Raw genomic sequence first — 288,358 nt, 5'->3', positions numbered from 1 at the left:
ACCCGTCCAACCCTCATGGGATCGATGTGTATCCTGCTCCAGCCGGGGCCATGCCACCTGGCCCCCAGGTCTGGTTCCTGCCCCCCACATCCCCCACCCCTTCCCCTGCTTCTCATGGGGCCGTCCCTCTCCCCTTTGGTGTTCAGCTCCCATGGCAACCCCTGGAGTCCCCATCCTAGTGGCCTCCTCATCCCTGAGGCCCAGAGGGGTGGGCACGGTGGTCACCCCAATCACCCTACCATGGAGTGGTGTGTTGTTGGCTGCTGTTGCTCCCCCTGGTGTCAGAGGCCCTGTTTTCCCTACACAGAAGCCCCCGGGGCCCCAAAGCCCCCTGGCCCAGCAGCCTCACCGACCCCTAGCAGTCCTAATATATGATGTGGCTGCCGAACATCCTGTTGACGTCCAGGTCTACCTGCGTGATGTCCCTGGAGGAGACCAGGGCCTCCTCCTTCATTTCCTGTGGGAAAACCGGGGAGGAGGAGCAGGCATCAGGGACAGACCCCGACCTGTCACGAGCTGCCGTGCTGGGCAGGGAGCCCTGTGATCACCATGGGAGTGTGTCCTGCCAAAACCTCCTTCCTTCCTCTGGGATGCCAGGGATGGGGGGAGTCCCCACCATGCCCGTGGGACCTTTGTGAGGGCCTGTGCCCAGTTGTTGTGGGCGGGGAGGTGACATAGTGTCAGCCTGGTTGGGAGGGGATAGGGGATCAGCCAAGGTGGGAGGGGACATGGGGGTATTGTGCCCAAGATTGCGTATCCGAGAAACCACTAAGGAGCTGACACCGATGCAAACACACAAGGGTTGAATTCCAAACTCGAGTTTGCGTCCCAGTACACCCAACACAGCGGAGCAGGGACTAGGACCCGGAGTTGGGTTTTAGCTTAGTTTTAAGGACTGGTCTCAGGGACCTCCAGAAGGGCTGGAGCAATTCCTCAAGTTCTGGTTACATTTTGATATGGGGCCTTCAAGGGCATTGAGCTCTGCTGTCATTCTAATAGGGGCTTCCTGCCCTTGGCCTGGGCTCTGTTTTAACTCTATTGTGGGGCTTTCTAGGACATTAAGCTGTAAACTTTTGTTTTTTTCCTGTAACTGAAGTAATGTAAATTTCATCTCTTCTTCACAGGGGCCTGGGATGGCTGGGCCTGTGCGAATGCTGAATTTAAATTGGAATGACCTTAATTTTCTCGGCCTCCATGTGTCCTGTCCCATCCTATCTTGTTCCTTCCCCCTTCCCAAGAGCTCCTAAGAGAGCAATTTCAAATGACCTCAGCGTGGCATCCAGTGTTGGGGGGACAGGCCCAGTGATTGTGATCAGGAAGACCTGGTGTGTGGGTGTCCCAGCTGTGCATCAGGATTCGATGCTGCTGAGTCTTATTCCCTAAGGCTATCTTGACAACTGACTTCGTACATAGAAAAACTCTCCTTTGTCTTTAAAAATGATGAGCGGGTCAAAGTGTTTTTTCTCTGCCCATCTGATTGCTCAGATTCCAATGTGAGATGTATTTCCTGTTAATAAGGATAATTTACTATCCGTAGTACTATGGTTAAAATATTTTGACACAAGTAGTTCAGAGGGATGAGGGTTTCTCATCTCTTTCTTCACAGCTCAGTCACTCCTCAGGAAATGCATCTGTATGGATTTGGAAAGTACTGAGAGACATTATTACCAATGGTCCTATTATTATGTGAAGGATTCTTCCCTGAGATTCTTCCCCTGTTTCAACTGACACTGAAACACTGTGAACTCTTTTCAAGACAAATGTCAAGGAAATAAATGTTATGCATTGCTAATTTTAAATGCACTTGCAATATGGTGTCTATTGTACTAGAAGTATTTTTATCTGACTTTTGCTATTTATTATCCTTTACTGCTTTTCAGGTTGAGGAGGCATTATACGTATTCATAAGTGTTTTTCTTTCCTTCTGGTCTAAAATTCTTACTATGTTTCCATCAAAGGAAGTCTTTAAGAATAAGGCAAAAGTTAATTCAACTATTCTTAAAATGTCTTCACACTTGGAGCCTGATTCATTTAAGTCAATTTTCAAAATAAATCTTATTTATTAGGAAAAAAACAAAGATTTGTAGGGAAATTGAGAAGTTACTGCAGTGCATTCACATGCACTTGCACTCAATTTATCCAATTATTGATATCTTATATTAGTACGGTACAAATATTAGCTAATGAATCAATATTAAAATAGTCACAATAACTAAAGACCATACTTTATTCAGATTTCCTTAGTTTTTGCTAAGTTACCATCCCTCATGTCACATTCCATTTGTCCTCCTGTTTTCTTAGGCTCCTCTGGATTGTGACAGTCTTTCAGCCTTTCCTTGTTGTTGTTGAACTGGAACACTTTGAGAAGTAGAGTATTTTGTAAAATTTCCCTCAGTTGGGACATGTCTCATTTATCTCATGATTGAACAGTTTTGGTGGATTATATACAGAGATATACTGCCATTTTCATTATATCATATAAAGGATAGATACTATCAACATGATTTGTCAGTCTTGGTATCAATCTGATGATCTTGCTGAGGTAGTGTTTGTCACCTTTCTCCGCAGTAAACTGATCCTTTATTATTATTAATAATAATTATTATTATTATATTATCAATATTATTTTAAGTTTTTCACATTATATTTTGTAGAAGGAAGTTACTATGTGTATCCCACACATAAGAGTGGGAAGCTATGCACATGAACTTGACGGTGGAATGTCTGCAAAAATTGTTTGAAATATTTCTACATGGGAGATTTCTCTTCCTTGTGGGTTTGTTTCTTTTTCAAATATATTTTTTTATTTATTTGAGAGAGAGTGGAGAGAAAAAGCATGAGCGAGAGGGGCAGAGGGAGAGGGAGAAACAGGTTTCCTGCTGAACAGATAGCCTGCCTTGGGACCTGGATCATAATCTGAGCCTAAGGCAGAGGCTTAACTAACTGAGCCACACAGGTGCCACTCTTCTTTCCTTCCTTCCTTCCTTCCTTCCTTCCTTCCTTCCTTCCTTCCTTCCTTCTTTCCTTCCTTCCTTCTTTTCCCTTTCTTTCTTTCTTTCTTTCTTTCTTTCTTTCTTTCTTTCTTTCTTTCATTCTTCTTCTTTTAATAATAGTTTTATTTTTTATTGGTGTTCATGTCGCCAACATACAGAATAACACCCAGTGCTCATCCCGTCAAGTGCCCCCCTCAGTGCCCGTCACCCATTCACCTGCACTCCCTGTCCTCCTCCCCTCCCAGCATCCCTAGTTACTTTCTCAGAGTTAGGAGTCTTTATGTTCTGTCTCCATTTCTGATATTTCCCACACATTTCTTCTCCATTCCCTTATATTCCTTTTCACTATTATTTATATTAACGCATTGAATGACAACATACGTTTGTCCTTCTCTGATTGAGTTACTTCATTCAGCATGATACCCTCCAGTTCCATCCACATTGAAGCAAATGGTGGGTATTTGTCGTTTCTAATGGCTGTGTAATATTCCATTGTATACATAAACCACATCTACTTTATCCATTCATCTTTCGATGGACACCATGGCTCCGTCCACAGTTTCGCTATTGTGGACATTGCTGCTATACACATCAGGGTGCAGGTGTCCCAGCGTTCTATTGCATCTGAATCTTTGAGGTAAATCCCCAACAGTGCAATTGCTGTGTCGTAGGCCAGGTCTATTTTTAACTCTTTGAGGAACCTCCACACAGTTTTCCACAGTGGCTGCACCAGTTCACATTCCCACCAACAGTGTAAGAGTCTTCCCTTTTCTGCGCATCCTCTCCAACATTTGTTGTTTCTTACCTTGTTAATTATCCCCATTCAGTAGTGTGAGGTGGTTCTCATTGTGGTTTTGATTTGTATTTCCCTGATGGCAAGTAATGCAGAGCATTTTTCCATGTTCATGTTGGCCATGTCAATGTCTTCCTCTATGAGATTTCTCTTCATGTCTTTTGCCCATTTCATGATTGCATTGTTTGTCTCTTGGTGTTGATTTTAAGATGTTCTTTATAGATCTTTGAAACTAGACCTTTATCTGATACGTCATTTGCAAATATCTTCTCCCATTCTGTAGGTTGTCTTTTAGTTTGGTTGACTGTATCCTTTGCTGTGCAAAAGCTTCTTATCTTGATGAAATCACAATAGTTCATTTTTGCTTTTGTTTCTTTTGCCTTCGTGGATGTATCTTGCAAGAAGGTACTGCGGCCTAGTTCAAAAAGGATGTTGCCTCTGATCTCCTCTAGGATTTTGATGGACTCTTGTCTCACATTTAGATCTTTCATCCATTTTGAGTTTATCTTTGTTTATGGTGAAAGAGAGTATCTAGTTTCATTCTTCTGCATGTGGATGTCCATTATCCCTGCACCGTGTATTGAAGAGACTCTCTTTCTTCCAATGGATAGTCTTTACCCCTTCATCGAATATTAGTTGACCATAAAGTTCAGGGTCCAATCCTGGGGTCTCTTTTCTGTTCCACTCATCTATTTGTCTGTTTTTGTGCTAGTACCACACTGTCTTGAACCACAGCTTTGTAGTACACCCTGAAATCTGGCATTGTGATGCCCCCAGATCTGGTTGTCTTATTAAAAATTCCCCTGGCTATTCAGGGTCTTTTCTGATTCCACACAAGTCTTTTTTTGTATGATAGTCACACAGAGAGAAAGAGAGTGTGAGAGAGAGAGAGGCAGGGACACAAGCAAAGCGAGAAGCAGGCTCCATGTACCAGGAGCCAGACATGGGATTCGAACCCAGGTCTCCAGGATCGTGCCCTGGGCCAAAGGCAGGCGCCAAACTGATGCACCACCCAGGGATCCCGATTCCACACAAATCTTAAAATAATTTGTTCTAGGGATCCCTGGGTGGCGCAGCGGTTTGGCGCCTGCCTTTGGCCCAGGGCGCGATCCTGGAGACCCGGGATCGAATCCCACGTCGGGCTCCCGGTGCATGGAGCCTGCTTCTCCCTCTGCCTGTGTCTCTGCACTTCTCTCTCTCTCTCTCTCTGTGACTATCATAAATAAAAAAAAATTTAAAAAAATAATAATAATTTGTTCTAAATCTCTGAAGAAAGTCCATGGTATTTTGATAGGGTTTGCATTAAACCTGTACATTGCCTTGGTAACATTGACATTTTCACAATGTTAATTCTGCCATTCCATGAGCATGGAATATTTTTCCATCTCTTTGTGTCTTCCTCAATTTCTTTCAGAAGTGTTCTATAGTTTTGAGGGTATAGATCCTTTACCTCCTTAGTTAGGGTTATTCCTAGGTATCTTATGATTTTGGGTGCAATTGTAAATGAGATTGACTCCTTAATTTCTCTTTCTTCAGTCTAATTGTTAGTGTATAGAAATGCCATTGATTTCTGGCAATTGATTTTGTATCCTGCAACGCTACCAAATTCTGTATGAGTTGTAGCAATCTTGGGGTGGAAGCTTTTGGGTTTTCTAGGTACAGTATCATGTCATCAGCGAAGAGGGAGAGTTTGACTTCTTCTTTGCCAATTTGAATGCCCTGAATGTCTTTTTGTTGTCTGATTGCTGAGGCTAGGAATTCCAGTACTATGTTGAATAGCAGTGGTGAGAGTGGACATCCCTGTCTTGTTCCTCATCTTAGGGGAAAGGCTTCCAGTGCTTCCCCATTGAGCATGATATTTGCTGTGGGCTTTTCATAGATGGCTTGTAAGATGTCGAGGAATGTTCCCTCCATCCCTACACTCTGAAGTGTTTTGATCAGGAATGGATGCTCTATTTTGTCAAATACTTTCTCTGCATCTAATGGGAGGATCATATGGTTCTTGGTTTTTCTCTTGCCGATATGATGAATCACATTGATTGTTTTATGAGTGTTGAACCAGCCTTGTGTCCTGGGGATAAGTCCTACTTGGTCATGGTGAATAATTTTCTTAATGTACTGTTGGATCCTATTGGCTAGGATCTTGTTGAGAATTTTTGCATCCATATTCATCAGCGATATTGGTCTGTAATTCTCCTTTTTGGCAGGGTTTTTGTCTGGTTTTGGAATGAAGGTGATGCTGGCTTCATGGAACGAATTTGGTAGTACTCCATCTTTCTATCTTTCCAAACAGCTTTAGTAGAATAGGTATGAATTCTTCTTTAAATGTTTGATAGAATTCCCCTGGGAAGCCATTTGGTCCTGGACTCTTGTGTCTTGGGAGGTTTTGGATGACTGCTTCAATTTCCTCCCTGGTTATTGGCCTGTTCATTTTTTCTCTTTCTTTCTGTTCCATTTTTTGGTAGTTTCTGGCTCTCCAGGAATGTGTCCATTTCTTCTAGAATGCCTAATTTATTGGTGTATACCCAATAATATAATAATAATTATAGCCAATAATATAATAATTTATAGCCAATAGTATGTTTTAAAAATCGTTTTATTTCCTTGGTGTTGGTAGTGACCACTCCTTTCTGATTCATGATTTTATTAAATTGAATATTCTCTCTCTTCTTTTTAATAAGGTTGGCTAATGGTTTATCTATCTTATTAATTCGTTCAAAGACCCAACTCCTCGTTCCGTTGATCTGTTCCACAGTTCTTCTGGTCTTGATTTCCTTGTGTTCTGCTCGAATGTTAATTAACTCTATTCTTCTGTTGGGTGTAGGATCTATCTACTGTATTTTCTCTAGCTCCTTTATGTGTAATGTTAGCTTTTGTATTTGAGTAGTTTCCCGTTTTTGAATGGATGCTTGTATTGTGATGTATTTCCACCTTAAGGCTGCTTTTGCTGATCCCAAAGATTTTGAATGCTTGTATGTTCATTCTCATTAGTTTCCATGAATCTTTTTAATTCTTCCTTAATTTCCTGGTTGACCCTTTCGTCTTTTAGCAGGATGATCCTTCACTTCGACGTGTTTGAGGTCCTTCCAAACTTCTTGTTGTTATTTAGTTCTAATTTCAAGGCATTATGGACTGAGAATATGCAGGGGATGATCCCAATCCTTTGTTATCAGTTCAGACCCTATTTGTGACCCAGTATGTGGTCTATTCTGGAGAAAGTTCCATGTGCACCTGAGAAGAATGTGTATTCAGTTGAGTTTGGATGTAAAGTTCTGTATATATCTGTGAAATCCATCTGGTCCAGTGTATCATTTAAAGCTCTCGTTTCTTTGGAGATCTTGTGCTTAGAAGACATATCGAGGGTAGAAAGAGCTAGATTGAAGTCACCAAGTATAAGATAATTATTATCTAAGCATTTCTTCACTTTCGTTATTAATTGGTTTAAATATTTGGCAGCTCCCGCATTCGGGGCCTATATTGAGGATTGTTAAGTCCTCTTGTGGGATAGATCCCTTAAGTATGACTTAGTGTCCCTCTTCAACTCTCACTACACTCTTTGGGTTAAATTTTAGTTTATCTGATATAAGGATGGCTACCCCTGTTTTCTTTTGAGCACCATTTAAATGGTAAATGGTTCTCCAACATTTTATTTTCAGATTGTAGGTGTCCTTCTGTCTAAAATGAGTCTCTTGTAGACAGCAAATAGGTGGGTCCTGCTTTCTTATCCAGTCTGAAACCCTGCGCCTTTTGATGGGGTCATTAAGCCTGTTCACGTTCAGAGGTACTATCGACAGATATGAGTTTAGTGTCATCATGATATCTCTTCAATCCTTGTTTTTGTGGATTGTTCCACTGAATTTCTTCTTAAAGGGGAATTTTAAGAGTCCCCGTTAAAATTTCTTGCAGAGCTGGTTTGGAGGTCACATATTCTTTCAGTTCCTGCCTGTCTTGGAAGCTCTTTATCTATCCTTCCATTTTGAATGAGAGCCTTGCTGGATAAAGTATTCTTGGTTGCTTGTTCTTCTCATTTAGGACCCTGAATATATGCTGCCAGCCCTTTCTGGGCTTCCAAGTCTCTGTGGAGAGGACTTCTGTTATCCTAATGCTCCTCCCCATAAAGGTCAGGGATTTCTTTTCTCTTACTGCTTTAAGCATCTTCTCTATATGTTTGGAATTTGCAAGCTTCACTATTAAATGTCGAGGTGTTGGACGGTTTTTATTGATTTTAGGGGGGGGATCTCTCTATTTCCTGGATCTGAATGCCTGTTTCCCTTCCCAGATTAGGAAAGTTTTCAGCTAGGATTTGTTCAAATACTTATTCTGGCCCTCTGCCCCTTTCGGCACCCTGGGAACCCAAATTACACGTTGCTTTTTCTTCCTCAGGCTGTCGTTTATTTCCCTTAATCTGTCTTCCTGGTGTTTTAGTTGTCTGTCTCTTTTTTCCTCAGTTTCCCTCTTTCAATCCACTTGTCTTCTATGTCACTCCCTCGTTCTTCCACCTACTTAACCGTCGTCGTTAGGACTTCTAGTTTATATTGCATCTCATTCAATTGATTTTTAATTTCGGCCTGATTGCATCTAAATTCTGCAGTCATGAAGTCTCTTGAGTCCTTTACGCTTTTTTCTAGAGCCACCAGTAGCTGTATAATAGTGCTTCTGAATTGGCTTTCTGACAGTGAATTGTAATCCAGATTTTGTAACTCTGTGGGAGAGAGGCATGTTTCTGATTCTTTCTTTGAGGTAAGGTTTTCCTTCTAGTCATTTTGCTGAGTGCAGAGTGGCCAAAAACAAATTGTATTGGGAAAAGGAGAAAAAGAGAGGAGAGAAAGAAGGAAAGAAAAGAGAAAAATGAAAAATAATAAAGGAAGAAAGAAGGAGAAAAGAGAAAAAAAGAAAGAAAAAGAAGGAAAGGGGGGAAAAGGGTGGGGAAGCAAACAGAAATGAAAAAAAAACATGGGGGAGTATCTTCTGATTCTATATACTTTAAGTCCCTTGAGTTCCCCTGGAAATTATCCGTCTAGCTGGTCTTCTGGGAGAGGGGCCTGTTGTGCTGATTTTCAGGTGTTAGCACTTGGGGGAGCTGCTCTGTCCCCTGCCTGGTGCAGGTCTCAGTGTGAGTAGTTTAACCCGTGAGGCCCCAGGAGGAACAACCCCAGTGGCACCGGCCAGCTCTGGAAACCTGTATTCAGCCCCCGCAGTAACTTGGGAGCAGTCCATCTGCAGGGCCTGGAGGCTCTGGGGCAGGGCCGCTGATCTGTTCAGCTCTGGGCAGGAGCGTCCTTGCTGTCCTGGGCCATCCGGGCCTCTTCCTGTCTCGGGGGAGGCTGAATCCTGGGCTGTGTCCCGGCGCCCTGTGCTCCAGGGCCTGCCCTGTTGGATTCTCACTCTGGCCGCATAGCTGCCTCACTGCGGAGCCACCGCCCACGCCCCTCCGAGTTGCTCCCGGAGCCCCGCAGCCCCCTCCGCACGGAGCCTCTTCCTCTGCAGGAGGCGCCGCCACCAAGCTGCTCCTGGGGCCATGCAAACCCCTCCGCACAGAGCCACCTCCCAAGCCCCTCAGAGCTGGTCCGGGGTCAATGCATGTGCCCTGCAGCCCTTAGGGAGCTCGGTGCACTCTTCTGGGAGTACTGTGTCTGTTAGTGTCCCAGGGAGCCCGAGGGCATCTCCACTTTCCTGGGATCCTTCTCTGACTCCTTGAGGCACCATTCCACCCTGGAAGATTAGTGCAGCTCCTCCTTCTCCCAGGACAGAGCTCTTCTGTCCTGTGGGCACTCACCCTGGCCTTAGCCCGGCTCCTTGCAGGGCCCCTCACCCTTCGATGTCTTTTGTTCTTTATTTATTTTTCCCATCTTCCTACCTTGATAGAATCACGAACTTTTCTCACTGTAGCATTCGATCTCATTTCTGTTTAAATCTCAGGCCGAATTCGTAGATTTTCAGGATGATTTGAAGGTTATCTAGGTAATTTCGTGGGGACAGGTGATTTGGGGACACTACACTTCCGCAATCTTGCCCCTCCTCCTCTATGTTGCCTTTTAGCTTTGGTTGTTTCCTTCACTTTGCAGAAGCTTTTCAATTTGATGAAGTCCCAATAGTATTTTTGCTTTTGTTTCCCGCACCTCAGAGGCATATCTAGAAAGAACATCCATTTTTATGCGACAACATGGTGGCAGTGAGTGGTCTGTGCAGGGTCTGGGGATGGGCTCTGGCGCTGATTATCAGGTGCAGGTAGATGCACCTGCGGGGTCAGAGGCGGGGTGGGCCTTCTAAGCACCTCTGTCCTCCAGTGGTTGGTGCAGTGTTGCTCCCTGAGACCCCCCTAATGGGCGGGATGCGGGTGGGGTCTCTGGGTCCTCTGGCTCTGGGGCTGAGCATCTGGTCCCCCAGTCTGCATGGGCCTCCACAGAAGAGCCCCCAAGCCCCCGGGTCTCGCTGATTCTCTCAGAAACCTGCGTTTACTCTACCTGTGTCCGAGCTTCTTTTGGTTTTGTTTTTTTATCTCAGAGTGTTGTGCCCAAGACTGCGAATCCAAGAAACCACGGAGAAGCCAACACTGCTTCAAACACACGTGCGTTTATTTACAAGCTCGAGCTTGTGTCCAAGTATACCCAACAGAGTGGAGCAGGGACTTGGATCCCGAGGCGGGTTTTAGCTTAGTTTTAAGGGCTGGTCTCAGAGACCTCCAGAAGGGCTGGAGCAATTCCTCAAGTTCTGTTTACGCTTTGATATGGGACATTCAAGGGCCTTGAGCTCCGTTCTCATTCTAATAGGGGGTTCCTGTCCTTGGCCTGGGCTCAGTTTTTTTTTTATTTTTTTTATTATTTTTTTTTCTTTTCTTCTTCTTTTTTCTGGGCTCAGTTTTGATTCTATTGTGGGGCTTCCTAGGTCATTAAGGTGTAAACTTTTGTTTTTTTCCTGTAACTGAAGTAATGTAAATTTCAGCTCTTCTTCACAGGGACCTGGGATGGGTGGACTTGGGCTAACACTGAATTTAAATTGAAATGGCCTTAATTTTCTTGGCCTCCATGCTTCCCGTTCCATCCTAACTATCTCCTTCCCCCTTCCCCAGAGCTCCTAAGAGAACAATTGCAAATGACCTCAGCATGGCAGCCTCTGTTGGGGGACAGGCCCAGGGATTTGGGATCAGGAAGACCTGGGGCACGGGCTTCCCAGCTGCGCAGCGGGATTCCATGCTGCAGACTCTTATTCCCTAAGGCTATCTTGACAACTGACTTTGTACATAGAGAAGCTCTCCTTTGTCTTTAAAAGATGAAGAGCGAGTCAAAGCAATTTTTCTCTGCCCATCTGATTGCTCAGATTCCAATCTGAGACATATTTCCTGTTAATAAGGATAATTTACTATCCATAAACTATGCTTAAAATATTCTGACACAAGTAATTCAGAGGGATGAGGGTTTCTCATCTCTTTCTTCACAGCTCAGTCACTCATCAGGAAATGCATCTTTATGGATTTGGAATGAACTGAGAGACATTATTACCAATGCTCCTATTATTATGTGAAGGATTCTTCCCTGAGATTCTTCCCCTGTTTCAACTGACACTGAAACACTGTGAACTCTTTGGAAGATAAATGTCAAGGAAATAAATGTTATGCATTGCTAATTTTAAATGCACTTGCAATATGGTGTCTATTATAATAGAAGTATTTTTATCTGATTTTTGCTATTATCCGTTCCTGCTTTTCAGGTTGAGGAGGCATTGTACGTGTTCATAAGTGTTTTTCTTTCCTTCTGATCTAAAATTCTTACTTTGTTTCCATCAAAGGAACTCTTTAAGAATAAGGCAAAAGTGGGATCCCTGGGTGGTGCAGCGGTTTGGCGCCTGCCTTTGGCCCAGGGCGCGATCCTGGAGACCCGGGATCGAATCCCACATCAGGCTCCCGGTGCCTGGAGCCTGCTTCTCCCTCTGCCTGTGTCTCTGCCTCACTCTCTCTCTCTCTGTGACTATCATAAATAAATAATTTAAAAAAAAAGAATAAGGCAAAAGTTAATTCAACTATTCTAAAATGTCTTCACATTTGGAGCCTCATTCATTTAAGTCAATTTTCAAAATAAATCTTATTTATTAGGAAAAACCAAAGATTTATAGTGAAATTGAGAAGATAGTATAGACCATTCGCATGCACTTGCACTCAATTTCTCCAATTATTGATAACTTATATTAGTATGGTACAAATATTAGCTAATGAATCAATATTAAAAAATTCGCTTTAAACAAAGACCAAAAACAAAAAACAAGTAACAAAAACAAAAACGAAAACAAAGACCATACTTTATACAGATTTCCTTAGTTTTTGCTAAGTTTCCATCCCTCATATCACATTCCATTTGTCCTCATGTTTCCTTAGGCTCCTCTGGATTGTGACAGTCTTTTAGCCTTTCCTTTTTGTTGTTGAACTGGAACACTTTGAGAAGTAGAGTATTTTGTAAAATTTCCCTCAGCTGGGCCATGTCTGTTGTTTATCTCATGACTGAACTGTTGTTGTGGATTATATACAGAGATATACTGCCATTTTCATTATATCATATGAAGGATAGATACTATCAACATGATTTATCAGTCTTGGTATCGATCTGATCATCTTGCTGAGGTAGTGTTTGTCAGCTTTCTCCATAGTAAACTGATTATTATTATTATTAATTATTATTATTATTATATTATCAATATTTTAAGTTTTTCATATTATATTTTGTGGTAGGAAGTTACTATGTGTATTCCACACTTAAGAGTGGGAAGCTATGCTCATGAACTTGAAGCTGGAATGTCTTCACAAATTGTTTGAAATTCTTCTAAATGGGCGATTTCTCTTCCTTGTGGGTTTGTTTGTTTGTTTCTTTTTCAAAGATGTTTTCTATTTATTTGAGAGAGAGAGGAGAGATAAAGCATGAACGAGAGGGGCAGAGGGAGAGGGAGAAGCAGGTTCCCTGCTGAACAGGGAGCCTTCCTTGGGACCTGGATCATGATCTGAGCCTAAGGGAAAAGCTTAACTGAGAGCCACACAGGTTCCACTCATTCTTTCTTTCTTTCTTTTCTTTCTTTCTCTCTTTCTTTCTTTCTTCTTCTTCTTTCTAATTTCTTTTTTTCTTTCTTTCTTTCTTCCTTTATTTTTAATAATAATTTTATATTTTATTAGTGTCAATTTGCCAACATACAGAATAACACCCACTGCTCATCCTGTCAAGTGCCCCCCTCAGTGCCCATAAACCATTCACCCCCACCGCCCGCCATCGTCCCCTTTCATCACCCCTAGTTCATTTCCCTGAGTTAGGAGTCTTTATGTTCTGTCTCCCTTTCTGATATTTCCCACTCATTTCTTCTCCGTTCCCTTATATTCCCTTTCACTATTATCTATATTCCCCAAATGAATGAGAACATACAATGTTTGTCCTCCGATTGACTTACTTCACTCAGCATAATACCTTCCAGTTCCATCCACCTTGAAGTACATGGTGGGAATTTGTCGTTTCTAATGTCTAAGCAAGTCCCACCTTTTCTCTCTCTTCATCTTCTGAGTCTCCTATGGTATGAATGTTATTGTTTTAATAAGTGGCTGACTTCCCTACGTCTGTCTCTGTGGTCCATAACCTTTCTTGTTTTTAAGGTTTCCACTTGGGACTGCATCTCAGTTATAGCATTTTTAACATTGGCCTGACTAGATTTTCATTCTTTTATTTCTACAGTAAATGTTTCTCTAGTTTTCTTCTGTGCTCTTTATACAGCCCAGATGCTATCTTTATAATCATTGTTTTAAACTGTAGTTAGACATCATATATGTGTATTGATGATCTTCCTGGCTGTGATTAGAACCTCATGTTATTTTATGGAGGTGAATTTCTCCATCTCATTATTTTTTCCAGAAAAGAAAGAAGGAAGAAAAAGAAATTCAAGAAAAACTATAACAACTGCCCCCCCCCCAAAAAAACCAACAGATTATTTTGGCTTGCTTGTTAAAAGATTCTAATTCCCAAAATAGAAACAATTACAGTGATCCCTGGTGGCGCAGCGGTTTAGTGCCTGCCTTTGGCCCAGGGCACGATCCTGTAGACTCTGGATCAAATCCCACATCGAGCTCCCAGTGCCTGGAGCCTGCTTCTCCCTCTACCTGTCTCTCTCTCTCTCTCTCTCTCTCTCTCTTTCTCTCTGTTTGTGATTATCATAAATAAATTGAAAAAATTAAAAAAGAGAAACAATTAAAATACTATGGAAGTAAAAATAAGAAATTTATAAGGTACATACATAAAAATTAAAGTAAGGCAATTAATATAAAAGAATCAAAGAAAATAAATGAAAATAAAGCACAAAGTACAAAGGAAGCTAGACCCTACTTTCCAGGCAGAGCTGAAGCTCTGCAGCTTCTGTGGTCTGACAACTAGGTGGAAGCGAGTGGTCTGTGTGGGGTCTGGGGATGGGATGTGGTGCAGATTGTCAGGTGCACATCTGCCTGGGAGATGCACTTGCGGGGATCAGAGACGGGGTGGGCGTCAGCATCTCTGGGCTCCAGCGGGCGGCGCTGTGCTGCTCCCTGAGACTGGGCGCTGATGGGGGGATGCGGGTGGGAACACTGGGTCCTCTGGCTCTGGGGCTGAGGATTCCGCCCCCCAGTCTTCAGGCTTCAGGAACCAAAGAAGCCGCCAAGCCCTCGGGTCTCTGCCGCTTCTCTCAGAACCCTGCTTTCACTCTGCCCGCGTCCGAGTTTCTTTGGTTTTGTTTTTTACCTCAGACTGTTGTGCCCAAGATTGCGAATATGAGAAACCACCAAGAAGCCCATTCCGATGCAAACACACGAGGGATTATTTACAAGCTCGATCTTGTATCCAAGCATACCCAACAGAGCAGAGTAGGGACTTGGACACTGAGGTGGGTTTTAGCTTAGTTTTAAGGGCTGGTCTCGGGGACCTCCAGAAGGGCAGAAGCAATTCCTCAAGTTCTGTTTACACTTTGATATGGGGCCTTCAAGTGAATTGAGCCCTGTTCTCATTCTAATATGGGCTTCCTGCCCTTGGCCTGGGCTCAGTTTTGATTCAATTGTGGGGCTTTCTAGGACATTAAGCTGTAAAGAGCAAAGGTTCCACAACTGGAAGGGGGACGTCACACTGTCCCTATATGCTGAAGAAGAGGTACTAGAAACGAGAAACCCGAGAGCCTCCACCAAATCCTGTTAGAATTAAGGAGTGAGTTCAAAAGTCACGGGACACAAACTGACCCTACAGAGCAGAATAGCCTTGCTGTGTTCTGACAATGAGCACTCAGGAAGGAAATGAAGGATGTGACGCCCTTCTCAGGAGCATCAAGGAAAATAAATAATGAGACTGAACCAAAGGAGCACAAGACTTGTGCACTGAGACAAACCAGGCTCTGGAAGGCCGTCCTGGGCTTGTGGGGTGGGAGCGTCATCTTGAAGCCACCCTCAGTTTCAATGTGATTCCTATCAAAATCATGGTGGCAGATGTTAGAAATAGGAAAAAAAAAACCCATAACATCCAACCCCCACAACAAATGACCCCGGACAGCAAATCAGTATTGGAGAAGCATGACAGAGTGGGATGCAGCACTTTCCTATTTCAAAAGATGTCACAGATTTAAAGCAGTGTGGTTCTCAGGCTCCTGGCTGGCTCCGTCGGTTAAGCATCCGACTCCTGACCTCACCTCCGGTCCTGATCTCAGGGGTTGTGAGTTCTAGCCCTATGCTGGGCCAAGGATGAGGCGTGGAGCCTACGTAGACAAACCAGACCCACGGGGGGTGGTCCCAGCATAAGCTGAATGAGCAAAATAGAGAGTCCAGAAGGAAATGTGCTCTGAAAGAACTGATTTTTTTCAACTTAATTTAAACCCAATTAATTAACGTATAGTGTATTATACTTTCAGAGGAAGAATTCAGGTATTCATCAGTTGGAGATAACAGCAGTGCTCGAGACATCACGGGCCCTCCTTCATGCCTGTCCCCTGTTATCTGCCCCCTCCAGCTACCCTCAGTTTGTTTCCTATCATTAATGGTCTGTATTTCCTGCATCTGTTTTCATCTTATTTGTTTTTCCTTCCCTTCACAGTTGTTCATCTGCTTTGCTTCTTTAATTCCACCTATGAATGAAACCACACGGTCATTCTCTTTCCCGAGTGACTTACTTCACTTAACATGATCCCTTTAGTTCTATCCACATTATTGCAAATGGAAAGATTTCCTTCTCTTTGATAGCTGAGTACCATTCCTCTCTCTATGACCATCATCTAGCTCCCATCCTCTTTATCCATCATCTGGCAGAGGGTACCGAGGCTCCTCCCACAGTGTGGCTACTGTGGCCCCAGCTGCTGTGTACATTGGGGTGCAGGTGTCCCAAATCTCACTGCATCTGCATCTTCGGAGTGAGCTCCAGGCCGTTCACCTGCTGGTCGCAGGGCGGCTCTATTTGTAACTTACTGAGGGGCCTCCACACTGTTTCCAGGGTGGCTGCATCAACCCGCGGTCCCGCCCACAGTGGAAGAGGGTTGAGTGAGTTTTGCAGGACGTGGTAAAAGTCTGGTCCACATTTCATTTCACGTCCAGCGGGCTCCAATTCCTTGTCCTTAAGTATTTCTGGGAAGCCGGGTGTTAGGCTCCTTTTCAGTGAGATGTTTCCGAAGTTAACAGGCCCCAGCTGGAGCCTGAAAGGAGGCAGGTGCGGCCCATAGAGCACCTGCTGCCTCCTGCACAGTCTCCTGTAGCACCAGAGCATCCCGCAGGGGGCGCCTGAGCCCAGGCCCCTCCCATGGGGCACGCATGTGCAGTAGGCCTCCTCTGCCTGCACTAACAGGAGCCAGCCTGTGCTGGGGAGGCCTGCAGAAGACATGGGGACTCATCTATGCTGATGAGCTGCAGCCTCCTCAGGACCCGCGGGGAGTCTTCAGGGGGAAATTGGGACACATTCATGCTGACAGGAACCGCGGTCTCCTCAGGACCCGCGTTGAGGCTTTAGGAAGATGTGGGCCCGCATCCACCCTGACAGGAGCCCCTGGGCCGCCTCAGGACCTGCAGGGAGGCTTCAGGAAGATGTGGGCCCACATTCACGGTAACTGGAGCCCTGAGCACCTCAGGACTGGCGGGGAGGTTTCAGGAACTTGTGGGCCCACATCCACGCTGACAGGCGCCCCTGAGCAGCCTCAGGAACTGTGGGGAGGCTTCAGGAAGATGTGGCGACGCGTTCACTCTGGCAGGAGCTCCCGGGCCCCTCAGGACATAAGTTGAGGCTTCTGGAAGCTGGGGGCCGCATTCAAGGTTACAGGAGCCCTGGCCTCCTCGAAACCTCGGCTACACTTCAGGAGGACTTGGGGCCACATGGACACAACAGGACGCTGACTTCCTCAGGACCCTTGGTGTAGACTTGGGGAAATATGTGGATGCGTCCATGTGGACAGAAGACCCCAGCTTTGTCAGGGCCTGTGGTGAGGCCTAAGAAAACTGTGGGTGCCGCATCCACAGTGACAGGAGTCTCCAGCCTCCTCAGGACACACTGTGAAGTTTTGGGAAGATTTGAGGCCACGTCCATGCTGACAGGAGCCCCCAGCCACCTCAGGTCTTATGGTGAGGCTTGAGGAAAATGTGGGACCACGGCAATGCTGACAGGAACCCTGTCTTCCTCAGGACCTGCACTTTGGCTTCGGGACATAAGGGGCTGCATGTATGCTGACAGGAGCCCACAGCCTCCTCAGGACCTGCGGTGAGTTTTCTGGGGGACGTGGGGCCATGTCCAGGCTGACAGGAGCCCCCGGCCTCCTGAGGACCTGCTGTGAGGCTTCTAGAGGATGTGAGGCATAGTCCACAGTGACAGGAGACCCAGCGTCCTCAGGACCCGCTGACTATGACTCAGGAACACGTGGGGCCACGTCCACACTCACAGGAGCCCGGCTTCCTCAGGACCCCTCGGAGGAATCTGGAGGAGCCATTGGGGGCCACGTCCATATCAGAAGGGACTCCTCAGAACCACAGTGTAAGTGAAAGGGTAGAATGAATGGTAGGGTTAGGGGAGGGGAGGAAGTTTGTGGTTAGCCTTAGGTTAGATGTTAGGGGTTAGTGATTACGCTTATGGTTACGAATTAGAGGTTAGGTGAGGCATAAGGGTATTGGTCAGTGTTAAGAGTTAGGATGGTGGTTAGGGTAAGGGACAGGATTTAGTGTTAGGGTTAGGGTTTAGGCTCTAGGGATGAGGGCAGGAGGTTAGGAGTTGGGGATAGGGTTATGGTTAGAGTTAGGGTTGGGCTTAGGTTTGCAGTTAGGGTTAGGGGTTAGGGTGTGAGTTAGGGTTAGGGTTTAGGGTGAGGGGTTAGGCTTATATTTAGAGCTAGGTTTAGAATTAGGGCGAGGGGTAGGGTTCGGATAGGGGTTAGGACTAAGTTTCGGGTTATTGTTTGGTTAGGGGTTAGGGTTAGGGACAGGTCAGGGTCAGGGTCAGGGTACGGTTTTGAAAGAGGGTAAGAGATACTTTTGGGGAGTGGGTTAGGGGCTAGTTTTAGGGTAAGGGTTAGGGTACAGTTTGGGGTATGAGATAGGATGAGTATTAGAGGGTTAGGGTTAGGGTACAGGTTAAGGTCAGGAATAGGATTTGAGTACATTAAGTTAAGTTTAGGTTTAGAGGTTAGGGTTAGGGTTAGATTTAAGGTAGCGCTCAGGGTTAAGGGTTTAGAATAGGTTTAGGAGTTAGGTTGAGGTTTGGCAGGAAGGTTCAGTGAATGTGTTTCGGTCTTGGGGTTTGAGTTTGGTTTTCGATTAGTGATAGGTCTTGTTTAAGGTTTAGGTTAACATTGGGCTTAAGTGTAGGCTTAGGGTTATATCTGTTTATGTTTAGAGTTTGGGTCTTGGCATATGCCTGCACTGGGACTCCTAGTATCTTGGGCAGATTAGTTTTATGTACTCTATTTAGGTTTAGGGTTCAAAGATAGCCTGACTCCACTAAGTCAGTGACTTCCCCAGAGAATCAAAATCCAGGCCTCTGTTATGGTCAGAATAGACATGGCAGGCTTCTCCCGAGCTGAGCTAAGGAGGGGATTTGTGACTCTAAAGACTCTTTATTTGATTTTCAGTTGCCTTTCTGACTGTGCGCACATTTTTCATCAATACTACCAATTATTATTTTAAAGTTTTACTTGAATTCCTCTTTGTAAACACAGTATGATATAGTTTCAGGTTTACCACATAATGATTCATCCCTTGGATACAATGCCTGGTACTGGTCACAGGTGCCCTCCACTATCCCCATCGCCTGATGCCCCATCCCCCTCACCTTCCTCTGGTATTTATTAGTTTATTCTCTGGGGTTAATAGTGTGTTTTCTTATTTGCTCTCTCATCCCCCCCTCCGCCCCTTTGTCAGTTTGTTTGGTTTCTTAATTTCACATGTGAATGCAGTTGTATGATATTTTGTATATGTCTTCCTCTGACTGAGTTCTATTAGCATAAGTCCTTTCCTCTTCACCCACGTCATTGTAAATGGCTTCATTTCATCCCTTCTGATGACCGAGTGATGTCGCAGTGTGTATATTTACCACCTCGTCTCTGCCCATTCATCTGTCGATGGACATCTGGGCTGTATACACAGTTTCACTGTTGTTAATAACGCTGCTACCAACACTGGGCTGCGTGTTCCTCTTCGAATCTACTAAACTACTTTTGTATCCTCGGGGTAAATACCTAGCTGTGCAATTTTGGAATCATAGGGTAGTTCTATTTTTAACTTCTTCTTTTATATTTTTTTATGATAGTCACAGAGAGAGAGGCAGAGACACAGGCAGAGGGAGAAGCAGGCTACATGCACCGGGAGCCCGATGTGGGATTCGATCCCGGGTCTCCAGGATCACGCCCTGGGCCAAAGGCAGACGCCAAACCACTGCAGCACCCAGGGATCCCCTATTTTTAACTTCTCGAGGACCCTCCAGACTGTTCCAAAGTAGCTGCAACTTTACTTATGTATTTATGAGAGACAAAGAGAGGCAGAGTTATAGACACGGGGAAATTGAGGCTCCATGCGAGGAGCCTGATGTGGGACTTCATTCCCCAAGACCCCGGGATCATGACCTGAGCCAAAGGACATGCTCAACCACTGAGTCACCCAGGTGCCTTACTGATTCAATTCCTTTGCTAGTTATGGGTTTGTTCACATTTTCTATTTCTTCCTATTTCAATTTTGCTCATTTGCATATTTCTGGCGATTTGTCCATTTCTTCCAGGTCTCCCAGTATGTTGGCATATAATCTTTCATAGTATTCCTTTATAATTGTCTAATTTTTCTGGCGTTGATTGTCATCACTCTTCTCTCTTTTGTGATTTTATTTATTTAGGTCCTTTCTCTTTTCTCGTTCCTAAGGCTGGATAGGGTTTGATCCATTTTATTAATTATTTTGAAGAAATAGCTCTTAGTTTTGTTATTCCATTCTAATGTTTTTTTATTTCTGTATTGTTTATTTCTGCTCTCATCTTTATTTTTTTCCCTTCTTCTGTAGGCTTTAGGCTTTGTTTGCTATTCCTTTTCCAGCTCCTTTAGGTGTAGGGATAGGCTGTGTATTGGAGACTTCTTGTTTCTTGAGGTGGGCCTATATTACTATGTACTTTTCTCTTTGGCCTGCCTTTTCTACATCCCAGAGGTTTGGAGAAACATGTTTTCATTTTCATTTATTTTAAATTTCCTCTTTAATTTCCTGGTTGCTCCATTCATTCTCTAGTAGGATGTTCATAATCTCCACGTATTTTTGGTCTGTCCAAATTTTTCCTTACTGTTGACTTCGAGTTTCATTGCATCATGCTCCGAAAAGGTACAGGGTGTGATATCAACATTCTTGTACCTGTTGAGGGGTGATTTGTGGCCCATGATAGGATCTGTTCTGGAGAATGTCCCATGTGCACTTGAAAGGAATGTGTATTCTGCTTTAGGAGGAAATGTTCAGACTCTATCTGTTGAGTCCCTGTGGTCCAGTGTGTCTAGGCTATTGTTCCCCTGTTGATTTTCTGCACAGACGATCAGTCCATTGCCGTTACTGGGTAGGTGTTAAAATCCCCTGACATTGTATCATTATCAGTGATTTCCTGTACGTTTATTGGTAATTGGGTTCCATATTTAGGTACTGCCATGTAGGCAGCATAAATATTTATTTGTTTGATCCTGATAGAGAATCTTTTTAATTATTAAATAATGCCCTCCTTCATCTCTTCTTACAGTATTTGTTCTTTCTTTTTGAGATTTAAATATTTTATTTATTTATTCATGAGAGATACACAGAGGAGCAGAGGCAGAAACATAGGCAGAGGGAGTGACAGGCTCCCCAAAGGATGCCAATGTGGGACTCGATCCTGGGATCCCAGTATCAACCCCTGAGCCGAAGGCGGATGCTTAATCACTGAGCCAGCAGGTGTCCCCCAGGGTTTGGTTTCAAATCTAGTTTGTCTAATATAAGTATTGGTCCTCAAGCTTTCTTTTCATAACCATTAGCGTGATAGATGATTTTCCATTCCCTGACTTTCAAACTGCTGGTGTCTATAGGTCTAAGGTGAGCCTCTAGTAGGCAGCATACTGATGGATCTTGTTTTTTTAATAACAATTTTATTTTTGAGAGCATGAGAGAGAGAGAGCGAGGCAGATTATTAGGCAGAGAGAGAAGCATGCTCCCCACCAGGAGTACAATATGGGACTCGATCCCAGACTCCAGGATCACACCCTGAGTCAAAGGCAGAACTCAACCCCTGAGCCACCCAGGCATCCCGGATCCTGTGTTTTAAGCCACTCTGATACCCTATATCTTTTGATTGGAGCATTTAGTATCAGCATTCAGAGTGCGTATTCAAAGATATGAACTTGTGCCTTGTTGTTAGTGGTAGAGTTGGTGTTTCTGGTGACGTTCTCTGGTCCTTTCTAGTCTTTGTTGCTTTTGGTATCTTTTTTCCCCCCACTAGAAGAGTCCCTCTTAAAATTCCTTACTGGACTGGTTTAGCGGTCATGAACTCCTTTATACTTTGCCTGTCAGGGAAAATCTTTCTCTCTCCTTCTCTCTGAATGACACACTTCCTGAAGAAAGAATTCATACAAATTGGACTCCAATAAAAAGAAAGTTAAAAACATAAAATAAATTTTTGCTCGGATGACTGAGGAAAATGGCATTTAGGAGGAAAACCAGAAGCTGAAAGGGAGGAGGACAGATTTCACCATCCTTAGCATTCACAGGGACCTGGTGTCCTTTCCTAAGGGTGCCCCCCCTCCGTAGGATGTTTCCTGCCCCTCTGCGCTCCTTTTTGGAACCCAGCAGGCACATCTCCGTGCCTCCAGCACCTCAGCAGTCGTGGTTTATAGCGTCTTCCATGTATCCTATTGGGGACCACGGCGTCATGTATGTAACCATCCAGGTGCTGTTTGACAGCATTGGGGTGATTCTGACTTTTGTTCGTTGTGGGGTGTGTGTTTGTCTATCACATGAATCTATCACGTGTAGCTATCGGATCCTCTCACTGGGTAACACAAACACCGAAATGGTTGGTACAACATCATTTCTGGTGCTGGCGCTGGGTGGCTAGCTGGGCTCTCCTGGCTGACCCGGGGATCCCTCCTGCAGTGAATTTCAGCTGGAGGTTCAGCTGAGGTGGAAGGACTGGCTCAGCCAACCCCATGTCCGACAGTGGGTCTCGCCGTGCACCGGCGGCTTCTCTTCTCGTTGATGCCTCTCCAGCAGGGAGTCAGACCTCAGGGCAACCCTGGGAGGAGCTCCTGAGGATCCCAGTACCCATGGCGGGGAGCCCTGGGGCTGCCTGTGTTTGGAGGTAAGGGTGGGGACGGGGCTGGGGTTCTTTGGTCCCCTGTGCTACCTGGCTTTCAGGCTGAGCCCCATGATCACCCAGCCCTTACTCACTAGGGCAAGGAGGGTGCCATCCACACGCTCGTGTGAGACATCCAGCACCACAAGGTGTGCACGCTGAGTCCACCAGGTGAGCATTGCCCAGGTGGATGAGCTGCAAGTTGGGACACAGGAAATTTAATAAAAATCCCCTACCCCTGGACAAGCAGCGCAGGACTGATTCCATTTTGAGCTACACCCGCCACCTCCCCTCTGACCCCCACATGACCTGCTTATGGCTTAAGGTGCTGCCCACCCGAGTCAAACAGCTGGGCACACCCTAATCGGAAATTGGCTCATAACAATGTAACCCTGCTTTGTGCCCCCCAAAACTGTGAGCCAATTCTGACCAAAGTAATAGGCCAGCTCAAGTGGATACTATAGTGTAAGGTGTAGTTCAATCAGCCACTTGCGTGTGGACCAACATGACTGTGCAAATTTCTGCATATCCCACGGTCCACTGCCCCTATAAAGCTGCTATGCCTCTTAGTCTCGGGGTCCAAGTCCCTGCTCCGCTGTGTCGGGTGCACTTGGACCCAAGCTACAGCTTGTAGAGAAACCCTCTGGAGTTTGCATTGGTGTCAGCTCATCGGTGGTTACACAGATTCACAGTCTTGGGCACAACACAAGGGCCTGCTGTCCTGACGTCCCTTCCACGGCCACTCTGAGCACCCCACAGGCCTTCAGTGCCCCAGGCACACTGGCATGGGGATGCAGGGAGGGGAGTACATGCCCTGGAACCGGGCCAGCCTCGGCCCCCTGGACAGAGGGAGCACAGACATCCCAGGTCACTTTTCACAGACCCTGTTGACCTGAGGCTCCCTGGCTGTCACTCTGTCCCAGGCCCTCCTGGCCCATGGGGCACAGGCTGAGTCCCAATATAGTGTGTGGGGTCCTGACCCTGGCATCTGGCCGCCCCAGGAAGGCACATGGGGATGTCAGCTGTGCCTTGCAGTGCCCATGCAGGGGCTGTTGGGGCCTAGGTGGTGCCCCCTCCTCCTCTCTGTGGGTCTCTCCACGCCCCGTACACAGAGTTCTGGGAGACACAGAAACGGGCTGGCTGTGCATTTTCACACCACAATATTTTATTGACATTCTACAGCAAACGGGCTCAGAGTCGAGGGTGCATGCCTTCCCCTGGGAAGGGAGACCATTCTGTCCTTTAGGGGAGGGCAAGAATCAGTGGGTGCGGGGCAAGTGCTGGAGTCCCCCACCAGGGAGCATGTGTGGACACCGGGTGGGGGCGTGTGTCCTGAGGTTTCAACATGAGAGACGGTTGTGAGGACAGCAGAGCTGACCTTGACCTGCAGCTCATGGGTTCCTGCGCTGGGTCCCCACAGGGCAGGTGGACCCTGGTCATGGGGCTCCTGTGGCCCCAGCACCTGGAGGAGCCTGCCTCCTGGTGTGGGTGTGGGTAGGGTCCACCGGTCTACCTCTGCTCTCCCCAAACTTGGGTGTCCCGGGATCCCCAGGGCTGCCCTAGGTCAGCGATCTGGATCCGTGGGGCACCCCCAGGGACCAGGAGGCCACATCCAGCTGTGAGAAGGCTCGCTCAGTGTAGCGCCAGAATCCAGGGCTGGATAAGGCCATGGGGGGCTGGATCCCATTAGTCTTTTTGTGGGGCCTGGTGCGGGGTCTGAAATCACCCCCGCCTTCACAGAGCCTGGGGCCAGGCCAGCCCAGATCCCCCTGGGTTATGGGCGGGTGTCCCGTGAAGGGTGTGCCGCCCTCCAGGAGGGACAGTGCATCCTCTGCACCACTCACCTGCACACACCCTTTTGGGGGCTCCTTGTCTTCGCTCCGCCCTGCAACCCCTAGGTAATCTATGGGACCCCCAGGCTTCTGATGGGAGCAGGGTATCGAGAGATACCCGGGGAGGCTGAGCATGTCCCACAGGGGGCACCTGCACCATTCCTTGATGGGGGCTCATGGTGTGGGGGTGGATGGTATGGGGACATGGTGTTGGGGTATAGTGTGGGTGGGGATGGTGTGGGGCTGTGTAGGTTTGAGTGGGATGGTGTAGGTGGGATGCCATGGGGAATGATGATGTAGGGGAATGGAGTGGGAGTGGGGAATGAGGGGGATATCATGGTGGGCCTGCGGACACAGGGCATCCCCTTCCTCTAAGATGCACAAGGAGACGTCTACACTTAAAGGCAACACCAGTCTGGGGTTTGCTGAGACACCTGTCCCTGGGGCGGGGTGTGGTCATTGCAGGACCCTGGCTGGACCGGGGGCATTATCTGGGGTTCATCATACTATGTGTGTTTTCAAATTGCAAAATGTCTCAAATTAAAGGCATAAAACTTAGAAATATATAAATCACCGAGAGTGGGTGTCACTCTGACCCGTCCGACCCTCATGGAATCAATGTGTGTCCTGGTCCAGCCGTGGCCATGCCGCCTGGCCCCCAGGTCTAGTTCCTGCCCCCCACAACCCCACCTCATCCCTTGCTACTCAGAGGACCGTCCCTCTCCCCTTTGGGGTTCAGCTCCCATGGCAAGCCCTGGAGACCACATCCTAGTGGCCTCCTCATGTCCGAGGCCCCGGGGGTGGGGGCACAGAGGTCATCCCCAACACCCTACCATGGAGTGGTGTGTTGTTGGCTGCTGTTCTGCCCCCCAACTCAGAATCCCCGTTTTCCCTACCCAGAATCCCCCGGTCCTCCCCTGGGTCCTGATCCCCCCTATCCCCTCAACCTCACCCTACCCCGTAGTAGTCCCAAAATATGATGTGACTGCTGAGCGTCCCGTTGACGTCCAGGTCCACATGCGTGATGTCCCTGGAGGAGACCAGGGCCTCCTCTTTCATTTCCTGTGGGAAAACCTGGGAGGAGGAGCTGGCATCAGGGACACAGACCCCGACCATTCACCAGGTGCTCTCCTGGGCAGGGAGCCCTGGGGCCGCCATGGGAGTGTGTCCTGCCGAAAACTCCTTCCATTGCCTGGGAGGCCGGGGAGGGCGGGAGTGCCCACCGTGCCCATGGAACTGTGTGAGGGCCTGTGCCCAGCTGTGGTGGGTGGGGAGGTGACTGAGGGTCAGCCTGTGTGGGAGGGGACAGGAGGTCAGTCCAGGTGGGGAGGGATCATTCTGGTGTTGTGTCCAAGATTGCGAATCCGAGAAACCACTAAGGAGCCGACACTTATGCAAACACACGTGGGTTGTTTTACAAACTCAAGCAAGGGTCCAGGTATACCCCATACAGTGGACCAGGGACTTGGACCCCGAGGAGGGTTTTAGCTTAGTTTTAAGGGCTGGTCTCAGGGACCTCCAGAAGGGCTGGAGCAAATCCTCAAGTTCTGGTTACATTTTGATATGGGTCCTTCAAGGGCATTGAGCTCTCATTCTAATTGGGGCTTCCAGCCCTTGGCTTAGGCTCGGTTTTTATTCTATTGTGGGGCTTTCTAAGACATTTAGCTGTCAACTTTTGTTTTATTCCAGTAACTGAAGTAATGCAAATTTCAGCTCTTCTTCAGAGGGGCCTGGGATTGCTGGACGTGTGCTAATACTGAACTTAAAGTAGAATGGCCGTAATGTTCTCGGCCTCCACGCATCCCGTCCTGTCCTATCTAGCTCATGCCCCCCTCCCTGGAGCTCCTAAGAGAGACATTGCAAATGACCTCAGCCTGGCAGTCTGTGTTCGGCGACAGGCCCAGGGATTTGGGATCAGGAAGACCTGGGGCGCGGGCGTCCCGCCAGTGAAGCAGGATTAGATGCTGCAGAATCTTATTCCCTAAGGATATCTTGACAACTGACTTTGTACATAGAAAAGTTCTCCTTTGTCTTTAAAATTTGAGGAGCGATTTAAAGCATTTTTTCTCTGCCCATCTGATTTCTCAGATTCTAATCTGAGACGTATTTCCTGTTAATAAGGATAAGTTACTATCCATAGTACTATGTTTAAAATATTCTGACACAAGTAATTCAGAGGGATGAGGGTTTCTCATCTCTTTCTTCACAGCTCAGTCACTCCTCAGGAAATGCATCTGTATGGATTTGGAAATAATTGAGAGACATTAGTACCAATGGTCCTATTATTAAGTGAAGGATTCTTCTCTGAGATTCTTCCCCTGTTTCAACTGACACTGAAACACTGTGAACTCTTTGGAAGACAAATGTCAAGGAAATAAATGTTATACATTGCTAATTTTAAATGCACTTGCAATATGGTGTCTATTATACTAGAAGTATTTTTATCTGATTTTTGCTATTTATTATCCTTTCCTGCTTTTCAGGTTGAAGAGGCATTATACGTGTTCATAACTGTTTTTCTTTCCTTCTGATATAAAATTCTTACTATGTTCCCATCGAAGGAAATATTTAAGAATAAGGCAGAAGTTAATTCAATGATTCTTAAAATGTCTTCATACTGGAGCCTGATTCATTTAAGTCAATTTTCAAATTAAATCTTATTTATTAGAAAGAAAACAAAGCTTCATAGGAAATTGAGAAGATAGTACAGAGAATTCTCATGCACTTGCACTCAATTTCTCCAATTATTGATATCTTATATCAGTACGGTACAAATATTAGCTAATGAATCAATATTAAAATATTTGCAATAACCAAAGACCATACTTTATTCAGATTTCCTTAGTTTTTGCTAAGTCACCATCCCTTATATCACACTCCATTTGTCCTCATGTTTTCTTAAGCTCCTCTGGATTGTGACAGTCTTTCAGCCTTTCCTTGCTGTTGGTGAACTGGAAAATTTTGAGAAGTAGAGTATTTTGTAAAATTTCCCTCAGTTGAGACATGTCTGTTGTTTATCTCATGATTGAACTGTTTTTGTGGATTCTATACAGAGATATACTGCCATTTTTATTATATCATATAAAGGATAGATACTATCAACATGATTTATCATTCTTGGTATAGATCTGATCATCTTGCTGAGGTAGTGTTAGGTTTCTCCATAGTAAAGTCATTCTTTATTGTTATTAATATTAATATTATTATTATATTATCATTATTAAGTTTTTCATAATATATTTTGTAGAACGAAGTTACTATGTGTATTCCATCCACACATAAGAGTGGGAAGCTATGCTCATGAACTTGAGTGTGGAATGTCTGCACATAACCTTTCTTGTTTTTAAGGCTTCCACTTGGGACTGCATCTCAGTTACAGCATTTTAACGTTGGCCTGACTAGAGTGTAGTTCTTTTATTTCTACAGTAAGGGATTATCTAGTTTTCTGTTGTGCTCTTTTTCCAGCCCAGATGCTATCTTTATAATCATTGTTTTAAACTGTAGTTAGACATCGTATATCTGTATTGATGGACTTCCTGGCTGTGAGTACTATCTCATGTTTTTTTATGGAGGTGAATTTCTCCATCTCATTATTTTTTCCAGAAATAGAAAGTAGGAAGAAGGAAGAAAAACAATAACAACTGCCCTCCCCCCAAAAGAATCACCAGATTATTTTGGCCTGGTTTTTAAAAGATTCTAAATCCCAAAATAAGAAACAAAATTAAAGTACCATGAAACTAAAAATAAGAAATATATAAGGTACATACATAAAAATTAAAATAAGGCAATTTATAAAATAGAATCAAAGAAACTAAATGAAAATAAAGCACAAAGTACAAAGGAAGCTAGACCCTACATTCCAGGCAGAGCTGAATCTCTGCAGCCTCTGTGGTCTGACACCTTGGTGGCAGGGAGTGGTCTGTGCGGGGTCTGTGGATTGGCCATGGCAGTGATGTCAGGTGCACATCTGACTGCTGTGTCAGAGGCGGGTTGGGTGTCAGCCCTTCTGACCTCCAGCGGGCAGTGCTGTGCTGCTCCCTGAGACTTGGCGCTGATGGGCGGGATGCGGGTGGAGATGCTGTGTCCCTGGCTCTGGGGCTGAGCATTCCACCCCCCAGTCTGCGGGCCCTCCACAGAAGGGCACCCAAGCCCCCGGGTCTCCGCCGCTTCTCTCGGAACCCTGCTTTCACTCTGCCCGCATCCGAGCTCATTTTGGTTTTGTTTTTTTTATCTCAGACTGTTGTGCCCAAGATTGAGAATCTGAGAAACCACCAAGAAGCCGATTCCGATGCAAACACATGTGAGATTATTTACAAGCTTGATCTTGTGTCGAAGTATACCCAACACAGCGGAGCAGAGACTTGGTCCCCGAGGAGGGTTTTAGCTTAGTTTTAAGGGCTGGACTCGGGGATCTCCAGAAGGGCTGGAGCAATTCCTCAAGTTCTGTTTACATTTTGATATGGGGCCTTCAAGGGCATTGAGCTCTGTTCTCATTCTAATAGGGGCTTCCTGCCCTTGGCTTGGGCTCAGTTTTGATTCAATTGTGGGGCTTTCTAGGACATTAAGCTGTAAACAGCAAAGGTTCCACACCTGGAAGGGGTATGTCACACTGTCCCTATATGCTGAAGACGCGGTACTATTAACAGGAAACCCGAGAGCCTCCACCAAAACCTGTTAGAACTAAGGAGTGAGTTCAGTAAAGTCACGGGACACAAACTGACCCTACAGAGCAGAGTAGCCTTGCTGTGTCCCGACAATGAGCACTCAGGAAGGAAAGGAAGGACATGAAGGCCTTCTCAGGAGCATCAAAGAGAATAAATAATGAGACTGAACCAAAGGAGCACAAGACTTGTGCTCTGAGCCAAACCAGGCTCTGGGAGGCCGTCCTGGGCTTGTGGGGTGGGACCCTCATCTTGTGAAAATGTCCGCAGTTCCTGAAGCTACCCTCAGTTTCAATGTCATGCCTATCAAAATCATGGTGGCAGATCTTAGAAATAGGAAAAAACCACCCATAACCTCCATCCCCCCCCAACAAATGCCCCGAACAGCAAATCAGTATTGGAGAAGCATGACATAGTCTGACCCAGCACTTTCTATTTCAAAAGATATCACAGAGACACAGGATAAAGCAGAGTGGTTCTCAGGCCCCCGCCTGCTCCATCGGTTGAGCATCCGACTCCTGACCTCACCTCTGGTCCTGATCTCAGGGGTCTTGAGTTCTAGCCCTGGGCTGGGACATGGACGAGGCGTGGAGCCAACTTAGACAAACCAGACCCACGGAGGGTGGTCCCGGCATAAGCTGAATGAGCAAAACAGAGATTCCAGAAGGAAATGTGCTCTGATACAACTGATTTTTTAACTTAATTTAATTTAAACCCAATTAATAAACGTATAGTGTATTATACTTTCAGAGGAAGAATTCAGGGATTCACCAGTTGGAGATAACAGCAGTGCCCGTGACTTCACGTGCCCTCCTTCATGCCGGTCCCCTGTTACCTCCCCCCCTTCCAGAGACCCTCAGTTCCATTCCTATCATTAAGAGACTGTATTACCTGCATCTGTTTTCATCTTATTTTTTTTCTTTCCCTTCACAGTAGTTCATCTGCTTTGCTTCTATAATTCCATCTATGAATGACACCACACGGTCATTCTCTTTCCTGACTGACTTACATCACTTAACATGATCCCTTTAGTTCTATCCACATTATTGCAAATGGAAAGATTTCCTTCTCTTTGATAGCTGAGTACTATTTCTCTCTCTATGACCATCATCTATCTCCCATCCTCTTTATCCATCATCTGCCTCAGGGCACCGAGGTCCTCCCACAGTGTGGCTACTGTGGACCCGGCTGCTGTGGACATTGGGGTGCAGGTGTCCCAAGTCTCACTGCATCTGTATCCTCGGAATGAGCTCCAAGCCGTTCACCTGCTGGTCGCAGGTCAGCTCTATTTGTAAATTCCTGAGAGGCCTGCACACTGTTTCCAGGGTGGCTGCACCAACCTGCGGTCCTGCCCACAGTAGAAGAGGGGTGAGTGAGATTTGCAGGAAGTGGTAAAAGTCTGGTCCACATTTCATTTCGCGTCCTCTGGACTCCAATACCTTGTCCTTAAGTATTTCTTGGGAACCCGGGTGTTGTGCTCCTATTCAGTGAGATGTTTCTGAAGCTAACAGCCCCAGCTGGAGACTGAAAGGAGGTAGGGGGGTCCCATGGAGCACCCGCTGCCTCCTGCACAGCCTCCTGCAGTGCCTGAACATCCCACAGGGAACGCCAAAGACCAGGACCTGCCCAAGGGGCACGCATGCGCAGTAGGCCTCCTCTGCCTGCACTAACAGGAGCCAGCCTGTGCTGGGGAGGCCTGAGGATGACGTGGGGACGTGTCTATGCTGATGAGCTGCAGCCTCCTCAGGACCCGTGAAGAGTCTTCAGGGTGAAATTGGGCCGCGTTCATGCTGACCGGAGCCTCGGTCTCCTCAGGACGCGCGGTGAGGCTTTTGGAAAATGTGGGCCCGCATCCACCCTGACATGAGCCCCTGGGCCACCTCAGGACCTGCGGGGAGGTTTCAGGAAGATGTGGGCCCTCATCCATGCTGACCGGAGCCCTGAGCCACCTCAGGACCTGCGTCGAGGCTTCAGGAAATTGTGCGCCGGCATCCACGCTGACAGAGCTCATGAGCAGCCTCAGGACCTTCAGGGAGGTTTCAGGAAGATATGGGCCCCCATCCACGCTGACAGGAGCCCCTGAGCCGTCTCAGGACCTGAGAGGAGGCTTCAGGAAGATGTGGCGCTGCGTCCACTCTGGCAGGAGCTCCCGGGCCCCTCAGGACATAAGTTGAGGCTTCTGGAAGCTGGGGGCCGCCTTCATGGTTACAGGAGCCCCGGCCTCCTCAGAACCCTCGGTGATGCTTTGGGAGGACTTGGGGCCACATGGACACAACAGGACGCTGACCTCCTCATGACCCCCAGTGTAGACTTTTGGAAATATGGGTATGGGTCCATGCGGACAGAAGACCCCAGCCTTGTCAGGGCCTGTGATGAGGCCTAAGAAAGATGTGGATGCCGAATCCACACTGACAGGATTCTCTGGCCTCCTCAGGATGCACTGGGAAGGATTGGGATGATTTGCGGCCACGTCCATGCTGACAGGAGCCCCCAGCCTCCTCAGATCTTATGGTGATGCTGAGGAAAATGTGGGGCCATGTCAAGATTGAGAGGACCCCGTCCTCCTCAGGACCTGCACTTTGGCTTCGGGACACATGGGGCTGCGTCTAGGCTGACAGGAACCCACAGCCTCCTCAAGACCCGCGGTGAGTTTTCAGGGGATGTGGGGCCATTTCCAGGCTGACAGGAGCCACCAGCCTCCTGAGAACCTGCTGTGAGGCTTCCAGAGGATGTGAGGCATACTCCACGGTGACAGGAGACCCGGTGTCCTCAGGACCCGCTATGACTCTGGAACACGTGGGGCCACGTCCGCACTCACAGGAGCCCAGATTCCTCAGGAATCCCTGGAGGACTCTGGAGGCGCCTTTGGGGGCCACGTCCATGTCAGAAGGGACTCCTCAGAAACATAGAGTAAGTGAATGGGTACAATGAATGGTAGGGTCAGGGGAGGGGAGGCAGTTGGTGGTTAGGCTTAGGTTAGATGTTAGGGGTTAGTGATTATGCTTATGGTTACGGATTAGAGTGAGGGATAAGTGTAAGGGTCAGTGGTTAGGAGTTAAGATGGGGGTCTGAGTTAGGGACAGGAGTTAGGGTTAGGGTTATACTTTAGGATTTAGAGCAGGAGGTTAGGAGGTGGGGGTTGGATTATGGTTAGAGTTAGGGTTGGGCTAGGTTTGCAGTTAGGGTTAGGGGTTAGGATGTGGGTTAGGGTTAGGGGTTAGAGTTAAAGTTAGGGCTAGGTTTAGGGTTAGGGCGAGGGTTAGGTTTAGTGTTTGGTTGGGGTTTAGGGTTAGGGTCAGGTCAGGGTCAGGGTACGGTTTTGGAAAAGGGTAAGAGAGAGTTAGGCAGTGGGTTAGGGATTAGTTTTAGGGTACTGGTTAGGGTACAGTTTGGGGTATGAAATAGGATTAGTATTAGAGGGTTAGGGTTAGGGTAGAGGTTAGGGTTAGGAATAGGATTGGAGTACATTAAGTTAAGGTTATTGTTAGAGGTTAGCGTTAGGGTTAGATTTAAGGTAAGGGTCAGGGTTAAGGGTTTAGGATAGGTTTAAGAGTTAGGGTGAGGCTTGGCAGGAGGGTTCAGTGAATGTGTTTCGGTCTTGGGGTTTGTGTTTGGTTTTTGATTAGTGATAGTTCTTGTTTTAGGGTTAGGTTAACATTAGGCTTAAGTGTAGGGTTAGTTATGTCTTTGTATGGTTAGAGTTTGTTTCTTGTCATGTGCCTGCACTGGGACTCCTAGCATCTTGGGCAGTTTAGTTTTATGCACTCTATTTAGGTTTTGGGTTCAAAGATAGCCTGACTCCACCAAGTAAGTGGCCTCCCCAGAGAATCAGTATCCAGGCTTCTGCCTGGGTCAAAATAGGTATGGCAGGCTTCTCCTGAGCTGAGCTAAGGAGGGGATTTGTGGCTCTAAAGACTCTCTGTTTGGATTATCAGTTGCATTTCTGATTTTATCTCTTCTGCGCACATGCTTCCTGTATACTACCAATTATTATTTTAAAGTTTTAATTGAATTCCTCTTTGTAAACTCAGTATGATATAGTTTCAGATTTACCGCATAGTGATTCAACCCTTGAATACAACACCTGGTACTGGTCAGAGTTGACCTCCATTGTCCCCATCCCCTGATGCCCCATTCCCCCCACATTCCTCTGGTATTAGTTTATTCTCTGTGGTTAAGTGTATGTTTCTTGGTTTGCATCTCTCATCCCCGCCTTCGCCCCTTTGCCAGTTTGTTTGGTTTCTTAAAATTCACATGTGAATGCAATTGTATGGTATTTGGTATCTTTCTCTGACTGGCTGAGTTCATTTAGCATAAGTCCATTCCACTTCTCCCACATCATTGTAAATGGCTTTATTTCATCCCTTCTGATGACCAAGTGATGTCGCAGTGTGTATATTTACCACATTGTCTCTGCCCATTCATCTGTCTATGGACATCTGGGCTGTATACACAGTTTCGCTGTTGTTGATAATGCTGCTACCAACACTGGGCTGCGTGTTCCCCTTCGAATCAACTAAATTACTTTTGTATCCTCGGAGTAAATACCTAACTGTGCAATTTTGGAATCATAGGGTAGCTCTATTTTTAACTTTTAATTTTTTTTATGATAGTCACAGAGAGAGAGGCAGAGACACAGGCAGAGGGAGAAGCAGGCTCCGTGCACTGTTAGTCCGACGTCGGATTCGATCCCAGGTCTCCAGGATCATGCCCTGGGCCAAAGGCAGGCGCCAAACCACTGCGCCACCCAGGGATCCCCTATTTTTAACTTCTCGAGGACCCTCCAGACTGTTTTGCACAGTGGCTGCACCTTTATTTATGTATTCATGAGAGACACAGAGGCAGAGGTATAGGCAGAGGGAAAATGAGGCTCCATGCGGGGAGCCTGATGTGGGACGTTATCCCCCATGACCCCGGGATCATGACCTGAGCCAAAGCAGATGCTCCACCCCTGAGGAACCCAGGTGCCTTGCTGATTCAATTTCTTTGCTCGTTATGGGTCTGTTCATATTTTCTATTTCTTCCTATTTCAGTTTTGCTCGTTTGCACATTTATAGGGATTTGTCCATTTCTTCCAGGTCTCCCAGTTTGTTAGCGTATAATCTTGCATAGTATTCCCTTATAATTGTCTAATTTTTCTGGTGTTGATTGTGATCTCTCTTCTCTCATTTGTGATTTTATTTATTTAGGTTTTCTCTTTTCTCGTTGATAAGCCTGGCTAGGGCTTGATCCATTTTACTAATTATTATGAAGAACCAGCTCTTAGTTTCGTTATTCCATTCTACTGTTTTGTTTTTTCTGCATTCTTTATTTCTGGTCTCATCTTTATTTTTCCCTTCTTCTTAGGCTTTAGGCTTTGTTTGCTATTCCTTTTCCAGCTCCTTTAGGTGTAGGGTTTGGTTGTGTATTGGAGACTTCTTGTTTCCTGACATAGGCCTGTATTGCTATGTACTTCCCTCTTAGGATTGCCTTTCTACATCCCAGACTTTTGGAGAAACATGTTTTCATTTTCATTTGTTTTAAATTTCCTCTTTAATTTCCTGATTGCTCCATTCATTCTCTAGTAGGATGTTCATAATCTCCACGTATTTTTGGTCTGTCCAATTGTTTTTCTTATTGTCGACTTCGAGTTTCATAGCGTCATGGTCCGAAAATGTACAGGGTGTGATATCAACCTTCTTCCAGCTGTTGTACCTGTTGAGGGCTGATTTGTGGCCCATGATATGATCTTTTCTGGAGAATGTCCCATGTGCACTTGAAATGAATGTGTATTCTGCTTTAGGTTGAAATGTTCAGACTATATCTGTTGAGTCTCTGTGGTCCAGTGTGTCAAAGCTATTGTTCCCCTGTTGATTTTCTGCATAGACGATCGGTCCATTGCCATAAGTGGGTGGGTGTTAAAATCTCCTGTCATTGTATTATTATCAGTGAGTTCCTGTACATTTTTGTTAAATGGTTTCTATATTTAGGTACTCCCATGTTGGCAGCATAAATATTTAGTTATTTGAACTTTTTTAAAATAAATTCATTTTTATTGGTGTTCAATTTACCAACAAACAGAATAACACCCAGTGCTCATCCCGGCAAGTACCCCTCTCAGTGCCTGTCACCCATTCACTTGCACCACTGCCCTCCTCCCCTTCCAGCTCCCTAGTTCCTTTTCAGAGTTAGGAGTCTTTATATTCTGTCTTCCTTTCTGATATTTCCCACACATTTATTCTCTATTCCCTTATATTCCCTTCACTTATTTATATTAACCAATTGAATGAGAATATACATTTGTCCTTCTCTGATTGACTTACTTCACTCAGCATAATACCCTCCAGTTCCATCCACGTTGAAGCAAATGATGGGTATTTGTCATTTCTAATGGCTGAGTAATATTCCACTGTATACATAAACCACATCTTCTTTATCCATTCATCTTTGAATGGACACCATGGCTCCATCCACAGGTTCCCTATTGTGGACATTCCTGCTAAAAACATCGGGGTGCAGGTGTCCCGGCGTTTCATTGCATCTGAATATTTGGGGTAAATCCCCAACAGTGCAATTGCTGGGTTGTAGGGCAGGTCTGTTTTTAACTCTTTGAGGAACCTCCACACAGTTTTCCAGAGTGGCTGCACCAGTTCACATTCCCACCAACAGTGTAAGAGGGTTCCATTTTCTCCACATCCTCTCCAACATTTGTGGTTTCCTGCCTTGTTAATTTTCCCCATCCTCACCGGTGTGAGGTGGTATCTCATTGTCGTTTTGATTTGTATATCCCTGAGGCACGTGATGCAGAGCATTTTATCATGTGCATGTTGGCCATATCTATGTCTTCGTCTGTGAGATTTCTGTTCATGTGTTTTGCCCATTTCATGATTGGATTGTTTGTTTCTTTGGTGTTGAGTTTAAGAAGTTCTTTATAGATCTTGGAAACTAGCCCTTTATCTGATACGTCATTTGCAAATATCTTCTCCCATTCTGTAGGTTGTCCTTTAGTTTTGTTGACTGTATTCTTTGCTGTGCAAAAGCTTCTTATCTTGATGAAGTCCCAATAGTTCATTTTTGCTTTTTTTTCTTTTGCCTTCATGGATGTACGTTTCAAGAAGTTGCTGTGTCCAAGTTTAAAACCGGTGTTGCTTGTGTTCTCCTCTAGGATTTTGATGGATCTTGTCTCACATTTAGATGTTTCATCCATTTTGAGTTTATCTTTGTTTATGGTGAAAGAGAGTGGTCTAGTTTCATTCTTCTGAAGGTGGATGTCCAATTTTCCCAGCACCATCTATTGAAGAGACTGTCTTTCTTCTAATGGATAATCTTTCCTCCTTTATCGAATATTAGTTGACCATAAAGTTGAAGGTCCACTTCTGGGTTCTCTATTCTGTTCCATTGATCTATGTGTCTGTTTTTGTGCCAGTACCACACTGTCTTGATGACCACAGCTTTGTAGTACAACCTGAAATCTGGCATTGTGATGCCCCCAGATATGGTTTTCTTTTTTAAAATTCCTCTGGCTTTCGGGGTCTTTTCTGATTCCACACAAATCTTAAAATAATTTGTTCTAACTCTCTGAAGAAAGTCCATGGTATTTTGATAGGGATTGCATTAAACGGGTACATTGCCTGGGTAACATTGACATTTTCACAATATTAATTCTGTCAATCCATGAATTCATCTCTTTGTGTCTTCCTCAATTTCTTTCAGAAGTGTTCTATTGTTTTTAGGGTCTAGATCATTTACCTCCTTGGTTAGGTTTATTCCTAGGTATCTTTTGATTTGGGTGCAACTGTAAATGAAATTGACTCCTTAATTTCTTTTTCCTCAGTCTCATTGTCAGTGTATAGAAATGCCATTGATTTCTGAATATTGAGTTTTTATATTGCAATGCTACCAAATTGCTGTATGAGTTCTAGCAATCTTGGGGTGGAGGCTTTTGGGTGTTCTAGGTAGAGTATCATGTCATCTGAGAAGAGGGAGATTTTGACTTCTTCTTTGCCAATTTGAATGCCTTTAATGTCTTTTTGCTGTCTGACTGCTAAGGCTAGGACTTCCAGACTATGTTGAATAGCAATGGTGAAAGTGGACATCCCTGTCTTGTTCCTGATATTAGGGGAAAGGCTCCCAGTGCTGCCCCACTGAGAATGATATTTGCTGTGGGTTTTTCGTAGATGGCTTTTAAGATGTCGAGGAATGTTCCCTCTATCCCTACGCTCTGAAGAGTTTTGATCAGGAATGGATGCTCTATTTTGTCAAATGCTCTCTCTGCATCTAATGAGAGGATCATATGGTTCTTGGCTTTTCTCTTGCTGATATGATGAATGACATTGATTTTTTTACACGTGTTGAACCAGCCTTGTGTCCCGGGGATAAATCCTACTTGGTCATGGTGAATAATATTCTTAATGTACTGAGGGATCCTATTGGCTAGTACCTTGTTGAGAATTTTTGCATCCACGTTCATCAGGGATATTGGTCTGTATTCTCCTTTTAGGTGGGGTCTTTGTCTGGTTTTGGAATTAAGGTGATGCTGGCTTCATAGAACGAATTTGGAAGTACTCCATCTCTTTCTATCTTTCCAAACAGCTTTAGTAGGAGAGGTATGGTTTCTTCTTTAAACGTTTGATAGATTTCCCCTGGGAAGCCATCTGGCCCTGGACTTTTGTGACTTGGGAGGTTTTTGATGACTGCTTCAATTTCCTCCCTGGTTATTGGCCTGTTTAGGTTTTCTATTTCTTCCTGTTCCAGTTTTGGTAGTTTGTGGCTTTCCAGGAATGCCTCCATTTCTTCTAGATTGCCTAATTTATTTCCGTATAGCTGTTCATAATATGTTTTTAAAATCGTTTGTATTTCCTTGGTGTTGGTAGTGATCTCTCCTTTCTCATTCATGATTTTATTAATTTGAGTCTTGTCTCTCTTCTTAATAAGACTGGCTAATGGTTTATGTATGGTATTAATTCTTTCAAAGAACCAACTCCTGGTTTTGTTTCTCTGTTCCACATTTCTTATGTTCTCAGTTTCCTTGAGGTCTTCTCTAATTTTAATTAAATCTCTTATTCTGTTTGGGTGTAGGATCTAGCTGCTGTTTTTTTCTCTAGCTCCTTTATGAGTAAAGTTAGCTTTTGTATTTGCGATCTTTCCAGTTTTTGAATGGATGCTTCTATTGTGATGTATTTCCCCCTTAGGACTGCTTTTGCTGCATCCCAAAGATTTTGAACATTTGTATCTTCATTCCAATTAGTGTCCATGAATCCGTTTAATTCTTCCCCAATTTCCTGGTTGAACCTTTCATCTTTTAGCAGGATGGTCCTTAACCTCCACGTGTTTGAGGTCCTTCCAAACTTCTTGTTGTGATTTAGTTCTAATTTCAAGACATTATGGTCTGAGAATATGCAGGGGACGATTCCAATCTTTTGGTAGGTTTGAAAATCCCCTGTCATTGTATTATTATCAGTGAGTTCCTGTACGTTTATTCGTAATTGGGTTCCATATTTAGGTACTCCTATGTTGGCTGCATAAATATTTAGTTGTTTGATCCTGATAGAGAGTCTTTTTAACTATGAATTAATGCCCTTCTTCATCACCTCTTACAGTATTTGTTCTTTCTTTTTTGAGATTAAATATTTAATTTATTTATTCATGAGAGATACACAGAGAAGCAGAGGCAGAAACATAGGCAGAGGGAGAGAGGCTCCCCAATGGGATGCCGACGTGGGACTCGATCCTGGGATCCCAAAAACACACCTTGAGCTGAAGGCAGATGCTCAACCACTGAGCCACAAGGTGACCACCAGGGTTTGGTTTCAAATCTAGTTTGTCTAATATAAGTGTTGGTCCTCCAGCTTTATTTTCATAACCATTAGCGTGATAGATGGTTTTCCATCCCCTGACTTTCAAACTGCTGGTGTCTATAGTTCTAAGGTGAGCATCTACTAGGCAGGATACCGATGGACCTCGTTATTTTAATAACAATTTTATTTTTGAGAGCATGAGAGAGGGAGAGAGAGAGAGAGAGAGAGAGAGGCAGAAAATTAGGCCAAGAGAGAAGCAGGCTCCCCACCAGCAGCCCAATATGGGACTCGATCCCAGACTCTAGGATCACACCCTGAGTCAAAGGCAGAGGCTCAACCCCTGAGCCACCTAGGCATCCTGGATCCTGTTTTTTAAGCCACTCTGATACCCTATATCTTTTGATTGGAGCATTTAGTATCAGCATTCAGAGTTCTTAATCAAAGATATGAACTTTGTGCCTTTGTGTTACCAGTAGAGTTGGTGTTTCTGGTGACGTTCTCTGGTCCTTTCCAGTCTTTGTTGCTTTTGGTCTCTTTCCCCCCCCCCAACTAGAATAGTCCCTCTTAACATTCCTTACTGGACTGGTTTAGCCATCATGAACTCCTTTATACTTTGCCTGTCTGGGAAAATCTTTCTCTCTATCCTGAATGACACCCTTGTTGAAGAAAGAATTCATACAAATTGGACTCCAATAAAAAGGAATTTAAAGGGGATCCCTGGGTGGTGCAGCGGTTTGGCACCTGCCTTTGGCCCAGGGCGCGATCCTGGAGACCTGGGATCGAATCCCACGTCGGGCTCCCGGTGCATGGAGCCTGCTTCTCCCTCTGCCTGTGTCTCTGCCTCTCTCTCTCTCTCTGTGACTATCATAAATAAATAAAAAATTTAAAAAAAAAAGGAATTTAAAAACTTAAAATAAATTTTTGCTATTATGATTGAGGAAACTGGCATTTAGGAGGAAAAGCAGAAGCTGAAAGAGAAGAGGAAAGATTTCACCATCTGTAGCCTTCACAGGGACCTGGTGTCCTTTCCTAGGAGGGCCCCCCTCCGTAGAATGCTTCCTGCCCCTCTGCGCTCCTTTTTGGAACACAGCAGGCACATCTCCGTGCCTCCAGCACCTCTGCAGTCATGGTTTATAGCGTCTTCCATGTATCCTATTGGGGACCATGGTGTCGTGTATGTAACCATTCATCTGCTGTTTGACAACATTGGGGGGATTCTGACTTTTGTTGGTTGTGGAGTGTGTGTGTGTCTATCAAATGAAGCTATCACGTGCAGCTATCGGGTCCTCTGGCTGGGTAACCCAAATGCAGAAATGGTTGGTACAACATTATCTCTGGTGCTGATGCTGGGTGGCTAGCTGGGCTCTCCTTGCTGACCCGGGGCTCGCTCCTGTAGTGAATTTCAGCTGGAGGGTCAGCTGAGGTGGAAGGTCTGTCTTGGCCACATTCTCATGTCCGGCAATGGGTATTGCCAAGCGCCAGCTGCTTCTGTTCTCCCCGATGCCTCTCCAGCAGGGAGTCAGACCACGGGGCTGCCCTGGCGGGAGCTCCTGAGGAGCCCGGTGCCCATGGCGGGGAGCCCTGAGGCTGCCTGTGTGTGGAAGTCGGGGTAGGGATGGGGCTGGGGTTCCTCAGACCCTGTGCTGCCTGGCTTTCAGGCCGAGGCCCATGCTAACCCAGCCCCTACTCACTAAGGCGAGGAGGGTGTCCTCCACAGGCTGGTGTGATAGATCCAGCACCACAAGGTGTGCACGCTGAGTCCACCTTGGTGAGCATTGCCCAGGTGCGTGAGCTGCAATTTGGGGCACAGGAAATTTAACAAAAATCCCCTACCCCTGGACAAGCAGCGCAGGACTGATTCCATTTTGTGCTATACCCACCACCACCCCCTATGACCCCCAAATGACCACCTTATATCTTAAGGCGCTGCCCCACCCAAGTCAAGCTGCTGGGCACACCCTAATTGGAAATCGGCTCATAAAAATGTAACCCTGCTTTGTGTCCCCCAAAACTGCGCGCCGATTCTGACCAAAGTAATAGGCCAGGTCAAGTGGATCCTATAGTGTAATGTGTAATTCAATCAGCCACCTGCGTGTGGACCAACATGACTGTGCAAATTTCTGCATTTCCCACAGTCCACTGACCCTATAAAGCTGCTATGCCTCTTAGTTTCGGGGTTCATGTCCCTGCTCCGCTGTGTCAGGTGCACTTGGACTCAAGCTCCAGCTTGTAGAGAAACCCTCGGGAGTTTGCATTGCTGTTGGCTCCTAAGTGGTTTCTCAGATTCGTAGTCTTGGGCACAACACAAGAGCCTACTGTCTGACATCCCTTCCCGGGTCACACTGAGCGCCCCACAGGCCCTCTGTGCCCCATGAACACTGGCATGGGGATGCGGGGAGGGTAGTACATGTCCCAGAACCAGGCCAGCCCCGGCCTCCTGGACAGAGGGAGCACAGACCTCACAGGTCACTTTGCACAGACCCTGGTGACCTGAGGTTCCCTGGCTGTCACTCTGGCCTAGTCCATTCTTGCCCACGGGGCACAGGATGAGTCCCAGTATAGTCTGTGGGGTCCTGATCCTGGCGTCTCTCCGCCCCTGGAAGGCACATGGGGACATCAACAGTGTGTGCCTTGTGGTGCCCCTGCAGGGGCTGTTTGGGGCCCGGGTGATGCCCCCTCCTCCTCTCTGTGGGTCTCTCCAGGCCCCGTGCACAGAGTTCCGGGAGACACAGAAAAGGGCTGGCTGTGCATTTTCACACCACAACACTTTATTGACTTTCTACAGTAAACGGGCTCAGAGGCGTGGGTGCGTGCCTTCACCTGGGGAGGGAGACCTTTCTGTCCTTTACGGGAGGAAAAGAATCACATGGGTTGGGGGTCGAGTGCTGGAGTCCCCCACCTGGAGCAAGTTTGGACTCCGGGTGGGGGCGTGTGTCCTGAGGTTTCAGCCTGAGAGACAGTTCTGAGGACAGAAGAGCTGAACTGGACCTGCAGCTCATGGGCTCCTGCGCTGGGTTCCCACAGGGCAGCTGGACCAAGGCCTCGGGCCCACTGGGGCCCCAGTATCTGGAGGAACCTGCCTCCTGGTGTGGGTGCGGGTGGGGCCCACTGGCCTACCCCTGCTCTCCCCACCCTGGGGTGTACCGGGATCCTCAGAGCTGCCCTAGGTCTGCGACCTGGATCTGTGGGTCTCGCCCAGGGCCCAGGAGGCCACATCCAGCTGTGAGAGGGCTCGCTCAGCGTGGGGCCAGGATCCAGGGCGGCACAGGGCCATGGGGGGCTGGAATCCATTCGTCCTTGTGTTGCCATGGGGGGGCCCAAATCAACTCAGCCCCCACAGATCCTGGTGCCAGGGCAGCCCAGGTCCCACTGGGTTAGGGGCTGTTGTCCTGTGCAGGTTGTGTCACCCTCCAGGAGGGAGAGTGGGTGCAGGCAGGGCACAGTGGGTTCTTTGCACCACTCACCTACACCCACTCTGTTGGAGACTCCTTGCCTTCCCTCCTCCCTGCAACCCCTGTGTGCTCTATTGGACACCCGGTGTTCTGATGGAGCAGGGTATCCAGAGAATCCCAGGGAGGCTGAGCATGTCCCACAGGGCGCACCTGCACCGGGTTTGCTGGTGGCCGATGGTGTGGGGTAGATGGTGTGGGACTAGGGGTATGATGGTGGTGGAGTGTGGGGGATGGTGTAGGGGGGATGGTGTTGTGGTGTAGTGTGGGTTAGGATTGTGTAGGGCTGTGTGGCTGTGAGGGGGATGGTGTTTTGTGGAATGACATTGGGGATTATGATGTAGGGGGATGATGTGGGGGTAGGGAATGAGAAGGATGGTGTGGGGGGCCTGCGGACACAGGGCATCCCCTTCCTCTAAGATGCACAAGGAGACGTCTACCGTTAAAGGCGACCCCAGTCTGGGGTTTGCTGTGACACCTGCCTCTGTGGCACCGTGTAGTCAGTGCAGGGCCCTGGCTGGACCGGGGTCATTATCTGGGGGTCATCATACTATGTATGTTTTCAAATGCAAATTGTCTCAAATGAAATGCATAGAATTTAGAAATATAAAAAGCACCGAGAGTGGGTGTCACTCTGTCCTGTCCGACCCTCATGGGATTGATGTGTGTCCTGCTCCAGCCGCGGCCATGCCTCCTGGCCCCCAGGTCTGGTTCCTGCCCCCCATTTCCCCCACCCCATCCCCTGCTTCTCAGGGCGCCATCCCTCTCCCCTTTGGGGTTCAGCTCCCATGGCAACCCCTGGAGGCCCCATCCAATTGGCCTCCTCATCTGAGGCCCCGGGTTTGGGGGCATGTGGGTAATCCCCATCACCCTATCATGGAGCAGTGTGTTGTTGGCTGCTGTTGCTCCCCCCGGCTTCAGAAGCCCCGTTTTCCCTACCCCGAAGCCCCCAAACCTCCCCTGGGGCCCCTAAGCCCCCTGGCCCAGCAGCCTCACCCGACCCCCTAGCAGGCCCAAATCATAGTGTGGCTGCCGAACGTCCTGTTGACGTCCAGGTCTACCTGCGTGATGTCCCTGGAGGAGACCAGGGCCTCCTCCTTCATTTCCTGTGGGAATACTGGGGAGCAGGAGCCCACGTCAGGGAAACAGACCCCAACCTGTCACGAGCTGCCATGCTGGGCAGGGAGCCCTGGGGCTACAATCGGAGTGGGTCTGCTGAAACCTCCTGCCTTTCCCTGGGAGGCCGAGGATGGCGGGAGTGCCCACCGAGCCCATGGGACCTGTGTGAGGGCCTGTCCCAAGCTGTTGTGGGAGGGGAGGTGACTGAGGGTCATCCTGTGGTGGAGGGGATGTGGGGTCAGCCCAGGTGGGGAGGGGACATGGAGGTTTTGTGCCCAAGATAGCAAATCTGAGAAACCACTGAGGAGCCTACACCAATGCAAACACACGATGGTTGATTTCCAAACTCGAGCTTGCGCCCAAGTACACCCGACACAGCGGAGCATGGACTTGGACCCCGAAGTGGGTTTTAACTTAGTTTTAAGGGCTGGTCTCAGGGACATCCAGAAGGACTGGAGCAATTCCTCAAGTTCTGTTTACATTTTGATATGGGGCCTTCAAGGGCATTGAGTTCTGTTCTCATTCTAATATGGGGCTTTATTCGACTTTAAGCTGTAAGCTGTTTTTTTTTCTTTTTTTCCTGTAACTGAAATAATGCAAATTTTAGCTCTTATTCACAGGGGCCTGGGATGGCAGTACTTGTGCTAACAGTGAACTTAAACTGGAACCGCCTCAATTTTGTCAGCCTCCACACAGACAAGATACTGAAGTTTAAAACTCCAAATTTTAGGGGCTGCCCTGGTGGAGACCTGTGCTCGTCCTGCCCGGGAGGGTGTCCTCCCACACCTGGCCTTTGCTGGTCTGTCCCAGGAATGCAGCCCCGTGACTGAACAGGGGTTTGCAGCTTATGGCCACACAGGGCAGACAGCTGGCCCAAGTCCTGCTACTGTCCGCTACTTCCCTGTGCCTGGGAACAGTTGGTGCCACCATCTTTGGGACCCATGGGATCCTGAGCCCACCCTGTCGCTCCAGGGACTGCCCCTGACTTCTCCACCTGAACACCTTAAGGCTGCTGTGTCCCCCACTCTAGGAGACTTCTGAAAGTTCACATTTTGTGTTCTGCTGCATAATATTGTGCGTAGAACCATCAGCTGGCTCCCTGCCCTTGTGGGATCAGGGGCTATGTCTCCCCAAGATAAACTGGTAGATTTTTTTTAAGATTTTATTTTTCTGTAATCTCTACAGCCAACATTGGGCTTGAACATGCTACCCCAAGAACAAGAGTCCCATGTTCTTACAAACCAAACCGAGCCAGTTAGGCTCCCTTTGATTGATTTATACATGTTAATTGAAGCAGGGGTGTTGCATGTGTCAGGGCAGAAACTGAGTCCACGCTTTGAGGTGTGGTGGAGTCATTTGGACCTTGATCAATGTTAAAGAAACCATAGCTGCCCTGGGACCCAGGGAGCAGGGACCACATACGTGAATATTAGATAATTTCCTTTTCTGTAGTAGTTATTTTACTGACTATTTAAAGTGCTATTCAATGGTAAATGTCAATCTAGGATTGGGATACAGTGAGAACGTTCTAGGATTCGGAGGTTACTAAAGCTCCCCGTCATGGACTCAATGTTCCAGTTCGATGCAGAGATAGGCAATGTAGCAAAGAGTTTTAAAACATGGGACTGGGTTGCCTGGCTGTCCTGGTTGTGGTATCTTGAACTCAGGGTTATGAGTTTGAACACCATGTTGGGTATAGACAGGACATAAAATTAAAATCGTTAGGGGATCCCTGGGTGGCGCAGCGGTTTAGCACCTGCCTTTGGCCCACGGCGCGATCCTGGAGACCCGGGATCGAATCCCACTTCGGGCTTCCAGTGCATGGAGCCTGCTTCTCCCTCTGCCTCTGTCTCTGCCTCTCTCTCTCTGTGACTATCATACATAAATAAATTTAAAAAATAGTTAACAAATAATAAATGGATGAAAAAATAAAGCATGATATCAAAGGTAAGTGCTTGCTTATGTCTCACCTGCGACCTATTCTTTTTTTTTTTTTTTTTTTTTTTTACCTGCGACCTATTCTTGATCACCCCACTTGCACTACATGGCCCAGATGACGTCCTCCACAAGGGACAGTCCTGCCCGAGTGGAAGTGGGCGTCTTTCATTGTAAGACCTGTGGTTCCCCTCATTCTGCAGGGAGAGAAGAGTCACGAGTTCGGGGGATCAGCATACACCTAGAAAATGATCGTTTCTGAACCCGGTAGCCAGAGCTCAGCCTCCTTTTAGGACCGGATATCATAAAGAAGCCTATTTGGTCATTGGTTTGGATGTAGGGTGGAGGTAAACTAGAATTAGGAAGAACAAAGGAAGAGGAAATCCAGAAGTTGAAAGAGAGGAGGAAAGATTTCACAATCCGTAGCCTTCACAGGGACCTGGTGTCCTTTCCTAAGAGGGGCCCCCCCATTGAAGTATGCTTCCTGCCCCTTTGCTCTCCTTGTTGGAACCCAACAGGCACATCTCTGTGCCTCCAGCACCACTGCAGTCGTGATTTATAGCGTCTTCCATGTATCCTATTAGGGACCACAGCGTCGTGTATGTAAACATTCGACTGCTGTTTGACAACATTGAGGGATTCCGACTCTTGTTGGTTTCAGGGTGTGTGTATGTGTGTCTATCACATGCAGCTATCACGTGCAGCTATCAGATCCTCTGGCTGGGTCACCCAAACACCGACATGGTTGGCACAACATCATTTCTGGTGCTGGCGCTGGGCAGCTTGCTGGACTCTCCTGGCCGACCCGGGGCTGGCTCATGCAGTGACTTTCCGCTGGAAGGTCAGCTGAGTTGGAAGGACTGGCTCGGCCACATTCCCATGTCTGGCAGTGGTTCCCGCTGAGCGCCAGCTGCTTCTCTTCTCCCCGATGCCTCTCCAGCAGGGAGCTGGACCTAGGGGCCGCCCTGGGGGGATCTTCAGAGGCGCCGTGTGCCCATTACGGGGAGCCATGGGGCAGCCTGTGTGTGGGAGTAGGGGTGGTGATGGGGCTGGGGTTCCTCGGTCCCCTATGCTGGCTGGCATTCATGCCGAGCCCCATGCTCACCCAGTCCCTACTCACTAGGGCGAGGAGGGTGCCCTCTACACACCTGTGTGAGATCCAGCATCACAAGGTGTGCACACTGAGTCCACCTGGTGAGGGTGGCCCAGGTGCATGAGCTGCAAGTGTGGGACCCAGGAAATTTAACAAAAAGCCCCTACCCAGGGACAAGCAGAGCAGGACTGATTCCATTTTGTGATACACCTGCCACCTCCCCTATGACCCCCACATAACCTGCTTATGTCTTAAGGCGCTGCCCCAACCCAGTCTAGCCACTGGGCACACCCTAATCGGAAATCGGCTCATAACAATGTAACCCTGCTTTGTGCCTGCCAAAACTGCACGCCAATTCTGACCAAAGTAATAGGCCAGGTCAAGTGGATCCTATAGGGTAAGGTGTAATTCAATCGGCCACCTGCGTGTGGACCGACACGACTGTGCAACTTTCTGTGTATCCCATGGGCCACTGGCCCCTTTAAAGCTGCTACGCTTCTTAGTCTCAGGGTCCAAAACCCTGCTCCACGGCCATGCCGCCTGGCCCCCAGGTCTGGTTCATGCCCCTCATGCCCCACCCCATCCCCTGCTTCTCAGGGAGCAGTGCCTCTCCCCTTTGGGGTTCAGCTCCCATGGCAAGCCCTGGAGGCCCCATCCTAGTTGCCTCCTCATCCCTGAGGCCCCAGGGGTGTGGGCAGAGAGGTCATCCCCAACACCCTACCATGGAGTGGTGTGTTGTTGGCTGCTGTTTTGCCCCCTGCCTCAGAAGCCCCGTTTTCCCTACCCAGAATCCCCTGGTCCTCCCCTGGGTCCTGATCCCCCCTGGCCCCTCAACCTCACCCTACCCCGTAGTAGTCCCAAAATATGATGTGACTGCTGAGCGTCCTGTTGACGTCCAGGTCCACCTGCGTGATGTCCCTGGAGGAGATCAGGGCCTCCTCCTTCATTTCCAGTGAGAAAACTGGGGTGGAGGAGCTGGCGTCAGGGACACAGACCCGGACCTGTCACCAGGTGTTCTCCTGGGCAGGGAGCCCTGGGGTCACCATGGGAGTGTGTCCTGCCAAACCCTCCTTCCTTCCCCTGGGAGGCTGGGGACAGCTGGAGTGCCCACCATGCCCGTGGAACTGTGTGAGGGCCTGTGCCCAGCTGTTGTCAGTGGGGAGGTGACTGAGGGTCAGCCTGGGTGGGAGGGGACAGAGGTCAGTCCAGGTGGGGAGGGGTCATTGGGGTGTTTTGCCAAAGACTGCGAATCCGAGAAACCACTAAGGCACAGACACTGATGCAAAGACACGAGGGTTGATTTCAAAACTCGAGCGTGTTTCCAGATATACCTCACACAGTGGAGCAGGGACTTGGACCCCAAAGAAGGTTTTAGCTTAGTTTTTTTTTTAATTTTTATTTATTTATGGTAGTCACACATACAGAGAGAGAGAGGCAGAGACACAGGCAGAGGGAGAAGCAGGCTCCATGCACCGGGAGCCCGACGTGGGATTCGATCCCGGGTCTCCAGGATCGCGCCCTGGGCCAAAGGCAGGCGCCAAACCGCTGCGCCACCCATGGATCCCTGTTTTAGGTTAGTTTTAAGGGCTTGTCTCGGGGACCTTCAGAAGGGCTGGAGCAATTCCTCAAGTTCTGGTTACATTTTGATATGGGTCCTTCCAGGGCATTGTGCTCTCTTCTCATTCTAATTGGGGCTTCCAGCCCTTGGTTTAGGCTCAGTTTTTATTCTATTGTGGGGCTTTCTAAGACATTAGCTGTAAACTTTTTTTTTTCCAGTAACTGAAATAATGCAAATTTCAGCTCTTCTTCACAGGGGCCTGGGATTGCTGGACCAGTGCTAATACTGAACCTAAAGTAGAATGGCCGTAATGTTCTCGGCCTCCACACATCCTATCCCGTCCTATCTAGCTCATGCCGCTCTCCCTGGAGCTCCTAAGAGAGAAATTGCAAATGACCTCAGCGTGGCAGCATGTGTTGGGGGACAGGCCCAGGTATTTGGGATCAGGACGACCTGGGGCACGGGCGTCCCGGCTGTGCAGCAGGATTCCATGCTGCAGACTCTTTTTCCCTAAGCCTAACTTGACAACTGACTTTGTACATAGAAAAGTTCTTCTTTGTCTTTAGAAGTTGAGCAAGTTAACCATTTTTTCTCTGCCCATCTGATTGCTCAGATTCCAATCTGAGACATATCTTGTTAATAAGGATAATTTACTATCCGTAGTACTATGGTTAAAATATTCTGACACAAGTAATTCAGAGGGATGAGGGTTTCTCATCTCTTTCTTCACAGCTCAGTCACTCATCAGGGAATGCATCTTTATCGATTTGGAGTGAACTGAGAGACATTATTACCAATGATCCTATTATTATGTGAAGGATACTTCCCTGAGATTCTTCCCCTTTTTCAACTGACACTGAAACACTGTGAACTCTTTGGAAGACAAATGTCAAGGAAATAAATGTTATACATTGCTAATTTTAAATGCACTTGCAATATGGTGTCTATTATAATAGAAGTATTTTTATCTGATTTTTGCTATTTATTATCCTTTCCTGCTTCAGGTTGAGGAGGCATTATACATGTTCATAACTGTTTTTCTTTCCTTCTGATATAAAATTATTATTGTTCCCATAGAAGGAACTCTTTAAGAATAAGGCAAAAGTTAATTCAACGATTTTTAAAATGTCTTCACACGGGAGCCTGATTCATTTAAGTCAATTTTCAAATTAAATCTTATTTATTAGAAAGAAAACAAAGTTTTATAAGGAAATTGAGAATATAGTACAGAAAATTCTCATGCACTTGCACTCAATTTCTCCAAATATTGATATCTTATATCAGTACGGTACAAATATTAGCTAATGAATCAATATTAAAGTTTTTCCAATAATCAAAGACCATACTTTATTCAGATTTCCTTAGTTTTTGCTAAGTCTCCATTCCTCATATCACACTCCATTTGTCCTCTTGTTTTCTTAAGCTCCTCTGGATTGTGACAGTCTTTCAGCCTTTCCTTGTTGTTGTTGAACTGGAACACTTTGAGAAATAGAGTATTTTGTAAAATTTCCCTCAGTTGGGACATGTCTGTTGTTTATCTCATGATTGAACTGTTTTTGTGGATTATATACAGAGATATACTGCTATTTTTATTATATCATAAAAAGGTTAGATACTATCAACATGATTTATCATTCTTGGTATCGATCTGATCATCTTGCTGAGGTAGTGTTTGTCAGATTTCTCTGTAGTACAGTGATTCGTTATTATTATTATTACTACTAATATTATTATTATATTATCATTATTATTTTAAGTTTTTCATATTATATTTTGTAGAAGGAAGTTACTATGTGTATTCCACACATAAGAGTTGGAAGCATGCTCATGAACTTGACGGTGGAATGTCTGCACAAATTGTTTGAAAATCTTCTACATGGGAGATTTCTTTTCCCTCTGGGTTTGTTTGTTTCTTTTTCAAAGATGCTATTTATTTATTTGAGAGAGAGAGGAGTGAAAAACATGTGCTAGAGGGGCAGAGGGAGAGGGAGAAGCAGGTTCCCTGCTGAACAGGGAGCCTTCCTTGGACCTGGATCATGATCCGACCCTAAGGCAGAAGCTTAACAGACTGAGCCACCCAGGTGCCATTCATTCATTCTTTCTTTCTTTCTTTCTTTCTTTCTTTCTTTCTTTCTTTCTTTCTTTCTTTTTCTTTCTTTCTTTTTTTCTCTTTTTTTCTTAATAATAAATTTACTTTTTATTGGTGTTCAATTTGCCAACATACAGAATAACACCCAGTGCTCATCCCGTCAAGTGCCACCCTCAGTGCCCATCACACATTCACCCCCACCCCCGCCCTCCTCCCCTTCCATCACCCCTAGTTCGTTTCCCAGATTTAGGAGTCTTTATGTTCTGTCTCCCTTTCTGATATTTCCCCATTTCATCTACCTTCCCTTATATTCCCTTTCACTATTGTCTATATCCCCCAAGTGAATGAGAACATACAATATTTGTTCTTCTCTGATTAATTTACTTCACTCAGCATAACACCTTACAGTTCCATCCACGTTGAAGGATATGGTGGTTATTTGTCATTTCTAATGGCTGAGCAAGGCCCACCTTTTCACTCTCTTCATCTTCTGAGTCTCCCATGATATGAATGCTATTGTTTTAATAAGTGGCTGAGTTTCCAAGTCTGCGTTTGTGGTCCATAAACTTCCTTGTTTTTAAGGCTTCCACTTGGGACTGCATCTCAGTTATAGCGTTTTTAACATTGGCCTAACTAGATTTTATTCCTACAGTAAGGGATTCTCTAGTTTTCTTCTGTGCTCTTTATACAGCCCAGATGCTATCTTTATAATCATTGTTTTAAACTGTAGTTAGATATCATATATTTGTATTGATGGACTTCCTGGCTGTGAGTACTACCTCATGTTATTTTATGGAGACGAATTTCTCCATCTCTTTATTTTTTCCAAGAAAAGAAAGAAGGAAGAAAAAGAAAAACAAAAAAATTGCCCTCCCAAAAAAACCACCAGATTATTTTGGCCTGGTTGTTAAAAGATTCTAAATCCCAAAATAAGAAACAAAATTAACGTACCATGAAACTAAAAATAAGAAATATATAAGGTACATACATAAAAATAAAATAAGGCAATTTATAAAATAGAATCAAAGAAAATAAATGACAATAAAGCACAAAGTACAAAGGAAACTAGACCATACTTTCCAGGAAGAGCTGAATCTCTGCAGCCTCTGTGGTCCGACATCTTGGTGGTAGCGAGTGGTCTGTGCGGGGTTGGAGATTGGCCATGGCATTGATTGTCAGGTGCATATCTGCCTGGGAGATGCACCTGCGGGTCAGAGGCGGGGTGGGCGTCAGCACTTCTGGTCCCCAGTGGGCAGTGTTGTGCTGCTCCCTGAGACTCGACACTGATGGGCGGTATGCAGGTGGGGTCTCTGGGTCCTCTGTCTCTGGGGCTGAGCATTCCGCCCCCCAGTCTGCATGTCCTCCACAGAAGATTCCCCAAGCCCCCGGGTCTCCGCCAATTCTCTCAGAGCCCTGCTTTCTCTCTGCCGTGTCCGAGCTTCTTTTGGTTTTGTTTTTTTATCTCAGACTGTTGTGCCCAAGATTGCGAATCTGAGAAACCACCGAGAAGCCAATTCCGATGCAAACACACGAGGGGCTATTTACAAGCTCAATCTTTAGTCTAAGTATACCTGACACAGCGGAGCAGGGAATTGGACCCCGAGGTGGGTTTTTGCTTAGTTTTAAGGGCTGGTCTCGGGGACCTCCAGAAGGGCTGGAGCAATTCCTCAAGTTCTGTTTACATTTTGATATGGGGCCTTCAAGGGCAGTGGATCTTTTCTAATAGGGGCTTCCTGCCCTTGGCCTGGGCTCAGTTTTTATTCTATTATGGGGCTTGCTGTCTCCAGACAATGAGCAATCAGGAAGGAAATGACGGACGTGAATCCCTTCTCAGGAGCATCACAGAGAATAAATAATGAGACTGTACCAAAGGAACACAAGACTTGTGCACTAGGCACTAGGCTCTGGGAGGCCGTCCTAGGCTCATTGGTTTGGAGCCTCATCTTGTGAAAATGTCCGCAGTTCCTGAAGCCACCCTCAATTTCAATGTCATTCCTGTCAAGTCATGGTGGCAGATCCTATACATAGGAAAAAAAAAACCCAAAACATCCAACAGCCCCCACAAATGACCCCGGAGTGCAAATCAGTATTGGAGAAGCAGGACAGAGCGGGACGCAGCACTTTCCTATTTCAAACGATTCATAGGGATCCCTGGGTGGTGCAGCGGTTTGGCGCCTGCCTTTGGCCCAGGGCGCGAACCTGGGGACCTGGGATCGAATTCCACGTCGGGCTCCCCGTGCATGGAGCTTGCTTTTCCCTCTGCCTGTGTCTCTGCCTCTCTCTCTGACCATAAGGTAATTAAAAAATTAAAAAAATATTTTAAAAAAATAATAAAACAAACGATGTCACAGAGACAAAGGATAAAGCAGTGTTGTCTTCGGGACTCCGCCTGGCTCTGTTGGTTAAACATCTGACTCTTGATCTCACCTCCGGTCCTGATCTCGGGGCCGTGAGTTCTACCCCAGGGCTGGTCCATGGACGAGGCCTGATGCCTACGTAAACAAACCAGACCCACGAGGGTGGTCCCAGCATAAGCTGAAGGAGCAGAACAGAAAGTCCAGTAGGAAACGTGCTCTGATACAACTGATTTTTTAACTTAATTTAATTTAAAGCCAATTAATTAACATATAGTGTATTATACTTTCAGAGGATGAATTCAGGGATTCACCAGTTGGAGCTAACAGCAGTCCTCGTGACATCATGTGCCCTCCTTCATGCTGGTCCCCTGTTATCCCCTCCCTCGTCCCCTCCCTTGCAGCGACAATCAGTTTGTTTCCTATATATGAGTCTGTATTCCCTTCATCTGTTTTCATCTTATTTGTTTTTCCTTCCCTTCACAGTTGTTCATCTGCTTTGCTTCTATAATTCCACCTATGAATGACACCACACGGTCATTCTCTTTTCCGACTGACCTATTTCACTTAAGATGATCCCTCTCCTTCTATCCACGTCATTGCAAATGGCAAGATTTCCTTCTCTTTGATAGCTGAGTACCTTTCCTCTCTCTATGACCATCATCTATTTCCTATCCTCTTTATCCATCATCAGTCAGAGGGCACCGAGGCTCCTCCCACAATGTGACTACTGTGGACACGTCTGCTGTGGACATTGGGGTGCTGGTGTCCCGAGTCTCACTGCATCTGTATCTTCGGAGTGAGCTCCAGGCCGTACACCTGCTGGTCGCAGGGCGGCTCTATTTGTAACTTCCTGAGGGGCCTCCACACTGTTTCCAGAGCGGCTATACCAGCCCGCTGTCCCGCCCACAGTGGAAGAGGGTTGAGTGAGTTTTACAGGACGTGGTAAAAGTCTGGTCCACATTTCATTTCGTGTCCTTTGGGCTCCAATTCCTTCTCCTTAAGTATTTTTGATGAACCCGGGTGTTGGGCTCCTTTTCAGTGAGATGTTTCCAAAGCTAACAGGCCCCAGCTGGAGCCTGGAAGGAGGCAGAGGTGGGCCCAGGGATGGGCAGGTGCCTCCTGCACAGCCTCCTGTAGCATCTGAGCATCCCGCAGTGGGCGTCTGAGCCCAGGCACTGCACAGGGGGCACTCATGCGCAGTAGACCTCCTCTGCCTCCAGTAACAGGAGCCAGCCTGTGCTGGGGAGGCCTGAGGAAGACGGGGGGACACATCCACGCTGAATAGCACAGCCTCCTCAGAGCCTGTGGGGAGTCTTTAGGGGGATATTGCTCAGCATTCACGCTGACAGGAGTCCCAGTCTCCTCACGACACACGGTGAAGCTTCAGGAAGATGTGGGTCCACATCCACCCTGACAGGAGCCCCTGGACCGCTTCAGGACCTCCCAGGAGGCTTCAGGAAATAGTTGGCCCACACCCACCCTGAGAGGAGCCCCTGGGCTGCCTCAGGACCCACGGGGAGGCTTCAGTAAGATGTGGGCCCGCATCCACGCTGATAGGAGCTCCTGGGCCACCTCAGGACATGCGGGGAGGCTTCTGAAACATGTGGTGCCGCGACCACTCTGGCAGGAGCTAATGGGCCCCTCGGGACATAAGTTGAGTCTTCTGGAAGCTGGGGGCCGCATCCACAGTGACAGGAGCCCCGGCCACCTTAGAACCTGCGGTGACGCTTCAGGAGGACATGGGGCCATGTCCACACAACCAGACACTGATGTCCTCAGGACCCCCGGTGTAGACATCGGGAAATATCGGGATGCGTCCATGCGGACAGAAGACCCCAGCCTTGTCAGAGCCTGTGGTGAGGCCTAAGAAAAATGTGGATGCCGAATCCACACTGACAGGAGTCTCTGGCCTCCTGAGGACCCACTGTGAATGATTGGGATGATTTGGGGCCACGTCCATTCTGACAGGAGCCCCCAGCCTCCTCAGGTCTTATGGTGAGGCTGAGGAAAATGTGGGGTCACATCAAGACTGAGAGGACCCCCGTCCTCCTCAGGACTTGCACTTTGGCTTCGGGAAACATGGGGCTGCGTCTAGGCTGACAGGAACCCACAGCCTCCTCAGGACTTGAGGTGAGTTTTCAGGGGACATGGGGCCATGTCCACGCTGACAGGAGCCCCCGGCCTCCTGAGAACCTGCTGTGAGGCTTCCAGAGGATGTGAGGGATACTCCACAGTGACGGGAGACCTGGCGTACTCAGGACCCGCTGACTATGACTCTGGAACACGTGGAGCCACGTCCACGTTCACAGGAGCCCGGCGTCCTCAGGACCCCCTGGAGGACACTGGAGGCGCCGTTGTGGGCCTCGTCCATGTCAGAAGGGACTCCTCAAAACCATAGGGTAAGTGAATGGGTAGAATGAATGGTACGGTCAGGGGAGGGGAGGCAGTTTGTGGTTAGGCCTAGGGGTTAGTCATGTTAGGGGTTAGTCATTATGCTTATGGTTATGGATTAGAGGTTAGGGTGAGGGATAAGGGTAAGAGTAAGTGGTTAGGAGTTACGATGGGGGTTTGGGTAAGGGTCAGGAGTTAGAGTTAGGGTTAGGGTTTAGTCTTCAGGGATTAGGGCAGGAGATTAGGAGTTGGGGTTTGGGTTATGGTTATAGTCAGGGTTGGGCTAGATTTGCAGTTAGGGTTACAGTTTAGGGTGTGAGTTAGTGTTAGTGTTTAGGGTTAGGGGTTAGAGTTAAAGTTAGGGCTAGGTTTAGGGTTAGGGTGAGGGTTAGGTTTAGGATAGGGGTTAGGGCTAGGGTTAGGTTTAGTGTTTGTTTAGGGGTTAGGGTTAGGGGCAGGTCAGGGTCAGGGTACGGTTTTGGAAAAGGGTAAGAAAGGGTTAGGCAGTGGGTTAGGGATTAGTTTTAAGGTACAGTTTAGTGTAGAGTTTGGGGTATGAGATAGGATTAGTATTAGAGGGTTAGGGTTAGTGTACAGGTTAAGGTTAGGATTAGGAATTGAGTACATTAAGATAAGGTTAGGGTTAGAGGTTATGGTTAGGGTTAGATTTAAGGTAAGGGTCAGATTAAGGGTTTAGAATAGGTTAAGAGTTAGGGTGAGGGCTGGCAGGAAGGTTCAGTCAATGTGTTTCGGTCTTGGGGTTTGTGTTTGGTTTTTGATTAGTGATAGTTCTTGTTTAAGGATGACCTTAACATTAGGCTTAAGTGTATGGTTAGGGTTATGTCTGTGTATGGTTAGAGTTTGTGTCTTGGCATGTGCCTGCACTGGGACTCCTAGTATCTTGGGTAGTTTAGTTTTATGCCCTCTATTTAGGTTTCAGGTTCAAAGATTGCCTGACGCCCCCAAGTCAGTGGCCTCCCCAGAGAATCAAAATCCAGGCTTCTGCTGGGGTGAGAATAGGCATGGCACGCTTCTCCTGAGCTGAGCTAAGGAGGGGATTTGTGGCTCTATTTCTTTTTTTTTTATTTATGATAGTCACACAGAGAGAGAGAGAGGCAGAGACACAGGCAGAGAGAAAAGCAGGCTCCACGCACCGGGAGCCCGACGTGGGATTCGATCCCGGGTCTCCATGATCGCGCCCTGAGCCAAAGGCAAACGCCAAACCGCTGCGCCACCCAAGGATCCCGGATTTGTGGCTCTAAAGACTGTTTGGATTTTCAGTTGCCTTTCTGATTTTATCTCTTGTGCGCACATGTTGTCTCTATACTACCAATTATTATTTTAAAGTTTTACTTGAATTCCTCTTTCTAAACACAGTATGATATAGTTTCAGGTTTACCACATAGTGATTCAACCCTTGAATACAACGCCTGGTACTGGTCAGAAGTGACCTCCACTATCCCCATCCCCTGATTCCCCATCCCCCCACCTTCCTCTGTTATTGATTATTTTATTCTCTGTGACTAAGAGTGTGTTTTTTTTTGTTTGATTCTCTCATCCCCCCTGAGCCCCTTTGCCAGTTTGTTTGGTTTCTTAAAATTCACATGTGAATGCAATTGTATGGTAGTTGGTATCTGTCTTTCTCGACTGAGTTCATTTAGCATAAGTGTCTTCCACTTCTCGCACGTCATTGTAAATGGCTTCATTTCATCCTTCCTGATGACCGAGTGATGTCGCAGTGTGTATATTTACCACATCGTCTCTGCCCATTCATCTGTCGATGGACATCTGGGGTGTATACACAGTTTTGCTGTTGTTGATAATGCTTCTACCAACACTTGGCTGCGTGTTCCTCTTCAAATCTACTAAACTACTTTTGTATCCTCGGGTTAAATACCTAGCTGTGCAATTTTGGAATCGTAGGGTAGCTCTATTTTTAACTTCTTTTTAAAATTTTTTTTTATGATAGTCACAGAGGGAGAGGCAGAGACACAGGAAGAGGGAGAAGCAGGCTACATGCCCCGGGAGCCCGACGTGGGATTCGATCCCGGGTCTCCAGGATCAGGCCCTGGGCGAAAGGCAGGCGCCAAACCACCGGGCACCCAGGGATCCCCTATTTTTAACTTCCTGAGGACCCTCCAGCCTGTTTTCCACAGTGGCTGCACCTTTATTTATGTATTCATGAGAGACACAGATAGTTAGAGTTATCGGCAGAGGGAAAATGAGGCACCATGTGGGGAGCTTGATGTGGGACGTGATTCCCCCAGGATCATGACATGAGCCAAAGCAGATGCTCAAACACTGAGGCACCCAGGTGCCTTGCTGATTCAATTTCTTTGCTAGTTATGGGTGTGTTCATATTTTCTATTTTTTCCTATTTCAGTTTTGCTCGTTTGCACATTTCTAGGGATTTGTCCATTTCTTCCAGGTATCCCAGTTTGTTAGCATATCATCTTTCATAGTATTCCTTTATAATTGTCTAATTTTTCTGGTGTTGATTGTGATCTCTCTTCTCTCATTTGTGATTTTATTTATTTAGGTCTTTTCTCGTTGATAAGGCTGGCTAAGGCTTGATCCATTTTATTAATTATTTTGAAGAACCAGCTCTTAGTTTCATTATTCCATTCTACTGTTTTGTTTTTTTCTGCATTGTTTATTTCTTCTCTCATCTTTATTTTTTCCCTTCTTCTGTAGGCTTTAGGCTTTGTTTGCTATTCCTTTTCCAGCCTATTGTGCGTAGGGTTAGGTTGTGTATTGGAGACTTCTTGTTTCTTGAGATAGGCCTGTATTGCTATGTACTTCCCTCTTAGGATTGCCTTTGCAACATCCCAGAGGTTTGGAGAAACGTTTTCATTTTCATTTGTTTTAAATTTGATCTTTAATTTCCTGGTTGCTCCATTCATTCTCTAGTAGGATGTTCATAATCTCCACGTATTTTTGGTCTGTCCAATTTTTTTCTTACTGTCGACTTCGAGTTTCATAGAGTCATGGTATGAAAATGTACAGGGTGTGATATCAACCTTCTTGTACCTGTTGTACCTGTTGAGGGCTGATTTGTGGGCCATGATATGATCTGTTCTGGAGAATGTCCCATGTGCACTTGAAAGGAATGTGTATTCTGCTTTAGGAAGAAATGTTCAGACTATATCTGTTGAGTCCCTGAGGTCCAGTGTGTCAAGACTATTGTTCCCCTGTTGATTTTCTGCATAGACGATCAGTCCATTGCCATAAGTGGGTAGGTTTTAAAATCCTCTGTCATTGTATTATTATCAGTGAGTTCCTGTATGTTTGTTGTTAATTGGTTTCTATATTTACGTACTCCCATGTTGGCAGCATTAGTATTTAGTTGTTTGAACTTTTTTTTAAAATAAATTTATTTTTTATTGTTCTTCAATTTACCAAACAACAGAATAACACCCAGTGCTCATTCCGGCAAGGGACCCCCTCAGTGCCCTTCACCCATTCACCCGCACCCCCCGCTCTCCTCCCCTTCCAGCATCCCTTGTTCCTTTTTCAGAGTTAGGAGTCTTTATATTCTGTCTCCCTTTCTGATATTTCCCACACGTTTCTTCTCCATTCCCTTATATTCCCTTTCACTATTATTTATATTAACTAATTGAATGAGAACATACTTTTGTCCTTCTCCGATTGACTTACTTCCCTTAGCATAATACCCTCCAGTTCCATCCTCGTAGAAGCAAATGGTGGGTATTTGTTGTTTCTAATGGCTGAGTAATATTCCATTGTATACAAAAACCACATCTTCTTTATCCATTTATCTTTCGATGGACACCATGGCTCCGTCCACAGTTTCGGTATTATGGACATTCTTGCTAAAAACATCGGGGTGCAGGTGTCCCGGCGTTTCATTGCATCTGAATATTTTAGGTAAATCCCCAAAAGTGCAATTGCTGGGTCATAGGGCAGGTCTATTTTTAACTCTTTGAGGAACATCCACACAGTTTTCCAGATTGGCTGCACCAGATCACATTCCTACCAACAGTGTAAGAGGGTTCCCTTTTCTCCGCATCCTCTCCAACATTTGTGGTTTCCGGGTTTGTTAATTTTCCCTATTCTCACTGGTGTGAGGTGGTATCTCATTGTAGTTTTGATTTGTATTTCCCTGAGGCAAGTGATGCAGAGCATTTTCTCATGTGCATGTTGGCCATGTCTATGTCTTCGTCTGTGAGATTTCTGTTCATGCCTTTTGCCCATTTCATGATTGGATTGTTTGTTTCTTTGGTGTTGATTTTAAGAATTTTTTATAGATCTAGGACACTAGCCCTTTATCTGATACGTCATTTGCAAATATCTTCTCCCATTCTGTAGGTTGTCTTTTAGTTTTGTTGACTGTATTTATGCTGTGCAAAAGCTTCTTATCTTGATGAAGTAACAATAGTTCATTTTTGCTTTTGTTTCTTTTGCCTTTGTGGATGAATTTTGCAAGAATTTACTGAGGCCGAGTTCAAAAAGGGTGTTGCCTTTGTTCTCCTCTAGGATTTTGATGGACTCTTGTCTCACATTTAGATCTTTCATCCATTTTGAGTTTATCTTTGTGTGTGGTGAAAGAGAGTGGTCTAGTTTCATTCTTCTGCATGTGGATGTCTAATTTTCCTACCACTATCTATTGAAGAGATTGTCTTTCTTCCAATGCATAGTCTTTCCTCTTTTATCGAATATTAGTTGACCATAAAGTTCAAGGTCCACTTCTGGGTTCTCTATTCTGTTCCATTGATCTATGTGTCTGTTTTTGTGCCAGTTCCACACTGCCCAGATGACCACAGTTTTGTAGTACAACCTGAAATCTGGCATTGTGATGCCCCTAGATATGGTTTTCTTTTTTAAAATCCCCCTGGCTATTCGGGGTCTTTTCTAATTCCACACAAATCTTGAAATAATTTGTTCTAACTCTCCGGAAAAAGTCCATAGTATTTTGATAGGGATTGCATTAAACGTGTACATTGCCCTGCGTAACACGACATTTTCACAATATTAATTCTGCCAATCCATGAGCATGGTATATATTTCCAACTCTTTGTGTCTTCCTCAATTTCTTTCCGAAGCATTCTATAGTGTTTATGGTTTCGATCTTTACCTCCTTGGTTAGGTTTATTCCTAGGTATCTTATGCTTTTGGGTGCAATTGTAAATGAGATTGACTCCTTAATTTCTCTTTCTTCAGACTCATTGTTAGTGTATAGAAATGCCATTGATTTCTGGGCATTTATTTTGTATCCTGCAATGCTACCAAATTGCTGTATGAGTTCTAGCAATCTTGGCATGGAGGCTTTTGGGTTTTCTAGGTAGAGTATCATGTCATCGGTGAAGAGGGAGAGTTTGAGTACTTTTTGGCCAATTTGAATGCCTTTAATGTCTTTTTTTGTCTGATTGCTGAGACTAGGACTTCCAGTACTATTTTGAATAGGAGTGGTGACAGTGGACATCCTTGAATTGTTCCTTATCTTAGGGGAAAGGTCCCAGTGCTTCCCCATTGAGAATGATATTTGTTGTGGGCTTTTCGTAGATGGCTTTTAAGATGTCGAGGAATGTTCCCGATATCCCTATGCTCTGAAGGGTTTCCATCAGCAATGAATGCTCTATTTTGTCAAATGCTTTCTCTGCATCTAATGGGAGGATCATATGCTTCTTGGTTTTTCTCTTGCTGATATGATGAATCACATTGTTTGGTTGACGAGTGTTGAATCAGCCTTGTGTCCCTGGTATAAATCCTACTCTTTCATGGTGAATAATTTTCTTAATGTACTGTTGGCTCCTATTGGCTAGTATCTTGTTGAGAATTTTTGTATCCATGTTCATCAGGGATATTGGTCTGTATTCTCCTTTGTGGTGGGGTCTTTGTCTGGTTTTGGAATTAAGGTGATGCTGGCCTCATGGAACGAATTTGGAAGTACTCCATCTCTTTCTATCTTTCCAAACAGCTTTAGTAGGAGAGGTATGGTTTCTTCTTTAAACGTTTGATAGAATTCCCCTGGGAAGCCATCTGGCCCTGGTCTTTTGTATCTTGGGAGGTTTTGTATGACTGCTTGATTTCCTCTCTTCTTATTGGCCTGTTCACGTTTTCTATTTCTTCCTGTTCCAGTTTTGGTAGTTTGTGGCTTTCTAGGAATGGGTCTATTCCTTCTAGATTGCCTAATTTATTGGCGTATAGCTGTTCATAATATGTTTTTAAAATCGTTTGTATTTCCTTGGTGTTGGTAGTGATCTCTCCTTTCTCATTCATGATTTTATTAATTTGAATCTTCTCTCTCTTCTTTTTAATAAGCCTGGCTAATGGTTTATGTATCTTATTGTTTTCAAAGAAGCAACTCCTGGTTTTGTCGATCTGTTCTACAGTTCTTCTGGTCTCGAATTCATTGAGTTCTGCTCGAATCTTAAATAACTCTCTTCCTCTGCTGGGTGTAGGATTTATCTGCTGTTTTTTTTCCCTAGCTAGTTTATGTGTAAGGTTACCTTTGTATTCGAGTTCTTTACAGTTTTTGAATGGAGGCTTCTATTGTGATGTATTTCCCCCATAGGACTGCTTGTGCTGCATCCCAAAGAATTTGAACAGTTGTATCTTCATTCTCATTGGTTTCCATGAATCTTTTTTTAATAAATTAATTTTTTATTTGTGTTCAATTAACCAACATGCATAAGAATAACCAGTGCTCATCCCATCAAGTGCTCCCCTCAGTGTCCATCACCATTCTCCCCACCACCCACCCTCCTACCCTTCTACCACCCCTAGTTCGTTTCCCAGAGTTAGATGTCTTTATGTTCTGTCTCCAATTCTGATATTTCCCACACGATTCTTCTCCATTCCCTTATATTCCCTTTCACTATTATTTATATTCCCCAAATGAATGAGAACATACACTTTTTGTCCTTCTCTGATTGACATACTTCACTCAGTGTAATACCCTCCAGTTTCATTCACATTGAAGCAAATGGTGGGTATTTGTCGTTTTTAATGGCTGAGTAATATTCCATTGTATACATAAACCACATCATCTTTATCCATTCATCTTTCGATGGACACCAAGCCTCCTTCCACATTTTGGCTATTGTGGACATTTCTGCTATAAACATCAGGGTTCAGGTGTCCCGGCGTTTCATTGCATCTCAATCTTTGAGGTAAATCCCCAACTGTGCAATTGCCGGGTCGTAGGGCAGGTCTATTTTTAAGTCTTTGAGGAACCTCCACTCAGTTTTCCAGAGTGGCTGCACCAGATCACATTCCCACCAACAGTGTAAGAGGGTTCCCTTTTCTCCGCATCCTCTCCAACATTTGTGGTTTCCTGCCTTGTTAATTTTCCCCATGTTCACCTGTGTGAGGTGGTATCTCATTGTGGTTTTGGTTTGTATTTCCCTGATGGCAAGTGAGGCAGAGCATTTTTTCATGTGCATGTTGGCCATGTCAATGTCTTACTTGTGAGATTTCTCTTCATGCCTTTTGCCCATTTCATCATTGAATTGTTTGTTTCTTTGGTGTTGAGTTTAATAAGTTCTTTAGAGATCTTGGAAATTATCCCTTTATCTCATACATCATTTGCAAATAACTTCTCCCATTCTGTAAGCTGTCTTTTAGTTTTTATGACTGTATCCTTTGCTGTGCAAAAGCTTCTTATCTTGATGAAGTCTCAATAGCTCATTTTTGCTTTTGTTTCTTTTGCATTCGTGGATGTATCTTGCAAGAAGTTACTGCAGCCAAGTTCAAAAAGGTGTTGCCTGTATTCTCCTCTAGGATTTTGATGGACTCTTGTCTCACATTTAGATCTTTTATCGATTTTGAGTTTATCTTTGTGTATGGTGAAAGAGAGTGGTCTAGTTTCATCCTTCTGCATGTGGATATCCATTTTCCCAGCACCATTTATTGAAGAGACTGTCTTTCTTCCAATGGATAGTCTTTCCTCCTTTATCAAATATGAATTGACCATAAAATTCGGGGTCCACTTCTGGGTTCTCTATTCTGTTCTATTGATCTATGTGTCTAATTTTCTGCCAGTACCACACTGTCTTGGTGAACACAGCTTTGTTGTACAATCTGAAATCTGGCATTGTGATGCCCCCAGATATGGTTGTCTTTTTTAAAATTCCCTTGACTATTCGGTGTCTTTTCTCTTTCCACACAAATCTTAAAATAATTTGTTCTAACTCTCTGAAGAAATTTCATGCTACTTTGATAGGGATTGCATTAATCGTGAACATGGCCTGGGTAACATTGACATTTTCACAATATTAATTCTGCCAATCCATGAGCATGGAATATTTTTCCATCTCTTGGTGTCTTCCTCAATTTCTTTGAGAAGTTTTCTATTGTTTTTAGGTTATAGATCATTTACCTCCTTGGTTAGGTTTATTCCTAGGTATCTTATGCTTTTGGGTGCAATTGTAAATGAGATTGACTCCTTAGTTTCTCTTTCTTCAGTCTCATTGTTAGTGTATAGAAATGCCATTGATTTCTGGGCATTGATTTTGTATCCTGCCAGGGTTCCAAACTGCTGTATGAGTTCTAGCAATCCTGGGGGAGGGTTTTGTGTTTTCTAGGTAGAGTATCATGTCATCGGCGAAGAGGGAGAGTTTGAGGTCTTTTTCAATTTGAATGACTTTATTTCTTTTTGTTGTCTGATTGCTGAGGCAAGAATTCCAGTACTATTTTGAATAGCAGTGGTCAGAGTGGACATCCCTTTCTTGTTCGTGATCTTAGGGGTAAGGCTCCCAGTGCTTCCCCATTGAGAATGATATTTGCTGTGGGCTTTTCCTAGATGGCTTTTAAGATGTCGAGGAATGTTCCCTCTATCCCTACGCTCTGAAGTGTTTTGACCAGGAATGTATGCTCTATTTTGTCAAATGCTTTCTCTGCATCTAATGAGAGGTTCATATGGTTCTTGGTTTGTCTCTTGCTGATATGATGAATCACATTGATTGTTTTATGAGTGTTGAACCAGCCTTGTGTCCCAGGGATAAGTCCTACTTGGTCATGGTGAATAATTTTCTTAATGTACTGAGGGATCCTATTGGCTAGTATCTCGTTGAGAATTTTTGCATCCATGTTCATCAGGGCTATTGGTCTGTAATACTCCTTTTTGGTGGGGTCTTTGTCTGGTTTTGGAATTAAGGTGATGCTGGCTTCATAGAACGAATTTGGAAGTACTCCATCTCTTTCTATCTTTCCAAAGAGCTTTAGTAGGAAAGGTATGTTTTCTTCTTTAAACGTTTGATAGAATTCCCCTGGGAAACCATCTGGCCCCGGACTTTTGTGTCTTGGGAGTTTTTGGATGACTGCTTCAATTTCCTCCCTGCTTATTGGCCTTTTTATTTTTTCTATTTCTTCCTATTCCAGTTTTGGTAGTCTCTGGCTTTCCAGGAATGCGTCCATTTCTTCTACATTGCGTAATTTATTGGTGTATGGCTGTTCATAATATGTTGTTAAAATCGTTTGTATTTCCTTGGTGTTGGTAGTGATCTCTCCTTTCTCATTCATGATTTTATTAATTTGAGTCTTCTCTCTCTTCTTTTTAATAAGGTTGGCTAATGGTTTATCTACCTTATTATTTCATTCAAAGAACCATTTCCTCATTCTGTTGATCTGTTCCACAGTTCTTCTGGTCTCGATTTCCTTGAGTTTTGCTCGAATGTTAATTAACTCTATTCTTCTGTTGAGTGTAGGATCTATCAACTTTTTTTTCTCTAGCCCCTTTATGTGTAAGGTTAGCTTTTGTATTTGAGTAGTTTCCCGTTTCTGAATGGATTCTTGTATTGTGATATATTTTCACCTTAGGACTGCTTTTGCTGCATCCCAAAGATTTTGAACGGTTGTATCTTCATTCTCATTAGTTTCCATGTATCTTTTTAATTCTTCCTCAATTTCTTGGTTGACCCTTTCATCTTTTAGCAGGTTGATCCTTCACCTCCACGTGTTTGAGGCCCTTCCAAACTTCTTGTTGTGATTTAGTTCTAATTTCAAGGCATTATGGTCCAAGAATATGCAGGGGACGATCCCCATCCCTTGGTGTCGGTTCAGACCCTATTTGTGACCCAGTATGTGGTCTATTCTGAAGAAAGTTCCATGTGCACTTGAGAAGAATGTGTATTCAGTTGAGTTTGGATTTAAAGTTTTGTAGATTTCTGTGAAATCCATCTGGTCCAGTGTATCATTTAAAGCTCTTGTTTCTTTGGAGATGTTGTGCTTAGAGACCTATCAAGGGTAGAAAGAGCTAGATTGAAGTCACTAAGTATAAGTGTATTATTATCTAAGTATTTCTTCACTTTGCTTATTAATTGGTTTAAATATTTGGGAGCTCCCACATTCGGGGCATATATTGAGGCTTGTTAAGTCCTCTTGGGGGAGAGATCCCTTAAGTATGATTTAGTGTCCCTCTTCATCTCTCACTACAGTCTTCTGGGTAAATTTTAGTTTATCTGATATAAGGATGGCTACCCCTGCTTTCTTTTGAGGACCTTTTGAATGGTAAATTGTTCTCCACCATTTCATTTTCAGGTTGTAGGTGTCCTTCTGTCTAATATGAGTCTCTTGTAGACAGCTATAGATGGGTTCTGCTTTTTTATCCAGTCTGAAACCCTGCGCCTTTTGATGGGGTCATTAAGCCTGTTCACGTTCAGAGTTACTATCAACAGATATGAGTTTAGTGTCTTCATGTTATCTATTCAGTCCTTGTTTTTGTGGATTGCTCCACTGAACTTCTTCTTAAAGGGGAATTTTAAGAGTCCCCCTTAAAATTTCTTGCAGAGCTGCTTTGGAGGTCACATATTGTTTCAGTTCCTGCCTGTCTTGGAAGCTCTTTATCTCTCCTTCCATTTTGAATGAGAGCTTTGCTGGATAAAGTATTCTTGGTTACATATTCTTCTCATGGAGGACCCTGAATATATCCTGCCAGCCCTTTCTGGGCTGCCAGGGCACTGTGGAGTCATCTGCTGTTACCCTAATGCTCCTCCCCATAAAGGTCAGGATTTTCTTGTCTCTTGCTGCTTTAAGGATCTTCTCTTTATCTTTGGAATTTGCAAGCTTCACGATTAAATGTCGAGGTGTTGGACGGTGTTTATTGATTTTAGGGGGGTATCTCTCTATTTCCTGGATCTGAATGCCTGTTTCCCTTCCCAGAGTAGGAATGTTTTCAGCTATGATTTGTTCATATACATATTCTGGCCCTCTGTCCATTTCGGCACCCTTGGGAACCCCAATTTCACATAGGTTTTTCTTCCTCAGGCTGTCGTTTATTTCCCTTAATCTGTCTTCCTGGTCTTTTAATTGTCTGTCTCTTTTTTCCTCAGTTTCCCTCTATGCCATCAACTTGTGTTCTATGTCACTCACTCGTTCTTCCACCTCGTTATCCCTCGTCATTAGGACTTCTAGTTTGGATTGCATTGCATTCAATTGATTTTTAATTTCAGCCTTATTGGATCTAAATTCTGCAGTCCTGAAGTCTCTTGAGTCCTTTATGCTTTTTTCTAGAGCCACCATTAGCTGTATAATAGTGCTTCTGAATTGGCTTTCTGACATTCAGTTGTAATCCAGATTTTGTAACTCTGTGGGAGAGAGGACTGTTTCTGATTCTTTCTTTTGAGGTGAGGTTTTCCTTCTAGTCATTTTCCTGAGTGCTAAGTCGCCAAAAACAAATTGAATTGGGAAAAAGAGAAAAAGAGAGGAGAGAAAGAAGGAAAGAAAAAAGAAAAAGGAAAAAGAATAAAGGAAGAAAGAAGGAAAAAAAGAGAATAAAAAAAGAAAGAAAAGAAGGAAAATGGGAAAAAGGGTGGGGGAAGCAATCAGAAATAAAAAAAAACATGGGGGAGTATCTTCTGTTTCTGTGTACTTTAAGTCCCTTGACTTCCCCTGTCCGTCTAGCTGGTCTTCTGGCGGAGGGGCCTATCGTGCTGATTTTCAGGTGTTAGCATTTGGGGGAGCTGCTCTGTCCCCTGCTTGGTGCAGGGCTCAGTGCGGTTAGTTTACCCCTGAGGTCCCAGGAGGAACAACCCCAGTGGCAGCGGCCAGCTCTGGAAACCTATATCCAGCCCACACAGGAACTCGGGAGCAGTCCACTTCTAATGGCTGAGTAATAATCCATTGTATACATAAACCACATCTTCTTTATTCATCCAACTTTCGATGGACACCGAGGCTCCTTCCACAGTTTGGCTATTGTGGGCATTCCTAATATAAGCATCGGGGTGCAGGTGTCCCGGCGTTTGATTGCATCTGAATCTTGGGGTAAATCCCCAACAGTGCAATTTCCGGGTTGTCTTGAAGGTCTATTTTTATCTCATTGAGGAACCTCCACAAAGTTTTCCAGAGTGGCTGCACCAGTTCACATTCCCACCAACAGTGGTTTCTATATTTAGGTACTCCCATGATGGCAGCATAAATATTTAGTTGTTTGATCATGATAGAGAGTCTTAAATTATGAAATAATGCCCTTCTTCATCTCTTCTTACAGTATTTGTTCTTTCTTTTTTGAAATTTAAAATATTAATAAGGCTGGCTAATGGTTTATCTATCTTATTAATTCTTTCAAAGAACCAACTCCTGGTTCTGTTGATCTGTTCCACAGTTCTTCTGGTCTCGATTTCGTTGAGTTCTGCTCGAATCTTTATTAACTCCCTTCTTCTCTTGGGTGTAGGATCTATTTGCTGTTTTTTCTCTAGCTCCTTTATGTGTAAGGTTAGCTTTTGTATTTGAGTTCTTTCCAGTTTTTGAATGGATGCTTGTATTGCGATGTATTTCCCCCTTAGGACTGCTTTTGCTGCATCCCAAAGATTTTGAACGGTTGTATCTTCATTCTCATTAGTTTCCATGAATCTTTTTAATTCTTCCTTAATTTCCTGGTTGACCCTTTTATCTTTTAGCAGGATGGTCCTTAACCTCCACGTGTTTGAGGTCCTTCCAAACTTCTTGTTGTGATTTAGTTCTAATTTCAAGGCATTATGGTCCGAGAATATGCAGGGGACAATCCCAATCTTTTGGTATCGGTTCAGACCCGATTTGTGTCCCAATATGTGGTCTATTCTGGAGAAAGTTCCATGTGCGCTTGAGAAGAATGTGTATTCAGTTGAGTTTGGATGTAAAGTTCTGTAGATATCTGTGAAATCCATCTGGTCCAGTGTATCATTTAAAGCTCTCATTTCTTTGGAGATGTTTTGCTTAGAAGACCTATCGAGTATAGAAAGAGCTAGATTGAAGTCACCAAGTATAAGTGTATTATTATCTAAGTATTTCTTCACTTTGGTTAATAATTGATTTATATATTTGGCAGCTCCCACATTCGGAGCATATATATTGAGGATTGTTAAGTCCTCTTGTTGAATAGATCCTTTAAGTATGATATAGTGTCCCTCTTCATCTCTCACTACAGTCTTTCGGGTAAATTTTAGTTTATCTGATATAAGGATGGCTACCCCTGCTTTCTTTTGAGGACCTTTTGAATGGTAAATGGTTCTCCAACCTTTTATTTTCAGGCTGTAGGTGTCCTTCTGTCTAAAATGAGTCTCTTGTAGACAGCAAATAGATGGGTCCTGCTTTTTTATCCAGTCTGAAACCCTGCGCCTTTTGATGGGGTCATTAAGCCCGTTCACATTCAGAGTTACTATTGAGAGATATGAGTTTAGTGTCATCATGATATCTATTCAGTCTTTGTTTTTGTGGACTGTTCCACTGAACTTCTTAAAATCATGAATGAGAAAGGAGAGATCACTACCAACACCAAGGAAATACAAACGATTTTAAAAACATATTATGAACAGCTATACGCCAATAAATTAGGCAATCTAGAAGAAATGGACGCATTCCTGGAAACCCACAAACTACCAAAACTGGAACAGGAAGAAATAGAAAACCTGAACAGGCCAATAACCAGGGAGGAAATTGAAGCAGTCATCAAAAACCTCCCAAGACACAAGAGTCCAGGGCCAGATGGCTTCCCAGGGGAATTTTATCAAACGTTTAAAGAAGAAACCATACCTATTCTCCTCAAGCTGTTTGGAAAGATAGAAAGAGATGGAGTACTTCCAAATTCGTTCTATGAAGCCAGCATCTCCTTAATTCCAAAGCCAGACAAAGACCCCGCCAAAAAGAAGAATTACAGACCAATATCCCTGATGAACATGGATGCAAAAATTCTCAACAAGATACTGGCCAATAGGATCCAACAGTACATTAAGAAAATTATTCACCATGACCAAGTAGGATTTATCCCTGGGACACAAGGCTGGTTCAACACCCGTAAAACAATCAATGTGATTCATCATATCAGCAAGAGAAAAACCAAGATCCATATGATCCTCTCTTTGGATGCAGAGAAAGCATTTGACAAAATACAGCATCCATTCCTGATCAAAACTCTTCAGAGTGTAGGGATAGAGGGAACATTCCTCGACATCTTAAAAGCCATCTAGGAAAAGCCCACAGCAAATATCATTCTCAATGGGGAAGCACTAGGAGCCTTTCCCCTAAGATCAGGAACAAGACAGGGATGTCCACTCTCACCACTGCTGTTCAACATAGTACTGGAAGTCCTAGCCTCAGCAATCAGACAACCAAAAGACATTAAAGGCATTCAAATTGGCGAAGAAGAAGTCAAACTCTCCCTCTTCGCCGATGACATGATACTCTACATAGAAAACCCAAAAGTCTCCACTCCAAGATTGTTAGAACTCATACAGCAATTCGGTAGCGTGGCAGGATACAAAATCAATGCCCAGAAGTCAGTGGCATTTCTATACACTAACAATGAGACTGAAGAAAGAGAAATTAAGGAGTCAATCCCATTTACAATTGCACCCAAAAGCATAAGATACCTAGGAATAAACCTCACCAAAGATGTAAATGCACCCAAAAGCATAAGATACCTAGGAATAAACCTCACCAAACATGTAAAGGATCTATACCCTCAAAACTATAGAACACTTCTGAAAGAAATTGAGGAAGACACAAAGAGATGGAAAAATATTCCATGCTCATGGATTGGCAGAATTAATATTGTGAAAATGTCAATGTTACCCAGGGCAATATACACGTTTAATGCAATCCCTATCAAAATACCATGGAATTTCTTCAGAGAGTTAGAACAAATTATTTTAAGATTTGTGTGGAATCAGAAAAGACCCCGAATAGCCAGTTGAATTTTAAAAAAGAAAACCATATCTGGGGGCATCACAATGCCAGATTACAGGTTGTACTACAAAGCTGTGGTTATCAAGACAGTGTGGTACTGGCACAAAAACAGACACATAGATCAGTGGAACAGAATAGAGAATCCAGAAGTGGACCCTGAACTTTATGGTCAACTAATATTCGATAAAGGAGGAAAGACTATCCATTGGAAGAAAGACAGTCTCTTCAATAAATGGTGCTGGGAAAATTGGACATCCACATGCAGAAGAATGAAACTAGACCACTCTCTTTCACCATACACAAAGTTAAACTCAAAATGGATGAAAGATCTAAATGTGAGACAAGATTCCATCAAAATCCTAGAGAAGAACACAGGCAACACCCTTTTTGAACTCGGCCACAGTAACTTCTTGCAAGATACATCCACGAAGGCAAAAGAAACAAAAGCAAAAATGAACTATTGGGACTTCATCAAGATAAGAAGCTTTTGCACAGCAAAGGATACAGTCAACAAAACTCAAAGACAACCTACAGAATGGGAGAATATATTTGCAAATGACATATCAGATAAAGGGCTAGTTTCCAAGATCTGTAAAGAACTTATTTAAAAAAAAATTAAAAAAAAAGAACTTATTAAACTCAACACCAAAGAAACAAACAATCCAATCATGAAATGGGCAAAAGACATGAACAGAAATCTCACAGAGGAAGACATAGACATGGCCAACATGCATATGAGAAAATGCTCTGCATCACTTGCCATCAGGGAAATACAAATCAAAACTACAATGAGATACCACCTCACACCAGTGAGCATGGGGAAAATTAACAAGGCAGGAAACAACAAATGTTGGAGAGGATGCGGAGAAAAGGGAACCCTCTTACACTGTTGGTGGGACTGTGAACTGGTGCAGCCACTCTGGAAAACTGTGTGGAGGTTCCTCAAACAGTTAAAAATATACCTGCCCTATGACCCAGCAATTGCACTGTTGGGGATTTACCCCAAAGATACAAATGCAATGAAACGCCGGGACACCTGCACCCCGATGTTTCTAGCAGCAATGGCCACGATAGCCAAACTGTGGAAGGAGCCTCGGTGTCCAACGAAAGATGAATGGATAAAGAAGATGTGGTCTATGTATACAATGGAATATTACTCAGCTATTAGAAATGACAAATACCCACCATTTGCTTCAACGTGGATGGAACTGGAGGGTATTATGCTGAGTGAAGTAAGTCAGTCGGAGAAGGACAAACATTATATGTTCTCATTCATTTGGGGAATATAAATAATAGTGAAACGGAAAATAAGGGAAAGGAGAAGAAATGTGTGGGAAATATCAGAAAGGGAGAGAGAAGGTAAAGACTGCTAACTCTGGGAAACGAACTAGGGGTGGTAGAAGGGGAGGAGGGCGGGGTGTGGGAGTGAATGGGTGACGGGCACTGGGTGTTATTCTGTATGTTAGTAAATTGAACACCAATAAAAAAATAAATTAAAAAAAAAGAAATTTAAAATATTTATTTATTTATTCATGAGAATTACACAGAGAAGCAGAGGAAGGAACATAGCAGAGTGAGAGGCAGGCTCCCCAAAGGGAGGCTGATGTGGGACTCGATCCTGGGATCCCAGAATCACACCCTGAGCCAAAGGCAGATGCTCAACCACTGAGCCACCAGGTGTCCCCCAGGTTTTGGTTTCAGATCTCATTTGTCTGATATAAGTATGAGTCCTCCAGCTTTCTTTTGATATCCATTAACGTCATAGATGATTTTCCACCCCCTGACTTTCAATCTGTTGGTGTCTATAGGTCGAAGGTGAGCATCTTATAGGCAGCGTACAGATGGATGTTGTTTTTTTAATAATAATTTTATTTATGAGAGTGAGAGAGAGAGAGAGAGCAAGAGAGGGAGGCAGAAAATTAGGCAGAGAGAGAAACAGGCTCTCCAGGGCTGGAGTCGATTATGGGACTCGATCCAAGACTCCAGGATCACACCCTGAGTCAAAGGCAGAGGGCCAACCCCTGAGCCACCCAGGCATCCTGGATCCTGCTTTTTAAGCCACTCTGATACCCTATATCTTTTGATTGAAGCATTTAGTCTATCAGCAGTCAGAGTGATTATTCAAAGATATGAACTTTGTGCATTTCTGTTACCAGAAGAGTTGGTGTTTCTGGTGAAGTTGTCTGGTCCTTTCTAGTCTTTGTTGCTTTTGGTCTCTTTTTTTTCCCCCACTAGAAGAGTCCCTCTTAAAATTCCGTACTGGACTGGTTAAGTGGTCATGAACTCCTTTATATGTTGCCTGTCTAGGAAAATCTTTATCTCTCCTTCTCTCCTGAATGACACCCTTGCTGAAGAAAGAATTCATACAAATTGGACTCCAATAAAAAGAAATTTAAAAACATAAAATAAATTCTTTCTAATATGATTGAGGAAAATGGCATTTAGGAGGAAAACCAGAAGATGAAAGAGAGGAGGACAGATTTCACCCTCTGTAGCCTTCACAGGGACCTAGTGTCCTTTCCTAGGTGGGCCCCCTCTCCGGAGGATGCTTCCTGCCCCTCTGCACTCCTTGTTGGATCACAGCAGGCACATCTCAGTGCCTCCAGCACATCTACAGTAATGGCTTATAGCGTTTTCCAGGTATCCTATTGGGGACCACAGCGTAGTGTATGTAACCATCTGGCTGCTGTTTGACAACATTGGGGGGATTCTGACTTTTGTTGGTTTTGAGGTGCGTGTGTGTCTATCACATGCAGCTATCCCGTGCAGTTATCGGATCCTCTGGCTGGGTCACCCAAAACCCCAAAATGGTTGGCAGAATATCATTTCTGGTGCTGGTACTGGGCGGCTAGCTGGGCTCTCCTGGCCAAACTGGCGCTCACTCGTGCAGTGACTTTCAGCTGGAGGGTCAGATGAGCTGGAAGTTCCGGCTCGGCCACATTTCCATGTCTGGCAGTGGGTCCGGCTGGCCCGGGAAGGCACGTGGGGACGTCAGCTGTGTTTGCCTGGTGGCGCCCCTGCAGGGGCTGGTTGGGGCCTAGGTGGTGCCCCCTCCTCCTCTCTGGGGGTCTCTCCACCCCCTGTGCACAGAGTTCTGGGAGACACAGAAATGGGCTGGCTGTGCATTTTCGCACCACAACACTTTATTGACTTTGTACAGCAAATGGGCTCAGAGCCGTAGGTGCGTGTCTTCCCCTGAGGAAGGAGACCTTTCTGTCCTTTATGTGGGGGTAAGAATCACATGGGGTGGGTGGGCGGGTGCTGGAGTCCCCCATCTGGGAGCATGTGTGGACTCCGGTTGGTGGCGTGTGTCCTGAGGTTTCAGCCTGAGTGACAGTTCTGAGGACAGCAGAGCTGACCGGACCTGCTGGTCATGGGCTCCTTTGCTGGGTCCCCGCAGGGCAGCTGGACCCCTGCCTCAGACCCTCTGGGGCCCCAGCACCTGGAGTAGCCTGCCTCATGGTGTGGGTGCGGGTGTGACCCACCGGCTTACCCCTCCTCTCCCCACACTGGTGTGTCCCGGGATCCCCAGGGCTGCCCTAGATAAGCGACCTGTATCGGTGGGGCACGCCCAGGGCCCAGGAGGCCACATCCACTTTGAGAGGGCTCGCTCATCCCGGGGCCAGAATCCAGGGTTGGCCAGGGCCATGGGGGCCTGATTCCATTAGTCTTTGAGTTGGGACTGGTGGGGGCTCAAATCAACCCAGCCCCCACAGAGCCTGGGCCCAAGTCAGTCCAGGTCCCTCTGGGTTATGGGCTGGTGTCCTGTGCAGGTTGTGCCGCACTCCCGGAGGGACAGTGGGTGGAGGCAGGGCACAGTGTGTCTTCTGCACCACTCTCCTGCACACACACTGTCTGGGACTCCCTGCCTTCCCTCCTCCCTGCAACCGCTGGGTACTCAATGGGACACCCGGGCTTCTGATGTGAGCAGGGTATCCAGAGAACCCCGGGGAGTCTGAGCACGTCCCACAGGGTGTAGGTGCACTGGGTCCTTGCTCAGGGACGATGGTATGGGGGTCGATGGTGTGGGGGTAAGGGTATGATGGTGGTGGGTTGTGGGGTATGGTGTAGCGGGGATGGTGTTGGGGTATAGTGTGGGTGGTGATTGTGTGAGGCTGTGAGTGTGTGAGGGGGATGGTGTAGGGGCTATGCCATGGGGGATGATGATGTTAGGGGATGGTGTGGGTCTGGGGAATGGGAGGATGGGGTGGGGGGCCTGCGGACACAGGGCATCCCCTTTCTCTAAGATGCACACGGAGACGTCTACAGATAAAGGCGACCCCAGTCTGGGGTATGCTGTGACACCTGCCCCTGGGGACCCCTCTGGTGAGTGCAGGGCCCTGGTTGGACAAGGGGCATTATCTGGGGGTCATCATACTATGTATGTTTACAAATTGCAAATTGTCTCAAATTGAATGCATAGAATTTAGAAATATATAAAGTCCTGAGGGTGGGTATCACCCTGACCTGTCCGACCCTCATCAGATCGATGTGTGTCCTCCAGTCACGGCCATTCACCCTGCCCCCAAGTCCCCTTACTGGCCCCACGGCCCTCATCCCAGCCCCCTGCTTTTCAGGGGGCTGTCCCTCACCCCTTTGGGGTTCAGCTTACATGGCAATCCCTGGAGGCCCCGTCCTAGTGGCCTCCTCATCCCTGAGACCCCAGGGGTGGGGGCACGGTGTTCATCCCCAACAATCTACCAATGAGTGGTGTGTTGTTCGCTGCTGTTCTTCCCAGGGTCTGAAGCCCTGTGTTCCCTACCCAGAAGCCCCCGATCCTCCCGGGTCCCGATCCCCCTGGCTCCTCAGCCTCACCCTACCCCCTAGTAGTCCCAAAACATGACGTGACTGCTGAACATCCTGTTGATGTCCAGGTCCCCCAGTGTGATGTCCCTAGAGGAGACTAGGGTCTCCTCCTTCATTTCCTGTGGGAAAAACAGGGAGGAGGAGCTGGCATCAGGGACACAGACCCCAACATGTCTGTCCTGGGCAGGGATCCCTGGGTCCACCATGGGAGTGTCTACTGCCAAAACCTCCTTCCTTCCTCTGGGAGGCCAGGGACGGTGGGAGTCCCCACCGTGCTCATCGGACCTGTGTGACGGCCTGTGCCCAGCTGTTGTAGGCAGGGAGGTGACTGAGTGACACCCTGGGTGGGAGGGGATAGGGGTTCAGCCAAGGTAAGAGGGGACATGGGAATGTTGTGCCCAAGTTTGCGAATCTGAGAAACCACTAAGGAGCTGACACCAATGCAAACACACAAGGTTTGATTTCCAAACTCCAGCTTGCGTCCAAGTACACCCAACACAGCGGAGCAGGGACGTGGACCCCGAGGTAGGTTTTAGCTTAGTTTTAAGGGCTTGTCTCGAGGTCCTCCAGAAGGGCTGGAGCAATTCCTCAAGTTATGTTTACATTTTGATATGGGGCCTTCAAGGATATTGGGCTCCGCTCTCATTCTAATAGGCGCTTCCAGCCCTTGACATGGGCTCAGTTTCATTTTATTGTGGGGCTTTCTAGGCCATTAAGCTGTAAACCTTTGTTTTTTTCCTGTAACTGAAGTAATGTAAATTTCAGGTCTTCTTCACAGGGGCCTGGGATGGCTGGACTTGTTCGAACACTGAACTTAAAGTAGAAAGGCCTTCATTTTCTCGACCTCCTTGTGTCCAGTCCCATCCTATCTAGCTCTTTCACCTTCCCTGGAGTTCCTAAGAGAGCAATTGCAAATGACCGCAGCATGGCAGCGTGTGTTGGGGGACAGGCCCAGGGATTTGGGATCAGGAAGCCCTGGGGCGTGGGCGTCCCAGGTGTGCAGCAGGATTCCATGCTGCAGACTCTTATTCCCTAAGGCTATCTTAACAACTGACTTTGTACTTAGAAAAGCTCTCCTTTATCATTAAAAGATGAGGAGCGAGTCTAAGTTTTTTTCTCTGCCCATCTAATTGCTCAGATTCCAATCTGAGACGTATTTCCTGGTAATAAGGATAATTTACTATCCGTAGTACTATGGTTAAAATATTCTGACACAAATAGTTCAGAGAGATGATGCTTTCTCATCTCTTTCTTCACAGCTCAGTCACTCATCAGGGAATGCATCTTTATGGATTTGAAAAGAACTGAGAAACATTATTACAATGGTCCTATTATTATGTGAAGGATTCTTCCCTGAGATTCTTCCCCTAATTCAACTGACACTGAAAAACTGTGAACTCTTTGGAAGACAAATGTCCAGGAAATAAATGTTATGCATTGCTAAATTTATTTTATTTTATTTTTTTCAAAGATTTATTTATTCAGAGAGAGCGCAAGAGAGGCAGAGACACAGGCAGAGGGAGAAGCAGGCATCATACAGAGAGCCTGATGTGGGACTTGATCCAGGGTCTCCAGGATCACACCCCGGGCTGCAAGTGGCCCTAAACCGCTGCGCCACCAGGGCTGCCCTGCATTGCTAAATTTAAATGCACTTGCAATATGGTGTCTATTATAATAGAAGTATTTTTTTCTGATTTTTGCTTTTATTATCCTTTCCTGCTTTTCAGGTTGAGGAGGCATTATACTTGTTCATAAGTGTTTTTCTTTCCTTCTGATATAAAATTCTTACTATGTTCCCACCGAAGGAACTCTTTAAGAATAAGGCAAAAGTTAATTCAACGATTCTTCAAATGTCTTCACACTTGGATCTTGATTCATTTAAGTCAATTTTCAAAATAAATCTTATTTATTAGGAAAAAAACAAAGATTTATAGGGAAATTGAGAAGATAGTACAGAGCATTCGCATGCACTGGCCCTCTATTTCTCCAATTATTGATATCTTATATTAGTACGGTACAAATATGAACTAATGAATCAATATTAAAATATTCGCAATAACCAAAGACCATACTTTATTCAGATTTCCTTAGTTTTTGCTAAGTTACCATCCCTCATATCACATTCCATTTGTCCTCCTGTTTTCTTAGGCTCCTCTGGATTGTGACAGTCTTTCAGCCTTTCCTTTTTGTTGTTGAACTGGAACACTTTGAGAAGTAGAGTATTTTGTAAAATTTCCCTCAGTTGGGACATGTCTGTTGTTTATCTCATGACTGAACTGTTTTTGTGGATTATATACAGAGATATACTGCCATTTTCATTATATAATATAAAGGATAGATACTATCAACATGATTTATCATTCTTGGTATCGATTTGATCATCTTGCTGAGGTAGTATTTGTCATCTTTCTCCGTAGTTAAGTGATTCTTTATTATTATTATTAATATTATTATCATATTATCATTATTATTTTAGGTTTTTCATAATATATTTTGCAAAGGAAGTTACTATGTATATTGCACACATAAAAGTTTGAAGCTATGCTCATGAACTTGAGTGTGGTATGTCTGCACGAATTGTTTGAAATTCTTCTACATGGGAGATTTCTCTTCCTTCTGAGTTTGTTTCTTTTTCAATGATGTTATTTATTTATATGAGAGAGAGAGGAGAAAAAGCATGAACGAAAGTGGAAGAGGGAGAGGGAGAAGTAGGTTCCCTGCTAAACAGGGGCCTGCCTTGGGATCTGGATCATGATCTGCGCCTACAGCAGAAGCTTAACTGAATGACCACCCAGGTGCCACTCTCTCTTTTCTCTTTCTTTCTTTCTTTCTTTCTTTCTTTCTTTCTTTCTTTCTTTCTTTCTTTCTTTCTTTCATTTTAATAATAATTTTATTTTTTATTGGTTTTCAATTTGCCAGCATACAGAAAAACACCCAGTGTTCATCCATCAAGTGCCCCCCTCAATGCCCATCACCCATTCACCCTCACCGCCAGCCCTCCTCCCCTTACATCACCCCTAGTTCATTTCCCTGAGTTAGGAGTCTTTATGTTCTGTCTTGCTTTCTGATATTTCCCACACATTTCTTCTCCGTTCCCTTATATCCCCTTTCACTATTATCTATATTCCCCAAATGAATGAGAACATATAATGCTTGTCCTTCTCTGATTGACTTGCTTCACTCAGCATAATACCTTCCAGTTCCATTCACGTTGAAGCAAATGGTGGGTATATGTCATTTCTAATGGCTGAGCAAGGCCCACCTGTTCTCTCTCTTCATCTTCTGAGTCTCCTAAAATATGAATATTATTGTTTTAATAAGTGGCTGACTTCCCTACGTCTGTCTCTGTGGTCCATAACCTTTCTTGTTTTTATGGCTTCCACTTGGGACTGCATCTCAGTTATAGCATTTTTAACGTTGGCCTGACTAGATTTTAGTTCTTTTATTTCTGCAGTAAGGGATTCTCTAGTTTTCTTCTGTGCTCTTTTTCCATCCCAGATGCTATCTTCATAATCATTGTTTAAACTGTAGTTAGACATCATATATGTGTATTGATGGACTTCCTGGCTGTGAGTACTATCTCATGTTATTTTATGGAGGAGAATTTATCCATCTCATTACATTTTCCAGAAAAGAAAGAGGGAAGAAAAAGAAAAACCAAGGAAAACAATAACAACTGCCCTCCAAAAAAAAACACCAGATTATTTTGGCCTGCATTTTAAAAGATTCTAAATCCCAAAATATGAAACACAATTAAAGTACCATGAAAGTAAAAATAAGAAATATATAAGGTACATACATAAAAATTAAATAAGACAATTAATAAAAAAATCAAAGAAAATAAATGACAATAAAGCACAAAGTACAAAGGAACCTAGATCCTACTTACCAGGCAGAGCTGAATCTCTGCATCCTCTGTGGTCCGACAACATGGTGGCAGTGAGTGGTCTGTGCAGGGTCTGGGGATGGGCTCTGGCGCTGATTATCAGGTGCACATCTGCGTGGTAGATGCACCTGCGGGGTCAGAGGCGGGGTGGGATTCAGCACCTCTGGCCTCCAGTGGGCGGTGCAGTGCTGCTCCCTGAGACCCCCCCTGATGGGCGGGATGCGGGTGGGGTCTCTGGGTCCTCTGGCTCTGGGGCTGAGCATCTGGTCCCCCAGTCTGCATGGGCCTCCACAGAAGAGCCCCCAAGCCCCCGGGTCTCGCTGATTCTCTCAGAAACCTGCGTTTACTCGACCTGTGTCCGAGCTTCTTTTGGTTTTGTTTTTTTATCTCAGAGTGTTGTGCCCAAGACTGCGAATCCAAGAAACCATGGAGAAACCGACATTGCTTCAAACACACGTGCGTTTATTTACAAGCTCGAGCTTCTGTCCAAGTATACCCAACAGAGTGGAGCAGGGACTTGGATCCCGAGGCGGGTTTTAGCTTAGTTTTAAGGGCTGGTCTCAGAGACCTCCAGAAGGGCTGGAGCAATTCCTCAAGTTCTGTTTACATTTTGATATGGGACATTCAATGGCATTGAGCTCTGTTCTCATTCTAATAGAGGCTTCCTGTCCTTGGCCTGTGCTCAGTATTGATTCTATTGTGGGGCTTTCTAGGTCATTAATCTATAAACTTTTGTTTTTTTCCTGTAACTGAAGTAATGTAAATTTCAGCTCTTCTTCACAGGGACCTGGGATGGGTGGACTTGGGCTAACACTGAATATAAATTGGAATGGCCTCAATTTTCTTGGCCTCCATGCTTCCCATTCCATCCTAACCATCTCCTTCCCCCTTTCCCAGAGCTCCTAAGAGAGCAATTGAAATGACCTCAGCATGGCAGCGTCTGTTGGGGGCCAGGCCCAGGGATTTGGGATCAGGAAGACCTGGGGCACGGGCTTCCCAGCTGCGCAGCGGGATTCCATGCTGCAGACACTTATTCCCTAAGGCTATCTTGACAACTGACTTTGTACATAGAGAAGCTCTCCTTTGTCTTTAAAAGATGAAGAGCGAGTCAAAGCAATTTTTCTCTGCCCATCTGATTGCTCAGTTTCCACTCTGAGACATATTTCCTGTTAATAAGGATAATTTACTATCCGTGGTACTATGGTGAAAATATTCTGACACAAGTAATTCAGAGGGATGAGGGTTTCTCATCTCTTTCTTCACAGCTCGGTCACTCATCAGGAAATGCATCTTTATGGATTTGGAGGGAACTGAGAGACATTATTACCAATGATCCTATTATTATGTGAAGGATTCTTCCCTGAGATTCTTCCCCTGTTTCAACTGACACTGAAACACTGAACTCTTTGGAAGACAAATGTCAAGAAATAAATGTTATGCGCTGCTAATTTTAAATGCACTTGCAATATGGTGTCTACTATAATAGAAGTATTTTTATCTGATTTTTGCTATTATCCGTTCCTGCTTTTCAGGTTGAGGAGGCATTGTAGGTGTTCATAAGTGTTTTTCTTTCCTTCTGATCTAAAATTCTTACTTTGTTCCCATCGAAGGAACTCTTTAAGAATAAGGCAAAAGTTAATTCAACTATTCTAAAAATGTCTTCACATTTGGAGCCTCATTCATTTAAGTCAATTTTCAAAATAAATCTTATTTATTAGGAAAAAACAAAGATTTATAGGGAAATTGAGAAGATAGTACAGAGCATTCGCATGCACTTGCACTCAATTTCTCCAATTATTGATATCTTATATTAGTATGGTACAAATATTCGCTAATGAATCAATGTTAAAAAACTCGCTTTAGGGATCCCTGGGTGGCGCAGCGGTTTGGCGCCTGCCTTTGGCCCGGGGCGCAATCCTGGAGATCCGGGATCGAGTCCCACGTCAGGCTCCCGGTGCATGGAGCCTGCTTCTCCCTCTGCCTGTGTCTCTGCCTCTCTCTCTCTCACTGTGTGCCTATCATGAATAAATAAAAAAATTAAAAAAAATTGCTTTAAACAAAGACCAAAAACAAAAAACAAACAAAAAAAAAAAACAAAAACGAAAACAAAGACCATACTTTATACAGATATCCTTAGTTTTTGCTAAGTTTCCATCCCTCATATCACATTCCATTTGTCCTCATGTTTCCTTAGGCTCCTCTGGATTGTGACAGTCTTTCAGCCTTTCCTTTTTGTTGTTGAACTGGAACACTTTGAGAAGTAGAGTATTTTGTAAAATTTCCCTCACCTGGGACATGTCAGTTGTTTATCTCATGACTGAACTGTTGTTGTGGATTATATACAGAGATATACTGCCATTTTCATTATATCATATGAAGGATAGATACTATCAACATGATTTATCAGTCTTGGTATCGATCTGATCATCTTGCTGAGGTAGTGTTTGTCAGCTTTCTCCATAGTAAACTGATTATTATTATTATCATTATTATTATTATTTTATCAATATTTTAAGTTTTTCATATTATATTTTGTAGTAGGAAGTTACTATGTGTATTCCACACTTAAGAGTGGGAAGCTATGTTCATGAACTTGAAGCTGGAATGTCTTCACAAATTGTTTGAAATTCTTCTAAATGGGCGATTTCTCTTCCTTGTGGGTTTGTTTGTTTCTTTTTCAAAGATGTTTTCTATTTATTTGAGAGAGAGAGGAGAGATAAAGCATGAACGAGAGGGGCAGAGGGAGAGGGAGAAGCAGGTTCCCTGCTGAACAGGGAGCCTTCCTTGGGACCTGGATCATGATCTGAGCCTAAGGAAAAAGCTTAACTGACAGAGTCACACAGGTGCCACACATTCTTTCTTTCTTTCTTTCTTTACTTTCTTTCATTCTTTCTTCTTTCTTTCTTACTTCCTTTCTTTCTTTTTCTTCTTCTTTCTTCTTTCTTTCTTTCTTTCTTTCTTTAATTCTTCCTTTATTTTTAATAATAATTTTATATTTTATTGGTGTCAATAAAATATTATAATTAAATATAATATTAAATATTTTTTAATTATATTTGTTTTATATTTAAATTATATTTATTTTATATTTTTTATTTATATATTTATTTTATATAAATATATATAATTTTATATTATATTATATTATATATAATATATTTTATATTTATATATTTATTTTATAATTATATTTATTTTATATTTAAATTATATTTATTATAATTTAATTATAATTAAAATATTATAATTAAATATAGTATTAAAATATTATAAATAATTTTATATTTTATTGGTGTCAATTTGCCAACATACAGAATAACACCCACTGCTCATCCTGTCAAGTGCCCCCCTCAGTACCCATAACCCATTCACCCCCACCGCCCGCCATCAACCCCTTCCATCACCCCTAGTTCATTTCCCTGAGTTAGGAGTCTTTATGTTCTATCTCCCTTTCTGATATTTCCCACTCATTTCTTCTCTGTTCCCTTATATTCCCTTTCACTATTATCTATATTCCCCACATGAATGAGAACATACAATGTTTGTCCTCAGATTGACTTACTTCACTGAGCATAATACCTTCCAGTTCCATCCACCTTGAAGTACATGGTGGGAATTTGTCGTTTCTAATGTCTTAGCAAGTCCCACCTTTTCTCTCTCTTCATCTTCTGAGTCTCCTATGGTATGAATGTTATTGTTTTAATAAGTGGCTGACTTCCCTACGTCTGTCTCTGTGGTCCATAACCTTTCTTGTTTTTAAGGATTCCACTTGGGACTGCATCTCAGTTATAGCATTTTTAACATTGGCCGGACTAGATTTTCATTCTTTTATTTCTACAGTAAACGTTTCTATAGTTTTCTTCTGTGCTCTTTATTCAGCCCAGCTGCTATGTTTATAATCATTGTTTTAAACTGTAGTTAGACATCATATATGTGCATTGATGATCTTCCTGGCTGTGATTAGAACCTCATGTTATTTTATGGAGGTGAATTTCTCCATCTCATATTTTTTCCAGAAAAGAAAGAAGGAAGAAAAAGAAATTCAAGAAAAACAATAACAGCTGCCCTCACCCCCCAGAAAAACAGATTATTTTGGCCTGCTTGTTAAAAGATTCTAACTCCCAAAATAGAAACAATTAAAGTGATTCTGGTGGCTCAGCGTTTTAGTGCCTGCCTTTGGCCCAGGGCACGATCCTGTAGACTCTGGATCAAATCCCACATCGTGCTCCCAGTGTCTGGAGCCTGCTTCTCCCTCTTCCTGTGTCTCTACCTCTCTCTCTCTCTCTCTCTCTCTCTCTCTCTCTCTTTCTCTCTGTTTGTGATTATCATAAATAAATTGAAAACATTAAAAAAAGAAACACAATTAAAATACTATGAAAGTAAAAATAAGAAATTTATAAGGTACATACATAAAAATTAAAGTAAGGCAATTAATATAAAAGAATCAAAGAAAATAAATGAAAATAAAGCACAAAGTACAAAGGAAGCTAGACCCTACTTTCCAGGCAGAGCTGAAGCTCTGCAGCCTCTGTGGTCTGACAACTAGGTGGAAGCGAGTGGTCTGTGTGGGTTCTGGGGATGGGATATGGTGCAGATTGTCAGGTGCACATCTGCCTGTGATATGCACCTGCGGGGATCAGAGACGGGGTGGGCGTCAGCATCTCTGGGCTCCAGCGGGCGGCGCTGTGCTGTTCACTGAGACTCGGCGCTGATGGGGGGATGCAGGTGGGGACACTGGGTCCTATGGCTCTGGGGCTGAGGATTCCGCCCCCCAGTCTGCAGGCTGCAGGAACCAAAGGAGCCACCAAGCCCCCGGGTCTCTGCCGCTTCTCTCAGAACCCTGCTTTCACTCTGCCCGCGTCCGAGTTTCTTTGGTTTTGTTTTTTACCTCAGACTGTTGTGCCCAAGATTGTGAATATGAGAAACCACCAAGAAGCCGATTCCGATGCAAACACACGAGGGATTATTTACAAGCTCGATCTTGTATCCAAGTATACCCAACAGAGCAGAGCAGGGACTTGGACCCTGAGGTGGGTTTTAGCTTAGCTTTAAGGGCTGGTCTCGGGGACCTCCAGAAGGGCAGAAGCAATTCCTCAAGTTCTGTTTACATTTTGATATGGGGCCTTCAAGGGAATTGAGCCCTGTTCTCATTCTAACATGGGCTTCCTGCCCTTGGCCTGGGCTCAGTTTTGATTCAATTGTGGGGCTTTCTAGGACATTAAGCTGTAAACAGCAAAGGTTCCACACCTGGAAGGGGGACGTCACACTGTCCCTATATGCTGAAGAAGAGGTACTAGAAACGAGAAACCCGAGAGCCTCCACCAAATCCTGTTAGAATTAGGAGTGAGTTCAAAAGTCACGGGACACAAACTGACCCTACAGAGCAGAGTAGCCTTGCTGAGTCCTGACAATGAGCACTCAGGAAGGAAATGAAGGATGTGACGCCCTTCTCAGGAGCATCGAGGAAAATATATAATGAGACTGAACCAAAGGAGCACAAGACTTGTGCACTGAGCCAAACCAGGCTCTGGGAGGCCGTCCTGGACTTGTGGGGTGGGAGCCTCATCTTGTGAAAATGTCCACAGTTCCTGAAGCCACCCTCAGTTTCAATGTCATTCCTATCAAAATCATGGTGGCAGATGTTAGAAATAGGAAAAAAAAAAAAACCATAACATCCAACCCCCACAACAAATAATCCCGGACAGCAAATCACTATTGGAGAAGCATGACAGAGTGGGACGCAGCACTTTCCTATTTCAAAAGATGTCACAGAGATAAAGCAGTGTGGTTCTCAGGCTCCTGACTGGCTCCGTCGGTTTAGCATCCGACTCCTGACCTCACCTCCGGTCCTGATCTCAGGGGTTGTGAGTTCTAGCCCTATGCTGGGCCAAGGATGAGGCGTGGAGCCTACGTAGACAAACCAGACCCACGGGGGGTGGTCCCGGCATAAGCTGAATGAGCAAAATAGAGAGTCCAGAAGGAAATGTGCTCTGAAAGAACTGATTTTTTTTAACTTAATTTAAACCCAATTAATTAACGTATAGTGTATTATACTTTCAGAGGAAGAATTCAGGGATTCATCAGTTGGAGATAACAGCAGTGCTCAAGACATCACGGGCCCTCCTTCATGCCTGTCCCCTCTTATCTGCCCCCTCCAGCTACCCTCAGTTTGTTTCCTATCATTAAGAGTCTTTATTCCCTGCATCTGTTTTCATCTTATTTGTTTTTCCTTCCCTTCACAGTTGTTCATCTGCTTTGCTTCTTTAATTCCACCTATGAATGAAACCACACGGTCATTCTCTTTCCCGAGTGACTTACTTCACTTAACATGATCCCTTTAGTTCTATCCACATTATTGCAAATGGAAAGATTTCCTTCTCTTTGATAGCTGCGTACCATTCCTCTCTCTATGACCATCATCTATCTCCCATCCTCTTTATCCATCATCTGGCAGAGGGTACCGAGGCTCCTCCCACAGTGTGGCTACTGTGGACCCAGCTGCTGTGGATATTGAGGTGCAGGTGTCCCAAGTCTCACTGCATCTGTATCTTCGGAGTGAGCTCCAGGCCGATCACCTGCTGGTCGCAGGGCGGCTCTATTTGGAACTTCCTGAGGGGCCTCCACACTGTTTCCAGGGTGGCTGCACCAACCCGCGGTCCCGCCCACAGTGGAAGACGGTTGAGTGAGTTTTGCAGGACGTGGTAAAAATCTGGTCCACATTTCAATTCACATCCTGTGGGCTCCAATTCCTTGTCCTTAAGTATTTCTGGGAAGCCGGGTGTTGGGCTCCTTTTCAGTGAGATGTTTTGGAAGCTAACAGGCCCCAGCTGGAGCTTGAAAGGAGGCAGGTGCGGCCCATAGAGCACCTGCTGCCTCCTGCACAGTCTCCTGTAGCACCAGAGCATCCCGCAGGGCGTGCCTGAGCCCAGGCCCCTCCCATGGGGCACGCATGTGCAGTAGGCCTCCTCTGCCTGCACTAACAGGAGCCAGCCTGTGCTGGGGAGGCTTGCAGAAGACATGGGGACGCATCTATGCTGATGAGCTGCAGCCTCCTCAGGACCCGCGGGGAATCTTCAGGGGGAAATTGGGCCACATTCATGCTGACAGGAACCGCGGTCTCCTCAGGACCCACGTTGAGGCTTTAGGAAGATGTAGGCCTGCATCCACCCTGACAGGAGCCCCTGGGCTTCCTCAGGACCCGCGGGGAGGCTTCAGGAAGATGTGGGCCCACATTCACGGTGACAGGATCCCTGAGCACCTCAGGACTGGCGGGGAGGTTTCAGGAACTTGTGGGTCCACATCCACGCTGACAGGCGTCCCTGAGCAGCCTCAGGAACTGTGGGGAGGCTTCAGGAAGATGTGGCGACGCGTTCACTCTGGCAGGAGCTCCCGGGCCCCTCAGGACATAAGTTGAGGCTTCTGGAAGCGGGGGGCCTCATTCATGGTTACAGGAGCCCTGGCCTCCTCGAACCCTCGGCTACGCTTCAGGAGGACTTGGGGCCACATGGACACAACAGGACGCTGACTTCCTCAGGACCCCTGGTGTAGACTTGGGGAAATATTTGGATGCGTCCATGTGGACAGAAGACCCCAGCTTTGTCAGGGCCTGTGGTGAGGCCTAAGAAAACTGTGGGTGCCACATCCACAGTGACTGGAGTCTCCAGCCTCCTCAGGACACACTGTGAAGTTTTGGGAAGATTTGAGGCCACGTCCATGCTGACAGGAGCCCCCAGCCTCCTCAGGTCTTATGGTGAGGCTTGAGGAAAATGTGGGACCATGTCAATGCTGACAGGAACCCTGTCTTCCTCAGGACCTGCACTTTGGCTTCGGGACATAAGGGGCTGCGTGTATGCTGACAGGAGCCCACAGCCTCCTCAGGACCTGCGGTGAGTTTTCTGGGGGACGTGGGGCCATGTCCAGGCTGACAGGAGCCCCCGGCCTCATGAGGACCTGCTGTGAGGCTTCCAGAGGATGTGAGGCATAGTCCACAGTGACAGGAGACCCAGCGTCCTCAGGACCCGCTGACTATGACTCAGGAACATGTGGGGCCACGACCACACTCACAGGAGCCCGGCTTCCTCAGGACCCCTTGGAGGAATCTGGAGGAGCCATTGGGGGCCACGTCCATATCAGAAGGGACTCCTCAGAACCACAGTGTAAGTGAAAGTGTAGAATGAATGGTAGGGTTAGGGGAGGGGAGGAAGTTGGTGGTTAGCCTTAGGTTAGATGTTAGGGGTTAGTGATTATGCTTATGGTTACGAATTAGAGGTTAGGTGAGGCATAAGGGTATTGGTCAGTGTTAAGAGTTAGGATGGTGGTTAGGGTAAGGGACAGGATTTAGTTTGTAGGGTTAGGGTTTAGGCTCTAGGGATGAGGGCAGGAGGTTAGGAGTTGGGGATAGGGTTATGGTTAGAGTTAGGGTTGGGCTTAGGTTTGCAGTTAGGGTTAGGGGTTAGGGTGTGAGTTATTGTTAGGGGTTAGAATTAGGGGTTAGAGTTAAGGGTTAGAGTTAAGGTTAGGGCTAGGCTTAGGGTTAGAGCGAGGGTTAGGATTAGGATAGGGGTTAGGGCTATGGTTAGTGTTAGTGTTTGGTTAGGGTTTAGGGTTAGGGTCAGGTCAGGGTCAGGGTACGGTTTTGGAAAAGGGCAAGATATAGGGTTAGGAAGTGGGTTAGGGGTTGGCTTTAGGGTATGGGTTAGGGTACAGTTTGCGGTATGAAATAGGATTAGTATTCGAGGGTTAGGGTTAGGGTACAGGTTAAGGTTAGGAATAGGATTTGAATACCTTATTTTAAGAATAGGGTTAGAGGTTAGGGTTCGTGTTAGATTTAATGTAGGGGTCAGGGTTACAGAAACCTAAGTTTAGGTGCACCTGCATTTAGGAGTTAGGGTGAGGGTTGGCAGGAAGGTTCAGTGAATGTGTTTTGGTCTTGGGGTTTGTGTTTGTTTTTCGATTAGTGATGGGTCTTGTTTAAGGGTGAGTTTAACATTACGATTAAGTGTAGGGTTAGGGTTATGTCTGTGTACGGTTAGAGTTTGGGACTTGGCATGTGCCTGCACTGGGACTCCTAGCATCTTGGGCCTTTTAGTTTTATGCACTCTATTTAGGTTTTGGGTTCAAAGATAGCCTGACTCCACCAAGTCAGTGGCCTCCCCAGAGAATCAAAATCCAGGCTTCTGATGGTGTCAGAATAGACATGGCAGGCTTCCCCGAGCTGAGCTAGGAGGAGATTTATGGCTCTAAAGACTCTTTATTTGGATTTTCAGTTGCCTTTCTGATTTTATCTCTAGTGCGTACATGTTTCATCAATACTACCAATTATTACTTTAAAGTTTTACTTGAATTCCTGTTTGTATACACAGTATGATATAGTTTCAGGTTTACCACATAGTGATTCAACTCTTGGTTACAACGCCTGGTACTGGCCACAGGCGCCCTCCACTATCCCCATCCCCTGATTCCCCATCTCCCTCACCTTCCTCTGGTATTTATTAGTTGATTCTCTGTGGTTAAGAGTGTGTTTTTTTGTTTGCTTCTCTCATCCCCCCGCTCTGCCCCTTTGCCAGTTTGTCTGGTTTATTAAAATTCACATGTGAATGCAATTGTATTGTATTTCATATCTTTCTCTGACTGACTGAGTTCGTTAAGCATAAATCCTTTCCACTTCTCCCACACACTGTAAATGGCTTCATTTCATCGCTTCTGATGACCGAGTGATGTCGCAGTGGGTATATTTACCACATCGTCTCTGCCCATTCATCAGTCGATGGACATCTGAGCTGTATCCACAGTTTGGCTGTTTTTTTTTTTTTTTTTTTACTTTTATTTATTTTTTTTTATTGGTGTTCAATTTACTGACATACAGAATAACACCCAGTGCCCGTCACCCATTCACTCCCACCCCCCGCCCTCCTCCCCTTCTACCACCCCTAGTTCGTTACCCAGAGTTAGCAGTCTTTACCTTCTCTCTCCCTTTCTGATATTTCCCACACATTTCTTCTCCCTTCCCTTATTTTCCCTTTCACTATTATTTATATTCCCCAAATGAATGAGAACATATAATGTTTGTCCTTCTCCGACTGACTTACTTCACTCAGCATAATACCCTCCAGTTCCATCCACGTTGAAGCAAATGGTGGGTATTTGTCATTTCTAATAGCTGAGTAATATTCCATTGTATACATAAACCACATATTCTTTATCCATTCATCTTTCGTTGGACACCGAGGCTCCTTCCACAGTTTGGCTATCGTGGCCATTGCTGCTAGAAACATCGGGGTGCAGGTGTCCCGGCGTTTCATTGCATTTGTATCTTTGGGGTAAATCCCCAACAGTGCAATTGCTGGGTCGTAGGGCAGGTATATTTTTAACTGTTTGAGGAACCTCCACACAGTTTTCCAGAGTGGCTGCACCAGTTCACATTCCCACCAACAGTGTAAGAGGGTTCCCTTTTCTCCGCATCCTCTCCAACATTTGTTGTTTCCTGCCTTGTTAATTTTCCCCATTCTCACTGGTGTGAGGTTGTATCTCATTGTAGTTTTGATTTGTATTTCCCTGATGGCAAGTGATGCAGAGCATTTTCTCATATGCATGTTGGCCATGTCTATGTCTTCCTCTGTGAGATTTCTGTTCATGTCTTTTGCCCATTTCATGATTGGATTGTTTGTTTCTTTGGTGTTGAGTTTCATAAGTTCTTTATAGATCTTGGAAACTAGCCCTTTATCTGATATGTCATTTGCAAATATCTTCTCCCATTCTGTAGGTTGTCTTTGAGTTTTGTTGACTGTATCCTTTGCTGTGCAAAAGCTTCTTATCTTGATGAAGTCCCAATAGTTCATTTTTGCTTTTGTTTCTTTTGTCTTCGTGGATGTATCTTGCAAGAAGTTACTATGGCCGAGTTCAAAAAGGGTGTTGCCTGTGTTCTTCTCTAGGATTTTGATGGAATCTTGTCTCACATTTAGATCTTTCATCCATTTTGAGTTTATCTTTTTGTATGGTGAAAGAGAGTGGTCTAGTTTCATTCTTCTGCATGTGGATGTCCAATTTTCCCAGCACCATTTATTGAAGAGACTGTCTTTCTTCCAATGGATAGTCTTTCCTCCTTTATCGAATATTAGTTGCCCATAAAGTTCAGGGTCCACTTCTGGATTCTCTATTCTGTTCCACTGATCTATGTGTCTGTTTTTGTGCCAGTACCACACTGTCTTGATGACCACAGCTTTGTAGTACAACCTGAAATCTGAAATTGTGATGCCCCCAGATAGGGTTTTCTTTTTTAAAATTCCCCTGGCTATTCGGGGTCTTTTCTGATTCCACACAAATCTTAAAATAATTTGTTCTAACTCTCTGAAGAAAGTCCATGGTATTTTGATAGGGATTGCATTAAACGTGTATATTGCCCTGGGTAACATTGACATTTTCACAATATTAATTCTGCCAATCCATGAGCATGGAATATTTTTCCATCTCTTTGTGTCTTCCTCAATTTCTTTCAGAAGTGTTCTATAGTTTTTAAGGTATAGATCCTTTACATGTTTGGTGAGGTTTATTCCTAGGTATCTTATGCTTTTGGGTGCAATTGTAAATGGGATTGACTCCTTGATTTCTCTTTCTTCAGTCTCATTGTTAGTGTATAGAAATGCCACTGACTTCTGGGCATTGATTTTGTATCCTGCCACGCTACCGAATTGCTGTATGAGTTCTAGCAATCTTGGAGTGGAGACTTTTGGGTTTTCTATGTAGAGTATCATGTCATCGGCGAAGAGGGAGAGTTTGACTTCTTCTTCGCCAATTTGAATGCCTTTAATGTCTTTTGGTTGTCTGATTGCTGAGGCTAGGACTTCCAGTACTATGTTGAATAGCAGTGGTGAGAGTGGACATCCCTGTCTTGTTCCTGATCTTAGGGGAAAGGCTCCCAGTGCTTCCCCATTGAGAATGATATTTGCTGTGGGCTTTTCATAGATGGCTTTTAAGATGTCGAGGAATGTTCCCTCTATCCCTACACTCTGAAGAGTTTTGATCAGGAATGGATGCTGTATTTTGTCAAATGCTTTCTCTGCATCCAATGAGAGGATCATATGGTTCCTGGTTTTTCTCTTGCTGATATGATGAATCACATTGATTGTTTTACGGGTGTTGAACCAGCCTTGTGTCCCAGGGATAAATCCTACTTGGTCATGGTGAATAATTTTCTTAATGTACTGTTGGATCCTATTGGCCAGTATCTTGTTGAGAATTTTAGCATCCATGTTCATCAGGGATATTGGTCTGTAATTCTCCTTTTTGGCGGGGTCTTTGTCTGGCTTTGGAATTAAGGTGATGCTGGCTTCATAGAACGAATTTGGAAGTACTCCATCTCTTTCTATCTTTCCAAACAGCTTTAGGAGAATAGGTATGATTTCTTCTTTAAACGTTTGATAAAATTCTCCTGGGAAGCCATCTGGCCCTGGACTCTTGTGTCTTGGGAGGTTTTTGATGACTGCTTCAATTTCCTCCCTGGTTATTGGCCTGTTCAGGTTTTCTATTTCTTCCTGTTCCAGTTTTGGTAGTTTGTGGGTTTCCAGGAATGCGTCCATTTCTTCTAGATTGCCTAATTTATTGGCGTATAGCTGTTCATAATATGTTTTTAAAATCGTTTGTATTTCCTTGGTGTTGGTAGTGATCTCTCCTTTCTCATTCATGATTTTATTAATTTGAGTCTTCTCTCTCTTCTTTTTAATAAGGCTGGCTAATGGTTTATCTATCTTATTAATTCTTTCAAAGAACCAACTCCTGGTTCTGTTGATCTGTTCCACAGTTCTTCTGGTCTCGATTTCGTTGAGTTCTGCTCGAATCTTTATTAGCTCCCTTCTTCTCTTGGGTGTAGGATCTATTTGCTGTTTTTTCTCTAGCTCCTTTATGTGTAAGGTTAGCTTTTGTATTTGAGTTCTTTCCAGTTTTTGAATGGATGCTTGTATTGCGATGTATTTCCCCCTTAGGACTGCTTTTGCTGCATCCCAAAGATTTTGAACGGTTGTATCTTCATTCTCATTAGTTTCCATGAATCTTTTTAATTCTTCCTTAATTTCCTGGTTGACCCTTTTATCTTTTAGCAGGATGGTCCTTAACCTCCATGTGTTTGAGGTCCTTCCAAACTTCTTGTTGTGATTTAGTTCTAATTTCAAGGCATTATGGTCCGAGAATATGCAGGGGACAATCCCAATCTTTTGGTATCGGTTCAGACCCGATTTGTGACCCAATATGTGGTCTATTCTGGAGAAAGTTCCATGTGCGCTTGAGAAGAATGTGTATTCAGTTGAGTTTGGATGTAAAGTTCTGTAGATATCTGTGAAATCCATCTGGTCCAGTGTATCATTTAAAGCTCTCGTTTCTTTGGAGATGTTTTGCTTAGAAGACCTATCGAGTATAGAAAGAGCTAGATTGAAGTCACCAAGTATAAGTGTATTATTATCTAAGTATTTCTTCACTTTGGTTAATAATTGATTTATATATTTGGCAGCTCCCACATTCGGAGCATATATATTGAGGATTGTTAAGTCCTCTTGTTGAATAGATCCTTTAAGTATGATATAGTGTCCCTCTTCATCTCTCACTACAGTCTTTGGGGTAAATTTTAGTTTATCTGATATAAGGATGGCTACCCCTGCTTTCTTTTGAGGACCATTCGAATGGTAAATGGTTCTCCAACCTTTTATTTTCAGGCTGTAGGTGTCCTTCTGTCTAAAATGAGTCTCTTGTAGACAGCAAATAGATGGGTCCTGCTTTTTTATCCAGTCTGAAACCCTGCGCCTTTTGATGGGGTCATTAAGCCCGTTCACATTCAGAGTTACTATTGAGAGATATGAGTTTAGTGTCATCATGATATCTATTCAGTCTTTGTTTTTGTGGACTGTTCCACTGAACTTCTTCTTAAAGGGGAATTTTAAGAGGCCCCCTTAAAATTTCTTGCAGAGCTGGTTTGGAGGTCACATATTCTTTTAGTTGCTGCCTGTCTTGGAAGCTCTTTATCTCTCCTTCCATTTTCAATGAGAGCCTTGCTGGATAAAGTATTCTTGGTTGCATGTTCTTCTCATTTAGGACCCTAAATATATCCTGCCAGCCCTTTCTGGCCTGCCAGGTCTCTGTGGAGAGGTCTGCTGTTACCCTAATACTCCTCCCCATAAAAGTCAGGGATTTCTTGTCTCTTGCTGCTTTAAGGATCTTCTCTTTATCTTTGGAATTTGCAAGCTTCACAATTAAATGTCGAGGTGTTGAACGGTTTTTATTGATTTTAGGGGGGGATCTCTCTATTTCCTGGATCTGAATGCCTGTTTCCCTTCCCAGATTAGGAAAGTTTTCAGCTAGAATTTGTTCAAATACATATTCTGGCCCTCTGTCCCTTTCGGCGCCCTCGGGAACCCCAATTAAACGTAGGTTTTTCTTCCTCAGGCTGTCGTTTATTTCCCTTAATCTATCTTCATGGTCTTTTAATTGTTTGTCTCTTTTTTCCTCAGTTTCCCTCTTTGCTATCAACTTGTCTTCTAGGTCACTCACTCGTTCTTCCACCTCTTTAACCCTCGTCGTTAGGACTTCTAGTTTGGATTGCATCTCATTCAATTGATTTTTAATTTCTGCCTGATTAGCTCTAAATTCTGCAGTCATGAAGTCTCTTGAGTCCTTTATACTTTTTTCTAGAGCCACCAGTAGGTGTATAATAGTGCTTCTGAATTGGCTTTCTGACATTGAATTGTAATCCAGATTTTGTAACTCTGTGGGAGAGAGGACTGTTTCTGATTCTTTCTTTTGAGGTGAGGTTTTCCTTCTAGTCATTTTGCTCAGTGCAGAGTGGCCAAAAGCAAGTTGTATTGGGGAAAAGAGAAAAAGAGAGGAGAGAAAGAAGGAAAGAAAAGAGAAAGAGATAAAAAAAGGGAAGAAAAAGAAAAAAAAAACGAAAAAAAAAGAAGAAAAAGAGAAAGAAAAAGAAAGGAGAAAAAAAGGGGGTGGGGGAAGGAAACAAATCAAAAAGCAAAACAAAACAAAAACAAAAACAAAAACAAAAACAAACAAACAAAAAAAGAACCACCGGGGAGTATCTTCTGATTCTGTGTACTTTAAGTCCCTTGGCTTCTCCTGGAAGTTGTCAGTCTAGCTGGTGTTCTGGGGGAGGGGCCTGGTGTGCTGATTTTCAGGTGTTAGCAGTTGGGGGAGCTGCTGTGCCCCTGCCTGGTGCAGGGCTCAGTGGGGGTTGTTTACCCCGTGAGGCCGCAGGAGGAACAGCCCCAGTGGCGGGTCAGCTCTGGAAACCTGGATTCAGCTCCGGCAGGAACTCCGTCTGCAGGGCCTGGAGGCTCCGGGGCGGGGCCGCTGATCTGCTCAGCTGGGGCAGGAGCGTCCTCGCTGTCCTGGGCCCTCCCGGCCTCTGCCTGTCCCGGGGGAGGCGGGATCCTGGGCTGTGTCCCGGCGCCCTGTGCTCCGGAGCCTGCGCTGTTGGATTCGCGCTCCCGGGCCGCGCAGCCCCCTCTGCGGAGCCGCCGCCCGAGCCCCTCCGAGCTGCTCCTGGAACCGCGCAGCGCCCTCTGCACGGAGCCTCTTCCTCTGCCCGAGCCCCTCCGAGCTGCTCCCGGGGCCGCGCAGCCCCCTCCGCGGAGCCGCCGCCCGAGCCCCTTCAGCTGCTCCGGGTCCTGCTGGGTCCCGCCGTGCGCGCTGCAGCCCTTAGGGAGCTCGGTGCACTCTCCTGGGCGCGCAGTTGCTGTTACTCTCCCCGGGAGCCCGAGGGCATCCCCGCCCTCCTGGGTCCTGTTCCACCTCCCTGGGAGCCCCTTCCCGCCCGGGAAGGTTGGTGCAGCTCCTGCATCTCCGGGACGGGGCTCTCCTGTCCTGGGGACACTCGCCCCGGCCTCAGCCCGGCTCCTCGCGGGGCCCCTCCCCCTTGGAGGCCTTTGTTCCTTTATTTCTTTTTCCCTGTCTTCCTACCTTGATAGATGCGCGAACTCTTCTCACTGTTGCATTCCAGCTGGTCTCTCTTTAAATCTCAGGCCGAATTCATAGATTTTCAGGATAATTTGAAGGTTTTCTAGGTAGTTTGGTAGAGACAGGTGATTTGGAGACCCTACTCTTCCCTTATTTTCCCTTTCACTATTATTTATATTCCCCAAATGAATGAGAACATATAATGTTTGTCCTTCTCCAACTGACTTACTTCACTCAGCATAATACCCTCCAGTTCCATCCACGTTGAAGCAAATGGTGGGTATTTGTCATTTCTAATAGCTGAGTAATATTCCATTGTATACATAAACCACATCTTCCGAATTATTATTTTAAAGTTTTACTTGAATTCCTGTTTGTATACACAGTATGATATAGTTTCAGGTTTACCACATAGTGATTCAACTCTTGGTTACAACACCTGGTACTGGCCACAGGTGCCCTCCACTATACCCATCCCCTGATTCCCCATCTCCCTCACCTTCCTCTGGTATTTATTAGTTGATTCTCTGTGGTTAAGAGTGTGTTTTTTTGTTTGCTTCTCTCATCCCCCCCTCTGCCCCTTTGCCAGTTTGTCTGGTTTCTTAAAATTCACATGTGAATGCAATTGTATGGTATTTCATATCTTTCTCTGACTGAGTTCATTAAGCATAAGTCCTTTCCACTTCTCCCACATCATTGTAAATGGCTTCATTTCATCGCTTCTGATGACCGAGTGATGTCAGTGGGTATATTTACCACATCGTCTCTGCCCATTCATCAGTCGATGGACATCTGGGCTGTATTCACAGTTTGGCTGTTGTTGATAACGCTGCTACAAACACTGGTTTGTGTGTCCTACTTGGAATCTACTAAAAGACTTTTGTATCCTCGGGGTAAATACCTAGCTCTGCAATTTTGGAATCGTAGGGTAGCGCTATTTTTAACTTCTTTTTTAATTTTTTTTTATGATAGTCACAGAGAGAGAGGCAGAGACACAGGAAGAAGGAGAAGCAGGCTCCCTGACTGTTAGTCCGACGTGGGATTCGATCCCAGGTCTCCAGGATCGCGACATGGGCCTAAGGCAGGTACCAAACTGCTGCACCACCCTGGGATCCCCTATTTTTAACGTTCGAGGACCCTCCACAGTGTTTTTCACAGTGGCTGCAACTGTTCGCATGCCCACCAGGAGTATAAGGGGACTCCCTCTTCTCCATACCCTCAACAACACCTGTTGTTTCTTCTGTTGTTAATTTTAGCCATTCTGTCGGCTGTCAGGTGACATCTTATTGTGGTTTTCATTTGAATTTCCCTGATGATGGGTGACGTGGAGTGTCTTCCGGTGTCTGGTGGCCATCTGGATGTCTTGTCAGAGACAAAGTCCATTCATGTCTTCTACCCATCTGCAGTTGGATAATTTGTGTTTAGGAGGTTGAGATTTATATTTGCTTTGTGTATTTTGCATACTAACTCTTTATTGGATGTGTTATTTACAAATATCTCCTTTCATTTTGTATGTTGCCTTTTAGCGTTGGTTGTTTCTTTCATTTTGCAGAAGCTTTTGAATTTGGTGAAGTCCCAAGAGTATTTTTGCTTTTGTTTCCCTCACCTCAGAGGCACATCTAGAAAGAAGATCCAATGGCCAACGGCAAAGAGGTTGTTGCCTATCTTTTCTTCTTTTTATGGTTTCAGGTCTCACATTTAGGTCTTTCATCCATTTTGAATTTATTTTTTATATATATTGTGTAAGAAAGTGGTCCAGTTTCATTCTTCTGCATGTGGCTGCCTGGTTTTCCCAACACCATTTGTTCTTATCCTGGGGTCAGGGTTAGGGTTTGTTGAAGAGACTGTCTTTGTGCTTTGGATATTCCGTCCTGCCTTGTTGTCGATTAATGGATCATAGAGTTACAGGTTTGTATCTTGTTTCGGCATTCCATTCTATTCTATTGATCTAAGCATCTCCTGTTGGGAGACTCCTGATTGCTGATTCAATTTCGTTGCTGGTTATCTGTGTGTTCTAGTTTCTTATTTCTTCTTTTTCATTTTTGCTGTGTTATATATTTCCAGGAATTGATCTATTTCTTCCAGGTTCTAGGTTGCTGGCATATAATTTTTCATAATGTTCTCTTATAATCGTTTGTATTTCTCTAGTTTTGGTTGTTATTTCTCTTATCTCATTCGTGATTTTATTTGGGTCCTTTCTCATCTTTTTATCTTTTTTCTTTTTTAAATATTTTATTTATGTATTCCTGCAAGACACAGAGAGGCAGGGGTATAGGCAGGGGGAAAATGAGGCTCCACGCAGGGAGCCTGATATGGTACATGATTCCCCAGGACCCCGGGATCATGACCTGAGCCAAAGCACATGCTCAACCACTGAGGCACCCAGGTGCCTTGCTGATTCAATTCCTTTGCTAGTTATGGGTCTAGTCACATTTTCTATTTCTTCCTCTTTCAGTTTTGCTCGTTTGCACATTTCTAGGGATCTCTCCAATTCTTCCTGGTCTCTCAGGTTGTTAGTGTATAATCTTTTATAGTATTCCCTTATAATTGTCTTATTTTCTGGTGTTGATTGTGATCTCTCTTCTCTCTTTTGTGATTTTATTTATTTAGTTCTTTTCTGTTTTCTTGTTGATAAGGCTGGCTAGGGCTTGATCCATTTTCTTAGTTATTTTGAAGAACCAGTTCTTAGTTTCATTATTCCATTCTACTGTTTTGTTGTTTCTGTATTGATTATTTCTGCTCTCATCTTTATTTTTTCCTTCTTAAGGAGGCTTTAGGATTTGTTCCCTATTCCTTTTCCAGCTCCTTTAGGTGTTGTGTTGGGTTGTGTATTGGAGACTTCTTGTTTCTTGAGGTAGGCCTGTATTGCTATCTACTTCCTCTTAGGACTGTCTTTGCTACATCCTAGAGGTTTGAAGAAACATGTTTTCATTTTCATTTGTTTTACATTTCCTCTTTAATTTCCTGGTTACTCCATTCCTTCTCTGGTAGGATGATCATAATCTCCACAAATATTTGGTCTCTCCAAATTTTTTCTTACTGTCGACTTCAAGTTTCATAGCGTCGTCGTCCGAAAATATACATGGTGTGATACCATCCTTCTTGTACCTGTTGTACCTGTTGAGGGCTGATTTGTGGTCTATGATATAATCTATTCTGGAGAATGTCCCATGGGCACTTGAAAGGAATGTGTATTCTGCTTTAGGAAGAAATGTTCAGACTATATCTGTTGAGTCATGTTGGTCCAGTGTGTCAAGCCTATTTTTCCCCTGTTGATTTTCTGCATAGAAGATCGGTCCATTGCCATAAGTGGGTGTTAAAATCCCCAGTCATTGTATTATTATCAGTGTGTTCCTATACGTTTGTGTTAATTGGTTTCTATATTTCGGTACTCCTATGTTGGCAGCATAAATATGCAGTTGTTTGATCTTTTTTTTTAAATAAATTTATTTTTTATTGGTGTTCAATTGACCAACATACAGAATAACACGCAGTGCTCTTCCCGTCAAGTGTCCCCCTCAGTGCCCGTCACCCATTCACCCCTACCACCCTCCCTCCTCCCCTTCCAGCACTGCTAGTTCTTTTCCCAGAGTTAGGAGTCCTTATGATCTCTCTCCCTTTCTGATATTTCCCAAACGTTTCTTCTCCATTCCCTTATATTCCCTTTCACTATTATTTATATTCCCCAAAGGAATGAGAACATACACTGTTTGTCCTTCTCCGATTGGCTTACTTCACTCAGCATAATAGCCTCCAGTTCCATCCACGTTGAAACAAATGTTGGGTATTTGTCGTTTCTAATGGTTGAATATTATTCCATTGTATACATAAACCACATCTTCTTTATCCATTCATCTTTCGATGGACACCAAGGCTCCTGACAGTGTTTGGCTATTGTGGACATTCTCCTCTAAACATCAGGGTGCAGGTGTCCCGGCGTTTCATTGCATCTGAATCTTTGGGGTAAATCCCCAATAGTGCAATTGCTGAGTCATCGGGCAGGTCTATTTTTAACACTTTGTGGAACCTCCACACAGTTTTCCAGAGTGACTGCACCAGTTCACATTCCCAACAGCAGTGTAAGAGGGTTCCCTTTTCTCCGCATTCTCTCCAACATTTGTGGTTTCCTGCCTTGTTAATTTTCCCCATTCTCACTGGTGTGAGGTGGTATCTCATTGTGGTTTTGATTTGTATATCCCTAATGGCAAGTGATGCAGAGCATGTTTTCATGTACATGTTGCCATGTCAGTGTCTTCCTCTGTGAGATTTCTCTTCATGTCTTTTGCCCATTTCATGATTGGATTGTTTTTCTCTTTGGTGTTGAGTTTAAGAAGTTCTTTATAGATCTTGGAAACTAGCCCTTTATCTGAAACGTCTTTTGCATATATCTTCTCCCATGCTGTAGGTTGTCTTTTAGTTTTGTTGACTGTATCCTTTGCTGTGCAAAAGCTTCTTATCTTGATGAAGTCACAATAGTTCATTTTTGCTTTTGTTTCTTTTGCCTTCATGGATGTACGTTTCAAGAAGTTGCTGTGTCCAAGTTTAAAACCGGTGTTGCTTGTGTTCTCCTCTAGGATTTTGATGGATTCTTGTCTCACATTTAGATCTTTCTAAAGATCTAAAACTCACATTTTGAGTTTATCTTTGTTTATGGTGAAAGAGAGTGCTCTAGTTTCATTCTTCTGCATGTGGATGTCCAATTTTCCCAGCACCATCTATTGAAGAGACTGCCTTTCTTTCAATGGATAGTCTTTCCTCCTTTATAGAATATTAGTTGACAATAAAGTTCAAGGTCCACTTCTGGGTTCTCTATTCTGTTCCATTGATCTATGTGTCTGTTTTTGTGCCAGTACCGCACTGTCTTGATGACCACAGCTTTGTAGTACAACCTGAAATCTGGCATTGTGATGCCCCCAGATATGGTTTTCTTTTTTAAAATTCCCCTGGCTTTCGGAGTCTTTTCTGATTCCACACAAATATTAAAATAATTTGTTCTAACCCTCTGAAGAAAGTCCATGGTATTTTGATAGGGATTGCATTAAACGTGTACGTTGCCTGGGTAACATTGACATTTTCACAATATTAATTCTGCCAATCCATGAGCTTAGAATATTTTTCCATCTCTTTGTGTCTTCCTCAATTTCTTTCAGAAGTGTTCTATTGTTTTTAGGGTATAGATCATTTACCTCCTTGGTTAGGTTTATTCCTAGGTATCTTTTGATTTGGGTGCAACTGTAAATGAAATTGACTCCTTAATTTCTCTTTCCTCAGTCTCATTGTCAGTGTATAGAAATGTGATTGAAAAAAAAAAGAAAAAAAAAAGAAATGCGATTGATTTCTGGATATTGAGTTTTTATATTGCAATGCTACTAAATTGCTGTATGAGTTCTAGCAATCTTAGGGTGGAGGCTTTTGGGTGTTCTAGGTAGTGTATCATGTCATCTGAGAAGAGGGAGATTTTGACTTCTTCTTTGCCAATTTGAATGCCTTTAATGTCTTTTAGCTGTCTGACTGCTAAGGCTAGGACTTCCAGTACTATGTTGAATAGCAATGGTGAGAGTGGACATCCCTGTCTTGTTCCTGATACTAGGGGAAAGGCTCCCAGTGCTGCCCCACTGAGAATAATGTTTGCTGTGGGCTTTTCGTAGATGGCTTTTAAGATGTCGAGGAATGTTCCCTCTATCCCTACGTTCTGAAGAGTTTTGATCAGGAATGGATGCTCTATTTTGTCAAATGCTTTCTCTGCATCTAATGAGAGGATCATATGGTTCTTGGCTTTTCTCTTGCTGATATGATGAATGACATTGATTTTTTTACACGTGTTGAACCTGCCTTGTGTCCCGGGGATAAATCCTACTTGGTCATGGTGAATAATATTCTTAATGTATTGTTGGATCCTATTGGCTAGTATCTTGTTGAGAATTTTTGCATCCATGTTCATCAGGGATATTGGTCTGTATTCTCCTTTTAGGTGGGGTCTTTGTCTGGTTTTGGAATTAAGGTGATGCTGGCTTCATAGAACGAATTTGGAAGTACTCCATCTCTTTCTATCTTTCCAAACAGCTTAAGTAGGAGAGGTATGGTTTCTTCTTTAAACGTTTGATAGATTTCCCCTGGGAAGCGATCTGGCCCTGGACTTTTGTGACTTGGGAGGTTTTTGATGACTGCTTCAATTTCCTCCCTGGTTATTGGCCTGTATAGGTTTTCTATTTCTTCCTGTTCCAGTTTTGGTATTTTGTGGCTTTCCAGGAAAGCGTCCATTTCTTCTAGATTGCCTAATTTATTTCCGTATAGCTGTTCATAATATGTTTTTAAAATCGTTTGTATTTCCTGGTGTTGGTAGTGATCTCTCCTTTCTCATTCATGATTTTATTAATTTGAGTCTTGTCTCTCTTCTTAATAAGACTGGCTAATGTTTTATGTATGTTATTAATTCTTTCAAAGAACCAACTTCTGGTTTTGTTGATCTGTTCCACATTTCTTATGGTCTCAGTTTCCTTGAGGCCTGCTCTAATTTTAATTAAATCTCTTATTCTGTTTGGGTGTAGGATCTAGCTGCTGTTTTTTTCTCTAGCTCCTTTTTGAGTAAGGTTATCTTTTGTATTTGCGATCTTTCCAGTTTTTGAATGGATGCTTCTATTGTGATGTATTTCCCCCTTAGGACTGCTTTTGCTGCATGCCAAAGATTTTGAACATTTGTATCTTCATTCCAATTAGTTTCCATGAATCCTTTTAATTCTTCCTCAATTTCCTGGTTGAACCTTTCATCTTTTAGCAGGATGGTCCTTAACCTCCATGTGTTTGAGGTCCTTCCAAACTTCTTGTTGTGATTTAGTTCTAATTTTAAGGCATTATGGTCTGAGAATATGCAGGGGATGATCTGCATCTTTTGGTATCGGTTCAGTCGTGATTTGTGACCCAGTATGTGGTCTATTCTGGAGAACGTTCCATGTGCACTTGAGAAGAATGTTTATTCAGTTCAGTTTGGATGTAAAGTTCTGTAGATATCTGTGAAATCTATCTGCTCCAGTGTATCATTTAAAGCTCTCGTTTCTTTGAAGATGTTGTGCTTAGAAGACCTATCGAGGGTAGAAAGGCCTAGATTGAAGTCACCAAGTATAAGACAATTATTATCTAAGTATTTCTTCACTTTCGTTATTTATTGGTTTAAATATTTGGCAGCTCCGATATTCGGGGAATATATATTGAGGATTGTTAAGCCCTCTTGTTGGATAGATCCTTTAAGTATGATTTAGTGTCCGTCTTCATCTCTCACTATAGTCTTCGGGGCAAATTTTAGTTTATCTGATATATGGAGGGCTACCACTGCTTTCTTTCTTTCTTTTTTTTTTCACTGCTTTCTTTTGAGGACCATTTGAATGGTAAATGGTTCACCAACCCATTATTTTCAGATTGTAGGTGTCCTTCTGTCTAATATGAGTCTCTTATAGAAAGCAAATAGTTGGGTCCTGATTTTTTATCCAGTCTGAAACCCTCCGCCTTTGAAGGGGTCATTAAGCCCATTCACGTTCAGAGTTACTATCAACAGATATGAGTTTAGTGTCATAATGACATCTATTCTGTCCTTGTTTTTGTGGATTGTTCCACTGATCTTCTTAAAGGGGAATTTTAAGAGTCTTAAAATTTCTTGCAGAGCTGGTTTGGAGGTCACATATTCTTTCAGTTCCTGCCTGTCTTGGAAGGTCTTTATCTATCCTTCCATTTTGAATGAGAGCCTGGCTGGATAAAGTATTCTTGGATGCATGTTATTCTCATGGAGGACCTGAATATATCCAGCCAGCACTTTCTGGGCTGCCAGGTCGCTGTGGCGAGGTCTTCTGTTACCCTAATGCTCCTCCCCATAAAGGTCATGGATTTCTTGTCTCTTCCTGCTTTAGGGCTCTTCTTTTTATCTTTGGAATTTGCAAGCTTCACTATTAAATCGAGGTGTTAGACAGTTTTTATTGATTTTAGGGGGGATCTCTCTATTTCCTGGATCTGAATGACTTTTTCCCTTCCCAGATTAGGAAAGTTTTCATCTAGGATTTCTTCAAATACATATTCTGTCCCTCTGTCCCTTTCGGCGCCCTCAGGATCCCCAATTACACATAGGTTTTTCTTCCTCAGGCTGTCGTTTATTTCCCTTAATCTGTCTTCCTGGTCTCTTAATTGTCTGTCTCTTTTTTCCTCAGTTTTCCTCGTTGCCATCAACTTGTCTTCTATGTCACTCACTCGTTCTTCCACCTCGTTAACCCTCGTCATTAGGACTTCTTGTTTGGATTGTATCTCATTCAATTGATTTTTACTTTCTGCCTGATTGTATCTAAATTCTGCAGTCATGAAGTCTCTTGAGTCCTTTATGCTTTTTTCTAGAGCCACCAGTAGCTGTATTGTAGTGCTTCTGAATTGGTTTTCTGACATTGAGTTGTAATCCAGATTTGTAACTGTGTGGGAGAGAGGACTGTTTTTTCTTTTGAGGTGAGGTTTCCCTTCTAGTCATTTTGCTCAGTGCAGAGTGGCCAAAAACATGTTGTATTGGGGAAAGGAGAAAAGAGAAGAGAGAAACAAAAAATGAGAAGAGAAAAAGAAAAAAGGAAGAAAAAAGCAAAAAAGAGAATAAAAGAAGAAAGAAAAAGAAAGAAAGGGGGGGAAAGGATGGGGGAAGCAATCAGAAATTTAAAAAAAAAACATGGGGGAGTATCTTCTGATTCTGTCTACTTTAAATCCCTTGACTTCCCCTGGAACTTGGCCGTCTAGCTGGTCTTCTGGGGGGAGGGGCCTGTTGTGCTGATTTTCAGGTGCTAGCCCTTGGGGGAGCTCCTCTCCCCCTGCCTGGTGAAGCGCTCAGTGGGGGTTGTATACCCTGTGACGCCCAAGGAGGAACAACCCCAGTGACAGTAGCCAGGTCGAAACACCTGTATTCAGCCTCCCCAGTAACTCTGGAGCAGTCCCTCTGCAGGGCCTGGAGGCTCTGGGGCGGGGCTGCTGATCTTCTGAGCTCTGAGCAGGAGCATCCTTGCTGTCCTGGGCCCTCCTAGCCTCTGCATGTTCCGGGGGAGGCCGAATCCTGGGCTGTGTCCCTGCCCTGTGCTCCCCGACCTGCGCTGTTGGATTTTCGCTCCCGGCCGGGTAGGCACCTCTCCACGGAGCCGCCATAGCCCCTCTGAGCTGCTCCTGGAGCCCCGCAGCCCCCTCCACACGAAGCCATTTCCTCTGCCCTAGGCTCCGCCACCTAGCTGTTCCCAGGGACCCGCTGCCCCCTCCGCACAGAGCCGCTGTCGGATCCCCTCAGAGCTGCTCCTGGGTCAATGCATGTGCCCTACAGCCCTTAGGGAGCTCGGTGCAATCTCCTGGGAGTGCAGGCGTATGTTTGTGTCCCATGGAGCCCGAGGGTATCCCCGCCCTCCTGGGGTCTTGCTCTGAATCCCTGCGGGCGTCATTTCCCCCTGGAAGAATGGTGCAACTCCTGCTTCTCTGGGACAGAGGTCTCCTGCCGGGGGGCACTCGCCCTGGCCTTAGCCTGGCTCTGTGGGGCCCCTCCCCCTTGGATGCCTTTTGTATGTTTATTTCTTTTTCCCCATCTTCCTATCTTGATAGAAGTGTGAACTTTTCTCACTGTAGCATTCTATGTGGTCTCTGCTTAAGTCTCAGGCTGAATTCCTAGATTTTCAGGATGATTTGAAGTTTATCTAGGTAATTTGGTCAGGACAGATGACTTGGGGACCCTTCTCTTCCGCCATCTTGCCTCTCCTCCTGTATGTTGCTTTTTAGCTTTAGTTGTTTCCTTCACTTTGCAGAAGCTTTTCAATTTGATGAAGTCCCAATAGTATTTTTGCTTTTGTTTCCCTCACCTCAGAGGCATATCCTGAAAGAAGATCCAATGGCCAATGTCAAAAATGTTGCTGCCTATCTTTTCTTCTATGTATGGATTCAGATCTCACATTTAGGTCTTTCATCCATTTTGAATTCATTTTTTATATATATGGTGTAAGAAAGTGGTCCAGTTTCATTCTTCTGCGTATGGCTGCCTGGTTTTCCCAACACCATTTGTTCTTATCCGGGGGTCAGGGTTAGTGTTTGTTGAAGAGACTGTTTTTGTGCCATTGGATATTCCTTCATGCCTTGTTGTCCATTATGGGTCATAGATACATGTTTGTATCTTGTTTTGGCTTTCCATTCTGTTCTATTGATCTAAGCGTCTCCTGTTGGGGAACCCTGATTGCTGATTCAATTTCTTTGCTGGTAACTGTCTGTTCAAATTTCTTATTTCTTCATTTTTCATTTTTGCTATGTTATATATTTCCAGGAATTGATCTATTTCTTCCAGGTTCTAGGTTGCTGGCATGTAGTTTTTCATCATATTCTCTTATAATTGTTTGTATTTCTCTAATGTTGTTATTTCTCTTTTCTCATTTGTGATTTTATTTGGGTCCTTTCTCATCTTTTTATCTTTTTTCATTTTTAAAGATTTTATTTATGTATTCATGAGAGACACAGAGATGTGTAGGTATAGGCACAGGGAAAATGAGGCTCCATGCGGGGAGCCTGATGTGTGACTTGATTCCCCAGGACCCCGGGATCATGACCTGAGCCAAAGCACATGCTCGACCACTGAGGCACCCAGGTGCCTTGCTGATTCAATTCCTCTGCTAGTTATGGGTCTATTCAGATTTTCTATTTCTTCCTATTTCAGTTTTGCTTGTTTGCACATTTCTAGGGATTTGTCCATTTCTTCCAGGCCTCCCAGTTTGTTAACATATAATCTTTCATAGTATTCCCTTACGATTGTCTTATTTTTCTGGTGTTGATTGTGATCTCTCTTCTCTCTTTTGTGATTTTATTTATTTAGGTCTTTTCTCATTTCTCGTTCATTTGGCTGGCTAGGGCTTGATCCATTTTATTAATTATTTTGAAGAACCAGCTCTTAGTTTCGTTATTCCATTCTACTGTTTCTGTATTGCTTATTTCTGCTCTCATCTTTATTTTTTCCCTTCTTCTGTAGGCTTTAGGCTTTGTTTCCTATTCCTTTTCCAGCTCCTTTAGGTGTAAGGTTAGGTTGTGTATTAGAGACTTCTTGTTTCCTGAGATAGGCCTGTATTGCTATGTATTTCCCTCTGGACTGCCTTTGCTACATCCCAGTGGTTTGGAGAAAGATGTTTTCATTTTCATTTGTTTTAAATTTCCTCTTTAATTTCCTGGTTGCTCCATTCCTTCTCTGGTAGGATGTTCATAATCTCCACGTATTTTAGGTCTGTCCAAATTTTTTCTTACTGTCGACTTCAAGTTTCATATCGTCGTGGTCGAAAATGTACAGGGTGTGATATCAACTTTCTTGTACCTGTTGTACCTATTGAGGGCTGATTTGTGGCCCATGATATGATCTGTTCTAGAGAATGTCCCATGTGCACTTGAAAGGAATGTGTATTTTGCTTTAGGAAGATATATTCAGACTATATCTGTGGAGTCCCTGTGGTCCAGTGTGTCAAGGCTATTGTTCCCCTCTTGATTTTCTGCATAGATGATCGGTCCATTGCCATAAGTGGGCAGGTGTTAAAATCCCCTGTCATTTTATTATTATCAGTGAGTTCCTGTACGTTTATTGGTAATTGGGTTCCATATTTAGGTACTCGCATGTTGGCAGCATAAATATTTAGTTGTTTGATCCTGATGGAGAGTCTTTTTAACGATGAAATAATGCCCTTCTTCATCACTTCTTACAGTATTTGTTCTTTCTTTTTGAGAATAAATATTTTATTTATTTATTTATTCATGAGAGATACACAGAGAAGCAGAGGCAGAAACATAGGCAGAGGGAGAGAGGCTCCCCAAAGGGATGCCAATGTGGGACTCGATCCTGGGATCCCACGAACACACCTTGAGCCGAAGGCAGATGCTCAAACACTGAGCCACCAGGTGACCCCCAGGGTTTGGTTTCAAATCTAGTTTCTCTAATATAAGTATTGGTGTCCAGCTTTCTTTTCATAACCATTAGCATGATAGATGATTTTCCATCCCCTCCTTTCAATCTGCTGTTGTCTATAGGTCTAAGGTGAGCATCTATTAGGCAGCATACCGATCGACCTTGTTTTTTTAATAACAGTTTTATTTTTGAGAGAATGAGAGAGAGAGAGAGAGACAGAGACAGAGGCAGAAAATTAGGCCAAGAGAGAAGTAGGCTCCCCACCAGCAGCCCAATATGGGACTCGATCCCAGACTCTAGAATCACACCCTGAGTCAAAGGCAGAGACTTAACCCCTGAGCCACCCAGGCATCCCGGATCCTGTTTTTGAAGCCACTCTGATACCCTATATCTTTTGATTGGAGCATTTCGTATTAGCATTCAAAGTGCTTATTCAAAGATATGAACTTTGTGCCTTTGTTTTACCTGTAGAGTTGGTGTTTTTGGTGATGTTCTCTGGTCCTTTCTAGTCTTTGTTGCTTTTGTCTCTTTTTTTCCCCCACTAGAATAGTCCCTCTTAAAATTTCTTAGTGGACTGGTTTAGCAGTCATGAACTCCTTTATACTTTGCTTGTCTGGGAAAATGTTTCCTTCTATCCTGAATGACACCCTTGCTGAAGAAAGAATTCATACAAATTGGACTCCAATAAAAAGAAATATAAAAACATAAAATAAAATTTTGCAATTATGATTGAGGAAAATGGCATTTAGGAGGATAAGCAGAAGCTGAAAGAGAAGAGGAAAGATTTCACCAACCGTAGCCTTCACAGGGACTTGGTGTCCTTTCCTAGGAGCCCCCCCCCCGTAGGATGCTTCCTGCCCCTCTGCGTTCCTTTTTGGAACACAGCAGGCATATCTCCATGCCTCCAGCACCTCTGCAGTCATGGTTTATAGCGTCTTCCAGGTATCCTATTGGGGACCACAGCGTCGAGTATGTAACCATCCAGCTGCTGTTTGACAACATTGGGGGGATTCTGACTTTTGTTGGTTGTGGGGTGTGTGTGTGTCTATCACATGAAGCTATCATGTGCAGCTCTCAGATCCTCTGTCTGGGTAGACCAAATGCGGAAATGGTTGGTACAACATAATTTCTCATGCTGATGCTGGGTGGCTAGCTCGGCTTTCCTGGCTGACCAGCGGCTCGCTCCTATAGTGAATTTCAGCTGGAGGGTCAGCTGAGGTGGTAGATCTGGTTGGCCACATTCCCATGTCTGGTAGTGGGGCTTGCCGAGCTCCGGCTGCTTCTGTTCTCCCCGATGCCTCTCCAGCAGGGAGTCAGATCTCGGGGCCACACTGGCGGGAGCTCCTGAGGAGCTGGGTGCCCATGGCTGGGAGCGCTGAGGCTGGATCTGTGTGGTCGGGGTGGGGACGGGGCTGGGGTTCCTCAGTCCCCTGTGCTGCCTTGCTTTCAGGCCGAGCCCCATGCTCACCCAGCCCCTACTCACTAGGGCGAGGAGGGTGTCCTCCACACGCTGGTGTGTTAGATCCAGCACCACAAGGTATACACGCTGAGTCCACCTGGTGAGGGTGGCCCAGGTACGTGAGCTGCAAGTGTGGGACCCAGGAAATTTAACAAAATTCCCGTACCCCTGGACAAGCCAGCAGGACTGATTCCATTTTGTGCTACACCCACCACCTCCCCTATGACCCCCAAATGACCAGCTTATGGCTTAAGGCGCTGCCCCACCCAAGTCAAGCTGCTGGGCACACCCTAATCGGAAATCGGCTCATAAAAATGTAACCCTGCTTTGTGTCCCCGAAAACTGCGCACCGATTCTGACCAAAGTAATAGGCCAGCTCAAGTGGATACTATAGTGTAAGGTGTAATTCAATCAGCCACCTGCGCGTTGACCGACATGACTGTGCAAAATTCTGCATATCCCACGGTCCACTGACCCTATAAATCTGCTATGCCTCTTAGTCTCGGGGTCCAAGTCCCTGCTCCGCTGTGTCTGGTGAACTTCGACCCAAGCTCCACCTTGTAGAGAAACCCTCGGGAGTTTGCTTCAGTGTCGGCTCCTTGGTGGTTTCTCAGATTCGTAGTCTTGGGCACAACACAAGGGCCTGCTGTCCTGACGTCCCTTCCAGGGCCACGCTGAGCGCCCCACAGGCCCTCTGTGCCCCAGGCACACTGGTATGGGGAGGCGGGGATGGTAGTACGTGCCCTGGAACCGGGCCAGCCCTGGCCTCCTGGACAGAGGGAGCACAGACCTCCCAGGTCGCTTTGAACAGACCCTGGTGACCTGAGGTTCCCTGGCTGTCACTCTGTCCTAGCCCATTCTGGCCCGCGGGGCACAGGATGAGTCCCAGTATAGTCTGTGGGGTCCTGACCCTGGCGTCTGGCCATCCCTGGAAGGCACGTGGGGACGTCAGCTGTGTATGCCTTGCGGTGTCCCTGCAGGGGCTGTTTGGGGCCTGGGTGATGCCCCCTCCTCCTCTCTGTGGGTCTCTCCACACCCTGTGCACAGCGTTCTGGGAGACACAGAAAAGGGCTGGTTGTGCATTTTTACACCACTACACTTTATTGACTTTCTACAGTAAACGTGCTCAGAGCCGTGGGTGCGCGCCTTCACCTGGGGAGGGAGACCTTTCAGTCCTTAACGGGAGGACAAGTATCACATGGGTTGGGGGTTGAGTGCTGGAGTTCCACACCTGGGAGCATGTGTGGACTCCGGGTGGGGGCGTGTGTCCTGAGGTTTCAGCCTGAGAGACGGTTCTGAGGACAGCAGAGCTGAACTGGACCTGCAGTTCATGGGCTCCTGCGCTGGGTTCCCGCAGGGCAGCTGGACCCTGGCCTCGGGCCTCCTGGGGCCCAAGTATCTGGAGGAGCTTGTCTCCTGGTGTGGGTGCGGGTGGGGCCCACCGGCCCACCTCTGCTCTCTCCAACCTTGGATGTCCCGGGATCCCCTGGGCTGCCCTAGGTCAGCAACCTGGATCTGTGGGGCACCCCCAGGGCCCAGAAGGCCACATCCAGCTGTGAGAGGGCTCGCTCAGCGTGGGGACAGAATCCAGGGCTGCACATGGCCATGGGGCCTGGAAACCATTCGTCCTTGTGTTTCCATGGGGAGGCCCAAATCAACTCAGCCCCCACAGATCCTGGTGCCAGGGCAGCCCAGGTCCCACTGGGTTAGGGGCTGTTGTCCTGTGCAGGGTGTGTCACCCTCCAGGAGGGAGAGTGGGCGGGGGCAAGGCACAGTGGTTCCTTTACACCACTCACCTGCACCCACTGTGTTGGGGATTCCGTGCCTTCCCTCCTCCCTGCAACCCCTGTGTGCTCTATTGAACACCCGGTCTTCTGATGGGAACAGGGTATCCAGAGAATCATAGGGAGGCTGAGCATGTCTCACAGGGGTCACCTGCACCGGGTCTTTGCTGGGGGCCGATGGTGTGGGGTAGATGGTGTGGGACCAGGGGTATGATGCTGGTGGAGTGTGGGGAATGGTGTAGGGGGGATGGTGTTGTGGTGTAGTGTGGGTTAGGATTGTGTGGGGCTGTGGGGCTGTGAGGAGGATGGTGTTATGTGGAATGCCATTGGGGATAATGATATAGGGGGAAGATGTGGGGGTGGGGAATGAGCAGGATGGCGTGGGGGGCCTGAGGACACAGGGCATCCCCTTCCTCTAAGATGCACAAGGAGACTTCTACAGTTAAGGCTACCCCAGTCTAGGGTTTGCTGAGACACCTGCCCCTGTGGCACCGTGTGGTCAGTGTAGGGCCCTGGCTAGACCAGGGTCATTATCTGGGGGTCATCATACTATGTATGTTTTCAAATTGCAAATTCTCTCAAATGAAATGTATAGGATTTAGAAATATATAAAGCACCGAGAGTGAATGTCACTCTGACCCGTCCGACCCTCATGGGATTGATGTGTGTCCTGCTCTAGCTGTGGCCATGCCGCCTGGCCCCCATGCTTGGTTCCTGCCCCCCACGTCCCCCACCCCATCGCCTGCTTCTCAGGGCACCGTCCCTCTCCCCTATGGGGTTCAGCTCCCATGGAAACCACTGGAGGCCCCATCCAATTGGCCTCCTCATCCCTGAGGCCCCGGGGTTGGGGGCATGTGGGTCATCCCCATCACCCTACCATGGAGCGGTGTGTTGTTGGCTGCTATTGCTCCCCTCGGCTTCAGAAGCCCCATTTTCCCTACCCCGAAGCCCCCAGGCCTCCCCTGGGGCCCCTAAGCCCCCTGGCCCAGCAGCCTTACCTGACCCCCTAGCAGGCCCAAAACATAGTGTGGCTGCTGAACGTCCTGTTGACATCCAGGTCTACCTGCGTGATGTCCCTGGAGGAGACCAGGGCCTCCTCCTTCATTTCCTGTGGGAAAACCAGGGAGCAGGAGCTCGCATCAGGGACACAGACCCCGACCTGTCACGAGCTGCCATGCTGGGCAGGGAGCCCTGTGGCCACCATGGGAGTGGGTCTGCCGAAACATCCTGTCTTGCTCTGGGAGGCTGGGGATGGCGGGAGTGCCCACCGAGCCCATGGGAACTGTGTGAGGGCATGTCCCAAGCTGTTGTGGGTGAGGAGGTGACTGAGGGTCAGCCTGGGGGGGAGGGGACAGGGGGTCAGCCCAGGTGGGGAGAGGACATGGAGGTGTTGTGCCCAAGATGGAAAATACGAGAAACCACTGAGGAGCCGACACCAATGCAAATACACGATGGTTGATTTCCAAACTCGAGCTTGCGTCCAAGTACACCCGACAGAGAGAAGCATGCACTTGGACCCCGAAGTGTGTTTTAGCTTAGTTTTAAGGGCTGGTCTCGGTGACCTCCAGAAGGGCTGGAGCAATTCCTCAAGTTCTGTTTACATTTTGATATTGGGCCTTCAAGGGCATTCAGCTCTGTTCTCAGTCTAATATGGGGCTTTCTGGGACCTTAATCACTAAGCTGTTTTTTTCTTTTTTTCCTGTAATTGAAGTAATGTAAATTTTAGCTCTTATTCACAGGGGCCTGGGATGGCAGTACTTGTGCTAACAGTGAACTTAAAGTGGAACCGCCTCAATTTTGTCAGCCTCCACACAGACAAGTTACTGATGTTTAAAACTCCAAATTTTAGGGGCTGCCCTGGTGGAGACCTGCGCTCTTCATGCCCGGGAGAGTGTCCTCCCACTCCCGGCCTTTGCTGGCCTGTCCCAGGAACACGGCCCGGTGACTGCACAGGGGTTTGCAGCTTATGGGCACACAGGGCAGACAGCTGGCCCGAGTCCCACTGCTCTCAGCCACGTTCCCGCTCCTGTGCCTGGGAACAGTTGGTGCCACCATCCTTGGGTCCCCTGGGATCCTGAGCCCACCCTGTCGCTCCAGGGACTGTACCTGACTTCTCCACCTGAACACCTTAAGGCTGGTGTGTCCCCCACTCTAGGAGAATTCTGAAAGTTCACATTTTGTGCTCTGCTGCATATAATACTGTGGGTTGAACCATCAGCTGGCTCCCTGCCCTTGTGGAATCCGGGGCTATGTCTCCCCCAGATAAACTGATTGATTTTTTTAAGATTTTATTTTTCTGTAATCTCTACAGCCAACATTGGGCTTGAACATGCTACCCCAAGAACAAAGTCCCATGTTCTTACGAAGCACACCGAGACAGTTAGGCTCCCTTTGATTGATTGATACATGTTAATTGAAGCAAGGATGTTGCATGTGTCAGGGCAGAAACTGAGCCCACGCTTTGAGGTGTGGTGGAGACATTTGGACCTTGACCAATGTTAAAGAAACCATAGCTTCCCTGGGAGCCCAGGGAGCAGGGACCACATACGTGAAAATTTGATAATTTCCTTTTCTGTAGTAGTTATCTTACTGACTATTTATTTAAAGTGCTATTCAATGGTCAATGTCAATCTAGGATTGGGATACAGTGAGAACGTTCTAGGATTCGGAGGTAACTAAAGCTCCCCATCAAGGACTCAATGTTCCAGTTGGATGCAGAGATAGGCAAGGAAGCAAAGAGTTATGAAACATGGCACTGGGGTGCCTGGCTGTCCTGGTTGGGGGATCTTGAACTCAGGGTTATGAGTTTGAACACCGTATTGGGTATAGACAGGACATAAAATTAAAATATTTAACAAATAATAAATGGATGAACAAATAAAGCATGACATCAAAGGTAAGTGTTTGCTTATGTCTCACCTGCGAACTATTCTTGATCGCCCCGTTTACACTACTTGGCCCAGATGACGTCCTCTACAAGGGATAGTCCCGCCCGAGTGGAAGTGGGCATCTTTCATTGTAAGACCTGTGGTTCCCCTCATTCTCCAGAGAGAGAAGGGCCACAAAGGCACGAGTTCGGGGGATCAGCATACACCTAGAAAATGATCGTTTCTGAACCCGGTAGCCAGAGCTCAGCCTCCTTTTAGGACCGGATATCATAAATAAGCCTCTTTGGTCATTGGTTTGGATGCAGGGTGGAGGCTAAACTAGAATTAGGAAGAACAAAGGAGTAGGAAATCCAGAAGCTGAAAGAGAGGAGGAAAGATTTCACCATCCGTAGCCTTCACAGGGACCTGGTGTCCTTTCCTAAGAGGGGCCCCCCCATTGAAGTATGCTTTCTGTCCCTCTGCTCTCCTTGTAGGAACCCGGCAGGCACATCTCCTTGCCTCCAGCCCCTCTGCAGGGGTGATTTATAGCGTCTTCCATGTATCCTATTGGGGACCACAGCGTCACGTATGTAAACATTCACATGCTGTTTGACAACATTGGGGGATTCCGACTTTTGTTGGTTTCAATGTGAGTGTGTGTCTATCACATGCAGGTATCACGTGCAGCTATTGGATCCTCTGGCTGGGTCACCCAAACACCGAAATGGTTGGCACAACATCATTTCTGGTGCTGGCGCTGGGCAGCTAGCTGGACTCTCCTGGCCGACCCGGGGCTGGCTCGTGCAGTGACTTTCAGCTGGAGGGTCAGCTGAGCTGGAAGTTCTGGCTCGGCCACATTCCCATGTCTGGCAGTGGGTTCCGCTGAGCGCCAGTTGCTTCTCTTCTCCCCAATGCCTCTCCAGCAGGGAGCCAGTTCTCGGGGCTGCCCTGGGGGGATCTCCAAAGGCGCCGGGTTCCCATTATGTAGAGCCATGGGGCAGCCTGTGTGTGGGAGTAGGGGTGGTGATGAGGCTGGGGTTCCTCGATACCCTGTGCTGCCTGGCCTTCATGCTGAGCCCCATGCTCACCCAGCCCCTACTCACTCGGGCAAGGAGGGTGCCCTCTACACGCTGGTGTGAGAGATCCAGCACCACAAGGTGTGCACACTGAGTCCACCTGGTGAGGGTGGCCCAGGTGCATGAGCTGCAAGTGTGGGACCCAGGAAATTTAACAAAAATCCCCTACCCCTGGACAAGCAGAGCAGGACTGATTCCATTTTGTGCTACACCCGCCACCTCCCCTATGACCCCCACATAACCTGCTTATGTCTTAAGGCACTGCCCCAACCCAGTCAAGCCGCTGGGCACACCCTAATCGGAAATCGGCTCATAACAATGTAACCCTGCTCTGTGCCCGCCAAAACTGTGGGCCGATTCTGACCAAAGTAATAGTCCAGGTCAAGTGGATCCTATAGGGTAAGGTGCCATTCAATCGGCCACCTGTGTGTTGACCGACACGACTGTGCAACTTTCTGCGTATCCCATGGGCCACTGGCCCCTTTAAAACTGCTATGCCTATTAGTCTCGGGGTCCAAATCCCTGCTCTGCTGTGTCAGGTGCACTTGGACTCAAGCACCAGCTTGTAAAGAAATCCTCGTAGTTTGCATGGGTGATGGCTCATCGGTGGTTTCTTGGATTTGCAATCTTGGGCACAACACAAGGGCCTGCTGTCCTGACATCCCTTCCAGGGTCATGCTGACGGCCCCACAGGCCCTCTGTTCCCCAGGCACACAGGCACAGAGATGTGGGGAGGGGAGGAAGTAACTCAGAATCCAGCCAGCCCCCGCCCCCTTGACAGAGGGAGCAGAGACCTCCCAGGTCGCTTTACATAGACCCTGGTTATCTGAGGCTCCCTGGCCAACACTCTGTCCCAGACCCTCCTGGCCCATGGGGCACAGGCTGAGTCACAGTGTAGTTTGTTGGGTCCTGACTCTGGCGTCTGGCCGCCCCTGGAATGCACGTGGGGACATCAGCTGTTTGTGCCTTGCAATGCCCATGCAGGAGCTGTTTGGGGACTGGGTGGTGCCCCTTCCTCCTCTCTGTGGGTCTATCCACGCCCCGTGCACAGAGTTCTGGGAGACACAGAAACGGGCTGGCTGTGCATTTTCGCACCACAACACATGTCAATAGACATTCTACAGCAAACGGGCTTAGAGTCGAGGGTTCGCGCCTTCCCCTGTGGAGGGAATGTCTGTCCTTTAGGGGAGGGCAAGAATCACATGGGTGGGGTGCGAGTGCTGGAGTCCCCCAACTGGAAGCACGTGTGGACCTCGGGTGGGGGCGTGTGTCCTGAGGTTTCAGCCTGAGAGACGGTTCTGAGGACAGCAGAGCTGACCTAGACCTGCAGCTCATGGGTTCCTAGCTGGGTCCCTGCAGGGCAGCTGGACCCCAGCCACGGGGCCCCTGCGGCCCCAGCACCTGGAGGAGTCTGCCTCCTGGTGTGGGTGCGGGTGGGGCCCACCGGACCACCTCTGATCTCCCCAACCTTGGGTGTCCCGGGATCCCCAGGGCTGCCATAGGTCAGCGACCTGGATCTGTGGGGAATCCCCAGGGCCCAGGACGCCACATCCAGCTGTGAGAGGGCTCACTCAGTGTGGGGCCAGAATCCAGCGCTGGACAGGGCCATGGGGGCCTGATCCCATTAGTCTTTTACTTGGGCCAGGGGCGGGGGCTCAATTCACACCCACCCTCACAGAGCCGGGGCCAGGTCAGTCCAGATCCCCCTGGGTTAGGGGCTGGTGTCCTGTGCAGGGTGTGCCACCCTCCAGGATGGACAGTGGGCAGAGGCAGGGCACAGTGCTTCCTCTGCACCACTCAACTGCACACACCCTGTTGGGGGCTCCCTGTCTTCCCTCCTCCCTGCAACCCCTGAGTACTCTATGGGACACCTGGGCTTCTGATGGGAGCAGGGTTTCCAGAGAACCCCGGGGAGGCTGAGCATGTCCCACAGGGGTCACCTATACCGGGTCCTTGCTGGGGGCCGATGGTGTGTGGGTGGATGGTGTGGGGGCAGGGGTATGATAGTGGTGGAGTGTGGGGGATGGTGTCGGTGGGATCCCATTGAGGTAGAGGATGTAGGTGGATGGATTGGCAGTGGGGAATGAGGGAGATGTCGTGGGGGGCCTGCGGACACAGGGCATCCCCTTCCTCTAAGATGCAAAAGGAGACGTCTACACTTTAAGGAGACTCCAGTCTGGGGTTTGCTGCAACACATGCCCCTGGGGCCGGGTGTGGTCAGTGCATGGCCCTGGCTGGACCGGGGGCATTATACAGGGTTCATCATATTATGTGTGTTTTCAAATTGCAAATTGTCTCAAATTAAATGCATAGAACTTAGAAACATGTAAAGCACTGAGAGTGGGTGTCACTCTGATCCGTCCAACCCACATGGGATCGAAGTGTGTCCTGCTACTGCCGCGGCGATTCCGCCTGTCACCCAGGTCCGGTTCCTGCCCCCCATGTCCCCCACCCCATCCCCTGCTTCTCAGGGGGTCGTCCCTCTTCCCTTTGGGGTTCAGCTCCCATGGCAAGCCCTGGAGGCCCCATCCTAGTGGCCTCCTCATCCCCGAGTCCCTGGGGATGGGGCACAGAGGTCATCCCCAACACCCTACCATGGAGTGGTTTGTTGTTGGCTGCTGTTCTGCCCCCCGCCTCAGAAGTCCCGTTTTCCCTACCCGGAATGCCCCGGTTCTCCCCTGGGTCCTGATCCCCCCTGGCCCCTCAACCTCACCCTACTCCGTAGTAGTCCCAAAATATGATGTGACTGCTGAACGTCCTGTTGACGTCCAGGTCCACCTGTGTGATGTCCCTGGAGGAGACCAGGTCCTACTCTCCCATTTCCTGTGGGAAAACCAGGGAGCAGGAGCTGGCATCAGGGACACAGACCCTGACCTTTCACCAGGTGCTCTCCTGGGCAGGGAGCCCTGGGGCCACCATGGTAGTGTGTCCTGCCAAAACCTCCTTCCTTCCCCTGGGAGCCTGGGGATGGCGGGAGTGCCCACCATGCCCGTGGGACCTGTGTGAGGGCCTGTGCCCCGCTGTTGTGGGTGGGGAGGTGACTGAGGGTCAGCATGGGTGGGAGGGGACAGGAGGTCAGTCCAGGTGGGGAGGGGTCATGGGGGTGTTGTGCCCAAGATGGCGAATCCGAGAATCCACTGAAGAGCCGACACTGAAGCAAACACACCTGAGTTGTTTTACAAACTCGAGCATGGGTTCAAGTATATGCCACACAGTGCAACAGGGACTTGGACCCCGAGGAGTGTTTTAGCTTACTTTTAAGGGCTGGTCTCGGGGACCTCCAGAAGGGCTGAAGCAATTCCTCTAGTTCTGTTTACATTTTGATATGGGGCCTTCAGGGGCATTGAGCTCTCTTCTCATTCTAATTGGGTTTCCAGCCCTTTGCTTAGGCTCAGTTTTTTCTATTGTGGGGCTTTCTAAGACATTAAGTTGTCACCTTTTTTTTTTAACGTAACTGAAGTAATGCAAATTTCAGCTCTTCTTCACAGGGGCCTGGGATTGCTGGACCTGTGCTAATACTGAACGTAAAGTAGAATGGCCCTAATGTTTTCAGCCTCCACGCATCCTGTCCCGTCCTATCTAGCTCATGCCCCCCTCCCTGGAGCTCCTAAGAGAGAAATTGCAAATGACCTCAGCGTGGCTACCTGTGTTGTGGGACAGGCCCAGGGATTTGAGATTAGGAAGAACTGGGGCACGGGCATCCCAGCTGTGCAGCAGGATTCGATGCTGCAGACTCTTATTCCCTAAGGCTATCTTGACAACTGACTTTGTACATAGAAAAGTTCTCCTTTGTCTTTAAAAGTGCAGGAGCAAGTTAAAGCATTTTTCTCTGCCCATCTGATTGCTCAGATTCCACTCTGAGACATATTTCCTGTTAAGGATAATTTACTATCCATAATACTATGGTTAAAATATTCTGACACAATTCAAAGGGATGAGGGTTTCTCATCTCTTTCATCACAGCTCAGTCACTCATCAGGAAATGCATCTTTATTGATTTGGAAATGATTGAGAGACATTAGTACCAATGGTCCTATTATTACATGAAGGATTCTTCCCTGAGATTCTTCCCGTTTCAACTGACACTGAAATACTATGAACTCTTTGGAAGTCAAATGTCAAGGAAATAAATGTTATACATTGCTAATTTTAAATGCACTTGCAATATGGTGTCTATTATACTAGAAGTATTTTTATCTGATTTTTGCTATTTATTATTTTTTCCTGCTTCAGGTTGAGCAGGCATTATACGTGTTCATAAGTGTTTTTCTTTCCTTCTGATATAAAATTCTTACTTTGTTCCCATCGAAGGAACTTTTTAAGACTAAGGCAAAAGATAATTCAAGGATTCTTTTTTTTTTAATTCAAGGATTCTTAAAATGTCTTCACACTGGAGCCTGATTCATTTAAGACAATTTTCAAATTAAATCTTATTTCTTAGAAAGAAAACAAAGATTTATAGGGAAGTTGAGAAGATAGTACAGAGAATTCTCATGCACTTGCACTCAATTTCTCCAATTATTGATATTTTATATCAGTACGGTACAAATATTAGCTAATGAATCAATATTAAAATTTTCGCAATAACCAAAGACCATACTTTATTCAGATTTCCTTAGTTTTTGCTAAATCACTATCCCTCATACCACACTCCATTTGTCCTCATGTTTTCTTAGGCTCCTCTGGATTGTGACAGTCTTTCAGCCTTTCCTTGTTGTTGTTGAACTGGAACACTCTGAGAAGTAGAGTATTTTGTAAAATTTCCCTCAGTTGGGATATATCTGTTGTTTATTTCATGATTGAACTGTTTTTGTGGATTATATACAGAGATATACTGCCATTTTTATTATATCGTGTAAAGGATAGATACTATCAACACGATTTATCAGTGTTGGTATCGATCTGATCATCTTGCTGAGGTAGTGTTTCTCAGGTTTCTCTGTAGTAAAGTGATTCTTTATTATTATTATTATTATTATATTGTCATTATTATGTTAAATTTTTCATAATATATTTTGTAGAAGGAAGTTACTATGTGTATTCCACACATAAGATTGGGAAGCTACGCTCAGGAACTTGAGGGTGGAATGTCTGCACAAATCATTTGAAAATCTTCTACATGGGAGATTTCTTTTCCCTCTGGGTTTGTTTGTTTGTTTTTCAAAGATACTATTTATTTATTTGAGAGAGAGAAGACTGATAAACATGTGCTAGAGGGACAGAGGGCGAGGGACAAGCAGGTTCCCTGCTGAAGAGGGAGCCTTCCTTGGGACCTGGATCATGATCTGACCCTAAGGCAGAAGCTTAAATAACTGAGCCACTCAGATGCCACTCTTCTTTTCTTTCTTTTTTTCTTTCTTTCTTTCTTTCTTTCTTTCTTTCTTTCTTTCTTTCTTTCTTTCTTTCTTTTTTTACTTAATAATAAATTTATATTTTATTGGTGTTCAATTAGCCTACACACAGAATAACAACCAGTGCTCATCGCGTCAAGTGCCCCCCTCAGTGCCCATCAAACATTCACCCCCATCCCCGCCCTCTCCCCCTTACATCACCCCTAGTTCATTTCCCAGATTTAGGAGTCGTTATGTTCTGTCTCCCTCTCTGATATTTCCGACACATTTCTTTTCCGTTCCCTTATATTCCCTTTCATTATTATCTATACTCCTCAAGTGAATGAGAACATACAATATTTGCTTTTTCTGATTGACTTACTTCACTCAGCATGATACCTTCCAGGTCCATCCACATTGAAGGAAATTGTGGTTATTTGTCGTTTCTAATGGCTGCGCAAGCCCACCTTTCCTCTATCTTCATCTTGGGAGTCTCCCATGATATGAATGTTATTGTTTTAATAAGTGGCAGAGTTCCGAAGTCTGCCTTTGTGGTCCATAACCTTCCATGTTTTTAAGGCTTCCACTTGGTACTGCATCTCAGTTATAGCATTTTGAACGTTGGCCTGACTAGATTTTAATTCTTTCATTTCTACAGTAAGGGATTCTCTAGTTTTCTTCTGTGCTCTTTCTCCATCCCAGATACTATTTTTATAATCATTGTTTTAAACTGTAGTTAGACATCATATATTTGTATTGATGGACTTCCTGGCTGTGAGTACTACCTCATATTATTTTATGGAGGTGAATTTCTATATCTCATTATTTTTTCCAGAAATGAAAGAAGAAAAAGAAAAACCAAGAAAAACAATAACAACTGCCGTCCCCAAAAAAACTACCAGATTATTTTTGCCTGGTTGTTAAAAGATTCTAAATCCCAAAATAAGAAACACAATTAAAGTACCATGAAACCTAAAATGAGAAATATATAAGGTACATACATAAAAGTTAAAATAAGGCAATTTATAAAATAGAATCAAAGAAAATAAATGAAAATAAATCACAAAGTACAAAGGAAGCTGGACCCTTCTTTCTAAGCAGAGCTGAAGCTCTCCAGCCTCTGTGGTCCGACAACTTGGTGGCAGCGAATGGTCTGTGCGGGGTCTGGGGATTGGCCTTGGCGTTGATTGTCAGGTGCACATCTGCCTGGGAGATGCATCTGCAGGGTCAGAGGCAGGGTGGGCATCAGCGCGTCTGGACTCCAGCGGGCAGCGCTGTGCTGCTCACTGGGACCTGGCCCAGATGGGCGGGATATGGGTGGGGTCTCTGGGTCCTCTGGCTCTGGGGCTGAGCATCCTGCCCCCCGTCTGCAGGGGCCTCCACAGAAGAGCCCACAAGCCCCCGGGTCTCTGCCGCTTCTCTCAGAATCCTGCGTTCACTCTAACCTGCGTCCGAGCTTCTTTTGGTTTTCTTTTCTTTTTTATTTTATTTTATTTTATTTTATTTTATTTTATTTTTGGTTTTCTTTTTTTTATCTCAGACGGTTGTGCCCAAGATTGCGAATCCGAGAAACCTCCGAGAAGCCGACACTGATGCAAACACACGAGGGTTTATTTACCACCTCGAGCTTGTGTCCAAGTATACCCGACAGAGCAGAGCAGGGACTTGGACCCTGAGGTGGCTTTTAGCTTAGTTTTAAGGGCTGGTCTCGGGGACCTCCAGAAGGGCTGGAGCAATTCCTCAAATTCTGTTTACATTTTGATATGGGACCTTCAAGGGCATTGAGCTCTGTTCTCATTCTAATAGGGGATTCCTGCCCTTGGCTTGGGATCAGTTTTGATTCAATAGTGGGGCTTTCTAGGACATAAAGCTGTAAAAATCAAAGGATCCACACCTGGAAGGGGGACGTCACACTGTCCCTATATGCTGAAGATGCGGAATTAGAAATAGGCAACCCCAGAGCCTCCACCAAAACCTGTTAGAACGAAGGAGTGGGTTCAGTAAAGTCACGGGACACAAACTGAAACTACAGAGCAGAGTAGCCTTGCTGTGTCCCGACAATGAGCACTCAGGAAGGGAAGGAAGGATGTGAAGGCCTTCTCAGGAGCATCAAGGAGAATAAATAATGAGACTGAGCCAAAGGAGCACAAGACTTGTGCACTGAGCCATACCAGGCTCTGGGAGGCCATCCTGGGCTTGTGGGGTGGGAGCCTCATCTTGTGAAAATGTCCACAGTTCCTGAAGCCACCCTCAGTTTCAAAGTCATTCCTATCAAAATCATGGTGGCAGAACTTAGAGATAGGAAAAAAAAACATAACATCCATCCTCCTCAACAAATAACCTCGGACATAAAATCAGTATTGGAGAAGCAGGACAGAGTGAGACGCAGCACTTTCCTATTTCCCCTGTTATGCCCCACCCCTCCAGCGACCCTCAGTTCATTTCCTATCGTTAAGAGTCTGTATTTCCTGCATCTGTTTTTATCTTATTTGTCTTTCCTTCCCTTCACAGTAGTTCATCTGCTTTGCTTCTTGAATTCCACCTATGAATGACACCACACAGTCATTCTCTTTCCCAAGTGACTTACTTCACTTAACATGATCCCTTTAGTTCTATCCACATCATTGCAAATGGCAAGATTTCCTTCTCTTTGATACCTGAGTACCATTCCTCTCTCTATGACCATCATCTATCTCCCATCCTCTTTATCCATCATCTGCCACAGGGCACTGAGGCTCCTCCCACAGTTTGGCTACTAGGACCCATCTGCTGTGGACATTGGGGTGCAGTTGTCCCACGTCTCACTGCATCTGTATCTTCGGAGTAAGCTCCAGGCCGTTCACCTGCTGGTCGCAGGGCGGCTCTATTTGTAACTTCCTGAGGGGCCTCCACACTGTTTCCAGGGTGGCTGCACCAACCCGCGGTCCCGCCCACAGTGGAAGACGGTTGAGTGAGTTTTGCAGGACGTGGTAAAAGTCTGGTCCACATTTCATTTCGCGTCCTGTGGGCTCCAATTCCTTGTTCTTAAGTATTTCTGGGAAGCCGGGTGTTGGGCTCCTTTTCAGTGAGATGTTTCCGAAGCTAACAGGCCCCAACTGGAGCCTGAAAGTGTCCCGCAGGGGCCCCTGAGGCCAGACCCCTCCCATGGGGCAGACGTGTGCAGTTTAGCCTCCTCTGCCTGCACTATCAGGAGCCAGCCTGTGCTGAGGAGGCCAGAGGGGGATGTGGGGAGGCATCTATGCTGATGAGCTGCAGCCTCCACAGGACCCGCGGGAAGTCTTCAGGGGGAAATTGGGTCGCGTTCATGCTGACAGGAGCCCCGGTCTCCTCAGGACCCGCGGTGAGGCTTTAGGAAGATTTGGGCCCGCATCCACCCTGACAGGAGCCCCTGGGCCCCCTCAGGACCTGCGGGGAGGCTTCAGGAAGATATGGGCCTACATCCACGCTGACAGGAGCCCCTGAGCCGCCTCAGGACCTGCGGGGAGGCTTCAGAAAGTTGTGGTGCGATGTCCACTCTGGCAGGAGCTCCCAGGCCCCTCAGGACATAAGTTGAGGCTTCTGGAACCTGGGGGCCGTATTCATGGTTACAGGAGCCCTGGCCTCCTCAGAACCCTCGGTGATGCTTTGGGAGGACTTGGGGCCACATGGACGGAAGAGGACCCTGACTTCCTCAGGACCCCCGGTGTAGACTTGGGGAAATATGGGGATGCGTCCATGCGGACAGAAGACCCCAGCCTTGTCAGGGCCTGTGGTGAGGCCTAAGAAAAATGTGGGTGCCACATGCACACTGACAGGAGTCTCCAGCCCCCTCAGAACCCACTGTGAAGGTTTGGGAAGATTATGGACCACATCCATGCTGACAGGAGCCCCGAGCCTCCTCAGGTCTTATGGTGAGGCTTGAGGAAAATGTGGGGCCACGTCAACCCTGACAGGAACCCCGTCCTCCTCAGGACCAGCACTTTGGCTTCAGGACATTTGGGGCTGCGTCTATGCTGACAGGAGCCCACAGCCCCCTCAGGACCTGCGGTGAGTTTTCTGTGGGACGTGGGACCATGTCCATGCTGACAGGAGCCCCCAGCTTCCTGAGGACCTGCTGTGAGGCTTCCAAAGGATGTGAGACATAGTCCACAGTGAAAGGAGACCTGGCATCCTCAGGACCCGCTGACTATGACTCAGGAACACGTTGGGCCATGTCCACACTCAAAGGAGCCCGGGTCGCTTGGACCCCCTGGAGGACTCTGGAGGAGCCATTGGGGGCCACGTCTACATCAGAAGGGACTCCTCAGAACCACAGGGTAAGTGAAAGGGCAGAATGAATGGTAGGGATAGGGGAGGGGAGGCAGTTGGTGGTTAGCCTTAGGTTATGCCTTAGGTGTTAGTGATTATGATTATGGTTATGGATTAGAGTTTAGGTGAGGTATAAGGGTAATGGTCAGTATATAAGAGTTAGGATGGGGGTTAGGGTAAGGGACAGGATTTAGTGTTAGGGTTAGGGTTTAGGGTCTAGGGATTAGGGCAGGAGGTTAGGAGTTGGCGTTAGGGTTATGGTTAGAGTTAGGTTTGGGCTTAGGTTTTCAGTTAGGGTTAGGGGTTAGGGTGTAAGTTAGGGTTAGGGTTTAGGGTGAGGGGCTAGGGTTATAGTTAGGGCTAGGTTTAGAATTAGGGCGAGGGTAAGGGTTAGGATAGGGGTTAGGACTAGGGTTAGGGTTATTGTTTGGTTAGTGGTTAGGGTTAGGGACAGGTGACGGTCAGGGTACGGATTTGGAAGAGAGTAAGAGATACGTTAAGGGAGTGGGTTAGGGGTTAGTTTTAGGGTATGGGTTAGGGTACAGTTTGGGATATGAGATAGAATTAGTATTAGAGGGTTAGGGTTAGGGTACAGGTTAAGGTCAGGAGTAGGGTTTGAGTACCTTAAGTTCAATTTAGGTTTAGAGGTTAGGGTTAGGGTTAGAGTTAGATTTAAGGTAGCGGTCAGGGTTAAGGGTTTAGAATAGGTTTAGGAGTTAGGTTGAGGTTTGGCAGGAAGGTTCAGTGAATGTGTTTTGGTCTTGGGGTTTGTGTTTGGTTTTCGATTAGTGATAGGTCTTGTTTAAGGGTTAGGTCAACATTAGGCTTAAGTGTAGGGTTAGGGTTATATCTGTGTATGGTTAGAGTTTGGGTCCTGGCATGTGCCTGCAGTGGGACTCCTAGTATCTTGGGCAGTTTAGTTTTATGCCCTTTATTTAGGTTTGGGGATCAAAGATAGCCTGACTCCACCAAGTCAGTGGCCTCCCCACAAAATCAAAATCCAGGCTTCTGCTGGGGTCAGAAAAGACATGACAGGCTTCTCCCGAGCTGAGCTAAGGAGGGGATTTGTGACTCTAAAGACTCTTTATTTGGATTTTCATTTGCCTTTCTGATTTTATTTCTTGTGCGCACATGTTTCATCAATACTACCAATTATTATTTTAAAGTTTTACTTGAATCCCTCTTTGTAAACACAGTATGATATAGTTTCAAGTTTACCACAAGGTGATTCAACCCTTGGATACAACTCCTGGTACTGGTCACAGGTGCTCTCCACTATCCCCATCGCCAGGTTCCCCATCCCCCCCAGCTTCCTCTGGTATTTATTAGTTTATTCTCTGTGGTTAATAGTGTGTTTTTTTATTTGCTTCTCTCATCCCGCCCTCCGTCCCTTTGCCAGTTTGTTTGGTTTCTTAAAATTCACATGTGAATGCAATTGTATGGTATTTGGTATATATCTTCCTCTCACTGAGTTCATTTAGCATAAGTCCTTTTTTTTTTTTTTTTTTTTTATATTTTGGCATTTTTTTTTTTTTTATTGGTGTTCAATTTACTAACATACAGAATAACACCCAGTGCCCGTCACCCATTCACTCCCACCCCCCGCCCTCCTCCCCTTCTACCACCCCTAGTTCGTTTCCCAGAGTTAGCAGTCTTTATGTTCTGTCTCCCTTTCTGATATTTCCCACACATTTCTTCTCCCTTCCCTTATTTTCCCTTTCACTATTATTTATATTCCCCAAATGAATGAGAACATATAATGTTTGTCCTTCTCCGACTGACTTACTTCACTCAGCATAATACCCTCCAGTTCCATCCACGTTGAAGCAAATGGTGGGTATTTGTCATTTCTAATAGCTGAGGAATATTCCATTGTATACATAAACCACATCTTCTTTATCCATTCATCTTTCGTTGGACACCGAGGCTCCTTCCACAGTTTGGCTATCGTGGCCATTGCTGCTAGAAACATCGGGGTGCAGGTGTCCCAGCGTTTCATTGCATTTGTATCTTTGGGGTAAATCCCCAACAGTGCAATTGCTGGGTCGTAGGGCAGGTATATTTTTAACTGTTTGAGGAACCTCCACACAGTTTTCCACAGTGGCTGCACCAGTTCACATTCCCACCAACAGTGTAAGAGGGTTCCCTTTTCTCCACATCCTCTCCAACATTTGTTGTTTCCTGCCTTGTTAATTTTTCCCATTCTCACTGGTGTGAGGTGGTATCTCATTGTGGTTTTGATTTGTATTTCCCTGATGGCAAGTGATGCAGAGCATTTTCTCATGTGCATGTTGGCCATGTCTATGTCTTCTTCTGTGAGATTTCTGTTCATGTCTTTTGCCCATTTCATGATTGGATTGTTTGTTTCTTTGGTGTTGAGTTTAATAAGTTCTTTATAGATCTTGGAAACTAGCCCTTTATCTGATATGTCATTTGCAAATATCTTCTCCCATTCTGTAGGTTGTCTTTGAGTTTTGTTGACTGTATCCTTTGCTGTGCAAAAGCTTCTTATCTTGATGAAGTCCCAATAGTTCATTTTTGCTTTTGTTTCTTTTGCCTTCGTGGATGTATCTTGCAAGAAGTTACTATGGCCGAGTTCAAAAAGGGTGTTGCCTGTGTTCTTCTCTAGGATTTTGATGGAATCTTGCCTCACATTTAGATCTTTCATCCATTTTGAGTTTATCTTTGTGTATGGTGAAAGAGAGTGGTCTAGTTTCATTCTTCTGCATGTATAAGTCCTTTCCACTTTTCCCACGTCATTGTAAATGGCTTCATTTCATCCCTTCTGTTTTTTTTTTTTTTTTTCTTTTTTTTTTTTATTGGTGTTCAATTTACTAACATACAGAATAACACCCAGTGCCCGTCACCCATTCACTCCCACCCCCCGCCCTCCTCCCCTTCCACCACCCCCAGTTCGTTTCCCAGAGTTAGCAGTCTTTACATTCTGTCTCCCTTTCTGATATTTCCCACACATTTCTTCTCCCTTCCCTTATTTTCCCTTTCACTATTATTTATATTCCCCAAATGAATGAGAACATATAATGTTTGTCCTTCTCCGACTGACTTACTTCACTCAGCATAATACCCTCCAGTTCCATCCACGTTGAAGCAAATGGTGGGTATTTGTCATTTCTAATAGCTGAGTAATATTCCATTGTATACATAAACCACATCTTCTTTATCCATTCATCTTTCGTTGGACACCGAGGCTCCTTCCACAGTTTGGCTATCGTGGCCATTGCTGCTAGAAACATCGGGGTGCAGGTGTCCCGGCGTTTCATTGCATTTGTATCTTTGGGGTAAATCCCCAACAGTGCAATTGCTGGGTCATAGGGCAGGTATATTTTTAACTGTTTGAGGAACCTCCACACAGTTTTCCAGAGTGGCTGCACCAGTTCACATTCCCACCAACAGTGTAGGAGGGTTCCCTTTTCTCCGCATCCTCTCCAACATTTGTTGTTTCCTGCCTTGTTAATTTTCCCCATTCTCACTGGTGTGAGGTGGTATCTCATTGTAGTTTTGATTTGTATTTCCCTGATGGCAAGTGATGCAGAGCATTTTCTCATATGCATGTTGGCCATGTCTATGTCTTCCTCTGTGAGATTTCTGTTCATGTCTTTTGCCCATTTCATGATTGGATTGTTTGTTTATTTGGTGTTGAGTTTAATAAGTTCTTTATAGATCTTGGAAACTAGCCCTTTATCTGATATGTCATTTGCAAATATCTTCTCCCATTCTGTAGGTTGTCTTTGAGTTTTGTTGACTGTATCCTTTGCTGTGCAAAAGCTTCTTATCTTGATGAAGTCCCAATAGTTCATTTTTGCTTTTGTTTCTTTTGCCTTCGTGGATGTATCTTGCAAGAAGTTACTATGGCCGAGTTCAAAAAGGGTGTTACCTGTGTTCTTCTCTAGGATTTTGATGGAATCTTGTCTCACATTTAGATCTTTCATCCATTTTGAGTTTATCTTTGTATATGGTGAAAGAGAGTGGTCTAGTTTCATTCTTCTGCATGTGGATGTCCAATTTTCCCAGCACCATTTATTGAAGAGACTGTCTTTCTTCCAATGGATAGTCTTTCCTCCTTTATCGAATATTAGTTGCCCATAAAGTTCAGGGTCCACTTCTGGATTCTCTATTCTGTTCCACTGATCTATGTGTCTGTTTTTGTGCCAGTACCACACTGTCTTGATGACCACAGCTTTGTAGTACAACCTGAAATCTGGCATTGTGATGCCCCCAGATATGGTTTTCTTTTTTAAAATTCCCCTGGCTATTCGGGGTCTTTTCTGATTCCACACAAATCTTAAAATAATTTGTTCTAACTCTCTGAAGAAAGTCCATGGTATTTTGATAGGGATTGCATTAAACGTGTATATTGCCCTGGGTAACATTGACATTTTCACAATATTAATTCTGCCAATCCATGAGCATGGAATATTTTTCCATCTCTTTGTGTCTTCCTCAATTTCTTTCAGAAGTGTTCTATAGTTTTGAGGGTATAGATCCTTTACATCTTTGGTGAGGTTTATTCCTAGGTATCTTATGCTTTTGGGTGCAATTGTAAATGGGATTGACTCCTGAATTTCTCTTTCTTCAGTCTCATTGTTAGTGTATAGAAATGCCACTGACTTCTGGGCATTGATTTTGTATCCTGCCACGCTACCGAATTGCTGTATGAGTTCTAGCAATCTTGGGGTGGAGACTTTTGGGTTTTCTATGTAGAGTATCATGTCATCGGCGAAGAGAGAGAGTTTGACTTCTTCTTTGCCAATTTGAATGCCTTTAATGTCTTTTTGTTGTCTGATTGCTGAGGCTAGGACTTCCAGTACTATGTTGAATAGCAGCGGTGAGAGTGGACATCCCTGTCTTGTTCCTGATCTTAGGGGAAAGGCTCCCAGTGCTTCCCCATTGAGAATGATATTTGCTGTGGGCTTTTCATAGATGGCTTTTAAGATGTCGAGGAATGTTCCCTCTATCCCTACACTCTGAAGAGTTTTAATCAGGAATGGATGCTGTATTTTGTCAAATGCTTTCTCTGCATCCAATGAGAGGATCATATGGTTCTTGGTTTTTCTCTTGCTGATATGATGAATCACATTGATTGTTTTACGGGTGTTGAACCAGCCTTGTGTCCCAGGGATAAATCCTACTTGGTCATGGTGAACAATTTTCTTAATGTACTGTTGGATCCTATTGGCCAGTATCTTGTTGAGAATTTTTGCATCCATGTTCATCAGGGATATTGGTCTGTAATTCTCCTTTTTGGCGGGGTCTTTGTCTGGCTTTGGAATTAAGGTGATGCTGGCTTCATAGAACGAATTTGGAAGTACTCCATCTCTTTCTATCTTTCCAAACAGCTTTAGGAGAATAGGTATGATTTCTTCTTTAAACGTTTGATAAAATTCTCCTGGGAAGCCATCTGGCCCTGGACTCTTGTGTCTTGGGAGGTTTTTGATGACTGCTTCAATTTCCTCCCTGGTTATTGGCCTGTTCAGGTTTTCTATTTCTTCCTGTTCCAGTTTTGGTAGTTTGTGGCTTTCCAGGAATGCATCCATTTCTTCTAGATTGCCTAATTTATTGGCGTATAGCTGTTCATAATATGTTTTTAAAATCGTTTGTATTTCCTTGGTGTTGGTAGTGATCTCTCCTTTCTCATTCATGATTTTATTAATTTGAGTCTTCTCTCTCTTCTTTTTAATAAGGCTGGCTAATGGTTTATCTATCTTATTAATTCTTTCAAAGAACCAACTCCTGGTTCTGTTGATCTGTTCCACAGTTCTTCTGGTCTCGATTTCGTTGAGTTCTGCTCGAATCTTTATTAACTCCCTTCTTCTCTTGGGTGTAGGATCTATTTGCTGTTTTTTCTCTAGCTCCTTTATGTGTAAGGTTAGCTTTTGTATTTGAGTTCTTTCCAGTTTTTGAATGGATGCTTGTATTGCGATGTATTTCCCCCTTAGGACTGCTTTTGCTGCATCCCAAAGATTTTGAACGGTTGTATCTTCATTCTCATTAGTTTCCATGAATCTTTTTAATTCTTCCTTAATTTCCTGGTTGACCCTTTTATCTTTTAGCAGGATGGTCCTTAACCTCCATGTGTTTGAGGTCCTTCCAAACTTCTTGTTGTGATTTAGTTCTAATTTCAGGGCATTATGGTCCGAGAATATGCAGGGGACAATCCCAGTCTTTTGGTATCGGTTCAGACCCGATTTGTGACCCCATATGTGGTCTATTCTGGAGAAAGTTCCATGTGCGCTTGAGAAGAATGTGTATTCAGTTGAGTTTGGATGTAAAGTTCTGTAGATATCTGTGAAATCCATCTGGTCCAGTGTATCATTTAAAGCTCTCGTTTCTTTGGAGATGTTTTGCTTAGAAGACCTATCGAGTATAGAAAGAGCTAGATTGAAGTCACCAAGTATAAGTGTATTATTATCTAAGTATTTCTTCACTTTGGTTAATAATTGATTTATATATTTGGCAGCTCCCACATTCGGAGCATATATATTGAGGATTGTTAAGTCCTCTTGTTGAATAGATCCTTTAAGTATGATATAGTGTCCCTCTTCATCTCTCACTACAGTCTTTGGGGTAAATTTTAGTTTATCTGATATAAGGATGGCTACCCCTGCTTTCTTTTGAGGACCATTCGAATGGTAAATGGTTCTCCAACCTTTTATTTTCAGGCTGTAGGTGTCCTTCTGTCTAAAATGAGTCTCTTGTAGACAGCAAATAGATGGGTCCTGCTTTTTTATCCAGTCTGAAACCCTGCGCCTTTTGATGGGGTCATTAAGCCCGTTCACATTCAGAGTTACTATTGAGAGATATGAGTTTAGTGTCATCATGATATCTATTCAGTCTTTGTTTTTGTGGACTGTTCCACTGAACTTCTTCTTAAAGGGGAATTTTAAGAGGCCCCCTTAAAATTTCTTGCAGAGCTGGTTTGGAGGTCACATATTCTTTTAGTTGCTGCCTGTCTTGGAAGCTCTTTATCTCTCCTTCCATTTTGAATGAGAGCCTTGCTGGATAAAGTATTCTTGGTTGCATGTTCTTCTCATTGAGGACCCTGAATATATCCTGCCAGCCCTTTCTGGCCTGCCAGGTCTCTGTGGAGAGGTCTGCTGTTACCCTAATACTCCTCCCCATAAAAGTCAGGGATTTCTTGTCTCTTGCTGCTTTAAGGATCTTCTCCTTATCTTTGGAATTTGCAAGCTTCACAATTAAATGTCGAGGTGTTGAACGGTTTTTATTGATTTTAGGGGGGGATCTCTCTATTTCCTGGATCTGAATGCCTGTTTCCCTTCCCAGATTAGGAAAGTTTTCAGCTAGAATTTGTTCAAATACATATTCTGGCCCTCTGTCCCTTTCGGCGCCCTCGGGAACCCCAATTAAACGTAGGTTTTTCTTCCTCAGGCTGTCGTTTATTTCCCTTAATCTATCTTCATGGTCTTTTAATTGTTTGTCTCTTTTTTCCTCAGTTTCCCTCTTTGCTATCAACTTGTCTTCTAGGTCACTCACTCGTTCTTCCACCTCGTTAACACTCGTCGTTAGGACTTCTAGTTTGGATTGCATCTCATTCAATTGATTTTTAATCATTTCATCCCTTCTGATGAATGAGTGATGCTGCAGTGTGTATATTAACCACATCGTCTCAGCCCATTCATCTGTCGATGGACATCTGGGCTGTATCCACAGTTTGGCTCTTGTTGATAATGCTGCTACAAACACTGGGCATCGTGTTCCTCTTTGAATCTACTAAACAACTTCTGTGTCCTTGGGGTAAATACCTAGCTGTGCAATTTTGGAATCATAGTGTAGCTCTATTTTTAACTTTTTTAAAAAATTGTTTTTATGATAGTCACAGAGAGAGAGGCAGAGACACAGGCAGAGGGAGAAGCAGACTCCGTGCACTGTGAGTCCGACGTGGAATTCGATCCCAGTTCTCCAGGATCGCGACATGGGCCAAAGGCAGGTGCCAAATGGCTGAGCCACCCCGGGATCCCCTATTTTCAACTTCATGAGGACCCTTCACCGTGTTTTCCACAGTGGCTGCACCTGTTCGCCTGCCCACCAGGGGTGTTATAGGCCTCGCTCTTCTCCATAGCCTCAACGACACTTGTTGTTTCTTCTGTTCTTAACTTTAGCCATTATGATGGCTGTCAGGTGACATCTCATTGTGGTTTTGGTTTGCATTTGCCTGTTGATGGGTGATGCTGAGTGTATTTCCGTGTGTCTCATGGCCATCTGGATGTCTTGTCAGAGACAAAGTCCATTCGTGTCTTCTGCCCATTGGCAGTTGGATAAATTGTGTTTAGGAGGCTGAGATTTATATTTCCTTTATGTATTTTGGATACTAAATCTTTATTGGATGTGTTGTTTACAAATATCTCCTCTCATTTTGTATGTTGCCTTTTAGGTTTGGTTATTTCCTTCACTTTGTGGAAGCTTTTCAATTTGATGAAGTCCCAATAGTATTTTTGCTTTTGTTTCCCTCACTTTAGAGGCATATCTAGAAAGAAGATCCAATGGCAAATGTCAAAGACGTTTGCTATCTTTTCTTCTTTGTATGGTTTCAGGTCTCACATTTAGGTCTTTTATCCATTTTGAATTTATTTTTTATATATATGGTGTAAGAAAGTGGTCCAGTTTCATTCTTCTGCATGTGGCTGCCTGGTTTTCCCAACACCATTTGTTCTTATCCTGGGGTCAGGGTTAGGGTTTGTTGAAGAGACTGTCTTTGTGCTTTGGATATTCCTTCCTGCCTTGTTGTTGATTATTGGATCATAGAGTTACAGGTTTGTATCTTGTTTCGGCTTTCCATTCTGTTCTATTGATCTAAGCGTCTCCTGTTGGGAGATCCTTGATTAGTGATTCAATTTCTTAGCTGGTTATCTGTCTGTTCAAGTCTTATTTCTTCCTTTTTCATTTTTACTATGTTATATATTTCTAGGAATTGATCTATTTCTTCCAGGTTCTAGGTTGCTGGCATATATTTTTTCATAATGTTCTCTTATAATCGTTTGTATTTCTCTAGTGTTGGTTGTTATATCTCTTTTCTCATTTGTGATTTTATTTCGGTCCTTACTCATCATTTTATCTTTTTTCATTTTTTAAAGATTTATTTATGGATTCATGAGAGACACAGAGAGGCAGAGGTATAGACAGGGAAATTGAGGTTCCTTGCGGGGAGCCTGATGTGGGACTTCATTCCCCAGGACCCCGGGATCATGACGTGAGCCAAAGCACATGCTCAACCACTGAGGCACCCAGGTGCCTTGCTGATTCAATTCCTTTGCGAGTTATGGGTCTGTTCACATTTTCTATTTCTTCCTTTTTTTTTCTTCTTTTTTTTCTTTTTTTTCTTTTTTTCTTTTTTTTCTTTTTTCTTCTTTTTTTTCTTTTTCTTTTTTCTTCTTTTTTTTCTTTTTTCTTTTTTTTTTCTATTTCTTCCTATTTCAGTTTTACTCGTTTGCACATTTCTGGGGATTTGTCCATTTCTTCCAGGTCTCCCAGTATGTTAGCATATAATCTTTCATAGTATTCGTTTATAATTGTCTAATTTTTCTGGTGTTGATTGTGATCTCTCTTCTCTCATTTGTGATTTTATTTATCTAGGTCTTTTCTGTTTTCTTGTTGATAAGGCTGGCTAGGGGTTGTTCCATTTTCTTGATTATTTTGAAGAACCATCTCGTTGTTTCTTTATTCCATTCTACTGCTTTGTTGTTTCTGTATTGTTTATTGATCCTCTCATCTTTATTTTCCCCCTCTTCTATAGGCATTAGGCTTTGTTTGCTATTCCCTTTTCAACTCCTTAAGGTGTATGGTTAGGCTGTGTATTGGAGACTTCTTCTTTATTGATGTAGGCCTGTATTGCTATGTACATCTCTCTCAGGACTGCCTTTGCTACATCCCAGAGGTTTGGAGAAACATGTTTTCATTTTCATTTGTTTTAAATTTCCTCTTTAATTTCCTGGTTGCTCCATTCATTCTCTAATAGGATGTTCATAATCTTCATGTATTTTTGGTCTGTCCAAATTTTTTCTTAGTGTCGACTTCGAGTTACATAACATCGTGGTCCAAAAATGTACAGGGTGTGATATCAACTTTCTTGTACCTGTTGTACCTGTTGAAGTCTGATTTGTGGCCTATGATATGATCTGTTCTGGAGAATGTCCCATGTGCCCTTGAAAGGAATGTGTATTCTGCTTTAGGTTAAAATGTTCAGAGTATATCTGTTGAGTCCCTGTGGTCCAGTGTGTCAAGGCTATTTTTCCCTTGTTGATTTTCTGTATAGACGATAGGTCCATTGCCATAAGTAGGTGTTAAAATCCCCTGTCATTGTATTATTATCAGTGACTTTCTATACGTTTGTTGTTAATTGGTTTCTATATTTAGGTACTCCCATGTTGGCAACATAAATATTTAGTTGTTTGAACTTTTTTAAAAAAATATATTTATTATTTATGGTGTTCAATTTACCAACATACAGAATAACACCCAGTGCTCATCCCTGCAAGGACCCCCTCAGTGCCCTTCAAACATTCAACCGTAACCCCATCCCTCCTCCCCTTAAAGCATCCCTAGTTTCTTTCTCAGAGTTAGGAGTATTCATATTCTGTCTCCCTTTCTGATATTTCCCACACATTTCTTCTCCTTTCCCTTATATTCCCTTTCACTATTATTTATATTAACCAATTGAATGAGAACATATGTTTGTCCCTCTCCAATTGACTTACTTCACTCAGCATAATACCCTCCAGTTCCATCCATGTTGAAGCAAATGGTGGGTATTTGTCATTTCTACTGGCTGAGTAATATTCCATTGAATACATATACCACATTTTCTTTTATACATTCATCTTTCGATGGAAAGCATGGCTCCATCCACAGTTTCGCTATTGTGGACATTCCTGCTAAAAACCTTGGGGTGCAGGTGTCCCGACATTTCATTGCATCTGAATACTTTGGGTAAATCCCCAACACTGCAATTGCTGGGTCTTAGGGCAGGTCTATTTTTAACTATTTGAGGAACCTCCACACAGTTTTCCAGAGTGGCTGCACCAGATCACATTCCCAGGAACAGTGTAAGAGGGTTCCCTTTTCTCAGAATGCTCTCCAACATTTATGGTTTCCTGCCTTGTTCATTTTCCCCATGCTCACGGGTGTGAGGTGGTATCTCATTGTAGTTTTGATTTGTATTTCCCTGAGACAAGTAATGCAGAGCATTTTCTCATTTGCATGTTGGCCATTTCTGTGTCTTCCTCTGTGAGATTTCTGTTCATGTCTTTTGCCCATTTCATGATTGGATTGTTTGTTCCTTTGGTGTTGAGTTTAAGAGGTTTTTATAGATCTTGGAAACTAGCCCTTTATCTGACACGTCTTTTGCAAATATCTTCTCCCATTCTGTAGGTTGTCTTTTAGTTTTGTTGACTGTATCCTTTGGTGTGCAAAAGCTTCTTGTCTTGATGAAGTCCCAATAGTTGATTTTTGCTTTTTTTCTTTTGCCTTCGTGAATGTACCTTGCAAGAATTTACTGTGGCCGAGTTCATAAAGGGTGTTGCCTGTGTTCTCCTCTTGGATTTTGATGGATTCTTGTCTCACATTTAGATCTTTCATCCATTTTGAGTTTATCTTTCTGTATGGTGAAAGAGAGTGCTCTAGTTTCATTCTTCTGCATGTGGATGTCCAATGTTCCCACCACCATCTATTGAAGAGACTGTCTTTCTTCCAATGGAGAGTGTTTCCTCCTTTATCGAATATTAGTTGACCATAAAGTTCAAGGTCCACTTCTGGGTTCTCTATTCTGTTCCATTGATCTATGTGTCTGTTTTTGTGCCGATTCCACACAGTATTGATGACCACAACTTTTAATGCAACCTGAAATCTGCCATTCTGATGCCCCCAGATATGTTTTCCTTTTTTAAAATTCCCCTGGCTATTCGGAGTCTTTCCTGATTCCACACAAATCTTAAAATAGTTTGTTCTAACTCTCCGAAGAAAGTCCATAGTATTTTGATAGGGATTGCATAAACGTGTACATTGCCCTGGGTAACATTGACATTTTCACAATATTAATTCTGTCAATCCATGAGCATGGAATATTTTTCCATCTCTTTGTGTCTTCCTCAATTTCTTTCAGTAGCATTCTATAGTGTTTATGGTTGACATCTTATACCTCTTTGGTTAGGTTTATTCCTAGATATCTTATGCTTTTGGGTGCAATTGTAAATGAGATTGCCTCCTCAATTTCTCCTTCTTCAGCATCATTGTTAGTGTATAGAAATGCCATTGATTTCTGGGCATTGATTTTGTATCCTGCCTCAATACCAAATTGCTGTATGAGTTCTAGCTATCTTGGGGTGGAGGCTTTTGGGTTTTCTAGGTAGAGTATCATGTCATCGGTGAAGAGGGTGAGTTTGACTTCTTCTTTACCATTATGAATGCCTTTAATGTCTTTTTGTTGTCTGATTCCTGAGGCAAGGATTTCCAGTACTATGTTGAATAGCAGTGGTGAGAGTGGACATCCTGTCTTGTTCCTGATCTTAGGGGAAAGGCTCCCAATGCTTCCCCATTGAGAATGACATTTGTTGTGGGCTTTTCATAGATGGCTTTTAAGATGTCAGGGAATGTTCCCTCTATCCCTACGCTCTGAAGTGTTTTGATCAGCAATGGATGCTCTATCTTGTCAAATGCTTTCTCTGCATCTAATGAGAGGATCATATGCTTCTTGGTTTTTCCTTTGCGGATATGATGAATGACATTGATTATTTTCGAGTGTTGAACCAGCCTTGTGTCACGGGAATAAATCCTACTTTGTCATGGTGAATAATTATCTTAATGTACTGTTGGATCCTATTGGCTAGTATCTTCTTGAGAATTTTTGCATCCATATTCATCAGGGATATTGGTCTGTAATTCTCCATTTTCGTGGGGTCTTTGGTTTTGGAATTAAGGTGATTTTGGCCTCATGGAACGAATTTGGAAGTACTCCATCTCTTTCTATCTTTCCAAACAGCTTTAGTAGAATAGGTATGTTTTCTTCTTTAAACCTTTGATAGAAATTCCTTGGGAAGCCATCTGGCCTTGGACTTTTGTGTCTTGGGAGGTTTTTGATCACTGCTTCAATTTCCTCTCTGGTTATTGGCCTCTTCAGGTTTTCTATTTCTTCCTGTTCCAGTTTTTGTAGTTTCTGTCTTTCCAGGAATGCGTCCATATCTTTAGATTGCCTAATTTGTTGGCATATAGCTGTTCATAATATGTTTTTAAAATCGTTTGTATTTCCTTGGTGTTGGTAGTGATCTCTCCTTTCTCTTCCATGATTTTATTAATTTGAATCTTCTCTCTCTTCTTTTTAATAAGGCTTACTAATGGCATATGTATGTTATTAATTCTTTCAAAAAACCAACTCCTGGTTTTTTGTTGTTGTTCTGTTCCACAGGTCTTATGGTCTCGATTTCATTGAGTTCTGCTAAAATCTTAAATAACTATCTTCTCTTGGATGTAGGATCTATCTGCTGTTTTTTCCCTAGCTCCTTTGTGTGTAAGGTTAGCTTGTATTTGAGTTCTTTAAAGTTTTTGAATGGAGGCTTCTATTGCGATGTATTCCCCCCTTAGGACTGCTTGTGCTGCATCCCAAAGAGTTTGAACAGTTGTATCTTCATTCTCATTAGTTTCCATGAATCTTTTTTTTAATAAGTTAATTTTTTATTTGTGTTCAATGTACCAATATACAGAATAACTCCCAGTGCTTTCCCGTCAACTGCCCCCCTCAGTGCCCGTCACCCAGTCACCCCCAACCCCCGCCCACCTCCCCTTCCACCACTCCTAGTTCAATTCCCAGAGTTAGGAGTCTTTCTTTTCTGTCTCCTATTCTGATATTTCCCTCACATTTCGTCTCCATTCCCTTATATTCCCTTTCACTATTATATTCTCCAAATGAATGAGAACATACACTGTTTGTCCTTCTCCGATTGACTTACTTTACTCAGCATAATGCCCTCCAGTTTCATCCATGTTGAAGAAAATGGTGGGTATTTGTCATTTCTAATGCCTAAATAATATTCCATTTTATACATAAACCTCATCTTCTTTACACATTCATCTTTCAATGGACACCAAGGCTCCTTCCACAGTTTGGCTATTGTGGACATTCTGCTATAAACATTGGGGTGCAGGAGTCCCGGCGTTTCCCTGCATCTGAGTCTTTGGGGTAAATCCCCAAAGGTGCAATTGCTGGGTCGTCGGGCAAGTCAATTTTTTATCTCTTTGAGGAACCTCCACTCAGTTTTCCAGAGTGGCTGCACCAGATCACATTCCCACCAACAGTGTAAGAGTCTTCCCTTTTCTCCGCATCCTCTCCAACATTTGTGGTTTCCTGCCTTGTTAATTTCCCCCATGCTCACTAGTGTGAGGTGGTATCTCATTGTGGTTTTGTTTTGTATTTCCCTGTATGCAAGTGATGCAGAGCATGTTTTCATGTGCTTGTTGGCCATGTCTTTGTGTTCCTCTGTGAGATTTCTCTTCATGTCTTTTGTCCATTTCATGATTGGATTGTTTGTTTCATTGGGTTTGAGTTTAAAACGTTCTTTAGAGATCTTGGAAACTAGCCCTTTATCTGATATGTCATTTGCAAATATATTCTCCCATTCTGTAGGTTGTGTTTTAGTTCTGTTGACTGTATCCTTTGCTGTGCAAAAGCATCTTTTCTGGATGAAGTCCCAATAGTTCATTTTTGCTTTTGTTTCTTTTGCCTTCATGGATTTATCTTGCAAGAATTTACTGTGGCCGAGTTCAAAAAGGGTGTTGCCTGTGCTCTCCTCTAGGATTTTGATGGACTCTTGTCTCACATTGAGATCGTTCATCCATTTTGAGTTTATCTTTGTGTATGGTGAAAGAGAGTGGTCTAGTTTCATTCTTCTGACTGTGGATGTCCATTTTCCCTGCACCATATATTGTAGAGACTGTCTTTCTTCCAATGGATAGTCTTTCCTACTTTATCGAATATCAGTTGATCATGAAGTTCAGGGTCCACTTCTGGGTTCTCTATTCTGTTGCATTGATCTATGAGTCTGTTTTTGTGGCAGTACCACAGTGTCTTCGTGACCACAGCTTTGTGGTACACCCTGAAATCTGGCATTGTGATGCCCCCGGATATGGTTTTCTTTTTTAAAATTCCCCTGGCTATTCGGGGTCTTTCCTGATTCCACAAAAATATTAAAATAGTTTGTTCTAACTCTCTGAAGAAAGTCCATGGTATTTTGATAGGGATTGCATTAAACGTGTACATTGCCCTGGGTAACATTGACTTTTTCACAATATTAATTCTGCCAATCCATGAGCATGGAATATTTTTCCATCTCTTTGTGTCTTCCTCAATTTCTTTCAGTAGTGTTCTATAGTGTTTATGGCTGAGATCCTTTACCTCCTTGGTTAGGTTTATTCCTAGGTATCTTATGTTTTTGGGTGCAATTGTAGATGAGATTGCCTCCTCAATTTCTCTTTCTTCAGCCTCATTGATAGTGTATAGAAATGCCATTGATTTCTGGGCATTGATTTTGTATCCTGCCACGCTACCAAATTGTTGTATGAGTTGTAGCAATCTTTTGGGGGACGGTTTTGGGTTTTCTAGGTAGAGTATCATGTCATTGGTGAAGAGGGAGAGTTTGACTTTTTCTTTGCCAATTTGAATGCCTTTATTTCTTTTTTTTGTCTGATTGCAGAAGCTAGGAGTTCCATTACTATGTTCAATAGCAGTGGTGAGAGTGGACATCCCTGTCTTGTTCCTGATCTTAGGGGAAATACTCCCAGTGCTTCCATATTGAGAATGATATTTGCTTTGGGCTTTTCCTGGATGGCTTTTAAGATATCGAGGAATGTTCCCTCTATCCCTATGTTCTGAAGGGTTTTGATCAGGAATGGATGCTCTATTTTGTCAAATGTTTTCTCTGTGTCTAATGAGAGGATCATATGGTTCTTGGTTTGTCTCTTGCTGATATGATGAATCACATTGATTGTTTTACGAGTGTTGAACCAGCCTTGTGTCCCGGGTATAAATCCTACTTGGTCATGGTGAATAATATTCTTAATGTATTGTTGGATCCTATTGGCTAGTATCTTGTTAAGAATTTTTGCATCCATGTTCATCAGGGATATTGGTCTGTATTCTCCTTTTTGGTGGGGTCCTTGTCTGGTTTTGGAATTAAGGTGATGCTGGCTTCATATAATGAATTTGGAAGTACTCCGTCTCTTTCTATCTCTCCAAACAGCTTTAGTAGGATAGGTATGGTTTCTTCTTTAAAGTTTTTTAGAATTCCCCTGGGAAGCCATCTGGCTCTGTTCTTTTGTGTCTTGGGAATTTTGGGATGAGTGCTCAACTTCCTCCCTGGTTATTGGTCTGTTCACGTTTTCTATTTCTTCCTGTTCCAGTTCTGGTAGTTTCTGGCTTTCCAGGTAAGTGTCCATTTATTCTAGATTGCCTAAATTTTGGCGTATAAATGTTCATAATATGTTTTTAAAATCGTTTGTATTTCCTTGGTGTTGGTAGTGATCTCTCCTTTCTCATTCATGATTTTATTAATTTGAGTCTTCTCTCTCTTCTTTTTAATAAGGCTGGATAATGCGTTAGGTATCTTATTAATTCTTTCAAAGAACCAATTCCCGGTTCTGTTGATCTGTTCCACATTTCTTCAGGTCTCGATTTCCTTGAGTTCTGCTCGAATTTTAATTAACTCTCTTCTTCTGTTGGGTGTAGGATCTATCTGCTGTGTTTTCTTTAGCTCCTTTATGAGCAAGGTTAGCTTTTGTATTTGAGTTCTTTCCAGTTTTTGAATGGATGCTTGTATTGCAATGTATTTCCCTCTTAGGACTGCTTTTGCTGCATTCCAATGATTTTGAACGGTTATCTCTTCATGCTCATTAGGTTTCATGAATCTTTTTAATTTTTCCTTAATTTCCTATGACCCTTTCATCTTTAGCAGGATGGTCCTTCACCTCCACGTGTTTGAGGTCCTTCCAAACTTCTTGTTATGATTCAGTTCTAATTTCAAGCCATTATGGTCTGAGAATATGCAGGGGACAATCCCAATCTTTTGGTATTGGTTCAGACTCCATTTGTGACCCAGTATGTGGTCTATTCTGGAGAAAGTTCCATGTGCACTTGAAATTGAAAAGAATGTGTATTCAGTTGAGTTTGGATGTAAAGTTTTGTAGATTTCTGTGAAATCCATTGGGTCCAGGGTATCATTTAAAGCTCTCATTTCTATGGAGATGTTGTGCTTAGAAGGCCTATTGAGTATAGAGAAGGCTAGACTGAAGTCACCAAGTATAAGTGTATTATTATCTAAGTATTTCTTTACTTTGGTTATTAATTGATTTAAATGTTTGGGAGCTCCCACATTCGGGGCATATATGTAGAGGATTGTTATGTCTTCTTGTAGGATAGATCCTTTAAGTATGATGTAGTGTCCCTCTTCAACTCTCACTACAGTCTTCAGGGTAAAATTTAGTTTATCTGATATAAGGATGGCTACCCCTGCTTTCTTTTGAGCACCATTTAAATGGTAAATGGTTCTCCAACATTTTATTTTCAGATTGTAGGTGTCCTTCTGTCTAAAATGAGTCTCATGTAGACAGCAAATAGTTGGGTCCTGCTTTTTTATCTAGTCTGAAACCCTATGCCTTTTGATGGGGTCATTAAGCCTGTTCACATTCAGAGTTACTAATCGACAGATATGAATTTAGTGTCATCATGATATCTATTCAGTCCTTGTTTTGTGGATTGTTCCACTGAACTTCTTCTTAAAGGGGAATTTTAAGAGTCCCCCTTAAAATTTCTTGCAGAGCTGGTTTGGAGGTCACATATTCTTTCAGTTCCTGCCTGTCCTGGAAGCTCTTTATCTCTCCTTCCATTTTGAATGAGAGCCTTGCTAGATAAAATATTCTTGGTTGCATGTTCTTCTCATTGAGGACCCTGAATATATCCTGCCAGCCTTTTCTGAACTGCCAGTTCTCTCTGGAGTGGTGTGCTGTTACCCTAATGCTGCTCCCCATAAAGATCAGGGATTTCTTGTCTCTTGCTGCTTTAAGGATCCTCTCTTTATCTTTGGAATTTGCAAACTTCACTATTAAATCTCGAGGTGTTGATTGTTTTTATTGATTTTAGGGGGGGAATCTCTCAATTTCCTAGATCTGAATGCCTGTTTCCCTTCCCAGATTAGGAATGTTTTCAGCTAGGATTTGTTCAAATACATATTCTGGCTCTCTGTCCCTTTCGGCTCCCTCGGGACCCCCAATTACACATAGGTTTTTCTTCCTCAGGCTGTCGTTTATTTCCCTTAATCTGTCTTCCTGGTCTTTTAATTGTCTGACTTTTTTTTCCTCAGTTTCCCTCTTTGCCATCAACTTGTCTTCTATGTCATTCCCTCGTTCTTCCACCTCGTTAAACCTCGTCGTTAGGACTTCTTGTTTGGATTGCATCTCATTCAATTGATTTTTAATTTCTGCCTTATTGGATCTAAATTCTGTAGTCATGAAGTCTCTTGAGTCCTTTATGCTTTATTCTAGAGCCACCAGTAGCTGTATAAGTGCTTCTGAATTGGCTTTCTGACATTGAATTGTAATCCGTATTTTGTAACTCTTAGGAGAGAGGACTGTTTCTTTCTTTTGAGGTGAGGTTTTCCTTCTAGTCATTTTGCTCAGTGCAGAGTGGCCATAAACAAGTTGTATTGGGAAAAGGAGAAAAAGAGAGAGAAAGAAGGAAAGAAAAGAGAAAAAGAGAAAAGGACGAAAAAAAAGAAAAGAGAGAAGAAAAAGCAAAAGAAAAAGAAAGAAAGGAATAAAGGGTGGGGGATGCAAACAAATCAAAAATAAATAAAAGAAAAGAAAAGAAAGAAAAGAAAAGAAAAAAACACGGGGAGTATCTTCTGATTCTGTATACTTAATTCCCTTGACTTCCCCTGGAACTTGTCCGTCTAGCTGGTCTACTGGAAGAGGGGCCTGTTGTGCTGATTTTCAGGTGTTAGCTCTTGGGTGAGCTGCTCTGCCCTCTGCCTGGTGCAGGGCTCATTTATCCCGTGAGGCCCCAAGAGGAACCATCCCAGTGACGTCGGCAGCTCTCAGCCCTGGATTCAGTTCCCACAGTAACTATGGAGCTCTCCCTCTGCAGGGCCTGGAGGTGCCAAAGCGGGGACGCTGATCTGCTCAGCTCTGGGTTGAAGCATCCTAGCTGTCGTGGGACTTCCCGGGGTCTGCCTGTCCCAGGGGGAGGCCGGATTCTAAGCTGTGTCCTGGCGTCCTGTGCTCCAGTGCCTGCTCTTTTGATTCCCCCTCCAGGCCACACAGCCGCCTCCGTGGCACCACCACCCAAGCCCCACTGAGCTGGTCCCAGAGCCCCGCAACCCTCTCTGCAGGGATCCTCTTCCTCTGCCGGAGGCCCCTCCGAGCTGCTCCTGGCCTCGCAGTCCCCTTCATGTGGAGCCGCCAGCCGAGCCCCTCCGAGCTGCTCCAGGTCCAGCCGTGGTCCCTGCAGTCTTTTAGGGAGCTTAGCCACGGGGTATGGTGCAGTCTCCTGTTTGTGAAGGTGTCTTGTAGTGTTCCAGGGATCCCGAGGGCATCCCCACCATCCTGGCGTTCTGGTCCAACTCCCTGCGAGTGCCTTTCCACCCAGGAAGATTGGTGAAGCTCCTGCTTCTCCGGGACAGAGCTTTCCTGTCCTGGGGGCACTCACCCTGGCCTTAGCCCAGCACCTCATGGGGCCCCTCCCCTTGGATGCCTTTTGTTTCTTTATTTTTCCCCCCCTCTTCCTACCTTGATAGAAGTGCGAACTCTTCTCACTGTTGCATTCCAGCTGGTCTCTCTTTAAATCTCAGGCCGAATTCATAGATTTTCAGGATGATGAAGATTATCTAGTTAATTTGGTGGGGACAGGTGATATGGGGACCCTACTCTTCCTCCATCTTGCCCCTCCCTCCACTTTCCTATTTCAAACAATGTCACAGAGACACAGGATAAAGCAGTGTGGTTCTGGGGCCCCAGCTGGCTCCGTTGGTTAAGCATCCGACTCCTGACTTCACCCTTGGTCTTGATCTCGGGGTCATGAATTCCAGCCCTGTGCTGAACTGTGGACGAGGCATGGAGCCTACTTAAACAAACCAAACCCACAGGGGTGTGGTTCTGGCATAAGCTGAAGGAGCAGAATAGAGAGCCTGGAAGAAAATGCACTCCGATACCGTCAACTGATTTTTTAAACTTAATTTAATTTAAACCCAATTAATTAACAGTATAGTGTATTATACATTCAGAGGTAGAATTTAGGGATTCACCAGTTGGAGATAACAACAGGGCTCATGACATCACGTGCCCTCCTTCATGCCCGTCTACCAGTTACCCTGTCCCTCCACTCCACTCCCCTCCAGCGACCCCTAGTTTGTTTCCTGTGATTGAGTCTTTTTCCTCCATCTCTGTTTTCATCTTATTTGTTTTTCCTTCCCTTCACAGATGCCCATCTGCTTTGCTTCTTTAATTTCACCTATGAATGCAACCATGCGGTAATTTTCTTTCCTGACTGACTTATTTCACTTAACATGATCCCTCTAGTTCTATCCACGTCATTGCAAATGGCAATATTTTCTTCTCAATGATAGCTGAGTACCATTCTTATCATCTAACTATCTATCATATATGACCATCATCTATCTTCCATCCTCTTTATCCATCATCTGCCTGAGGGCACCGAGGCTCTTCCCACAGTGTGGCTACTGTGGACCCGGCTGCTGTGGACATTGGGGTGCAGGTGTCCCCGAGTCTCATGCATCTGTATCTTCGGGGTGAGCTAAGGCCGTGCACCTTCTGGTCTCAGGGCGGCTCTATTTGTAACTTCCTGAGGAGCCTCCACACAGTTTCCATGGCGTCTGCACCAGCCTGCGATGCCGCCCACAGTGGAAGAGGGTTGAGTGAGTTTTACAGGAAATGGTAAAAGTCTGGTCCAATTTCATTTCGCATCCTTTGGGCTCCAATTCCTTCTCCTTAAGAATTTTTGGGGAAGCCGTGTGTTGGGCTTCTTTTCAGTCGGACGTTTCTGAAGCTAACAGACCACAGCTGGAACCTGGAAGGAGGCAGAGGTCGGCCCGGGGATGGCCACGTGCCTCCTACACAGCCTCCTGTAGTGCCTGAGGATCCCACAGGGGGCGCCCGAGCCCAGGCACCGCTCAAGGGGCACGCATGTGCAGTAGGCCTCGTCTGCCTGCACTAACAGGAGCCAGCCTGTGCTGGGGAGGCCTGAGGAAGACGTGGGGACATGTCCACGCTGATGAGCTACAGCCTCCTCAGAATCTGCGGGGAGTCTTCAGGGGGATATTGGGCAGCGTTCACGATGACAGGAGCCCTGGTCTCCTCAGGACACACGGTGAGGCTTCCGGAAGATATGGGCCCACATCTATCCTGAAAGTAGACCTTGGGCCGCTTCAGGACCTGCGGGGAGGCTTCAGGAAATTGTGGGCCCACACCCACCCTGACAGGAGCCCCTGGGCTGCCTCAGGACCCGCGGGGAGGCTTCAGTAAGATGTGAGCCCCCATCCACACTGACAGGAGCCCCTGGGCCGCCTCAGAACATGTGGGGAGGCTTCTGAAAGATGGGGCGCTGCTTCCACTCCGGCAGGAGGTAACTGGCCCCTCAGGACCTAAGTTGAGACTTCTGGAAGCTGGGGGCCACATCCACAGTGACAGGATCCTCGGCCACCTCAGAACCGGGGTGATGCTTTGGGAGGACGTGGGGCCACGTCCACACAACCGGACGCTGATGTCCTTACCCCCAGTGTAGACTTCGGGAAATATGGGGATGCGTCCATGTGGACAGAAGACCCCAGCCTTGTCAGAGCCTGTGGTGAGGCCCCAGAAAAATGTGGATGCCGATTCCACACTGACAGAAGTCTCCGGCCTCCTCAGGACACACTGTGAATGATTGGGATGATTTGGGGCCACGTCCATTCTGACAAGAGCCCCATCCTCCTCAGGTCTTATGGTGAGGCTGAGGAAAATGTGGGGCCACATCAAGACTGAGAGGACCACCTTCCTCCTCAGGACCTGCACTTTGGCTTCGGGACACATGGGGCTGCGTCTAGGCTGACAGCAACCCACAGCCTCCTCAAGACCCTCAGTGAGTTTTCAGGGGACATGAGGCCATGTCCAGGCTGACAGGAGCCCCCAGCCTCCTGAGAACCTGCTGTGAGGTTTCCAGAGGTTGTGAGGCATCCAGAAGGATGTTCCTCCTCCTTCCAGAGTAGGCATACTCCACGTTGGCAGGAGACCCGGCGTACTCAGGACCCACTGTCTATGACTCTGGAACACGTGGGGCTATGTCCGCATTCACAGGAGCCCGGCTTCCTCAGGACCCCCTGGAGGACTCTGGAGGCGCCGTTGGGAGCCACGTCCATGTCAGAAGGGACTCCTCAGAACCATAGGGTAAGTGATGGGTAGAATGAATGGTAGGATCAGGGGAGGGGAGGTGGTTGGTGGTTAGGCTTAGGTTAGATGTTAGGGGTTAGTGATTATGCTTATGGTTACAGATTAGAGGTTAGGGTGAGGGATAAAGGTAAGGGTCAGTGGATAGGAGTTAGGATGGGGGTTTCGGTTAGGAACAGGAGTTAGAGTTAGAGTTAGTGTTTAGACTTTAGGGATTAGGGCACGAGGTTAGGAGTTGGGGTTTGGGTTATGGTTAGAGTTAGGGTTCAGGTAGGTTTGCAGTTAGGGTTAGGGGTTAGGGTGCGAGTTAGGGTTAGAGGTTAGCGTTAGGGGTTAGAGTTAAAGTTAGGGCTAGGTTTAGGGTTAGGGCGAGGGTTAGGTTTAGGATACGGGTTAGGGCTAGGATTAAGGTTAGAGTTTGGTTAGGGGTTAGGGTTAGGGTCAGGTAAGGGTCAGGGTACGGTTTTGGAAAAGGGTAAGAGAGGGTTAGACAGTGGGTTAGGGATTAGTTTTAGGGTCGGGGTTAAGGTACAGTTTGGGATATGAGATAGGATTAGTATTAGAGGGTTAGGGTTAGGGTACAGGTTAAGGTTAGGAATAGGATTTGAGTACATTAAGTTAAGGTTATGGTTAGAGGTTAGGGTTAAGGTTAGATTTAAGGTAAGGGTCAGGTTTAAAAGTTTAGAATAGGTTTAGGAGTTAGGGTGAGGGTTGGCAGGAAGGTTCAGTGAATGTGTTTTGGTCTTGGGGTTTGTGTTTGGTTTTTGATTAGTGATAGTTCTTGTTGAGGGTTAGGTTAACATTAGGCTTAAGTGTAGGCTTAGGGTTATGTCTGTGTATGGTTAGAGTTTGTGTCTTGGCATGTGCTTGCACTGGGACTCCTAGCATCTTGGGCAGTTTAGTTTCATGCACTCTATTTAGGTTTTGGTTTCAAGGATAGCCTGACTCCACCAAGTCAGCGGCCTCCCCAGAGATCATTTTAAAATGATCAAAATCCAGGGTTCTCTGGGGTGAGAATAGGCATGGCAGGCTTCTCCTGAGCTGAGCTAAGGAGGGGATTTGTGGGTCTAAAGACTCTTTGTTTGGATTTTCAGTTGCCTTTCTGATTTTATCTCTTGTGCGCCCATGTTTCCTCTATACTACCAATTATTATTTTAAAGTTTTACTTGAATTCCTCTTTGTAAACACAGTATGATATCGTTTCCAGTTTACCACATAGTGATTCAACCCTTGAATACAACGCCTGGTACTGGTCAGAGGTGACCTCTACTATTCCCATCCCCTGATTCCCCATCCCCCCCACTTTCCTCTGGTATTTATTAGTTTAATCTCTGTGGTTAAGAGTATGTTTCTTGGTTTGCATCTCTCATTCCGCCCTTAGCCCCTTTGTCAGTTTATTTGGTTTCTTAAAATTCACATGTGAATGCAATTGTATGGTATTTGGTATCTGTCTTTCTCTGACTGAGTTCATTTAGCGTAAGTCCCTTCCACTTCTCCCACCTCATTGTAAATGGCATCCTTTCATCCCTTCTGATGACCAAGTGTTGTCGCAGTGTGTATATTTACCACATCGTCTCTGCCCATTCATCTGTTGATGGACATCTGGGCACTATACACAGTTTCGCTGTTGTTGATAACGCTGCTACCAACACTGGGCTGCGTGTTCTTCCGAATCTACTAAACTACTTTTGTATCCTCAGGGTAAATACCTAGCTTTGCAATTTTGGAATCGTAGGGTAGCACTATTTTTAACTTCTTTTTTTGGATTTTTTTATGATAGTCACAGAGAGAGAGGCAGAGACACAGGCAGTGGGAGAAGCTGGCTCCATGCCCCGGGATACCAACATGGGATTCGATCCCAGGTCTCCTGGATCACGCCCTGGGCCAAAGAAAGGGGCCAAATGGCTGCGCCACCCAGGTATCCCCTATTTTTAACTTCTTGAGGACCCTCCAGACTGTTTTCCACAGTGGCTGCACCTTTATTTATGTATTCATGAGAGACACAGAGAGGCAGAGTTATAGGCAGAGGGAAAATGAGGCTCCATGCAGGGAGCCTGATGTGGGACTTGATCCCCCAGGAACCCGGGATCATGACGTGAGGCAAAGCAAATGCTCAACCACTGAGGCACCCAGGTGCCTTGCTGATTAAATTCCTTTGCTAGTTATGGGTCTGTTCACATTTTCTATTTTTTCCTATTTCAGTTCTGCTCGTTTGCACATTTCTAGGGATTTGTCCATTTCTTCCAGGTCTCCCAGTTTGTTTGCGTATAATCTTTCATAGTATTCCCTTATAACTGTCTTTTTTTCTGGTGTTGATTGTGATCTCTCTTCTCTCATTTGTGATTTTATTTATTTAGGTCTTTTCTCTTTTCTCGTTGATAAGCCTGGCTAGGGTTGATCCATTTTATTAATAATTTTAAACAACCAGCTCTTAGTTTTGTTATTCCATTCTACTGTTTTGTTGTTTCTGTATTGTTTATTTCTGCACTCATCTTTATTTTTTCCCTTCTTCTGTAGGCTTTAGGCCTTGTTTGCTATTCCTTATTCAGCTCCTTCCGGTATAGGGTTAGGCTGTGTATTGGAGACTTCTTGTTTCTTGAGGTAGGCCTGTATTGCTATGTACTTCCCTCTTACGACTGCCTTTGCTACATCCCAGAGGTTTGGAGAAACATGTTTTCATTTTCATTTGTTTTAAATTTCCTCTTTAATTTCCTGGTTGCTCCATTCACTCTTTTTGGATGATCATAAACTCAACATATTTTTGGTCTGTCCAAATTTTTTCTTACCTTCGACTTCCAGTTTCATAGCGCCGTGGGCCAAAAATGTACAGGGTGTGATATCAACCTTCTTGTACCTGTTGTACCTGTTGAGGGCTGATTTGTGGGCCCTGATATGATCTGTTCGGGAGAATGTCCCATGTGCACTTGATTGGAAAGTGTATTCTGCTTTCAGATCTAATTTTCTAACTATATCTGTTGAGTCCCTGTGGTCCCGTGTGTCAAGGCTATTGTTCCCTTGTTGATTTTCTGCTAGACGATCGGTCCATTGCCATAAGTGGGTGTTCAAATCCCCTGTCAGTGTATTATTATCAGTGAGTTCCTGTACGTTTGTTGTTAATTTGTTTCTATATTTACGTGCTTCCATGTTGGCAGCATAAATATTTAGTTGTTTGATCTTGATTGTCTTTTTAATTATGAAATAATGTTCTTCATCTCTCCTTACAGGATTTGTTCTTTCTTTTTGAGATTTAAATATTTTATTTATTTTTTCATGAGAGATACACAGAGAAGCAGAGGCAGAAACATAGGCAGAGGGAGAGGCAGGCTCCCCTAAGGGAGGCCGATGTGGGACTGGATCCTGTGATCCCAGTTCACACCCTGAGCTGAAGGCAGATGCTCAACCACTGAGCCACCAGGTGTCCCCCAGGGTTTGGTTTCAAATCTCGTTTGTCTGATAAAAGTATGGGTCCTCCAACTTTCATTTGATATCCATTAGCGTGGTAGATGATTTTCCCTCCCCTGACTATCAATCTGCTGGTGTGTATACGTGTAAGGTGAGCATCTTGTAGGCAGCATACAGATGGATCTTGTTTTTTTAATAACGATTTTATTTATGAGAGAGAGAGAGAGGCAGAAAATTAGGGAGAGAGAGAAGCAGACTCCACTCCTGGAGCTCAATATGGGACTTGATCCCAGACTGCAGGATCATACCCTGAGTCACAGGTAGATGCTCAACCCTTTGAGCCACCCAGGCTTCCGGGATCCTGTGTTTTAAGCCACTCTGATACCCTGTATCTTTTGATTGAAGCATTTAGTCTATCAACATTCAGAGTGATTATTCAAAGATATGAACTTTGTGCCTTTGTGTTACCGGAAGAGTTGGTGTTTCTGGTGATGTTCTCTGGGCCTTTCTAGTCTTTGTTGCTTTTGGACTCTTTTTTTCCTCCACTAGAAGAGTCCCTCTTAAAATTCCTTACTGGACTAGTTAAGTGGTCATGAACTCCTTTATATTTTGCCTGTCTGGAAAAATCATGATCTCTCCTTCTCTCCTGAATGACACCCTTGCTGAAGCAAGAATTCATACAAATAGGACACCAACAAAAAGAAATTTAAAAACATAAATTAAATTTTTGGTCTTATGATTGAGGAAAATGGCATTTAGGAGGAAAACCAGAAGCTGAAAGAGAGGAGGACAGATTTCACCCTCCGTAGCCTTCACAGGGACATGATGTCCTTTCCAAGGAGCGGCCTCCCCTCTGTAGGATGCTTCCTGCCCCTCTGTGACCCTTGTTGGAACCAAGCAGGCACATCTCTGTGCCTCCAGCACCTCTGCAGTCATGGTTTATTGCGTCTTTCATGTATCCTATTGGAGATCACAGCGTCGTGTATGTAACCATCTGGCTGCTGTTAGACAACATTGGGGGGATTCCAACTTTGTTGGTTTTGGGGTGTGTGTTTGTCTATCACATGTAGCTATCAAGTGCAGCTATTGGATCCTCTGGCTGGGTCACCCAAATGCCCAAATGGTTGGCACAACATCATTTCTGGTGCAGGTGCTGGGCGGCTAGCTAGGCTCTCCTGGCAGACCCTGGGCTCGCTCTTGCAGTGACTTTCTGCTGGAAGTTCAGCTGAGCTGGAAGGTCCGGCTTGGCTATATTCCCATGTGAGGCAATGGGTCCTGCCATGTGCTGGCTGCTTATCTTCTCCCTGATGCCTCTCCAGCAGGGAGCCAGACCTCGGGGCCATCCTGGTGGGAGCTCCTGAGGATCCAGCTGCCCATGGGGGGGAGCCCTGGGGCTGCCTGTGTTTGCGAGTCTGGGTGGGGACGGGGCTGGGGTTCCTCGGTCCCCTGTGCTGCCTGACCTTCAGGCCGAGCCCCATGCTCACCCGCCCCTACTCAGTCGGGCAAGGAGGGTGCTCTCCACACGCTGGTGTGAGAGATCAAGCACCACAAGGTGTGCACGCTGAGTCCATCTGGTGAGGCTGGCCCAGGTGCGTGAGCTGCAAGTGTGGGACCCAGGAAATTTAACAAATGTCTCCTACCCCTGGAGAGGCAGAGCAGGACTGATTCCATTTTGTGCTACACCCCTGACCTCCAGGATGACCCCCACATGACCTGCTTATTGCTTAAGGTTCTGCCCCACCCTAGTCAGGCCGCTGGGCACACCCTTATCTGAAATCAGTTCATAACAATGTAACCCTGCTTTATGTCCCCCAAAACTGCACTCCGATTCTGAACAAAGTAATAGGCTAGCGCAAGTGGATACTATAGGGTAAGGTGTAATTCAATTGGCCACCTGCTTGTGAACAGACATGACTGTGCAACTTTCTGGTTATCCCATGGGCCACTGGCCCCTATAAAGCTGCTACACCTCTTAGTCTCAGGGTCCAAGTCCATTCTCTGCTGTGTCGGGTGCACTTGGAACCAAGCTCCAGCTTGTAAAGAAACCCTTGGGAGTTTGCATCGGTGTTGGCTCCTCGGAGGTTTCTCGGATTCACAATCTTGGGCATAACACAAGGGCCTGCTGTCCTGACATCCCTTCCAGGGCCATGCTGACCACCCCGCAGGTCCTCTCTGCCCCAGGCACACAGGCACGGGGATGATGCGTGGAGGAAGGACCCCGGAACACAGCCTGCCCAGGCCCCCTGGACAGAGGGTGCACAGACAACCGGGTTGCATTGCACAGAACCTGGTGAACTGAGACTTCCTGGCTGTCACTCTGTCCCAGCCCTTCCTGGCCCGCGGGGCACAGCCTGAGTCCTAGTAAAATCTGTCAGGTCCTGACCCTGGCGTCTGGCCGCCCCTGGAAAGCACATGGGGAAGTCAGCTGGCTGTGCATGGTGGTGACCCTGCAGGAGCTGGTGGGGCCTGGGTGGTGCCCCCTCCTCCTCTCTGGTGGTCTCTCCAAGCCCTGTGCACAGTGTTCTGGATGACACAGAAACGGGCTAGCTGTGCATTTTCACACCACAACACTTTATTGACTTTCTACAGCAAACGGGCTCGGGGCCGAGGGGGCGCGCCTGCCCCTGGGAATGGAGAGCTTTCTGTCCTTTAGGGGAGGGCAAGAATGACACGGGTTGGGGAGGCGGGTGCTGGAGTCCTCCACCTGGAAGCATGTGTGGAATCCGGGTGGGTCGTGTGTCCTGAGGTTTCAGCCTGAGAGACGGTTCTGAGGACAGCAGAGCTGACCTGGACCTGCGCTGGGTCCACGCAGGGCAGCTGGAGCCCGGCCTTGGGCTCCCAGGGGCCCCAGCACCTGGAGCAGCCTGGCTCCTGGTGTGGCTGTGGGTGGGCCCACCGGCCTACCCCTGCTCTCCCCACCCTGGGTTTCCCAGGATCCAAAGGGCACCCTAGGTCAGTGACCTGGATCAGTGAGGTAAGCCCAGGGCCCAAGAGGCCACATTCAGCTGTGAGAGGGCTCGCGCAGCCTGGGGCCAGAATACAGGGTTGGCCAGGGCCATGGGGGGCTGGAACCCATTAGTCTTTGTGTTGGCCCTGGGGGGCTCAAATCAACTCAGCCCCCACAGAGCCCGGGGTCAGGTCAGCCCAGGTCCCTATGGGTTAGGGGCTGGTGTCCTGTGCAGGGTGGGCTGCCCTCCAGGTGGGACACTGGGCGGAGGCGGGGCATGATGCATCCTCTGAACCACTCACCTGAACCGACCCAGTCGGGGGCTCCATGTCTTTCCTGCTCCCTGCAACCCCTGGGTACTCTATGGGACACCAGGGCTTCTGATGGGATCAGGGTATGCAGAAAAATCCGGGGAGGCTGAGCATGTCCCACAGGGGGCACCTGCACCAGGTCCTTGCTGGGGATAAATGGTGTGGCGGTGGATCGTGTGGGGGCAGGAGTATGATAGTGTTGGAGTGTGAGGGATGGTGTAGGGGGGATTGTGTTGGGGTATAGTGTGGGTGGGGATTGTGTGGGGCTGTGTGGGTGTGAGGAGGATGGTGGGATGCCATTGGGGTTGATGATGGAGGGGTTTGGAGTGGGAGTGGGGAATGAGGGGGATGTCGTGGGGGCCTGTGGACACAGGGTATCTCCTTCCACTAAAATGCACAAGGAGACATCTACCGTTAAAGGCGACCCCAGTCTGGGGTTTGTTGTGACATCTGCCTCTGGGGCGTGGTGTGGTCAGTGCAGGGCCCTGGCTGGACCGGGGACATTATCTGGGGGTCATCATAATATGTATGCTTTCAATTTTTTTATTTTTTTAATTATTTATTTATGATAGTCACAGAGAGAGAGAGGGAGGCAGAGACACAGGCAGAGGGAGAAGCAGGTTCCATGCACCGGGAGCCCAATGTGGGATTTGATCCCGGGTCTCCGGGATCGCGCCCTGGGCCAAAGGCAGGCGCCAAACCGCTGCGCCACCCAGGGATCCCCATATGTATGCTTTCAAATTGCAAATTGTCTCAAATTAAATGCATAGAATTTAGAAATATATAAAGCACCGAGAGTGGGTGTCACTCTGACCCGTCCGACCCTCATGGGATCGATGTGTGTCCTGCTCCAGCCGCGGCCATGCCGCCTGGCCCCCAGGTCCGGTTCATGCCTCCGACATCCCCCACCCCATCCCCTGCTTCTCATGGGGCCGTCCTTCTAACATTTGGTGGTGTTCAGCTCCCATGGCAACCCCTGGAATCCCCATCCTAGTGGCCTCCTCATCCCTGAGGCCCAGAGGGGTGGGCAAGGGGGTCATCCCAATCACCCTACCATGGAGCGGTATGTTGTTGGCTGCTGTTACTCCCCCTTCCTCAGAGGCCCCGTTTTCCCTACTTAGAAGCCCCAGGGGGCCCGAAGCTTCGTGGCCCAGCAGCGTCACCCAACACCTAGCAGTCCTAAAACATTATGTGGCTGCCGAACATCCTGTTTATGTCCAGGTTTACCTGCGTGATGTCCTAGGAGGAGACCAGGGCTTCCTCCATTTCCTGTGGGAAAACCGGGGAGGAGGAGCAGGCATTAGGGACACAGACCCCAAACTGTCATGAACTGCCATGTTGGGCAGGGAGCCCTGTGGTCACCATGGGAGTGTGCCCTGCCGAAACCTCCTTCCTTCCTCTGGAAGGCCAGGGATGGCGGGGGTGCCCACCGTGCCCGTGGGACCTGTGTGACAGTCTGTGCCCAGCTGTTGTGGGCAGGGAGGTGACGGAGTGTCAGCCTGGGTGGGAGGGGATAGGGGTTCAGCCAAGGTGGGAGGGGACATGGGGGTATTGTGCCCAAGATTGCAAATCCGAGAAACCTCCGAGAAGCTGACACTGATGCAAACACATGAGGGTTTATTTACCACTCGAGCTTGTGTCCAAGTATACCCGACAGAGCGGAGCAGGGACTTGTACCCTGAGGTGGGTTTTAGCTTAGTTTTAAGGGCTGGTCTCAGGGACCTCCAGAAGGGCTGGAGTAATTCCTCAAGTTCTGTTTACATTTTGATTTTGGCATTCAAGCGCAATGAGCTCTGTTCTCATTCTAATACGGGCTTCCTGCCCTTGGCCTGGGCTCAATTTTGATTCAATTGTGGGGCTTTCTAGGACATTAAGCTGTAAAAATAAAAGGTTCCACACCTGGAAGGGGGACGTCACACTGTCCCTATATGCTGAAGATGCGGAAGTAGAAACAGGAAACACGAGAGTCTACACCAAAACCTGTTAGAACAAAGGAGTGAGTTCAGGAAAGTCACGGGACACAAACTGACCCTACAGAGCAGAGTAGCCTTGCTGTATCACAACAATGAGCACTCAGGAAGGAAAGGAAGGATGTGAAGGCCTTCTCAGGAGCATCAAGGAGAAATAATGAGACTGAACCAAAGGAGCACAAGACTTGTACACTGAGCCATACCAGGCTCTGGGAGGTCTTCCTGGGCTCGTGGGGTGGGAGCCTCATCTTGTGAAAATGTCCACAGTTCCTGAAGCCACCCTCAGTTTCAATGTCATTTCTATCAAAATCATAGTGGCAGAACTTAGAAATAGGAAAAAAAAACATAACATCCATCCTCAACAAATAACCCCAGACAGCAAATCAGTATTTGAGAAGTAGGACAGAGTGAGATGCAGCACTTTCCTATTTCCCCTGTTATGCCCCCACCCCTCCAGCGACCCTCAGTTCATTTCCTATCATTAAGAGTCTGTACTTCCTGCATGTGTTTTGATCTTATTTGTCTTTCCTTCCCTTCACAGTAGTTCATCTGTTTTGCTTCTTTAATTCCACCTATGAATAACACCACACGGTCATTCTCTTTCCCGAGTGACTTACTTCACTTAACATGATCCCTTTAGTTCTATCCACATCATTGCAAATGGCAAGATTTCCTTCTCTTTGATAGCTGAGTTCCATTCCTCTCTCTTTGACCATCATCTATCTCCCATCCTCTTTATCCATCATCTTCCACAGGTCACCAAGGCTCCTCCCACAGTGTGGCTACTGTGGACCCAGCTGCTGTGGACATTGGGGTGCAGTTGTCCCACTTCTTACTGCATCTGTATCTTCGGAGTGAGCTCCAGGCCGTTCACCTGCTGGTCGCAGGGTGGCTCTATTTTAACTTCCTGAGGAGCCTCCACACTGTTTCCAGGCGGCTGCACCAACCTGCGGTCCCGCCCACAGTGGAAGAGAGTTGAGTGAGATTTGCAGGATGTGGTAAAAGTCTGGTCCACATTTCATTTCGCGTCATGTTGGCTCCAATTCCTTGTCCTTAAGTATTTTTGGGGAAGCTGGGTGTTGGGCTCCTTTTCAGTGAGATGTTTCCGAAGCTAACAGGCCCCAGGTGGAGCCTGAAAGGAGGCAGGTGGGGCCCATGGAGCACATGCTGCCTCCTGCACAGCCTTCTGCAGTGCCTGAGTGTCCCGGATGGGGCACCCGAGCCCAGCCCCCTCCCATGGGGTGCCCATGTGCAGTAGGCCTCCTCTGCCTGCACTAACAGGAGCCAGCCTGTGCTGGGGAGGCCTGAGGGAGATGTGGGGACGCATCTACGAGATGAGCTGAAGCCTCCACAGGACCCTCGGGAAGTCTTCAGGGGGAAATTGGGTCGCGTTCATGCTGACAGGAGCCCCAGTCTCCTCAGGACCTACGGTGAGGCTTTAGGAAGATGTGGGCCTGCATCCACCCTGACAGGAGCCCTGGGCCGCCTCAGGACCTGTGGGGAGTTTTCAGGAAGATGTGGGTCCACATCCACACTGACAGGAGCCCTGAGCCACCTCAGGACCTTCGGGGAGGTTTCAGTAAATTGTGGGCCTGCATCCACACTGACAGGAACCCCTGAGCAGCCTCAGGACCTGCGGGGAGGCTTCAGGAAATATGGTACCACGTCCACTCTGGCAGGAGCTCCCAGGCCCCTCAGGACATAAGTTGAGGCTTCTGGAAGCTGGGGGCCACATTCATGGTTACAGGAGCCCCGGCCTCCTCAGAACCCTCGGTGATGCTTCGGGAGGACTTGGAGCCACATGGACAGAACAGGACCCTGACTTCCTCAGGACCCCCGGTGTAGACTTGCGGAAATATGGGGATGCGTCCATGCGGACAGATGACCCCAGCCTTGTCAGGGCCTGTGGTGAGGCCTGAGAAAAATGTGGGTGCCACATCCACACTGACAGGAGTCTCCAGCCTCCTCAGAACCCACTGTGGAGGTTTGGGAAGATTATGGGCCACATCCATGCTGACAGGAGGCCCCAGCCTCCTCAGGTCTCATGGTGAGGCTTGAGGAAAATGTGGGGCCCCGTCAACCCTGACAGGAACCCCGTCCTCCTCAGGACCAGCACTTTGGCTTCAGGACATATGGGGCTGCGTCTATGCTGACAGGAGCCCACAGCCCCCTCAGGACCTGCGGTGAGTTTTCTGGGGGACGTGGGGCCATGTCCATGCTGACAGGAGCCCCCGGCTTCCTGAGGACCTGCTGTGAGGCTTCCAGAGGATATGAGAAATAGTCCACAGTGAAAGGAGACCCGGCGTCCTCTCGACCCGCTGACTATGACTCAGGAACACGTTGGGCCATGTCCACACTTCAGGAGCCCGGCTCGCTTGGACCCCCTGGAGGACTCTGGAGGAGCCGTTGGGGGCCACGTCTACATCAGAAGGGACTCCTCAGAACCACATGGTAAGTGGAAGGGTAGAATGATGGTAAAGTTAGGGGAGGGGAGGGAGTTGGTGGTTAGCCTTAGGTTATATGTTAGGTGTTAGTGATTATGCTTATGGTTACAGATTAGAGGTTAGGTGAGGCATAAGGGTAATGGTCAGTAGATAAGAGTTAGGATGGTGGTTAGGGTAAGGGACAGGATTTACTGTTAGGGTTAGGGTTTAGGCTCTAGGGATTAGGGCAAGAGGTTAGGAGTTGGGGTTAGGGTTATGGTTAGAGTTAGGGTTGGGCTTAGGTTTGCAGTTAGGGTTAGGGGTTAGGGTGTGAGTTAGGGTTAGGGTTTAGGGTGAGGGGTTAGGCTTATAGTTAGGGCTAGGTTTAGAATTAGGGCGAGGGTTAGGGTTAGGATAGGGGTTAGGACTAGGTTTCGGGTTATTGTTTGGTTAGGGGTTAGGGTTAGGGACAGGTCAGGGTCAGGGTCAGGGTACGGTTTTGGAAGAGGGTAAGAGATACATTTAGGGAGTGCGTTAGGGGTTAGTTTTAGGGTAAGAGTTAGGGTACAGTTTGGGGTATGAGATAGGATTAGTATTAGAGGGTTAGGGTTTGGGTACAGGTTAAGGTCAGGAATAGGATTTGAGTACATTAAATTAAGTTTAGGTTTAGAGGTTAGGGTTAGGGTTAGATTTAAGGTAGCGCTCAGGGTTAAGGGTTTAGAATAGGTTTAGGAGTTAGGTTGAGGTTTGGCAGGAAAGTTCAGTGAATGAGTTTCGGTCTTGGTGTTTGTATTTGGTTTTCGATTAGTGATAGGTCTTGTTTAAGGTTTAGGTTAAGATTAGGCTTAAGTGTAGTGTTAGGATTATATCTGTGTATGGTTAGAGTTTGGGTCTTGGCATGTGCCTGCAGTGGGACTCCTAGTATCTTGGGCAGTTTAGTTTTATGCACTCTATTTAGGTTTTGGGTTCAAAGGTAGCTTGACTCCACCAAGTCAGTGACCTCCCCAGAGAATCAAAATCCAGGCTTCTGCTGGGGTCAGAAAAGACATGGCAGGCTTCTCCCGAGCTGAGCCAAGGAGGGGATTTGTGACTCTAAAGACTATTTATTTGGATTTTCAGTTGCCTTTCTGATTTTATCTCTTGTGCGCACATGTTTCATCAATACTATCAATTATTATTTTAAAGTTTTTCTTGAATTCCTCTTTGTAAACACAGTATGATATAGTTTCAGGTTTACCACAAGGTGATTCAACCCTTGGATACAAAGCCTGGTACTGGTCACAGGTGCTCTCCACTATCCCAATCGCCTGATTCCCCATCCCTCCCACTTTCCTCTGGTTTTATTCGTTTATTGTCTGGGGTTAATAGTGTGTTTTTTTATTTGCTTCTCTCATCCCCCCCTCTGCCCCTTTGCCAATTTGTTTGGTTTCTTAAAATTCACATGTGAATGCAATTGTATGGTATTTGGTATATGTCTTCCTCTGACTGAGTTCATTTAGCATAAGTTCTTCCACTTCTCCCACGTCATTGTAAATGGCTTCATTTCATCCCTTCTGATGACTGAGTGATGTCGCAGTGTGTATATTTACCACATCGTCCCTGCCCATTCATCTGTCGATGGACATCTGGGCTGTATCCACAGTTTGGCTCTTGTTGATAATGCTGCTAGAAACACTGGGCTGTGTATCCCTCTTTAATCTACTAAACAACTTCTGTATCCTTGGGGTAAATACCTAGCTGTGCAATTTTGGAATCGTACTGTAGCTCTATTTTTAACCTCTTTGTTTTAAATTTTTTTTAATGATAGTCACAGAGAGAGAGGCAGAGACACAGGCAGAAGGAGAAGCAGGCTCCATGCACTGTGAGTCCAACGTGGGATTCGATTCCGGGTATCCAGGATTGCGACATGGGCCAAAGGCAAGTGCCAAACCACTGAGCCACCCAGGGATCCCCTATTTTCAACTTCTCGAGGACCCTCCACAGTGTTTTCCACAGTGGCTGCACCGGTTCACCTGTCCACCAGGAGTGTAAGGGGCCTCCCTCTTCTCCATAGCCTCAATGACACCTGTTGTTTCTTCTGTTCTTAATTTTAGCCATTATGATGGCTGTCAGGTGACATCTCATTGTGGTTTTGGTTTGCATTTCCCTGCTGATGGGTGACGCTTAGTGTCTTTCCGTGTGTCTCATGGCCATCTGGATGTCTTCTCAGAGACAAAGTCCATTCATGTCTTCTGCCCATCTGCAATTGGATAATTTGTGTTTAGGATGCTGAGATTTATATTTCCTTTATGTATTTTGGATGCTAAATCTTCATTGGATATTTTGTTTACAAATATCTCCTCTCATTTTGTATGTTGCCTTTTAGGTTTGGTTGTTTTCTTCACTTTGCGGAAGCTTTTAAATTTGATGAAGTCCCAATAGTATTTTTGCTTTTGTTTCCCTCACCTCAGAGGCATATCTAGAAAGAAGATCCAGTGGCAAATGTCAAAGACGTTGCTACCTATCTTTTCTTCTTTGTATGGTTTCAGGTCTCACGTTTAGGTCTTTCATCCATTTTGAATTTATTTTATATATATATGGTGTAAGAAAGTGGTCCAGTTTCATTCTTGTGCATGTGGCTGCCTGGTTTTCCCAACACCATTTGTTCTTATCCTGGGGTCAGGGTTAGGGTTTGTTGAAGAGACTGTCTTTGTGCTTTGGATATTCCTTCCTGCTGCGTTGTCGATTAATGGATCATAGAGTTACATGTTTGTATCTTGTTTTGGCTTTCCATTCTGTTCTATTGATCTAACCGTCTTCTGTTGGGAGATCCTTGATTACTGATTCAATTTATTTGCTGGTTATCTGTCCAAGTTTCTTATTTCTTCCTTTTTCATTTTTGCGATGTTATATATTTCTAGGAATTGATCTATTTCTTCCAGGTTCTAGGTTGCTGGCATATAATTTTTCATTATATTCTCTTATAGTCGTTTGTATTTCTCTAGTGTTGGTTGTTATATTTCTTTTCTCATTTGTTATTTTATTTTGGTCCTTTCTCATATTTTTATCTTTTTGCATTTTTTAAAGATTTATTTATTGATTCATGAGAGCCACAGAGAGGCAGAGGTATAGGCACAGGGAAGTTGAGGCTCCATGTGGGGAGCCTGATGTGGGACTTGATTCCCCAGGACCCCGGGATCATGACCTGAGCCAAAGCACATGCTCAACCATTGAGGCACCCAGGGGCCTTGCTGATTCAATTCCTTTGCGAGTTATGGGTCTGTTCACATTTTCTATTTCTTTATATTTCAGTTTTGCTCACTTGCACATTTCTGGGTATTTGTCCATTTCTTCCAGGTCTCCCAGTATGTTAGCGTATAATCTTTCATAGTATTCCCTTATAATTGTCTAATTTTTCTGGTGTTGATTGTCATCTCTCTTCTCTCATTTGTGATTTTATTTATTTAGGTCTTTTCTCTTTTCTCATTGATAAGGCTGGCTAGGGCTTGATCCATTTTCTTAATTATTTTGAAGAACCATCTCTTTGTTTCCTTATTCCATTCTACTGCTTTGTTGTTTCTGTATTGTTTATTTCTCCTCTCATCTTTATTTTCCCCCTCTTCTATAGGCTTTAGGCTTTGTTTGCTATTCCTTTTCCAACTCCTTAAGGTGTAGGGTTAGGCTGTGTATTGGAGACTTCTTTCTTGAGGTAGGCCTGTATTGCTATGTACTTCCCTCTAAGGACTGCCTTTGCTACATCCCAGAGGTTTGGAGAAACATGTTTTCATTTTCATTTGTTTTAAATTTCCTCTTTAATTTCTGGTTGCTCCATTCATTCTCTAGTAGGATGATCATAAACTCCAAGTACTTCTGGTCTGTCCAATTTTTTTCTTACCTTCGACTTCCAGTTTCATAGCGCCTTGGTCCGAAAATGTACATGGTGTGATATCAACCTTCTTGTACCTGTTGTACCTGTTGAGGGCTGATTTGTGGGCCATGATATGATCCGTTCTGGAGAATATCCCATGTACACCTGAAAGGAATGTGTATTCTGCTTAAGGTTGAAATGTTCAGACTATATCTGTTGAGTCCCTGTGGTCCAGTGTGTCAAGGCTATTTTTCCCTTGTTGATTTTCTGCATAGGTGATCGGTCCATTGCCATAAGTTTGTTTTAAAATCCCCTGTCATTGTATTATTACAGTGACTTTCTGTACATTTATTGTTAATTGGTTTGTATATTTAGGTACTCCCATGTTGGAAGCATAAATATTTAGTTGTTTGAACTTTTTTTTTTAATAAATTTATTTTTTATGGCGTTCAATTTACCAAGAAAAAGAATAACACCCAGTGCTCATCCCGGCAAGGGCCCCCCTCAGTGCTGTTCACCCATTCACCCGCACCCCCTACCCTCCTCCCCTTAAAGCATCCCTAGTTCCTTTCTCAGAGTTAGGAGTATTTATGTTCTGTCTCCCTTTCTGATATTTCCCACACGTTTCTTCTCCATTCCCTTATATTCCCTTTCACTATTATTTATATTCTCCAATTGAATGACAACATACACTGTTTCCTTCTCCGATTGACTTACTTTACTCAGCATAATGCCCTCCAGTTTCATCCACGTTGAAGCAAATGGTGGGTATTTGTCGTTTCTAATGCCTAAATAATATTCCATTTTATACATAAACCTCATCTTCTTTACACATTCATCTTTCAATGGACACCAAGGCTCCTTCCACAGTTTAGCTATTGTGGACATTCTGCTATAAACATCGGGGTGCCAGAGTCCCGTCGTTTCCTTGCATCTGAGTCTTTGGGGTAAATACCCAAAGCTGCAATTGCTGGGTCATCAGGCAAGTCAATTTTTATCTCTTTGTGGAACCTCCACTCAGTTTTCCAGAGTGACTGCACCAGATCACATTCCCACCAACAGTGTAAGAGTCTTCCCTTTTCTTCGCATCCTCTCCAACATATGTGGTTTCCTGCCTTGTTAATTTCCCCCATGCTCACTGGTGTGAGGTGGTATCTCATTGTGGTTTTGATTTGTATTTCCCTGTATGCAAGTGATGCAGAGCGTTTTTTCATGTGCATGTTGGCCATGTCAATGTCTTCGTCTGTGAGTTTTCTATTCATGTCTGTTGCCCATTTCAATATTGGATTGTTTGTTTCCTTGGTTTTGAATTTAAAATGTTCTTTATAGATCTTGTAAAGTAGCCCTTTATCTGATACCTCTTTTGCATATATCTTCTCCATTCTTTAGGTTGTCTTTTAGTTCTGTTGACTGTATCCTTTGCTGTGCAAAAGCTTCTTATCTTGATGAAGTCCCAATAGTTCATTTTTGCTTTTATTTCTTTTTTTTTTTTAACTTTCTTTTTTTTTTTTTTTTGGTGTTCAATTTACTAACATACAGAATAACACCCAGTGCCCGTCACCCATTCACTCCCACCCCCCGCCCTCCTCCCCTTCTACCACCCCTAGTTCGTTTCCCAGAGTTAGCAGTCTTTACGTTCTGTCTCCCTTTCTGATATTTCCCACACATTTCTTCTCCCTTCCCTTATTTTCCCTTTCACTATTATTTATATTCCCCAAATGAATGAGAACATATAATGTTTGTCCTTCTCCGACTGACTTACTTCACTCAGCATAATACCCTCCAGTTCCATCCACGTTGAAGCAAATGGTGGGTATTTGTCATTTCTAATAGCTGAGTAATATTCCATTGTATACATAAACCACATCTTCTTTATCCATTCATCTTTCGTTGGACACCGAGGCTCCTTCCACAGTTTGGCTATCGTGGCCATTGCTGCTAGAAACATCGGGGTGCAGGTGTCCCGGCGTTTCATTGCATTTGTATCGTTGGGGTAAATCCCCAACAGTGCAATTGCTGGGTCGTAGGGCAGGTATATTTTTAACTGTTTGAGGAACCTCCACACAGTTTTCCAGAGTGGCTGCACCAGTTCACATTCCCACCAACAGTGTAAGAGGGTTCCCTTTTCTCCGCATCCTCTCCAACATTTGTTGTTTCCTGCCTTGTTAATTTTCCCCATTCTCACTGGTGTGAGGTGGTATCTCATTGTAGTTTTGATTTGTATTTCCCTGATGGCAAGTGATGCAGAGCATTTTCTCATATGCATGTTGGCCATGTCTATGTCTTCCTCTGTGAGATTTCTGTTCATGTCTTTTGCCCATTTCATGATTGGATTGTTTGTTTCTTTGGTGTTGAGTTTCATAAGTTCTTTATAGATCTTGGAAACTAGCCCTTTATCTGATATGTCATTTGCAAATATCTTCTCCCATTCTGTAGGTTGTCTTTGAGTTTTGTTGACTGTATCCTTTGCTGTGCAAAAGCTTCTTATCTTGATGAAGTCCCAATAGTTCATTTTTGCTTTTGTTTCTTTTGCCTTCGTGGATGTATCTTGCAAGAAGTTACTGTGGCTGAGTTTAAAAAGGGTGTTGCCTGTGTTTTCCTCTAGGATTTTGATGGAATCTTGTCTCACATTTAGATCTTTCATCCATTTTGAGTTTATCTTTGTGTATGGTGAAAGAGAGTGGTCTAGTTTCATTCTTCTGCATGTGGATGTCCATTTTCCCTGCACCATATATTGTAGAGACTGTCTTTCTTCCAATGGATAGTCTTTCCTTTTTTTTAAATTTTTATTTATTTATGATAGTCACACACAGAGAGAGAGAGAGAGAGAGAGAGAGAGACAGGCAGAGGGAGAAGCAGGCTCCATGCAGCGGGAGCCCGACACGGGATTCGATCCCGGGTCTCCAGGATCACGCCCTGGGCCAAAGGCAGGCGCCAAACCACTGCGCCACCCAGGGATCCCTGGATAGTCTTTCCTACTTTATTGAATATCAGTTGACCATGAAGTTCAGGGTCCACTTCTGGGTTCTCTGTTCTGTTCCATTGATCTATGAGTCTGTTTTTGTGCCAGTACCACACTGTCTTGATGACCACAGTTTGTAGTACAACCTGAAATCTGGCATTGTGATGCCCCCAGATATGGTTTTCTTTTTTAAAATTCCTCTGGCTATTCGGGGTGTTTCCTGATTCCACACAAATATTAAAATAGTTTGTTCTAACTCTCTGAAGAAAGTCCATGGTATTTTGATAGGGATTGCATTAAACGTGTACATTGCCCTGGGTACCATTGACTTTTTCACAATATTAATTCTTCCAATCCATGAACATGTAATATTTTTCCATCTCTTTGTGTCTTCCTCAATTAGTTTCAGAAGCGTTCTATAGTGTTTATTGTTGAGATCCTTTACCTCCTTGGTTAGGTTTATTCCTAACCTACTCTACCTAGAAAACCCAAAACCCTCCCCCAGAAGATTGCTACAACTCATACAGCAATTTGGTAGCGTGGCAGGGTACAGAATCAATGCCCAGAAATCAATGGCATTTCTATACACTAAAAATGAGGCTGAAGAAAGAGAAATTGAGGAGGCAATCTCATTTAGAATTGTATCCAAAAGCATAAGATACCTAGGAATAATACAGTCTTCGGGGTAAATTTTAGTTTATCTGATATAAGGATGGCTACCCCTGCTTTCTTTTGAGGACCATTTGAATGGTAAATGGTTCTCCAACCTTTTATTTTCAGGCTGTAGGTGTCCTTCTGTCTAAAATGAGTCTCTTGTAGACAGCAATTAGATGGGTCCTGCTTTTTTATCCAGTCTGAAACCCTTCGCCTTTTGATGGGGTCATTAAGCCCATTCACATTCAGAGTTACTAATCGACAAATATGAGTTTAGTGTTATCATGATATCTATTCAGTCCTTGTTTTGTGGATTGTTCCACTGAACTTCTTCTTGGGGAATTTGAAGAGTCCACCTTAAAATTCCTGCAGAGCTGGTTTGGAGGTCACATATTCTTTCATTTCCTTCCTGTCTTGGAAGCTCTTTATCTCTCCTTCCATTTTGAATGAGAGCCTTGCTGGGCAAAGTATTCTTGGTTGCATGTTCTTCTCATTGAGGACTCTGAATATATCCTGCCAGCACTTTTTGGACTGCCAGTTCTCTGTGGAGTGGTCTGCTGTTACCCTAATGCTGCTCCCCATAAAGGTCAGGGATTTCTTGTCTCTTGCTGCTTTAAGGATCTTCTCTTTATCTTTGGAATTTGCAAACTTTACTATTAAATGTCGAGATTTTGGACGGTTTTTATTGATTTTAGGGGGGGATCTCTCTATTTCCTGGATCTGAATGCCTGTTTCCCTTCCCAGATTAGGAATGTTTTCAGCTAGGATTTGTTCAAATACATATTCTGGCCCTCTGTCCCTTTCGGTGCCCTCAGGAACCCCAATTACACATAGGTTTTTCTTCCTAAGGCTGTCGTTTATTTCCCTTAAACTGTCTTTCTGGTCTTTTAATTGTCTGTCTCTTTTTTCCTCAGTTTCCCTCTTTGCCATCAACTTGTCTTCTATGTCACTCACTCGTTCTTCCAACTCGTTAACCCTCGTCATTAGGACTTCTAGTTTGGATTGCATCTCATTCAATTGATTTTTAATATCTGCCTTATTGGATCTAAATTCTGCAGTCATGAAGTCTCTTGAGTCCTTTAGGCTTTTTTTCTAGAGCCACCAGTAGCTGTATAAGTGTTTCTGAATTGGCTTTCTCACATTGAATTGTAATCCAAGATTTTGTAACTCTTAGGAGAGAGGACTGTTTCTTTCTTTTGAGGTGAGGTTTTCGTTCTATTCATTTTGCGCAGTGCAGAGTGGCCAAAAAAAAATTGTATTGGGAAAAGGAGAAAAAGAGAGAGAAAGAAGGAAAGAAAATAGAAAAAGATAAAAGGAAGAAAAAAAAGAAAAAAGAGAAGAAAAAGCGAAAGAAAAAGAAAGAAAGGAATAAAGGGTGGGGGATGCAAACAAATGAAAAAGAAAGAAGAAAAGAAAAGAAACAAGAGAAGAGAAAAGAAAAGAAAAGGAAAAGGAAAAGAAAAAAGAAAAGAAAAGAAAAAACCACGGGGGAGTATCTTCTGATTCTGTATACTTTAAGTCCCTTGATTTCCCCTGGAACTTGTCTGTCTAGCTCGTCTTCTGGGGGAGAGGACTGTTGTGCTGATTTTCAGGTGTTAGCTCTTGGGGGAGCTGCTCTGCCCTCTGCCTCGTGCAGGGATCAGTGGGGGTTGTTTAACCCGTGAGGCCCCATGAGGAACCGTTCCAGTGACGCTGGCAGCTCTGGAGCCCTGGATTCAGCTCCCACAGTAACTATGGAGCTCTCCCTCTGCAGGGCCTGAGGTGCCAAGGCGGGGACACTGATCTGCTCAGCTCTGGGCAGAATAGTCCTAGCTGTCTTGGGCCTTCCCGGGCTCTGCCTGTCCCAGGGGGAGGATGGATCCTGGGCTGTGTCCTGGAGCCCTGTGCTCCAGTGCCTGTGCTGTTGGAATCCCCCTCCCGGCCACACAGCTGCCTCCGCGGCATCACCGCCCAGGCCCCTCTGAGCTGGTCCCACAGCCCCGCAGCCCTTTCCGCAGGGATCCTCTTCCTCTGCCGGAGCCCCCTCCGAGCTGCTCCTGGCCTCGCAGCCCCCTCCATGCGGAGCTGCCGCCAAAGCCCCTCCAAGCTCCTCCGGGTCCAGCCGTGGGCCCTGCAATCTTTTAGGGAGCTCGGCCGCGAGGTATGGTGCAGTCTCCTGGGTGCGAAGGTGTCTTGTAGTGTTCCAGGGATCCCGAGGGCATCCCCACCATCCTGGCGTTCTGGTCCAACTCCCTGCGAGTGCCTTTCCACCCAGGAAGATTGGTGAAGCTCCTGCTTCTCCGGGACAGAGCTTTCCTGTCCTGGGGGCACTCGCCCCGGCCTTAGCTTGGCACCTCGTAGGGCCCCTCCTCCTTGGATGCCTTTTGTTTCTTTATTTCTTTTTCCCCCTCTTCCTACCTTGATAGAAGGGCGAACTCTTCTCATTGTAGCATTCCAGCTGGTCTCTCTTTAAATCTCAGGCCGAATTCATAGATTTTCAGGATGATGAAGATTATCTAGGTAATTTGGTGGGGACAGGTGATTTGGGGACCCTACTCTTCCGCCATCTTGCCCCTCCCTCCACTTTCCTATTTCAAACAATGTCACAGAGACACAGGATAAAGCAGTGTGGTTCTCGAGCTCTGGCTGGCTCCGTTGGTTAAGCATCCGACTCCTGACTTCACCCTTGGTCTTGATCTCGGGGTCATGAACTCTAGCCCTGTGCTGAACTGTGGACGAGGCATGGAGCCTACTTAAACAAACCAAACCCACAGGGGTGTGGTTCTGGCATAAGCTGAAGGAGCAGAATAGAGAGCCTGGAAGAAAATGCACTCCGATACCGTCAACTGATTTTTTAAACTTAATTTAATTTAAACCCAATTAATTAACAGTATAGTGTATTATACTTTCAGAGGTAGAATTCAGGGATTCACCAGTTGGAGATAACAACAGGGCTCATGACATCACGTGCCCTCCTTCATGCCCGTCTACCAGTTACCCTGTCCCACCACTCCACTCCCCTCCCCTCCAGCGACCCTCAGTTTGTTTCCTGTGATTGAGTCTTTTTTTCATCCATCTCTGTTTTCATCTTATTTGTTTTTCCTTCCCTTCACAGATGCCCATCTGCTTTGCTTCTTTAATTTCACCTATGAATGCAACCATACGGTAATTTTCTTTCCTGACTGACTTATTTCACTTAACATGATCCCTCTAGTTCTATCCACGTCATTGCAAATGGCAATATTTTCTTCTCAATGATAGCTGAGTACCATTCTTATCATCTAACTATCTATCATATATGACCATCATCTATCTTCCATCCTCTTTATCCATCATCTGCCTGAGGGCACGGAGACTCCTCCCACAGTGTGGCTACTGTGGACCTGGCTGCTGTGGACATTGGGGTGCAGGTGTCCCCGAGTCCCATGCATCTGTATCTTCGGGGTGAGCTAAGGCCGTGCACCTGCTGGTCCCAGGGCGGCTCTATTTGTAACTTCCTTAGGAGCCTCCACACTGTTTCCAGGGTGGAGCATAAATATTTAGTTGTTTGATCTTGATAGAGTCTTTTTAATTATGAAATAATGCCCTTTTTCATCTCTTCTTATACTAGTTGTTCCTTCTTTTTTGAAATTTAAATATTTTTTTTATTTATTCATGAGAGATACACAGAGAAGCAGAGGCAAAACATAGGCAGAGGGAAAGGCAGGCTCCGCAAAGGGAGGCCGATATGGGATTCGATCCTGGGATCCCAGGATCACCCCTGAGCCGAAGGCAGATGCTCAACCACTGAGCCACCAGGTGTCCCCAGGTTTTGGTTTCAATTCTCCTTTGTCTGATATAAGTACGGGTCCTCCAGCTTTCTTTTGATACCCATTAGCATGATAGATGATTTTCCATCCCCTGACTTTCAAACTGCTGGTGTCTATAGTTCTAAGGTGAGCATCTACTAGGCAGCATACCGATGGACCTCGTTATTTTAATAACAATTTTATTTTTGAGAGCATGAGAGAGAGAGAGAGAGAGAGAGAGGCAGAAAATTAGGCAGAGAGAGAAGCAGGCTCCCCACCAGGAGCAGAATATGGGACTCGATCCTAGACTCCAGGATTACACCCTGAATCAAAGGCAGAGGCTCAACCCCTGAGCCACCCAGGCCTCCCAGATCCTGTTTCTTAAGCCCCTTTGATACCCTATATCTTTTGATTGGAACATTTAGTCTCTCAGCCTTCAGAATGATTATTCAAATATATGAACTTTGTGCCTTTGTGTTTCCGGAAGAGTTGGTGTTTCTGGTGACTTTCTCTGGTCCTTTCTAGTTTTTGTTTCTTTTGGTCTCTTTTTCCCCCACTAGAAGAGTCCCTCTTAAAATTCCTTACTGGACTGGTTAAGTGGTCATGAACTCCTTTATATGTTGCCTGTCTAGGAAAATCTTTATCTCTCCTTCTCTCCTGAATGACACCCTTGCTGAAGAAAGAATTCATACAAATTGGACTCCAATAAAAATAAATTTAAAAACATAAAATAAATTCTTTCTAATATGATTGAGGAAAATGGCATGTAGGAGGAAAACCAGAAGCACAAAGAGAAGGGGAGAGATTTCACCCTCTGTAGCCTTCACAGGGAACTGGTGTCCTTTCCTAGGAGGTGCCCCCTGTTCGTAGGATGCTTCCTTCCCCTCTGTGCTCCTTGTTGGAACCCATCAGGCACATCTCCTTGCCTCCAGAATGTCTGCAGTCGTGGTTTATAGCGTCTTCCATGTATCCTATTGGGGATCACAGTGTCTTGTATGTAACCATCCGGCTGCTGTTTGACAACATTGGGGGGATTCTGAGTTTTGCTGGTTTTGGTGTGTGTGTCTCTATCACATGCAGCTATCACGTGCAGCTATTGGATCCTCTGGCTGGGTAAACCAAAACCCCGAAATGGTTGGCAAAACCTCATTTCTGGTGCTGGCGCTGGGTGGCTAGCTGGGCTCTCCTGTCCACCCCGCGGGAAGCTCATGCAGTGACTATCCACTGGAGGGTCAGCTGAGCTGGAAGGTCCGGCTGGGCCACTCGGAACTCTTTAAGAATAAGACAAAAGTTAATTCAACGATTCTTAAAATGTCTTTACACTTGGAGCCTGATTCATTTAAGTCAATTTTCAAAATAAATCTTATTTATTAGGAAAAAAACAAAGATTTATAGGGAAATTGAGAAGATAGTACAGAGCATTCGCATGCACTTGCACTCAATTTCTCCAATTATTGATATATTAGTACGGTACAAATATGAGCTAATGAATCAATATTAAAATATTCGCATTAACCAAAGACGATACTTTATTCAGATTTCCTTAGTTTTTGCTAAGTTACCACCCCTCATATGACATTCCATTTGTCCTCATGTTTTCTTAGGCTACTCTGGATTGTGACAGTCTTTCAACCTTTCCTTGTTTTTGTTGAACTGGAACACTTTGAGAAATAGAGTATTTTGTAAATATTCCCTCAGTTGGGACATGTCTGTTGTTTATATCATGATTTAAATATTTCTGTGGATTATATACAGAGATATACTCCCATTTTCATTATAGCATATAAAGAATAGATACTATCTACATGATTTATCAGTCTTGGCATTTTCTGGTCATCTTGCTGAAGTACGGTTTGTCAGCTTTCTCCGTAGTAAACTGATTCTTTATTATTATTATTATTATTATTATTATTTTATTAGCATTATTATTTTAAGTTTTTCATAATATATTTTGTAGAAGGAAGTTATGTGTATTGCACACATAAGAGTGGGAAGATATGCTCATGAACTTGACGGTGGAATGTCTGCACAAATTGTTTGAAATTCTTCTACATGGGAGATTTCTCTTCCCTCTAGGTTTGTTTCATTGTTTTTCTTCAAAGATGTTATTTATTTATGTTAGAGAGAGAGGAGAGAAAAAGCATGAGTGAGCGGGACGGAGGGAGAGGGAGAAGCAGGTTCACAGATGAACAGGGAGCCTGCCTTGGGACCTGGATCATGATCCGAGCCTCAGACAGAAGCTTAACTGACTGAGCAACCCAGGTGCCACACTTTGTTTCTTTCTTTTTTTTAATAATAAATTTACTTTTTATTAGTGTTCTATTTGCCAGCATACAGAATAATACCCAGTGCTCATCCCGTCTAGTGCCCCCCTCAGTGCCCGTCAAGTATTCACCCCCACCCACCGCCCTCTTCCGCTTCAATCACCCCTAGTTCTTTTCCCAGAGTTAGGAGTCTTTATGTTCTGTCTCCCTTTCTGATATTTCCCACACATTTCTTCTCCCTTCCCCTATATTCCCTTTCACTATTATCTATATTCCCCAAATGAATGAGAACATACAATGTTTGTCCTTCTCCAATTGACTTACGTCACTCAGGATAATACCTTCCAGTTCCATCCACGTTGAAGCAAATGGTGGGTATTTGTCGTTTCTAATGGCTGAGCAAGGCCCACCTTTTCTCTCTCTTCATCTTCTGAGTCTCCTATGATATGAATATTATTGTTTTAATAAGTGGCTGAGTTCCCAAAATCTGCCTCTATGGTCCATAACTTTTCTTGTTTTTAGGGCTTCCACTTGGGACTGCATCAGAGTTATAGCATTTTCAACGTTGGCCTGACTAGATTTTAGTTCTTTTATTTCTACAGTAATGGATTCTCTAGTTTTCTTCTGTGCTCTTTTTCCAGCCTAGCTGCTATCTTGATAATCATTGTTTTAAACTATATTTAGACATCATATATGTGTATTGATGAACTTCCTGTCTGTGAGTACTACCTCATGTTGTTTTATGGAGGAGAATTTCTCCATTTCATTATTTTTTCCAGAAAAGAAAGAAGGAAGAAAAAGAAAAACCAAGAAAACAATAACAACTGCCCCCCCCAAAAAAAAAACCACCAGATTATTTTGGCCTGCTCATTAAAAGATTCTAAATCCCAAAATATGAAACACAATTAAAGTACCATGAAAGTAAAAATAAGAAATATATAAGGTACATACATAAAAGTTAAAATAAGGCAATTAATAAAATAGAATCAAAGAAAATAAATGCAAAAAGATCACAAACTACAAAGGAATCTAGACTCTACTTTCGAGGCAGAGATGAAGCCCTGCAGCCTCTCTGGTCTGACAACTTGATGGCAGCAAATGGTCTGTGTTGGGTCTGGGCATGGTCCGGGGCGCTGATTGTCAGGTGCACATCTGCCTGGGAGTTCCACCTGTGGGGGTCAGAAGCGGGGTGGGCGTCAGCGCCTCTGGGCTCCAGCGGGCGGCGCTGTGCTGATGGGCGGGATGCGGGTGGGGTCTCTGTGTCCTCTAGCTCTGAGGCTGAGCATCCTGCCCCCCAGTCATCTGGCGCCTCCACAGGAGAGCTCCCAAGCCCCCGGGTCTCCGCTGCTTCTCTCAGAACCCTGCGTTCACTCTACCTGTGTCCGAGCTTCTTTTGGTTTTGTTTTTTTATCTCAGACTGTTGTGCCCAAGATTGCGAATCCGAGAAACCACCGAGAAGCTGACACTGATGCAAACACACGAGGGTTTATTTACAAACTCGAGCTTGTGTCCATGTATACCCGACACAGTGGAGCAGGGACTAGGAACCCAAGGTGGTTTTTAGCTTAGTTTTAAGGGCTGGTCTCGGGGAACTCCCGAAGGGCTGGAACAATTCCTCAAGTTCTGTTTACATTTTGATATGGGGCCTTCAAAGGCATTGAGATCTGTTCTAATAAGGGCTTCCTGCTTTTGGCCTCGGCTCAGTTTTTATTCTATTGTGGGGCTTGCTGTGTCCTGACAATGAGCACTCAGGAAGGAAATGACGGACGTGACTCCCTTCTCAGGAGCATCACAGAGAATAAATAATCAGACAGAACCAAAGGAGCACAAGACTTGTGCACTGAGCCATACCAGGCTCTGGGAGGCCATCTTGGGCTCGTGGTTTGGGAGCCTCATCTTGTGAAAATGTCGCAGTTCCAGAAGCCACCCTCTATTTCAACGTCATTCCTGTCAAATCATGGTGGCACATCCTATAAATAGGAAAAAAAACCCATAACATCCATCTGCCCCCACAAATGACCCCGGAGAGCAAATCAGTATTGGAGAAGCACGACAGAGTGGGACACAGCACTTTCCTATTTCAAACGATGTCACAGAGACACAGGATAAAGCAATGTTGTCCTCGGGACCCCACCTGGCTCCGTCGGTTAAGCATCCGACACTTGACCTCACCTCCCGTCCTGATCTTGGGGTCGTGAGTTCTAGCCCTGGGCTGGTCCATGGACGAGGCCTGACACCTACTCAAACAAACCAGACCCACGAGAGTTGGTCCCAGCCTAAGCTGAAGGAGCAGAACAGAGAGTCCAGAAGGAAACGTGCTCTGATACAACTGATTTTTTTAACTTAATTTAATTTAAACCCAATTAATTAACGTATAGTGTATTATACTTTCAGAGGAAGAATTCAGAGATTCACCAGTTGGAGATAACCGCAGTGTACGTGACATCACATGCCCTCCTTCATGCCAGTCCTGTCATGCTCTCCCCCGTCCCCTCCCCTGCTTTGACACTCAGTTTGTTTCCTAAATATAAGAGTCTGTATTCCCTGCATCTGTTTTCATCTTATTTGTTTTTCCTTCCCTGCACAGATGTTCATCTGCTTTGCTTCTTTAATTCCACCTATGAATGACACCATATGGTCATTCTCTTTTCCGACTGACCTATTTCACTTAAGATGATCCCTCTCCTTCTATCCACGTCATTGCAAATGGCAAGATTTCCTGCTGTTTGATAGCTGAGTCCCATTCCTCTCTCTATGACCATCATCTATCTCCCATCCTCTTTATCCATCATCTGCCACAGGGCACCGAGGGTCCTCCCACAGTGTGGCTACTGTGGACCCGGCTGCTGTGGACATTGGGGTGCAGTTGTCCCATGTCTCACTGCACCTGTATCTTCGGAGTGAGCTCCAGGTTTTACACATGCTGGTCGCAAGTCGGCTCTATTTGTAACTTCAGGAGGAGCCTCCACACTGTTTCCATGGCGTCTGCACCAACCCGCGGTCCTGCCCACAGTGGAAGAGGGTTGAGTGAGTTTTGCCGGACGTGGTAAAAGTCTGTTCCACATTTCGTTTCGCGTCCTTTGGGCTCCAATTCCTTCTCCTTAAGTATTTTTGGGGAAGCTGTGTGTTGGGCTCCTTTTCAGTCAGACGTTTCTGAAGCTAACAGGCCACAGCTGGAGCGTGGAAGGAGGCAGAGGTGGGCCTGGGGACGGGCACGTGCCTCCTGTAGCGCCTGAGGATCCCGCAGGGGTGCCTGAGCCCAGGCAAAGCCAAGGGGCAGGCATGTGCAGTAGGTCTCGTCTGCCTGCACTAACAGGAGCCAGCCTGTGCTGGGGAGGCCTGAGGTAGACGTGGGGACATGTCCACGCTGATGAGCCACAGCCTCCTCAGAACCTGCAGGGAGTCTTCAGGGGGATATTGGGCAGCCTTCATGCTGACAGGAGCCCTGGTCTCCTCAGGACACATGGTGAGGCTTCAGGAAGATGTGGGCCCACATCCACCCTGACAGGAGCCCTTGGACCACTTCAGGACCTCCGGGGAGGCTTCAGGAAATTGTGGGCCCGCACCCACCCTGACAGGAGCTCCTGGGCTGCCTCAGGACCCGCGGGGAGGCTTCAGTAAGATGTGGGCCCCCATCCACGCTGACAGGAGCCCCTGGGCCGCCTCAGAACATGTGGGGAGGCTTCTGAAAGATGGGGCACTGCTTCCACTCTGGCAGGAGCTAATTGGCCCTTCAGGACATAAGTTGAGTCTTCTGGAAGCTGGGGGCCGCATCCACAGTGACAGGAACCTCGGCCACCTCAGAACCTGCGGTGACACTTCGGGAGGATGTGGGGCCACGTCCACACAACCGGACGCTGATGTCCTCAGGACCCCCGGTGTAGACTTCGGGAAATATGGGGATGCGTCCATGCAGACAGAAGACACCAGCCTTGTCATAGCCAGTGGTGAGGCCTAAGAAATATGTGGATGCCGAATCCACACTGATAGAAGTCTCCAGCCTCCTCAGGACACACTGAATGATTGGGATGATTTGGGACCACGTCCATTCTGACAAGAGCCCCCAGCCTCCTCAGGTCTTATGGTGAGGCTGAGGAAAATGTGGGGCCACATCAAGACTGAGAGGACCTCCGTCCTCCTCAGGACCTGCACTTTGGCTTCGGGACACATGGGGCTGCGTCTAGGCTGACAGGAACCCACAGCCTCCTCAGGACCCGGGGTGAATTTTCAGGGGACATGGGGCCATGTCCAGGCTGACAGGAGCCCCCGCCTCCTGAGAACCTGCTGTGAGGCTTCCAGAGGATGTGAGGCATCCAGAAGGATGTTCCTCCTCCTTCCAGAGGAGGCATACTCCACGTTGACAGGAGACCCGGCGTACTCAGTACCCGCTGACTATGACTCTGGAACACGTGGGGCCACATCCGCATTCACAGCAGCCCGGCTTCCTCAGGACCCCCTGGAGGACTCTGGAGGCGCCGTTGGGGGCCACGTCCATGTCAGAAGGGACTCCTCAGAACCATAGGATAAGTGAATGGGTAGAATGAATGGTAGGGTCAGGGGAGGGGAGGTTGTTGGTGGTTAGGCTTAGGTTAGATGTTGGGATAGTGATTATGCTTATGGTTACAGATTAGAGGTTAGGGTGAGGGATAAGGGTAAGGGTCAGTGGTTAGGAGTTAGGATGGGGGTTTGGGTTAGGGACCGGAGTTAGAGTTAAGGTTAGGGTGTAGACTTTAGGGATTAGGACACGAGGTTAGGAGTTGGAGTTTGGGTTATGGTTAGAGTTAGGGTTCGGCTAGGCTTGCAATTAGGGTTAGGGGTTAGGGTGTGAATTAGGGTTAAGGGTTAGCGTTAGGTGTTAGAGTTAAAGTTAGGGCTAGGTTTAGGGTTAGGGTGCGGGTTAGGTTTAGCATCCGGGTTAGGGCTAGGATTAGGGTTAGAGTTTGGTTAGGGATTACGGTTAGGGTCAGGTCAGGGTCAGGGTACGGTTTTGGAAAAGGGTAAGAGAGGGTTAGGCAGCGGGTTAGGGATTAGTTTTAGGGTCCGGGTTAGGGTACAGTTTGGGATATGAGATAGGATTAGTATTAGAGGGTTAGGGTTAGGGTACAGGTTAAGGTTAGGAATAGGATTTGAGTACATTAAGTTAAGGTTTTGGTTAGCGGTTAGGGTTAGGGTTAGATTTAAGATAAGCGTCAGGGTTAAAGGTTTAGAAGAGTTTTAGGAGTTAAGGTGAGGGTTGGCAGGAAGGTTTAGTGAATGTGTTTCGGTCTTGGGGTTTGTGTTTGGTTTTTGATTAGTGATAGTTCTTGTTTAAGGGTTAGGTTAACATTAGGCTTAAGTTTAGGGTTAGGGTTATGTCTCTGTATGGTTAGAGTTTGTGTCTTGGCATGTGCCTGTACCGGGACTCCTAGCATCTTGGGCAGTTTAGTTTTATGCACTCTATTTAGGTTTTGGTTTCAAAGATAGCCTGACTCCACCAAGTCACCGGCCTTCCATGAGAATCAAAATCCAGTCTTCTCTGGGGTGAGAATAGGCATGGCAGGCTTCTCCTGAGCTCAGCTAAGGGGAGGGGATTTGTGGCTCTAAAGACTCAGGATTTTCAGTTTCCTTTCTGATTTTATCTCTTGTGTGCCCATGTTTCCTCTATACTACCAATTATTATTTTAAAGTTTTACTTGAATTCCTGTTTATAAACATAGTAAGATATAGTTTCAGTTTTACCACATAGTGATTCAACCCTTGAATACAACGCCTGGTACTGGTCAGAAGTGACCTCCACAATCCCCATCCCCTGATTCCCCATCCCCCCCACCTTCCCCTGGTATTTATTAGTTTATTCTCTGTGGTTAAGAGTGTTTTTTTGTTTGCTTCTCTCATCCCCCCCTCTGCCCCTTTACCAGTTTGTTTGGTTTCTTAAAATTCACATGTGAATGCAATTGTATGGTAATTGGTATCTGTCTTTCTCTGAGTGAGTTCATTTAGCATAAGTCCCTTCCACTTCTCCCACGTCATTGTAAATGGCTTCATTTCATCCCTTCTGATGACCGAGTGATGTCGCAGTGTGTATATTTACCACATCGTCTCTGCCCATTCCTCTGTCAATGGACATTTGGGCTCTATACAGTTTCGCTGTTGTTGGTAACGCTGCTACCAACACTGGGCTGTGTGTTCCTCTTCGAATCTCCTAAACTACTTTTGTATTCTCGGGGTAAATACCTGGGTTTGCAATTTTGGAATCGTAGGGTAGCTCTATTTTTAACTTCTTTTTTTAATTTTTTTTTTTATGATAGTCACAGAGAGAGAGGCAGAGACACAGGCAGAGGGAGAAGCAGGCTCCATGCACCGGGATCCCGACGTGGGATTCGATCCTGGATCTCCCGGATCACGGCCTGGGCCAAAGGCAAGTGCCAAATCGCTGCGCCACCCAGGGATCCCCTATTTTTAACTTCTCGAGGACCCTCCAGACTGTTTTCCACAGTGGCTGCACCTTTATTTATGTATTCATGAGAGACACAGAGAGGCAGAGTTATAGGCAGAGGGAAAATGAGGCTCCATGTGGGAAGCCTGATGTGGGAATTGATTCCCCAGGACCCCGGGATCATGACCTGAGCCAAAGCAGATGCTCCACCACTGAGGCACCCAGGTGCCTTGCTGATTCAATTTCTTTGTTACTCATGGGTCTGTTCATATTTTCTATTTTTTCCTATTTCAGTTTTGCTCGTTTGCACATTTCTAGGGGTTTGTCCATATCTTCCAGGTCTCCCCGTTTGTTAGCGTATAATCTTTCATAGTATTCCCTTATCATTGTCTTATTTTTCTGGTGTTGATTGTGATCTCTCTTCTCTCATTTGTGATTTTATTTATTTAGGTCTTTTCTCTTTTCTCGTTGATAAGGCTGGCTAGGGCTTGATCCATTTTATTAATTATTTTAAAGAACCAGCTCTTAGTTTTGTTACTCCATTCTACTGTTTTGTTGTTTCTTTATTGTTCATTTCTGCTCTCATCTTTATTTTTTCCCTTCTTCTTAGGCTTTAGGCTTTGTTTGCTATTCCTTTTTCAGCTCCATCAGGTGTAGGGTTACAATGTGTATTGGAGACTTCTTGTTTCTTGAGGCAGGCCTGTATTGCTATGTACTTCCCTCTTAGGACTGCTTTTGCTACATCCCAGAGGTTTGGAGAAACATGTTTTCATTTTCATTTGTTTTAAATTTCCTCTTTAATTTCCTGGTTACTGCATTCATTCTCTAGTAGGATGATCATAAACTTAACATATTTTTGGTCTGTCCAAATTTTTTCTTACTGTCGACTTCCAGTTTCATAGCGCCGTGTTCAGAAAATGTACATGGTATGTTATCAACCTTCTTGTACCTGTTGTACCTGTTGAAGGCTGATTTGTGGGCCCTGATATGATCTGTTCTGGAGAATGTCCTATGTGCACTTGAAAGGAATGTGTATTCTACTTTCGGATCTAATGTTCTGACTATATCTGTTGAGTCCCTGTGGTCCAGTGTGTCAAGGCTATTGTTCCCATGTTGATTTTCTGCTAGACGATTGGTCCATTGCCATAAGTGGGTGTTGAAATCCCGTCAGTGTATTATTATCAGTGAGTTCCTGTACATTTGTTGTTAATTGGTTTCTATATTTAGGTACTCCCATGTTGGCAGCATAAATATTTAGTTGTTTGATCTTGATAGAGAGTCTTTTTAATTATGAAATAATGTTCTTCTTCATCTCTTCTTACAGTATTTGTTTTTTCTTTTTGAGATTTAAATATTTTATTTATTCTTTCATGAGAGATACACAGAGAAGCAGAAGCAGAAACATAGGCAGAGGGAGAGGCAGGCTCCCCTAAAGGAGGCCGATGTGGGACTCGATCCTGTGATCCCAGGTTCACACCCTGTGCTGAAGGCAGATGCTCAACCACTGAGCCACCAGGTGTCCCCCGGTGTTTGGATTCAAATCTCATTTGTCTGATATAAGTATGGGTCCTCCAGCTTTCGTTTGATATCCATTAGCGTGGTAGATGATTTTCCCTCCCCTGACTATCAATCTGCTGGTGTGTATAGGTCTAAGGTGAGCATCTTGTAGGCAGCGTAAGGATGGATCTTGTTTTTTTAATGACGATTTTATTTATGAGAGAGAGAGAGAGAGAGAGAGAAAATTAGGGAGAAAGAGAAGCAGTCTCCCGACCAGGAGCCCAATATGGGACTCGATCCCAGACTCCAGGATCACAGCCTGAGTCAAAGGCAGATGCTCAACCCCTTGAGCCACCCAGGCATCCCGGATCCTGTGTTTTAAGCCACTCTGATACGCTATATCTTTTGAATGGAGCACTTAGTCTATCAGCATTCAGAGTGATTATTCAAAGATATGAACTTTGTGCCTTTGTGTTACAGGAGGAGTTGGAGTTTCTGGTGATGTTCTCTGGTCCTTTCTAGTCTTTGTTGCTTTTGTTCTCTTTTTTTCCCCCACTAGAAGAGTCCCTCTGAAAATTCCTTACAGGACATGTTAAGTGGTAATGAACTCCTTTATATTTTGCCTATCTGGGAATTCATGATCTCTCCTCCTCTCCTGAATGACACCCTTGCTGAAGCAAGAATTCATACAAATTGGACTCCAATAAAAAGAAATTTAGAAACATAAAATAATTTTTTGGTTTTATGATTGAGGAAAATGGCGTTTAGGAGGAAAACCCGAAGCTGAAAGAGAGCAGGACAGATTTCACCATCCGTAGCCTTCACAGGGACATGATGTCCTTTCCAAGGAGGGGCCTCCCCTCCGTAGGATGCTTCCTGCCCCTCTGTGCTCCTTGTTGGCACCCAGCAGGCACATCTCTGTGCCTCCAACACCTCTGCAGTCGTGGTTTATTGCGTCTTTCATGTATCCTATTGGGGACCACAGTGTCGTGTATGTAACCATCTGGCTGCTATTAGACAACATTGGGGGGATTCCGACTTTTGTTGGTTTTGTGGTGTGTGTGTCTCTATCACATGCAGCTATCATGTGCAGCTACTAATCCTCTAGCTGGGTCACCCAAATGCCGAAATTGTTGGCACAACATCATTTCTGGTGCTGGCGCTGGGCAGCTAGCTAGGCTCTCCTGGCAGACCCGGGGCTCGCTCTTGCAGTGACTTTCTGCTGGAGGGTCAGCTGAGCTGGAAGGACGGGCTTGGCCATATTCCCATGTGTAGCAGTGGGTCGTGCCATGCGCTGGCTGCTTATCTTCTCTCCAATGCCTCTCCAGCAGGGAGTCAGACCTCGGGGCCGCCCTGGTGGAAACTCCTGAGGATCCAGCTGCCCATTGGGGGGAGCCCTGGGACTGCCTGTGTTTGGGAGTCTGGGTAGGGACGGGGCTGGGTTTTCTCGGTCCGCTGTGCTGCCTGGCCTTCAGGTCGAGCCCCATGCTCACCCAGCCCCTATTCACTAAGGTGAGGAGGGTACCCTCAACATGCTAGTGTGAGAGATCTAGCACCACAAGGTGTGCAGGCTGAGTACACCTTGTGAGGGTGGCCCACGTGCATGAGCTGCAGTGTGGGACCCAGGAATTTTAACAAAAATCTCTTACCCCTGGACAGGCAGAGCAGGACTGATTCCATTTTGTGCTCCAAATGGTCATAGGACATCTCCCCTATGACCCCACATGACCTACTTATGGCTTAAGGCACTGCCCCACCCGACTCAAGCAGCTGGGCACACCCAAATCCGAATTCCGTTCATAACAATGCAACCCTGCTTTGTGCCCCACAAAGCTGTGCGCCAATTCTGACCAAAGTAATAGGCTAGTTCAAGTCGATACTATAGGATAAAATGTAATTCAGTCGGCCACCTGCATGTGGACCGACATGACTACGCATCTTTCAGCGTTCCCTTGGGCCACTGGCTCCTATAAAGCTGCTACACCTCTTAGTCTTGGGGTCCAAGTCCCTACTCCTCTGTGTCCAGTGCACTTGGACCCAAGCTCCAGCTTATAGAGAAACCCTCAGGAGTTTGCATCAGTGTGGGCTCCTTGGTGGTTTCGAATTCGAATTGCGAATTCACAATCTTGGGCACAACACAAGGGCCTGTTGTCCTGACATCCCTTCCAGGGCCACGCTACCACCCTGCAGGCCCTCTGTGTCCCAGGTACACAGGCACGGGGATGCGGGGAGGGGAGGAAGTGCCCCGGAACCCGGCCAGCCCCGGCCCCCTGGACAGGCGGAGCACAGAACTCCCAGGTCGCTTCCACAGACCCTGGTGACCTGAGGCTCCCTGGCTGTCACTCTGTCTCAGCCCCTCCTGGCCTGCTGGGCACAGGCTGAGTCCCAGTAAAGTCTGTAGGGCCTGACCCTGGCGTCTGGGCACCATTGGAAGGCATGTGGGTACGTAAGCTGTGTGTGCCTGGCAGCGCCACTGCAGGGGCTGTTTGGGGTGTGGATGTAGCCCCCTCCTCATCTCTTGGGGTCTCTCCAAGCCCTCTGCTCAGAGTTCTGGGAGACACAGAAACGGGCTGGCTGTGCAATTCCGCACACAACACTTTATTGACTTTCTACAGCAAAGGGGCTCAGAGTCAAGGGTGCGTGCTTTCCCCTGGGGAGGGAGAACATTCTGTCCTTTAGGGGAGAGCAAGAATCACATGTGGGGCGGGGGCTGTTGCTGAAGTCCTCCACCTGGGAGCATGTTTGGACTCAGGGTGGGTTCGTGTCCTGAGGTTTCAGCATGAGAGACGGTTCTGAGGGCAGCAGACCTGACCTGGACCTGCAGTTCATGGGCTCCTGCTTTGGGTCCCCGCAGGGCAGCTGGACCCCGGTCTCAGGGCCCTGGGGCCTCAGAACCTGGTGGAGCCTGTCTCCTGCTGTGGGTGCGGGTGGGGCCCACTGGCCTACCCTCCTCTCCCCAACCTGGGGTGTCCCGGGATCCCCAGGGCTGCCCTAGCTCAGCGACTTGGATCTGTGGGGCACGCCCAGTCCCCAAGAGGCCACATCCAGCTGTGGGAGGGCTCTCTCAGCCTGGGGCCAGAATCCCGGGCTGGCCAGCGCCATGGGGGGCTGGATCCCGTTAGTCTCTCTGTTGGGCCTGGGGGAGGCTCAAATCAACTTGCCCACACAGACCCTGGGGTCAGGCCAGCCCTTGTCCCTCTGGGTTAGGGGCTGGTGTCCTATGCAGGGTGTGCCACCCTCCAGGAGGGACAGTGGGTGGAGGCAGGACACAGTGAGTCCTCTGCACCACTCACCTGCACCCATCCTGTCGGGGACTCCCTGCCTTCCTTCCTTCCTGCAACCCCTGGGTACACTATGGGAAACCCGGTCTTCTGGTGGGAGCAGGGTATCCAGAGAACCCCGGTGAGGCTGAGTATGTCCCACAGGGTGCAGCTGCACTGGGTCCTTGCTGGGGGCAGATGGTGTGAGGGTGGATGTTGTGGGGGCAGGGGCATGATGGTGGTGGAGTGTGGGGGATAGTGCAGGGGGGATGGTGGGGTATAGTGTGGGTGGGGATTGTCTGGGGCTGTGTGGGTGTGAGGGGGATGGTATGGGTCGGAGCCATTTGGGATTATGATGAAGGGGGATGGTGTGGGGGTGGGGAATGAGGGGGATGACATGGTGGCCTGCCGACACAGGGCATCCACTTTCTCTCAGATGCACATGGATACATCTACAGATAAAGGTGACCCCAGTCTGGAGTTTGCTGTGACCCCTGCCCCTGGGGCCCCATGTAGTCAGTGCCAGGTGCTGGCTGTACCAGGGGCATTATCTGGTGGTCATCATACTATGTATGTTTACAAATTGCAAATTGTCTCAATGCATAGAATTTAGATATATATAAAACACCGAGTGTGGGTGTCACCCTGACCCGTCTGACCCTCATGGGATCGATGTGTGTCCTGCTCCAGCCACGGCCATTCCAACTGGCCCCCAGGTCCGGTTACTGCCCTCCACAGGCCGTCCCTCGCCCCTGTGTGGTTCAGCTCCCATGGAAACCCCTGAAGGCACCGACCTAGTGACCTCCTCATCCCCGAAGCCCTGGGGGTTGGGGCACGAAGGTTATCCCCGGCACCCTACCATACAGTGGTGTGTTGCTGGCTGCTGTTGCTTCCCCCGGCCTCTTAAGCCCCGTGTTCCCTACCTAGAAGCCCCTGGGCCTCCCCCAGGGCCCTGATGCCCCCTGACTCAACAGCCTCACCCCACTCTCTAGCAGTCCCGAAACATGATTTGGCTGCTGAACATCCTGTTGATGTCCAGGTCTATCTGCGTGATGTCCCTGGAGGAGAGGAGGCCTCCTCCTTCATTTCCTGCAGGAAAACCGGGGAGGAGGAGCTGGCATCAGGGACACAGACCACGGCCTGTCCCCAGCTGCCATCCTGGGCAGGGAGCCCTGGGGCCACCAGGGGAATGTGTCCTGCCAAAACCTCCTTTCTTCTCCTGGGAGGCAGGGGACAGCCAGAGTGCCCACCGTGGCCCTGGGACCTCTGTAAGGGGCTGTGGTGAGCTGCTGTGGGCGGGAGGTGACTGAGGGTCAGCCTGGGTTGGAGGGGACAGAGGATCAGCCCAGGTGGGGAGGGGACTTGCGGGTATTGTGCCCAAGATTGCAAATCGGAGAAACAACTAAGGAGCCGACACCAATGCAAACACACAAGGGGTGATTTACAAACTCGAGCTTGGGTCCAAGTATACCCCACACAGCAGAGCAGGGACTTAGACCCCGAAGTGGATTTTAGCTTAGTTTTAAGGGCTGGTCTCAGGGACCTCCAGAAGGGCTGTCGGAATTCCTCAAGTTCTGTTTACATTTTGATATGAGGCCTTCAAGGGCATTGAGCTCTGTTCTCATTCTAATATGGGGCTTTCTGGGACCTTAAGCTGTAAGCTGTTTTTTTCTTTTTTCCTGTAACTGAAGTAATGTAAATTTTAGCTCTTATTCACAGGGTCCTGGGATGGCAGTACTTGCCCTAACAGTGAACTTAAGGTGGAACAGCCTCAATTTTCTCAGCCTCCACACAGACAAGTGACTGAATTATAAAACTCCAAATTTTAGGTGCGGCCATGGTGGAGACCTGTTATCTTCCTGCTGGGAGGGTGTCCTCGCACTCCTGGCCTTTGCTGGCCTGTCCCAAGATCTGGTCCCTGTGACTGCACAGGGGTTTGCAGCTTATGGCCACACAGGGCAGACAGCTGGCCCGAGTGCGCTGCTCTCAGCTGGGTTCCTCCTGTGCCTGGGAAGAGTTGGCGCCACTGTCCTTGGGACCCCTGGGATCCTGAGCCCGCCCTGTCGTTCCAGGGACTGCCCCCCACTTCTCCACCTGAACACCTTAAGGCTGGTGTGTCCCCCACTCTAGGAGACTTCTGAAAGTTCAGATTTTGTGCACTGCTGCATATAATATTGTGCATAGAACTGTCAGTTGGCTCTCTGCCCTTGTGGGATCTGGGGCTGTGTCTCCCCAAGATCAACTGATTGATTTTTTTAAGATTTTATTTTTCTGTAATCTCTACAGCCCACATGGGGCTTGCACTTGCTACCCCAAGAACAAGAGTCCCATGTTCTTACGAACCACACAGAGCCGGTCAGGCTCTCTTTGATTCATTGATACATGTTAATTGAAGCAGGGGTCTTGCATGTGTCAGGACAGAAACTGAGCCCACGCTTTGAGGTGTGGTGGAGTCATTTGGACCTGATCAATGTGAAAGAAACCATAGCTTCCCTGGGAGCCCAGGGAGCAGGGCCCACACACGTGAAAAGTTGATAATTTCCTTTACGGTGGTAGTTATTTTACTATTTATTTAAAGTGCTATTCAATGGTAAATGTCAATCTAGGATTGGGATACAGTGAGAACGTTCTAGGATTCGGAGGTAACTAAAGCTTCCCGTCCAGGACTTAATGTTCCAGTTGGATGCAGAGATAGGCAAGGAAGCAAAGAGTTATGAAACATGGCACTGGGGTGCCTGGCTGGCCTGGTTGGGGGATCTTGATCTCAGGGTTGTGGGTTTGAACTACATGTTGGGTATAGAGAGGACATTAAATGAAAATATTTAACAAATAATAAATGGATGAACAAATAAAGCATGACATCAAAGGTAAGTGTTTGCTTATGTCTCACCTGCGAACTATTCTTGATCGCCCCGCTTGTACTACATGGCCCAGATGACGTCCTCCAGAAAGGATAGTCCCGCCCGAGTGGAAGTGGGCGTCTTTCATTGTAAGACCTGTGGTTCCCCTCATTCTGCAGGGAGAGAAGAGCCGTGAAGCCACGAGTTCGGGGGATCAGCATACACCTAGGCAATGACCATTTCTGAACTCGGTAGCCGAAGCTCAGCCTCCTTTTAGGATGCGATGTCATAACGAAGCCTCTTTGGTCATTGTCTTGGATGCAGGGTGGAGGCTAAACTAGAACTAGATCCCTGGGTGGCGCAGCGGTTTGGCGCCTGCCTTTGGCCATGGGCGCGATCCTGGAGACCCGGGATCGAGTCCCACATTGGGCTCCCGGTGCATGGAGCCTGCTTCTCCCTCTGCCTGTGTCTCTGCCTCTCTCTCTCTCTCTCTGTGACTATCATAAATAAATAAATTAAAAAAAAAGAATTGCTAAAAAAGAATTTAAAAAAAAAAGGAAGAAGAAAAGAGGAGGAAAACCAGAAGCTGAAAGAGAGGAGGACAGATTTCACCATCCGTAGCCTTCACAGGGACCTGGTGTCCTTTCCTAGGAGGGGCACCCCCTCCGTAGGATGCTTCCTGCCTCTCTGTGCTCCTTTGTGAAACCCATCAGGCACATCTCCATGCCTCCAGTACCTCTGCAGTCATGGTTTATAGCGACTTCTATGTATCCTATTGGGGACCACAGCATCGTGTATGTAACCATCCGGCTGCTGTTTGACAACATTGGGGGGATTCCGACTTTTGTTGGTTTTGGGTGTGTGTGTGTCTATCACAGACAGATATCACGTGCAGCTATCTGATCCTCTGGCTGGGTCACACAAATTTCAAAATGGTTGGCACAACATCATTTCTTGTGCTGGCGCTGGGCAGATAGCTGGGTTCTCCTTGCCGACTCGGGGCTCGCTCCTGCAGTGATGCTGCTGCAGGGTCAGCTGAGCTGGAACATCCGACTTGGCCCAACTCCCATGTTCGGCAGGGGATCCCGCTGAGCGCTGGCTGCTTCTCTTCTCCCTGATGTCTCTCCAGCAGGGAGCCGGACCTCAGCGCCACCCTGTGGGGAGATCCTGAGGACCTGGCTGCCCATGGTGGAAAGCCCTGTTGCTGCCTGTGTGGGAGTCGAGTTGGGGTTAGGGCTCTGATTCTCGGTCCCCTGTGTTGCCTGGGCTTCTGGCAAGCCCCATGCTCACCAAGCCCCTACTCACTAGGGCGAGGAAGGTGCTCTCCACACGCTGGTGTAAGAGATCCAGCACCACAAGGTGTGCAGTCTGAGTCCACCAGGTGAGGGTGGCCCAGGTACGTGAGCTGCAAGTGTGGGACACAGGAAAGGTAACAAAAATCCCCTACCCCTGGACAAGCAGGATAGGACTAATTCTATTTTATGCTACACACGCCACCTCCCTTATGACCCCCACATGACCTGCTTATTGCTTAAGGCACTGCCCCACCCTAGTCAGGCCTCTGGGCACACCCTAATTGGAAATCGGCTCATAACAATGTAACGCTGCTTTGTGCCCCCCAAAACTGTGCGAAGATTCTGACCAAAGTAATAGGCTAGCTCAAGTGGATACTATAGGGTAAGGTGTAAATCAGTCAGCCACCAGCGTGTGGACTGGCATGATTGTGGAACTTTCTGCGTATCCCATGGGCCACTAGCCCCTATAAAGCTGCTATGCCTCTTAGTCTCGGGATCCACGTGCCTGCTCCGCTGTGTCAGGTTCAATTAGACCCAAGCTCCAGCTTGTAAAGAAACCCTCGGGAGTTTCCATCCGTGTGGGCTCCTTAGTGGTTTCCCTGATTTGCAATCTTGGGCACAACACCAGGGCCTGGTGTCCTGACATCCCTTCCAGGGCCATGCTGACCGCCCCACAGGCCCTCTGTGCCCCAGGAACACAGGCACAGGGATGTGGGGAGGGGAGGAAGTGCCATGGAACTTGGCCATCCGCAGCCTTCTGGACAGAGGGAGCACAGACCTCCCACGTCGATGTTCACAGACCCTTGTGACCTGAAGCTCCCTGGCTGTCACTCTGTCCCAGCCCCTCCTGGCCTAGGGGGCAGAGCCTGAGTCCCAGTAAAGTCTGTGGGTCCTGACCCTGGCATCTGGCCGCCCCTGTATGGCACATGGGGACATCAGCTGTGTTTACCTGGCGGCGCCCCTGCAGGATCTGTTTGGGGTCTGGATGGTGCCCCCTCCTCCTCTCTGCGTGTCTCTCCACACCCCATGCACAGAGTTCTGGGAGACACAGAAATGGCCTGGCTGTGCATTTTCGCACCACAACACTTTATTGATTTCTACAGCAAACAGGCTCAGAGCCTACTGCACGCCTTCCCTTGGGGAGGGAGACCTTTCTGTCCTTTAGGGGAGGGCAAGAATCCCACGGTGTGGGGGGGGCGGGTGCTAGAGTCCACATGTGGGAGCATGTGTGGACTCTGGATGGGGGCGTTTGTCCTGAGATTTCAGCCTGAGTGAGTGACTGTTCTGAGGACAGCAGAGATGACCTGGTCCTGCAGCTCATGGGCTATTGCACTGGGCCCCCGCAGGGCAGCTGGACCCCGGCCTTGGGCCCTCTGCGCCCCAATACCTGGAGGAGCCTGACTCCTGGAGTGGGATCGGGTGGGGCCAACTGGCCTATCCATCCTGTCCCCACTCTGGGGTGTCCCGGGAACCCACGGCCTGCCCTAGGTCAGCGACCTGGATCTGTGGGGCACGCCCAGGGCCCAGGAGGCCACATCCAGCTGTGAGAGGGCTGGCTCACCCTGGGGCCAGAATCCAGGGCTAGCCAGGACCATGGGGCCCTGGATCCCATTAGTCTTTGTGTTGGGTCTGGGGGGGCGGCTCATATCAACTCAGCCCCCACAGAGCGCGAAGCCAGGTCAGCCCATGTCCCTCTGGGTTAGGGGCTGGTGTCCTGTGCAGGGTGTGCCCCCCCTCCAGGAGGGACAGTGGGCGGAGGCAGGGCCCAATGTGTCCTCTGCTCCACTCACCTGCACCCACCATTTCGGGGATCCCTGCCTTCCCTCCTCCCTGCAACCCCTGGGTTCTCTATGGAACAATCCGGCTTCTGATGGGAGCAGGGTATGCAAAGAACCCTGGGGAGGCTGAGCATGTCCCACCGGGCAGCTCCACTGGGTCCTTCTGGGGGCCAATGGTGTGGGGGTGGATGGTGTGGGGCAGGGATATGACTGTGATGGTATATTAGTGCGGTACAAGTATTAGCTAATGAATCAATATTAAAATAGTCGCATTAACCAAAGACCATTCTTTATTCAGATTTCCTTAGTTTTTGCTAAGTTACCATCCCTCATATCCCATTCCATTTGTACTCATGTTTTCTTAGGCTCCTCTGGATGTGACAGTCTTTCAGCCTTTCCTTGTTGTCATTGAACTGGAACACTTTGAGAAGTAGAGTATTTTGTAAAATATACCTCAGTTGGGACATGTCTGTTGTTTAACTCATGATTGAACTGTTTTTGTGGATTATATACAGAGAGATAATACCATTTTTATTATATAAAGGATAGATATTATCAACATGATTTATCAGTCTTGGTATTGATCTGATCATCTTGCTGAGGTAGTGTTTGTCAGCTTTCTCCATAGTAAAGTGATTCTTTTTATTATTATTATTATTTATTATCATTTTTATATTAAGATTTTCATATTATATTTTGTAGAAGGAAGTTACTATGTGTATTCGACACATAAGAGTGGGAGGCTATGCTAATCAACTTGAGGGTGGAATGTCTGCACAACTTCTTTGAAATTATTCTACATGGGAGATTTCTCTTCCTTCTGGGTTTGTTTGTTTCTTTTTCAGGATGTTATTTATTTATTTGAGAGAGAGAGGAGAGAAAAACCATGAGCGAGAAGGGCAGATGGAGAAGGACAAGCAGGTTCCCTGCTGAACAGGGAGCCTGCCTTGGGACCTGGATCATGATCTGAGCCTAAGGCAGAAGGTTAACTGACTGAGTCAACCAGATGCCACTTTTTCTTTCTTTCAAACTTTTTTTTAATAATAAATTTACTTTTAATTGGTGTTCAATTTGCCCACATACAGAATAACACCCAGTGCTCAACCCGTCAAGTGCCCCCCTCAGTACACGTCACCCATTCAACCCCACCCCCACCCTCCTCTCCATCACCCCTAGTTTATTTCCTAGAGTTAGGAGTCTTTATGTTCTGTCTCTCTTTCTGATATTTCCCACACATTTCTTCTCCGTTCCCTTATATTCCCTTTTACTCTTATTTATATTCCCCAAGTGAATGGAACATACAATGTTTGTCCTCCGATTGACTTACTTCACTCAGCATGATACCATCCAGTTCCATCCACGTTGAATCAAATGGTGGGTATTTGTCATTTCTAATGGCTGAGCAAGGCCCACCTTTCCTCTCTCTTTATCATCTGAGTCTCCTATGATATGAATGTTATTGTTTTAATAAGTGGCTGAGTTCCCTATGTCTGCCTTTGTGGTCCATAACCTTTCTTGTTTTTAAGGCTTCCACTTGAGACTGCATCTCAGTTATATCATTTTTAACATTGGCCTGACTAGATTTTAGTTCTTTTATTTCTACAGTAAGGGATTCTCTAGTTTTCTTCTGTGCTTTTTTCCCAGCCCAGATGTTATCTTTATAATCATTGTTTTAAACTGTAGTTAGACATCATATATGTGTATTGATGAACTTCCTGGCTGTGAGTACTACTTCATGTTATTTTATGGAGTTGAATTTCTCCATCTCACTATTGTTTTTCAGAAAAGAAAGAAGGAAGAAAAAGGAAAACCAAGAAAAACAATAACAACTACCCTCCCCCCAAAAAAAAAAAAACACCAGATTATTTTGGCCTGCTTGTTAAAGATTCTAAATCCCAAAATAAGAAACACAATTAAAGTACCATGATAGTAAAAGTAAGAAATATGTAACGTACATAAATAAAAATTAAATTAAGCAATTAATAAAATAGAATCAAAGAAAATAAATGAAAATAAAGCACAAAGTACAAAGGAAGCTACACCCTACTTTCCAGGCAGAGCTGAGGCTCTGCTGCCTCTGTAGTCTGACAAGTTGGTGGCATTGAGTGGTCTGTGCAGGGTCTCGGGAAGGGCCTTGGCACTGATTCTCAGGTGCACATCTGCCTGGAAGATGCACCTGCAGGTCAGAGGCTGGGTGGGTGTCATCGCCTCTGGCCAGTGGGCGGCTCTGTTCTGCTCCCTTAGACTCTGCGCTGATGGGCGCGATGCGGGTGGGGACGCTGGGTCCTCTGGCTCTGGGGCTGAGCATCCCGGCCCCATCTGCAGGGGCCTCAACAGAAGAGCCGCCAACCCCCCGGGTCTCTGCTGCTCCTCTCAGAACCCTGCTTTTACTCTGCGTGCGTCTGAGCTTCTTTTGGTTTTGATATTTTATCTCAAACTGTTTTGCCCAAGATTGGGAATCCGAGATACCACCGAGAAGCTGACACCGATGCAAACACACGAGGGTTTATTTACAAGCTCGAGCTTGTGTCTAAGTGCACCCGACATAGCGGAGCAGGGACTTGGACCCCGAGATGGGTTTTAGCTTAGTTTTAAGTGCTGGTCTCGGGACCTCCAGGAGGGCTGGAGCAATTCCTCAAGTTCTGTTTACATTTTGATATGGGGCCTTCTAGGGCATTGAGTTCTGTTCTCATTTTAATAGGGGCTTCCTGCCCTTTGCCTGGACTCAGTTTTTATTCTATTGTGGGGCTTTCTAGGGCATTAAGCTGTAAACAGCAAAGGTTCCATAACTGGAAGTGGTATGTCACACTGTCCCTATATGCTGAAGATGTGGTACTAGAAACAGGAAACTCGAGAGCCTCCACCAAGCCTCTTAGAACTAACGAGTGAGTTCAGCAAATTCAAGGGACACAAACTGACCCTACAGAGCAGAGTAGCCTTGCTGTGTCCTGGCAATGAGCACTCAGGAAGGAAATGAAGGACGTGACTCCCTTCTCAGGAGCATCACAGAGAATAAATAATGAGACAGAACCAAAGGAGCACAAGACTTGTGCACTGAGCCATACCAGGCTCTGGGAGGCCTTCCTGGGCTCGTGGGGTGGGAGCCTCATCTTGTCAAAATGTCCGCAGTTCCTGAAGCCACCCTCAGTTTCAATGTCATTCGTATCAAAATCATGGTGGCAGATCTTAGAAATAGGAAAAAAAAAAAAAAAACCTTAACATCCATTTGCTCCCACAAATGACCCCAGAGAGGAAATCAGTATTGGAGAAGCAGGACAGAGTGGGACATAGCACTTTCCTATTTCAAATGGTGTCACAGAGACACAGGATATAGCAATGTTGTTCTCGGGCCCCTGGCTGGCTCTGTCGGTTAAGCATTCGACACCTGACCTCACCTCCTGTCCTGCCCTTGGGGTCCTGAGTTCTAGTCCTGGGCTGGGCCATGGATGAGGCGTGGAGTCTACATAAACAAACCAGACTCAAGGGGGGTGTTCTTGACATAAGCTGAAGGAGCAGAACAGAGAGTCCAGAAAGAAATGTGGTCTGATACAACTGATTTTTTTAACTTAATTTAAACCCGATTAATTAACATATAGTGTATTATACTTTCAGAGGAAGAATTCAGGGATTCACCAGTTGGAGATAACAGCGGTGCACATGACATCACATGCCCTCCTTCATGCTGGTTCCCTGTGATCCCCTCACCCGTCCCCTACCCTCCAGCGACCCTCATTTTTTTCCTATAATTAACAGTCTGTATTTCCTGCATCTGTTTTCATCTTATTTGTTTTTCCTTCCCTTCACAAATGTTCATCTGCTTTGCTTCTTTAATTCCACCTATGAATGACACCCCACGGTCATTCACTTTCCCGACTGACTTATTTCACTTAACATGATTTCTCTAGTTCTATCCACGTCATTGCAAATGGCAAGATTTCCTTCTCTCTGATAGCTGAGTACCATTCCTCTCTCTATGACCATCTATCTCCCATCCTCTTTATACATCATCTGCCTGAGGGAACCGAGACTCCTCACACAGTGTGACTACTATGGACACGGCTGTTGTGGACATTGGGGTACAGGTGTCCTGAGTCTCACTGCATCTGTATCTTCGAAGTCAGCTCCTGTCCCTGCACCTGCTGGTCGCAGGGCGGCTCTATTTTTACCTTCCTGAGGAGCCTCCACACTGTTTTCCGGGTGGCTGCAGCAGCCCGCGTTCCCACCCACAGTGGAAGAGGGTTGAGTGAGTTTTGCAGGACTTGCTCAAAGTCTGGTCCACATTTCATTTTGCGGTCTGTGGGCTCCAACTCATTGTCCTTAAGTATTTCTAAAGAAGCCGGGTGTTGGGCTCCGTTTCAATGAGACATTTCCGATGCTAACAGGCCACAGCTGGAGCCTGGAAGGAGGCAGGTGCCGCCCCGTGCACCAGCAAGCCACCTCCTACACAGCTTCCTGCAGTGCCTAGCATCCCAAAGGGGACGCCCGAGACCAGGCCCCACCCAGGGGACCCGCATATGTAGTAGGCCTCCTCTGCCAGCATTAACAGGAGCCAGCCTGTGCTGGGGAGGCCTGAGGAGGACATGGGGACGCATCGACCCTGATGAGCCGCAGCCTCCTCAGGTCGCTCAGGGAGTCTAAAGGGGACATTGGGCTGCGTTCACGCTGACAGGAGCCCGGGTCTCCTCAGGACCTGCAGTGAGGCTTCTGGAAGATGTGGGCCCGCATACACCCTGATAGGACACCCTGGGCTGCCTCAGGACTCGCGGGGAGGCTTCAAGATATTGTGAGCCCGCATCCATGCTGACAGGAGGCCGTGGGCCACCTCAGGACCGGCGGGGAGGCTTCAGGAAGATGTGGCACCGCGTCCACGCTGACAGGAGCACTTGGCTGCCTCAGGACCCATGTGGAGGCTTCAGGAAATTGTGGGCCCGCATCCAGGCTGACAGGAGCCCCTGGGCCGCCTCAGGACCCGCGGGGAGGCTTCAGATAGATGTGGCACCGCGTCCACTCTGGCAGAAACTCCCAGGCCCCTCAGGATATAAATTGAGGTTTCTGGAAGCTGGTGGCCGCATTCAGGATGACAGGAGCCGCGGCCTCCTAGATCCATTGGTGAAAATTCGGGAGTATGTGTGGTAACGTCCACACAACAGGACGCTGACTTCCTCAGGACCCTTGGTGTAGTCTTCGGGAAATATGGGGATGCGTCCATGCGGACAGAAGAGCCCAGCTTTGTCAGGGCCTCTGGTGAGGCCTAAGAAAGATGTAGGTGCTGCATCCACACTGACAGGAATCTCTGGCCTCCTCAGGATGCACTGTGAAGTTTTGGGAATATTTGGGGCCACATCCATGCTGACAGGAGCCCCCAGCCTCCTCAGGGCTTATGGTGAGGCTTGAGGAAAATGTGGGTCCACCTCAACACTGACAAGACCCCCGTTGTCTTCAGGACCTGCACTTTGGCTTTTGGATATATGAGGCTGGGTCTTTGCTGACAGGAGCCCACAGCCTCCTCAGGACCCACGGTGAGTGTTCTGGGTGGCGTGTGGCCATGTCCAGGCTGACAGAATCCCCCGGCCTCCTGAGGACCTGCTGTGAGGCTTCCAGAGGATGTGAAGCATAGTCCACAGTGACAGGAGACCCGGCGTCTTCAGGACCCACTGACTATGGCTCAGGAACACGTGGGGCCACGTGCACACTCACAGGAGCCCGGTTTCCTCAGGACCCCCTGGAGGACTCTGGAGGTGCCATTGGGGCCACGTCCATATCAGAAGGGACTCCTCAGAATCACAGAGTAAGTGAATGGGTAGAATGAATGGTTGGTTCAGGGGAGGGGTGGCAATTGGTGGTTAGCCTTACGTTAGATGTTAGGTGTTAGTGATTATGCTTATGGTTATGGATTAGAGGTTAGGGTGAGGGATAAGGGTAAGGGTCAGTGGTTCGGAGGTAGGATGTGGGTAGGGCTAGGGACAGGATTTGGTGTTAGGGTTAGGGTTTAGGCTTTAGGGATTAGGGCTGGAGGTTCGGAGTTGGGGTTAGTGTTATGGTTAGAGTTAGGGTTGAGCTTAGGTTTGCAGTTAGGGTTAGGGGTTAGGGTGTGAGTTATGGTTAGGGGTTAGAGTTAGGGGTTTGAGTTAAGGGTTAGAGTTAAAGCTAGGGTTAGGTTTAGGGTTAGGGCGAGGGTTAGGATTAGGATAGCGGTTAGGGCTAGGGTTAGGGTTAAGGTTTGGTTAGGGGTTAGGGTTAGGGTCAGGTCAGGGTCAGGGTACGGTTTTGGAAAAGGGTCAGATATAGGGTTAGGGAGTGTATTAGGGGTTGGTTTTAGGATACGGGTTAGGGTACAGTTTGGGGTATGAGATAGGATTAGTATTAGAGGGTTAGTGTTATGGTACAGGTTAAGATTAGGAATAGGATTTGAATACCTTATTTTAAGGTTACATACCGTTAGAGGTTAGGGTTTGGGTTAGATTTAACGTAGGGTTCAGGGTTAAGGAAACCTAAGATTAGGTGAACCGACATTTAGGAGTTAGGGTGAGGGTTGGCAGGAAGGTTCAGTGAATGTGTTTCGGTCTTGGGGTTTGTGTTTGGTTTTTGACTAGTGATAGGTCTTGTTTAAGGGTTAGGTTAACATTAGGATTAAGTGTAGGGTTAGGGTTATGTCTGTGTATGGTTAGTTTGGGTCTTGGCATGTGCTTGCACTGGGACTCCTAGTATCTTGGGCAGTTTCTTTTTATGCACACTATTTAGGTTTTGGGTTCAAAGATAGCCTGACTCCACCAAGTCAGTGGCCTCCCCAGAGAATCAAAATCCAGGCTTTTACTTGGGTGAGAATAGGCATGGCAATCTTCTCCCGAGCTGAGGTAAGGAGGGGTTTTGTGGCTCTAAATACTCTTTATTTGCATTTTCAGTTGCCTTTCTGATTTTATCTCCTGTGTGTACATGTTTCATCAATACTACCAATTATAATTTTAAAGTTTTACTTGAAGTCCTCTTTGTAAACACAGTATGATATAGTTTCAGGTTTACCACATAGTCATTCAACCCTTGGATACAACGCCTGGTACTGGTCACAGGTGCCCTCCATATCCCCATCCCCTGATTCCCCATCCGCCCCACCTTCCTCTGGTATTTATTAGTTTATTCTCTGTGGTTAAGAGTGTGTTTTTTTGTTTGCTTCTCTCATCCCCCCTCTGCCCCTTTGCCAGTTTTTTGGTTTTCTAATATTCACATGTGAATGCAATTAATTGTATGGTATTTGGTATCTGTCTTTCTATGACTGACTGAGTTCATTTAGCATAAGTCCTTTCTCCTTCTCCCACGTCATTGTAAATGGCTTCATTTCATCCCTTCTGATGACTGAGTGCTGTCGCAGTGTGTATATTTACCACATCTTTCTGCGCATTCATCTGCCAATGGACATCTGTGCTGTATCCATAGTTTGGCTGTTGTGGATAATGCTGCTACAAACACTGGGCTACGTGTCCCTCTTGGAATCTACTAAATGACTTTTGTATCCTCGGAGTAAATACCTAGCTCTGCAATTTCGGAATCGTAGTGTGGCTCTATTTTTAACTTCTCTTTTTATTTTTTTATGATAGTCACGGAGAGAGAGGCAGAGACACAGGCAGAGGGAGAAACACGATCCATGCACTGTGAATCCGACGTGGGATTCGAACCCGGGTCTCCAGGATCGCGACATGGGCCAAAGGCAGGTGCCAAACCAGTGCGCCACCCAAGGATCCCCTATTTTTAACTTCTTGAGGACCCTCCACAGTGTTTTCCACAGTGGCTGCACCTGTTTGCATGCCCAGCAGGAGTGTAAGGGGGCTACCCTTTCTCCAAAGCCTCAACAACACCTGTTGTTTCTTCTCTTGTTAATTTTAGCCATTCTGATGGCTGTCAGGTGACATCTTATTGTGGTTTTGATTTGCATTTCCCTGATGATGGGTGACGCTGAGTGTCTTTCGGTGTCTGGTGGCCATCTGGATGTCTTCTCAGAGACAAAGTCCATTAATGTCTTCTGCCCATCTGCAGTTGGATAATTTGTGTTTAGGATGCTGAGATTTATATTTGCTTTATGTATTTTGCATACTAACTCTTTATTGGATGTGTTGCTTACAAATATCTTGTTTCATTTTGTATGTTGCCTTTTAGAGTTGGTTGTGTCTTTCAATTTGCAGAAGCTTTTGAATTTGATGAAGTCCCAATAGTATTTTTGCTTTTGTTTCCCTCAACTCAGAGGCATATCTAGAAAGAAGATCCAATGGCCAACGTCAAAGATGTTCCTGCCTATCTTTTCTTCTTTGTATCGTTTCAGGTCTCACATTTAGGACTTTCATCCATTTTGAATTTATTTTTTATATATATGGTGTAAGAAAGTGGTCCAATTTCATTCTTCTGCATGTGGCTGCCTGGTTTTCCCAACACCATTTGTTCTATCCTGGGGTCAGGTTAGGGTTTGTTGAAGAGACTGTCTTTGTGCCATTGGATATTCCTTCCTGCCTTGTTGTCGATTAATGGATCATAGAGTTACAGGTTTGTATCTTGTTTCGGCTTTGCATTCTGTTCTATTGATCTAAGCGTCTCCTGTTGGGAGATTCTTGAGTGCTGATTCAATATCTTTGCTGGTTATCTGTCTGTTCAAGTTTCTTATTTCTTCATTTCTCCTTTTTGCTATGTTATATATTTCCAGGAATTGATCTATTTCTTCTAGGTTCTAGGTTGCTGGCATATACATTTTCATCATATTCTATTATTATCGTTTGTATTTCTGCAGTGTTGGTTATTTCTCTTTTCTCATCTGTGATTTTATTTGGGTCCTTTCTCATCTTTTTATCTTTTTTCTTTTTTAAAGATTTTACTTATGGATTCATGCGAGATGCAGAGAGGCAGAGGTATAGGCAGAGGAAAAATGAAGCTCCATGTGGGGAGGCTGATGTGGGACTTGATCCACCAGGATCCTGGGACCATGACCTGAGCCAAAGCACATGCTCAACCACTGAGGCACCCAGGTGCCTTGCTGATTCAATTCCTTTGCTAGTTATGGGTCTCTTCACATTTTCTATTTTTTCCTATTTCAGTTTTCCTCGTTTGCACATTTCTAGGGATTTGTCCATTTCTTCCAGGTATCCCAGTTTGTTAGCATATAATCTTTCATAGTATTCCCTTATAATTGTCTTATTTTTCTGGTGTTGATTGTGATCACTCTTCTCTCTTTTGTGATTTTATTCATTTAGTTCTTTTCTCTTTTCTCGTTCCTAAGGCTGGATAGGGTTTGATCCATTTTATTAATTATTTTGAAGAAATAGCTGTTAGTTTCGTTATTCCATTCTAATGTTTTTTATTTCTGTATTGTTTATTTCTGCTCTCATCTTTATTTTTTCCCTTCTTCTGTAGGCTTTAGGATTTGTTTGCTATTCCTTTTCTAGCTCCTTTAGGAGTAGGGTTAAGCTGTGTATTGGATACTTCTTGTTTCTTGAGGTAGGCCTGTATTGTTATGTACTTGCCTTTTTGGACTACTTTTTCTACATCCCAGAGTTTTGGAGAAACATGTTTTCATTTTCATTTGTTTTAAATTTCCTCTTTAATTTCCTGTTTGCTCCATTCATTCTCTAGTAGGATGTTCATAATCTCCACGTATTTTTGGTCTGTCCAAATTTTTTCTTACTGTTGACTTCGAGTTTCATAGCGTTATGGTCCGAAAAGGTACAGGGTGTGATATCAACCTTCTTGTACCTGTTGTACCTGTTGAGGGTTGATTTGTGGCCATGATATGATCTGTTCTGGAGAATGTCCCATGTGCACTTGAAAGGAATGTGTATTCTGCTTTAGGAAGAAATGTTCAGACTATATCTGTTGAGTCCCTGTGGCCCAGTGTGTCTAGGCTATTGTTCCCCTGTTGATTTTCTGCATAGATCAGTCCATTGCCATTACTGGAAGGTGTTAACATCCCCTGTCATTGTATCATTATCAGTGAGTTTCTGTACGTTTATTGGTAATTGGGTTCCATATTTAAGTACTCCCATGTTGGCAGCATAAATATTTAGTTGTTTGATCCTGATAGAGTCTTTTTGATTATGAAATAATGCCCTCCTTCATCTCTTCTTACAGTATTCTTTCTTTTTGAGATTTAAATATTTTATTTATTTATTCATGAGAGATACAGAGAGGAGCAGAGGCAGAAACATAGCAGAGGGAGAGACAGGCTCCCCAAAGTGATGTCAATGTGGGACTCGATCCTAGGATCCCAGGAACACACCTGGAGCTGAAGGCAGATGCTCAACCACTGAGCCACCAGGTTTCCCCCAGGGTTTGGTTTCAAATCTAGTTTGTCTAATATAAGTATTGGTCCTCCAGCTTTCTTTTCATAACCATTAGCATGATAGATGATTTTCCATCCCCTGACTTTCAAACTGCTGGTGTCTATAGGTCTAAGGTGAGCCTCTAGTAGGCAGCATACTGATGGATCTTGATTTTTTAATAACAATTTTATTTTTGAGAGCATCAGAGAGAGGCAGAAAATTAGGCAGAGAGAGAAGCATGCTCCCCACCAGGAGCACATTATGGGACTCGATCCCAGACTCCAGGATCACACCCTGAGTCAAAGGCAGAGGCTCAACCCCTGAGCCACCCAAGCATCCCGGATCCTGTTTTTAAGCCACTGTGACACCCTATATCTTTTGATTGGAGCATTTAGTATCAGCATTCAGAGTGCTTATTCAAAGATATGAACTTGTGCCTTGTTGTTAGTGGTAGAGTTGGTGTTTCTGGTGACGTTCGCTGGTCCTTTCTAGTCTTTGTTGCTTTTGGTATCTTTTTTCCCCCACTAGAAGAGTCCTTCTTAAAATTCCTTACTGGACTGGTTTAGCGGTCATGAACTCCTTTATACTTTGCCTGTCAGGGAAAATCTTTCTCTCTACTTCTCTCCTGAATGACACACTTCCTGAAGAAATAATTCATACAAATTGGATCCAATAAAAAGAAAGTTAAAAACATAAAATAAATTTTTGCTTGTATGACTGAGGAAAATGGCATTTAAGAGGAAAACCTGAAGCTGAAAGGGAGGAGGACAGATTTCACCATCATTAGCCTTCACTGGGACCTGGTGTCCTTTCCTAAGGGGCCCCCCCTCTGTAGGATGCTTCCTGCCCCTCTGCGCTCCTTTTTGGAAACCAGCAGGCACATCTCCGTCCCTCCAGCACCTCTGCAGTCGTGGTTTATAGCGTCTTCCATGTATCCTATTGGGGACCACAGTGTCATGTATGTAACTATCCAGCTGCTGTTTGACAGCATTGGGGTGATTCTGACTTTTGTTCGTTGTGGGGTGTGTGTGTGTCTATCACATGAATCTATGACGTGTAGCTATCGGATCTGGCTGGGTAACCCAAACACTGAAATGGTTGGTATAACATCATTTCTGGTGCTGGCGCTGGGTGGCTAGCTGGGCTCTCCTGGCTGACCCGGGGCTCGCTCCTGCAGTGAATATCAGCTGGAGGTTCAGCTGAGGTCGAGGGACTGGCTCGGCCAAATTACCATGTCCGACAGTGTGTCTCGCCGAGCGCCGGCTGCTTCTATTCTCGCCGATGCCTCTCCAGAAGGGAGTCAGACCTCAGGACAACCCTGGGGGGAGCTCCTGAGGAGTCGGGTACCCATGGCGGGGAGCCCTGGGGCGGCCTGTGTGTGGAGGTAGGGGTGGGAACGGGACTGGGATTCTTTGGTCCCCTGTGCTGCCTGGCTTTCAGGCCGAGCCCCATGTTCAACCAGCCCCTACTCACTAGGGCAAGGAGGGTGCCCTCCACACACTGGTGTGAGAGATCCAGCACCACAAGGTGTGCACGCTGAGTCCACCTGGTGAGCATTGCCCAGGTGGGTGAGCTGCAAGTTGGGACACAGGAAATTTAATAAAAATCCCCTACCCCTGGACAAGCAGCGCAGGACTGATTCCATTTTGTGCTACACCCGCCACCTCCCCTATGACCCCCACATGACCTGCTTATGGCTTAAGGCGCTGCCCCACCCGAGTCAAACCGCTGGGCACACCCTAATTGGAAATTGTCTCATAACAATGTAACCCTGCTTTGTGCCCCCCAAAACTGTGAGCCAATTCTGACCAAAGTAATAGGCCAGCTCAAGTGGATACTATAGGGTAAGGTGTAATTCAATCAGCCTCTTGTGTGTGGACCAACATGACTGTGCAAATTTCTGCATATCCCACGGTCCACTGCCCCTATAAAGCTGCTATGCCTCTTAGTCTCGGGGTACAAGTCCCTGCTCCGCTGTGTCAGGTGCACTTGGACCCAAGCTACAGCTTGTAGAGAAACCCTCAGGAGTTTGCATCGGTGTCAGCTCATCGGTAGTTTCTCAGATTGGCAGTCTTAGGCACAACACAAGGGCCTGCTGTCCTGACATCCCTTCCAGGGCCACTCTGAGCGCCCCACAGGCCTTCAGTGCCCCAGGCACACTGGCACGGGGATGCAGGGAGGGGAGTATATGCCCCGGAACCGGGCCAGCCTCGGCCCCCTGGACAGAGGGAGCACAGACCCTCCAGGTCGCTTTTCACAGACCCTGGTGACCTGAGGCTCCCTGGCTGTCACTCTGTCCCAGGCCCTCCTGGCCCATGGGGCACAGGCTGAGTCTCAGTATAGTCTGTGGGGTCCTGACCCTGGCATCTGGCCGCCCCTGGAAGGCACGTGGGGACGTCAGCTGTGCCTTGCAGTGCCTGTGCAGGGGCTGTTGGGGCCTGTGTGGTGCCCCCTCTTCCTCACTGGGGATCTCTCTACGCCCCATACACAGAGTACTGGGAGACACAGAAACAGGCTGGCTGTGCATTTTCACACCACAATACTTTATTGACATTCTACAGCAAATGGGCTCAGAGTCGAGGGTGCATGCCTTCCCCTGGGAAGGGAGACCATTTTGTCCTTTAGGGGAGGACAAGAATCACATGGCTGGGGGGGGGCAAGTGCTGGAGTCCCCCACCGGGGAGCATGTGTGGACTCCGGGTGGGGGCGTGTGTCCTGAGGTTTCAGCATGAGAGATGGTTGTGAGGACAGCAGAGCTGACCTTGACCTGCAGCTCATGGGTTCCTGCACTGGGTCCCCGCAGGGCAGGTGGACCCCGGTCGTGGGGCCCCTGTGGCCCCAGCACCTGGAGGAGCCTGCCTCCTGGTGTGGGTGTTGGTAGGGTCCACCGGCCTACCTCTGCTCTCCCCAACATTGGGTGTCCCGGGATCCCCAGGGCTGCCCTAGGTCAGCGACCTGGATCTGCGTGGCACCCCCAGGGCTCAGGAGGCCACATCCAGCTGTTAGAAGGCTCGCTCAGTGTAGGATCAGAATCCAGGGCTGGACAGGGTCATGGGGGGCTGTATCCCATTAGTCTTTTTGTGGGGCCTGGGGCGGGGTCTGAAATCACCCCCACCTTCACAGAGCCTGGGGCCAGGCCAGCCCAGATCCCCCTGGGTTATGGGCTGGTGTCCTGTGAAGGGTGTGCTGCCCTCCATGAGGGACAGTGCATCCTCTGCACCACTCACCTGCACACACTCTGTCGGGGGCCCCTTGTCTTCACTCCTCCCTGCAACCCCTGGGTACTCTATGGGACCCCTGGGCTTCTGATGGGAGCAGGGTATCGAGAGATCCCTGGGGAGGCTGAGCATGTCCCACAGGGGGCACCTGCACCGGGTCCTTGATGGGGGCTGATGGTGTGGGGTGGATGGTGTGGGGGCATGGTGTTGGGGTATAGTCTGGGTGGGTGTTGTGTGGGGCTGTGTGGGTTTGAGGGGGATGGTGTAGGTGGGATGCCATGGGGAATGATGATGTAGGGGGATGGAGTGGGAGTGGGGAATGAGGGGGATGTCATGGGGGGCCTGCGGACACAGGGCATCCCCTTCCTCTAAGATGCACAAGGAGATATCTACACTTAAAGGCAACTCCAGTCTGGGGTTTGCTGTGACACCTGCCCCTGGGGCGGGGTGTGGTCATTGCAGGACCCTGGCTGGACCGGGGGCATTATCTGGGGTTCATCATACTATGTGTGTTTTCAAATTGCAAAATGTCTCAAATTAAATGCATAGAACTTAGAAATATATAAATCACCGAGAGTGGGAGTCACTCTGACCCGTCCGACCCTCATGGGATCGATGTGTATCCTGCTCCAGCCGTGGCCATGCCGCCTGGCACCCAGGTCCAGTTCCTGCCCCCCATGTCCCCCACCCCATCCCCTGCTACTCAGAGGACCGTCCTCTCCCCTTTGGGGTTCAGCTCCCATGGCAAGCCTTGGAGACCCCATCCTAGTGTCCTCCTCATGTCTGAGACCTCGGGGGTGGGGGCACAGAGGTCATCCCCAACACCCTACCATGGAGCATTGTGTTGTTGGCTTCTGTTCTGCCCTCCAACTCAGAAGCCCCGTTTTCCCTACCCAGAATTCCCCGGTCCTCCACTGGGTCCTGATCCCCCCTGGCCCCTCACCCTCACACTACCCCGTAGTAGTCCCAAAATATGATGTGACTGCTGAACGTCCTGTTGACGTCCAGGTCCACCTGCGTGATGTCCCTGGAGGAGACCAGGTCCTCCTCTTTCATTTCCTGCGGGAAAACCTGGGAGGAGGAACTGGCATCAGAGATACAGACCCTGACCTGTCACCAGGTGCTCTCATGGGCAGGGAGCCCTGGGGCCAACATGGGAGTGTGTCCTGCCGAAACCTCCTTCCATCCCCTGGGAGTCCAGGGATGGCAGGAGTGCCCACCGTACCCGTGGAACTGTGTGAGGGCCTGTGCCCAGCTGTGGTGGGTGGGAGGTGACTGAGGGTCAGCCTGCGCGGGAGGGGACAGGAGGTCAGTCCAGGTGGGGAGGGGTCATGAGGGTGTTGTGTCCAAGATTGCGAATCCGAGAAACCACTAAGGAGCCGACACTTATGCAAACACACGTGGGTTGTTTTACAAACTCAAGGAAGGGTCCAGGTATACCCCACACAGTGGAGCAGGGACTTGGACCCTGAGGAGGGTTTTAGCTTAGTTTTAAGGGCTGGTCTCGGGGACCTCCAGAAGGGCTGGAGCAATTCCTCAAGTTCTGTTTACATTTTGTTATTGGGCCTTCAAGGGCATTGAGCTCTCTTCTCATTCTAATTGGGGCTTCCAGCCCTTGGCTTAGGCTCACTTTTTAATCTATTGTGGGGCTTTCTAAGACATTAAGCTGTCAACTTTTGTTTTATTCGAGTAACTGAAGTAATGCAAATTTCAGCTCTTCTTCACAGGGGCCTGAGATTTGCTGGACGTGTGCTAATAGTGAACTTAAAGTAGAATGGCCGTAATGTTCTCGGCCTCCACACATCCCGTCCTGTCCTATCTAGCTCATGCCCCCCTCCCTGGAGCTCCTAAGAGAGAAATTGCAAATGACCTCAGCCTGGCAGCCTGTGTTCTGGGACAGACCCAGGGATTTGGGATCAGGAAGACCTGGGGCATGGGCGTCCTGGCAGTGCAGCAGGATTCGATGCTGCAGAATCTTATTCCCTAAGGCTATCTTGACAACTGACTTTGTACATAGAAAAGTTCTCCTTTGTCTTTAAAACTTGAGGAGCGGGATCCCTTGGTGGCGCAGCGGTTTGGCGCCTGCCTTTGGCCCAGGGCGCGATCCTGGAGACCCGGGATCGAATCCCACATCAGGCTCCCGGTGCATGGAGCCTGCTTCTCCCTCTGCCTGTGTCTCTGCCTCTCTCTCTCTTTTTTAGCATTTTTAATGATGGCCTGACTAGATTTTACTTCTTTTATTTCTACAGTAAGGGATTCTCTACTTTTCTGTTGTGCTCTTTTTCCAGCCCAGCTGCTATCTTTATAATCATTGTTTTAACTGTAGTTAGACATCATATATTTGTATTGATGGACTTCCTGGCTGTGAGTACTACCTCATGAAGAAAAAGAAAAACCAAGAAAAACAATAACAACTGCCCTCCCAAAAAAAACCCACCAGATTATTTTGGCCTGGTTGTTAAAAGATTATAAATCCCAAAATAAGTAACACAATTAAAGTACCATGAAACTAAAAATAAGAAATATATAAGGTACATACATAAAAATTAAAATAAGGCAATTAATATAAAAGAATCAAAGAAAATAAATGAAAATAAAGCACAAAGTACAAAGGAATCTAGACCCTACTTTCCAGGCAGAGCTGAATCACTGCAGCTTCTGTGGTCTGACACAATGGTGGCAGAGTGTGGTCTGTGTGGGGTCTGGGGATTGGCCATGGCTCTGATTGTCAGGTGCACATATGCCTTGGGGATGGACATGTGGGGTCAGAGGCGTGGTGGGCGTCAGCACTTCTGGCCTCCAGTGGGCAGTGCTGTGCTGCTCCCTGAAACTCCGCACAATGGGCGGGATGCGGGTGGGGACACTGGGTCCTCTGGCTCTGGGGCTGAGCATTCTGTCCCCCAGTCTGCAGGCCCTCCACAGAAGATCACCCAAGCCCCCGAGTCTCTGGTGATTCTCTCAGAACCCTGCTTTCACTCTGCCCGCGTCCGAGCTCCTTTTGGTTTTGTTTTTTTGTCTCAGACTGTGGGCCCAAGATTGCGAATCTGAGAAACCACCGAGAAGCCGATTCCGATACAAACACATGAGGGATTATTTACATGCTCAATCTTGTGTCCAAGTATACCCGACACAGCGGAGCAAGGACTTGGACCCCAAGGAGGGTTTTAGCTTAGTTTTAAGGGCTGGTCTCGGGGACTTCCAGAAGGGCTGGAGCAATTCCTCAAGTTCTGTTTACATTTTGATATGGGGCCTTCAAGGGCATTGAGCCCTGTTCTCATTCTAAGAGGGCTTCCTGCCCTTGGCCTCGGCTCAGTTTTGATTCTATTGTGGGGCTTTCTAGGACATTAAGCTGTAAACAGCCAAGGTTCCACACCTGGAAGGGGGACGTCAAACTGTCCTTATATGCGGAAGATGCGGTACTTGAAACAGGAAACCCGAGAGCCTCCACCAAAACTTGTTAGAACTTAGGAGTGAGTTCAGTAAAGTCACGGACACAAACTGACCCTACAGAGCAGAGTAGCCTTGCTGTGTCCTGACAATAAGCACTCAGGAAGGAAAGGAAGGACGTGAAGGCCATCTCAGGAGCATCAAGGAGAATAAATAATGAGACTGAACCAAAGGAGCACAAGACTTGTGCACTGAGCCATACCAGGCTCTGGGAGGCCGTCCTGGGCTTGTGGGGTGGGAGCCTCATCTTGTGAAAATGTCCGCATTTCCTGAAGCTACCCTCAGTTTCAATGTCATTCCTATCAAAATCATGGTGGCAGATCTTAGAAATAGGAAAAAAAAAAAGAAAACTATAACATCCATCCCCCCCAACAAATGACCCCGAACAGCGAATCAGTACTGGAGAAGCATGACAGAGTGGGATGCAGCACTTTCCTATTTCAAATGATATCACAGAGACACAGGATAAAGCAGTGTGGTTCCAGGCCCCTGGCTGGCTCCATCGGTTAAGCATCTGACTCCTGACCTCACCTCTGGTCTTGATCTCAGGGGTCTTGAGTTCTAGCCCTGGGCTGGGCCATGGACGAAGCGTGGAGCCTACTAAGACAAACCAGACCCACGTGGGGTGGTCCCGGCATAAGCTGAATGAGCAAAACAGAGAGTCCAGAAAGAAATGTGGTCTGATACAACTGATTTTTTTAATTTAATTTAAACCCAATTAATTAATGTATAGTGTATTATACTTTCAGAGGAAGAATTCAGGGATTCACCAGTTGGAGATAACAGCAGTGCCCGTGACATCACGTGCCCTTCTTCATGCCGGTCCCCTGTTATCCTTCCCCCTCCAGAGACCCTCAGTTCATTTCTTATCGTTAAGAGTCTGTATTTCCTGCATCTGTTTTCATCTTATTTGTTTTTCCTTCCCTTTACAGTAGTTCATCTGCTTTGCTTCTATAATTCCATCTATGAGTGACACCACACGGTCATTCTCTTTCCGACTGACTTACTTCACTTAACATGATCCCTTTAGTTCTATCCACATCATTGCAAATGGCAAGATTTCCTTCTCTTTGATAGCTGAGTACCATTCCTCTCTCTATGACCATCATCTATCTCCCATCCTCTTTATCCATCATCTGCCACAGGGCACCGAGTCTCCTCTCACAGTGTGGCTACTGTGGACCCGGCTGCTGTGGACATTGGGGTGCAGGTGTCCTGAGTCTCACTGCATCTGTATCTTCGGAGTGAGCTCCAGGCCGTTCACCTGCTGGTCGCAGGGCGGCTCTATTTGTAACTTCCTGAGGGGCCTCCACACTGTTTCCATTGCGGCTGCACCAACCCGCTGTCCTGCCCACAGTGGAAGAGGATTGAGGAGTTTTGCAGGACGTGGTAAAAGTCTGTTCCACATTTTATTCGCGTGCTGTGGGCTCAAATTCCTTGTCCTTAAGTATTACTGGGGAAACCGGGTGTTGGGCTCCTTTTCAGTGGATGTTTCCGAAGCTAACAGCCCCACCTGGAGCCTGAAAGAGGCAGGTGCGGCCCATGAAGCACCTGCTGCCTCCTACACAGCCTCCTGCAGCACCTGAGCACCCAGCACTGGGCGCCCGAGACCAGAACCCTCCCATGGGGTGCGCATGTGCAGTAGGCCTCCTCTGCCTGCACTAACAGGAGCCAGCCTGTGCGGGGGAGGCCTGAGGAGGAGGTGGGGACGCATCTGTGCTGATGAGCTGCAGCCTCCTCAGGACCCGCAGGGAGTCTTCAGGGGGAAATTGGGCCGTGTTCACACTGTCAGGAAACCCGGTCTCCTCAGGACCCAAGGTGAGGCTTTAGGAAAATGTGGGCCCGCATCCACCCTGTCAGGAGCCCCTGGGCGCCTCAGGACCCACGGGGAACTTCAGGAAGTTGTGGGCTGACATCCTCACTGACAGGAACCCTGAGCCTCCTCAGGACCGCCGGGAGGCTTCAGGAATTGTGGGCCCACATCCATGCTGACAGGAGCCCCTGAGCAGCCTCAGGACCCGTGGGGAGGGTTCAGGAAGATATGGGCCCGCATCCACGCGGACAGGAGCCCCTGAGCAACCTCAGGACTTGCGGGGAGGCTTCAGGAAAATGTGGCACCGCGTCCACTCTGGCAGGAACTCCTGGGCCCCTCAGGACATAAGTTGAGACATTTGGAAGCTGGGGGCTGCATTCATGGTTACAGGAGCCCCGGCCTCCTCAGAATCCTCCGTGACGCTTCGGAAGGACTTGGCGCCCCATGGAAACAATAGGACACTGACTTCCTCAGGACCCCCGGTGTAGACTTTGGGAAATATGGGGATGTGTCCATGCGGACAAAAGACCCCAGCCTTGTCAGAGCCTGTGGTGAGGCCTAAGAAAGATGTGGATGCCGAATTCACACTGACAGGTTTCTCCGGCCTCCTCAGGATGCACTGTGAAGGATTGGGATGATTTGAGGCCACGTCCATGCTGACAGGAGCTCCCAGCCTCCTCAGGTCTTATGGTGAGGCTGAGGAAAATGTGGGGCCACGTCAAGACTGAGAGGACCCCCGTCCTCCTCAGGACCTGCACTTTGGCTTCGGGACACATGGGGCTCCATCAAGGCTGACAGGAACCCACAGCCTCCTCAGGATGCGCGGTGAGTTCTCAGGGGATGTGGGGCCATGTCCAGGCTGACAGAAGCCCCCGGCCTCCTGAAAACCTGCTGTGAGGCTTCCAGAGGATGTGAGGCATACTCCACAGTGACAGGAGACCCGGCGTACTCAGGACCCGCTGACTATGACTCTGGAACACGTGGGGCCACGTGCGCACTCACAGGAGCCCAGCTTCCTCAGGACCCCCTAGAGGACTCTGGAGGCGCCGTTGGGGGCCACGTCCACATCAGAAGGGACTACTCAGAACCACAGGGTAAGTGAATGGGTAGAATGAATGATAGGATCAAGGGAGGGGAGTCAGTTGGTGGGTAGGCTTAGGTTAGATGTTAGGGGTTAGTGATTATGCTTATGGTTATGGATTAGAGGTTAGGGTGAGGGATAAGGATAAGGGTCAGTGTTTAGGAGTTAGGATGGGGGTTTCGGATACGGACAGGAGTTACTGTTAGGGTTAGGGTTAAGATTTTAGGGATTAGGGCAGGAGGTTAGGAATTGGGGTTTGTGTTATTGTTAGATTGAGGTTTGGGCTAGGTTTGCAGTTAGGGTTAGGGGTTAGGGTGTGAGTAAGGGTTAGGGTTAGGGGTTAGAGTTAAAGTTAGGGCTAGGTTTAGGGTTAGGGTGAGGGTTAGTTTAGGATAGGCATTAGGGCTAGGATTAGGGTTAGTGTTTGGTTAGGGGTTAGGTATAGGGTCAGGTCAGGTTCAGAGGACGGTTTTGGAAAAGGGTAAGAGAGGGTTTGGCAGTGGGTTAGGGATTAGTTTTAGGGTACGGGTTAGGGTACAGTTTGGGGTATGAGATAGGATTAGTATTAGAGGGTTAGTGTTAGGGTATTGGTAAAGGTTAGGAATAGAATTTGAGTACATTAAGTTAAGGTTATTGGTAGAGGTTAGGGTTAGGGTTAGATTTAAGGTAAGGGTCAGGGTTAAGGGTTTAGAATAGGTTTAGGAGTTAGGGTGAGGGCAGGCAGGAAGGTTCAGTAAATGTGTTTCGGTCTTTGGGTTTGTGTTTGGTTTTTGATTAGTGATAGTTCATTTTTTTAATTTTATTTATTTATGATAGTCACAGAGAGAGAAAGAGAGAGAGGCAGAGACACAGGCAGAGGGAGAAGCAGGCTCCATGCACCGGAAGCCCAATGTGGGATTCGATCCCGGGTCTCCAGGATCGCGCCCTGGGCCAAAGGCAGACGCCAAACTGCTGCACCACCCAAGGATCCCGTGATAGTTCTTGTTAAAGGGTTAGGTTAACATTAGGCTTAAGTGTAGGGTTAGGGTTATGTCTGTGTATGGTTAGAGTTTGGGTCTTGGCATGTGCCTGCACTGAGACTCCTAGCATCTTGGGCAGTTTAGTTTTATGCACTCTATTTAGGTTTTGGGTTCCTTCAGCCTGACTCTACCACGTCAGTGGCCTCCCCAGAGAATCAAAATCCAGGCTTCTGCTGGGGTGAGAATAGGCATGTCAGGCTTCTCCTGAGCTGAGCTAAGGAGGGGATTTGTGGCTCTAAAGACTCTTTGTTTGGATTTTCAGTTGTCTTTCTTATTTATCTCTTGTGCACACATGTTTCCTCTATACTACCAATTATTATTTTAAAGTTTTACTTGAATTCCTCTTTGTAAACAAGGTATGATATAGTTTCAGGTTTACCACATAGTGATAACACAGTATGATATAGTTTCAGGTTTACCACATAGTGATTCAACCCTTGAATACAATGCCTGGTACTGGTCAGAGGTGACCTCCACTATCCCCATCCCTGATTCCCCATCCCCCCCACTTTCCTCTGGTATTCATTAGTTTATTCTCTGTGGTTAAGAGTGTGTTTCTTGGTTTGCATCTCTCATCCATCCTTCGCCCCTTGCCAGTTTGTTTGGTTTCTTAAAATTCACATGTGAATAAAATTGTATGGTATTTGGTATCTGTCTTTCTCAGACTGACTGAGTTCATTGTGCATAAGTCCCTTCCACTTCTCCCATGTCATTGAAAATGGCTTCATTTCATCCCTTCTGATGAACGAGTGATGTCGCAGTCTGTATATTTACCATATCGTCTCTGACCATTCATCTGTCGATGGACATCTAGGCTGTATACACAGTTTCGCTGTTGTTGATAACACTGCGACCAACACTGGGCTGCGTGCTCCTCTTCGAATCTACTAAACTACTTTTGTATCCTCTGTGTATCCTCCTTGCAATTTTGGAATCATAGGGTAGCTCTATTTTTAACTTCTTTTTTAAATTTTTTTATGATAGTCACAGAGAGAGAGGCAGAGACACAGAGAGAGAAGCAGGCTCCATGCCGGGAGCCTGATGTGGGATTCGATCCCGGGTCTCCAGGATCACGCCCTGGGCCAAAGGCAGGCGCCAAACTGCTGTGCCACCCAGAGATCCCCTATTTTTAAATTCTCGAGGACCCTCCAGACTGTTTTCCACAGGGGCGGCACCTTTATTTATGTATTCATGCGAGACACAGAAAGGCAGAGTTATAGGCAGAGGGAAAATGAGGCTCTATGCGGGGAGCCAGATGTGGGACGTGATCCCCCAGACCCCGGGATCATGACCTGAGCCAAAGCAGATGCTCAACCACTGAGGCACCCAGGTGCCTTCCTGATTCAATTTCCTTGCTAGTTATGGGTCTCTTCATATTTTCTATTTCTTCCTCTTTCAGTTTTGCTCATTTGCACATTTCTAGGGATTTGTCCATTTCTTCCAGGTCTCCCAGTTTGTTAGCGTATAATCTTGCATAGTATTCCCTTATAATTGTCTTATTTTTCTGGTGTTGATTTGATCTCTCTTCTCTCATTTGTGATTTTATTCATTTAAGTTTTCTCTTTTCTCGTTGATAAGGCTGGCTAGGGCTTGATCCATTTTATTAATTATTTTGAAGAACCAGCACTTATTTTCGTTATTCCTTTCTACTGTTTTGTTTATTCTGCATTGCTTATTTCTGTTCTCATCTTTTTTTTAATTTTATTTTTTATTGGTGTTCAATTTACTAACATACAAAATAACCCCCAGTGCCCATCACCCATTCACTCCCACCCACCGCCCTTCTCCCCTTCCACCACACCTAGTTCGTTTCCCAGAGTTATCTGCTCTCATCTTTATTTTTTCTCTTTTTCTGTTGGCTTTAGGCTTTGTTTGCTATTCCTTTTCCAGCTCCTTTAGGTGTATGGTTACGTCGTGTATTGGAGACTTCTTGTGTCTTGAGGTAGGCCTGTATTGCTATGTACTTCCCTTTAGGACTGCCTTTGCTACAACCCAGAGGTTTGGAGAAACATGTTTTCATTTTCATTTGTTTCAAATTTCCTCTTTAATTTCCTGGTTGCTCCATTCATTCTCTATTTGGATGTTCATAATCTCCATGTATTTTTGGTATGTCCAATATTTTTTCTTACTTTCGACTTCGAGTTTCATAGTGTCATCGTCCAAAAATGTACAGGGTGTGATATCAACCTGGTTGATATCAACCATGTACCTGTTGTACTTATTGAGGGCTGATTTGTGGCCATGATATAATCTGTTCTGAAGAATGTCCCATGTGCACTTGGAAGGAATGTGTATTCTGCTTTAGGTTGAATTGTTCAGACATTATCTGTTGAGTCCCTGTGGTCCATTGGGTCAAGGCTATTGTTCCCAGGTTGATTTTCTGCATAGACGATCGGCCCATTGCCATAAGTGGGTGTTAAAATCCCCTGTAATTGTATTATTATCATCAGTGAGTTCCTGTACGTTTGTTGCTAATTGGTTTCTATATTTAGGTACTGCCATGTTGGCCGCATAAATATTTAGTTGTTTGAACTTTTTTTAAAATAAATTTATTTTTTATTGATGTTCAATTTACCAACAAACAGAATAACATACATACAGAATAACACCCAGTGCTCATCCCGGCAAGTGCCCCCCTCAATGCCCGTCACCTATTCACCCGTACCCCCTGCCCTCCTCCTCTTCCAGCTCCCTAGTTCCTTTCTCAGAGTTAGGAGTCTTTATGTTCTCTCTCCCTTTCTGATATTTCCCACACATTTCTTCTCCATTCCCTTATATTCCCTCTTACTATTATTTATATTAACCAATTGAATGAAAACATACGTTTGTCCTTCTCCAATTGCCTTACTTCACTCAGCATAATACCCTCCAGTTCCATCCATGTTGAAGCAAATGGTGGGTATTTGTCGTTTCTAATGGCTGAGTAATATTCCATTGTATACATAAACCACATCTTCTTTATCCATTCATCTTTCAGTGGACACCATGGCTCCGTCCACAGTTTCGCCTTTGTGGACATTCCTGCTAAAAGCATCAGGGTGCAGGTGTCGCGGCGTTTCAGTGCATCTGAATATCTGGGGTAAATCCCCAAGAGTGCAATTGCTGGGTCGTCGGGCAGGTCTATTTTTAACTCTTTGAGGAACCTCCACACAGTTTTCCAGAGTGGCTGCACCAGTTCACATTCCCACCAAGAGTGTAAAAGTCTTCCCTTTTCTCCGCATCCTCTCCAAAATTTGTTGTTTCCTGCCTTGGTAATTTTCCCCATGCTCACCGGTGTGAGGTGGTATCTCATTGTGGTTTTGATTTGTATTTCCCTGAGGCAAGTGATGCTGAGCATTTTCTCATGTGCATGTTGGCCGTGTCTATGTCTTCGTCTGTGAGATTTCTGTTCATGTCTTTTGCCCATTTCATGATTGGATTGTTTGTTTCTTTGCTGTTGAGTTTAAGAAGTTCTTTATACATCTTGGAAACTAGCCGTTTATCTGATACGACATTTGCAAATATCTTCTCCCATTCTGTAGTTTGACTTTTAGTTTTGTTGACTGTATTCTTTGCTGTGCAAAAGCTTCTTATCTTGATGAAGTCATAATAGTTCATTTTTGCTTTTGTTTCTTTTGCCTTCGTGGATGAATCTTGCAAGAATTTACTGTGGCCGAGTTCAGAAAGGGTGTTGCCTGTGTTCTCCTCTAGGATTTTGATGGACTCCTGTCTCACATTGAGATCTTTCATCCATTTTGAGTTTATCTTTGTGTATGGTGAAAGAGAGTGGTCTACTTTCATTCTTCTGCATTTGGTTGTCCATTTTCCCACCACCATCTATTGAAGAGACTGTCTTTCTTCCAATGGATAGTCTTTCCCCCTTTATCGAATATTAGTTGACCATAAAGTTCAGGGTCTCTATTCTGTTCCATTGATCTCTGTGTCTGTTTTTGTGCCAGTTCCACACTATCTTGATGACCACAGCTTTGTAGTACAACCTGAAATCTGGCATTGTGATGCCTCTAGATATGGTTGTCTTTTTTAAAATTCCCCTGGCTATTCGGGATCTTTCCTGATTCCACACAAATCTTAAAAAATAATTTTTTCTAACTCTCTAAAGAAAGTCCATGGTATTTTTATACGGATTACATTAAACATGTACATTGTCTTGGTAACATTGACATTTTCATAATATTAATTCTGCCAATCCATGAGCATAGAATATTTTTCCATCTCTTTTTGTCTTCCTCAATATCTTTCAGAAGTGTTCTGTAATGTTTAGGGTATAGATGCTTCACCACTTTGGTTAGGTTTATTCCTAGGTATCTTATGCTTTTGGGTGCAACTGTAAATGGGATTGACTCCTTAATTTCTCTTTCTTCAGTCTCATTGTTAGTGTATAGAAATGCCATTGATTTCTGGGCATTGATTTTATATCCTGCAACGCTACCAAATTGCTCTATGAGTTCTAGCAATCGTGGGATGGAGGCTTTTGGTTTTTCTAGGTAGAATATCATGTCAAAGGCGAAGAGGGAGAGTTTGACTTCTTCTTTGCCAATTTGAATGCCTTTAATGTCTTTTTGTTGTCTGATTGCTGAGGCTAGGACTTCCAGTACTATGTTGAAGAGCTGTGGTGAGAGTGGCATTCCTCTCTTGTTCCTGATTTTAGGGGAAAGGCTCCCAGTGCTTCCCCATTGAGAATGATATTTGCTGTTGGCTTTTGTAGATGGCTTTCAAGATGTCGAGGCATGTTCCCTCTATCCCTACGCTCTGAAGTGTTTTGATCAGGAATGGATGCTCTATTTTGTCAAATGGTTTCTCTGCATCTAATGAGAGGATCATATGGTTCTTGGTTTTTCTCTTGCTGATATGATGAATCATATTGTTTGACGAGTGTTGAACCAGCCTTGTGTCCCTGGGATAAGTCCTACTTGTTCATGGTGAATAATTTTCTTAGTGTACTGTTGGCTCCTATTGGCTAGTATCTTGTTGAGAATTTTTGCATCCATGTTCATCAGGGATATTGGTCTATAATTCTCCTTTTTAGTGGGGTCATTGTCTGGTTTTGGAATTAAGGTGATGCTGGCTTCATAGAACTAATTTGGAAGTACTCCATCTATTTCTATCTTTCCAAACAGGTTTAGTAAGATAGGTATGGTTTCTTCATTAAACGTTTCATAGAATTCCCCTGGGAAGCAATCAGGCCCTGGAGTTTTGTGTCTGGGGAGGTTTTGGATGACTGCTTCAATATCCGCCTTGGTTATTGGCCTGTTCAGGTTTTCCATTTCTTCCTGTTCCAGTTTTGGTAGTTTCTGGCTTTCCAGGAATGCGTCCATTTCTTCCAGATTTCCTAATTTATTGGTGTATGGCTTTTCATAATACGTTTTTATAATTGTTTGTATTTCCTTGGTGTTGGTAGTGACCTCTCCTTTCTCATTCATGATTTTATTAATTTAAGTATTCTCTCTTCTTTTTAATAAGTTTGGCTAATGGTTTATCTATCTTATTAATTCGTTCAAAGAACCAACTCCCCATTCCATTGATCTGTTCCACCATTCTTCTGGTCTCGATTTCTTGAATTTTGCTCGAATTTTAATTAACTCTATTCTTCTGTTGGGTGTAGGATCTATCTGCTGGTTTTCTCTAGCCTCTTTATGTGTAAGTTTAGCTTTTGTATTTGAGTAGTTTCCGGTGTTTGAATGGATGCTTGTATTGTGATGTATTTCCCCCTTAGGACTGCTTTTGCTGCATCTCAAAGATTTTGAACGGTTGTATGTTCATTCTCATTAGTTTCCATGAATCTTTTGAATTCTTCCTTAATTTCCTGGTTGACCCTTTTGTCTTGTAGCAGGATGATCCTTCACCTCCACATGTTTGAGGTCCTTCCAAACTTCTTGTTGTTATTTAGTTCTAATTTCAAGGCATTATGGTCTCAGTATATGCATGGGGTTATCCCAATCTTTGATATCAGTTCAGACCCTATTTGTGACCCAGTATGTGGTCTATTCTGGAGAAAGTTCCATGTGCACTTGAGAAGAATGTGTATTCAGTTGAGTTTGGATGTAAAGTTCTGTAGATATCTGTGAAATCCAACTGGTCCAGTGTATCATTTAAAGCTCTCGTTTCTTTGGAGATGTTGTGCTTAGAAGACCTATCGAGGGTAGAAAGAGCTGGATTGATTTCACCAAGTGTAAGTGTATTATTATCTAAATTTTCTTCACTTAGGTTATTAATTGGTTTAAATATTTGGCAGCTCCTACATTTGGGGCATATATTGAGGATTGTTAAGTCCTCTTGTGGGATAGATCCCTTAAGTGTGATTTAGTGTCCCTCTTCATCTCTCACTACAGTCTTCGGGGTAAATTTTAGTTTATCTGATATAAGGATGGCTACCCCTGCTTTCTTTTGAGGACCATTTGAATGGTAAATGGTTCTCCAATATTTTATTTTCAGATTGTAGGTGTCAAAAAAAAAAAAAAAGATTGTAGGTGTCCTTCTGTCTAAAATGAGTCTCTTGTAGACAGCAAATAGATGGGTCCTGCTTTTTTATCCAGTCTGAAACACTGTGCCTTTTGATGGGGTCATTAAACCCGCTCACGTTCAGAGTTACTATCGACAGATATGAGTTTAGTGTCATCATGATACCTATTCAGCCCTTGTTTTTGTCGATTGTTCCACTGAACTTCTTCTGAAAGGGGAATTTTAAGAGTCCCCATTAAAATTTCTTGCAGAGCTGGTTTGGAGGTCACATATTCTTTCATTTCCTTCCTGTCTTAAAACCTTTTTATCTCTCCTTCCATTTTGAATGAGATCCGTGTTGGATAAAGTATTTTTGGTTGCATGTTCTTCTCATTGAGGACCCTGAATATATCCTGCCAGCCCTTTCTGGGCTGCCAGGTCACTGTGGAGACATCTGCTGTTACCCTAATGCTCCTCACCATAAAGGTCAGGAATATCTTGTCTCTTGCTGCTTTAAGGATCTTCTCTTTATCCTTGGAATTTGCAAGCTTCACTATTAAATGTCAAGGTGTTGGACGGTTTTTATTGATTTTAGGGGGAATCTCTCTATTTCCTGGATCTGAATGCCTGTTTCCCTTCCCAGATTAGGAAAGTTTTCAGCTATGATTTGTTCAAATAACTACTCTGGCCCTCTGTCCATTTTGGCACCCTCGGGAATGCCAATTACACATAGGTTTTTCTTCCTCAGGTTGTTGTTTATTTCCCTTAATCTGTCTTCCTGGTCTTTTAATTGTCTGTCTCTTTATTCCTCAGTTTCCCTCTTTGCCATCAACTTTTCTTCTATGTCACTCACTCGTTCTTCCACCTCGTTAACCCTCATCATTAAGACTTCTAGTTTGGGTTACATCTCATTCAATTGATTTTTACTTTCTGCCTGATTGGATCTAAATTCTGCAGTCATGAAGTCTCTTGAGTCTTTATGCTTTTTTCTAGAGCCACCAGTAGCTGTATAATAGTGCTTCTGAATTGGCTTTCTGACATTGAATTGTAATCCAGATTTTGTAACTCTGTGTGAGAGAGGACTGTTTCTGATTCTTTCTTTTGAGGAGAGCTTTTCCATCTAGTCATTTTGCTGAGTGCAGTGTGGCCAAAAACAAATTGTACTGGGAAAAGGAGAAAAAGAGAGGAGAGAAAGAAGGAAAGAAAAGAGAAAAAGAAAAAAGAATAAAGGAAGAAAAAAGGAAAAAAGAGAATAAAAGAGAAAGGAAAAGAAAGAAAGGGGAAAAGGCTGGGGGAAGCAATCAGAAATGAAAAAAAATGGGGGAGTATCTTCTGATTCTGTATACTTTAAGTCCCTTGACTTCCCCTGGAACTTGTCCATCTAGCTGGTCTTCTGGGGGAGGGGCCTGTTGTGCTGATTGTCAGATGTTAGCTCTTGGGGGAGCTGCTCTGTCCCCTGCCTGGTGCAGGTCTCAGTGCGGGTAGTTTACCCCGTGAGGCCCCAGGAGAAACAACCTCAGTGTCAGCGGCCAGCTCTGGAAACCTGTATTCAGCCCCCACAGTAACTCAGGAGTAGTCCATTTGAAGGGCCTGGAGGCTCTGGGGCAGGGCCGCTGATCTGCTCAGCTCTGAGCAGGATCGTCCATGCTGTCCTGGGCCCTCTGGGCCTCTGCCTGTCCTGGGAGAGGCCGAATCCTGGGCTGTGTCCCGAAGCCCTGTACTCCGGGGCCTGCGCTGTTGGATTCTCGCTCCCGGCCGCAAAGCCGCCTCACTGCAGAGCCACCGCCCAAGCCCCTCCGAGTTGCACCCGGAGCCCCACAGCACCCTCCGCACGGAGCCTCTTCGTCTGCAGGAGGAGCCGCTGCCAAGCTGTTCCTGGGGCCATGCAAACCCTCCTCGCAGAGCCGCCACCCGAGGCCCACAGAGCTGCTCCCGGGTCAATGCATGTGCCCTGCAGCCCTCAGGGAGCTCGGTGCACTCTCCTGGGAGTGCAGGTGTCTGTTAGAGTCCCAGGGAGCCCTAGGGCATCCCCGCCATTCTGGGGTCCTGCTCTGACTCCTTGAAGGCGCCATTCCGCCCTGGAAGATTAGTGCAGCTCCTCCTTCTCTCAGCACAGAGCTCTTCTGTCCTGGAGGAACTCGCCCCGGCCTTAGCCGGGCTCCTCGCAGGGCCCCTCACACTTGGATGCCTTTTGCTTCTTTATTTCTTTTTCCCCATCTTCCTACCTTGATAGAATCATGAACTTTTCTCACTGTAGCATTCAATCTGGTCTCTGTTTAAATCTCAGGGCAAATTCGTAGATTTTCTGGATGATTTGATGGTTATCTAGGTAATTTCGTAGGGACAGGTGATTTGGGGACACTACACTTCCTCCATCTTGCCCCTCCTCCTGTATGTTGCCATTTACCTTTGGTTGTTTCCTTCACTTTGTGGAAGCTTTTCAATTTGATGAAGCCCCAATAGTATTTTTGCTTTTGTTTCCCTCACCTCAGAGGCATATCTGAAAGAACATCCAATGGCCAATGTCAAAGTCATTGCTGCCTATCTTTTCTTCTTTGTCTGGTTTCAGGTCTCACATTTAGGTCTTTCATCCATTTTGAATTTATTTTTTATATATATGGTGTAAAAAAGTGGTCCAGTTTGATTCTTCTGCATGTGGCTGCCTGGTTTTCCCAACACCATTTGTTCTTATCCTGGGGTCATGGTTAGGGTTTGTTGAAGAGACTGTCTTTGTGCCATTGGATATTCCTTCCTGCCTTGTTGTCGATTAATGGATAATAGAGTTACATGTTTGTATTTTGTTTCAGATTCCCATTCTGTTCTATTGATCTAAGCGTCTCCTGTTGGGAGATTCTTGATTGCTGATTCAGTTTCTGTGCTGGTTATCTGTCTGTTCAGGTTTCTTATTTCTTCCTTTTTCATTTTTGCAATGTTATATATTTCCAGGAATTTATCTATTTCTTCCAGGTTCTCAGCCCAGGTACCTCTGGGTTAGGGCCTGGTGTCCTGTGCAGGGTGTCCCACGCTCCAGGAGTGACAGTTGGTGGAGGGAGGGCACAGTGGGTCCTCTGATTCACTCACCTTCTCACACTGTTGGGGGCTCCATGCCGTCCCTCCTCCCTGCAACCCCTGGGTACTCTATGGGATACCCGGGCTTCTGATGGGAGCAGGGTATCCAGAGAACCCTGGGGAGGCTGATCATGTCCCACAGGGGGCAGCTGCACCAGGTCCTTGCTCGGGGTCGATGGTGTGGGGGCATGGGTATGATGGTGGTGGAATGTGGGGGGTGGTATAGGGGGGTTGGTGTTGGGGTATACTGTGGGGGTATTATGTGAGGCTGTGTGTGTGTGAGGGGGATGGGGTAGTGGCGATGCCATGGGGGATGATGATGTAGGGGGATGGTGTGGGTCTGGGGAATGGAGGGATTGCGTGGGGGGCCGGCGAACACAGGGCATCCCCGTTCTCTAAGATGCACACAGAGACATCTACAGATAAAGGTGACCCCATTCTGGGGTTTGTTGTGACACCTGCCCCTGGGGCCCCATGTGGTGAGTGCAGGGCCCTGGCTGGACCGGGGGCATTATCTGGGGGTCATCATAATATGTATGTTTAAAATTGCAAATTGTCTCAAATTAAATGCACAGAATTTAGAAATATATAAAGCACCGAGAGTGGGTGTCACTCTGAACCGTCTGACCCTCTTGGGATCGATGTGTGTCTTGCTCCAGCCGCGGACATGCCGCCTGGCCCCCAGGTCCATTTCATGCCCCTCACGTCGCCCACCCCATCCCCTGCTTCTCAGGGGGCCGTCCCTCTCCCCTTTGGTGTTCAGGTCCCATGGCAACCCCTGGAGGCCCCATCATTGTGGCCTCCTCATCCCTGAGGCCCCGGGGGTGTGGTCATCCCCATCACCCTACCATGGAGCGGTGTGTTGTTGGTTGCTATTGCTCTCCCTGGCCTCAGAGGCCCCGTTTTCCTTACCCAGAAGCCTCCAGGGCTCCAAAGCCCCCTGGCCCAGCAGCCTCATCCGACCCCCTAGCAGTCCTAAAACATGATGTGGCTGCTGAACTTCTTGATGATGTCCAGGTCTATCTGCATGATGTCCCTGGAGGAGACCAGGGCGTCCTCCTTCATTTCCTGTGGGAAAACCGGGGAGGAGGAGCAGGCGTGAGGGACACAGACCCGACCTGTCACGAGGTGCCGTGCTGGGCAGGGAGCCCTGGGGCCACCATGGGAGTGTGTACTGCCGAAACCTCCTTCCTTCCTCTGGGAGGGCAGGGAAGGCGGGAGTGCCCACCATGCCCATGGGACCTGTGCCCAGCTGTTGTAGGCGGGGAGGTGACTGATTGTCACCCTGGGTGGGAGGGGATAGGGGTTCAGCCAAGGTGGGAGAGGACATGGCGGTGTTGTGCCCAAGATTGTGAATCTGAGAAACCACTAAGGAACTGACACAAATGCAAACACACAAGGGTTGATTTCCAAACTCGAGCTTGTGTCCAAGTACACCCAACACAGCGGAGCAGGGACTTGGACTCCGAGGTGTGTTTTAGCTTAGTTTTAAGGGCTTGTCCCGGGGTCCTCCAGAAGGGCTTCCTCAATTCCTCAATTTCTGTTTACATTTTGATTTGGGGCCTTTAAGGGTATTGAGCTCTGCTCTCATTCTAATAGGTGCTTCGAGCCCATGACATGGGCTCAGTTTGATTCTATTGTGGGGCTTTCTAGGACATTAAGCTGTAAACTTTTGTTTTTCTCCTGTAACTGAAATAATGTAAATTTCATCTCTTCTTCACAGGGTCCTGGGATGGCTGGACTTGTTCGAACACTGAACTTAAAGTAGAAAGGCCTTCATTTCAATGGCCTCTTTGCATTTTGTCCCATCCTATCTAGCTCTTTCCCCCTTCCCCGGAGCTCCTAAGAGAGCAATTGCAAATGACCTCAGCTCTGCAGCGTGTGTTGGGGGACAGGACCAGGGATTTGGGATCAGGAAGAACTGGCTCGTGGGCGTCCTAGCTGTGCACCGGGATTCCATGCTGCAGACTCTTATTCCCTAAGGCTATCTTGACAAGGAACTTTGTACATAGAAAAGCTCTCCTTTATCTTTAAAAGATGAGGAGCGAGTCAAAGTGTTTTTACTCTGCCCATCTGATTTCTCAGATTCCAATCTGAGACGTATTTCCTGTTAATAAGGATAATTTACTATCCGTAGTACTATGGTTAAAATATTCTGACACAAGTAATTCAGAGGGATGAGAGTTTCTCATCTCTTTCTTCACAGCTCAGTCACTCATCAGGAAATGCATCTGTATGTATTTGGAAATAATTGAGAGACATTAGTACCAATGGTCCTATTATTATGTGAAGGATTCTTCCCTGAGATTCTTCCCCTGTTTCAACTGACACTGAAACACTGTGAACCCTTTGGAAGACAAATGTCAAGGAAATAAATGTTATGCATTGCTAATTTTAAATGCAGTTGCAATATGGTGCCTATTATATTAGAAGCATTTTATCTGATTTTTGCATTTATTATCCTTTCTTTTCAGGTTGAGGAGGCATTATACATCTTCATAAGTGTTGTTATTTCCTTCTGATGTAAAATTATTACTTTGTTCCCACTGAAGGAACTCTATAAGAATAAGGCAAAAGATAATTCAACAATTCTTAAAATGTCTTCACACTTTGAGCCTGATTCATTTAAGTCAATTTTCAAAATAAATCTTATTTATTAGGAAAAAAACAAAGATTTATAGTGAAATTGAGTAGATAGTACAGAGCATTCACATGCACTTGCACTCAGTTTCTCCAATTATTGATATCTTATATTAGGACGGTACAAATATTAGCTAATGAATCAAGAATAAAAAATTCGCATTAACCAAAGACCATACTTTATTCAGATTTCCTTAGTTTTTGCTAAGTTACCATCCCTCATATCACATTCCATTTGTCCTCTCGTTTTCTTAGGCTTCTCTGGATTGTGACAGTCTTTCAGGCTTTCCTTGTTGTTCTTGAACTGGAACACTTTGAGAAGTAGAGTATTTTGTAAAATTTCCCTCAGTTGGGATATGTCTTTCATTTATCTCATGACTGAACTGTTGTTGTGGATTATATACAGAGATATACTGCCATTTTCATTATATCATATAAAGGATCGATACTATCAACATGATTTATCAGTCTTGGTATCGATCAGATCATCTTGCTGAGGTAGTGTTTCTCAGCTTTCTCAGTAATAAACTGATTCTTTATTATTATTGTTATTAATTATTATTATTATTATTATTATTATTATTATATTATCTATATTATTTTAAGGTTTTCATATTATATTTTCTAGAAGGAAGTTTCTATGTGTATTCCGGAAATAAGAGTGGGAAGCTATGCTCATGAACTTGACGGTGAAATGTATGCACAAATTGTTTGAAATTCTTCTACATGTGAGATTTTTCTTCCTTCCTGGTTTTTTGTTTGTTTCTTCTTCAAAGATGTTTTCTATTTATTTGAGAGAGAGAGGAGAGAAAAAGCATGAGCGAGAGGGGCAGAGGGAGAGGGAGAAGCAGGTTCCCTGCTAAACAGGGAGCCTGCCTTGGGACCTGGATCAGGATCTGAGCCTAAGGCAGAAGCTTAACTGACTGAGCCACCCAGGTGCCACTCTTTCTTTTTTTCTTTCTTTTTTAATAATAAATTTATTTTTTTATTGGTGTTCAGTTTGCCATCATACAGAAGAACACCAAGTGCTGATCACCCATTCACCCCCACCGCCTCCCCTCCTCCCCTTCCATTACCCCTAGTTCATTTCCCTGAGTTAGGAGTCTATGTTCTGTCTCCCTTTCTGATATTTCTCACACATTTCTACTCCCTTCCCTTATATTTCCTTTCACTATTTTGTTTTGTTTTGTTTTGTTTGTTTTATTTTTTTTATTTTTTTTTATTTCTTTTCACTATTACCTATATTCCCCAAATGAATGAGAACCTACAATATTTGTCCTTCTCCAATTGACTTACTTCACTTAGCATAATACCTTCCAGTTCCATCCACATTGAAGCAAATGGTTGGTATTTGTCATTTCTGATGGCTGAGCAAGGCCCACCTTTTCTCTCTCTTCATCTTCTGGGTCTCCTATGATATGAATGTTATTGTTTTAATAAGTGGCTGACTTCCCTACGTCTGCCTCTGTGGTCCATAACCTTTCTTGTTTTTAAGGCTTCCACTTGGGACTGCATCTCAGTTATAGCATTTTTAACATTGGCCTGACTAGATTTTAGTTCTTTTATTTCTACAGTAAGGGATTCTCTAGTTTTCTTCTGTGTTCTTTTTCCAGTCCAGCTGGTACTTTATAATCATTGTTTTAAACTGTAGTTAGACATCATATATGTGTATTGATGGACTTCCTGGCTGTGAGTACTACCTCATGTTATTTTATGGAGGTGAATTTCTCCATCTCATTACTTTTTCCAAAAAAGAAAATGGGAAGAAAAAGAAAACCAAGAAAAACAATAACAACTGCCCTCTAAAAAAAACACCAAATTATTTTGGCCTGCTTGTTAAAAGATTCTAAATCCCAAAATATGAAACACAATTAAAGTAACATGAAAGAAAAAATAAGAAATATATAAGGTACATAGATAAAAATTAAATAAGGCAATTAATAAAAAAGAATCAAGGAAAATAAATGAAAATAAAGCACAAAGTACAAAGGAAGCTAGACCCTACTTTCCAGGCAGAGCTGAAGCTCTGCAGCATCAGTGGTCCAACAACTTGGTGGCAGTGAGTGGTCTGTGCCGGGTCTGGGGATGGGCTGTGGCGCTGATTATCAGGTGCACATCTGCCTGGTAGATGGAACTGAGGGGTGAGAGGCGGGTTGGGCATCAGCGCCTCTGGAGTCTAGCAGGAGGTGCTCTGCTGCTCCCTGAGACCTGACCCTGATGGGCGGGATGTGGGAGCGGTCTCTGGGTCCTCTGGCTCTGGGGCTGAGCATACTGCCCCCCAGTCTGCAGGGGCCTCTACAGAAGAGCTCCGAAGACCCCGGGTCTCCGCTGCTTCTCTCAGAACCCTGTGTTCACTCTACCTGCGTCCGAGCATCTTTTGTATTTGTTTTTTTTTTAATCTCAGACGGTTGTGCCCAAGATTGCGAATCCGAGAAACCACCGAGAAGCCGACACTGATGAAAACACACGAGGGTTTACTTACAAGCTCGAGCTCGTGGCCAATTATACCCGACAGAGCGGAGCAGGGAGTTGGACCCTGAGGTAGGTTTTACCTTAGTTTTAAGGGCTTGTCTCTGGGACCTCCAGAAGGGCTGGAGCAATTCCTCAATTTCTGTTTACATTTTGATATGGGGCCTTCAAGGGATTGAGCTCTCTTCCCATTCTAATAGGGACTTCCTGCCCTTGGCCTGGGCTCAGTTTTGATTCTATTGTGGGGCTTTCTAAGTCATTAAGCTGTAAACTTTTGTTTCTTTCCTGTAACTGAAGTAATGTAAAATTCAGCTCTTCTTCACAGGAGCCTGGGATGGCTGGGCGTGTGCTAACACTGAATTTAAATTGGAATGGCCTTAATTTTCTAGGCCTCCATGTGTCCTGTCCCATCCTATCTAGCTCCTTCCCCCTTCCCCGGAGCTCCTAAGAGAGCCATTGCAAATGACCTCAGCATGGCATCCTGTGTTGGGGGACAGGCCCAGGGATTTGGGATCAGGAAGACCTGGGGCACGAGCGTCCTAGCTGTGCAGCGGGGTTCGATGTTGCAGACTCTTATTCCCTAAGGCTATCTTGACAACTGTCTTTCCACATAGAAAACCTCTCCTTTGTCTTTAAAAGATGAGGAGCAAGTTAAAGCATTTTTTCTCAGCGCATCTCATTGCTGAGATTCCAATCTGAGACTTATTTCCTATTAATAAGGATAATTTACTACAATCCGTAGTACTATGGTTAAAATATTCTGACACAAGTAATTCAGAGGGGTGAGGGTTTCTCATCTCTTTCTTCACAGCTCAGTCACTCATCAGGAAATGCATCTTTATGGATTTGGAAATAATTGAGAGAAATTAGTACCAATGGTCCTATTATTATGTGAAGGATTCTTCCCTGAGATTCTTCCCCTGTTTCAACTGACACTGAAACACTGTGAACTCTTTGGAAGACAAATGTCAAGGAAATAAATGTTATGCATTGCTAAATTTAAATGCCCTTGCAATATGGTGTCTATTATAATAGAAGTATTTTTATCTGATTTTTGTTATTTATTATCCGTTCCTGCTTTTCAGGTTGAGGAGGCATTATACGTGTTCATAACTGTTTTTCTTTCCTTCTGATCTAAAATTCTTACTCTGTTTCCATCAAAGGAACTCTTTAAGAATAAGGCAAAAGTTAATTCAACTATTCTTAAAATGTCTTCACACTTGGAGCCTGATCATTTAAGTTAATTTTCAAAATAAATCTTATTTATTAGGAAAAAAACAAAGTTTTATAGGGAAATTGAGAAGATAGTACAGTGCATTCACATGCACTTGCACTCAATTTCTCCAATTATTGATATCTTATATTAGTACGGTAAAAAGATTAGCTAATGAATCAATATTAAAATAGTCGCATTAACCAAAGACCATATTATGTTCAGATTTCCTTAGTTTTTGCTAAGTTACCAACCCTCATATCACATTCCGTTTGTCCTCCTATTTTCTTAGGCTCCTTTGGATTGTGACAGTCTTTCAGCCTTTCCTTGTTGTTGTTGCCCTGAAACACTTTGAGAAGTAGAGTATTTTGTAAAATTTCCCTCAGCTGGGACATGTCTGTTGTTTATCTCATGATTGAACTGTTTTTGTGGATTATATACAGAGATATAATGCCATTTTCATTATATCATATAAAGGATAGATACTATCAACATGATTTATCAGTCTTGGTATCGATCTGATCATCTTGCTGAGGTAATGTTTGTCAGCTTTCTCCGTAGTAAACTGATTCATTATTGTTATTATTTTATTATTATTATTATATTATCATTATTATTTTAGGTTTTTCTAAATATATTTTGTAAAGGACAGTTACTTTCTGTATTGCACACTTAAGAGTGGGAAGCTATGCTCATGAACTTGTGGGTGGAATGTCTGGACAAATTGTTTGAAATTCTTCTACATGGGAGATTTCTCTTCCTTCTGGGTTTGTTTGTTTCTTTTTGAAAGATGTTATTTATTTATAGGAGAGAGAGAGGAGAAAAACATAAGTGATAGGGGCAGAGGGAGAGGGAGAAGCAGATTCCCTGCTGAACAGGGAGCCTGCCTTGGGACCTGGATCATGATTTGTGCCTAAGTCAGAAGCGTAACTGAGCCATCCAGGTGCCACTCTTTCTTTCTTTTTTTTTTTAAATAAATTTATTTTTTATTGGTGTTCAGTTTGCCAAATCAGAATAACACCCAGTGCTCATCCCATCTAGTGCCCCCCTCAGTTCCCGTCACCCGTTTACCCTCAACCCTGCCCTCCTCCCCTTCAGTCACCCCTAGTTCAATTCCAAGTTAGGAGTCTTTATGTTCTGCCTCCATTTCTGATATTTCCAACATATTTCTACTCCCTTCTCTTATATTCCCTTTCACTATTACCTATATTCCCCAAATGAATGAGAACATACAATGTTTGTCCTTCTCCGATTGTCCTACTTCACTCAGCATAATACCTTCCAGTTCCATCCACCTTGAAGCAAATGGTGGGTATTTGTCATTTCTGATGGCTGAGTAAGGCCCACCATTTCTCTTGATTCATCTTCTGAGTCTCCTATGATATGAATGTTATTGTTTTAATAAGTGGCTAACTTCCCTACGTCTGCCTCTGTCATCCATAACCTTTCTTGTTTTTAAGGCTTCCAGTTGGGATTGCATCTCAGTTATAGAATTTTTAACGTTGGACTGACTTGATTTTAGTTCTTGTATTTCTGCAGTAAGGGATTCTCTAGTTTTCTTCTGTGCTCTTTTTCCAGCCCAGCTGCTAACTTTATAATCATTGTTTTAAACTGTAGTTAGATACCATATATGTTTATTGATGAACTTCCTGGCTGTGAGTACTACCTCATGTTATTTTATGATGGAGAATTTCTCCATCACATTATTTTTTCCAGAAAAGAAAGAAGGAAGAAAAAGAAAAACCAAGAAAAACAATAACAACTGCCCTCCAAAAAAAAACACCAGATTATTTTGGCCTGCTTGTTAAAAGATTCTAAATCCCAAAATATGAAACACAATTAAACTACCTTAAAAGTGAAAATAAATATATAAGGTACATACATAAAATTAAAAGAAGGCAATTAATAAAAAAGAATCAAAGTAAATAATTGAAATTAGAGCAAAAACTACAAAGGAATAGACCCTACTTTCCAGGGAGAGCTGAAGCTCTGAAGCCTCTGTGGTCTAACAACTTGGTGGCAGCGAATGGTCTGTGTGGGGTCTGGGGATGGGCCTTGGTGCTGATTATCAGGTGCACATCTGCCTGGGAGTTGCACCTGCGGGGGTCAGAGGTGGGGTGGGCGTCCATGCCTCTGGGCTCCAGCGTGCGGCACTGTGCTGCTCCATGAGTCCTGGCTCTGATGGGCGGGATGCAGGTGGGGCAGCTGGGTCCTCTGGCTCTGGGGCTGAGCATCCCACCCCCCAGTCTGCTGGGGCCTCCACAGAAGAGCCGCAAAGCCCCCGGGTCTCCGCCACTTCTCTCAGAACCCTGTGTTCACTCTACCTGCGTCCGAGCTTCTTTTGTTTGTTTTCTGTTTTATCTCAGACTTTTGTGCCCACGATTGCGAATCTGAGAAATCACCGAGAAGCCAACACCAATGCAAACACACGAGGGTTTATTTACAAGCTCGAACTTGTGTCCAAGTATACCCGACAGAGCGGAGCAGGGACTTGGACCCCGAGGTGGGTATTAGCTTATTTTTAAGGGCTGGTCTCGGGGAATTCCCAAAGGGCTGGAGTAATTCCTCAAGTTCTGTTTACATTTTGGTATGGGGCCGTCAAGGGCATTGAGATCTGTTCTAATAGGGGCTTCCTGCCCTTGGCCTGGGCTCAGTTTTTATTCTATTGTGGGGCTTGCTGTGTCCTGACAATGAGCATTCAGGAAGGAAATGATGGATGTGACTCCCTTCTCAGGAGCATCACAGAGAATAAATAATGAGACTGAACTAAAGAGCACAAGACTTGTGCACTGAGCCATACCAGGCTCTGGGAGGCCGTCCTGGGCTCGTGGGTTGGAACCCTCATCTTGTAAAAATGTCCGCAGTTCCTGAAGCACCCTCAATTACAATGTTGTTCCTGTCAAATCATGATGGCAGATCCTATAAATAGGGGAAAAAAAACCCATAACATCCATCTGCCCCGAAATATGACACCGGACAGCAAATCAGTATTGGATAAGCAGTACAGATCCGGATGCAGCAGTTTCCTATTTCAAACGATGTCACAGAGACACAGGATAAAGCAGTGTTGTCCTCAGGACCCCACCTGGCTCTGTCGGTTAAGCATTGGACTCCTGACCTCACCTCTGGTCCTGATCTCCTGGTTGTGAGTTCTAGCCCTGGGCTGGTCCATAGACGATGCCTGACGTCTACTTAAACAAACCAGGGATCCCTGGGTGGCGCAGCGGTTTGGCGCCTGCCTTTGGCCCAGGGCGCGATCCTGGAGACCCGGGATCGAATCCCACATCAGGCTCCCGGTGCATGGAGCCTGCTTCTCCCTCTGCCTGTGTCTCTGCCTCTCTCTCTCTTTAACTATCATAAATAAATAAAAATTAAAAAAAAATTTACTTAAACAAACGAGACCCACGAGGGTTGGTCCCAGCATAAGCTGGAGGAGAAGAACAGAGAGTCCAGAAGGAAACATGCTCTGATACAACTGATTTTTTAACTTAATTTAATTTAAACCCAATTAATTAGCGTATAGAGTATTATACTTTCAGAGGAAGAATTCAGGGATTCACCAGTTGGAGATAACCACAGTGCTCGTGACATCACGTGCCCTCCTTCATACCGGTCCCCTGTTAACCCCCCCACCCTGCTTCCAATGACCATCAGTTTGTTTCCTATCATTAAGAGTCTATATTTCCTGCATCTGTTTTCATCTTATTTGTTTTTCCTTCCCTTCACATTTGTTATCTGCTTTGGTTCTTTAATTCCAATTATGAGTGACACCACACGGTCATTCTCTTTCCCGTCTGACTTATTTCACTTAACCTGATCCCTCTAGTTCTATCCGGGACATTGCAAATGGCAAGATTTCCTTCTCTTTGATAGTTGAATACCATTCCGCTCTCTATGACCATCATCTATCTCCCATCCTTTTTATCCATCATCTGCCAGAAGGCATCGAGGCTCCTCCCACAGTGTGGCTACTATGGACCCAGATGCTGTGGACATCGGGACATGCAGGTGTCCTGATTCTCACTGCATCTGTATCTTCGGAGTGAGCTCAGGCCATTCACCTGCTGGTCGCAGGGAGGCTCTATTTGTAACTCCTGAGGAGCCTCCACACTGTTTCCAGGGCAGCTGCACCAACCAGCCCGCAGTCCCGCCGACAGTGGAAGAGGGTTGAGTGAGTTTTGCGGGACGTGGTAAAAGACTGGTCCACATTTCATTTCGCATTCTGTGGGCTCCAATTCCGTGTCCTTAAGTATTTCTGGGGAGGCCTGGTGTTGGGCTCTATTTAAGTGAGACGTTTCTGAAACTAACAGGCCACAGCTGGAGCCTGGAAGGAGGCAGGTGTGGCCCCTGGAGTGCCCGCTGCCTCCTGCAGCGCCTGAGCATCCCACAGGGGGCGCCGGAGCCCAGGCCCCACCCAGGGGGCATGAATGTGCAGTACGCCTCCTCTGCCTGCCCTGACAGGAGCCAGCCTGTGCTGGGGAGGCCTGAGGAGGACGTGAGGACACGGCTATGCTGATGAGCCGCAGCTTCAGGAAATTGTGGGCTCACATCCACACTGAAAGGAGCCCCTGGGCCACCTCAGGACCCAGGGGTTGTCTTCAGGAAGATGTGGGCCCGCATCCACACTGACAGGAGCAACTGGGCCACCTCAGGACATAAGTTGAGGCTTCTGGAAGCTGGGGGCCGCATTCACGGTGACAGGAGCCCCTGCCTCCACAGAACCCTCGGTGACGCTTTGAGAGGACGTTGGGTGACATCGAAACAACAGGATGGTGATTTCCTTAGGACCCCCGGTGTTGACTTAAGGAAATATAGGATGCGTCCATGCAGACAGAAGATCCCCGCCTGGTCAGGGCCTCTGGTGAGGCTTAAGAAAAATGTGGGTACCTCATCCACATTGACAGGATTCTCGAGCCTCCTCAGGACCCACTGTGAATGTTTGGGAAGATTTGGGGCCACATGTATGCTGACAGGAGCCCCAGCCTCCTCAGGGCTTATGGTGTGGCCTGAGGAAAATGTGGGTCACCTCAACACTGACAGGACCCCCGTCATCCTCAGGACCTGCACTAAAGCTTCAGGAAATATGGGGCTGCGTCTATGCTGACAGAAGCCCACAGCCTCCTCAGGATCCGCGGTGAGTTTTCAGGTGACGTGGGGCCATGTCCAGGCTGACAGGAGCCCCCGGCCACCTGAGGACATTCTGTGAGTCTTCCAGAGGATGTGAGGCATAGTCCACAGTGACAGGAGACCCGCCGTCCTCAGGACCCGCTGACTATCACTCAGGAACACGTGGGGCCATATCCACACTCACAGGAGCCCTGCTTCCTCAGGACCCCCTGGAGGACTTTGGAGGTGCTGTTTGGGGCCTCGTCCACATCAGAAGGGACTACTCAGAACCACAGGGTATGTGAATGGGTAGAATGAATGATAGGATCAGGGGAGGGGAGTCAGTTGGTGGTTAGGCTTAGGTTAGATGTTAGGTATTTGTGATAAAGCTTATGGTTACGGATTAGAGGTTAGGGTTAGGGATAAGGGTAAGGGTCAGTGGTTAGGAGTTAGGATGGTTAGGGATTAGGGAACGAGGTTAGGGTTAGTGACAGTATTTAGAGTTAGGGTTAGGGTTTAGGCTTTAGGGATAGGGCAGGAGGTTTGGAGGTGGGGTTAGGGTTATGGTTACAATTAGGTTTGGGCTTAGGTTTGCAGTTAAGGTGAGGTGTTAGGGTGTTAGTTAGGGTTAGGGGTAAGGGTTAGGGGTTACGGTAAAATTTAGGGCTAGGTTTAGGGTGAGGGTGAGGGTTAGGTTTAGGATAGGGGTAAGGGCTAGGGTTATGATTAATGTTTAGTTAGGGTTTAGGGTCAGGTCAGGGTCAGGGTAAGGTTTTGGAAAAGGGTAAGAGATAGATATAGGGAGTGGTTTAGGAGTTAGTTTTAGGGTACAGGTTAGAGTACAGTTTGGGGTATGAGATAGGATTAGTATTAGAGGGTTAGGGTTAGGGTACAGGTTAAGGTTAGGAATAGGATTTGAGTACATTAAGTTAAGGTTAGGGTTAGAGGTTAGGGTCAGATTTAAGGTAGGGGTCAGGGTTAAGGGTTTAGAATAGGTTTAGGATTTAGGGTGAGGGTTGGCAGGAAGGTTCCATGAATGTGTTTTGGTCTTGGGGTTTGTGTTTGGTTCTCGATTAGTGATGGGTCTTGTTTAAGGGTTAGGTTAATATTAGGATTAAGTGTAGGGTTACGGTTATGTCTGTATATGGTTAGAGTTTGGGTCTTGGCATGTGCCTCCACGGGGACTCCTAATATCTTGGGCAGTTTAGTTTTATGTACTCTATTTAGGTTTTGGGTTCAAAGATAGCCTGACTCCACCAAGTCAGTGGCCTCCCCAGAGAATCAAAATCCAGGCTTCTGCTGGGGTCAGAATAGACATGGCAGGCTTCTCCCGAGCTGAGCTAAGGAGGGGATTTGTGGCTCTAAAGACTCTTTATTTGGATTTACAGTTGCCTTTCTGATTTTATCTCTTGTGCGCACATGTTTCCTCTATACTACCAATTATTATTTTAAAGTTTTATTGAATTCCTGTTTGTGAACACAGTATGATATAGTTTCAGGTTTACCACATTGTGGTTAGACCCTTGGATACAACACCTGGTACTTGTCACAGGTGCCCTCCACTGTCCCTATCCCCTGACTCACCATCGTCCCCACCTTCCCCTGGTCTTTATTAGTTTATTCTCTGTGGTTAAGAGTGTGTATCTTGGTTTGCTACTCTCAAAAAATTCACATGTGAATGTAACTGTATGGTATTTGGTATCTGTCTTTCTCTGACTGACTGAGTTCATTTAGCATAAATCCTTTCCACTCCTTCCACATCATTGTATATGGCTTCATTTCATCCCTTCTGATGACCCAGTGATGTCGCAGTGTGTATATTTACCACATCTTTCTGCCCATTCATCTGTCGATGGACATCTGGGCTGTATCCACAGTTTGGCTGTGGTTGATAATGCTGCTACAAACACTGGGCTGCGTGTCCCTCCTCGAATCTACTAAAGTACTTCTCTATCCTCGGGCTAAATATCTAGCTCTGCAATTTTGGAATCATAGGGTAGCTCTATTTTTAACTTCTTTTTTTTTTTAATTTTTTTTATGATAGTCACAGAGAGAGAGGCAGAGACACTGGGGGAAGGAGAAGCAGGCTCCATGCACCGGGAGCCCAAAGTGGGATTCGATCCCGGGTCTCCAGGATCGCGCCCTGGGCCAAAGACAGGCACCAAACGACTGCACCACCTAGGGATCCCCCTTTTTTTTTTAACTTCTCGAGGACCCTCCACACTGTTTTCCACAGTGACTACATCTGTTCGCATGCCCACCAGGAGTGTAAGGGGGCTACCCTTTCTCCAAAGCCTCACCAACACCTGTTGTTTCTTGTGTTGTTAATTTTAGCCATTATGACGGCTCTCAGCTGACATATCATTGTGGTTTTGGTTTGCATTTCCCTGATGATGGGTGACGCTGTGTGTCTTTCCGTGTGTCTCGTGCCATCTGTTTGTCTTGTCAGAGACAAAGTCCATTCATTTTTCTGCCCATCTCCAGTTGCATAATTTGTTTTTAGGATCTTGAGATATATTTCCTTTATGTGTTTTGCATACTAACTCTTTATTGGATGTGTTGTTTACCAATATCTCCTTTCATTTTGTATGTTGCCTTTTAACTTTGGTTTTTTCCTTCACTTTGCGGAAGCTTTTCATTTTGATGAAGTCCCAATAGCATTTTTGCTTTTGTTCCCTCACCTCAGTGGCATATCTAGAAAGAAAATTCATTGTCCAATGTCAAAGACTTTGTTGCCTATCTTTTCTTCTTTGATTGTTTTCAGGTCTCACATTTAGGTCTTTCATCCATTTTGAATTTATTTTTTATATATATGGTGTAAGAAAGTGGTCCAGTTTGATTCTTCTGCATGTGGTTGCCTGGTTTTCCCAACACCATTTGTTCTTATCCTGGGGTCAGGGTTAGGGTTTGTTGAAGAGACTTGTCTTTGTGCCATTGGATATTCCTTCCTGCCTTGTCGATTAATGGATCATAGAGTTACAGGTTTGTATCTTGTTTCGGCTTTCCATTCAATTCTATTGATCTAAGCGTCTCCTATTGGGAGATTATTCATTGCTGATTCATTTCGTTGCTGGTTATCTGTGTGTTCAAGTTTCTTATTTCTTCCTTTATCATTTTTGCTATGTTATATATTTCCAGGAATTGATCTATTTCTTCCAGGTTCTTGGTTGCTGGCATATAATTTTTCATAATGTTCTCTTATAATCGTTTGTATTTCTCTAGTGTTGGTTGTTATTTCTCTTTTTTCGTTTGTGATTTTACTTGGGTCCTTTCACATCTTTGTATCTGTTCTCTTTTTTAAAGATTTTATTTATGTATTCATGCAAGACACTGAGAGACAGAGGTATAGGCAGAGGGAAATGAGGCTCCATACGGGGAGCCTGATGTGGGACTTGATCCCCCAGGACCCCGGGATCATGACCTGAGCCAAATCAGATGCTCAACCACTGAGGCACCCAGGTGCCTTGCTGATTCAATTCCTTTGCTAGTTATGGGTCTGTTTGTATTTTCTATTTCTTCATATTTCAGTTTTCCTCATTTGCACATTTCTAGGGATTTGTCCATTTCTTCCAGATCTTACAGTTTGTTAGCGTATAATATTTCATAGTATTCCCTTATAATTGTCTTATTTTTCTGGTGTTGATTTGATCTCTCTTCTCTCATTTGTGATTTTATTTATTTAGGTCTTTTCTCTTTTCTCGTTGATAAGGCTGGCTAGGGCTTGATCCATTTTATTATTTATTTTGAAGAACCAGCTCTTAGTTCTGTTATTCCATTCTACTGTTTTGTTGTTTCTGTATTGTTTATTTCTGCTGTCATCTTAAATTTTTCCCTTATTCTGTAGCCTTTAGGCTTTGTTTGCTATTCCTTTTTCAGCTCCTTCAGGTGTAGGGTTAGGTTTTGTATTGGAGACTTCTTGTTTCTTGAGGTAGGCCTGTATTGCTATGTACTTCCCTCTTAGGACTGTCTTTGCTACATCCTAGAGGTTTGAAGAAACATGTTTTCATTTTCATTTGTTTTGTTTCCTCTTTAATTTCCTGGTTGCTTCATTCCTTCTGTAGTAGGATGATCATAATCTCCATGAATTTTTGGAATGTCCAAATTTTTTCTTACTGTCTACTTCGAGTTTCATAGCCTCATGGTCCGAAAATGTACTGGTGTGATACCATCCTTCTTGTACCTGTTGTACCTGTTGAGGGCTGATTTGTGGTCCATGAAATAAGCTATTCTGGAGAGTTTCCCATGTGCACTTGAAAGGAATGTGTATTCTGCTTTCGGAAGAAATGTTCAGAGTATATCTGTTGAGTCCCTGTGGTCCAGTGTGTCAAGGCTATTGTTCCCCTGTTGATTATCTGCATAGACGATCGGTCCATTGCCATAAGTGGGTGTTAAAATCCCCTGTCATTGTATTATTATCAGTGTGTTCCTGTACGTTTGTTGTTAATTGGTTTCTATATTTCGGTACTCCCATGTTGGCAGCATAAATATGTAGTTGTTTGATATTTTTTAAAAAATAAATTTATTTTTTATTTGTGTTCAATTGACCAACATACAGAATAACACGCATTGCTCATCCTGTCAAGTGTCCCCCTCAGTGCCCGTCACCCATTCACCCCCACCCCCTCTCCCTCCTCCCCTTCCAGCAACCCTAGTTCTTTTCCCAGAGTTAGGTGTCTTTATGATCTCTCTCCTTTTCTGATATTTCCCAAAAGTTTCTTCTCCATTCCCTTATATTCCCTTTCAGTATTTTTTATATTCTCCAAAGGAATGAGAACATACACTGTTTGTCCTTCTCTGATTGACTTACTTCACTGAGCATAATACCCTCCAGTTCCATTCATGTTGAAGCAAATGTTGTGTATTTGTCGTTTCTAATGCCTAAATAATATTCCATTTTATACATATACCTCATCTTCTTTATCCATTCATTTTTTGATGGACAACGAGACTCCTGCCACAGTTGGCTATTGTGGACATCCTGCTATATACATCGGCGTGCAGGTGTCCCGGCGTTTCATTACATCTGAATCTTTGGGGTGAATCCCCAACAGTGCAATTGCTGAGTCGTCAGGCAGGTCTATTTTTAATTCTTTGAGGAACCTCCACACAGTTTTCCAGAGTGACGGCACCAGTTCACATTCCCACCAGCAGTGTACGAGTCTTCCCTTCTCTCCGCATCCTCTCCAACATTTGTGGTTTCCTGCCTTGTTAATTTTCCCCATTCTCACTGGTGTGAGGTGGTATCTCATTGTGGTTTTGATTTGTATATCCCTAAGGGCAAGTGATGCAGACCATGTTTTCATGTGCATGTTGGCCATGTCAATGTCCTCCTCTGTGAGATTTCTCTTCATGTCTTTTGCCCATTTCATGATTGGATTGTTTGTCTCTTTGGTGTTGATTTTAAGAAGTTCTTTATAGATCTTGGAAACTAGCCCTTTATCTAAAACGTCTTTTGCATATATCTTCTCCCATGCTGTAGGTTGTCTTTTAGTTTTGTTGACTGTATCCTTTGCTGTGCAAAATCTTCTTATCTTGATGTAGTCACAATAGTTCATTTTTGCTTTTGTTTCTTTTGCCTTCATGGATGTACCTTGCAAGAAGTTGCTGTGGCCAAGTTTAAAACGGGTGTTGCCTGTGTTCTCCTCTATGATTTTGATGGACTCTTGTCCCACATTTAGATCTTTCATCCATTTTGAGTTTATCTTTGTGTATGGTGAAAGAGAGTGGTCTATTTTCATTCTTCTGAAGGTGGATGTCCAATTTTCCCAGCACCATCTATTGAAGAGACTGTCTTTCTTCCGATGGATAGTCTTTCCTCCTTTATTGAATATTTCTTGACCATAAAGTTCAAGGTCCACTTCTGGGATCTCTATTCTGTTCCATTGATCTATGTGTGTTTTTCTGCCAGTACCACACTGTCTTGATGAGCACAGCTTTGTAGTACAACCTGAAATCTGGCATGTGATGCCCCCAGATATGGTTTTCTTTTTAAAAATTCCCCTGGCTTGGGATCCCTGGGTGGCGCAGCGGTTTGCCACCTGCCTTTGGCCCAGGGTGCCATCCTGGAGACCCGGGTTCGAGTCCCACATAGGGCTCCCTGTGCATGGAGCCTGCTTCTCTCTCTGCCTATGTCTTTGCTTCTCTCTCTCTCTCTCTCTCTGTGTGTGTGTGTGACTATCATAAATAAATAAACATTAAAAATAAAATAAAATAAACTTCCCCTGGCTTTTCGGGGTCTTTTCTGATTCCACACAAATCTTAAAATAATTTGTTCTAACTCTCTGAAGAAAGTTCATGGTACTTTGATAGGGATTGCATTAAACATGTACATTGCCTGGGTAACATTGACATTTTCACAATATTAATTCTGCCAATCCATGAGCATGTAATATTTTTCCATCTCTTTGTGTCTTCCTCAATTTCTTTCAGAAGTTTTCTATAGTTTTTAGGTATAGATCATTTATCTCCTTGGTTAGGTTTATTCCTAGGTATCTTATGCTTTTGGGTGCAATTGTAAATGAGATTGACTCCTTAATTTCTCTTTCTTCAGTCTCATTGTTAGTGTATAGAAATGCCATTGATTTCTGGGCATTGATTTTTGTATCCTGCCACGCTACCAAATTGCTGTATGAGTTCTAGCACTCTTCACGGGGAGGGTTTTGGGTTTTCTAGGTAGAGTATCATGTCATTGGCGAAGAGGGAGAGTTTGACTTCTTCTTTGCCAATTTGAATGCCTTTAATGTCTTTTTGTTGTCTGATTGCTGAGGCTAGGACTTCCAATACTACGTTGAATAGCAGTGGAGAGAGAGAACATCCCTGTCTTGTTCCTGATCTTAGGGGAAAGGCTCCCAGTGCTGCCCCATTGAGAATGATATTTGCTGTGGGCTTTTCCTAGATGGCTTTTAAGATGTCGAGGATTGTTCCCTCTATCCCTACCCTCTGAAGTGTTTTGATCAGGAATGGATGCTCTATTTTGTCAAATGCTTTCTTTGGATCTAATGAGATGATCGTATGGTTATTGTTTTTTCTCTTGCTGATATGATGAATCACATTGATTGTTTTACGAGTGTTGAACCAACCTCGTGTCCCGGGGATAAATTCTACTTGGTCATGGTGAATAATATTCTTAATGTATTGTTGGATCCTATTGGCTTTATCTTGTTGAGAATTTTTGTATCCATGTTCATCAGGGATATTGTTCTGTATTCTCCTTTTTGCTGGGGTCTTTGTCTGGTTTTGGAATTAAGGTGATGCTGGCTTCATAGAACGAATTTGGAAGTACTCCATCTCTTTCTATCTTTCCAAACACCTTTAGTAGGATAGGTATGTTTTCTTCTTTAAACGTTTGATAGATTTCCCCTGGGAAGCCATCTGGCCCTGGTCTTTTGTGACTTGGGAGTTTTTTGATGACTGCTTCAATTCCCTCCCTGGGTATTGGCCTGTTTAGGTTTTCTATTTCTTCTTGTTCCAGTTTTGGTAGTTTGTGGCTTTCCAGGAATGCCTCCATTTCTTCTAGATTGCCTAATTTATTTCCATATAGCTGTTCATAATATTTTTTTAAAATCGTTTGTATTTCCTTGGCGTTGGTAATGATCTCTCCTTTCTCATTCATGATTTTATTTTTTTTTCACTCATGATTTTATTAATTTGAGTTTTCTCTCTCTTCTTTTTAATAAGACAGGGTAATGGTTTATGTATGTTATTAATTCTTCCAAAGAAGCAACTCCTGGTTTTGTTTCTCTGTTCCACATTTCTTGTGGTCTCAATTTCCTTGAGGTCTGCTCAAATTTTAATTAAATCTCTTATTCTCTTGAGCGTGGGACCTAGCTGCTGTTTTTTTCTCTAGCTCCTTTATGAGTAAGGTTAGCTTTTGTATTTGAGTTCTTTCCAGTTTTTGAATGGATGCTTGTATTGTGATGTATTTCCCCCTTAGGACTGCTTTTGCTGCATGCGAAACATTTTGAACGTTTGTATCTTCATTCCAATTAGTTTCCATGAATCTTTTTAATTCTTCCTCAATTTCCTGGTTGACCCTTTCATCTTTTAGCAGGATGGTCCTTAACCTCCATGTGTTTGAAGTCCTTCCAAACTTCTTGTTGTGATTTAGTTCTACTTTCAAGGCATTATGGTCTGAGAATATGCAGGGGACGATCTGAATCTTTTGGTATCGGTTCAGACCCGATTTGTGACCCAGTATTTGTTCTATTCTGGAGAAAGTTCCATGTGCACTTGAGAAGAATGTTTATTCAGTTCAGTTCAGTTTAGATATAAAGTTCTGTAGATATCTGTGAAATCTATCTGCTCCAGTGTATCATTTAAAGCTCTCGTTTCTTTGGAGATGTTGTGCTTAGAAGACCTATCGAGGGTAGAAAGACCTAGATTGATGTCACCAGTATTTCTTCACTTTCGGTATTAATTGGTTTAAATATTTGGTAGCTCCGATATTCGGGGAGTATATATTGAGGATTGTTAAGTCCTCTTGTTGGATAGATCCTTTAAGTATGATTTAGTGTCCGTTTTCATCTCTCACTATAGTCTTCGGGGTAAATTTTAGTTTATTAAGGATGGCTACCCCTGCTTTCTTTTGAGGATCATTTGAATGGTAAATGGTTCTCCAACCCATTATTTTCAGATTGCAGGTGTCCTTCTGTCTAATATGAGTCTCTTGTAGCCAGGAAATAGTTGAGTCCTGCTGTTTTATCCAGTCTGAAACCCTGCGCCTTTGAGGGGGTTATTAAGCCCGTTCACGTTCAGAGTTACTATCAGCAGATATGAGTTTAGTTTCATCATGATACCTATTCAATCCTTGTTTTTGTGGATTGTTCCACTGAACTTCTTTTTAAAGGGGAATTTTAAGAGTCCCTCTTAAAATTTCTTGCAGAGCTGGTTTGGAGTTCACAGATTCTTTCAGTTCCTGCCTGTGTTGGAAGCTCTTTATCTCTCCTTCCATTTTGAATGAGAGCCTTGCTGGATAAAGTATTCTTGGTTGCATGTTCTTCTCATGGAGGACCCTGAATATATCCGGCCAGCCCTTTCTGGCCTGCCAGGTTGCTGTGGAGACGTCTGCTGTTACCCTAATGCTCTTCCCCATAAAGGTCAGGATTTTCTTGTCTCTTGCTGCTTTAAGGATCTTCTCTTTATCTTTGGAATTTGCAAGCTTCAATATTAAATTTCGAGGTGTTGGACGGTTTTTATTGATTTTGGGGGGGAATCTCTCTATTTCCTGGATCTGAATGCCTGTTTCCCTTCCCAGATTAGGAACGTTTTCAGCTAGGATTTGTTCAAATACATATTCTGGCCCTCTATCCCTTTTGGCGCCATCGGGAACCGCATTTACACATAGGTTTTTCTTCCTCAGACTGTCGTTTATTTCCTTTAATCTGTCTTCCTGGTCTTTTAATTGTCTATCTCTTTTTTCCTCAGTTTCCCTCTTTGCCATCAACTTGTCTTCTATGTCACTCACTCGTTCTTCCACCTCATTAACCCTCATCTTTTGGACTTCTAGTTTGGATTTCATCTCATTCAATTGACTTTTAAATTTCGGCCTGATTGGATCTAAATTCTGCAGTCATGAAGTCTCTTGAGACCTTTATGCTTTTTTCTGGAGCCACCAGTAGCTAGATAATAGTGCTTCTGAATTTGTTTTCTGACGTTGAATTGTAATCCTGATTTGTAACTCTGTTGGAGAGAGGACTATTTCTTTCTTTTGGGGTGAGCTTTTCTTTGTAGTCATTTTGCTCAGGGCAGAGTGGCCAGAAACAAGTGTATTGGGAATAAGAGAAAAAGAGAGGATAGAAAAAAGGAAAGAGAAGAGAAAAAGCAAAAAGGAAAAAGGAGTACAAAAAGCAAAAAAAGAGAATAAAAGGAGAAAGAAAAAGAAAGAAAGGGGGAGAAAAAGGGTGGGGGAAACAATCAGAAATAAATAAAACATGGGGGAGTATCTTCTGATTCTGTATACTTTAAGTCCCTTGACTTCCCCTGGAACTTGGCCGTATATCTGGTCTTCTGGGGGAGGGGCCTGTTGTGCTGATTTTCAGGTGTTAGCCCTTGGGGGAGCTCCTCTCCCCCTGCCAGGGGAAGCGCTCAATGGGGGTAGATTACCCCATGAAGCCCAAGGAGAAACAACCCCAGTGGCAGTGGCCAGGTCTGAAAACCGGTATTCAGCCCCCACAGTAACTCCAGAACAGTCCATCTGCAGGGCCTGGAGGCTTCGGGGTGAAGCGGCTGATCTGCTCAGCTCCGGGCAGGAGCGTCATTGCTGTCCTGGGCCCTCCGGGCCTCTGCCTGTCCTGGGGGAGGCGGAATCCTGGGCTGTGTCATGGCGCCCTGTGCTCCGGGGCCTGTGCTGTTGGATTCTCGCTCCCAGCCGTGCAGCCACCTCTCCACGGAGCCGCCGCCCTAGCCCCTCTGTGCAGCTGTAGGAGCTGCGCATCCCCCTCCACATGGAGTCTCTTCCTCTGCCCTAGGTTCCTCCGCCAAGCCCCTCCCAGGTTCGTGCAGCCCCTTCAGCACAGAGCCACCGCCCGAGGCCCTTGGAGCTGCTCCAGGGTCAATGCATGTGCCGTGTACCCCTTAGTGAGCTCGGTTCACTCTCTTGGGAGTGCAGGTGTCTGTTAGTGTCCCAGGGAGCCCGAGGGCATCCCCACCCTCCAAGGTCCTGTTCTGAATCCCTGCGGGTGCCATTCCACCTTGGAAGATTGGTGCAGCTCCTGCTTCTCTGGGACAGAGCTCTCCTGACTGGGGGGCACTCGCCCTGGCCTTAGCCCGGCTCCTCGGAGGCCTCTCCCCCTTGGATGCCTTTTGTTTCTTTATTCCTTTTTTGGTCTTCCTACCTTGATAGAAGCGCGAACTTTTCTCTCTGTAGCATTCCACCTGATATATGTTTAAATCTAAGGCCGAATTCCTAGATTTTCAGGATGATTTGAAGGTTATCTAGGTAATTTGGTGGGGACAGGTGACTTGGGGACACTTCTCTTCCACCATCTTGCCCTTCTTCCTGTATGTTGCCTTTTAGGTTTGGTTGTTTCCTTCACTTTGTGGAAGCTTTTCAATTTGATGAAGTCCCAATAGTATTTTTGCTTTTGATTCCCTCACCTCAGAGGCATATCTAGAAAGAAGGTCCAATGGCCTATGTCATAGATGTTGCTGCCTATCTTTTCTTCTTTGTATGGTTTCAGGTCTCACATTTAGGTCTTTCATCCATTTTGAATTTACTTTTTATATATATGGTGTAAGAAAGTGGTCCAGTTTGATTCTTCTGCATGTGGCTGCCTGGTTTTCCCAACACCATTTGTTCTTATCCTGGGCTCAGGGTTAGGGTTTCTTGAAGAGACTGTCTTTGTGCCATTGGATATTCCTTCCTGCCTTGTTGTCCATTAATGGATCATAGATACATGTTTGTATCTTGCTTTGGCTTTCCATTCTGTTCTATTGATCTAAGCATCTCCTGTTGGGAGATCCCTGATTGCTCATTCAATTTCTTTGCTGGTTACCGGTCTTTTCACGTTTCTTATTTATTCATTTTTCATTTTTGCTATCTTATATATTTCTAGGAATTGATCTATTTCTTCCAGATTCTAGGTTGCTGGCATATAATTTTTCATCATATTCTCTTAATATCGTTTGTATTTCTCTAGTGTTGGTTGTTATTTCTCTTTTCTCATTTGTGATTTTATTTCAGTCCTTTCTCATCTTTTTATCTTTTCTCTTTTTTAAATATTTTATTTATGTATTCATGAGAGACACAGAGAGGCAGAGGTATAGGCAAAGGGAAAATGAGGCTCCATGCGGGGAGCCTGATATGGGACATGATCCCCCAGGACCCTGGGATCATGACCTGTGCCAAAGCAGATGCTCAACCACTGAGGCACCCAGGTGCCTTGCTGATTCATTTCCTCTGCTAGTTATGGGTCTGTTCACATTTTTTATTTCTTCCCGTTTCAGTTTTGCTCTTTTGCACATTTCTAGGGATTTGTCCATTTCTTCCAGGTCTCCCAGTTTGTTAGCGTATAATCTTTCATGGTGTTCTCTTGTAGCTTTCTTCTCATAACCATTAGCGTGATAGATGATTTTCCATCCCCTGACTTTCAATCTCCCGGTTTCTATAGGTCTAATGTGAGCATCTAGTAGGCAGGATACTGATGGATCTTGTTCTTTTAATAACGATTTTATATTTGAGAGCATGAGAGAGAGAGAGAGAGAGAGAGAGGCAGAAAATTAGGCAGAGAGAGAAGCATGCTCCCCACTACTAGTACACTATGGGACTCAATCCCAGACTCCAGGATCACACCCGGAGTCAAAGGCAGAGGCTCAACACCTGAGCCACCCAGGCATCCCGGATCCTGTTTTTTAAGCCACTGTGATACCCTCTATCTTGTGATTGGAGCATTTAGTCTATCAGCATTCAGAGTGATTATTGAAAGATATGAACTTACTGCCTTTGTGTTACCTGTAGAGTTGGTGTTTCCAGTGACTCTCTCTGGTCCTTTCTAGTCTTTGATGCTTTTGGTCTCTTTTTTTCCCCCACTAGAAGAGTCCCTCTGAAAATTCCTTACTGGATTGGTTAAGTGGTCATGAACTCCTTTATATTTTACCTGTCTGGGAAATCTTTATATCTCCTCTCCTGAATGACACCCTTGCTGAAGAAAGAATTTATAAAAATTAGGGATCCCTGGGTGGCGCAGTGGTTTGGGGCCTGCCTTTGGCCCAGGGCGTGATCCTGGAAGACCCGGGATCGAATCCCATGTCGGGCTCCCGGTGCATGGAGCCTGCTTCTCCCTCTGCCTGTGTCTCTGCCTCTCTCTCTCTCTGTGAGACTATCATAAATAAATAAAAATTTATAAAAAAAAGAAAAAAAAGAAAAAAAAAGAATTTATAAAAATTAGACACTTATAAAAAGAAAATTAAAAACATAAAATAAATTTTTGGTGTTATGATTGAAGAAAATGGCATTTAGGAGGAAAACCAGAAACTGAAAGGGAGGAGGACAGATTTCACCCTCGGTAGCCTTCACAGGGACCTGGTGTCCTGTCCTAGGAGGGCCACCCTCCTTATCATGCTTCCTGCTCCTCTGCGCTCCTTGTTGGAACCCAGCAGGCACATCTCCATACCTCTGACACCTCTGTAGTCGTGGTTTATAACATCTTCCATGTATCCTTTTGGGGACCACAGCATCGTGTATGGAATCATCGGCTGCTGTTTGACAACATTGGGGGGATTCTGATTTTTGTTGGTTTTGGGGTGTGTGCGTGTGTCTATCACATGCAGCTATCACGTGCAGCTATCGGATCCTCTGGCTGGGTCACCCAAAAGCCAAAATGGTGGGCACAACATCATTTCTGGTGCTGGAGCTGGGCGGCTACTGGGGTCTCCTGGCCGACTCTGTGCTGGCTCATGCAATGACTTTCCGCTGGAGTGTCTGCTGAGATGGAAGTTCTGGCTTGACCACATTCCTAGGTCCTGCAGTGGGTCCTGCCAAGCACCATGTGCTTCTCTTCTCCCTGATGCCTCTCCAGCAGGGAGCCAGACCTCAGGGCCACTCTGGGGGGTGCTCCTGAGGAGGTGGGTGCACATGGAGGGGAGCCCTGGGGCTGCCTGTGTGTGGGAGTCGGGGTGGGGACGGGGATGGGGTTCCTCAGTCTCCTGTGCTGCCTGGCCTTCAGGTCGAGTCCCATGCTCACCAAGCTCCTACTCACTCGGGCAAGGAGGGTGCCTTCCACATGGTGGTGTGAGAGATCCAGCACCACAAGGTGTGCACACGGAGTCCACCTGGTGCCGGTGGCCCAGGTGCATGAGCTGCAAGTGTGGGACCCAGGAAATTTAACAAAAATCTCCTACCCCTGAGCAAGCAGAGCAGGACTGATTCCATTTTGTGCTACACCCGCCACATCCCCTATGACCCCCTCATCACCTGATTATGGCTTAAGGCGCTGCCCCACCCTAGTCAGATTGCTGGGCACACCCTAATCAGAAATCAGCTCATAACAGTGAACCCCGCTTTGTGCCCACCAAATCTGTGCGCCGATTCTGACCAAAGTAATAGACGAGCTCAAGTGGATACTATACGGTAAGGTGCAATTCAATCGGCCACCTGCGTGTGAACTGACATGACTGTGCAAATTTCTGCATATCCCATGGTCCACTGGCCCCTATAAAGCTGCTATGCCTCTTAGTCTCAGGGTCCAAGTCCCTGCTCCGCTGTGTCGGGTGCACTTGGACACAAGCTCCAGTTTGTAAAGAAAGCCTTGGGAGTTTGCATCGGTGTTGGCTCCTCAGTGGTTTCTCGGTTTCACAATCTTGGGCACAACACAAGGGACTACTGTCCTGACATCCCTTCTAGGGCCATGCTGACTGCCCTGCAGGCCCTCTCTGCCCCAGGCTCATAGGCAAGGGGATGTGGGGAGGGGAGGAAGTGCCCCGTACCTGGCCAGCCACGACCTCCTGGACAGAGGGAGCACAGACATCCGGGTCGCTTTGCACAGACCCTGGTGACCTGAGGCTTCCTGGCTGTCTCTCTGTCCCAGGCCCTCCTGGCCCGTGGGGCACAGCCTGAGTCCCAGTAAACTCTGTCAGGTCCTGAACCCGACATCTGGCCACCTGTGGAAGGCACGTGGGGATGTCAGCTGGGTGTTCCTGGTGGCGCCCCTGCAGGGGCTGGTGGGGTCAAGGTGGTACCCCCTCCTCCTCTCTTGGTGTCTTTCCATGCCCCATGAACAGTGTTCTGGGAGACACAGAAACGGGCTGGCTGTGCATTTTCGCACCACAACACTTTATTGACTTCCTACAGTAAACGGGTTCAGAGTCGAGGGTACACACCTTCCCCTGGGGAGGGAGACCTTTCTGTCCTTTAGGGGAGGGCAAGAATGACATGAGTTGGGGGGCGGGTGCTAGAGTCCCCCACCTGGGAGCAGGTGTGGACTCTGGGTGGGGGCATGTGTCCTGAGATTTCAGTCTGAGAGACAGTTCAGAGGACAGCAGAGCTGACCTGGACCTGCACCTCATGGGCTTCTGCGCTGGGCCCCGCAGGGCAGCTGGACCCCGGCCTCGGGATCCCTGGGGCCCCAGCACCTGGAGGAGCCTGCCTCCTGGTGTGGGTGCGGGTGGGGCCCACCATCCTACCCCAGGGCCCAGGAGTCAACATCCAGCTGTGAGAGGGCTCCCGCAGTCCAGGGCCAGAATCCAGGGCCGGCCAGGGCCATGTGGGCTGGATCCCATTAGTCTTTGTGTTGGGCCTGGGGTGAGGGCTCAAATCACCCCAGCCCTCACAGAGCCCAGGGCCAGGCCAGCCCAGATCCCCATGGGTTACGGGCTGGTGTCCTGTGCAGGGTGTGCCGCCCTAAGTGAGGGACAGTGGGCGGAGGCAGGGCACAGTGGGTCCTCTGCACCACTCACCTGCACCCACCCTGTTGGGAGCTCCCTGTCTTCCTTCCTCCCTGCAACCCATGGGTACTCTATGGGACACCCGGGCTTCTGAAGGGATCAGGTTATCCAGAGAACCCCAGGGAGGCTGAGTATGTCCCACAGGGGGCACCTGCACTGGGTCCTTGCTCGGGGTCAATGGTGTGGTGGTAGATGGTGTGGGGGCAGGGGTATGATGGTGGTGGAGAGTGGGGAATGGTGTAGGGGTGATGGTGTTGGGGTATGGTGTGAGTGGGAATTGTGTGGGGCTGCGTGGTTTTGACAGGGATGGAGTCTGTGGGATGCCATTGGGGATGATGATGTAGGGTGATGGTGTGGGAGTGGTAAATGATGGGTATGTCGTGGGAGGCCTGTGGAAAAGGGGCATCTCCTTCCTCTAAGATGCACAAGGAGACATCTACAGTTAAAAGCGACTAGTCTGGGGTTTGCAGTGACACCTGCCCCTGGGGCACCATGTGGTCAGTGCAGGGCTGGACTGGGGGCATTATCTAGGGGTCATTATACTATGTATGTTTTCAAATTGCAAATTGTCTCAAATGAAATGCATGGAATTTAGAAATATATAAAGCACCGAGAGTGGGTCTCACTCTGACCCGTCCGACCGTCATGGGATCAAAGTGTGTCCTCCTCCAGCCGCGGCCATGCCGCCTGGCCCCCAGGTCCGGGTCCTGCCCCCCACGTCCCCCATCCAATTCCCTTCTTCTCAGGGGGCCATCCTTCTCCCCTTTGGCGTTCAGCTCCCATGGCAACCCCTGGAGGCCCCATCCTACTGGCCTCCTCATCCTGGAGGCACCGGGAGTGTGGGCACGGGGTCATCCCCAGCATCCTACCATGGAGCAGTGTGTTGTTGGCTGCTATTGCTCCCCCGGCCTCAGAAACCCGTTTTCCCTACCCAGAAGGACCCGGGCCTCCCTCGGGGCTCCGAAGCCCCCTGGCCCAGCAGCCTCACCCGACCCCCTAGCCATCCCAAAATACGGTGTGGCTGCCGAATGTCCTGTTGACGTCCAAGTCTACCTGGGTGATGTCCCTTGAGGAGACCAGGACCTCCTCCTTCATTTCCTGTGGGAAAACTGGGGAGGAGGAGCAGGCATCAGGGACACAGACCCCCACCTGTCACGAGCTGCCATGCTGGCTAGGGAGCCCTGGGGCCACCATGGGAGTGTGTCCTGCCAAAACCCCCTTCCTTCCCCTGGGAGGCCGGGCATGGCGGGAGTGCCCACCATGCCCGTGGGACCTGTGTGAGGGCCTGTGCCCAGCTGTTGTGGGCGAGGAGGTGACTGAGGGTCAGACTGGGTGGGAGGGGATAAGGGTTCAGCCCAGGTGGGAGGGGACATGGGGATGTTGTGCCCAAGATTGCGAATCCAAGAAACCACTATGGAACTGACGCTGATGCAAACCCACAAGGGTGATTTCCAAACTCGAGCCTGCATCCAAGTACACCAAGCGGAGCATGGACACAGCGGAGCATGGACTTGGACCACGAGGTGGGTTTTTGCTTAGTTTTAAGGGCTTGTATCGGGGACCTCCAGAAGGGCTGGAGTAATTCCTCAAGTTCTGTTTACATTTTGATATGGGGCCTTCAAGGGCATTGACCTCTGTTCCCATTCTAATAGGCACCTCCATCCCTTTGCGTGGGTTCAGTTCTTATTCTATTGTGGGGGTTTCTTTTTTTTTTTTATGATAGTCACAGAGAGAGAGAGAGAGAGGCAGAGACATAGGCAGAGGGAGAAGCAGGCTCCATGCACCGGGAGCCCGATGTGGGATTCGATCCCGGGTCTCCAGGATCGCGCCCTGGGCCAAAGGCAGGCGCTAAACCGCTGCGCCACCCAGGGATCCCCTATTGTGGGGGTTTCTAGGACATGAAGCTGTAAACTTTTGTTTTTTTCCTGTAACTGAAGTAATGTAAATTTCATCTCTTCTTCACAGGGGCCTGGGATGGCTGGGCGTGTTCGAACGCTGAACTTAAAGCGGAAAGGCCTTCATTTTCTCAGTCTCCTTGCGTCCCATCCCATCGTATCTAGCTCCTTTCCCCTTCCCCGGACCTCCTCAGAGAGCAATTGCAAATGACCTCAGCGTGGCAGCGTGTGTTGGACAGGACCAGGGATTTGGGATCAGGAAGACCTGGGTTGCGTGCACCCCGGCTGTGCAGCGGGATTCGATGCTGCAGACTCTTATTCCCTAAGGCTATCTTGAAAACTGACTTTCACATAGAAAAGCTGTCCTTTATGTTTAAAACATGAGGAGTGAGTCAAAGCCTTTTTTCTCTGCCCATCTGATTGCTCAGATTCCAATCTGAGATGTATTTCCTGTTAATAAGGATAATTTACTATCCATAGTACTATGGTTAAAATATTCTGACACAAGTAATTCAGAGGGATGAGGGTTTCTCATCTCTTTCTTCACAGCTCATTCACTCCTCAGGAAATGCATCTTTATGGATTTGGAAAGAACTGAGAGACATTATTACCAATGGTCCTATTATTATGTGAAGGATTCTTCCCTGAGAATCTTCCCCTGTTTCAACTGACACTGAAACACTTTGAACTCTTTGGAAGACAAATGTCAAGGAAATAAATGTTATGCATTGCTAATTTTAAATGCACTTGCAATATGGTGTCTATTATAATAGAAGTATTTTTATCTGATTTTTGCTTTTTATTATCCGTTCCTGCTTTTTAGGTTGAGGAGGCATTATACATTTTATAAGTGTTTTTCTTTCCTTCTGATGTAAAATTCTTACTCTGTTTCCATCAAAGGAACTCTTTAAGAATAAGGCAACAGTTAATTCAACTATTCTTAAAATGTCTTCACACTTGGAGCCTGATTCATTTAAGTCAATTTTCAAAATAAATCTTATTTATTAGGAAAAAAACAAAGATATATAGGTAAATTGAGAAGATAGTACAGAGCATTCACATGCACTTGCACTCAATTTCTCCAATTATTGATATCTTATATTAGTACGGTACAAATGTTAGCTAATGAATCAATATTAAAATAGTCGCATTAACCAAAGACCATACTTTATTCAGATTTCCTTAGTTTTTGCTAAGTTACCATCCCTCATATCACATTCCATTTGTCCTCATGTTTTCTTAGGCTCCTCTGGATTGTGACAGTAATTCAGCCTTTCCTTGTTGTTGTTGCCCTGGAACACTTTGAGAAGTAGAGTATTTTGTAAAATTTCCCTCAGTTAGGACATGTCTGTTGTTTGTCTCATGATTGAATTGTTTTGTAGATTTTATGCAGAGATATACTGCCATTTTATTATATCATATAAAGGATAGATACTATCAACATGATTTATCAGTCTTGGTATCAATCTGATCATCTTGCTGAGTTAGTGTTTGTCATCTTTCTCCATAGTTAATTGATTCTTTTTATTATTAATTATTGTTATTATCATCATATTATTTTGTTTTTCATAATATATTTTGTAGAAGGAAGTTACTATGTGTATTCCACACGTAAGAGTGGGAAGCTATGCTCATCAACATGAGACTGGAATGTCTGCACAAATTGTTTGAAATTCTTCTACAAGGGAGATTTCTCTTCCTTGTGGGTTTCTTTTTTTTGTTTCTTTTTCAAAGATGTTATTTATTTGAGAGAGAGAAGAGAGAAAAAGCATGAGTGAGAGAAGCAGAGGGAGAGGGAGAACCAGGTTCCCTGCTGAAAACGGAGCCTTCCTTGGGACCTCGATCATGATATGACTTAAGGTAGAAGCTTAACTGACTGAGCCACCCCGGTGCCACTCTTTCTTTCTTTCTTTTTTTTTAAATAATAAATTTATTTTTTATTGGTGTTCAGTTTGCCAAATCAGAATAACACCCAGTGCTCATCCCGTCTAGTGACCCCTCAGTGCCCGTCACCCATTCACCCTCAACCCTGCCCTCCTCCCCTAAGTCACCAAGAGTTCATTTCCAAGAGTTAGGAGTCTTTATGTTCTGCCTCCCTTTCTGATATTTCCCACACATTTCTACTCCCTTCCCTTATATTCCCTTTAAGTATTACCTATATTCCCCAAATGAATGAGAACATACAATGTTTGTCCTTCTCCGATTGTCCTACTTCACTCAGCATAATACCTTCCAGTTCCATCCACCTTGAAGCAAATGGTGGGTATTTGTTGTTTCTAATGGCTGAGCAAGACCCACCTTTTCTCTCTCTTCATCTTCTGAGTCTCCTATGATATGAATGTTATTGTTTTAATAAGTGGCTGAGTTCCCTACATCTGACTCTGTGGTCCATAACCTTTCTTGTTTTTAAGGCTTCCACTTGGGACTGCATCTCCGTTATAGCATTTTTAACGTTGGACTGACTTGATTTTAGCTCTTTTATTTCTACAGTAAGGGATTCTCTAGTTTTCTTCTGTGCTCTTTTTCCAGCCAAGCTGCTATCTTTATAATCATTGTTTTAAACTGTAGTTAGACATCATATATGTTTATTGATGAACTTCCTGGCTGTGAGTACTACCTCATGTTATTTTATGGAGGTGAATTTCTCCATCTCATTATTTTTTCCAGAAAAGAAAGAAGGAAGAAAATGAAAAACCAAGAAAAACAATAACAACTGCCCTCCAAAAAAAAACACCAGATTATTTTGGCCTGATTGTTAAAAGATTCTAAATCCCAAAATATGAAACACAATTAAACTACCATAAAAGTAAAAATAAATATATAAGGTACATCCATAAAATTAAAAGAAGGCAATTAATAAAAAAGAATCAAAGAAAATAATTAAAAATAGAGCACAAAGTACAAAGGAATCTAGACCCTACTTTCCAGGCAGAGCTGAAGCTTTGCAGCCTCTGTGGTCTGGCAACTTGGGGGCAGCGAATGGTCTGTGTGGGGTCTGGGGATGGGCCTTGGCGCTGATTGTCAGGTGCACATCTGCCTGGGAGTTGCACCTGTGGGGGTCAGAGTCGGGGTGGGCTCAGCGCCTCTGGGCTCCAGCGGGCGGCACTGTGCTGCTCCCTGATTCCTGGCCCTGATGGGCGGGATGCCGGTGGGGACGCTGGGTCCTCTGGCTCTGGGGCTGAGCATCCCGCCCCCCAGTCTGCTGGGGCCTCCACAGAAGAACCCCGAAGCCCCTGGGTCTCAGCGGCTTCACTCAGAACCCTGCGTTCACTCTACCTGCGTCCGAGCTTCTTTTGGTTTTCTTTTTTTATCTCAGACTGTTGTGCCCAAGATTGTGAATCTGAGAAATCACCAAGAAGCCAACACCAATGCAAACACATGAGGGTTTATTTACAAGCTCGAACTTGTGTCCAAGTATACCCAATACAGTGGACCGGGGACTTGGACCCCGAGGTGGGTTTTAGCTTATTTGTAAGAGTTGGACTTGGGGAACTCACGAAGGGCTGGAGTAATTCCTCAAGTTCTGTTTACATTTTGATATGGGGCCTTCAAGGGCATTGAGATCTGTTCTAATAGGGGCTTCCTGCCCTTGGACTGGGCTCAGTTTTTTTTTTCAGTTTTTATTCTATTGTGGGGCTTGATGTGTCCTGACAGTGAGCATTCAGGAAGGAAATGATGGATGTGACTCCCTTCTCAGGAATATCACAGAGAATAAATAAGGAGACTGAACAAAAAGAGGACAAGACATTGGGGGCTTCGTCCATATCAGAAGGGACTCCTCAGAACCACAGGGTAAGTGAATGGGTAGAATGAATGGTAGGGTCAGGGGAGGTGAGGCAGTTGGTGAGCCTCTGCAGTTGGTGGTTTGGCTTAGGTTAGATGTTAGGTGTTTGTGATTAACCTCAGGTGTTTGTAGGATGATCAGAAACTCAACGTATTTTTGGTCTGTCCAAATTTTTTCTTACTGTCGACTTCGAGTTTCATAGCGTCGTGGTCCGACAATGTACAGGGTGTTATATCAAACTTCTTGTACCTGTTGTACCTGTTTAGGGGTGATTTGTGGCCCATGATATGATCTGTTCTGGAGAATGTCCCATGTGCACTTGAAAGGAATGTGTACTCTGCTTCAGGTTGAAATGTTCAGACTATATCTGTTGAGTCCCTGTGGTCCAGTGTGTCAAGGCTATTGTTCCCTTGTTGATTTTCTGTATAGATGATCGGTCCATTGCCATAAGTGGGTGTGAAAATCCGCTGTCATTGTATTATTATCAGTGAGTTCCTGTAAGTTTGTTGTTAATTGGTTTCTATATTTAAGTACCCCCATGTTGGCAGCATAGATATTTAGTTGTTTCATCTTGATAGTCTTTTTAATTATGAAATAATGCTCTTCTTCATATCTTCTTAAAGTATTTGTTCTTTCTTTTTTGAAATGTAAATATTTTATTTATTTATTCTTGAGAGACAAGGAGAGCAGCAGAGGCAGAAACATAGGCAGAAGGAGAGGCAGGCTCCACACAGGGAGGCCGATGTGGGACTCGGTCCTGGGATCCCAGGATCACACCCTGCGCCGAAGGCACATGCTCAACCACTGACCCACCAGGTGTCCCCCAGGGTTTGATTACAAATCTAGTTAGTCTGATATAAGTATGGGTCCTCCAGCTTTCGTATGGTATCCATTACCGTGATAGATGGTTTTCCATCCCCTGACTTTCAATCTCCCGGTGTCTATAGGTCTAACGTGAGCATCTTGTTGGCAGCATACAGATGGATCTTGTTTTTTTAATAACGATTTTATTTATGAGGGAGTGAGAGAGAGAGAGAGGCAGAAAATTAGGCAGAGAGAAAAGCATGCTCCCCACCAGGAGCACAATATGGGACTCGATCCCAGACTCCAGGATCACACCCTGAGTCCAAGGCAGAGGCTCAAACCCTGAGCCACCCAGGCATCCCGGATCCTGTTTTTTTTTTATTTTATTTATTTATGATAGGCACACAGTGAGAGAGAGAGAGGCAGAGACACAGGCAGAGGGAGAAGCAGGCTCCATGCACCGGGAGCCCGATGCGGGATTCGATCCCGGGTCTCCAGGATCGCGCCCTGGGCCAAAGGCAGGCGCCAAACCGCTGCGCCACCCAGGGATCCCCCGGATCCTGTTTTTTAAGCTACTCTGATACCCTATATCTTTTGATTGGAGCAATTTTTCTATCAGCATTCAGAGTGATTATTGAAAAATATGAACTTATTGCCTTTGTGTTACCGGTAGTGTTGGTGTTTCCGGTGACGTTCTCTGGTCCTTTCTAGTCTTTGTTGCTTTTGGTCTCTTTTTTTCCCCCACTAGAAGAATCCCTCTTAAAATTCCTTACTGGACTGGTTTAGTGGTCATGAACTCCTTTGTACTTTGTCTGTCTGGGAAATCTTTATCTCTCCTTCTTTCCTGAATGACACCCTTGCTGAAGAAAGAATTCATATGAATTGGACACCTGTGAAAAGAAATTTAAAAACATAAAATAAATTTTTGCTATTTTCATTGAGGAAAATGGCATTTAGGAGGAAAACCAGAAGCTGAAAGGGAGGAGGACAGATTTCACCCTCCGTAGCCTTCACAGGGACCTGGTGTCCTTTCCTAGGAGGGCCCTCCCCTCCGTAGGATGCTTCCTTACCCTCTGCACCTCTTGTTGGAACCCACCAGGCACATCTCTGTACCTCTGACACCTCTGGAGTGGTGGTTTATGCCATCTTCCATGTATCCTTTTGGGGAACCACAGCATCGTGTATGGAATCATCCGGATACTTTTTGACAACATTGGGGGGATTCTGACTTTTGTTGGTTTTGGGGTGTGTGTGTGTCTATCACATGCAGCTATCACGTGCAGCTATCGGATCCTCTGGCTGGATCACCCAAATGCCGAAATGGTTAGCACAACATCATTTCTGGTGCTGGATCTGGGCAGCTAGCTGGGGTCTCCTGGCCGACCCTGTGCTCGCTGGTGCAATGACTTTCAGCTGGAGGGTCAGCTGAGCTGGAAATTCCAGCTCATCACATTCTCATGACCTGCAGTGGATTCCGCCAGGCGCCGGGTGCTTCTATTCTCCCCGATGCCTCACTAGCAGGGAGCCAGACCTTCGGGCCGCTCTGGGGGGAGCTCCTGAGGAGCTGGTTGCCCATGGCGGGAGCCCTGGGGCTGTCTGTGTGTGGGAGTCGGGGTGGGGATGGGGCTGGGGTTCTTCAGTCTGCTGTGCTGCTTGGCCTTCAGGCAGAGACCCATGCTCACCCAGCCCCTACTCACTAGGGTGAGGAGGATGCCCTCCATAAGCTGGTGTGAGTTATCCAGCACCACAAGGTGTGCAGGCTGAGTCCACCTGGTGCGGGTGGCCCAGGTGCATGAGCTGCAAGTGTGGGACCCAGGAAATTTAACAAAAATCTCCTACCCCTGGGCACACAGAGCAGGACTGATTCCATTTTGTGCTACACCCGCCACTTCCCCTATGACCCTGACATGACCTGATTGTTGCTTAAGGCGCTGCCCCACCCTAGTCAGGCTGCTCAACACACCCTAATCAGAAATCAGCTCATAACAATGTAACCCGCTTTGTGCCCGCCAAATCTGTGCCCCGATTCGACCAAAGTAATAGGCCAGCTCAAGTGGATACTATAGGGTAAGGTGTAATTCAATCGGCCACCTGCGTGTGAAGTGACATGACAGTGCAACTTTCTGCGTATCCCATGGGCCACTGGCCCCTATAAAGCTGCTACGCCTTTTAGTCTCGGGGTCCAAGTCCCTGCTCTGCTGTGTTGGGTGCACCTGGACACAAGCTCCAGCTTGTAAAGAAATCCTTGGGAGTTTGCAATGGTGTTGGCTCCTCAGTGGTTTCTCAGATTCACAATGTTGGGCACAACACAAGGGCCTACTGTCCTGACATCCCTTCTAGGGCCATGCTGACCGCCCTGCAGGCCCTCTCTGTCCCAGGCACACAGTCAAGGGAATGCAGTGAGGGGAGGAAGAGCCCCACACCCAGCCAGCCACAGCCTCCTGGACAGAGGGAGCACAGACCTCCGGGTCGCTTTGCACAGACCCTGGTGACCTGAGGCTTCCTGGTTGTCACTCTGTCCCAGGCCCTCCTGGCCCACGGGGTGCAGCCTGAGTCCCAGTAAAGTCTGTTGCGTCTTGACCCCAGCATCTGGTCCAGTGGAAGGCACGTTGGGATGTCAGCTGGGTGTTGCTGGCGGTGCCCCTGCAGGGTCTGGTGGGACCTAGGTAGTACCCCGTCCTCCTCTCTGGGGTTCTCTCCATGCCCCATGAACAGTGTTCTGGGAGACACAGAAATGGGCTGGCTGTGCATTTTCGCACCACAACACTTTATTGACTTTCTACAGCGAACGGGCTCAGAGCTGAGGGTGCACGCCTTCCCCTGGGGAGGGAGACCTTTCTGTCCTTTAGGGGAGGGCAAGAATGACATGGGTTGGGGGGCGGATGCTGGAGTCCCCCACCTGGGAGCATGTGTGGACTCTGGGTGGGTACGTGTGTCCTGAGTTTCAGTCTGAGAGATGGTTATGAGGACAGCAGAGCTGACATGGACATGCAGCTCATGGGCTTTGCGCTGGGTCCCAACAGGGCAGCTGGGACCCGGCCTCGGGCTCCCTGGTGCCCCAGCACCTGGAGGAGTCTGCCTCCTGGTGTGGGTGTGGGTGGGGCCCACCATCCTACCCCAGGGTCCAGGAGTCAACATTCAGCTGTGACAGGGCTCGCTCAGCCCAGGGCCAGAATCCAGGGCTGGCCAGGGCCATGAGGGCTGGATCCCATTAGTCTTTGTGTTGGGCCTGGGGCGGAGGCTCATATCACCCCAACCCTCACAGAGCCAAGGGCCAGGCCAGGCCAGATCCCCATGGGTTAGGGGCTGGTGTCCTGTGCAGGGTGTGTACCCTAAATCAGGGACAGTGGGAGGAGGCAGGACACAGTGGGTCCTCTGCACCACTCACCTGTACTCACCCTGTTGGGGGTTCCCTGTCTTCCCTCCTCCCTGTAAACCCTGGGTATTCTATGGGACACCTAGGCTTCTGATGGGAGCAGGGTATCCAGAGAAACCCGGGGAGGCTGAGCATGTCCCACAGGGGGCACCTGCACCGGGTCCTTGCTGAGGGCCGATGGTGTGGTGTTTGGTGTGGGGGCAAGGTTATGATGGTGGTGGAGTGTGGGGGATGGTGTAGGGGTGATGGTGTTGGGGTATAGTGTGAGTGGGGATTGTGTGGGGCTGTGTGGGTTTGAGGGGGATGGTGTAGGTGGGATGCCAATGGGGATGATGATGTAGGTGGATGGTGTGGGAGTGGGTAATGAGGGGGATGTCGTAGGGGGCCTGCGGACACAGGGCATCTCCTTCCTCTAAGATGCACAAGGAGACGTCTACACTTAAATGCGACTAGTCTGGGGTTTGCAGTGACACCTGCCCCTGCCCTGGCTGGACTAGCAGCATTATCTGGGGATCATTATAGTATGTATGTTTTCAAATTGCAAATTGTCTCAAAGTAAATGCATAGAATTTAGAATAATATAAAGCATCGAGAGTGGGTGTCACTCTGACCTGTCTGACCCTCATGGGATCGATGTGTGTCCTGCTCCAGCAGCCGCCATGCAGCCTGGCCACCAGGTCCGGTTCCTCCCCCCACGTCCCCCACCCTATCCCCTGCTTCTCAGGGGGCCGTCCTTCTCCCCTTTTGTGTTCAGCTCCCATGGCAACACCTGAAGGCCCATCCTTCTGGCCTCCTCATCCCCGAGGCATCGGGAGTGTGGGCACGGGAGTCATCCCCAGCATCCTACCATGGAGCAGTGTGTTTTTGGCTTCTATTGCTCCCCCGGCCTCAGAAGCCCCATTTTCCCTACCCAGAAGGACCCGGGCCTCCCTCGGGGCCCCGAATCCCCCTGGCCCAGCAGCCTCACCCGACCCCCTAGCCATCCCAAAATATGGTGTGGCTTCCGAACGTCCTGTTGACGTCCAAGTCTACCTGCGTGATGTCCCTGGAGGAGACCAGGGCCTCCTCCTTCATTTTCTGTGGGAAAACTGGGGAGGAGGAGCAGTTGTCAGGGAAACAGACCCCGACTTCTCAGGAGCTGCCATGCTGGGCAGGGAGCCCTGGGGCCACCATGGGAGTGTGTACTGCCGAAACCTCCTTCCTTCCTCTGGGAGGCCGGGCATGGCGGGAGTGCCCACCGTGCCCGTGACACCTGTGTGAGGGCCTGTGCCCAGCTGTTGTGGGCAGGGAGGTGACTGTCAGCCTGGGTGGGAGGGGATAGGGGTTCAGCCCAGGTGGGAGGGGACATGGGGGTGTTGTGCCCAAGATTGTGAATCTGAGAAACCACTATGGAGCTGACACTGATGCAAACCCACAAGGGTTGATTTCCAAACTCGAGTTTGCATCCAAGTTCACCCGACACAGAAGAGCAGGGACATGGACCTCGTGGTGGGTTTTTGCTTAGTTTTTAGGACTTGTCTCAGGGACCTCCAGAAGGGCTGGAGTAATTCCTCAAGTTCTGTTTACATTTTGATATGGGGCCTTCAAGGACATTGACCTCTGTTCTCATTCTAATAGGCGCTTCCAGCCCTTGGCGTGGGCTCAGTTCTTATTCTATTGTGGGGCTTTCTAGGACATTAAGCTGCACACTTTTGTTTTTTTCCTGTAACTGAAGTAATGTAAATTTTACCTCTTGTTCACAGGGGCCTGGGATGGATGGAACTGTTTGAACCCTGAATTTAAGAGGAAAGACCTTCATTTTCTTGGCCTCCTTGCGTCTCCTCCCATCCTTTCTAGCTCTTTCCCCCTTCCCCGGAGCTCCTGAGAGAGCAAATGCAAATGACCTCAGGTTGGCAGGGTCTGTTGGGGGACAGGCCCAGGGATTTGGGATCAGGAAAACCTGGGGTGCGGGCATACCGGCTGTGCATCGGGATTTGATGCTGCAGACTCATTCCCTAAGGCTATCTTGACAACTGACTTTATACATAGAAAAGCTCTCCTTTATCTTTAAAAGATGAAGATCCAATCAAAGCCTTTTTTCTCTGCCCATCTGATTGCTCAGATTCCAATGTGAGACGTATTTCCTGTGAATAAGGATAATTTACTATCCATAGTACTATGGTTAAAATATTCTGACACAAGTAATTCAGAGGGATAAGGGTTTCTCATCTCTTTCTTCACAGCTCAGTCACTCTCAGGAAATGCATCGTTATGGATTTGGAAAGAACTGAGAGACATTATTACCAATGGTCCTATTATTATGTGAAGGATCCTTCCCTGAGATTCTTCCCCTGTTTCAACTGACACTGAAACACTTTGAACTCTTTGGAAGACAAATGTCAAGGAAATAAATGTTATGCATTGCTAATTTTAAATGCACTTGCAATATGGTGTCTATTATAATAGAAATATTTTTTTCTGATTTTTGCTATTTATTACTCATTCCTGCTTTTCAGGTTGAGGAGACATTATACGTGTTCATAAGTGTTTTTCTTTCCTTCTGATACAAAATTCTTACTTTGTTTCCATCAAAGGAACTCTTTAAGAATAAGGCAAAAGTTAATTCAACTGTTCTTAAAATGTCTTCACACTTGGAGCCTGATTCATTTAAGTCAATTTTCAAAATAAATCTTATTTATTAGGAAAAAAAACACACATTTATAGGGAAATTGAGAAGATAGTACAGAGCATTTGCATGCACTTGCACTCAGTTTCTCCAATGATTGATATCTTATATCAGTACGGGACAAATGTTAGCTAATGAATCAATATTAAAATATTCGCATTAACCAAAGACGATACTTTATTCATATTTCCTTAGTTTTTCTTAAGTTACCACCCCTCATATGACATTCCATTTGTCCTCTTGTTTTCTGAGGCTCCTCTGGATTGTGACAGTCTTTCAGCCTTTCCTTGTTGTTGTTGCCCTGGAACACTTTGAGAAGTAGAGTATTTTGTAAAATTTCCCTCAGTTGAGACATGTCTGTTGTTTATCTCATGATTGAACTGTTTTTGTGGATTATATACAGAGATATACTGCCATTTTTATTATATCTTATAAAGGATAGATACTATCAACATGATTTATCAGTCTTGGTATCGATCTGATCATCTTGCTGAGGTAGTGTTTGTCATCTTTCTCCGTAGTTAAGTGATTCTTCTTCTTCTTCTTCTTCTTCTTCTTCTTCTTCTTCTTCTTCTTCTTCTTCCTCTTATTATTATTATTATTATCATTATATTATCATTATTATTTTAAGTTTTTCATAATATATTTTGTAGAGGGAAATTACTATGTGTATTCCACACGTAAGAGTGGGAAGCTATGCTCACCAACTTGAGGGTGGAAAGTCTGCACAAATTGTTTGAAATTCTTCTATATGGGAGATTTCTCTTCCTTGTGTGTTTGTTTTTATTTTCCTTTTCAAAGATGTTATTTAATTATTTGAGAGAGAGGGGGAGAGAAGAGAAAAACCATGAGTGAGAGGGGCAGATGGACAGGGAGAAGCAGGTTCCCTGCTGAACAGGGAGCCTACATTGGGACCTGGATCATGATCTGACTTAAGGCAGAAGCTTAACTGACTGAGCCACCCAGGTGCCTCTATTTCTTTCTTTCTTTCTTTCTTTCTTTCTTTCTTTCTTTCTTTCTTTCTTTCTTTCTTTCTTTCTTTCTTTCTTTCTTTCTTTCTTTCTTTCTTTCTTTCTTTCTTTCTTTCTTTTTTTCAATAATAAATTTACTTTTTATTGGTGTTCAATTTACCAACATACAGAATAACACTCAGTGCTCATCCCGTCAAGTGCCCCCCTCAGTGCCCGTCACACATGCACACCCACCCCTGCCCTCCTCCCCTTCCATCATCCCTAGTTCGTTTCTCAGAGTTAGGAGTCTTTATGTTCTGTCTCCCTTTCTGATATTTCCCACACATTTCTTCTCCCTTCCCCTATATTCCCTTTCACTATTATTTATATTACCCAAGTGAATGACAACATACAATGTTGTCCTTCTCCAATTGACTTACTTCATTCAGCATAATACCTTACAGTTACATCCACGTTGAAACAAATGGTGGGTATTTGTCGTTTCTAATGGATGAGCAAGGCCCACCTTTTCTCTCCCTTCATCTTCTGAGTCTCCTATGACATGAATGTTATTGTTTTAATAAGTGGCTGAGTTCCCTAAATCTGTCTCTGTGGTCCATAACTTTCGTTGTTTTTAAGGCTTCCACTTGGGACTGCATCTCAGTTATAGCATTTTTAACGTTGGCCTGACTAAATTTTAGTTATTTTATTTCTATAGTAAGGGATGCTCTAGTTTTCTTTTGTGCTTTTTCTGGCCCAGATGCTATCTTTATAATCATTGTTTTAAACTGTAGTTAGACATCATATATTTGTATTGATGGACTTCCTGGCTGTGAGTACTACCTCATGTTATTTTATGGAGTTGAATTTCTACATCTCATTATTTTTTCCAGAAAAGAAAGAAGGAAGAAAAAGAAAAACCAAGAAAAACAATAACAACTTCCTCCCCCCCCAAAAAAAAACCCACCAGATTATTTTGGCCTCCTTGTTAAAAGATTCTAAATCCCAAAATAACAACCACAATTAAAGTACCATGAGTGTAAAAATAAGAAATATATATGGTACGTACATAAAAATTAAAATAAGGCAATTAATAAAATAGAATCAAAGAAAATAAATGAAAATAAAGCACAAATTACAAAGGAAGCTAGACCCTACTTTCCAGGCAGTGCTGAATCTCTACAGCCTCTGTGGTCTGACAACTTGTTGGCAGTGAGTGGTCTTTGCGGGGCCTGGGGATGGCCCATGGTGCTGATTGTCAGGTGCACATCTGCCTAGGTGATGCACCTGCAGGGTCAGGGGCCGGGTGGTTTTCAGTGACTCTTGCCTCCAGCGGGTGGCACTGTCCTGCTCCCTGAGACTCAGCGCTGTTTGGCATGATGCCGGTGGGGATGCTGGGTCCTCTGGGTCTGGGGCTGATCATCCCACCCCCAGTCTGTAGGCCCTCCACAGAAGAGCCCTCAAGCTCATTTCTCAGAATCCTGCTTTCACTCTGCCTACGTCCGAGCTGCTTTTGGTTTTGTTTTTTTATCTCAGACTGTTGTGCCCAAGATTGCGAATCCGAGAAACCACCAAGAAGCCCACACCGAAGCAAACACACAATGGTTTATTTATAAGCTCGAGCTGGTGTCCGAGTATACCCGACAGAGCAGAGCAGGGACTTGGACCCCGAGGTGGGTTTTAGCTTAGTTTTAACGGCTTGTCTCAGGGACCTCCAGAAGGGTAGAGGAATTCCTCGAGTTCTGTTTACATTTTGATATGTGGCCTTCAAGGGCATTGAGCTCTGTTCTCATTCTAATAGGGGCTTCCAGCCCTTGGCCTGGGCTCAGTTTTGATTCTATTGTGGAGCTTTCTAGGACATTAAGTTGTAAACAGCAAAGGTTCCACACCTGGAAGGGGTATGTCACACTGTTGCTATATGCTGAAAATGCGGTACTGGAAACTGGAAACCCGGGAGCCTCCACCAAAACGTGTTAGAACTAAGGAGTGAGTTCAGTAAAGTCACGGACACAAACTGACCCTACAGAGCAGAGTAGCCTTGCTGTGTCCTGACAATGAGCACTCAGGAAGGAACGGAAGGACGTGAAGGCCTTCTCAGGAGCATCAAGGAGAATAAATAATGAGACTGAACCAAAGGAGCACAAGACTTGTGCACTGAACCATACCAGGCTCTGGGAGGCCGTCCTGGGCTCATGGGGTGGGAGCCTCATCTTGTGAAAATGTCTGCAGTTCCTGTAGGCACCCTCAGTTTCAATGTCATTCCTATCAAAATCATGGTGGCAGGTCTTAGAAATAGGAAAAAAAATCCATAACATCTACCCGCCCCCACAAATGACCCGGGACAGCAAATCAGTATTTGAGAAGCAGGACAGATTGGGATGCAGCACTTTCCGATTTCAAATGATGTCACAGAGACACAGGATAAAGCAGTGTGGTTTTCGGGCCCCCACCTGGCTCCGTTGGTTAAGCATCCGACTCCTGACCACACCTCCTGTCCCGATATTAGGGGTGGTGAGTTCTAGCCCTGGGCTGGGCCATGGACGAGGCATGGAGCCTATGTAGGCAAACCTGTCCCACGGCGGGTGGTCCCAGTATAAGCTGAATGAGCAAAACAGAGAGTCCAGAAGGAAATGTGCTTTGATACAACTGATTTTTTAACTTAATTTAATTTAAACCCAATTAATTAACGGATAGTGTATTATACTTTCAGAGGAAGAATTCAGGGATTCACCAGTTGGAGATAACAGCAGTGCTCATGACATCACATGCCCTCCTTCATGCCGGTCTCCTGTGAACCCACCCCCCCGCCTCCAACGACCCTCAGTTTGTTTCCTATCATTAAGAGTCTGTATTTCCTGCAACTGTTTTCATCTTGTTTTTCCTTCCCTTCCCAGTTGTTATATGCTTTGCTTCTTTAATCCCACCTATGAATGACACCACACGGTCATTCTCTTTCCTGACTGACTTATTTCACTTAACATGATCCCTCTAGTTCTATCCACATCATTGCAAATGGCAAGATTTCTTTCTCTTTGATACCTGAGCACCATTCCTCTCTCTATGACCATCATTTATCTCCCATCCTTTTTATCCATCATCTGCCCAAGGGCACCGAGTCTCCTCCCACAGTGTGGCTACAGTTGACCCGGATACTGTGAACATCAGGACATGCAGGTGTCCTGATTCTCACTGCATCTGTGTCTTCGGAGTGAGCTCAGGCCTTTCACCTGCTGGTCGCAGGGCGGCTCTATTTGTAACTTCCTGAGGAGCCTCCAAACTGTTTCCAGGGTGGCTGCACCAGCCCGCAGTCCCGCCCACAGTGGAAGAGGGTTGAGTGAGTTTTGTGGGATGTGGTAAAAGTCTGGTCCACATTTCATTTTGCGTCCTGTGGGCTCCAATTCCCTGTCCTTTAGTATTTCTGGGGAAGCCGGGTGTTGGGCTCTGTTTCAGTGAGACGTTTCTGAATCTAACAGGCCACAGCTGGAGCCTGAAAGGATGCAGGTTCTGTCCCTGAAGCGCCCGCTACCTTCTGCACAGCCTCCTACAGGGCCTGAGCATCCCGCAGGGGGCGCCCGAGCCCAGGCCCCACCCAGGGGGCATGAATGGGCAGTAGGCCTAATCTGCCTGCAATAACAGGAGCAAGCCTGTGCTGGGGTAGGCCTGAGGAGGACGTGCGGAAGCGTCCACGCTGATGAGCCACAGCTTCAGGAAATTGTGGGCTTGCATCCAGGCTGAAAGGAGCCCCTGGGCCACTCAGGACCCACGGGGAGTCTTCAGGAAGATATGGGCCCACATCCACGCTGACAAGAGCCCCTGGGCCACCTCAGGACATAAGTTGAGGCTTCTGGAAGTTGGGGTCCGCATTCACGGTGACAGGAGTCCCGGTCTCCTCAGAACCCTCAGTGATGTTCGTGAGGACGTTGGGTGACATCTACACAACAGGATTCTGACTTCTTTAGGACCCCCGGTGTTGACTTGGGGAAATATGGGATACCCCCATGCGGACAGAAGACCCCAGCCTTGTCAGGGCCTGTGGTGAGGCCTCAGAAAAATGTGGGTGCCACATCCACACTGACAGGAGTCTCCAGCCTCCTCAGGACCCACTGTGAAGTTTTTGGAAGATTTGGGGCCACATCTATGCTGACAGGAGCCCCCAGCCTCCTCAGGTCTTATGGTGAGCCTGAAGAAAATGTGTGGCCACGTCAATCCTGACAGGACCTGGACTTTGGCTTCTGGAAATATGGGGCTGCGTCTATGCTGACAGGAGCTCACAGCCTCCTCAGGATGCGCCGTGAGTTTTCTGGGGGATGTGGGGCCATGTCCAGGCTGACAGGAGCTCCCGGCCACCTGAGGACCTGCTTGAGGCTTCCAGAGGATGTGAGGCATAGTCCACAGTGACAGGAAACCCAGCATCCTCAGGACCCGCTGACTATGACTCAGGAACACGTTGGGCCACGTCCGCACTCACAGGAGCCCTGCTTCCTCAGGATCCCCTGGAGGACTCTGGAGGCGCTGTTGGGGGCCACGTCCACCTCAGAAGGGACTCCTCAGAACCACAGGGTAAGTGAATGGGTAGAATGAATGGTAGGGTCAGGGGAGGGGAAGCAGTTGGTGGTTAGGCTTAGGTTAGATGTTAGGTGTTTGTGAGTAAGCTTATGGTTACGGATTACAGGTTAGGGTGAGGGATAAGGGTAAGGGTCAGTGGTTAGGAGTTAGGATGGGTGTTAGGGATTAGGGAACGGGGTTAGGGTTAGCGATAGGATTTAGAGTTAGGGTTAGGGATTAGGCTTTAGGGATTAGGGCAGGAGGTTTGGAGGTGGGGTTAGGGTTATGGTTACAGTTAGGGTTGGGCTTAGGTTTGCATTTAGGGTTAGGGGTTAGGGTGTGAGTTAGGGTTAGGGGTAAGGGTTAGGGGTTAGGGTAAAAGGCTATGTTTAGGGTTAGGGCGAGGGTTAGGTTTAGGATAGGGGTTAGTGCTAGGTTTAGGGTTAGTGTTTATTTAGGGATTAGGGTCAGGTCAGGGTCAGGGTATGGTTTTGGAAAAGGGTAAGAGATAGGTTTAGAGTGTAGTTTAGGAGTTAGTTTTAGGAAACAGGTTAGAGTACAGTTTGGGGTATGTGATAGGATTGGTATTGGGTTAAGTTTAGGGTACAGGTTAAGGTTAGGAATAGGATTTGAGTATATTAAGTTAAGGTTAGGGTTAGACGTTAGGGTTAGATTTAATGTAGGGGTCAGGCTTAAGGGTTAAGAATAGGTTTAGGATTTAGGGTGAGGGTTGGCAGAAAGTTTCAGTGAATGCGTTTTGGTCTTGGGGTTTGTGTTTGGTTTTCGATTAGTGATGGGTTTTGTTTAAGGGTTAGGTTAACATTAGGATTAAGTATAGGGTTAGGGTTATGTCTGTGTATGGTTAGAGTTTGGGTCTTGGCATGTGCCTGCACTCGGACTCCTAGTATTGGGCAGTTTAGTTTTATGCACTCTAGGTTTTGGGTTCAAAGATAGCATGACTCCACCAAGTCAGTGGCCTCCCCGGAGAATCAAAATACAGGCTTCTGCTGGGGTCAGAATAGACATGGCAGGCTTCTCCCGAGCTGAGCTAAGGAGGGGATTTGTGGGTCTAAAGACTCTTTATTTGGATTTTCAGTTGTCTTTCTGATATTATCTCTACTGTGCCCATGTTTCATCAATATTACCAATTATTATTTTAAAGTTTTACGTGAATTCCTGTTTGTAAACACAGTATGATATAGCTTCCGGTTTACCACATAGTGATTCAACCCTTGGATACAACGCCTGGTACTAGTCACAGGTGCCCTCCACTGTCCCTATCCCCTGACTCCCCATCCCCTCCCCCTTCCTCTGGTATTTATTAATTTATTCTCTGTGACTAAGAGTGTGTCTCTTGGTTTGCTTCTATCATCCCCCCTTCTGCCCCTTTGCCAGTTTGTTTGGTTTCTTAAAATCCACATGTGAATGCAATTGTATAGTATTTGGTATCTGTCTTTCTCTGACTGAGTTCATTTAGCATAAATCCTTTCCACTCCTTCCACTTCATTGTAAATGGCTTCATTTCATCCCTTCTGATGGCCGAGTGATGTCGCAGTGTGTATATTTACCCCATCTTTCTGCCCATTCATCTGCCGATGGACATCTGGGCTGTATCCACAGTTTGGCTGTTGTTGATTACGCTGCTACAAACAATGTCCTGCGTGTTTAGAATGTACTAAAGTACTTTTGTATCCTCGGGGTAAATACCAGCTCTGCAATTTTGGAATCGTAGGGTAGCTCTATTTTTAACTTCTTTTTAAAATTTTTTTTATGATAGTCACAAAGAGAGAGGCAGAGACACAGGCAGAGGGAGAAGCAGGCTCCATGCACTGGGAGCCCGAAGTGGGATTCCATCTCGGGTCTCCAGGATCACGCCCAGGGCCAAAGACAGGCACCAAACCACTGCACCACCCATAGATCCCCTTTTTTTAACTTCTCGAGGACCATCCACACTGTTTTCCACAGTGGCTACAACTTTTTGCATGCCCACCAGGAGTGTAAGGGTGCTACACCTTCTCCATAGCCTCACCAACACCTGTTGTTTCTTGTGTTGTTAATATTAGTCATTATGACGGTTGTCAGGTGACATATAATTGTGGCTTTGGTTTGCATTTCCCTGATGATGGGTGACGCTTAGTGTCTTTCCATGTGTCTGGTGGCCATCTGGCTGTCTTGTCAGAGACAAAGTCCATTCATTTTTCTGCCCATCTCCAGTCGCATAATTTGTTTTTAGGATCTTGAGATTTATATTTCCTTTATGTGTTTTTCATACTAACTCTTCATTGGATGTGTTGTTTACCAATTACTCCTTTCATTTTGTATGTTGCCTTTTAGCTTTGGATTTTTCCTTCACTTTGCGGAAGGTTTTCAATTTGATGAATTCCCAACAGTATTTTTGCTTTTGTTTCCTCACCTCAGAGGCATATCTAGAAAGAAGATCCAGGGATCTCTGGGTGGCGCAGCGGTTTAGCGCCTGCCTTTGGCACAGGGCCCGATCCTGGAGACCTGGGATCGAGTCCCACGTCAGGCTCCCTGCATGGAGCCTTCTTCTGTCTCTGCCTATGTCTCTTTCTCTCTGTGTGTGTGTGTGACTATCATAAATAAATAAAAATTAAAAAAACAAATTTGTATATATATATATATATATATATATATATATATATATATATATATATATAAAAGGAGATCCAATGGCCAATGTCAAAGACGTTGCTGCCTATATTTTCTTCTTTCTATGGTTTCAAGTCTCACATTTAGGTCTTTCATCCATTTTGAATTTATTTTTTATATATATGGTGTAAGAAAGTGGTCCAGTTTCATTCTTCTGCATTTGGCTGCCTGGTTTTCCCAATACCATTTGTTCTTTTCCTGGGGTCAGGGTTAGGGTTTGTTGAAGAGACTGTCTTTGTGCTTTGGATATTCCGTCCTGCCTTGTTGTCGATTAATGGATCATAGAGTTACAGATTTGTATCTTGTTTCGGCTTTCCATTCTGTTCTATTGATCTAAGCATCTCCTGTTGGGAGATCCTTGATTACTGATTCAATTTCTTTGCTGGTTATCTGTCTGTTCAAGTTTCTTATTTCTTCCTTTTTCATTTTTGCTATGTTATATATTTCCAGGAATTGATCTATTTCTTCCAGGTTCTAGGTTGCTGGCATATAATTTTTCATAATGTTCTCTTATAATCGTTTGTATTTCTCTAGTGTTGGTTGTAATATCTCTTTTCTCATTTGAGATTTTATTTGGGTCCTTTCATCTTTTTATCTTTTTTCTTTTTTAAGGATTTATTTATGGATTCATGAGAGACACAGAGGGGCAGAGGTATAGACACAGGGAAATTGAGGCTCCATGCGGGGAGCCTGATGTGGGACTTGATTCCCCCAAGACCCCTGAATGATGACCTGAGCCAAAGCACATGCTCAACCACTGAGGCACCCAGGTGCCTTGCTGATTCAAATCCTTTGCTAGTTATGGGTCTGTTCACATTTTTTATTTCTTCCTATTTCAGTTTTGCTCGTTTGCACATTTCTAGGCATTTGTCCATTTCCTCCAGGTCTCCCAGTATGTTAGTGTATAATCTTTCATAGTATTCCCTTATAATTGTCTTATTTTTCTGGTGTTGATTTGATCTCTCTTCTCTCATTTGTGATTTTATTTATTAGGTCTTTTCCCTTTTCTCGTTGATAAGGCTGGCTAGGGCTTGATCCATTTTCTTATTTTGAAGAACCATCTCTTTGTTTCGTTATTCCATTCTATTGCTTTGTTGTTTCTGTATTGTTTATTTGTGCTCTCATCTTTATTTTCCCCCTCTTCTATAGGCTTTAGGCTTTGTTTACTAATCATTTTCCAGCTTCTTAAGGTGTAGGGTTAGGCTGTGTATTGGAGACTTCTTGTTTCTTGAGGTAGGCCTGTATTGCAATGTACTTCCCTCGTACGACTGCCTTTGCTACATCCCAGAGGTTTGGAGAAACATGTTTTCATTTTCATTTGTTTTAAATTTCCTTTTTAATTTCCTGGTTGCTCCATTCATTCTCTAGTAGGATGTTCATAATCTCCACGTATTTTTGGTTTGTCCAAATTTTTTCTTACTGTTGACTTCGAGTTTCATAGCGTCGTGGTCCGAAAATGTACAGGGTGTGATATCAGCATTCTTGTACCTGTTGTACCTGTTGAGGGCTGATTTGTGGGCCATGATATGACCTGTTCTGGAGAATGTCCTATGTGCAATTGAAAGGAATGTGTATTCTGCTTTAGGAAGAAATGTTTAGACTATATCTGTTGACTCTCTGTGGTCCAGTGTCAAGGCTATTTTTCCCTTGTTGATTTTCTGTATAGACGATCGGTCCATTGTCATAAGTGGGTGTTAAAATCCGCTGTCATTGTATTATTATCAGTGAGTTCCTGTACGTTTGTTGTTAATTGGTTTCTATATTTAGGTACTGCCATTTTGGCAGCATAAATATATAGTTGTTTGATCTTGATAGAGAGTCCTTTTAATTATGAAATAATGCCCTGCTTCATCGCTTGTTACAGTATTTGTTCTTTCTTTTTTGAAATGTAAATATTTTATTTAGTTATTCATGAGAGACAAGGAGAGCAGCAGAGGTAGAAACATAGGCAGAAGGAGAGGCAGGCTCCCCTAAGGGAGGCCGATGTGGGACTCGATCTTGTGATCCCAGGTTCACACCCTGAGCTGAAGGCACATGCTCAACCACTGAGCCACCAGGTGTCCCCCAGGGTTTAGTTTCAAATCTTGTTTCTCTGATATAAGTATGGGTCCTCCAACTTTCATTTGATATCCATTAGCGTGGTAGATGATTTTCCCTCCCCTGACTATCAATCTGCTGGTGTGTATACGTGTAAGGTGAGCATCTTGTAGGCAGCATACAGATGGATCTTGTTTTTTTAATAACGATTTTATTTATGAGAGAGAGAGAGAGGCAGAAAATTAGGGAGAGAGAGAAGTAGACTCCACTCCTGGAGCTCAATATGGGACTTGATCCCAGACTGCAGGATCATACCCTGAGTCAAAGGTAGATGCTCAACCCTTTGAGCCACCCAGGCTTCCCAGATCCTGTGTTTTTTTTTAATATTTTATTTATTTATTCATGAGAGAGAGAGAGAGAGAGAGGCAGAGACACAGGCAGAGGGAGAAGCAGGCTCCATGCATCGGGAGCCCGACGTGGGATTCGATCCCGGGTCTCCAGGATCACGCCCTGGGCCAAAGGCAGGCGCTAAACCGCTGAGCCACTCAGGGATCCCCCGGATCCTGTGTTTTAAGCCACTCTGATACCCTGTATCTTTTGATTGAAGCATTTAGTCTATCGGCATTCAGAGTGATTATTCAAAGATATGAACTTGTGCCTTTGTGTTACAGGAGGAGTTGGTGTTTCTGGTGATGTTCTCTGGGCCTTTCTAGTCTTTGTTGCTTTTGGACTCTTTTTTTCCCCCACTAGAAGAGTCCCTCTTAAAATTCCTTACTGGACTAGTTAAGTGGTCATGAACTCCTTTATATTTTGCCTGTCTGGGAAAATCATGATCTCTCCTTCTCTCCTGAATGACACCCTTGCTGAAGCAAGAATTCATACAAATTGGACACCAACAAAAAGAAATTTAAAAACATAAAATAAATTTTTAGTCTTATGATTGAGGAAAATGGCATTTAGGAGGAAAACCAGAAGCTGAAAGAGAGGAGGACAGATTTCACCCTCCGTAGCCTTCACAGGGACATGATGTCCTTTCCAAGGAGGGGCCTCTCCTCTGTAGGATGCTTCCTGCCCCTCTGTGACCCTTGTTGGAACCAAGCAGGCACATCTCTGTGCCTCCAGCACCTCTGCAGTCATGGTTTATTGCGTCTTTCATGTATCCTATTGGAGACCACAGCGTCGTGTATGTAACCATCTGGCTGCTGTTAGACAACATTGGGGGGATTCCGACTTTTGTGGGTTTTGGGGTGTGTGTGTGTCTATCACATGTAGCTATCAAGTGCAGCTATTGGATCCTCTGGCTGGGTCACCCAAATGCCCAAATGGTTGGCACAACATCATTTCTGGTGCTGGTGCTGGGCGGCTAGCTAGGCTCTCCTGGCAGACCCTGGGCTCGCTCTTGCAGTGACTTTCTGCTGGAGGTTCAGCTGAGCTGGAAGGTCCGGCTTGGCTGTATTCCCATGTGAGGCAATGGGTCCTGCCATGTGCTGGCTGCTTATCTTCTCCCTGATGCCTCTCCAGCAGGGAGCCAGACCTCGGGGCCATCCTGGTGGGAGATTCTGAGGATCTAGCTGCCCATGGGGGGGAGCCCTGGGGCTTCCTGTGTTTGCGAGTCTGGGTGGGGACAGGGGTTGGGGTTCCTCGGTCCCCTGTGCTGCCTGACCTTCAGGCCGAGCCCCATGCTCACCCGCCCCTACTCAGTCGGGCAAGGAGGGTGCCCTCCACACGCTGGTGTGAGAGATCAAGCACCACAAGGTGTGCACGCTGAGTCCATCTGGTGAGGCTGGCCCAGGTGCATGAGCTGCAAGTGTGGGACCCAGAAATTTAACAAAAATCCCCTACCCCTGGACAAGCAGAGCAGGACTGATTCCATTTTGTGCTACATCCCCCACCTCCAGGATGACCCCCACATGACCTTCTTATTGCTTAAGGCGCTGCCCCACCCTAGTCAGGCCGCTGGGCACACCCTTATCTGAAATCAGCTCATAACAATATAACCCTGCTTTATGTCCCCCAAAACTGCATTCCGATTCTGACCAAAATAATAGGCTAGCGCAAGTGGATACTATAGGGTAAGGTGTAATTCAATTGGCCACCTGCTTGTGAACAGACATGACTGTGCAACTTTCTGCATATCCCATGGGCCACTGGCCCCTATAAAGCTGCCTCGCCTCTTAGTCTCAGGGTCCAAGTCCATTCTCTGCTGTGTCGGGTGCACTTGGAGCCAAGCTCCAGCTTGTAAAGAAACCCTTGGGAGTTTGCATCGGTGTTGGCTCCTCGGTGGTTTCTCGGATTCACAATCTTGGGCATAACACAAGGGCCTGCTGTCCTGACATCCCTTCTAGGGCCATGCTGACCACCCCGCAGGTCCTCTCTGCCCCAGGCACACAAGCACGGCGATGATGCGTGGAGGAAGGGCCCCGGAACATGGCCTGCCCAGGCCCATGGACAGAGGGAGCACAGACAACCGGTTTGCTTTGCACAGAATCTGGTGACCTGAGGCTTCCTGGCTGTCACTCTGTCCCAGCCCTTCCTGGCCCGCGGGGCACAGCCTGAGTCCTAGTAAATTCTGTCAGGTCCTGACCCTGGCGTCTGGCCACCCCTGGAAGGCACATGGGGACGTCAGCTGCCTGTGCATGGTGGTGCCCCTGCAGGGGCTGGAGGGGCCTGGGTGGTGCCCCCTCCTCCTCTCTGGTGGTCTCTCCAAGCCCTGTGCACAGTGTTCTGGATGACACAGAAATGGGCTGGCTGTGCATTTTCGCACCACAACACTTTATTGACTTTCTACAGCAAACGGGCTCAGGGCCGAGGGGGCGCGCCTGCCCCTGGGAATGGAGAGCTTTCTGTCCTTTAGGGGAGGGCAAGAATGACATGGGTTGTGGAGGCGGGTGCTGGAGTCTCCCACCTGGGAGCATGTGTGGAATCCGGGTGGGGGCGTGTGTCCTGAGGGTTCAGCCTGAGAGACGGTTCTGAGGACAGCAGAGTTGACCTGGACCTGCGCTGGGTCCACGCAGGGCAGCTGGACCCCGGCCTTGTGCTCCCAGGGGCCCCAGCACCTGGAGCAGCCTGGCTCCTGGTGTGGCTGTGGGTGGGGCCCACCGGCCTACCCCTGCTCTCCCCACCCTAGTATCTAAAGGGCGCCCTAGGTCAGCGACCTGGATCAGTGGGGTAAGCCCAGGGCCCAAGAGGCCACATTCAGCTGTGAGAGGGCTCGTGCAGCCTGGGGCCAGCATCCAGGGCTGGCCAGGGCCATGGGGGGCTGGATCCCATTAGTCTTTGTGTTGGCACTGGGGGCTCAAATCAACTCAGCCCCCACAGAGCCCGGGGTCAGGTCAGCCCAGGTCCCTATGGGTTAGGGGCTGGTGTCCTGTGCAGGGTGTGCTGACTTCCAGGTGGGACACTGGGCGGAGGCAGGGCAGGGTGCATCCTCTGAACCACTCACCTGCACCCACCCTGTCGGGGGCTCCATGTCTTTCCTGCTCCCTGCAACCCCTGGGTATTCTATGGGACACCAGGGCTTCTGATGGGATCAGGGTATGCAGAAAAACCCGGGGAGGCCATGTCCCACAGGGGGCACCTGCACCAGGTCCTTGCTGGGGATAAATGGTGTGGCGGTGGATCGTGTGGGGGCAGGCGTATGATTGTGGTGGTATGTTGGGGATGGTGTAGGGGGGATTTTGTTGGGGCATAGTGTGGGGGTGATTGTGTGGGGCTGTGTGGGTGTGAGGGGGATAGTGGGATGCCATTGGGGATGATGATGGAGGGGGTTGGAGTGGGAGTGGGGAATGTGGGGAATGTCGTGGGGGCCTGTGGACACAGGGTATCTCCTTCCCCTAAGATGCACAAGGAGACATCTACAGTTAAAGGCGACCCCAGTCTGGGGTTTGTTGTGACACCTGCCCCTGGGGCACGGTGTGGTCAGTGCAGGGCCCTGGCTGGACCGGGGACATTACCTGGGGTCATCATAATATGTATGCTTTCAATTTTTTTTATTTTTTAAATTATTTATTTATGATAGTCACAGAGAGAGAGAGGGAGGCAGAGACACAGGCAGAGGGAGAAGCAGGTTCCATGCACCGGGAGCCCAATGTGGGATTTGATCCCGGGTCTCCGGGATCGCGCCCTGGGCCAAAGGCAGGCGCCAAACCGCTGCGCCACCCAGGGATCCCCATATGTATGCTTTCAAATTGCAAATTGTCTCAAATTAAATGCATAGAATTTAGAAATATATAAAGCACCGAGAGTGGGTGTCACTCTGACCCGTCCGACCCTCATGGGATCGATGTGTGTCCTGCTCCAGCCGCGGCCATGCCGCCTGGCCCCCAGGTCCGGTTCATGCCTCCGACATCCCCCACCCCATCCCCTGCTTCTCATGGGGCCGTCCCTCTAACATTTGGTGGTGTTCAGCTCCCATGGCAACCCCTGGAATCCCCATCCTAGTGGCCTCCTCATCCCTGAGGCCCAGAGGGGTGGGCAAGGGGTCATCCCAATCACCCTACCATGGAGCGGTATGTTGTTGGCTGCTGTTACTCCCCCTGGCCTCAGAGGCCCCGTTTTCCCTACTCAGAAGCCCCCGGGGGCCCGAAGCTTCGTGGCCCAGCAGCCTCACCCAACACCTAGCAGTCCTAAAACATTATGTGGCTTCCGAACGTCCTGTTTATGTCCAGGTTTACCTGCGTGATGTCCTAGGAGGAGACCAGGGCCTCCTCCTTCATTTCCTGTGGGAAAACCGGGGAGGAGGAGCAGGCATTAGGGACACAGACCCCGAAATGTCACGAGCTGCCATGTTGGGCAGGGAGCCCTGTGGTCACCATGGGAGTGTGCCCTGCCAAAACCTCCTTCCTTCCTCTGGGAGGCCTGGGATGGCGGGAGTGCCCACCGTGCCCGTAGGACCTGTGTGACGGTCTATGCCCAGCTGTTGTGGGCAGGGAGGTGATGGAGTGTCAGCCAGGGTGGGAGGGGATAGTGGTTCAGCCAAGGTGGGAGGGGACATGGGGGTATTGTGCCCAAGATTGCGAATCCAAGAAACCACTAAGGAGGTGACACCGATGCAAACACACAAGGGTTGATTTCCAAACTCGAGCTTGCATCCAAGTACACCCAACACAGCGGAACAGGGACTTGGACTCTGAAGTGGGTTTTAGCTTAGTTTTAAGGGCTGGTCTCAGGGACCTCCAGAATGGCTGGAGCAATTCCTCAACTTCTGTTTACATTTTGATATGGGGCCTTCAAGAGCTTTGAGCTCTGTTCTCATTCTAATAGGGGCTTCCTGCCCTTGGCCTGGGCTCTGTTTTGATTCTATTGTGGGGCTCTAGGTCATTAAGCTGTAAACTTTTGTTTTTTTCCTGTAACTGAAGGCATGTAAATTTCATCTCTTCTTCACAGGGACCTGGGATGGCTCGGCGTGTGCTAATGCTGAATTTAAATTGGAATGGCCTTAATTTTCTTGGCCTCCATGCATCCTGTCCCATCCTATCTAGCGCCTTCCCCCTTCCCAAGAGCTCCTAAGAGAGCCATTGCAAATGACCTCAGCGTGGCATCCTGTGTTGGGGGACAGGCTCAGTGATTGGGATCAGGAAGACCTGGAGCCTGGGAGTTCCAGCTGTGCAGCTGGATTCGATGCTGCAGACTCTTATTCCCTAAGGCTATGTTGACAACTGACTTTGTACATAGAAAACCTCTCCTTTGTCTTTAAAAGATGAGGAGCCAGTCAAAGCGTTTTTTCTCTGCCCATCTGATTGCTCAGATTCCAATCTGAGACGTATTTCCTGTTAATAAGGATAATTTACTACTATCTGTAGTACTATGGTTAAAATATTCTGACACAAGAGTTCAGGGGGTGACGGTTTCTCATCTCTTTCTTCACAGTTCAGTCACTCCTCAGGAAATGCATCTTTATGGATTTGGAAAGAACTGAGAGACATTAGTACCAATGGTCCTATTATTATGTGAAGGATTTTTTCCTGAGATTCTTCCCCTGTTTCAACGGACACTGAAACACTGTGAACTCCTTGGAAGACATATGTCAAGGAAATAAATGTTATGCGTTGCAAACTTTAAATACACTTGCAATATGGTGTCTATTATACTAGAATTATTTTTATCTGATTTTTGTTATTTATTATCCGTTCCTGCTTTTCAGGGTGAGGAGGCATTATACGTGTTCAAAAGTGTTTTTCTTTCCTTCTGATCTAAAATTCTTACTTTGTTTCCATCAAAGGAACTCTTTAAGAATAAGGCAAAAGTTAATTCAACAATTCTTAAAATGTCTTCACACTTGGAGCCTGATTCATTTAAGTCAATTTTCAAAATAGATCATATTAGGAAAAAAAACAAAGATTTATAGGGAAATTGAGAAGATAGTACAGTGCATTCACATGCACTTGCACTCAATTTCTCCAATTATTGATATCTTATTTTAGTACGGTACAAATATGAGCTAATGAATCAATATTAAAATAGTTGCATTAACCAAAGACCATACTTTATTCAGATTTCCTTAGTTTTTGCTAAGTTACCATCCCTCATATCACATTCCATTTGTCCTCATGTTTTCTTAGGCTCCTCTGGATTGTGACAGTCTTTCAGCCTTTCCTTGTTGTTGTTGCCCTGGAACACTTTGAGAAGTAGAGTATTTTGTAAAATTTCCCTCAGGTGGGACATGTCTGTCATTTATCTCATGATTGAACAGTTTTTTGGATTATATACAGAGATATACTGCCATTTTCATTATATCATATAAAGGATATACTATCAACATGATTTATCAGTCTTGGTATCGATCTGATCACATTGCTGAGATAGTATTTGTCAGCTTTCTACGCAGTAAACTGATCCTTTTTATTATTATTAAACATTATTATTATTATTATATTATCAATATTATTTTAAGTTTTTCATATTATATTTTGTAGAAGGAAGTTACAATGTGTATTCCTCACATAAGAGTGGGAAGCTATGCTCATGAACTTGAGTGTGGAATGTCTGCAAAATTTGTTTGAAATTCTTCTACATGGGAGATTTCTCTTCTTCTGGGTTTGTTTGTTTCTTTTTCAAAGATGTTTTTTATTTATTTGAGAGAGAGAGGAGAGAAAATCCATGAGTGAGGGGACAGAGGGAGAGGGAGAAGCAGGTTCCCTGCTGAACAGGGAGCCTGCCTTGGGAACTGGATCATGATATGAGCCTAAGGCAGAAGCTTAACTAGCTGAACCACACAGGTGCCACTCTTTCTTTCTTTCTTTCATTCATTCTTTCTTTCTTTTTCTTTCTTTTTTTTAAATAATAATTTTATTTTTTATTGGTGTTCAATTTGCCAAGATACAGAATAACACCCAGTGCTCATCCCGTCAAGTGCCCCCCTCAGTGCCCATCACACATTCACCCCCACCGCCTACCATCCTCCCCTTCCATCACCCCTAGTTCATTTCCCAGAGTTAGGAGTCTTTATGTTCTGTCTCCCTTTCGGATATTTCCCACACGTTTCTTCTCCCTTCCCTTATATTCCCTTCACTATTATCTATATTCCCCAAATGAATGAGAACATACAATGTTTGTCCCTCTCCGATTGTCTTACTTCACTCAGCATAATACCTTCCAGTTCCATCCACGTTGAAGCAAACGGTGGGTATTTGTCGTTTCTAATGGCTGAGCAAGGACCACCTTTTCTCTTTCATCATCTTCTGAGTCTCCTATGGTATGAATGTTATTGTTTTAATAAGTGGCTGACTTCCCTACGTCTGTCTCTGTGGTCCATAAACTTTCTTGTTTTTAAGGCTTCCACTTGGGACTGCATCTCAGTTATAGCATTTTTAACATTGACCTGATTATATTTAAGTTCTTTTATTTCTACAGTAAAGGTTTCTCTAGTTTTCTTCTGTGCTCTTTTTCCAGCCCAGCTGCTATCTTTATAATCATTGTTTTAAACTGTAGTTAGATATCATATATGTGTATTGATGAACTTCCTGGCTGTGAGTAGACCTCATGTTATTTTATGGAGGTGAATTTCTCCTTCTCATTATATTTTCCAGAAAAGAAAGAAGGAAGAAAAAGGAAAACCAAGAAAAACAATAATAACTGCCCTCCCCCCCCAAAAAAAAAACAGATTATTTTGGCCTGCTTGTTAAAGATTCTAAATCCCAAAATAGAAACAATTAAAGTGATCCATGGGTGGCGCAGGGGTTTAGTGCCTGCCTTTGGCCCAGGGCAGGATCCTATAGACTCTGGATCGAATTTCACGTTGGGCTCCCAGTGCATGGAGCCTGCTTCTCCCTGTGCCTGTGTCTCTGCCTCTCTCTCTCTCTCTCTCTTTCTCTTTCTCTCTGTTTGTGACTATCATATATAAATTGAAAAAAAATTAAAAAGAATAAACACAATTAAAGTACTATGAAAGTAAAAATAAGAAATATATAAGGTACATACATAAAAATTAAAATAAGGCAATTAATAAAAAAGAATCAAAAAAATAAATGAAAAAAGAACACAAAGTACAAAGGAATCTAAACCCTACTTTCCAGGCAGAGCTAAAGATCTGCAGCCTCTGTGGTCTGACAACTTTGTGGCAGCGAATGGTCTGTGTGGGGTCTGGGGATGGGCCGTGGCGTTGATTATCAGGTGCACATCTTCCTGGTAGATGCACCTGCGGGGCCAGAGGCGGGGTGGGCGTCAGCGTCTCTGGGCTCAGCAGGCGGTGCTGTGCTGCTCCTGGGACTTGGCCCTGATAGGCGGGATGCGGGTGGGGTCTCTGGGTCCTCTGGCTCTGGGACAGAGCATCCCGCACCCCAGTCTGCTGGGGCCTCCACAGAAGAGCTGCCAAGTCCCCGGGTCTCCGCCGTTTCTCTCAGAACCCTGCGTTCACTCTACCTGCATCCGAGCTTCTTTTGGTTTTGCTTTTGTATCTCAGACTATTGTGCCCAAGATTGCGAATCCGAGAAACCATTGAGAAGCCGACAGCAATGCAAACACACGAGGGTTTATTTACAAGCTTGAGCTTGTTTCCAAGTATACCCGACAGAGCGGAGCAGGGACTTGGACCCGGAGGTGGGTTTTAGCTTAGTTTTAAGGGCTGGTCTCAGGGTACTCCCGAAGGGCTGGAGCAATTCCTCAAGTTCTGTTTACATTTTGATATGGGGCCTTCAAGTGCATTGAGATCTGTTCTAATAGGGGCTTCCTGCCCTTGGCCTCGGCTCAGTTTTTATTCTATTGTGGGGTTGCTGTGTCCTGACAATGAGCACTCAGGAAGGAAATGACGGACGTGACTTACTTCTCAGGAGCATCACAGAGAATAAAAAATGAGACTGAACCAAAGGAGCACAAGACTTGTGCACTGAGCCATACCAGGTTCTGGGAGGCCATCCTGGGCTCATGGTTTGGAGCCTCATCTTGTGAAAATGTCCGCATTTCCTGAAGCCACCCTCAATTTCAATGTAATTCCTGTCAAGTCATGGTGGCAGATCATATAAATAGGAAAAAAAAAAAAAACCATAACATCCATCCGCCCCCACAAATGACCCGGGACAGCAAATCAATATTGGAGAAGCAGGACAGAGTGGGACGCAGCAGTTTCCTATTTCAAACGATGTCACAGAGACAAAGGATAAAGCAGTGTTGTCCTCGGGACCCCGCCTGGCTCCGTCTGTTAAGCATCCGACTCGTGACCTCACCTCCAGTCCTGATGTAGGGGTCGTGAGTTCTAGCCCTGGGCTTGTCCACAGACGAGGCCTGACGCCTACTTAAACCAGACCCACGAGGGTTGGTCCCAGCATAAGCCGAAGGAGTAGAACAGAGAGTCCAGAAGGAAACGTGCTCTGATACAACTGATTTTTTAACTTAATTTAATTTAAACCCAATTAATAAACGTATAGTGTATTATACTTTCAGAGGAAGAATTCAGGGATTCACCAGTTGGAGATAACCGCAGTGCTCTTGACATCACGTGCCCTCCATCATGCTGGTCCTGTTATCCCCTCCCCCGTCCCCTCCCCTGCAGCGACACTCAGTTTGTTTCCTATATATAAGAGTCTGTATTCCCTGCATCTGTTTTCATCTTATTTGTTTTTCCTTCCCTGCACAGATGTTCATCTGCGTTGCTTCTTTAATTCCACCTATGAATGACACCACACGGTCATTCTCTTTTCCAACTGACCTATTTCACTTAAGATGATCCCTCTAGTTCTTTCCACGTCATTGCAAATGGCAAGATTTCCTTCTCTTTGATAGCTGAGTATCATTCCCCTCTCTATGACCATCATCTATCTCCCATCCTCTTTATCCATCATCTGCCACAGGGCACTGAGGGTCCTCCCACAGTGTGGCTACTGTGGACCAGGCTGCTGTGGACATTGGGTGCAGTTGTCCCATGTCTCACTGCATCTGTATCCTCGGAGTGAGCTCCAGGCCATACACCTGCTGGTCGCAGGGCGACTCTATTTGTAACTTCCTGGGGAGCCTCCACACTGTTTCCAATGCGGCTGCACTAGCCCGTGCTCCCGCCCACAGTGGAAGAGGGTTGAGTGAGTTTTGCCGGACGCGGTAAAAGTCTGGTCCACATTTCATTTCGCGTCCTTTGGGCTACAATTCCTTCTCCGTAAGTATTTTTGAGGATACCGGGTGTTGGGCTCCTTTTCAGTCAGACGGTTCCGAAGCTAACAGCTGGAGTCTGGAAAGAGGCAGAGGTGGGCCCCAGGAAGGCCATGCTGCCTCCTGCACAGCCTCCTGCAGCGTCTGAGCATCCCACAGGCGGCGCCCGAGCCCAGGCACCACCCAGGAGGTACACATGCGCGGTAGGCCTCTTCTGCCTGCACTCACAGGAGCCAGCCTGTGCTGGGGAGTCCTGAGGAAGACGTGGGGTTACATCCATGCTGATGAGCTGCAGCCTCCTCAGAACCTGCGGGGAGTCTTCAGGGGGATATTGGGCAGCGTTCACACTGACAGGAGCCCCAGTCTCCTCAGAACACACGGTGAGGGTTCAGGAAGATGTGGGTCCACATCCATCCTGACAGGAGCCCCTGGGCCACTTCAGGACCTGCGGGGAGGCTTCAGGAAATTGTGGGCCCGCACCCACCTGACAGGAGCCCATGGGCTGCCTCAGGACACGTGGGGAGGCTTCTAAAAAATGTGGCACGGCGTCCACTCTGGCAGGAGCTAAAGTGCCCACAGGACATAAGTTGAGTCTTCTGGAAGCTGGGGACTGCAACCACAGAGACAGGAGTCCCGGCCACCTCAGAACCAGCGATGATGCTTCGGGAGGACGTGGGGCCACGTCCACACAACCAGACGCTGATGTCCTCAGGACACCCAGTGTAGACTTTGGGAAATATGGGGATGTGTCCATGCGGACAGAAGACCCCAGCATTGTCAGAGCCTGTGGTGAGGCCTAAGAAAGATGTGGATGCTGAATCCACACTGACAGGAGTCTCCGGCCTCCTCAGGATGCACTGTGAAAGATTGGGATAATTTGGGGCCAGGTCCATGCTGGCAGGAGCCCCCAGCCTCCTCAGGTCTTATGGTGAGGCAGAGGAAAATGTGGGGCCACGTCAAGACTGAGAGGACCCGCGTCCTCCTCAGGACCTGCACTTTGGCGTTGGGACACATGGGGCTGCGTCTAGGCTGACAGGAACCCACAGCCTCCTCAGGATGCGCGGTGAGTTTTCAGGGGATGTGGGGCCATGTCCAGGCTGACGGGAGCCCCCGGCCTCCTGAAAACCTGCTGTGAGGCTTCCAGAGGATGTGAGGCATACTCCACAGTGACAGGAGACCCGGCATACTCAGGACCCGCTGACTATGACTGGAACACGTGGGGCCACGTGCGCACTCACAGGAGCCCGGCTTCCTCAGGACCCCCTGGAGGACTCTGGAGGCGCCATTGGGGGCCACGTCCATGTCAGAAGGGACTCCTTAGAACCTTAGGGTAAGTGAATGGGTAGAATAAATGGTAGGGACAGGTGAGGGGACGCATTTGGTGGTTAGGCTTAGGTTAGATGTTAGATGTTAGTGATTATGCTTATGGTTACAGATTAGGGGTTAGGGTGAGTGATAAGGGTAAGGGTCAGTGGTTAGGAGTTAGGATGGGGGTTTGGGTTAGGGACAGGAGTTAGAGTTAGGGTTTAGACTTTAGGAATTAGGGCAGGAGGTTAGGAGTTGGGGTTTGTGTTATGGTTAGAGTTAGGGTTGGGCTAGGTTTGCAGTTAGGGTTAGGGGTTAGGGTGTGAGTTAGTGGTTAGGATTAGGGGTTAGAGTAAAAGTTAGGGCTAGGTTTAGGGTTAGGGCGAGGGTTAGGTTTAGGATAGGGTTAGGGCTGGGGTTAGGGTTAGTGTTTGGTTAGGGGTTAGGGTTAGGGTCAGGTCAGGGTCAGGGTACGGTTTTGGAAAAGGGTAAGAGAGGGTTAGGCAGTGGGTTAGGGATTAGTTTTAGGGTACAGGTTAGAGTACACTTTTGGGTATGAAATAGGATTAGTATTAGAGGGTTAGGGTACAGGTTAAGGTTAGGAATAGGATTTGAGTACATTAAGATAAGGTTAGGGTTAGAGGTTAGGCTTAGGGTTAGATTTAAGGTAAGGGTCAGGATTAAGGGTTTAGAATAGGTTTAGGAGTTAGGGTGAGGGTTGGCAGTAAGGTTCAGTGAATGTGTTTTGTTCTTGGGGTTTGTGTTTGGTTTTTGATTAGTGATAGTACTTAAGAGTTAGGTTAACATTAGGCTTAAGTGGAGGGTTAGGCTTATGTCTGTGTATGGTTTGAGTTTGGGTCTTAGCATATGCCTGCACTGGGAGTCCTAGCATCTTGGGCAGTTTAGTTTTCTGCACTCTATTTAGGTTTTGGTATCAAAGATAGCCTGACTCCACCAAGTCAGCGGCCTCCACAGAGAATCAAAATCCAGGCCTCTGCTGGGGTGAGAATAGGCATGGCAGGCTTCTCCTGAGCTGAGCTAAGGAGGGGATTTGTGGCTCTAGAGACTCTTAGGATTTTAAGTTTCCTTTCTGATTTTATCTCTTGTGTGCCCATGTTTCCTCTATACTACCAATTATTATTTTAAAGTTATACTTGAAGTCCTGTTTGTAAACATAGTATGATACAGTTTCAGGTTTACCACATAGTGATTCAACCCTTGAATACAATGTCTGGTGCTGGTCAGAAGTGTCCTCCACAATCCCCATCCCCTGATTCCCCATCCCCCCCACCTTCCCCTGGTATTTATTAGTTTATTCTCTGTGGTTAAGAGTGTGTTTTTTTGTTTGCTTCATTCATCCTCCCCCTCTGCCCCTTTACCAGTTTGTTTGGTTTCTTAAAATTCACATGTGAATGCAATTGTATGTTATTTGGTATCTGTCTTTCTCTGATTGACTGAGTTCATTTAAAATAAGTCCCTTCCACTTCTCCCACGTAATTGTAAATGGCTTCCTTTCATCCCTTCTGATGAACGAGTGATGTCGCTGTGTGTATATTTACCACATCGTCTATGCCCATTCATCAGTTGATGGACATCTGGGCTCTATACACAGTTTCGTTGTTGTTGATAACGCTGCTACCCACACTGGGCTGCGTGTTCCTCTTCGAATCTACTCCACTACTTTTGTATCCTTGGGGTAAATACCGAGATGTGTAATGTTGGAATCGTAGGGTAGCTCTATTTTTAACTTCTTTTTTTAAATTTTTTTTTAGTATAGTCACAGAGAGAGAGGCAGAGACACAGGCAGAGGGAGAAGCAGGCTACTTGCACCGGGAACCAGACGTGCGATTCAATCCCGGGTCTCCAGGGTCGCGCCCTGGGCCAAAGGCAGGCGCCAAACCGCTGCACCACCCAGGGATCCCCCGCTGCGCCACCCAGGGATCCCTGATTCCACACAAATCTTAAAATAATTTGTTCTAACTCGACGAAGAAAGTCCATAATATTTGATAGGGATTCCATTAAATGTGTACATTCCCCTGGGTAACATTGACATTTTCACAATATTAATTCTGTCAATCCATGAGCATGGAATATTTTTCCATCTCTTTGTGTCTTCCTCAATTTCTTTCAGTAGCATTCTATAGTGTTTATGGTTGAGATTCTTTACCTCCTTGGTTAGGATTATTCCTAGGTATCTTATGCCTTTGGGTGCAATTGTAAATGAGATTGCCTCCTCAATTTCTCTTTCTTCAGTGTCATTGTTAGTGTACAGAAATGCCATTGATTTCTGGGCATTGATTTTGTATCCTACCACGCTACCAAATTGCTGTATGAGTTCTAGCAATCTTGGGGGGGCTTTTGGGTTTTCTAAGTAGAGTATCATGTCAACGGTGAAGAGGGAGAGTTTGACTTCTTCTTGGCCAATTTGAATGGCTTTAATGTCTTTTTGTTGTCTGACTGCTGAGGCTAGGACTTCCAGTACTATGTTGAATAGCTGTGGTGAGAGTGGACATCCCTGTCTTGTTCCTGATCTTAGGGGAAAAAATCTCAGTGCTTCCCCATTGAGAAGGATATTTGTTGTGGGCTTTTTGTAGATGGCTTTTAAGATGTTGAGGAATGTTCCCTCTATCCCTACGCTCTGAAGTGTTTTGATCAGCAATGGATGCTCTATTTTGTCAAATGCTTTCTCTGCATCTAACGAGAAGGTCATATGCTTCTTGGTTTTTCTCCTGCTGATATGATGAATCCCATTGATTGTTTTACGAGTGTTGAACCAGCCTGGTGTCCCTGGGATAAATCCTACTTGGTCATGGTGAATAATTTTCTTAATGTACTGTTGGATCCTATTGGCTAGGATCTTGTTGAGGATTTTTGCATCCCTGTTCATCAGGGATATTGGTCTGTAATCCTCCTTTTTGTGGGGTCTTTGTCTGGTTTTGGAATTAAGGTGATGCTGGCCTCATGGAACGAATTTGGAAGTACTCCATCTCTTTCTATCTTTCCAAACAGCTTTTGTAGGATAGGTATGGATTCTTCTTTAAACATTTGATGGAATTCTCCTGGGAGCCATCTGGCCTTGGACTTTTGTGTCTTCGGAGGTTTTTGATCACTGTTTCAATTTCCTCTCTGGTTATTGGCCTTTTCAGGTTTTCTATTTCTTCCTGCTCCAGTTTTGGTAGTTTCTGGCTTTCCAGGAATGCGTCCATATCTCTAGATTGCCTAATTTGTTGGCGTATAGCTGTTTATAATATGTTTTTAAAATCGTTTGTATTTCCTTGGTGTTGGTAGTGATCTCTCCTTTCTCTTTCATGATTTTATTAATTTGAATCTTCTCTCTCTTCTTTTTAATAAGGCTGGCTATTGGTTTATGTATCTTATTAATTCTTTCAAAGAACCAACTCCTGGTTTTGTTGATCTGTTCCACAGTTCTTCTGGTCTCGATTTCATTGAGTTCTGCTATAATCTTAATTAACTGTCTTCTTCTCTTGGTTGTAGGATCTATCTGCTGTTTTTTCCCTAGCTCCTTTATGTGTAAGGTTAGCTTTTGTATTTGAGTTTTTTACAGTTTTTGATTGGAGGCTTCTATTGCGATGTATTTCCCCCTAAGACTGCTTGTGCTGCATCCCAAAGATTTTGAACAGTTGTATCTTCATTCTCATTAGTTTCCACGAATCATTTTTTTATTAAAATAATTTTTTATTTTTGTTCAATTTACCAATATACAGAATAAAACTCAATGCTCATGCCGTCAAGTGCCCCCCTCAGTGCCCTTCAACCAATCACCCCCAACCCCCGCACACCTCCCTTTCCACCACCCCTAGTTCATTTCCCAGAGTTAGGAGTCTTTATTTTCTGTCTCGTATTCTGATATATCCCTCACATTTCTTCTCCATTCCCTTATATTCCCTTTCACTATTATTTATGTTCTCCAAATGAATGAGAACATACACTGTTTGTCCTTCTCCAATTGACTTACTTCACTCAGCATAATACCCTCCAGTTTCATCCACGTTGAAGCAAATGGTGCGTATTTGTCGTTTCTAATGCCTAAATAATATTCCATTTTATACATAAACCACATCTTCTTTACACATTCATCTTTCAATAGACACCAAAGCTCCTTCCACAGTTTGGCTATTGTGGACATTCTGCTATAAACATCGGGGTGCAGGAGTCCCGGCGTTTCCTTGCATCTGAATCTTTGGGGTAAATCTCCAAAGGTGCAATTGCTGGGTCATCGGGCAAGTAAATTTTTATCTCTTTGACGAACCTGCACTCAGTTTGCCAGAGTGGCTTCACCAGATCACATTCCCACCAACAGTGTAAGAGGGTTCCCTTTTCTCTGCATCCTCTCCAACATTTGTTGTTTCCTACCTTGTTAATTTCCCCCATGCTCACTGGTGTGAGGTGGTATCTCATTGTGGTTTTGATTTGTATTTCCCTGATGACAAGTGATGCAGAGCATGTTTTCATGTGCATGTTGGCAATGTCAATGTCTTCCTCTGTGAGATTTCTATTCATGTCTTTTTTTTAAAATTTTTATTTATTTATGATAGGCACCCAGTGAGAGAGAGAGAGGCAGAGACACAGGCAGAGGGAGAAGCAGGCTCCATGCACCGGGAGCCCGACGTGGGATTCAATCCCAGGTCTCCAGGGTCGCGCCCTGAGCCAAAGGCACGCGCCAAACCGCTGCGCCACCCAGGGATCCCCTATTCATGTCTTTTGCCCATTTCATGATTGGATTGTTTGTTTCCTTGGGTTTGAGTTTAAAACGTTCTTTATAGATCTTGGAAACTAGCCCTTTATCTGATACGACTTTTGTATATACCTTCTCCCATTCTTTAGGTTGTCTTTTAGTTATGTTGACTGTATCCTTTGCTGTGAAAAAGCTTCTTATCTTGATGAAGTCCCAATAGTTCATTCATTTTTCCTTTTGTTTCATTTGCCTTCGTGGATTTATCTTGCAAGAAGTTACTGTGGCCGAGTTCAAAAAGGGTTTTGCCTGTGCTCTCCTCTAGGATTTTGATGGACTCTTGACTCACATTTAGATCTTTCGTCCATTTTGAGTTTATCTTTGTGTATGGTGAAAGAGAGTGGTCTAGTTTCATTCTTCTGACTGTGAATGTCCATTTTCCCTGCACCATATATTGTAGAGACTGTCTTTCTTCCAATGGATAGTCTTTCCTACTTTATCGAATATCAGTTGACCATAAGTTGAGGGTTCACTTCTGGTTTCTCTATTCTGTTCCATTGATCTATGAGTCTGTTTTTGTGACAGTACCACACTGTCCTGATGACCACAGCTTTCTAGGACAACCTGAAATCTGGCATTGTGATGCCCCCAGATATGGTTTTCTTTTTTAAAATTCCCCTGGCTATTCGGGGTCTTTCCTGATTCCACACCAATATTAAAATAGTTTGTTCTAACTCTCTGAAGAAAGTCCATGGTATTTTGATAGGGATTGCATTAAACGTGTACATTGCCCTGGGTAACATTGACATTTTCACAATATTAATTCTGCCAATCCATGAGCATGGAATATTTTTCCATCTCTTTGTGTCTTCGTCAAAATCTTTCAGTAGCATTCTATAGTGTTTATGGTTGAGTTCCTTCCCTCCTTGGTTAGGATTATTCCTAGGTATCTTATGCTTTTGGGTGCAATTGTAAATGAGATTGACTCCTCAATTTCTATTTCTTCTGTCTCATTGTTAGTGTATAGAAATGCCATTGATTTCTGGGCATTGATTTTGTATCCTGCCAGCGTACCAAATTGCTGTATGAGTTCTAGCAATCTTAGGGGCGAGGGTTTTGTGTTTTCTAGGTAGAGTATCATGTCATCAGCGAAGAGGGAGAGTTTGACTTCTTCTTTGCCAATTTGAATAGCTTTATTTCTTTTTGTTGTCTGATTGCTGAGGCTAGGACTTCCAGACTATGTTGAATAGCAGTGGTGACAGTGGACATCCCTGTCTTGTTCCTGATCTTAAGGGAAAAGCTCCCAGTGATTCCACATTGAGAATGATATTTGCTGTGGGTTTTTCATAGATGGCCTTTATGATGTCGAGGAATGTTTCCTCTATCCTTATGCTCTGAAGTGTTTTGATCAGCAATGGATGCTCTATTTTGTCAAATGCTTTCTTTGCATCTAATGAGAGGATCATATGGTTCTTGGTTTTTCTCTTGTTGTTACGATGAATCACATTGATTGTTTGACAAGTGTTGAACCAGCCTTGTGTTCCGGGGATAAATCCTACTTGGTCATGATGAATAATTTTCTTAATGTATTGTTGGATCCTATTGGCTAGTATCTGGTTGAGAATTTTTGCATCCCTGTTCATCAGGGATATTGGTCTGTAATCCTCCTTTTTGGTGTGGTCTTTGGTTTTGGAATTAAGGTGAGGCTGGCCTCATAGAACGAATTTGGAAGTACTCCATCTGTTTCTATCTTTCCAAATAGCTTTAGTAGTATAGGTATAGATTCTTCTTTAAACGTTTGATAGAATTCCCATGGGAAGCCATCTGACCCTGGACTTTTGTGTCTTGGGAGGTTTTGATGACTGCTTCAATTTCCTCCCTCGTGATTGGTCTGCTCAGGTTTTCTATTTCTTCCTGTTCCAGTTTTGGTAGTTTCTGGCTTTCCAGGAAAGCGTCCATTTCTTCTAGATTGCCTAATTTATTGGCGTATTGCTGTTTATAATATGTTTTTAAAATCGTTTGTATTTCCTTGGTGTTGATAGTGATCTCTACTTTCTCATTCATGATTTTATTAATTTGAGTCTTCTCTCTCTTCTTTTTAATAAGGCTGGATAATGCTTTAGGTATCTTATTAATTCTTTCAAAGAACCAATTCCCGGTTCTGTTGATCTGTTCCACATTTCTTCAGGTCTCGATTTCCTTGAGTTCTGCTCGAATTTTAATCAACTCTCTTCTTCTGTTGGGTGTAGGATCTATCTGCTGTGTTTTCTTTAGCTCCTTTATGAGTAAGGTTAGCTTTTGTATTTGAGTTCTTTCCAGTTTTTGAATGGATGCTTGTATTGCGATGTATTTCCCTCTTAGGACTGCTTTTGCTGCATTCCAATGATTTTGAACGGTTGTCTCTTCATGCTCATTAGTTTCCATGAATCTTTTTAATTTTTCCTTAATTTCCTATGACCCTTTCATCTTTAGCAGGATGGTCCTTCACCTCCACGTGTTTGAGGTCCTTCCAAACTTCTTATTATGACTTAGTTCTAATTTCAAGGCATTATGGTCTGAGAATATGCAGGGGACGATCCCAATCTTTTGGTATTGGTTCAGACTCGATTTGTGACCCAGTATGTGGTCTATTCTGGAGAAAGTTCCATGTGCACTTGAAATTGAAAAGAATGTGTATTCAGTTCAGTTTGGATGTAAAGTTTTATAGATTTCTGTGAAATCCATCGGGTCCAGTGAACCATTAAAAGCTCTCATTTCTATGGAGATGTTGTGCTTAGAAGACCTATTGAGTATAGAAAAGGCTAGACTTAAGTCACCAAGTATAAGTGTATGATTATCTAAGTATTTCTTTACTTTGGTTATTAATTGATTTAAATGTTTGGGAGCTCCCACATTCGGGGCATATATGTAGAGGATTGTTATGTCCTCTTGTTGGATCGATCCTTTAAGTATGATGTAGTGTCCCTCTTCATCTCTCACTACAGTCTTCGGGGTAAATTTTAGTTTATCTGATATAAGGATGGCTACCCCTGCTTTCTTTTGAGGACCATTTGAATGGTAAATGGTTCTCCAACCTTTTATTTTCAGGCTGTAGGTGTCCTTCTGTGTAAAATGAGTCTCTTGTAGACAGCAAATAGATGGGTCCTGCTTTTTTATCTAGTCTGAAGCCCTACGCCTTTTGATGGGGTCATTAAGCATGTTTACATTCGAGTTACTAATCGACAGATATTAGTTTAGTGTCATCTTGATATCTATTCAGTCCTTGTTTTGTGGATTGTTCCACTGAACTTCTTCTTATTTTTTTTTTTTTGAACTTCTTCTTAAAGGGGAATTTTAAGAGTCCCCCTTAAAATTCCCTGCAGAGTTGCTTTGGAGGTCACATATTCTTTCAGTTCCTGCCTGTCTTGGAAGCTCTTTATCTCTCCTTCCATTTTGAATGAGAGTCTTGCTGGATAAAGTATTCTTGGTTGCATATTCTTCTCATGGAGGACGCTGAATATATCCTGCCAGCCCTTTCTGAACTGCCAGTTCTGTGTGGAGTGGTCTGCTGTTACCCTAATTCTCCTCCCTATAAAGGTCAGGGATTTCTTGTCTCTTGCTGCTTTAAGGATCTTCTCTTTATCTTTGGAATTTGCAAACTTTACTATTAAATGTCAAGGTTTTGGACGGTTTTTATTGATTTTAGGGGGGGATCTCTCTATTTCCTAGATCTGAATGCCTGTTTCCCTTCCCACATTAGGAATGTTTTCAGCTAGGATTTGTTCAAATACATATTCTGGCTCTCTGTCCCTTTCGGCGTCCTCGGGACCCCCAATTACACGTAGGTTTTTCTTCCTCAGGCTGTCGTTTATTTCCCTTAATCTGTCTTCCTGGTCTTTTAATTGTCTGTCTCTTTTTTCCACAGTTTCCCTCTTGGCCATCAACTTGTCTTCTATATCACTCCTTCGTTCTTCCACCTCATTAACCCTCGTCATTAGGACTTCTAGTTTGGATTGCATCTCATTCAATTGATTTTTACTTTCTGCCTGATTGGATCTAAACTCTGCAGTCATGAAGTCTCTTGAGTCCTTTATGCTTTTTTCTAGAGCCACCAGTAGCTGTATAAGTGTTTCTGAATTGGCTTTCTGACATTGAATTGTAATCCGTATTTTGTAACTCTTAGGAGAGAGGACTGTTTCTTTCTTTTGAGGTGAGGTTTTCCTTCTAGTCATTTTGCTCAGTGCAGAGTGGCCAAAAACAAGTTGTATTGGGAAAAGGAGAAAAAGAGGGAGAAAGAAGGAAAGAAAAGAGAAAAAGAGTAAAGGAAGAAAAAAAGAGAAGAAAAAGAGAAAGAAAAAGAAAGAAAGGAATAAAGGGTGGGGGATGCAAACAAATCAAAAAGAAATCAAAGAAAAGAAAAGAAAAAAAGAAAAGAAAAGAAAAAACCACGGGGAGTATCTTCTGATTCTGTATACTTAAGTCCCTTGACTTCCCCTG

The 288,358-nt window shown here is 45.8% G+C and overlaps 1 long non-coding RNA gene across 1 annotated transcript; it reads left to right on the top strand.

The window, feature by feature from the left end:
* The first annotated feature begins 250,202 nt into the window (after positions 1-250,202).
* LOC144303667 (uncharacterized) lies at positions 250,203-256,864 on the top strand. The gene is made up of 3 exons (XR_013370654.1): positions 250,203-250,269; positions 256,184-256,329; positions 256,664-256,864. It is a non-coding gene; the product is annotated as an uncharacterized LOC144303667 (long non-coding RNA).
* The last annotated feature ends 31,494 nt before the right edge of the window (positions 256,865-288,358 follow it).

The sequence above is a fragment of the Canis aureus genome, chromosome 32, assembly GCF_053574225.1.
Source record: "Canis aureus isolate CA01 chromosome 32, VMU_Caureus_v.1.0, whole genome shotgun sequence".
NCBI classification, from domain to species: Eukaryota; Metazoa; Chordata; class Mammalia; order Carnivora; family Canidae; genus Canis; species Canis aureus.
This window is presented reverse-complemented; position numbering and strand designations above follow the sequence as displayed.